Here is a 275,018-nt window from a genome sequence, read left to right as displayed (position 1 = left end):
TGAGCGAGGATAGGATTTTAATAATGGCCTGTGGCATCCCAGTGAGGCCAACAGGACGGTGGGAACCGTGAGTGACAGGAGGAGAGACCTCGTGGCCAGGAGGTCCCGGCAGGGCCAAACGGTTCACAGAGAAGAAGGTCATTTGTACTCAAGTGGATTCATAGGTGCTTCAGGCTCACTCCGTCCCAAACTGCATGATGATCCTCCTCCAGACCAACTCCTTTTCTGATCTGTGGCATTTCAGTAAGACCCAACATCTCCCCCATTGCTCAAGCTAGAAACTTCCTTTTCCACACATGCCCAGGAGGTTGGTTCCTTCTGCCTCCAAAGTATCCATTAGATGTCCGTTTTCCCCATCTCCACTAACTTAATCCACCCTCTTTCTCACCTAGGAGGGCCTTCCTGGCCACTCACCCAGTCCACTCTCCACCTACTCCATTTGTTCTCTGCCCCACAGCCAGGGTGGTGGTTTTCTTGCTAGCTGCCCCCTTTTTAAGATGTAACTTTTCCAGCCTGACTCTGATTCCCTCACTTCTCTCCCTGCTCTGGACACAGCCTGTGGACCCCTGTGGGCTTCTCTCGCCTCCACAGGCACCTCTGGCCCTGCTTTCCATGAGGTCCAGTCCTGCTGGTCTTCTCTGTGTCCTCATTCAGAGGGTCTTCTAAATATAGAATCTGTCTTTGGCCAACACGGAGGCCATGTCCTCACCCTGCTATTGCTACTGATCCTTTAGGCTCAACTGCAGCGTGACTTCCTCTGGAGGCCTTTCCAAACTGGGTGAGCTCTCCAAGTTGTGCATGCTCCTAGATGACTAACACAGATGCCTGTGATCTCCAGGAAAGACATGCATCTCTGGTCTGGAGACCAGAAATGGGAGGGCCTCCTCCCCTCAGGAAGGTGAGGACAGGGACATCGCCTGCCCTGGCTTACCAGCAATACCAAGCTCATTGTGTTCCCAGCACCAAGACAATGCCCCCACGGAGGTGGCACTTGGGCAGTGCAACTCCCTTCCCACTCAACTTAGAGAGACTCCCTCTATGGATTTCTTCCAGAAGTCCCCTCTACACAAGACCAGGAATTTGCTCAGGGCTGGCTTGGCAACAACTGAAGACTTTTCTCTTAGTATCCTGGAACTCAAGTTGAAGTCCATAAATACTGGTTGAATAACTTAGCAAATGACTGACCACAGTTTTGCAGTTGGCATCCACTCCTCCATCCTTTTTGAAAAGTGGAGAACTGTACTCAGATCTGCTCCCAAGGCCAGCTCAGAACTACAAATGTGGATGGAATGAGAAACATTAGTTCATCCCAGCTTCGTCTCCTTGGCCCCTGCCACAGCTGTGCTGCCTTCTTCCTTTCACCCCTTGTCTCTGTGCTTTCTTTCATGGTGCCTGTAGTGAAAGGTTCAAAACCAGCTACCACACAAGCCTTGCCGGAGGCCTGTCACCCACAACAGCCCTTTAAAAAGGGTATTTGTTTTGACAATAAATATGATAAATAAACACAGAGTAGAAGTCAAATAGACCAAAGTGGTAGATGTAGAAAATGTTTCTCACTCCTTGCCTGGAGCACTGTTTCGTAAGGTCATGAGGTAGGGCATTGGGCATTGGACTTTGTTCACATTATGACATATGTTACAAGCATTCCAAATCAGCAAATATTGCTATACCAATATTTTTTAAAAATGATTTCTAGTATTCCAAAGTGCAGTAGAGTTGACACTGGTGAGTTTACTTAGCCAGGTCCACATTGGTGGACACTTAGGTATTACTACATTAAATGCTACAATAACATATGAATACACATCCAGTTAAACTCCACATCATGCACAAGAATTGGATCCTAATAAGTTATACTCCATGTATGTATAATATGGTTAAAATACACTCAACTGTCAAGCATGCCTAAAAAGAACAAATAAAAAAGTGGAAAAAAATGCTACAATAAATATTCTTGTGTCAGCATATTTTTTCACATGTCCAATACATATAATCCCCTAAAAGTAAATTTCCTAGGTCAAAGGTGTCAACACTTGCAGTTTTGAAAGACCTGCCAGCCAAAGAGGTGTACACCCATTGACACGTGGATTAGGAGTGCCTGGGAACGTGGGCTTCCCAACATTCACACAAGTAGGATTTGGGATTTGCTTTATCTTCACTTCTGGCTATTAATCAGCAGTGACTTGAGGGAACTTCAGCTTTTAGTTCCTCTTTCTCTTAATGTAAGGGACACTTGAGAAAACGAATTCTAAAAGGACCCTGTGACCCTTTCCTTCTGCTAGGGCTCTTGGTTTGAAATATATGTATTTTTCTTCCTGCACATAAGCTGCTCAGTTACAAGTGTCCAACATTCTGATACAAGCTTGTACAATTCTGAAATTGCACAAAAATTACACCCCCATTCTTACCACACCAGACAGCTGTGGTATGATTGGCGGCAAGTTAGCCACATTTTTAAATTTCCATCGGCTCATCTGTAACAGCGGTACAACACAATGCCTACTCATCCAGTCGAGTGGGAACCTCTGCAGTACTCTACACACCTAGAATAGGCTGACGCTCACGCAGGGTGCTACTGTTATTATGGACTCATTTGTACAGAGTTATAATGTGCTGAGGCTCAAAAAGTGGCAGAGTCTACTCTTCATCCACTCAAAAACTAGGAAGGAGCCCACACCTGTCAGTACTATGTTAGGTACCCAGGACACAATAACCAATTGGCCTTGAGGAATTGCTGTGTCTCTTGGTGGGCAAGAGCACTGGTTTTGTGTCCATAGAGCTGATTGGACTCTGCCTTTTAGGCAAATAATAAAAGAACAAGTTCCTCTTCCATAGAATAAGCTTAAGAATATTTGTGGTCATCACCAAGTTCCTTAGCTGGGGGGCCCCCAAAGAACACTCAGCCAATCAGCACCAATCTTGGAGAGGCCCCATGGCATGCAGGGGAGATGCAGGGAATCAGCAGTTTTAAAGAAGATTTTGAAAAGACGGTGCTCTTCTTCCAGCTGTGGAAGGGCAGGCAAGGTAGTCAAAACAGGGGGATGGCATCTAATGAGGACCATAGGGAGAATAGCAGGGTGGATTTGGGGATGTCTGGAGACCAGAAGAGTGACTGTCTCCAGGTCACACAAGACTTGGTGGAAATGCTGTTCCTGAGATAAGGGTTTCAGGCTCTCTTTGTCTCTTTGGCCAACTTCATGTGTCATTTTAAAAAATCATTCCAGTAATGCGGTGAAATTTTAAAATTTGAAAATAGAGAAAAGAAGGAACATCCCTCCATTCCAAAAACCTTAGCCCACCTACCATTAATATTTGGGTATCTAGCCCCCACCAATCTTTGATGCCTTTAATTGTATGTGTAGGGACTGCTCCTTCCACTTTGCTGTGTGTACATTGTTCCTGCCAGGCCACATCCTCTCTCCCAGAATGCAAGAGCCCAGGCTCAAATGCCAACTCCTCACCTCTGTGAGCCTGAGCATTTTATATAACCTGCCCGTGTCTTTGGCTTGCTCTAGGACATGCTTGTATAAAGCAGCAACAGCCTCTAGGTGAAGTGTTCAGAAATGGGGGGCCTCCTCCCCTCAGGAAGGTGAAGACAGAGCCTTCGCCTCCCCCGGGGTTACCAGCAACAACAAGCTCATTGTGTTCCCAGCACCAGGACAATGCCCACCACGTGGCTGGCACTTGGGCAATGCAACTCCCTCTCCCATCCAACTCAGCAACACCTGGTTGGGCATCTACTCATAACTCTCTCCAAGGTCTTCATCAGATTCTTCAAGCAAAATCTGTCTATCAACAAGCATCTCCTCTTGCTCATCTGCTGAGAATAATGTGCAAAGGGGACAGATGTTACAATTAATTGCACAATTCTTCTTTTCCCCCTTCAACTATAATTGCTAACATCTTTGAGGGTCCAGTACTTTGCAAACCATACCCCACTAAACTGCTGGCCTGTAAACATTTCATGAGTCCCATATTATAGATGAGGAATCAGAAGTCCATAGAATTGACAGGCTCAATGGGTTTGAAGAAGACTTATGGTCCAGTCTGGGGGTTTCTGAAGCACATTCTTAGTGTGGGCCCCAGCCAGCCCTGGGGAGACTTCACGTGTCCTTAGGAGGCTCCTGGGGAGGTATGATTTCTCGATGTGCTCTGTACATCCTCAAATGAGAAGAATGAGCAGATGTTGAGTATGAAAATAGTAGAAAAGCTCACTCTCTGATGTCATCGGATCACAGCCTGTGACCTGTTTTGTTTGGTTTTGTTTTTTTCCTAGCAGATTCATGAAAAGAAGAACGATGTGGTTTCTCCTCCCACATCCTGACACAAAACAGGCCCAGTCTTGCACCCACTATTTTTTCTTCATTTTCAATGAAACAAGAGCAGGACTTGGCAGAATGCCTCCGAATATTTTTATTTCACTCGGGCCGCCAGATCTTTCTCATAGGCCCGTTGACTTATCTGGGTGGAGATCTGAGTGCAGGAGAGGTCAACTTCTCATCCGCTTCCTCGGGCTCACCACAGCCTACTAGCCTGGGTGACTTCTCAGCTTCCCCATCTCTCTACCTCCTTTACCTCGTTCCTTACTCTTCCTGAACCTTCAGAGACAGCTGGGACACCCTGCCTCTGGGACACCTCTTACAATCCTTTAACTCTGGATTGCAATTTTCCTATCATGAGTTCCCATATGCATTCTGTATTTCCTGATTTTTAGGGACACTTTTTCCACCTCCACCTCTGTCCTCAACTAGGTACCCAAACAGTCTTTGCCTTAGGCATGCCCCAGTGACTAGCAAGTCCCTGGCACCTAGAGACACTGCAAAACTGTTGATGACTATCACACGCCAATACAGACCTTTTTCTCCTTTATTTATTTATTCATCCAATCATGCATTAATTTACTGAGCACCTACTCTGTTCCATGAACTGTTTTAGGTGCTGGGTGTACAGCACTTAAAAATGTTCAGCCTCATGGAGGTTATATTTAGTAGGGGCAGACATGTAATAGATAAAGTATGTACAGTAACTGGAGGTGGTGGGGGCTAGGGGACAAAGTAGTGGGGGATGGGATGATGATGTGGAGAGGTGCATCTGAGTGAGGATGGAGGACCCAAGAAGGTCCCACCCAGAAAATGGCATATGGGTAAGGGTCTGAAGAAGGCAGAGTAGCCATAGCCATAAGAAGGTAAGGGTTAGGATTCCGGGACAGAGGGCAAATCAAGCAAGTGGAAAGGCCCCAGGCAGAAGCAAGCCTGGGATGCTCAAAGAACCTCAAAGGTTAACTAAGAGGTGCCTAGTGCAGGAAGAGCAAGGAGGAGAGAACTGGAGGCGAAGGGGAGAGGTGAACCTGCCTGTGTGTTGGGACAGCTGATGGGGGACCCTTGTGCAGAAGAGGGCCATCGTGTGACTTGGGTTTATTGGGATCACTCTGGCTCTTCCTGGTGCAAAGGCAGGAGTATCGAGGCCACTTAGGAGGCTGTGGTCGTGATCCAGACGGGAGATGATAGTGCTTGAGCAGAGAGTTCTAGATGTGACTCAAAGGCAGGACGGACAGGCTGTGCTAGTGAAATGGTGTCAAACCACTCCAAGGATCTGGGCGTGAGCAGCTTGGAAGACGGATGCAGTGGTCATTCTTGGAGTTGAGAAAGACTATAAAAGGAAAATTCATTGAAAACACAAATTTTTTATTTGTTTTAATTAGTTATGCATGACAGTAGAATGCATTTTATGCACTTGGATATACCATACATAGATGGGATATAATTTCTCATTTTTCTGAGTGTACATGTTGCAGAATCATATTGATCATGCAGTCACATATATACATATAGTAATAATGTCTGTTTCAATCTACTATCTTTCCTATCCCCACATACCCTCCCTTTCCCTCCCTTCATGTCCCTCTATGTAATCTAAGATAACGCTATTCTTCCCTAGTGCCCCCTGACTTATTATGAATTAGCATCTGCATATTAGGGAAAATATTCAGCCTTTGGTCTTGTGGGATTGGCTTATATTGCTTAGTGTGATATTCTCCAACTCCATCCATTTGTTGGCAAATGCATTATTTTCACCCTTCTTTAAAGCTGACAATTATTCCATTGAGTTTATATGCCACATTTTCTTTATCCATTCATCTATTGAAGGACACCTAGGTCAGTCCCATAGTTTAGCTATTGTGAATTGAGCTGCTATAAACATTGATGTGTCTGCATTACTGTAGTAAGCTGATTTTAAGTCCTTTGGGTATAAACCAAGGAGTGGGAGAGCTGGGTCAAATGGTGGTTCCATTCCTAAATTTCTGAGGAATCTCCTTATTGCTTTCCATAGTGGTTGCTAGTTAGTGTGTTTTCCCACCTAGAAGTATGGATCTAAGGCAGGATAAATTCTGCCCTGTAGACCTATAGCGTCCCTGAGGTTTCCAGTGCTTCGCCTTTAATGGTGAGACCAACATCAACAGCACGCAGTGTAAACAATATGTAGCCCTAAACCTAATAGCTCCCATTAAGGCGTCTACCACTTTCTCACATTAAGCCAAAATAATTAGTTCAATAACAATCTATAGTACAAACAGAAAACTTGTTAAAATGTTTTACAATTTCAAATGGTGGATGAGAGAACAGAGGTACTGTAGCATGCATTATTCACTAGGGAGGAAGAGAGAAGCTAGAAGTAAAAATTCACAGGAAGAGTGGAAGAGGAGCCGACAGAGATTGGCTGTTGGTTGGAGAAAAGTTGGAAAGAAAATGAACAAGAGAGAGGAAGAATGTAAGCAAAGATAAAAAATTAAAGACATAAGAATACAACAAAACACCATTCAAATCATTGTCCTCCACACACTCATGCATTAAAAACATCCTGTTCCATATATGGTAGATATTAGAGAATTGAAAAATAAAATAATTAATAAATAAATAAAAATAACTAAATAGAATATAAATAAATAAATAAAGTAATAAAATAAATCTTGCTGGAAAGTTGAACTGTCTCTGTCAGTGTTCAACAGTTTCTCAGCCCTGACTCTGATATCTCTCAGGATCACCAAACCCAGATCAGCCTTCACAAACCCAGTCTCTATCCCACTGACCTGGGCTTCAGATACCCCAGGCTCAGCCACACTGCAGGCCCAAGACCTCATGCTGCTCCTATTGCAGAGAGACCAGGGATCCACTCATGTAAAGGAGCAACCCCGAGATGCAGCAGCAAGACAAGGGCCACCAGCGCTCTCAGCAGGAAGACCCCAGGCTCCTCCAAACCCACAGGCACCCCACACTGGATCTGCAGGTCCCGGCTGGAGTCCCCAGGCAGAGGCTTTTGTGGGGGTAAACCTACTGGCACCTGGGCCCCAGGCCCTGGCTGGTGTTCCAAAATGGGGGTAGCCATGTGCAACTCAACCTGGAATCCCCCCTGCAGCAGACCTCTAGGCCATGGTGGCAGGGTCGTGGGGGTGGTTGCTGGCAGCAGACAGTGGATAGCAGCAGTGGCGACTGCAGCAGCAGCTGTGGGGGCAGCATCACCAGGCAATCTCCAGGGGGTCAGCAGTAGTATTGGCATCAACTGCATCCAGAGCAGAGGTGTTCTCTGTGGCAGCAGCGCCCAGAAAGAAGACCTCCAGGCGACCTCAGGCTGGCAGCAGCAGACTCAGAGGAAGCAGCAAAGGGGATAGCAGCAGTTGATTGACAGGAGACTTCCCATTCAGGCAGCGACCAGGAAGGTAGCCACCCCACCCCCCACCCCTGCTGCCCAGGGGTGAGACCTCCAGGCACAGCTGTGGCATCTGGGGCAGCGCGAAAACAAATTTGAGATGCCCATTACATATGAAAGTGAAAATGTTGAGCAGGCAAACACTGTGCTAGGCCTCACAAATGTTAACCCATTCAATCCCACTCAACAGGTAGGTATCTTTCTTGGTCCTGTCCAGGGAAGAGACTGAAACCCAGAGAGAGTGATTTGTCCATGATCATGCTCTAGTTGATGGAATATTCAAAACAACAGAAAATCACTCAAGATGTCTGGTTTAGCCCATTCATGCCACACTGGCAAAGTTTATACATTAGTCACTCTGTGTATGCATTTCAAACCCACTCAGAGCATGAATTCATGCCAAAATCTTCTCAACAGATTTTCTTATAAGATGTTTACTTCATTCCCTGGGACATTTATGCTTTCCATTCTTATATTCTAGCACAAAGAGGCTGAAGGTCAAATATCTCAGCTGGGGAAGAAACACATTCTTGAATACTTAAGAGGCAACTGGACAATGAATGATCTCTCAGCCCCGCATCATTCTGAGCAACTTAAAGATGCAGCAAAATAAAGCAAATTCAAAGGAAGTCTTCAAATAGAATTTATTTAAGTTCTGATACTGAATTTCATTCCCTGAATTTTTAAAAATTTGCTTCATTCTTTTTAGTAAGCTGTTATTTACAACACTTGTAGGTTCACAGAAAGATCAAGCAGAAAATAATAGAATTCCCATAGGCTCTTTTGCCCTGACACTCATACCCCTCCAGAGTGGTCCATCCATATATTGACATGTCATTCACCCAAAGTCCATGGTTTACACTGGGTTTGCTCCTGGTGCCGTACTTTCTGTGCGTTTGGATAAAAGTATAAAAAGGTACAGGTGCATGTATCCATTACTGTAGTAGCATTCAGAATAGTTTTACTGCCCTAAAAATCTCCTGTGCTTCACTATTTGTCTTGCCTCTGAGCTCAGGCTACCATCTTTCTTTTTACTCTCCCCATGGTTTTGTCTTTTGGAATCATGATACCTGTCCTTTTCAGATTGGCTTCTTTTACATAGTCATTTGCCCTTGTGTTTCCTTGACATCTTTTACAGGGCTGAATAATATTCTATTGGATGTACTACAGTTTAATTTTTCATTCACATACTGAAGGACCTCTTGGTTATTTCTTTTTGTCTTCTAAAACTACATCTTAATCATTTAGGTTTGGCTTTTCTTTAGAATTTAAAATGCCAGGCAAAGGGAGTGGAAGTCAAAGGACAACTCACAAAAGGGCAGCCACTGTGACACCAGCAAAAAACTAGAAGACAAGAATAAAGAACCAATCTTCCTCCCCCCCCCTCTTTCCCTCCCTCCTTTTTGCCACAGTCTGGCTGGGCACAATTCAGGAGCCATTTATCAAAAGAAACGAACTTTATTTTTAGAACACACACACCAAACCACACAGCTCCTCAGAAAAAACCTTCAGAGCCCAACTGCCACCACCGGCTTCCCACAAGCCTCTCCACCTCCCCCACTCCTCCTGCTCTTGAGGCCGATTGGCTGGGTCGCTTGGGCGGAGCCAAAAAAAAGTCCCCCAATGAGCAGCTGCGTGGTCTGAAAGGACAGGGAAACAGCCCAATGAGCATCACCACAGAGGAGCCAATCAGTTGGCAGCTAGAAGTTTGCTGGGCCGCTGTGAGCCAATCATCAGCTGGCAGCTGGAAGTTTGCTGGAGCCCCTTTGGACTGTGGCTCTCAACACCTTTTCTTCCTTGATTCCTTTTGGTCACTTCAATGCATGCCTGTATTAATCACCTGTATTGTTCTGCACATATATTGTCATATGTAATTTAATTTCATTTAAATTTCATGCTCAGCTATTTGTTTCCTGTTAGAGTGAGAGGGTGGATCACCCACAACACAAAAACACTTCCTTGTGCAAGCCAAAGTAGAATCTCAAAATCTTACTTTTAATAAGCACAAAATACCAGCTTTTTAAAAAACTATATGCCACATGTAATTGTCAAATAAAAATTTATGTAAGGAAAAATTATACCTTCACCAGCCAACCACTTATTCATTCATGCATTCATTCATTCATTTTGTTTAATACTTTCAGGTTTGCTGTGTGTTAACACTGTATCAGCAGTGAAAAAAACCAAATGAAAATCCCTTCCTTGGCCTGGAACAAGAGTCACTGTGACCCAGAAATTCCATTTCTAGGGTATACCTAAGAGAAATGAAGACATATATCCACACAAAAAATGCATCAGAATGTTCACAGCAGCATTATCATCATAGTAACCAAAAAGTAGAAACAATCCAAATGTTCATCAGTTGATGAATGAATAAACAGTATACTCATGTAATGGAATATTATTCAGTCAGAAGAAGGAATGGAGTGCTAGCACATGTTGTAACACTGATGAACCTTGAAAACATTATATTAAGTGTAAGAAGCCCGCTACACAAATACCGTGATGTGTTGGGAAGCATTTTGTAATGAGCAGTGGAAAGCAAACCCATAGTGTGGCAGGCTCACAGGTTTTCTTAAATCGCTTTTAAGGCTGATGCATAATCGAGAAACTTACAGAAAAATAACAGGTGTGCTAACCCTGAGACTAAACACATGGAAGCGAGGGAAGCCAATGGAGAAATATGTCAAGAAAGAAAGGTTGACGGACGGGCCTAACTCTCAACAGGGTCCACTGAGGTTTGTGAAGTTGGGATTGGTGGCCATAGGTCTCTAGTGTATTTCAGAGGAGAAATTTCATTAATAGCACAGGTGCTCTAAGAGAGTTCTGCCCACCATTGACCCCAGGACCCACATTAACACAGGACTGACTTGTAGATGGAGCCCCTCTGAATGGCATGGTCACCAGGACCACTCCAGGAAGGACCAATGATCGGTGGAGAAGCAGAAGGTGGCCCCCACCTCAAGCTAACGTAAAGCAGCTCTGTTTCCTCCCTCGTTCTCTGCTCAGAGGTGACCCTCTCGGCAGGGAGGGTGTTCTTTGCTTGATCCTTACTTGACTTTCACTTACGATAAAACTCTCTTGCATAGCTTTTCATGTCTGATTCGAATTTTCTTTCACGGGGACATAAGAACTGGGGTTGAGAGCTTCAGCTCCTCACTCTCCTGTGACCTATTGTATAATTCATTTGCATGAAAAAAATCCAGAATAAGCAACTCATAGAGACAGAAAGTAGACTAGGGCTTGCTGAGGGCGGATGGTGGGGCATGGAGAGTGGCCGCCACTCAGTGAGGGGTTTCCCTTGAGCTGATGGAAACTTCAGGATGTTGCAAAACTTAATCTACCAGAAACCACCACCGAACCACACAGCGTCGCGGGGAATGGTGTCTGTGAATCACCCTTCATAGAGCACGGTAAACAAAACCCTTCCCCCATGGGGTTTCTACTCTCTAGTGCAAACTCTCCTTCCTGTTTCCTGGGTCTGGAATGAAGACAGCTCAGGTCAGCTCCGATGCCACTGGCGAATACGAGGGAGAAAAGTGGACCAGGGGCTGGGGTTGTGGCTCAGGGGTGGCGTGTTCACCTAGCACACGTGAGGCACCGGGTTCCATCCTCAGCACCACATAAAAATGAAATAAAAATAAATATTAAAAAAAAAAAAGAAAAGAAAAGTGAAACAGGAAGGAAGAGGTGTGTTAATGTTGAGCATTTGTTACTTCATGGTACCATCCAACCAGAGGGCAGCTCCTCGGCTCGGCTCTTTGTCCCCTCCTGCCCCCAGAAACAGGGAAAATGGCTTCAGTGGAACTGTTCACTGATGTCTCTTAACAACTCTCAGGAGGAGGAGAAAAAAATGGAGAGCAGGAAGGGGCAAAGTGAAGGAGGAAGAAAAGCAGGAGTAGAGAGAAGAAAAAGAAGAGGAGGAAGAAAGGGAAATGGAGATGTGAAGACAGAAGAAAACAAAAGAAAATGACGAGGACGCACTGAGCACTCAGCAGCTGCCGAGTTCTCCCCTGGGCCCTTCGCAGACATGGCCGCAACATGGCCCCGGAGCAGTCAGTGCTCCACCCGCCCTGCAGATTTGGAAACCTGGCATCTGCTGGGGAGTGCTGCCGGGGTTCTACCAGTGGGACCTCGGGCAGCATGACCACGTGCAGGTGTCAGTTCCTTTGCCCAGAAGTCTGGGCGCTGGACTCTCCACTGGACCATGGTGTAATCTGGATATTATTATTCTTGGCGCTTTCCTAATCCCTCCACCTGCCCAGAGATCCTGGAGCCTCCTAATATCCTGTAATACATGGAGATAGTTGTACTTAACTAACAACTTTGCATGTGGCAGAGAGGCCAAGCAACTTAACTGAAGACACACAGGTGATCTATGGCAGAAATGGGATTTGATCCCTGTCCACCTGATTGCAGACTTTCACTCTTAGCCACAGTACCCTGAAAAAGGCACCGAGCTACATGGGCCACAGCCTTCCCCTCAGCAAGAGTACATGGCCCAGGGGAAGACATTCCATTCTGCCTCATTTTATAGGACTACGTACGCATCCATATCAAATATTCAGGTCATCTCGAAACTTCATCGATTGGCATGAAATGTTAGTCAAAATGCTGATGTTGTTAGGTTTTTCAAAATCAAACATTTAATATCTAAGAAGTTCCCTCTGAATCCTCTATAAGCATTTCTCGGTAATGAATGGAAAGGGGTTGTGGGAAGAGGCAGAGTGAGAAGAAGAAGCTGCTTTCTTTGCAGGAGGCCACAAGTTAGAGCGGCTCTGGAGGAGGGCTCTGATCCTCTCCCAGACAGGAAGGTCATCCTGCCCAGCCAAGTGTCACAGAGGCCGCTTCTTTGCAACTTGCCCTCTGCAAGGTTAGGTCCCCTCCCTGTGCCCAGCAGTCTGAATTCTGGAGTGAAACTGCACCTAAATGATTCAGATGGTAACTGCTACAGACTCCTCATTTAGAATTACAGAACCCGGGACATTTGGTGACTTTAGACTACATCAGAACGTGCAACACCCTCCTTGTTCTTAAGTTTTGTGCATCGACCAACACAACAGCATGTAAATTGCTGTGCCGTTTATCTTGCAGAAAAGTACTCTGTCTGCTCCAGGAAGTAGCCCAGGAAGTGGAAGTTAGTAGTGGTCTTGAGGTGAGTGAAGAGAAAAGGGGAAACACACCCTGGATGTCTAAGACCCTGACCAGCAGGTAGTCTTCCTGGCCCTGCACATCCTGTAGGGGTGTGCCTGAGCTCCCCAAAATGGAGCTTTGGTGATAGGAGCCCTCTATCTTCTTGAGATGCTGATCCTTGAATGAACTTATTTCCTCCTCACTAATTCTTATCTTCCTAGTATTGGTTTTCCAAGCAGCTAGTGGCTGGACCTGGGCTGGTAACACAAGATAATGCTAAGAGAAAACTCCTGAGCTGCCTATATTTAATTATAAGAGCAGGAGGATAGAGGGGAGGAGAGACGGGGGAAGCCAGTCAGTTAATAAGCAAAGGGCTGAGAACAGAAGATGGGTGCATGATCTTGAGTGTCAAAACTATAACTCAGATCCTATCTGGAGCCCCCAGGTGCCACCACATCCTGCATAGCTCCAAACAATCCAGAAGCAAAAAATGATTACTTCGGATGGGTTCTCCTCTCAAGCCCTTCCCACCCACACCTCATGGAATCCCACAATCTTATCTACAGCCACTGCAGATGCAGGGTAAACAGCTTGTGCCTACCTTCCCCAAATCCTCATTACAAAAACTGCTCTGAGCCCATGTCCAGTGGACATTTTCTAATTGCTACCTAGCCTTGCACTAGAAGCTACAGGAACTTCCCCCAAGACTTGGGGGGTTTTTTTGTTTGTTTGTTTTTTGGTTTAGTTGGTTGGTTGTTAGCATCTATAATTAATAAACCCTTTTTCCCTCAATCTCAAGAGTCTTAGTTTAACAGTCAAAAGACTAAGGCAGTGGAAATAGTGTCTGACCTTGGACTAGAAAGATACAGAATAGGTAAAAATGGCTTCCCTCACCCTCCTCTTTAGAGCTGGGCTACAAGTTAAATTGATCCAACACAGATTTGTAAGAGAGAAAGCACACTTAAGAGCATCATATGTGCAGGAGTCCCAGGATAATATGAGACTGGAAGAAGGGCCAGATGATTGCAGTTTATCCAGTATCCTGAGCTACAGAAAGGAAGAGTGGCTGGGAGATCTAGGGGAAGCTTAGGAATATAAGTTATGGAAGGGAGAGGACAGGAAATGTCTGCTAAATAAAAGTTGCCTTATTATGCAGAGTCTCCCAGCAGTAAAAATTGTCTAGGAGCAACTTATAAGAGACTTTACTAATGTAGATTTCCTTTATAGATGTAAATGTCTTCACAAAAAGACAGCTTTTCATAGCTACTCTTGTGTATGCAGTTTCTCAGAATAAGCAGCCCAAAATGTGCCAAATAAGTTTATTTGGGGGTGGCATATTCTGGTCTCCTGCAGTCATTTCGGGTTGGTGTGTCCTGAGCCCCAGCAACAGAGAGCATCATGGAAAGAGGCCTGGCTGGTTGCCACACAGCCACACAGCACACTGGGAACTGTGACTCACTCTGATCCTCAACCTCCAAAGACACTCACAGGATTGACAGCTCCTCACCTGCAGGATGCTACAATTACCCAGGTTCATGGTGATGGCCTGAGTTCATTTGAGGAGATTCCCTTTCCCTTCAGAATGCCCTCTTCACAAGTCTGGGTACATGTAGTACATTCAAAATGTTCCTCCACCTCCATTAACCTATGCAAGTGCTCTCTCAAACCATCTCCCCTCTGCTCAAGAAAATATGGCTGGGGCTGGGGTGCAGTTGAGTGTAGCTCTGTGGTAGAGTACTTGCCTAGCAAGGCACAAGGACCTAAGTTTGATCCCCAGTATGCAAAAAAAGAAAATATGGGTGTCACTTCCTGGGTGTGGTTTGTACTGCAAAAAAGCAAATTCAATATATCTTTTACAAATGCATCCCACTCTCATTCCTCCCATGGTGTCACAAAGTTTGAGCCACAAATATGGGAAATTGAACAGAAAAACTTGGCTGAGTGTTTCCTAGCCCAGAACCCATTTTTCTCTGAGGATCTTCAAAAACTAAGCTCTGAGTTTTACTGCACAGTCTATTTTTGTGTCTCTTCAGATGACCAAGTCTCACATTGTTTTCCTCTTAAGAGAAAAGTGTCCCCTGCTTTGGTGAGAGACACAGAGCCTGCTCTCTTGCCATCTGTGAACAAAGGTGCCAAGGCTGATAACTCAACAAACAGGTGGGCTCCCAGGAGTAAGGAATGGGGTCACCCAATCGTTAGTGTCTAAGCATCCAGCCTACCCTCTCCCTTCTGTGTTCTGAGATTCTGGAAGCATGGCCTGAACAGCAACCCCACAAGTATTTGGTCAGCCCTTGCTTGCATATCTCTTAGGACAGGGCACTCACCACTTTGGATAGAAGTCCCTCTCACCCCAGAATGGTTATAAAGATCTTCCTTCCAGCGTTCATATACGTGGTTGGCAGAGGCATGAATTGGAACCAACTCTTTGGACAGCACACTGCCAATATCTGCCCACACTTGACACTAAAGAAATCTCTCATCTGCACAATTTTACTTCTAGAAATATATCCTTCTGATAGATTTGCAAATGCACTCAAGGCCCACGTGTGAGGTTCTTTGGAGCACAGGATTTATTTCTAGAAATAGAAAATCGGAAGGAACCTGACACCGTGGGGTGTTGAGGAAAGGCATTCTGGCGTACTTCTACAGTGGAAAACACTGTGGCTCCTCATGCAGTCTCGTGGGAAGAATGGGGTGAACCCATGAGAAGAAAGCTGCAGAATACTAGAGAACACGCTGTAATTTCTATAAACAGCAGCAGAGACAACATTGTGTGCCCATATATGTAACAAATGCACGTGATGAATGCAACTGATGTTTCTGGAAAGATCTGAGAATCTGGAGCGTTTCACTGGAGACTAAAGAGGCAAGGGGCTCCCATCTTCATACCCCCTTAGTATATTTTGTTTCATGCATGGGTGAATTTTTTTTTATTGGTTGTTCAAAAGGGTGAATATTTATTTTACTTCTCAAAAGTCTGTTTCTGCAAAAATTTTAGAGCATACAAAAAGAATGAAAGGCCTTCACCCACTTGCTGTAAAAAATTTGGCGCACTTGTCTCGGGTATCTCTAGAGTCATCAAATAAATAGAAAGGGAAGCTGAAATGGTGGTTTCCAGGGGCTGGAGGGACGAGGAACGAGGAGCTTGTGGTGGTATATTGAGTGTGGAGTTTCAGTTTTGTAAGATGAAAGCAGCTCCAGAGGTGGGTGGAGGTAGTGACTGCACAACGTGAATGAACCAAACACTCCACAGGTGTGCACTTAGTGTGGGTAAGATGGTTGATTTTATGTTATGTGTATTTTGTCACCATTTAATAAACGAAAAAATAAAAATAAACTTTGAAAAACATTTTAAAAACAACTTCCCGAACTTATCCTGCTTCATCTTAGTAAAAACCCCAGACAAAACTTTTTCCATTGTGTTTCTTTGTTGTTTTTTGTTTGTTTGTTTATGTGTGTGTGTAAGAGTGCGTGTGCACCCAGGGCCTTGTGCATACAAGGCAAGCACTCTACCAACTGAGCTGTATCCCCAGCCTTTATTGTTGTGTTTGCTAGTAATGTTCTTTTTTTTTTAATAAAGACAATTTTACCCTATGATTTTGAAGTTCATGATAATTTTGCAAAAACCAGAAGGATGTTTTAAATGTTGCCTGGACTCTTAGAGTTATCCGTCAGTTTGCATGGTACTTGTCCTGGGGAGTCTTTGGAATGATTAAGAAATGATTTCTTTGGAAGTGGAATAGGTTGTTTATCTGTAATAATAATCAGATGGTTAGATTTTTTTTTTTCAAATTGGGTTTCCAGAGTACACATGAGAATAAGCACATTCACACTTGTATAAACATTCAGAGACATCCGTTGCTTGGAAAATAATAAGCAGATTTTCAATGTATTGGTAGCCTGCAGAGATCCAGCAAGGAATCACACATCAACGTTACAAATGCATCCACACTTTGACTTCTGACCACATTTCTCAGGATTTATCCCACAAATATCTCTGCCCACATAAGAAAAGGTGGATATATCAAATGAGTCAGCTCTGCATTGTTTATAAGAGAAAATGATTGCAAAAAACACATGATGTTCCCAACAGGGAATGGGATAAGCAGATGATAGGATATCTCTCCCATGGACTATTATGCAACTGTGAAAAAGAGCAAAGGATCTCTAAGTGTTGATAATGAGTAATCTCTAAGATGAATTAACAAGTAAAAAAAATCAAGGTTTAAGGTATTATGTATTTAAACTGCTTTTGTGTCATAAAAGTTAGGAAGAAATAATATATAGTCATAAGTATTTATATATATACACACACACACTCAACAGACCTATGTGAATCTTTAAACAATTGTTTTTTAGAGTGATGTGTGGGGGTCAGAACAGGTGACAGGTGATGTCATGGTTTGAATATTTCCTCTAAAATTCTTTCTGAATCTCAATTGCCATTGTAATAGTACAAAGTCCCACATTTAAAAGGTGATGAGATCATAAGGGATCTGTGGTCAGAAATGAGTTAGAACTGTGAGCCAAAGAAACTTCTGTGTTGATAAATTCCTCAGTCTTAAGTTGTGAGTTAAGACAGGTGGAAGAAAGTCTTTTGTAGTGATTTTATTTTTTAACTATATGTATATGTTACCTTTAAAAAAAATACTATAAAAAGCACCAATTGTCACCTAAAATGAATCTACTTGTCTATAATGCATTCCAAGGCTGGACTGCTGGGGATAGCTGGCTTTTCCTACCACCAGGCTTTCCTAACAAGGCGCCCACCAGTTGAGAGATCCACAAAGCAAGAACATCTGCATCCCCTGTTGTTTCTTCGTATTCTACAAAACCACCCAGACCCGAGGGCAGTTTTGCTCTAAGCATTCCTGCTTCTGCTGCCCCCCCAGAGGGTGGGGCCTGAGGTCACAGCTGACAGAAGGTACAGTCACCTCCATAAGGGAGGGGACAATAGTAAACTTGTATGCCTCAGAGAACATCTGGGAATCCTGAGAATGCTTCCAAGCCACACATCTCAGAGTCCCTCAGTCCCTTTGGACCAAAGTTCACAGTGGGGTCACACTGACCTCACATCCTCTTCTAGGACTTTTGAGTCTTCAATTTGTTGTGCAAAGAGCCATCCCTTTGGTAAGGGCCTCCCCTCACTTACGTCCAGGGGTCCCACAGGAGCAGCTAGGCTCACAAAGGTGGCCACAGCTTGGGCTTCCACCCACCCTTTCTTTTCCTGCTCAGTCCCCACTGGTGACGCCTACCCAGGAGGCTGTGGCCACACACACCCAGATTCTCCGCCCTTCTGCCTTTGGCTCTCTGCTGGGATCCAGCCCAGGAGGCTCCCCCACAGGGAGGAAGGAGAGTCATCCTCCAGCTGGCTTCCTCCCTACAGGGTGACCTCAGGACATTGGGTCCTTGACAAAGGTTACTGAGCATCCCTGGTGGCCTCTCTTCCCTTGGCTCCCATAGCCACTGTTCCCTCTACCTTCGGGCTTTGTGTACCCCCAACTGTCAATATCTTTGTCAATAGCCGCCTACTAAACCTCCTCAAATTCTCCTGATCTGAGGGTGCCACCCGAGTCTTGCTAGGGTCTGCCTGGTATCGACTGTCCCCGATTACAAGTGGGAGTTTGAATTAGTTCAGTCATTGTCTTGGGAACCAGCATCTCTGGGAAGCTTCTGTACTGTGTACTGTGGCTGGGTCATGCAGAGAGATAGCTTCCTGGCCCCTCCACAGGACTCTTTGTGGCTCTCTGTCTCATATTGTTCTTAAGGACCTCACCACCTCCACCTCTAACAGAGGAATGCTATTAATTACATGGAGACGGAGGATCTCAATAGGCATTGTCATGGGCCAACACACACACACACACACACACACACACACACACACACAGAGTCTCACTTCAGAAACAATGACAAACTTTCAAAGTTCCTTCTCTCCTTTCCAGAACTTCTTTTTCTGACCATCCCTCCCACAGATGGACTTCCAGAGCCTCCTGTCATCAGCCCTGATCTGCTCCTGAGACTGGTACAGCTCAGACAACAGCTAGAACACACAGAACCTGAAGGTTTAGAAGAAGAGTGCAGTGTGGTGTGTTTTAAGCATAACATTTCCATCAGCGACATGGAGATGGGAGGCAATAATGTTGCTAACCAGAACACGACAGCGTAGCCACTTTACCTGCTTAGTGGCTCATATTTGGTTTATCCTCAACCAGGGTTTGGGGGCATCAATATGTGTGGCCAGAAGGTTCTTTCCAATGAGTCTCCAGTGACTCTCCATCTCATTCAAAGAAAAGTCTGTGAAATGGCCACTCAGATCTACCGAGCAGCATAGCCAGTCTCCCCACAATCTACCCACCCAGCTGGAGGGCTCAGCCCCCTTCTCCATAGATTGACAGGCACACATCATGTTCCCAAGATGGCATCTACACCCACAAGCTGCTCTGAGGGTCAGCTGATCAGACCATCCCCTGATGGCCTACACCAGAAAGGGCACAGTGACCCACATACAAAGGCTCATGCCCTTCAGCTCCACACAGCGCAGGTGCATGACCTTCCCCAAATGGACAACAGCTGCATGAGCACAGAACCAGTGGCATGGCCATCTGTCAATCCAAGGTTTCCTGCCTCGGCACACTCCCACCCCTGTCCTAACCTGAGCCCAAACTCCAGTCATCTCAGCCCAGTTTGGTCCTAACCAATCTGCCCACTGCTCCCTCTGGGGTGTGTGGCACTTCTTCTTGCCTTCCCCCACCACCTGCCAATAACCCTGCTCTAGTTACCATCCTGCCTTGCTAACTGCTGTTTCTGTGCCAGGGACCAAGGACCCCTCCAAAGGCCCACTCCCAGCCTTCCATAACCTACCAGCCCCCCACACTAGCTCTGCCATCCGAGTTAGTTAGTCTGGAGGCTGCTGCTCTGAGGCAGGGGTGAGGCTGGGCGATGAAGAGTGTGATCCGCTATCTCTAAACAGCCCAGCGGGCTTCTTGCTCAAACAAGGCCGAACAGGCCGAGGACAGGCCCCAAATCAGGGCGTAGGAGGGGAAAGATGTATCTTCCTCTGTCATTGTGAGGTTCATAACTGAGGCTCCTGTAGCAACAAAGGAGAGATTAACAAGAAAAAAGCACACAGATTTATTTATTATGAGTTTTAAGTGACATGAAAGGGTTCAGAAATAAAGGCCTAAAGAAAGGTGAAAACGTAGGGATTTTTATGCTGTTTGTTGAAGAAGCAGATAAGTGTGGAGAAATACAATTGGTCAGTAGGCGTACGATCTGACCTGTTCGCTCCAGTTCTCTGTGTTGCTGAGTCCTCGCAGACAAGAGTATTCCTGTTCTTCTGGCTATAGGACAGGCACCTCTCATACAAGAAACTTATGGCCTGAAGAAAGGGCAGAGAATTCCTTTACAGCCTACTTCACAGGAAAAGGGCAGACAGAGGTTAAGAGAACTTTGCTTCTCCTTTTTTTCTCAAATGACCGGGTGCCAGAGTTTGGGACAGCGTCTCCTGAACACTGTCAGAGGCCCGGACTAGAGTTAGGTCAAGGAGAGGATCCGTGTCACTGGTCAGGTGCTTCTCCCAACGTCTCTGGACAGGGTCAGCATGAAAAAATAAGCCTGTGGTTTCACAGCTGAGTTGTTTGTTTAGGTTCTATCCACACCTTTGCTGGTAAGGAAGTTCCTGCAGGCAGGGACCCGGGACTAAGGACACAGGCCTCCTTGGTCTCCCTGAGCTCCAGATACGGTGCAGGCAATCACCTCATTCCTGAAATCAGCATATCTTGCATGTGTTCTTAAAGAAATACTTCAGCTCACTACAATTTTGAAGAGCTTATCTGAGTAGCAATTCATGAATTAGGCAGCTTCACACCTGAAGAGGTTTGGAGCTCAGCCAACAAAGCACCAGGGGAAGAGAAATTATAGGTGAACTGGAAACAGAATAAAGAAATTGTTTGATTGTTTAAAATCAGGGAGGTTCCTTTATTTGGATTGCCTTATTAGACAGTTCCTGGAAGCGTAGCAAATACTCCGTTGGCTAATCATGACTGGTTGAGCTTCAGTTTGATTTGTTTGTATAGTGATGGGGTTCAGGACACTCTACCCCCAAATAGGGCACTTTGACATTTGAGAAAACCACTTTCTGACCCCCCTCCTCTCCTTTAGCCTTAAAGCAGGGTTGTGAGACCCTCATGCAAAAGTTGCCCTTCCTTAACCTGGGAGAAAGAAACGTCCTTATCTCTGAAGGTGCTGGAACTTGGGATGAATCTGAGCAAACAGGTCTTGTTATGACCCCCATTTCAATGTCATTAGATTACACCTGTTTTTCCTAATATCATATTTCTCCACAGCTTTCCACTTTCCATCAGACTCAAGTGAAAACAAAATATAGTTTACCTGCATCTTTGGGTTATTTCCAGAGGGTCCCTGTCCCTCCAAACTTACATTCCATACATTCTATGCTTTTCTTCATTCCTCTTGCCTTTTGTTATGGGGGCAGGACTCCCCCAGGAACCAAAGGATGCAGAGGGAGACATCTTCCCTCCCTGCAGTGGGAACCCAAGGCATCAGAGGCTTTTCACCCAAATGGTCTCCCATTAGGTTAATTTAAAAGGAGCCTATACATATGAAGCACCTAGCACTCTGCCTGGCCCCTAGGAAGCCTCAAACATAAGCTATGTGTGCAGAGAAAAAAACCTGGGAAACTGTACACCAAATTAGGATCAGTTCTTTCTCGAAAACGGGATTTGGGGAAGATACTTTCCATTTAATACATTTCTTAATTTTTGTAATTAGAAATGATATTTTAGTAAAGTCTGGCATTTTGAGGAGGAGGATGATGATGATGATGACGACGACGATGACAACGAAGACAATGATGGCCACCATAATCCAGGCCAACAGTGACTGCATGGATGGCCAGGGTGGTGGCTAAGGTGCACATTCCAGAGTCCAGGCTAGTCCTGGCTCCGCAGCTTCCTCCGCGTGGACCTTGGTGCGTTACTCCACTGCTCTAAATGGGATGAGATCTGTCTGCATTGTCAATCTCATTGTGAGGCTCAAGTGAGTAGCTGCACTGGGAACCGCTCCTGGCACATGGTCCAAGCACCCTATTAGCTGTAGAGTTGAGCCATCGCTGATGTTTTAGCACATCCAGAGACCTTGAGGGGGACACAGGGCTGGGTCTTTATGACAATATGACTAATACTGAAGGACTGCAATTAAGATGCAGCTGAGGGATTTTTTTGTTTCTTTGTTTATTTCATCGTGTTTTGGTATTTGTTTTTTCTTTACTCTTCATTAGTTTTCAATTTTTCAAATGCAAAAAAAAAAAAAAAAAATGAAACCATTTCCCCTTCTCTCCTGGCTTTCCTCTGGCTTAAACAGTAATCACTGGGTTGGCAATTTTTAGTACTGGGCTTTGGTCCTTATAAATTAAGAGATAGACTTAGGAAAATTACATGATGTTCTCTAATTGGAATGAAAATTAACTTAGTGTGATGAATAGATTGGGGAGGCCAGTGCACCATAATTTTTAAGTTAATCGTTCTTTCTCCAGTAATTCAGAAACAGCTTGACTGCCCTGAGAGTAGGCATTGGTGGAACTTTGACTCATATTTTAGTTTATGGTGGACCACATGATCATTCTTTCTAGATCAGCACTGTTCAATAGAAATATGTGAACCATGTATAAAATTCTAGAAATCATATTATTTTTAAAAATCCCAAAGAAAAAGAGGTATAGTGAATTTTTAATAATATATTTTATTCAACTGAACGCATCTAAAATGTAGAGACATTACCATTTCTGTGTGTAATCAATAAGACAGTTTATTAATGGGATTTAGCATTATGTGCTGTGGTTTAGATAGGAGATGTCCTACAAAAGCTCCTGTGCCTGTGCAGGAATAGTCAGAGGTGAAACGATTGGATCGTGAGAGCTGCAACCTAATCACTCCGACCTAGTTTGAATGGACTGATTGGGTGGTAACTGTACATAGTGGGGTGTGGCTAGAGGACATGGGTATTGGGGGCATGCCCTGGAAGGGTTCGTCCTCCCTGTGGCTCCTTCCCTTCTCTCTCCTCTGCTTCCCAGTCACAGGAACGAAGCAGCTGTTCTCCACTAGGTCTTTTCATCATGATGGGCTGCCTCACCGTTGGCCTGGGACAATGGAGTTGGCCAGCCAAGCACTCAGGCTCCAGAACCCTGAACCCCAAAATGAACTTTTCCTCCTCTACGTTGTTTGAGCACACTATTCATCCTCTGAAATCTGGGGTTGGTTTCATCCTTGCAGCACCTCTCCATTAGGACTAGCCACGTACAAATGCTCAGCAGCTAGATCTGGCTAGAGGCTGCCACTCTGGGCAGCGGCTTTTGGCGGTAGCTCCTTGAAGGCAAGATCTGTCCTATTTGCCCTGATCTCTTTTACAAATAATGAATGAGTGCACCTCTAGTTCAAGCAGAGACACACATGAAGTCTTCCAGCTGGAGAAAGCCACCTATGCTACATTTCAGGTTTTCTCTAGTATGAAACAGGGAACTCTTGAGTCTTAACTGAAATCTCAGAGGTATCCTTTGCTCCAACAAAAAAGTGACTAGGAGAGTGACAGAATAGGAAGTCTCCCATGAATTTAGGCAGAACTATAGCAAGAAGTGAATTTTGAAGTAAAAGCCAGGTTTTAAGAACCTAGAAAAGAGCCCCTGAATAAAGTTAAAGAACCAAAATAAAACCAGATTCTCAACTGGGAAGCATTTGGATCAAGTGTCAGAAAACTTCCCTGGAGCAGAAAACTTAGGAGATGTGCCTAAGGCTCATCCACCTTGGCAATGATCGTGTCTGGACATACTGTCCAGCTTCTCATGAGAAACACCTGTCAGTTCTGGCCCTTGAGTCTTCTCCAACTCCTAATACCTGTCTGCCCTCACACAGGGCAGCCTGAAAGTGCCCAGAAACACCACCTCTACTGGCAGCAGCTCCAGACCGTGACCGCCAGGTCACTTGAGCTTCACATAAGTTAACTCTGAGAAACGCTCCGCACTGTCAGCGACGGCTCCCCATTAGATGTAGTTCCAGTTGACCTTAGTGAACACCGACTTGGTAATGCCTGTTTAGTGGGCTTCTCCCCACCTCACCTCAATGCCCACTCCCTGTGTGTGATGTTAGTTACCGAGACTCTCACAGGAGGTGGGTGAGGGGAAAAGAGATGCTCTGATTACACACTCATCTAGCAACTGAGAGATGTGATAAAATGGGAAGGGTAAGGAATGTGGAGTTAGCTGTGGCTTTCCCTATGATCCAAGGGCTGAGGAGGAAAAACACACATCAGCCAACTGTCAACTCGAGCGTGGTGTGAATTTAGGTGATGGCACACCACACGTAGGAGAGCCCTACTCCTGCAACCAGACGACCAACTGTGCCCCAAATCCTGCAAACACATCAGGTTCATTGGGAGCAGAGCATATTGACCAGGAAGTCTGAACTTGCATTCCCTGCAGGTGTCCCTCACGATAAATCAGGGCCCTGATAAGGAAGAAGAGGGACCCTGAGACTTGAGATGAAGACATCTCTGTCTATGTGACTGCAAACCTTGAACCCCCAAATTCCATGTCCTACCTTCGTACCTGAGGTGGCAGGAGGGGCCTACGTGCGCGTGCACGCACACACACACACACACACACACACACACCGAAGGATAACAGCTCTCTGCCTGGGACTGTTTTTTTTTTTTAATTAATTTTTAATTTAAAAATTTTAAAGCACCCAGGGATTGAACCCAGGGGTGCTTAAGACCTCCCTATATTGCTGAAGCTGGCCTCCAATTTGTAATCCTCCTGATTCAACCTCACAAGTCGCTGGGATTAGAGATGGGTGCCACCGCACTTGGCTACGTGGAGACTATAAACAATCCCGTATTGTAAGGTGATGTTCGCCCCCATCAGGACCTGCCTCCATTCTCTGCATCTTGATTAATAGGTTCAAGTAACAACACCGTGCACCTGGGAAATCATTCCCTTTGTTCTGGGAAAAAAAAAAAGGAATTTAAACAAACGAATTATGGGGCCTGTCTAACTATATTCAAGAACTAGAAAATAATGCCAGGCTGGGGACAGTGGTGTGCAACACGTAAGACTGCATAAGAGAGAATTAATTGGACAGAGATTCTCTTCCTATGACTCAAAATTTCAGCACCTCACAAGGCACCTAGAGCCAGTCCTAGCAGGACTGTTGGAATGGTTCATTGAAACCTAAAAAGAAGCTAGACTGAAGTCAATGAGGTCATATTTATTTACTACTCTCCCTTGACTCAGAGAGATTTGCATAGTCCAAAGAATGACACAGAGCAATGTAACCAGTTGACAGTGTTCCCTGAGAGAGCCCAGAAGATGCTCTTCATTTTAAAGCATTGAAGAAAGTCCTGCTGATAGGGAGACTGGCTTCGTGGAGAAGCTCAGAAGTGGCCGTGTTCTGAAGGCCAGCACTGATGGTAGGGATGTGGGACCGCGGTTCGTGGCCACACTTCACTACCATAGGCCAGGCAGACACGACGGCCATAATAACAACAGTGTCAGCATGGCGGACAGGGCCTCCCAGGCAGGAGTCTGAAACTGTGGCCGACAGACCCCATACTTCCTAGGAGCAAAATAGATGGATGTCATTGAGGGTTTTGCCTGATCAAGAGCAAGTGATCCAAAAGTTGATGCCAACTACCATAATGGAAGATCCCAAGCTGTCACCCGGCCACCAGAACTGTATCTGTCATCTCAGACCCAAATGCAATCATTTAATGGAGAGGAGGAGCCCTGTAATGCAAAGCAAGCATATAAAACAGTGACACCCTCATCCTTCCCCAAAGGGACCCAGGGTCCTCTATGTGAGTGACAGGTTGGAGGAGTGGGAGTGCTCAGATATCCTGATGGATGTTGATTATAGAGTCACAGCTTTCACTATTACGGCCCCAAACCATCATGGCGTCCATCAGTTAGAGAAGGGCTTATTGAAGCCAGATAACGTATGGACTCCTGGCCTAAATTGACCACAGCAGATCCCAGGGTCCAGAGATCCATCCTGTGCTCATTTCCCTGGCCCCCCTCCCACATTGGCTCCTTGAGCCATGGATACCAGATGGACTATTTCAGGTGACAGTAGATTATTATCAATTCAACCAAGAGGTAGCCCCAATTTTCAGTTGCAGTACCAGAGGGTTGGATGTTTGTGACAGCAAATCACCAGAGCCTCTGGCATTGGTGTGCTGCAAATACCTCCTTTCCAGTCTTCAGAAGGAAGGATCAGCAGCAGTTCACATTCCCCTGGGATGTGCAGATGCCCATCTTGACCAAGGGCTAGGCTAGCCCTACCTGTCTCTGTCCCTGCGCAGTCTAAAAGGACCCGAATCTTGGTCTAAACATGTACAATAGCACCTGTTGGCCCCTAGTATTATTGATGACATCAGGTTAATTAAAACTAGTAGCCATGAAGTGGCAAACCTCCTAGATGCCCTGGTAAAGACACCTGCAGTCCAGGGGGTGGGAGACAACCCCTACAGACTGGGTACTGAAATTACAGTGAGCCAGTGGTCTGGGAGCGTGCCAAGACAGCCCCTCCAAAGTAAAGGATGTGTCACTTCATCTTCTGTCTACTGTCACAGCGAAAGAAGCATAGTCCTTGGAAGGCTTCTGGATTCTGAAGACAGCACAAACCACATTTGGGAACATGGTTCTGATCCATTAATCACGTAACTCAGAAGGCTCTTGATTTTGAATGGCTCCAAGAACAAAAGAATACTCTGTGGAGAATCCGGGGCCTGGATCTCATTGGTATTTCAAACATATGACCCAGAAGAAACCGTGATTCTAGAGACCGGGTTGGCTCCATATTTTGACAAAGTGCAAAGTGAAAACACAGGATGTTTTGTTCAAGAATCAGAAAGAAAAAAAAAAGTAGCAGCTGAACTAAAGGTACTGAAATATAATACACTTCCCTTGAAAATGTTTTTTTTTTTTTACTTGTCAAATGTAATCAGGATAATAGTGATCATGAATAACAACATTAAACTCAAATTGCAAGAAAATATTTTAACATTATGATTTTACTTTCCATAAAATTCAATATATTATGTAATTTTTTAAAAAAACAATAAATAATGCCACTTTCTTAATGATGCCTTGATTTGTCAGGAGATTTTTCTGGTTCACTTTTCTATAAATTTGTTTATTAGGTCATTGGGACTAGGAATGGTAGAGTACTTGCCTAGCATTCAGGAGGCCCTGGGTTCAATTTCCAGTAACATACACACACACCAAAAAAGTATTAGGTCATCAAAATTTGTATGTTTAGAAACTTTATTATCAGTCAGTGTAACCAAGTAATATCAGACACTTGAAAAATGTAAGATTTCAAATGCATTTAATAATTTTACATTTTGAGAAGGATTTTCTGCTAATATACCTGTTACTTGAGCTGTTAGGCATAACTTATAGCATTGAAATAAATCCAATAAATTACTTTATAATACAAACTTGAGTACATCTAGAACTGATGACTTGTGTCACAATTTTTCTAAAAAGATCTAACTTCACACAAATTACTTGTCACATCTGAATTTGATTTTAAGCTTACAACTACAATGGCATTTTGATGTTTTCTCCGGCACTGTGATTTGCAGAGATTTGTGCAACAGCAAAAAATAGCTTCGTGACCTGTATGTCAATTAAAAGTCCTGTTTGTGCATTATTTTCCTCCACCTTAAATTACATGGAAAAATTCATTTAAAAACTATTCTTAATAATTGGCTCATCTGAACCTTCTTATCAAAACATTGCTCCTTTCTTGCCCATCTCATCTCTGCTCTGGTGCCAGTTACCACCACAGGACAGGCCACATGTCCCCTGGGGAGCACTTCCCAGACCAATGGGTGATAAGCTTGTCACCTCCTCCTGCCTCCCATGCAGTGACTCTGAGGTGTGTCCCTGCAGGAGTGACTCACAGCTTCATGAGGCTGCTGGGGCTCCTGCCCTGCTCCCTCACTCCCCACTCCCACATAGACTCCCTGGACTTACTCTCTGCCACAGGGTGCTTCCAAGGAACTCCAACCACAACTTCATCTGGCTGAAGTGATAAAGGGGATAATTCCTAAAAAATGGTTCAGCATATACATGGGAGAAAGGACCCCCTGCTCCCCATCCCAAGTCCTGAAGAACTGCCTCTGGGCTTGTCCCACCTGTGACAGCCAGCCGAGCCGAGGGTGTGCAGGGCAAGAGGGACGAGGTCTGCATGCTGTGTGGGTGAAAGAGAGCCTGGAGGCCTCATGCGTCCACCCGATGGCCCATTGTCCTCCCAGTGTCCTCTTCAGACCTCTAAGCCATAGGCCAGCAAGTGTTCTTTATGAAGGGTGGGAGAACAGTGTCAGCTTCGCCCTCCACAGAACCCCCGAGGCAGCTGCTCCACTCTGCCGTCACCTGGAAAGCTGCCGTGGGTACTGCACAGACTGCCAACCGGCTGCCTGACGAGAAAACTGTATTTGTGGGCGCTGAAATTGGAGCTTCCGGTAATCGTCATGTACCTTCAAATAGTGTTCTTCATAAAAGGTTGATTTTCCCCAAGTATTTAAAAATTTAAAACCCACTCGCGGCTTTGGGATTGTACAAAAGCAGGTGACAGATGCAGCCCCTTCTGTGGGCCATGACACAGGGTCTGCATAATGCTGGTGAGCGTGGCTTCTCCACGCCCATGGAACTGCCAGCCTTTTGAAGTTGGGGAGATCCCAGTACCTACCACTGTGATTCTTCCTGAGGGTTGTCAGATGGTTCAGTACCTTCCCTCCCTTGATCTGCCTCAGCTCTCCTCTTTCCTCTCTCCCTCCCCTATTTAAAGAGTTTCTAATAGGATTTCTAGGAACAAAGAAGTCTTGGCAACATTTTGCCCACAGGCAAGGTTATCATATAGCACATACATATCTCATCCCTGGCCTATGTGCCTCAGGTATGAACATAGATCCCTGTGGAAACCTGAAAATCCAGCTGTTAAATAATTGTGCTTGTCAATTTTCTGTCACTGTACCAAAATACCTGAGGTAATTAACTTAGGAAGAGAAAAGGGTTATTTTATCAGACAATTCTGGAGGTTTCTTTCATTGTTGATTGGCCCCACTGCATTGGGCCTGTGGTGAGACAGTACACCAGGGCAGAGGTGCACGGCAGAGCAGAACTCTCACCTCAGGTCCACACAGCAAGAGAGAGGGGGGAAGGAGGCTGAGATTGCGTAATTCCCAATGACCTAGAGCCGCCCCCCCCCCCCCCGCCCCGCTCCACCTTCTTAAGTTTCTACAACCTCCCAATAATGCCACCCTGCAGACCAAGTCACTAACACATAGGCCATGGGGGGACATTCAAGATCAAGCTACAGCAACGATAGTTGATTTCCCACCCAGGATTCTACTTGCTTGCATCGGCAATGGGAGGCAACTGCACTGGAGAGGGAGTGAGTACCAGGGCCAAATTCAGACCCGTGTCCTCAGATATAAAACTACCAGAAAATACCACTGCTCCTCCTGAGACTTCTAATCAAGATAATCAGTAAATATTGGCTGGGAAAAATAATTCATTAAGTAAATAAGGTGCAAACACTCGAGACAAACTCAGTAGCTGAGAACATAAACCTTTGTTCTTCGTTTTCAGGCCTGTAAATACTTCACCCACCCTCCACTCCCACCCCGCCCCTGGCCAAATGACCGTCATCCTCTTTCCAGTCTCAACTTATGGTCACTTCTTCTGAATAGCCTTTCTGCCCCGATGCTAGAGTAGGTTAGGTTCCCCACTCTGCAATCCCCAGGCTCCTGACCCTTCCCTTCCTTCCTCCCTCTCCCTCCCCCTCCCTCTGCTCCTTCTCTCTCCTCCCTGCTCACCCTCCCTAGATTTTCTTAGAGCAACAGAGAAGAATAGCTTTACTCTGATTATAATTCTGCACAGGTCACTGTATCACCCAATATTCAAGCAAGCTTAATGTGTTCTTTGGAAGATCTCTAGGTGTGTGGTAGCGTTATGATGGTGGTTCTCTGGAGCAAACCCATGCAGGTACAGCTGGTATAAACCAAGACAGAACCCCTCACTTCTGCATGGGAGAAACAGGAACTCCAACTGAGTTCTCAACATTCATTTACTCCAAATAAATAAATCATTTCTTTTTTTTTTCCAGTTGTACATGGACACAATACCTTTGTTTTATTTTTTATATGGTACTGAGGATCAAACCCAGGGCCTCACATGTGCTAGGCAAGCGCTCTACCACTGAACCACAACCCCAGCCCCACTCCAAATAAAAAAGTTATTTCTGTTAAGAGTTTGGGTGATTTTGACAACTTTAACAGCTACACGGCAGAATTTCCAAAGAACTAAATCATATAACAATAAATATGACCTAGAGATGCTGCCGCCTCTTTATCTTTGGAGTAAGAAACAAACCTGTATTTCTAAAATGCTGAATAAAGTGACTTAATTCACACATTGCTTACTATTAGGATATATATTTTAGTAGCTCTAACAAGAAAACACAAAAACATGGTAAGGCATTAAAGTAATGAGTGATTGTGCTGAAATCAGCCCAGTTCAGACTCCACAACCTGCTCCATTGGTTCTGAATGTGGATATTGGAGTCCTCCCAGGTTTTCAGAGGCAGCTTCCCAGTCCCAACAACCACTGTGCCTCGGTCGCCAGCAGTCTTTCAGTGTGTCCCTTTCCCTGGTGCCAAAAGTCTCCTGAGAAGGGTAAGCCTGAGTTCTGGATTTCAAAAGCCTTTTCGTTAAGTTCCAGCAACTGCAAAGTCTTCGATGGAGATTCACTTTCATGAGTTGTACTTTTCTGCCCGGAGGAATTTCAAAAACACTAAATAAATGGAGGAACAAGCGTTAGGAGCCAGTTCGACTTGCTTTGGACTGCCCCACTTGGAGTGGGACATGACTACCAAGTGGCCCTCTTGATCCACTCCCATCCACTCAGCACCCTTTGCAAACCTCGGTTTTCGTTATTCATAGAAAGGCGGACAGGGAAAGCTGGTGTCCACTCGGGCAGCTGTCTGTCTCTGCACCTCACTTTGGAAGCATTCCTTGTTGTGTGAGCTGCTCAGGCTGCTGTTATTGTTTGGACTCACCCTACACACACAGCCCATGATCAACATCCCCTACCAGAGCAGGACGTTTCCTGTGACTGATGGACCTGCCCAGCCCTAGACCCAGTGACCATATGTAACATTAGAGTTCACTTGTGGTGTTGTGCTTCTTATGGTTTGGATACAACATGCCCCCCAAAGGCTCATGCCCCCCAAAGGCTTGGTTGCGCATGCATCACTGTGCGGAGGTGGGGTCTCTGAAAGGTGATTGCATCATGAGGGTGTTAACCTCATCAGCAGATTAATCTATAGATGAACTCACAGCCTGATGGTCTTTCAGGAGGTGGAGGAAACTCTGGGAGGTGAGATGTAGTTGGAGGCGGTGGATCACGGGGCCTGTGCCCTTGAAGGATATATTTTATCTCCAGACCCTTCTCTCTCTCATTTTCCTTCCTGACGTCCATGAGGTGAGCAGCTTTGCCCCATCACGTGTTCCCTGCCTCACTACAGTCCTCAAAGCAGGAACCAGATGACCATGGACTGAAGCCACTGAAACTGTGGGCCAAATAAACCTTTCTTCCTTTTAAGTTGCTTTTCTTGGTATTCTGTCACAGGGTGATAAAACGCAAACACATGGTCACCCTGTAGGTTTGGATGAATATGGAATTCAATTTATCTGCTGTCTTGTTATCACACAGAATATGTTATAGCCCTAAAAATTTGGGGCAATATTGTCCCATTGTTTCCAATGTTTTTTGAGGCATGAATATGGACTGTACCAGGGCAGGCAGGCTTGCAATTGAGTCACCTCCTACCAGAGCCCCTGGGGATTTGGGCCTCCTTTTTGCGGGAGTTGAGGACAGTTTCACCTTTTTCAGTATCTTCACCGTCAGGCTCTGAAAGTCCCTCATTCTCAATTCTGATGTGCTAGAGAGAAAACAGCCAAGTTTAGGTGGCCACCGTGGGAACCTGAAGCCCAGAGCAGGAAAAGGAAGCCAAGAACTCAGTTCTCTCCTGCTCTGCCAGCATTTCCCCTAGTGCTCTGGGGTCTTCCCAGGGCATTTCCTTCTTGGAGGAATGCATTCCTTCACTTATGCATTCCTTCACTTATGCACTCATTCACTTATGCATTCCTTCACTAATGCATTCCTTCACTTATGCATTCCTTCACTTATGCACTCATTCACTTATGCATTCCTTCACTAATGCATTCCTTCACTTATGCATTCCTTCACTTATGCACTCATTCACTTATGCATTCCTTCACTAATGCATTCCTTCACTTATGCATTCCTTCACTTATGCATTCCTTCACTTATGCATTCCTTCACTAATGCATTCCTTCACTTATGCATTCCTTCACTTATGCATTCCTTCACTAATGCATTCCTTCACTTATGCATTCCTTCACTTATGCACTCATTCACTTATGCATTCCTTCACTAATGCATTCCTTCACTTATGCATTCCTTCACTTATGCATTCCTTCACTTATGCATTCCTTCACTTATGCATTCCTTCACTCAGCAGACCTGCACTAAGCACTCTTGGTGCCAGGCAGGGTGCTGGTACTGAGATCTGACTGCTGGTAATGAAGCACAAGGCTGGCCTTCTTAGCCTGGCCCCTGCCCTGATCAGAGAGGAACCGAAGTCATGGGAGGTGACCTTGGTCAGGTGAGGAGTAACCTTCCTGAGTCCCTGCTTTCTCCTCTGTAAAATAGGATGATAACAGACCAATTTCGTGGGCTGGGAGAAGATAAGGAGGGACGGTGAATGAGAACGCTTTGCAGTGGCTGCCGCATGGTGGCTCCTGGCTTGAGGACAGTGCTGCCTTGGCAGGTGGGGTCTAGACAGCCTCAGACAACCCAGCGGTGGGGACACGCACACAGTGCTGACGGGGGCGCTGGTCCCAGCTCTGCATGCACAGTAAGTCTTCTCACTGTGAACAATTATAGCCCTCCTTACAGAGCAGGCGAAGCAGCTGAGACATGTCAGTGATTTGCCCCGGGCCACACAGCCTGCGGGTGCTAGGGGGAGGCGTGGGCCAGACTGTTAGGCCCCAGAATCCATGCCCTTAGCTGCAATGTTAGGCTGCCCCCCAGGGCCTTTTCCTTGGTTCCCCAAGCCCGATGGACTTGCTTAATATTTTTTTATTGGTTGTTTGTTGTTATACGTAACAATAGGATTCGTTTTGACATACTATAAAAACATGGAATAGAGTTTGCTCTATTCAGTCCCAGTACTTTCTCTTTCCCTCCCCTCCTCCCTCCCCCAGTTCCTTTCCCTCTACTCCACTAATCTTTCTCCTATTTTGATGGAATCTCCCCTTTTGTTTTCTCTTCTTTCTTTCTTCTCCCTTATTTTGGATTAGTTTCTATGTATCAGAGAAAACATTTGACCTTGACTTTCTGGGTCTGGCTTATTTCACTTAGCATGACAGTCTCCAATTCTGTCCATTTACCACCAAATGCCATAATGTCATTCTTTGTGACTGAGTAATACTCCTTTGTGTATGAATATCACATTCCCTTTTTCCATTCATTTTTTGAAGGGCACCTAAGTCATTTAATTTTAAATGAAAGTCAGTAATGACTTCTTCATTCATCAAATGCTCATGGGGGTTGTGGCTGGTCAGGGAAAAGCACTGTGACAGATCCAAAAACAAATGGTCAGGTCACTGTCCTCAAGAGAAACATCTAGAAAACTAGAACAAAGCAAGGCTTCAAGGAGGAGGTGAGCAAAGAGGAGGTGGACATGAGGCTCATGTTGAAAACAGGAAACTGAAAGAGGACACCTAGAGAGCATGGAGGGGTCCCCTGGGCATAGGACTGGGAAGGTGGCTTGGGGGCAAAGGGAAAGGTCTTGAACACTAGATTTAAACACATGACTTTGAGTGAGGGCTGTGGCTCAGGGGTAGAGAGCTTGCCAACCATGCACGAAGCCCTGGGTTTGATCCCCAGCACTGCCAAATAAATAATACATAAATAGGTTTCACTTGGTGACATGAGGAGCCATTCATCATCTGGAGCAAGAGCATGGACAGGACCCTAACTTGGGACCACTGCAGCCTTGAGGGAGTCCAGCTGGAAGGGGCAACAGCAGAGGAGGAGCAGTGGTATGTCTGAAATCGCAAACTCATAAAAGGGCTAGAATAACTAAATAACAAGTCATCCAGGAAACACAGTCTGCATGATTCAAATTTTTAAAAGGAATGGAAATGCTTTTTGTATTCATTGTATTGGTTGCATATGTGTCAAAATCCACCAAATTGCATGCTTCAAATATGTGCATTTTATTGTACTTCAATTTTATCTCAATAAAGCTATAGAAAAAAAAATAAAAATAAAATAAAAAAGAAAAGGGCTGGGGCTGGGGCTCAGTGGCAGAGGGCTTGCCTAGCACCTGTGAGGCACTGGGTTTAATCCTCAGCACCACATTAAATAAATAAATTAAATAAAGGATTGAGTTCAACAATTTAAAAAGAGAGAGAGAGAGAAAGAAAGAAAGAGCATTTTCTTTTCCATGTAACTCCAAATTGCAGCGCCTAATTAAGTCGCAGGTCAGTGTGCTGCGGGTGACTGTAAGTCGCCATGTAACCCAGGCAACGGGAAGGCAGAGGACACTGCGTCCCCAAGGCTGCCTGAGACAGCCCTTGGCTGGGCCTCCATGGGATCAGCCTGGGGAGCGTTGTGAGCTCCTCGGCACCACCGTCCCTCTGCTTCCCTGGCACACACAGTGACACCACTTTCTTCAAGAGTTTTATTGAAATTCGGCGTAAACACAGACAAAGGCATCGTTATTTTAATCTTTTCATGGACCATTCCTGACCTGCTCCGTTTTCTTCCCAAAGCTCGATTCACTCACAGCCCAGTCTCGTGTTCCAACTGTGTGCAGGGTCCACTCCATCCAGGCCTGGCTAAGCCAGGGCTCCGAAGACGGACCAGTGCCCAAATAAGCCACAGGTGAGTGCAGGCCAGGACCCAAACAACGAGAGACCATGGAGATGGACCATGGGGGACAAGTCCTGGGGACAGACCAGGACAAGGGGAGCAGAAAGCCAAGGCCCCCCCAGGGGGAGTGACAGAAGGCTGCACTAAGGAGGTGATGCCTAAGGTCGGGCTTTACATCTGCTAAGTGGGTGGCAGAGCAGTCATGGAGGAGAGAGGAGGGTACACCCGGGTTATGGCTGTGCAGCTTGGCTGGATGGTGCCCAGGTGGCATGGATCCTCTAAGAAGTGACACCAAATTCAGAGAACACACTGGGGGCTGCACCAGACAAACAGTCTACATGGGCCAGGTCTTGATTCCTCTCTATTCTCACTTCCCCAGGGTTTCCTTCACCTCCTGAGCTTGACCTGGTTCCCATCTCCTGCCCTGTCCATGTCCAGGCTGTGTCCTACCATACTGGCTCCAGAGTGTCCTGGTGTAGAAGGAAAAAATCTCTGTTCCACTCAGTGCCTGGGAGCATGCTGGGCATGAAAGGTGGAAGGCATGTCACATAACCAGATAATGGCAGCTGCAGTCATTATGATATTGATGAGGGTAGAGGCAACTGGTGGTACAGTAGTCTGTTTTTGTATTACTGTAACAAAAACAACTGAGGCAGGCTATTTAATAAAAAAAAAAAGAGAGAGAGAGAGAGAGAGATCTATTTTGGCTCACAGTCTTTGAAGCTCAGGCTCCAAACAACAGGGGGCAGACTCCAGCGAGGACCCAGCTGGTGTACATCCTGTCATAATGGGACTGTGTAGGTATCATTCTTGTGTCTGTGTTGTCTCTTCCTCTCCTTAAACAGCCACCAGGATTCAATTATGGGGGCTCCACCCAGCTGATCTAATCTACTTTAATCATTTCCCAAAGGTCCCACCTCTAAATACAATATCAGATGGAGTTTCCACCCTCTTGACATATTAATCTAAGACTTTGAGGATTAAATGCCTGCATGAGTCCAGGAAGACAAACCATATTCAGACCACTGTTGGCAATGGCCTAGCACCACGGCCTTTCCTGCTAAAGAAGGCTATCCCCTGCCTTGGGCACAGGGGATGGGCGGGTTCTGTGCGTTGGCCCCTGAAGGGAGCAGTGTTGGCAAGAGATGAGGCGTAATCAGGAGGGGGATGGATGGTCAAGGACACTAGTTAGAAAGCTGTTGTATCGTTTGCAGAGAGAGAGACCAGGCCTGCCCAGGACAATCACCGAGCTCCATGTAGTCACAAGGCTGAATTGTAAATATGTGCTCTGTACAATGAGCATCGAACCATACAGCATCCCAGTTTTATGATGAATGTTTGCTCAAGCATCTACAAAAGTGAAGGAGTGGCCCTGCTGGAGAGTCTAACTGGAATGGAGGAGGGTGGGGTTGGGAGGGCAGGTCCACACTGTGACCCCCTGCAGGGTGGGGTTGGGAGAGGCACTACCATGGCCAGCTGCCTGGGCAGCTCTCCCATTCTCCACAGGGGCCCAGAGGGCCCTCCAGGAGGGCAACAAATGCCCCTGTCCCCTGCTGCCCCCAGCGCATCAGAATCAGGGAGAGGACATGTGTGACACCCATCTGTTTCAAACAGGGAGCAGACACCTGTGGCAAGCATCGGGCTGGTTGTCTCCTCTGAAAATGCGTTGGGTCAAATTTCTACACATACTTGGGGTATGTGTGTGTGTTTCTCTTTCTGTCTATACAGGTAATGAATTTTTATTGGAAAAAAATTGGAAAATGCAAAAAGCCAAAAGTAAAAATAGAGTCACTTATAAGACCACTATCAGAGAGACGTCTTCTCTCTCCTCGGCCTTTTGATTTCTTTCCTTTCCTTCCATTCATTCACAGTATGTGTAGCTCATATAGACATACTCATGACATAATCTGTTAAAGTTGTATTATATTTTAGGTAAGTGGGTCATATGATAAAGTCTCACATCCTACTCTTGCCCTCACTGTTCACATTTCCCTATGTGATTAAATGTCCTTTGGAGACATTCTTAATTTATATACAGTGAAGGCTGGGGATGTGGCTCAAGCGGTAGCGCGCTCGCGGGGCATGAGTGTGGCCCAGGTTCGATCCTCAGCACCACATAGAAACAAAGATGTTGTGTCCGCCGAAAACTAAAAAATAAATATTAAAAAGTTCTCTCTCGAAAAAAAAAAAAATTACATACAGTGAGATGGACTCTTTTTTGATGTGCAGCTCCAAAAGTTTCGAGAAATACAAAGATTCATGTAACAAACCACTGCAGTCGAGACACAACAGCTGGGTGTTCACTTCGCGCTTCGCGCTGCCCCCTTTAGTCAGTCCCTCCCCAGCCCTGAGCCACTGCCCCTACCCCTGGCAACACCTATCCACTCTCCCTTCCTAGAGCTTTGCCCATTCTGGAATATATACAAATAGACTCATTCAGCATGTAGCCTGTGGGTCTGGCTTCTTTCCCTTAGCATGATCCTTTGAGTTTCGTCCACATCATTGCACACATCAGCAGCTTGTTTCTCTTTGTTGCTGAGCAGTATCCCACAGCGGAGATGTACAGCAGTTAATCTATGTGTTCACTGGGGCAAGGGCAGTTGGGTTGGTGAACACACTTTTACTTGTTCGATGATATTCCCTCCCATAGCACATGATGCTTTCTATAAGCAGACCTAAGCAGCTGAATAAAAATGTGAACATTACTGGATCTTTGGGATTGTTATTTTAACATAAGTAATCATTAAATAAACATCTTCATACATGAATCTTTGCAAATCAGACGTTGATGTGTACGTTTACATAGTATACATACGTCTCAAGCTGTCAACACACATGCACTGCTGGAAGTATAGGAACACATAAAATATAAAATATAATTCTATTGGAATTTTCTAAATATGTTTAATTCTATATGATTATACAACAGCTCAGGTCTCAATGTTTTGTACCATTATAAAAATAACAAAATTATAACTTGCTCTAATTCCAATGTAGCAGATTTAGCCTGCTAAATAGGACTTGATTAATTATTGCTTTTGGAATACTGAGCATAAGTGTCCTTGAAATGCCATCTCAGGCTGGTAGACTTTCCTAGAAGGAAGTGTCCAGATGATGGTATTGCTCAGCATAGGCAGAACAGGGACAGAAACTACAAAAGGGCAGGTGCGGGGCCTGGGGCTCTTAGGACAGCACAGTCGGGTCTCCAGTTACATTTGAGAACCTGAGGCTAAAGCCACCAAGAGAGGAATGATAAAGCTGGCACTTTGCTCTGTATCAAGAGATGAGACTTCTCTTTGAGTAGATGCTGCTGCCCTGAAAATTGAAAAAGAAATAGTCAGTCTTTGTGTTTTGACATCTGCTTTCAAAAATACTCACGAATTCTGTAGAAAATTTTAGACAGTACAGAAAGTTATGAAATGGAAAGTAAAAGTTTCTTTAGTCGTTTTATTCCCACTTTACAGAGAAAATTGCCCTTGATAATTTGGGTTGTCCTTCCAGGAATATGAAACACACACACACACACACACACCCTAATGCCATAGGGTGGACACCCTTCCATACTGTGCACATGAACTCAATTCATTTTCCTTTGTGTGTGAATTCACGTGGTGTGGATGTACCCCACTATTTGCAAAGTTCTTTACTAATAGACATTACATCACCAGAGTTTAACCGATGAAGAAAAACCCATCCTGACATATAGGCATTGAGAGGGACCGGTCAAAATATAGACCCTGTTCATAACAAATAAGAGTCTGACCTCTAGGTTATTTTAAAACAAATTCCTGAATTATTTGAAACCAGTCAAAAGGTAATTGCTTAAATTATGAAACACATAATGTTCATTCTTAAATGTGTTTTATGACTCTGGACTAGTGGCTGGATCCTCTAAAATTCCTAACTCAGAGAGACCCAGTCTTGTAGGGGGGCGGAAATTCCTGACCCTCTTTTTACTGAGGAAATATCACCCACAACGTTGTAAAGGGCTCCTCCTGCTGGACAGTTTCTGTAATTGCACTTCTGAACTTCCGATTCAGGTCATGTCCGTACTTGGTAATCTTTGCTTTCAAATAATTAATAATCAGTAGGAGGATACATTTATTTTTATTTTTTAGAAAATAAATTACTAATACAGTACTTACTAGAACAGTATTACTAAACACAGTAATAATGAGACGCTCCTGTCAATTTTTTCCAATTCCCACTCTCTTCCCAAAGGTGACCAGAGTTAGAAAGTTAACTACTAATAGCAGCATGGATTCGCCTTTTCAGACCTCTTCTATGATTATTATCCACAGAAAAAATAGTTTTGTTTTCCTTTGCTTTATATGTCTGTGTTCATGTTCTGTGCATGAGTTTGCCAAATTTTAGTTTAACAAGCTATTCTTGTTGATGTGAGGCTGTACTTGGGGGGAGAGCTATTTGCAGTTACTTTGGTTTTGAAACTTAATTCTTGCTATGAAATTTATAAATCTCAAAGGCTGGTTTTCTCATATACTCTTCTATATAATTTTCGAATAGTGTCATTCTATTTAAAAACCTACTGAGCTCTGACAGGTTTTAAGGGCACTTCACATTTTGTTAATTACCTTGGATATTTTTAACTCAAGTTATTTTATATTAAAATATTTTAAGTTTTTAAATATCACATTTTCTTTTTAAGTATTTTAAATGTTTTGTAAAAGCAAAGTCTTCTCAAATATTTGATTCTAGTAAGCCTAATAAATGTATAAAAGTTAATCTTACTTCTTCTAAATATTCCAATAATGGTTAAAAAAAATAGTAAAACTGTCTCATAACTTTTAACTACAAATTTCAAGTCTAAAATCAATGACTTAGTAGTCACACATATATCAAGATCACATGGCTAATCCAACAGCTATTCTTCTGTGTCAAATTCTCTAAAGTTTTGCAAATAAGTAGCAAAGACAAATTGTTCCTAAACTTACCACATTTTTACTTGCATCTTGATTCATCCACTCCTTTCTTTAGAAGAGGGTACCTAAAACAACCCAAAAGTCTGACATAGGTCAGAGATCATGAGGATTTCCGGAATTCTGGTCGCATATTGTCAAATTGTTTTCCCAGAGCACTCCAGTAATTTGTGGTGCTCTCAGGCATTAAATAACATGTTTTTAAAAAGTTTTTTGCCATTTTTTCTTAAGATATGTCAAAGAAGTTGAGGTAGAAATTATACCTTGTTATTTTTTATTACACTATTATTAGAGTGATTAAATAATCTTGTCCATTTGCTACTTGTGATTCCTGTTTCATAAACTATCTACAATTGCTAAAATGTTCAAAAAAAGAAATTTGCAAGATTCCTGCTAAGGCAACCAAAGTGGAGAAAACTTGGCAAAGAGCGAAAGACGGTTTCATTCTTCACATTTGAAGAAAATGGGCAGAACTGTTAGAAAGAGATCTGCCAACAAACACTGAAAGAAATGCCCAAACAGAGGCGAAAGAACAGGTCAAGAACTCCTGTCCCCTCCCCTGCCTGCCGTGTGTGCACCCAGAGGCTTGCAGCAGTGTGGTGTGGTAGAGAGAAGGGGACTTCGAGCACAGCGACCCTGGTGTCACTTGGGTCTAGCTGGTCCTGAGTGACTGTGATCCCTTCATCTCCCTGAACCTTAGCATCACGGATGGGGCTCACGCTGCCCACCTTCCAGGAGTCTCGTTGGCATGAAAGGGGAACTCCGGGGAAGCCTGCCTATTCCCAAGTGCTTAGGAATTCCCCAGGAAAGGCCAGAAGAGCTTCCTCCTTCACTGAGCTCCCTGCAGCAGGGGCCCCACAGGTGGTGTCCTTTGCCTGTTCCAGGAACAATGATAGAGGTGCAACAGGTATTTCAAGGATTTTCACATGACCTGTATCTGTACAGGTACACGGGGTTACAGAGACTGGAGCAAAACTGTACAGCCCTAAGAAACAATGCGACCCTTCCCGAGGTGCCAGGGCCTTTAGAAAGTCCATCCCCTTAAATCCTTGAAATAACCTTATTCCCCTGTTTTCCACTGAACTAGGCAGAGATGGTTTCTTTTTCTTGCACACAAAATCTGTATCTGCTGCCACAGACACTCTCTGAGGCCCTTGGACACTTGTCATCTCTTTGGACGGCTCAGCACCCTTGAATATTGTTCACCTCCAATCCGGGCCTCTACCAGACACAGACGTTCATTTATTCAGTTAGTCACTCACTCATTCCTAGTGTCTGCCAGGTTGCAAGCTCTGTTCTTCGTTCTCCAGATACATCCGTCAGTGAACAAAACAGGTTCAAGTTCCCACCCTCTCCAAGCTAATAATAGTGGGAGACAGGAAATACGGCTCCATAAATCAGTCAGTTGAAAGACGATAAAAAAAAATATGAGAAACATAGATTCTATGTGGGATCTTGAGGAACCAGAGAAGTACAGTAGAGGCTATCAACTTAAATACTGAGATCAACGTAAATACTGAGGTAAGTTCCTGGACACTTCAAAGATAAGAAAAGGGCCAAGTTCGGGTCTCTGACTCCAGCTGCAGAGCTCTTACATTGCCAGGAGGGTGATTTCTTCACGGCTTTGTGGGCAGGACAGTTCATGAGGTCGTTAGGGAAGTGGCTCAAAACTAGCTTGAAATGGAAATTCCCCGTGAGAGACAGTGAGTGATGTGTTTGAGAAAACATAGGAAGAATCTGGAAAGCCAGGTGAGAACAGGGAAGGCCCACGTGTATAAACTAGTCTTCCCTCCCACGACTTATAACTCAAAATCCCGTATGCTAAATTCCCAGGAGGAGAGAACTGAAGTCCCTCTCGGAACCCTGAGAGGTCAGCCGCTAGCACACCCGCCAGAGGGGATGGGCCTGCTGTCCCAGCTTTCAGTCCAAAGAGCACAACATCTGCCAAGGTGAATTCTCATACCCTCACAGGCTCCTTCAGACTCCGGCTGTGCCCCTTCTAGCTGGGTGGACCTGAGTGAGCCTTCCATCAACTTCTCTGAGCTAGAAGTTAATGAGCACATCGGTTCAGATACAGGCTTGGCACTTGTCAAAACACCCAACAGCACAGCTTATTTCTCTGTCGGCATCTGAGCAGGGCTGATACAGGACTCCATGGTACAGAGACACCCCGTTCTCCTGTTGTAGGTTCTGCCCTCCCCAGTTGAAGATGGCTCACACCCAGATCTCCTGGGACCACATGCCAGCCAGTGGGAGAGGGGAAGGGAATGTGAGAGAGAGACTAAGAGACTTCAAGAGACTTGGGCAGAGGTTGCACATTACTCTCAGCCACAGCTGGAAGGAGGCTGGATGTACACTCATTAGCCTTGGTGGCCATGAGACCAGCCAAGACTCAAGGATTTTGTTACTAAACAAAGGAGGGAAGAAGAAAGATGTGGGGATGGTGAATGTACACTCTCTTTCCTTCTCCCTAATGGACTGGTTACATGTATGAGCAAGATATTCCACGTGGTGCACACGGATCAATGCCTGGCCCACAGCTGTTGTCCAGCCCCGACGACAGCTCTTCCCCTTGCAGGTGGAAAATGAGTCCTCCAGGTTTTTATGGAGCACTTGCTATGTGCAGCTTTTAAGACACACAAAGAGAAAATGGATGGTTTGGGTTTTGTCAAATGACCCCAATTGGAGTCACTTGAAGAAGACAGATGTTTGCTTCTTTCTCGGTAACTGCAGGATTGATAGTTTCTCCAGCCTCTTTCTGCTCTATGTTCGGTGCTGTTGCGGGCAGAGTGACACAGCTGGGAAGAGGGAAGCACTATAATCGCACTGTGTGCAGAGCCCTGGGGAGAATCAGGAAAGCCTTGCAGGGGAGGGAGCATTTGGAGTTGGGTCCTCAAGGACAGGAGTGATGTTACCAGACAGGAAGGGAGGGGAAGAGACTTTGGGTACCAGAACCAAGCAACAACAATAAAGCCCCATATTTTACCCACCACACTGCCTAGAATTACACATAGCTATAGGTACAGATTTGGATGCAGACAGAGACAACAGCCAGGGCTGGTGATAGAGTGGGACAGAACGCCACACCACATACTATCAGTCAAAGTGTGCAGCCTCTCTGGAACAGCAAAACTTGGCCCCAAAGGTCAAAATGTAAAATGCTGCACACACATCCATTGAGCCACCAGCTCCAACACTGGTATAATCTGTCTGTTTTTGTCAGCGTTCTTGTCACTGTGACCTAAGCACATGGCAAGAACAACTTAAAGGAGGAAAAGCTTATTTGGCATTCACCGTTTCAGAGGTCTCAGTCCACAGACGGCCAGCTCCTCTGCTCTGGGCCCAGGGTGAGGCAGCACTTCAAGGAGGAAAGGCCCAAAGCAGCTTGGGCCAGCTCATAGTGGGGTCAGGAAGCAGAGAACAGGAGGGAGGAAGGGGCTACAGGGCAGATGTCTGCTTCCAGGGCAGGCCCCAGTGACCCAACTCCTCCAGCCACCCACAACCACCTGCCTGCAGTCAGCTACCCCCCAGTCAGTCCATTCAAACTAGGATGGACTGATTAGGGTAGAGTTCTCACAATCTAATCACGTCACCTCTGAACACTCTAGCATTGTTTCATGTCACACATAAGCTTTTGGGGGACACCTCCTATCCAAACCATATCATTGCCCTCCACAAATACTTCCACACCAGCCTATGAACAAGGATGATTTCTCAGCACTATTTATAATAACACAACAACTGTGACAGTGACCTACAACTAAGCCAGCCTATGGCTGGGGAAGGATTAAATGACTGGAAGCAGGGCCATCCTGCAGAATATTCTGCAGCCACTGAAAGATCGGTCTGAACCCACTGAAAGGAGGAGGCCCTGGCACTGTTAAGTGACGAAATCTCCAGCAGGACAACGCGTACAGCATGACTGCTTTTTGTACAAAAAACAAAGTCAAATGAATAAAAATAAGTTCAAATCAGAAAGAAGCCAATGAGTAAGCTTACATCTGCGTCTGCTAACGTGAGCACAGGCCTGTGCCTTGAGCACTTGTGGGATGAGATGGGCCAAGAGCACTTCCTCTTATTCACAGTTGACGAGGGGTAACAACTGAAAACAATCTAACTGTCCACCCATGGGCAACGAGGTTAAAAAAATCACACTTGTACATGGTAACATTAATGAGGAACTGTGAAAAGATTGAGGCAGCTTCATCAAAAATGTGGAAATCTCCTCTGGGTATTTGAGGGTTTTTTGTTTTGCTTTGTTTTGAGGTACCTGGGATTGAACCCAGGGCTCGTGTGTGCTGAGTTCAACTCAGCTCCATCTCCATTCCTTCTTTTCAAATTATACTGCACATATAGATGAGATCATGCAATAGTTTTCTTTCTGCATTTGGCTTATTTCACTTGGCATAATGTTCCTCTGTGCTACGGCAAATGGTGACATCTCCATGTGTGGGTGTGCACATGTGGCACTGGGGATTGAACCCAGGACCTCATCATGAGAGAGAATCCTTTGCCACCTGAACTACATCCTCAACCCCACAATCTCCTTTTTTCAAGGCTGGATAATGTTCCATTGAATTTATAAAATGTAAATATACACACATACATTTATATACATGTACACAATGGAAAAACATATATATTATACATGAATATTTTCTTTATCTATCAGTGGACATTCAGGTTGTTTCCATATTTGGACTAGTATAAACAATGCTGGAAACCTACTGTCCCCCACAGCTTCCTCAGATAGGAGCTGCTTGAACCCAGGGCCTGGGCGTGTCATTCACAAGACTCCATCCCCTGGGTTCTCTCTTGTGTGGCCTGGTCCTTAGCCTGAGGGTGTTGGTTTCTGCTCTTCCTTCTCTCTGAAAGGTTCTTCCCTGATCCTCACTGTGGAACTAGTGCCTCCATTTCTGAGCACGTTCATATCCTGAGCAGCACTAGCACTTAGACTGACTTAATTTATTTATGTGCTGTTCATCATCTTCTCCCTAAGTGTACTTTAGTGTCTCTAGGGACAACACTGCTTTGCACCATGACACACAGGAGGCATTAAATATTTGTTACTGAATGGAACAAAAAAAGACTGCAGTGAGCCAACATGAAGAAAGAAAGAATGAAACAGCCGGTGCCACGGCAGGTGTCGGGAAAGGACATTCGTGAGTATTAAAACTGCTTCATATCAGAGATTTTTGTGAGGCAGATTTCAGTTACTCTTGTCACAAAAAAGTAACCATGTGAGATGACAGGCACATTAATCAGCTTCACTGTAGTCTCCATTTTTCTATCTATATATTTCCCATAACATCATGTGGCAAGTTTCAAATATATAAAATAAAATTTCTTTTGAAAAGCATGTGGAAACATGGCTGGCGCAGTGGCGCACGCTTATAACCTCAACAGTTTGGGAGGCAAAGAAAGGAGAATTGCAAGTTCAAAACCAGCCTCAGTAACTAGGAGGCGCTAAGCAACTCAGTGAGACCCTGTCTCTAAAACATGAAATAGGGCTGGGGATGTGGCTCAGTGGTTGAATGCCCCTGAGTTCAATCCGCAGTACCAAAAAAAAAAAAAAAAAAATGTAGAAACAGCTCCTGGATATACTGTCAAGTGAAAAAAAAGGTCCAGAATCTTATGAATATTATAATTTATTATGACTGGTATAAAAGAACTGTGTGTGTGTGTGTTGTTATGAGCACATGATACTCTAAAAGGACACACAAGACTCTAGAAGCAGGGAGGTTTATTCTTCTGCACCTTGGGATAGGGCAACCAAGAGACTTTCTCAACCCTTTCATAATTTTGAATTTTGTCTCAATTTAATAAAATGTTAAATTAAGATTAAGAAATAAATGTTAAAAGGTTCCCCTGCCTCCTCACTAATAGAATTTCTGCAGAAGCAAGTGCTGCCACAGCAGAGGATGACATAGAGCCACCTCTGCTTGAAGTTCCTGGGAGGAGTTTGGCTCAGGTTGGCAAATGTCTATCAAACCTGCACCCGCCTGGAAGCCCAGAGAGACAGAGGAGGTGAGATGTGGTGCAGAAGAATAGACCTCACCTTGCAGCCACACAGATTAGGGTGGGTTAAGACCATGCTGCAATTCACCCATGTTCTATAATACTAAGGAGAGGTTATCTGAGAAAGAAAGGCAATTTGAGTTTAGTCTTTTACTCACGAATTTAAGGCACAATCAGAGTGAGTACTGTGGTCCACGCACTTTAAGAGCTTCACTGGTCTACAGAAAGAAAATAAGATTTAAGGAATTATCTATATAACTTCCATCCTTCAAACATTTATGATATGCCTGAGAAGACCTGGAGATAACAAAGTCTTTGCCCTCAAAAAAATACAAACTATTCCTTTTTGAAACATTAGCTAGCATTTACTGAGCACTTACAATGTATCCAGAAAATTGATTGTGTGTTTTATATAGATAGTGTCACTTAATCCTGTAACAAGCAAATGGAGTTGGGACAATTTTCATCTCCAATTTACACTAGAGAAAGCTGATGACAATGATTTGCCCAAGTTCTCACAGTAGTGAATCAGAGAGCTGAACTTGAACCTTGCTGGCTGACTCCAGAGCCTGAGCTTGTAACCCTGTCTACATGCACATACTTAGAGCCCAGTACTTAGTGTTTGGAAAAAAAACTCTGCTTTGGGAAGAAGATTGACTTCAAATAATGGGTAAGAACTGGTGTTTGGCTTTCCATGGAGAAAGCTCATTTGCTGTACACAGTGGAGGGAGAAGATGTGAAGTTCCAGAGCAGGAGGAAACAGAAAGCAGCCCTGGAGACAGGAGCAGGTGCCAGTGCACAGGGCATCAGATCAGAGGGAAGCCAAGATGGGATCTCAGGGGCAGGATGACTGAAGAGGATTCAGAAGAACAGGAAAGCTATGTTGTCACTCAAGGGCATGCTAAGCTAAGCAATCCTTCCTTGGATTTACCTACTTTTCATTAAAGTCTACTCTATGCAATTATTTATTTGTTGTTGTTGTTGTTGTTGCTTTGTTTTGAGACAGGGTCTCACTGTATGGTCCAGCTGGTCTCCAACTAATGGGCTCAAGCAACCATCCTGACTCAGCCTCCCATGTGCTGGGACCACAAGAGCATGTCAACGCATTTGGATTAAAATCTAGGGCTTTGATTCAGAAAGAAGAGCATGGTAGCAGGAGGGAAAGAATCCACTTCCAGGCCATACACAGTTCTGTCCCTAAGTGTTGACATTGGGCCACTTATTTCATCTATCAAAAGAGAATATTTACAAAAGTTTAAAGATAGACAAAACTAACGGGTGGCATTACAAATGTGGGAAACAGATCTACGGAAGCAGAGGGTAGTAGCCAAAATGGAGGCGGGGGCGAACTTTGGATGGATGCTGGTTAGGTCCTACTTCTTGTTCACAGTGCTGGTTGTATGATGAACTTGTGAACATTTATCCAACTGTATACCACGTTTGTGCTTTTTCCTGTATGCAGGTTATATTTCCAGAAAAGGGTATTTGCTTTATTTTGTTTTTTAAAAGGGGGTGATAAAATGGCGCCCGACCTTGGAGTTTCCTGGAAACATTAGCAATACTAATGCTAATATAGATGAAATGATACAGGTAACAGAACAGCTTTAAGGGGAACCAGTGGCCCTCACTTCCAGGAGCTTTGCTCTGCGGGAAGCAATATGCAGCCTGTGGAGCTTTGGGGAAGGCAGAGGTGGCAGGATGATCATGGGTAGTAGACAAGAAGACTTCTGATGTCATTTTGAGGCAGGATGGAAGAAATAAGGAAAACTAGAAAGGAGACTAACAAGGAAGGGAAAAGAAACTATAACTTTAAACTCAAAGGCTTCAAACATCCTCACCTGTGCTCTGCAGGCAAATTTCTCCTGAATTTTTGAAAGGCCCATAAATACTAGAGCATTGTGAGCCCAGTTACTTAGTACTTTCGTACCTTGACAGTTTCTACAATGCACTTTTTTAGACTAATTAAATGAAGCTTAGAGATATTATTAGTAAACTTATTATTAAACTCATGATATGGGTACATTTCATGCATTATCTATGAGCTAAATAATGTTAACCTAGAGATCCTAAAAAGAACCAGACCACCATGGCCTGCCCTGTGCTCTGTGATGCAAAGAATCCAGTCCATCAAGCTAATGTCACCCCCGCATGTTTCTCACATTTGCCATTTACAAAATATCCTTTAGAAGAAGAGCCTGAGATCCCAAAAGCACAACTCACTCTCAAGTTAGCCCTCACCCTGTCCCTTTAAGTGTGCACTCCTTGATTTCCTGAGTAAATCTCTGTTTGTGCCTCTTTCTGATGCATCCTGAAATTCTTTCTGCCCTGTACATCAAGAACCTGCCAGGACCAGGTGTGGTGGCACATGACTGTAACCACAGCAACTCAGGAGGCTGATGTAGGAGGATCACAAGTTCAAAGACAGCCTCAGCAACTTAGCATGTCCCTAAGCAACTTAACAGTACCCTGGCTCAGAATAAAAAGGGCTGAGGATTGGTGCAGTGGTTAAGTGCCCTTGGGTTCAATTCCGGGTACCACAAAAAAAAAAAAAAGAACTTGCCAGGGTCAAGCTGAGGTCCTGGTCTCTCTTCTGGGGGACCCCCTCGGAGCCCTAGTCAATGACAGTTTCCACACGGAAACACTAATAAATGTTCAAGAAAGCCACCAAGTCCTAACAATGTTGGACTCCAGACCCAAAGAGCCAGCGTGTCTGCTCCCTTAGAGGCTGAGGCAGACAGCAATGGAGATGGGGATCTGAGTCCAGGAGAGCGGGGCTTACAACCACCCCAGGGCTTCAGCTGAGCTTCTCTCAATGTCCAAGAAGCGGGAAGGGACACCTGAGTATGACATAAAGAGTCTGGTCCATAATTACTCAACAAATAGAAGCTGCTATTTTTCTCCACTGGTCTCTGGTGAAGTACCTGTCTGTAAACATCTCTAACCAACTCAGGCCTTAGCACCAATTGTGGACAAGAACCCCCAGGGATCCAAACACACAATCCTTTTTCAGTTCCTCACCACACAGTAAACAAGGTGAGAAGGAAACCAGATATGGGCAAAGGATAAAGTTCTTCTCTGAATATTCTTTAACCATCATCCAAATGGACTCTGAGAAGCGGGAAGGACTCAGACAAAACCCTGGCCAGAAGGTGCTCCCCACCCCTGCATCCAGAAGCAACCCAGAAGACAATCCAGTGGCCTTTAGAGGTGATGCCTGGAACCCTTTCCACAGCCCACCCCCCCTTTGAGAGTGCACGGCTCACACACAGGACCACCTACAGGTAGTCGTCAACGCAGCTGGACCGGAAGCCCATGGCCTGCAGTCTCTCCTCCAGGATTTTCACACTGCCCTCTCCACAGGATTCCCTAAAACATAAGAACATGTATTTTAAAATAAATAAATATAGGAGGAGGAAGAAGAAGTGGTTCCTAACGTAAATAAAATTTCTTTTGACTGTGTGCTCTCAGATATTTTTCTCTCAGAGGGAATATGGGAAAGCACCCGGCAGAAGATGCTGGGAAGACCCAGCACTGGGTCTTTGAATACACCAGAGAGAAGCTGGGAAGTGCTTCCTTCAAGGGAAAAGGTGAAAGTTCTCAACGTAATAAGCAAAGAAAAAAAGTCCTACGTGGATAGTGCTCAGAACTATGTAGGAGTGACCCTCCTTTCCACCCATGAAATTGTGAAGAAGGGAAAAGAAATAGATGTTAGTTTTGCTGTCACACCTCACACTGCAAAAGTTACAGCCACACGGAGTGGCGAATGCCTTGTCATTCACTCCCTTTTATCTCATCTTGTAGACATGAGTAAAGCACAGTGAGACACATTTATATCATTTTATTATAGTATATTTTTGTCATTCTATTATTAGTTACTGTTGTTAATCTCTTATTGTGACAAATTTTAAAATCATACCTTATCATAGGTACGCTTGTACAGAAAAAAACAGTACATATAGGATTTGGTACAATATGCAGTTTCAAGCGTCCAATTGGGTCTTGGATCATAGTTATGGACTTCTAAGATACATTTATTTCCACAAGGTTTTTCAAACATAGCAAGGACACTCTGCTGTCCATGATGTTTTGTGTTCTGCTTTAGCTCATGTCTGTGTGTGTGTGTGTGTGTGTCCCTTATACAGACATGTACCGATGTGTTTCACCCTTGCATGGTCTCCCTTACAGACTGTAACTCATATACTGAGTTCCCTCTTTGGAAGACCTACGCTGATTCCTTTTATGCCTTTTATGCTATAATAAACCTTGTTGGAACTTCCTTTTCGTATACATTCTTCCTCATTTGTTTCCTCAGTGTAAATGTGTAAAATCAGGTTTTCCGGCAGCAAGGGTTTGCATCTGTTTCACAGCTCCCCACAGGCACTGGCAGGTCACACCCAGCAGAGTGCAGCAGGAGTGCTTTTCCACTCCCTCACCAGTGGGGAGTCTTCCCTCCTGATGGTCTCAATGAAGCAGGGGTGGTTTATAAAGGCCTCAGTGGCAGACACGACCCTGCCATGTGGTTTTTAGGCCTGGTGTTCGTATTGCAGGCAGAGCCCTGCCTGGGTTGTGAGGAACGGGAGGTTAAACGGCCTCCCACCATGACATCAGTAGAGAGGCAGAGTGCAGGGAGGAAATGAGCAACCTCCTGTTGCAACTTCCTGCACAAGTTGCCACAGTGTGGAATTCCAGCCACTATGGAATGAAGAGGGCAAAGGGCCTCCAGAACTTTGCCAAAGTCAGGACAATGCCCTTCTCTGGGCGAGACTTGCTATCAGGATTTTTCAGTAAGCAGTGACATGGAGACTTCAGGGTGCCTGGACTCAAAGAAGAGTCAAGGGTCACTCTACAGTTCCTTTGAATAAAGACTGCCAAAGCCATGCCAAATGCAATCAGGTATTAATCATGTCATTTGTAGGTCTGCCTATATGGGTTTTTGCTTGTTTGTTTTAAAATAAATTTTATTGTGTATATTTGAGGATTACAATGTGACATTTTGATTATATATATATATATATATATATATATATATATATATATATAGAGAGAGAGAGAGAGAGAGAGAGAGAGAGAGAGAGAGAGAGGAATTATCACCATACTGAAACAGATTAGTATATCTAACATTTCAAATAGCTACTTTTTTGTGACAAAAAATAGTTAAAATCTATTTATTTAACAAAAATCCCTAATACAATACAATTTTATTAACTATAATCTTCATGTGTTTTCCTTAAATTCTGAACAGTTCAAGACTCCCTTTCTTAGCTCGTGACCTACAACTCTACCTGGTGACTCAGATGTCCAACCATATATCCTGACCTTTCTGGAACATCTCCTGAAATAGAAATGATGAGCTGACATGACACTGAACTGCAGTTTCCTAATCTCTCTAAAGGTAAATTCAAAGGACAAGCTTCCTCTTAACGGAGACACTGAAACCACAAGCAAGCATAATTTCTAGACAAGAAGCAACTTCTTATGAAAACAAGGAAAATAATAATGTTTTTCAGGAAACAATGAGTGGAATTTGTCTTTTGGGAGGGAAATGCAGATCTTGGTAAAACTTAAGTAATATGTAGTTAGCAAATTTATTGTAATATACTTCCTAAGAGACATATGGCATAATTTATGTCATAAGTAGTCTCAAATTTTTTGCAATCTGTTGCCCAAGAGATAGGGAAAAATAACACCCAATTTATGGTGAGTCTTAGATGGGATGAAAACAGGTATTTACTGAGATTCTCTTGGAACACACATCCAGTGGCACACCTACTCCTGAGTCTGGCAACACTCTCCTCCAGGTACCATCAAAGCTCTGAAGAACCAGGCCCCAGCTTGCTTCTGAAGCTCCATCATGGCTGCTTAGCTTTAAATGGGCTGTAGCTTCACAGGCAAGTGTCTAAACCTAATGGGTTTAACTGTTTTTATATTATTTTGTGCCAGGAGTGCCCTTCATTGGTGAGAAATACGAGTTCAAGCTTGCATCTGTATATAAACTCAAGTAGATTCCCAAAACAATATGCACCATAAAACTTCCCTTCCCAGTTATTTGGGATTCAATTGTGGAGTTGTTTTCTCCCTGAGAAAAAAGCCTTCAGAGTCCCTGGTTTGGTGCTGAAAACCAGTAAGGGCTTTGGGGCTTAAATGACCAGAAGGAGAAATTGGCTTTGACCCTCACAAATGCATAAGGAATTCGGCTATCCAAAGCTGCCCAAGTCATTCAGGAAGGAACACCATAAGTCTACTGGATAAAGGAGGATTTCTCTGGGGACTCAGGACTGGCTAGTAGCATTTCGAGGAGTCAAGCCTCTGTCTTTCTGTATTGACCATGCTAGAAATAAAGAAGACTGGCATTTCTCCAAAACTGAAAAAGTAAATGGACCTGATCATGTCACATCCGAGACAAGCGTGTCTGCACAGCTGCCACCCTCAGTAGCACCATGACTTACACATTGGTTCCCCCAATCTCATGCATGACCCAGATCTCGATTCGTGTGATCTTATCCTTCTGGAAGTATGGAATTTCAAAATCTGCAAAAAAACTGAGAGACAGGGAAAACATTTCTTTCCTTCCTCCTTCTCTCCCTCCCTCCTTCTTCCTTTCTTCCTCCTTTCCTTTTGCACTGCTGGGATGAATCCCAGGGCCTTGCTTGTGCTAGGCCATGGCTCTACTATTGAGCTTCATTCCCAGCCCTGGAGGACATTTCTTAAAGTCCTAAGGCAATAACATATTTTTCTATTTCAGTTGTTAGTTGATCTATACTTTAACATTTAAGTAGCTTTATTTTTCAGCTTTTATTTTTAGGTTACTTATTCATGCATTCATCAGCTATTAATGGCTTAACTATATAGACAAGATTCTATCACCAGGCCATTCAGCTGTTTGCTTTACCTGAATTTGCAGGAGCATGCACTAGACTGGAGACTAGGACCATTTTCTTTACCTCCAAACAGCTAACATTTTGGCATTCTGTGCTGTACTTGTTGGTGCTGTAGTTCTTACCCTTTGACAGGATAGGCTCCTGTGGGCTCAGAACCATTCAGCATGACATAGATCACCCCAGAACTGTCTCTCGAATACTGCAAGAAAAAAACAGCAACAATATGATTTTGAGCAAAGTAAGACATGTCATTTTTTTTTTTTTTTGCTATGAAATAAACTTTCTTTTAAAAAAAATTGACAATCATTAACATTGGCAAATCTCATCACTGGTTTATTTGGGGAAGCAAATTGCTTTCAAATGTCAAAAAGTCATAGATTCAGTAATTCCCTAACTGGAGCTCTACTATAAGAAGATGATACAAAATACACAAAAATTATATGAAATACACAGCATCAGTACCAGCTGGAATACACTGGCTTGTGTTGCCATAACAGACAGCATTAAAGTCCCGCTGGCTAAAGCCACAAGAAAACTTATTTTATGTTCATTCCACAAGTTTATCACAGGCCCAAGGAGTTTTGCTTATTGTGTTCTCTGGGAGCTTGGCTGAGGAAGTCTCCATATCTGCAAAATCTCTGATTGGCCAGAGGGAAGAAAGGAAGGTGGCAAACCATAGACCACACTTTTTTTTTTTTTCCTGGTGTCTGTCGGGGGCATACTAGGGATTGAACCCAGAGCCTACCCTATGTTAGGAAAGTACTGAACTATATCCCATCTCTTTTTTTTTAATCTTATTTTCTTGGGGGGTGGGGTTCTTTTTTTTTTTTTTGTCTTTTTTGGAACTGAGGGTCCAACCCAGGGCTTTGCGAATGCAAGGCAGATGCTTTGCCACTGAGCTACATCCCAGCCCTATCCCAGCTCTTTTTATTTTATTTTATTTATTTGAGCCAGGTTCTTAATTGCCCTGGATGGCCTCAAACTTGTGATCCTCCTGTCTCAGCTCCCAAAACACCCCCTGTCATTGGGATCACAGGTGACCATCACCACCCATTCTAAAGGCTTCTCCCAACATCATACAGGTCACAGTCATTCACATCTCATTGGCCAATATAAATCACGGGAAAATAATCCCAAGAAGCAGGGGAGTGCAAACCACAGGTGCAGAAAACAAGCCAGAAATATTTGGCAAACAACACAAAGGACCACCAGAAGCACTAGGCACAAAGATGTGCAGTGCAGCATGGTTTGTAATCATAAAATATGAGGAGCCAATTTAAAACACCCAACCACAAAAGAATAGTATGTAAACCGTGATACTCATATCTGAAATACTAACCAGCCCTTAGTAAATGTCTACAATGTATTTGCAATAGCAGAGAAAGGGTTTACATCCAAAGAAAAATGCAAGATTAGGTAAACAGGGCATGAGCTTCACCACATTTAAAATAAATAATCAGGGCTGGGGATGTGGCTCAAGTGGTAGCACGCTCGCCTGGCATGCGTGCGACCCGGGTTCGATCCTCAGCACCACATACAAACAAAGATGTTGTGTCCGCCGAAAACTGAAAAATAAATATTAAAAAATTCTCTTTCAAAAAAAAAAAAAATAAAATAAAATAAATAATCAGAAGTCTGGTAATTCCGAAGGGAGAAACAGGCCACAGAAAACTCCTAATCTCCAGTTCAGAAAACCCTGGGAGCATGTAATTTCCCAAAAATGTTTGTGCTAGAATAAACACAAGTGAGGAAGAATTATGTGTCACTGAGATAAACAAGCCTGGGTTTATGCTCTAAGGGAAACGACCCCCATACCAGCTGTGCCATGACAACAGGACACTCCATGTCACACATGTCTTGGGTTGCTTTCAAGTGGTGCTAACAGGCAAAATTAAGTCCTCAAATGTCAAGGTCTGATGACCACTGTGTTGTGGAGGTTGCCTCTAGGTAATAGGAGCAGGAACACTTCTCATTTACATTTTCTGTAATTTGTCATTCTCTGTCATAAGCAGCTATTATATTGACAATAAAGAGTTAATTTTAAAATACATACAGATACAGTGAGGCCATATAATCTGGTGGTTGAAATTTTGGTCTTTGCTGCTGGACTGCCTGGTTTCTGATCCTGTACATCACCTCTGGCACTCTAGCAAAGTTTCTCCAACTCTATGCACCTCATTTTACCCATCTGTAAAAATATCTACCTCATGAGATTGTTGTAAAGATGAAAAATTTTAAAATAATAACTTAATGTTTGGGCTGGGGATGTAGCTCAATAATAGAGAGTTTAACTAGCATGCACAAGGCTATAGGTTTGAATCCTTAGCATTGCAAAAATAAGAGTGATAATATCAATGACTTAATATTTATTGAGTATTTATTACCTCAGGTTCAAGTCCTCTCCTCATCACTTTTTTAGACAACATCTTTTCATGTTTCAATTACCCAGCATATTCTAAGGGCTCGAAAATGGTGAGCACTGTTACTGGTTTCCCATGACAGAACTGGGGGAGTGTGAGAAGGTGGTCTGCAGCACACACTCTGAAGTCTGGCAGATCACTCAGGTAGAATACGATTCCTTTACGTGTAATGCTGACATCTTCCCTGAATCACTGTGGTGACCCCACTTTCAGGTGTAGACACATTTATAGCCTCCCAATCCTCAACTTTGGGGCTCTGGCAGGCCCTGCCAGCTGACTGGAGTTAGCACTCAAGATAGAACCCCTGGGAAGGAGGAAGAAACAGTGTTTTCTCACTGGAGCAGGCTGGAGAGCACAGGGTCCACAGTGTCCTTTGATGGAGGGAGTCTTTGCTTAGTTCCTGACTGCCGCTGTGGTGGAGGACTTGGCCAAAAGCCCTTCACCCTGAATAGCAATGGACCCAGTGGACATCTGGAGATCCAGAATAGAAGATGGGACCCAAAGAGATATGATACCCCTGAAAGGGAGGCGGGGGTGGGTGGGTGGAAGTAGCCTGATTTCTGCCTGCCTCCTGATCAATATAACTTACATTTGATAGTTGGCAGCTCTTTGCCAGGCACTGAGCTAAGGACTTAACCCTCTTTATTTCTAACCTTTATTCTAAGCCTGGTGACAAAGAATATGAACTATAATCATTGGCATTTTATAGCTACTGAAAGCTATCATCAACCCTGGTGACGATATTCTCTGACCAACACAGCTAGCTTAGCTGGGGGCCTATTTCTTCATCTCCAATTTATCTGCAGACTCTTATCATCTCCTCTCCCATTAATATTAGTTGTTGAACATTTCTAACCACTCCATCTAGTCCTTGTACCAAGATCTTCCATAAAAGAGGGGTTATCCTCCCCATCTGACATGACAATAAAAGAGAAATTGATTTGAAACACTAATAGCAACCGTGATATAATAGAAATAATAATGGCTATGTAATATCCTCACTTACAGTTAACATTTACTTAATGCTTTCTCTGATCAGACACTGCATTAAATATTTATCTCCTAAAACCCTCTCAACTTTATGGAGCAGAATGAATCAGGATGCTGTCAAGTAGCAATTGAGGCTTATAAAAGTTAGTAATGACCTGCGGTCCCCGTCTCTGAGCCCCTCTGTTCTGTGTTCACAGGTCCCATACTTGCTGAAGTCCTGAGTCATCCATCCCAGATTTACCTGAATGGATGCCCTTTTCCAAAAGGAATCCACAGGGTTGTTCTCACAATCTTCTGATGTAGGACAGGACTGGTAATCCAGCCCTAAGAGAAAAGCAAAAAACACATTTCATTTCAAAGATCATATCAGGGAAGAATCTGTTTAAAATATTTGCCAGCCCCACATTTAGCCCACATTCTGCACCAGGTGCACAAGTCATTTACCAGCCCAAGCTTCAGTTTTGTGTTCTAGCAATGAAGATAAGAAGGCAGCATGGAGCTGGGTTGGGCGCACAAGCTGTCAGTCAGACTGAGTGACAGCAGCTTGTTAGCCTGCCGCCCCGAAGCATATTTCTCAATCATGCTGTGCTTCAGTACTCTCATGTCAAAACAGGGATCTCATGGGACTACTGCAGAGATTAAATTAATTGATATGTGTAAAGTGCTTAGACTCATACCTAGTAAAAAAAAAAGAGTGTTTTCTATTATTATTACTATTAATTATTATTGTCACCACCTGCCTCAGAGGATTGGTGAGATAAATGGGATGAAGGCATACGAAAGCATTTGATGTGGATGGCAAATGCACAGTAAGCAGGAGCTCCTGCTTCTCTTGTCATGTGCACAGCAGTCTTACCAGACCCATTTTTCTGTCGACACCAACTCAAGAAATCTGCAACCCGGCCATATAGAACATCACTCAGGGACGTAAAGCGACGGGTGTTCTCTGAGTAGCTAGTAACAAGGAGGTGGTTATTTTCCCAGAACAGGGACTGAAGAAAAACAAACACCAAAAATAATCAAAACAGATGACTCAGGCACAATGTCATCGAGACAAGCAGGAAACACATTTCTCATTCAAATCTAACTTGCTGCAGATGACTACATTTTTCCTTGAGTCTCTTTTTATGCATTTGAAGAGTGCTATCCTTCCCACTCCCTTTATTCCAAGGTTATCCTGCAAAAGATAATGAAATATTTTCCCATGTACAAAATGTACGTACATGTAGTAAAAAGCATTAAAAAAGACCAAGAGACGGGATGGGATGCTGCTTCTGTCATGCACTAAATGTGTGATCTTGACCAAGGTCTTGACTAGATGTGTCATCATGTGTAAACTCCCTGTCTCAGTTTCTGCATCTGGAAGATGGGGAGCATGAGTCCTTTCTCATCTTCCCCAGCTGTGATCAGGATGGTGTGCCATCACAGAACGTACTTCATAGTCTAAAAAAGTGCCTCAAAACACAGTAGTCTTATAGTACACCCTACCGTTCCTACTATCGATAGTGTTTTCATGCAACACAATATAAATGACAATATCCCCCACTCGTTGGCTCATCTGACACTCAGTAGTCCAATCACGCTATATCCAGACTGAAAGGACTCCCAGGTGAAGGTTGATTATCTCTGTTGCACCCTTAACCATTAGCATAAAGTCTGGCACACAGAAGGAGCCCAAGAAATCATTTCCAGGTTCATCAGTGAGCCCACCAAATCTGAAACAGGAAAACAAAAATCATGCTTCCCCTTTTTACTGATAAGGAGGCAGCAACATTCAAAATACAACAAAAATGTAAAATCATGTTTTCAGTCTATCAGCTCTTTGAACTTCATAGTTCCCTTTACCTGCCTTTTCAAATCATACACAATGAAAAAATCAAGTTAAGAATGATTATGTCAAGAGGCGTGGTGCCCACCTATAATCCCAGTGACTTGGGAGGCTGAGGGAGGAAGATCACAAGTTCAAAGCCAGCCTCAGCAACTTGAGGAGGTCCTAAGAAGCTTAACAATACTCTTTCAGAATTTAAAAAGAAAAAAAAAAAAGGGCTGGGGATATGCTCAGTGGTTAAGCACCCCAGGTTCAGTCCCCAGTACCAAACAAACATTTACATATATATATATGTATATATATATACATATATATATGTGTGTGTGTTTATTTCATATATATATATATATATATATATATATATGTTTATGTCAGAGAAATAAAAATGGTATACAATTTTCTTCATATTTGAGGTACTGTGCTAAGCGGCATTTTATGTGGACTTTCTCATTTATTTTCATTTTATTAGACCTTAGCCTGCAGACAAAATATAGACAGGTAGTTTTCTTAAAGAAGCTGGTACTGAATAAATACAATATTGAGACATATTAGGAGAGATGGGTCTCCTGAATTACTCAAGGTTCAGGCCCCTGGGCCAGTTAGGATGGAGGTTATTCAGAGCTGGGCAGATGAGGAGGCCTAGTGTAAAGGGTGTGGCAACTTCCTGAGGTCAGCACTGACTTGTTGACTTCGGAAAGTTCCTTCTGCTCGTGACTAGGATGAAGCTGCCTTGCCACCAGTGAGCTCAGCGCATGGGCTGAGAGTTTGCTGCTTGATTTTTCCATAATACCACAGGATGCTGGGGCCAGCTGATCCCGTACCTGACCATTGTCTATCTCCACAGAGAAAGAGTGAGGATTTATCTGAGACAGAGGTGGTTACCTTGTCTCTGGGAATGGAGTGCCTGGAGAGGTTAATGAAAAGGTCATAGTCCGAGGGGAGCACAGAACAAGGGTCCTTGTCCAGCACCACTTTAAAGGCTTCCCAGATGGCTGTGCAGTTCTTGTCCCTGTGCAAAAATACAAGTCAAAAAATATATATATATCTACACCATGATGTGCTGCAAAAGATTTGCCTTTCTCCCAAGATTTTATAGGCCATTTGCTCACATATTGACAACAGAACCAGAGCTACAAAAAATAAAGCAAACCGCCCCAGCTCAAACAATGGATTTAAAATCAGCCGCTGCGGTGGCTCTCTGAACTAAGGAATATAGCCTTGCCCCAGGCTCATAAGACAAGGGGAGAAGTCCTCACTGTCATGGCAACTCTAGGTCACCTTGGCCCATGCTGACCAGTTCTCAACCGCACATTCTTACAGATTTTAGGTCAGGAGGAACTATCCTTAGCTCCCAGAGTTTCAAGATCTAGTCACAAGTCTCCTCCTTCAGAGTGACTTGGGTTCCTCCTATCAACATTACCTCGGGCCTCCATTTCTCCTGCAGGAAAAAGGTAGTTTGCTCAGTAATGTGACATATCTTGTGCACTGAGGCCAGGCAGGACTGCAGGTAAATTGCTTCTTGGAAAAAAAGAGCATGTAGGGGTCAGCACAGGGAGCCCATTTTATAGAATTGTTCTCTTAACCTCATGTTCACCGTCCGCATCTGTCCCTAACACTCCAAACTGGCCTTTACCCAGCCGTCACCCTGGGCGGACACCCCCACAACAGTGCACCCCTCACAGTAGCCCCCACCCTTGCTCCCTCACCTCCAGACCCCCACCCTCCACACTGGCCCCGGCCCTTTATAACCCTTACCCTTCTCCCTCACATGTATCTGGGCAAGGCCCGCTAATGCCCCAGCCACGACCCCTGGGAGACGCTGTTTGCCAACTCGACGCCCTTCACCCTCTTTCCCACTCCCCCTGCCGTGCTCACCGCAGCTCAGGGCTCACCAGCGAGCAGTACTCGGCGCAGCGGCCCAGGAAGATGCTCTGCAGGCGTTGGCTGGTGCCCTTCCCGCTCCACTGCGCGCCCCCCGCGCCCGCAGCCAGCAGCAGCTGGAGCAGCGGCAGCCACGACGGTACGCACCCCCGCGCCGCCATCGAGGAGACTGGAATTCCTGCAGCTGGGTGCCTTCTGGGCTCCTCCCACTTCCTCGCCTACCGCGAAGGCGGCTCCTCCGAGTTTACACGGAGAACGACGGACACCGCGCATCCTCGCTTGCTCTGCGCTTTCCTCTTCAGGACCAAGGCTGAGCTTGGGTCTCACCTGCACAGGGCCAGATATTGAAACCCCAAAGAAGCAGCGAAAATGGAGAACAGGAGAGAGGATTTCAGTCATCAGAAGAAAGACTTGTCTGGCTCCAAACTGTGCTACAACTTTGGCGTCCTTTTTCCCAAGGGCCAGTGATGGTTTTTGCCTGTTTTCAGGAACTAATAGCCACAAAAGCTCATGTTTATTGAGATGTTACTATGTGTCAGGCACTCCACAAGTAAATGAATACATTTACTTTTCAAATCTCCTTAGCTAGGTTTATGATTATCCTTATTTTACAGATGAGTAAACTCTGGAAAAACAAAGGGCACAGATTCCTTACTGACAGGCGCAAGAAAGCCAGGATTCAGAGGGCTCCACGTGGGGGGCCAAGTCCACACCTCTTATGGTAATGATGGCTATGGACTCTGAATCTATTTTTCTGAACCAAACTCCACATTCTCCTATCTAGCCCTTCCTCAAGTCAAAGTCCACTTTCCAAGCTAAGTATTTTCAATTCCTTCTATATTTTTTCCTGGTATTTACTTCCACATGTCTAAATAGCATGCTTACATGCTGTTTCTAGGTTTCTGTTTTGAATATTATTTTTTGACTTCCTAGTATGGAAAAGGAGATGTTGGCATTAACCCCACCCTTCAAGGCATTCTCTTTTACCCTTTATCCTGCCAGTAGGGAAATGCTACCACTTTAAATCAATTATGCATCAGCACTTACATTATCATGACCTTGTGACTGTTATCCATGGCTGAGCTTATACCACTCTATGGGTACGTTCCCTTTGTTGTAAAACTTCAATTTACCCCAGAGGTGATAACTGTCTCTCCCTCCTCCTTCCTGGCTTGGTATTCCATGTACAGTTAAGATTATGGTCCAGCTCTCTGCAAGACATGCACATCTCTCAATATGCTCATGAGCCTTAGTCAAGATTTCAGGGCATGTGTGTGATATCTCTCTCTTTCTCTCTCTCTCTCTCTCGTTTTCTCTCTCTCTCCCTTTTTGGGTTTCTTGGAAATATTCTTCCTAGAGCTGTCCAGCGTTCTGTTCCAACCTGAGCTGACTGCTATGGACTTTTGTGTAATGGTCATCCTGGGCCTTCCCTTCCCTCTCTCGTGTTAGTGCCCTGTTTTCTAGACCTCATGTCTTTCTCTTCTCCTTGTTTTATGGAGCACATTTCTTAATAGGTTCTTTAGAAGATACTCAGAACTAAACTCTCTGACACTTTCACATAGGGCAAAATATCATTTTCCTACCCTCATGCTTAACTGAGAATCTGGTTACATAGAATTTTAAATGGGGAATCATTTCTCTTAAGAATTTTGGAGACAGTGCTCCATTGTTTTCTACATTCTGTGTTGCTGTTGATAAACCGGAAGCCATGCTCCCACTCAGGTTTACCCAACTTTTTTTCTCTCTATGTTTTTAGGACTTTATTCTCAGGAGCCTGAAATCTTGGAGATGAACTCGGGAGCAGGTGGTTTTCTTTCATTGTGCCAGAGAGTCAATGGACCCATTTAGTCTACAAACTCATGCCTTTAAATCCTAAGAAATTTTCTTTTTTTTTTCTTTAGTAATTCCCTCTCCTCCAATTTGTTCTCTTTAATCCCTATTTTTCATATACTAATGACTTCTTAGACTTCTCAGTTGTGAAGTTTCTCATATTTTTGTCTCCTACTTTGTCTTTTTTCTTATACTTTTTTGAATATAAATTTATCATTTTCCAACTCCTCCCTTGATTTTTTTATTATTTATACTGTTTGACAGTATTTTTGCATATTGTTTGTTTGTTTTAGTCTCCTCTGCTGCTTCATGGATCTTTCTAAGGCGATTTCTACAGGTGTAGGTGTTTTGATTTTCTTTTAAAGTTTCTTCTGCCAGTGCCTGCTACCTTTGAGTACCTTTCTATCCATTTTCATTTTGGTTGACTAGCTTTAATGTGAGATTTCTTCATAGTCTGACCTTGGCTGATTGTTTTGGTTTTTTTCTCTAACATAAAATAAACCTAAGACATGAATGACGCACTGTCAGGGGCGTCAAGGGGTGGGCTGCCCACAGCGTGAAACACCGCACTTTCTCAGTAGGAGACTCTTGTCATTTTCTTGCAGACAGCTGGCTTTCCCAGGGAGGAACGTTATGACATTCTGCCTGGAAGGGATTAGCCTGAATTTCAGCAATGGGGAGACCAGAGGGGATGGAGACTGCAGGAATCTCACTATTGATGATGTGCGTTTTCACTTCTCTCTCCTGTCCCACCACGTCTTCCTAGAGCTTCTGGCCTCAAGGACGCCCGGTACCCCAAGGCCAGACTCCCTTTGGTCAAGCCTCCCCAGGGAGTATGTCCAGTCTTTGCCTGGGTCCTGGGTGGGGAGAGGCGAGATGCTGCTGCACAGGGCTACAAAAGGTACACCTGCCACCATCCCTAAGAGTTCCGCCCACCCCACCCCCACCTCCATCAGCTCTCCCTGGGGACCTGCAGGGCAGCTGTCAGCTTCCCTCTCAGCTTGCACACCCGTCCCTGCTAGCCAGCCTCCATGTCCACCGTGCTGTTGTCTTCGTCACTTCCTTTCACCTTCCCAGAGTCTGCTGTTGCAATTGCAATCTCTTCTCTTTTCCCTCGTGGTTTATTCCACTTTCTCTGTGCTTACATTCACGTGATGATCAGTGGGAGCAGGCTGGGGAGTCTGCTTAGAGAAAAGAAGTCTTTCATAAACTTTCAAAATATGACTTTCTCCTCACACATTTTAAGCAATGGGAAATACACAGCACCACTTCTGAGGTATTCAGGCACATAAAGAAAATCTGAATCTGAGCAAGCAATCTTTAGATGTAACCACTAGTTTTCAGGAGTGTGGGGACAGAGGCACGTTAGATGACAGCACAGGAAACATCATGTTGGAACTGGCTGGCGATATTTGACAAATAAATTTTTCAAGAATCTTGTGAGCCATTATTAAACACGTTGTTAAGTGAATATATATTTACTTATGTACTTAATGAATATTTATATGCTTACAATCAAATAAATTGATTTCAAAATCAAAGATAACAAACACCCTAATGCACCACTTCTTGATTGTTAAAGAAGGCTGGCTCCAGAATCCTGTGGTGTCACAGAAAAATTAAGCAGCAAACTCGCAGCCCAGGTGCTGAGCTCACGGGTGGCAAGGCAGCTTCATCTCCAACAGAGATCCTGGGTCTGCTGCCCAGTTGTGGGCAGAAGGAACTTCCCCAAGTCAGCAAGTCAGTGTAGGCATCACCATGAAGACCCCGAGGACACTGCCATACCCTTCACACTGGGCCTCCTCATCTGCCCAGCTCTGAATAACCTCCATCCTAACTGGCCCAATGACCTGAACCTTGAGTAATTCACAATGTCAGCATCCTTCCAGGAGACCAAGCTCTCCTTTTAATGTGTTTCAATATGTATTTCTTCAGTACCAGCTTCTTTAAGAAAACTGTTTATATTCTGTCCACAGGCTAAGGTCTAATAAAATGAAAATAATTAAGAAAGTCCACATCAAATGCTGGCTTAACACAGTACCTCAAATGTAAAGAAAATTGTATACCATTTTTTATTTCTGACATAACCATATTTGTTTGGTACCGAGAATTGAAACTTAAACACAGAGCCACATTACTAGCCATTTATTTAATAATTTATAATTTTGAGACAGGGTCTCACTAAGTTGCTTAGGGCCTTTGTAAGTTGCTGAGGCTGGCTTTGAACTTGTGATCCTCCTGCCTCAGTCTCCTGAGTTGCTAGGATTACAGGCATGTGCCACCACCATTTGATATATTATTATTTTTTATTTGTTCTAGTTATACATGACAGTAGAATGCATTTTGACACATTGTACACAAATGGAGCATGACTTTTTATTCCTTTGGCTGTACATGGTGCTGAGTCACATCAGTTATGTAATCATAGATGTATATAAGGTAATAATGTCTGTCTCACTCTACTGTCCTTCCCATTCCCACTGCCCCACCCCTCCCCTCACTCCCCTGTGCACAATCCAAAGTTCCTCCATTCTTCCCTACCCCCACCCCACTATGGATCAGTATCCACTTATCAGAGAAAACATTTGGCCTTTGGTTTTTGGGGATTGACTTATTTCACTTAGCATGATGTTCTCTGGTTCCATCCATTTACCTGCAAATACCATAACTGTATTCTTCTTTAAGGCTGAATAATATTCCTGTGTGTGTGTGTATCTTACATTCTTTTTAATTTTAATTTGTTATATGACAACAGAATGTATTTTAAAATTTTTATTTTAATTTCAAATTTTCTTTATCCATTCATCTGTTGAAGGGCATCTAGGTTGGTTGCATAGTTTAGTTATTGTGAAATAAGCTGCTATAAACATTGATGTGGCTATATCACTGTAGTAGGATGATTTTAAGTCCTTTAGGTATAAACTGAGGAGTGGGACATAATCATTCTTTACTTGATTTTTTTCATTGTGTATGATTTGTAAAGGCAGGCAAAGGGAACTATCAAGTTCAAAGAGCTAATAGACTAAAAACATGATTTTACAGTTCATGCTGTATTTTCAATGTTGCTGCCTCCTTATTAGTAAAAAGAGGAAGCATGATTTTTGTTTTCTTGTTTCAGATTTGGTGGGCTCACTGATGAACCTGGAAATGATTTCTTGGGCTCCTTCTGTGTGCCAGACTTTATGCTAATGGTTAAGGGTGCAACAGTGATAATTGACCTTCACCTGAGAGACCTTTCAGTCTGGATGTAGCATGAATGGACTACTGAGCATCAGATAAGCGACCTTTCCCTCTTCTTAATAGACTTCACTCTGTTACTCATTACTCATGCAGTGGAAGCAAGTGTCTCTAGGGAGGGAAAAAAACATTTTCCTTTATTTTCTGGGATGTTTCTACAAATTTTAGCTTCACTCTGTTAGACTCTTTCCTTACAGACATTCTTAACTTGAATTAAAATGCCTTCATTCAGAGGACAAGATCTATGCAAAAATGTGAGCTGTTCATGGAGAACTGTTTTCCAGCACTATTTCAAACAGCCTATAAAAGATGTAAAATCCATTACCTTCATTAGAACAGAAAATCTGATAAATATTACAAGGCTAGGTGTCATAGCAGATAGAAAGGAATTGTTAAACTATGATTAAAAATAAAATGCCAGGGGCTGGGGTTGTGGCTCAGCGGTAGTGTGCTTGCCTAGCATGCGTGAAGCACTGGGTTCGATTCTCAGCACCGCATACAAATAAATAAAAATAAAAGTCCATCAACAAATAAAAGGATTTAAAAAATGCCAAAAGAACTCAACCATGGGGTCAGGGAATACACAAGGGGCAGAAGTTGAAATGTGAGGAAGACATTTTATGTAAGTTGCTTAAGCACCAACAAGAATGAGGAAGCAACATGAATCCATGCCATTTGGGGATGTGTATGGAGGTTTTCTGACAAAATCAGATTTTTTAAAAAAGCAAAGGAATATGCCATGCCTTCATCTGTTTCTGGTAACATGACTGCAAACTTCAGGTGTAATCACTGATTCATCTGTTCTGCATCAAATGTATAATGAATACACACTATATATTGTGCAAATGGACATCTTTGCTTTTATGGCACATTTATTTCAGGGTAGCAGGATTAGCTAGTAACTAAGTAAATCAAATTATTACAAATTACATACTATAATAGGAAAGAATAGCAGAGGACTTGCTCTAAGGTGGTTAGGAAAGACCTCTTTAAGGAGGTAACATTTAATTTTACTTTATTCATTTTTATTTAAGGTAGGAGCCAGAATAAGTCTTTAAAAACCTCATATCTCACCTATCTTCTGCTTAAATCTTTCAGTTGCTGTTTCAAAATCCTTCATGATTTGGTCCTCAAAACTTCTCCCTTCACACTCATGCTAGAGAACTTCCCCTCTAGATACAATAAAGCTTATTTATTAGGTTTATGTCTCTCTCCTGCCAGGACATAAGCTCCACCAGGGAATATTTTTATTTTGTTCACTTTTGTATCGCAAATGTCTCTAGAACTGCTAGCTTCTCATAGCACTTTGCTAATTTTTTGTTCAATAAACATAAAATCATTGACTTTTATTAATATTAAAGCTAACATGAAGCATTATAAAGTTATCACTTACAAAGTCACACTAACATTTAAACACAATGGAAAACATTACAAAATAACATTAAAAATAATACAAAGGCAAATCTAGGTAAGATCTGGTTGAATGTGAGGAGAGTGCTTGTCTGCTCAGCAGCTCATTCCAGCTTGTAGCACCGGAAGATAATCTGCAGCCTGTTTCTTCCCTTTGATCTTAACTGGGTTACAATGGAAAAGCCCAGCTAACACAAACTAGCTGTTGTGAATGGTGCATTAATAATAGCAGGATACTCTATTTAGCAAAGGAAAGTCTTCCTTAATCTTAATCTAAAACACTGATAAACTTAGGGTCTCATAAGCATCAATGTATATGATAACTAAGCAGCAATAATTCTCTTCTTCAGGTACTAAGTTTAACTCAATTATTGACTCAGGGTTTTGAAAAGCAAATAGATCTTTTACCCAACTGTTTTCCCTTAATATCTCAAATTTCTCTTCTGGAAAGAAATGGTTAAAAGTTTGAGAAAGGGAAGTAAGATGCAACAATACCTCTAATTTCATTTCCTTTAAATTGTTTTAATTAATACTATTCTCTTCAATATGTCATAAAAACCGTGGGAACATGTAGTAGCTAGGATGATTACTTTTTAAGTCTTGCTTGCCATAACAACAATCTCTTTTGGAATGCTTGGATACGTTCAACATGTAGGAAAATCTTTTCCCTTGTAGTTTTAAACTCAGTTAAAAATGCCAAAAATATCAGTTAAATATGCCAATTTCATTACTCAAATATCATCTTCAAAAATATTTGCTAAATGAGTTTTTTTTTCCATAAGAAAACTGTTAATCTCATTCCTGAGTTCATAGATCCTGGTTAATATTTTTTCTTGAGACAACTTTGGTATGATACAGTAAGTGGGTGTGATTAGTTCCAATCTCTAAACAAAATGTTTCAAGAAGTCAGCTATTCAATGAGCTTTCTTTAATAAGATTGACAATATTTATTGCATTTTCAAATTCCATTTCCATGAGATTCTGTGGAATTTCTCTGGATACTAAAGCTTCACAATGTATAAACAATGATTCCACACAGCACCATTATTAGTAACATCCAGCAACTTTTTAATTACTCTGCTGTGTTTTCCAGTTATGCTTGCTGCTCCATCACTTGCAATTCCTTTACAGTTCTTCCAGTTTAATTTATAGTGACCAACCATGCACTTTTCCAATACTGTAAAAATATCTAATTCATTTAAATGAGAAATTTAAAAAAGCACAAAAAAATCCTCCTTGATATCATCCTGCCATGCATACCTGACATAAATATTCAAGAGGCTTAGCAATAAGTTACCAAGCTGAGTTTCTAAATGTCTCTTTAATTTTGAAGGTTTTAAGCTTTCATTTGCAAGAATATTATTGCAAATAACACTGGGGTCTATCACCATTTTTCACATTTGATAAAACCATATTTTAAGTATTTATTATAATGCCTTGCACTTATTTTTTTTTCTTTTTTGAAATGTGGCGCTAATGAAGTTGAATTGGAAGATTACAGTTAATATTTTGCTCGATGTCATCAATATTCACACTTTCAGACCCAGAACATGTTTCTTTTAGTTCTGGGTGGCTCAATGATAAGAGTTCTGTGGCTCAATGATAAGAGTGCTTGCCTGGGTTCAATCCTCAGCACCACATAAAAAAATAAATAAATAAAATAAATGTATTGTGTCCAACTACAACTAAAATATTTTTAAAAATTTAGATGTTGAGTGATCTTTATTTTATTCATTTATTTATATGTGGTGCTGAAAATTGAACCCAGTGCCTCACACATGCTAGACAAGCACTCTACCACTGAGCCACAACCCCAGCCCAGAACATGTTTCTTTATGTTTCATTCCAGTATTCCTCTTTCTCTTAATAAAGAAATGAACAGCTGGGTGCAGTGGCTTATGCCTGTAATCCCTCCTGAGACAGGAAGATCGAGGGTTCAAAGCCAGCCTCAGCAATAGTGAGGCACTAAGCAACTCAGTGAGACCCTGTCTCTAATAAAATGCAAAATTGGGCTGGGGCTGTGGCTCAGTGATTGAGTGCCGTGAGTTCAATCCCTGGTATTGCCCCCTCCACCAAAAAAAGAAAAAAAAAATGATACATTTTAACAATAATTTATTCTGGTTTAATTAAAATGTTATAATTGCTAGTAAATTTTAAAAAAGAAAAAATACATAGCCTAGATTTTAAAAATGGTCTCAGTTTGCAAATGAGTCTCAGATTTCACATCTAGTTGTAAGTCATGGTAATATAAAGGCGGACTGCACATTAACCTTGCCATCATGACACCAAGTGACACCTATAAGCAAATTATTGAAAGCTTTTGTCAATATACTCTCTATTCATCATATCCCTTCTATCAAATGACTTTCTCATATATTGAAATGGACGTCAATATTCCTATACTGGTGAGCAGCGGAGTTACTGCTCCTCCAAGGGATAATTCCTATGCAAACAAATCAACTTAAACTACCCACCTATCTTTTGGGCTTCTACACTCCTGGCCAATATTCCCAGCCTAATCACTCATGGCCTGGTACCAGGCAATTAGGGATAGCCCCTTTCTGTCCCAAACAGTTAAAGCCAGCCTCAGTAATAGTGAGGCACTAAGCAACTCAGTCAGACCCTGTCTCTAATAAAATGCAAAATTGGGCTAATTATTCAAACTAGCTAATCTTAAACCTGTTCAAACCTGCTTATCATGCTTTGCCTATTCCTTCCCAAGAAAACCAAAGAAATGCTTCCTTGGTTCCCATTGTACTTCCTCCATTCACTCACTGATCCTAGTACTTTCCAGTATTGTGCCCCTGCGTGCTATAGACTGTTGTGCATCCTATTTCTGAGGACTTCTTCCTTCTTGAAGTCACTATCACATCTGTGTATCTTACCATACAGATTAAAACAAATCCTGAGAACAGTTTAAAACACTGTTATTGTGTTACTGTTCTGATTACCCAGTTGTATTGTTTGGCTCTGACCCTCTTTACCCCATACAGTTTATTTTTTAGCAGGAATTTTGCAGGTCATGAGTTCTTCCAGGAAGTCAACAATGCTAAATGTATTAACTACATTTTTGGAGCTAAACGATCTATTGAATTTGGTATCCGGTCATACTTTGAAAGGTGCAGATATGAGAGAGAATTCAAGACCTGGTAGACACCTTTGACTTAATTTCTTGGTTACATGTTTAAAAGATGACAATGCTCCTAATATTTAACCTTGGCTTGAAACAGAAAAGACTTCTCTGAAGGTTTTAAGTCATCTATCTGCCAAGGATATCAGAAGGACTACAGAGTTTATGGCAGATATCTCTTAGATGTCAGAGCACAGTGTGCATCATCAATATATTAGACCAGAACTATACTGCTGGAAAAGTAACCATAAGAGTTTTCTAATGAGTAAGAAAAGTTTCAGGGCAATTCATAGTAACCTTGAGGCACTGTTGCCCTTAACAGGTGAAGAAAAATAATTATTGACTCTCCTCCTACCATAGATAAAAGTTCCAATATGGAACATTTGTTTTTCTACCATCTCTCCCTAGATATTTTACAGATATTTTTACATAGTTAAAGAAATGTGGTGTTAAATAGTGCTTCAGTCTTTTGTTTGCCCTTTCTTATGTCTTTGAAAGGAGCTTTATGAAAAGCCAATGGAGTTTGGAGAAACAGGATCAAACCTGACATTCTTGCCTAAACATAAGTTCTGGAGCTTTAATTTAAATAGATATGTTCAGTTAGAACCCAACATAAATCAGAGTGCATGTGTACACCTACACACCTACACACCCCCCAGAATATGAGCAAGTAAGATTCCGTAACCCAGACAGGTTCTGTTGGGATAAGTTCCTTCCGCCAAAACTTCACAGACCTACAAATGTGTTCACTGATGCTTAACATGTGCATACTGAAGATGGCGGTGTGGCTATTTTTACGTCAGAGTGATAATGCTCTTTGTTCAGCTGTGAATCTAGTCAGTCATCTTTCCAGAGAATTTCCACTAAGGTGATCAAATACTTGAAGCTTTCTCACACATGAAAGGTGCATTCATGTGATCATGTGCTATAGTTTCAGGTGAGTGATTATCTACATGTCCCTCAAATAGTTTCTGTCACATGGTTGGTACTCAATAAATATATTTGAGAAAATAAATGAGAAAAATTAATGTAACCTATATATGCTATAGGTTACATTAATTTTTCTCATTTATTCTATTTTTATCATGAACACTGCAAAATAAGTTATCAAACTATATTTGGGCAATTTAGTAATAGGTAAGACAAAAGTTAGTAAAACATATTCTTTAAAATAGGGTCATCACAGGTGGCATTTTTCAAAATAAACTTCTTGCTATGTTAAGTGCCAGAAACAATGGTCCTATAAAAACATATTAAACTATATCTAAATTTGTCTTATAAAACTTAATAGCTAATTCTACCTGAAGAAAAGAAACTCACACACAAAAACCAGTATCTTATTTACATTATTGTATGTATGTATAGCTTTTTATTAACTTAGAAGTAATTCTTTTATGCCCCTTGGGGGTTTATAATTGGTAATCCTCCAGTTAATGTTGTATTTAAAAAAAAAAAATTCTTAATTTCCTCTAACTCAGACACTTCACCTACAGGAATAGCAGAGGCAGTGTCTTAAGAGTACAAACCAAGTAAATGTGTAAGGAAAGCATAGGGAAGTACTTTCTTAATTGAAATAGGACACAAGGTACAAGCTAAGTAGGAGGTAGAAGCAGAAAATGTTGGAGTTTGACGGAAGAATGTATGAAACCATTGTCCAGGAAACTAATAACATGAATGGACTAGGAAAAGTTAGGATTTTAAGTGAGCCTGCATGGTCATCTTACATGCCAAATGCACTAATCATACTGCTCAAACACCTGATAGGTCACTAACTTTTTATCTCCTAAGGTATGTTCTCCAGGTCTATGAATAACATCTAAAAAATACAGGTCTGATCAGTTTCCTCATAATTCAAAAGCCTCTAGTGGCTCTACACTATTGTAAATGCCTCCAGATAACATCCTTTAAATTGAAGCCTCATCTTTTTAGGTCTCTTCTTTATCATGTTATCTCCAGACAGTCTACCTTTTTTTTTTAAGCTCTAAAACCTGCAATGTCTTGAAATAGTTCATGCCTTTTTTTTTTTTTTTTCCCTTTTGGTAGTACTGGGGCTTGAATCCAGGGGTATTTTGTCCCTGAATTATAACCCCATCCCTTTTTAAAATTTTGATTCAGAGCTAAGGAGGTTGGCCTTGAACTTGTGACCCTTCTGCCTCAGCCTCCCTTAGTAGTTAGGCAGGAATAGGCCAGTGTACCTGGCCCCCAACTCTGTTTTTGTTCTAGTTAGTATCCCCTTTGCCTGGAATATTTTTCTTGCCTTCTTAGACAATTGAAATCCTCTTTATTTGTTATGATTTAGCTCAAAAGTTATAGCATTTACCTAATGCAATTAATAGTTAAGTACATCTAAAGTTCTGGGCATTGGGGATACAAAAAAAAATGAATGTTGATATATTAATATAACTAAATATGTTCAGCTGTTATGAATGAACTAGAGCTACATAATGTTGACAAATCTTAAAAATAACACTAAGTAAATACGCTGGCTGTAAAGGACAAATAAATTGCTGATTGCTAAAATTGGGCAAAACAGTTCTATATATGTAATTAAAAATCAAAACTTAAAGGTGTCTGGAAGAGTGGTCATTATAAGCCAAGGGCCCCTGGGGAACAGGAGCTGACAAAGGACTCCACTTACTTACATAATGATTTATTTCCCCAGCTGGATGGTGAGTACATACGTACAGTAGTTTTTGTTTCTGCCTTTTCTCTAAAATAGTATATTTTCAAAAGAGCATTTAGAAGGTGTGGTGCCTTCCCGAAGGTATTGCAAATCTGTCATATAACCCCGCAGGGCCACACAGGTGGCGACTCCAGGCGCCAGCATCAGGAGGTAGAAAGCAATCCTCTTCCCAGACTGCCCACTGGCTTCTTCCGGCGCCCCAGGGACGCCACCAGGACTTCAAAGGACTTCGGCCCGCGCCGCTCAGCGACCCCGGAACCCTCCGTTCAGATCCAACGGCTGTGGCCATCCTCCCTGCAGGCCTCAACTCGCCCGGGTAACCCCGGAATGTATCTCCCCGCAACCAACCCCGGAGTGTCTCGCTTTAGTGGGCTAGGGCCACTCCCATCAGAAACTGCCATTTTCCTTCTCGCCTCCAGCCACCACGACCCGGCCTAGCCTAGCGCCTCAATGTTTTGCCAGTACAGCTGCAGCTTAGTGGACCTCCCGCTGGCTTCGCTACGCCACTTCCGGCTTATCCCCGCGCCCCCAACCTCCAGCAGGAAGAGGACTAGATCCGCGCAAGCGCGAAGCCGGTGTCAGGGCAACGGATCGGACTTCTTTAGCCTTCACCAGTCTCGCGGCATTCTCGCGGTGTTTCCTCCTCCCGCGGGAGTTGTTTGAAAGATCTGGCGGTAACCTCGCTCTGGACGCTCCGAGGGTTGCTTGCGGGAATCTGCGGAGACTCCACCGCTGGGCTTCCGGGCAAAGCTGGTGGTGGCGCAGAGAGTATACATTCCAAGGGAATTTTGAATCTGTGCAAGAACTGTGGAGCTTCGACATCATTTTACTTATTTAGAGTACTATATTGCATTTAATAACCATGGGAGTCTGTGTGTCTCTTCAGGTTAGCAGTCATTGATTTTTAAAATAAATCTACATTTCATCAAATAAGTTTGAAACATCTACACTTATATCTTCCTTGTAATTATTTTAATGAAACATACTTCTTGATCATTAACAAGTAAGACTGTGCAAATAAGTGCATCTTTGTTATAATTTTCCAACTGGTGTATTTTATGGTCTTTTATTACAAATTAAGAAATAGAGAAAAAGGTGGTACAGAAGCTTGAGTCTTAACTCAGACTTTGTAGGACTTTGTTAGCTGTTAGCATTTCTACTTTTCAAGTTGTTTAAGTCATTACTTGAAATAGATTACACAAAGTTTTTAAAAATTTTGCTTCTCTCCAGGGATGCAGTTAGTTAGGAGGAATAATTTTGATGTAGCACAGCAGAGTAATGATGGTTTACAATTGTATATTTCAAAATAGCCAGTAGGGAGAATTTCAAATGTTTCCAACATAAAGAATAATAAATGTTTAAGGCAATAGACATTCCAGTTACCCTAAACTAGTCATTCCACATTATATACAATATTGAAATATTACATTGTATCCCATAAATATGTATCATTATATGTGTCAATTAAAAATTAAAATAAAACAAATTTAGAAGAATATTTTTCTAATCCCAGTTGGATTTGTTAACTCAATTTTGATTAGCAAATACTTATTTTACATGTTTCAAACTACATAAAGGCTCACTTCCTCCTTGATACTAACCCAGTATTATTCCTGATAGTCTTCTGCAGGTAACCATTTTTAATTAGTGTCTTGTTAATCCTTCCATACTTCATGTAGATACAAACAAATGAAAATCTACATTCTTATTTCACTATAGCCCTCCTTTGTTTTTTCTGCATCATTCTGCACTTTGTTAATTTAACAGTATATTCTGGATATTTCTGTATAATGATGAAGATAAAGTGATTTTAATTATTTTACTTTTTTCTTGAAGGTATTCTGGAAGTTTTGTCAACTTTTTATAGTATTTGTAGTTGGTATGTATATCCTTTAAAATTTTTCTGAATTGAAAACCATAAGGGCTTGTATAACTTAAGGAAATACATCCAAGGGTTCTGTATACTGTTAATTTAACAGTATATTCTGGATATTATCAGTACTTCATTAAATTTCTTTGTTTTTCCTATCACATATTCTATTTTGTACATATATTCCAACTTATATGGTCAATCCCTTATAAAAGGACACATGTGGTTTCTACTCTTTGGATATTAGAAACAGTGTTTCAGGAAATACTTGTCACTTTTTACATTTGCAGGAGTGACTAGAGTCTCAAAAGAGAACTGCATGATCAGATGAAATATATTTGTAAATGTGATAAATATACTGAGTGTGGTCCATCAGCAGGGAATGAGTGGTATTGCTTGTTTTGATTTTTTTTTTTTTTTTGAGAGAGTTAGGAAAGAACAAGAATATAACTGGGGTGATGGTTTTTTGATAGATGAAAATTTCGTCAGTAAAATCTTGAAAATCATGGGAATATGAGTTAGAATAATTAAACAGCATATAAAAAAGAAATGACTGTGTGATAAAAAGGCTTAATTTTGAATGACAGTGTTGAACTGCAACTCTTTTTTTTTTTTTTCCCATTAAACTGTGACTTTGCTATATCTGTTTAAAAGGATTCAAAGATATATGGAAGTCAAATCTTTTGTGATCAAAACCCATATGCCTTCCTCTATGACAAGTGATTCAACAACAGGGAAGATGTGGGTAAATATTACACCAAGTTTCTTTTCCTTAGTTTCTTGAACCTGTAGTGCTACCACTGAGCTACATTCCTATTTTTTATTTTTGAGACAGGGTCTATTCAAGTTGCTTAGGCTGCCCTTGAATTTGCAATCCTCCTCCCTGAGTCTCCCTAGTAACTGGGATTATAGGTGTGTGCTACAGCCTCCCAGCACATGTTCATTAACTGAAATTAACTGGAGCTGTCAATTACTTCATTTCACAAAACAGGAAGAAGATTATAAAAAAGATGAAGACAGTGACATTTCAAGTGATTTTAATTATTTTACTTTTTTCTTGAAGGTATTCTGGAAGTTTTGTCAACTTTTTATAGTATTTACAGTTGGTATGTATATCCTTTAAAATTTTTCTGAATTGAAAACCATAAGGGCTTGTATAACTTAGGGGAAATACATCCAAGGGTTCAATTAACAGATAAACATTTATATTAAAGTGACCTTGGAAGTATTTTTCTGTAGGATAAAATAATAGGATTATAATTAAAAACTGATTTATTAGGTAATGCTAGCTTTAATTTTTAAAAAAGGTAGCAGTTTCAGGTAAATATATTAAAATGAGTGGTCTATTTAAAAAGAAAGGCGAAAGACTATATTTTTTTGTCCAAAAATTATTGTTATTATTGTATATATATATATATGTTTTTTTGGTACCAGATCTCAAATCAGGGGCACTTAACCACTAAGCCATGTCCCCAGACCATTTTATTTTTTGAGACAGGGTCTTGCTAAGTTGCTTAGGTCCTCACTAAGTTGTTGAGGCTGGCCTCAAACTTTTAATCCCCCAGCCTCAGCCTTGATGCTGGGATTATAGGTATGTGCCACCATACCTGATTTATCCCAAAATTATTGTTCCTTGTTTTGGGGAAAATATTTCAGACAAGAGTTATTTTAAGACTGTAATAAGGGGCTGGGGTAGTGGCTCAGTGGTAGAGCATTCACCTAGCACACTTGAGGCCCTGGGTTTGATCCTCAGCACCACATAAAACAATAAATAAAATAAAGGTATTGTGAACTGAAAAATAAATTTAAGAAAAAGAGTATAATAAGTTATATATGGAGTATATCTATGTGGGAAATAAAAATTATGGCTTTTCATTTTTTTCATGAATTATAGCCTCATGAATTATTATTAAAGTCTTGCATTCTGAATTTGGAGAAAATAAAATGACTGTTATTATAATACCATCTGGGGATAAGCTTTGATTTGTTTTCATTTCTGTACTCATGGCAATGAAGTTAAATTTTTAGTGTGCCAAATTCTAGATAAGTTCTTGAGGAATATGCCATAAAATGCCCCAATTGATAATGTTTTGTGTATGAAATTAAGTCATTCTCATTAGATTGAAAGATAAAATTCCAAATGTGAGAATTCAGGCAGTCCTGACTCTTTCAAGACATAAGTCATGGGATGATGACTTGCCCATGATCAAAGATATGTAAAGCTTCATAGTTTTTCATTTTAAATTTATAGTAGTTGAACTTTTCCTTACTAAATATACAGAGAAAGAAATATGCACACACATATTTAAATACACATTCTGTCCACTGGAAATTCTCCATCATAGATGTCCTATAATTCAGTTTTGATACTAATTAGCCAGAGTTAGCACAGATCCCACAGGATAAGGGTTTTGTGGCTCACTCCCACAAGACTGCTCCAGCTTCAGACTGTAGCCACAAGCCTCTGGCTGAATCTAAATTTGGGGGTTCCCAATATTCCCACCCATCCAATTTTGGTAATCTGATCAAATGATTCACAGAACTCAGGAAAGTGTTATACTTCATTATAGTTTCAGTTTGAAGGGTACAAATTGGAAATAACTAGATGGAAAAGGTACATAGGTCATGTGTGGGAGATAGGGTGCAAAGCTTTCACACCCTCTCTATTTGGGCCATGCTCCAACACATCTTCCTGGAACCAGACAGGAAGCTCCTTGAGCTTGTTTAAACGTTTTTATATGGCCTTTCATCTCGCAAACATGATTGATTAATCATTGGCCACTAGTTGGCACTCTCTCCAGGTCCTCTCACATTCTCAGAGATGGGGGATGGGCTGAAAGTTCCAACTCTAAACCTAGTTGATTTTTCTAGTGACCAGCCCCTATCCTGAAGCTATCTAGGGTCTTTATCTTCCATCTGCCATGAGCCCCCACATTAGGATAAATTTAGGTACTGAAAGCTACACATAGTGAATTATAGAAAACATTCCCCACTCAGGAAGTTCCAAGGGTTTCAAGAGCTGTGACATTAGGCACCCAGGACAAAGAACAAATATGTTTTTAATTATATCCAAAAGGATAATAAAGTGAACACATACATGAGTTCAAAGCCAGCCTCAGGAAAAAAAAAAAAAAAAAAAAAGTGAGGCACTAAGCAACTCAGTGAGACCGTGTCTCTAAATAAAAATACTAAATAGGGCTGGGGATATGGCTCAGTGGTCAAGTGCCCCTGAATTCAATCCCGGGTTCAAAAGAACACATGTACCCAACATTCAAACTAAGAAGGAGGATGTTTAGATAGCTTCTTAAGCCTCTTGTGTCCTTTTCTCAATAAATGTATTTTTTCTTCGCAGAGGAAATATACTCTCTTGAATTTTGTATTATTCATTACCTTGTTTTCTTTGGAGTTGACTATAGTTATAGGGCTGTCTAGCTGTATCACAATTATATGTACTGTATCTTTGCCTCTCTTTGACCTTAGCATAAATGGAGTTATATTGCATGTATACTTATGTAGCTAATTTTTTCCATTTAACATTTTTTCTAAGAGTAATACAAATTTAATTATGTACTATAGTATTTTTCTTTTTACCGCTGAGTAGTATTCTGTTTTAGAAATATTGCACACTTGAATTATTCATTATATGTTTTGCTATTTTGAACTAAACTGTTATCAGTATTCTCAAACATGATCTAAAGGTCCTCTAGCTAATGGCTTAGAAGTAGTGTTATGAACTGAACTGTGTTCTTCCAAATTCATGTTCTCTATCTAGAGTTGTAATTCACTTGTTAATTTGGGAGATAGTAATTTCTTCTGGTGCCATCCCCAAGTCTGAATTACTTTGTTCCTGTGGTAGGTATGCGCTCCAGGACAGATAACACTGCCTAGGTTGGTAAAGAAAGAAAGGTAGTCTGTTTTCCCTGAGATTAGGAAGGGGGAAAGACTGGGAAGAAGGAGAGAGAGAAGAAGAGAAATAAACCTATTCATTTTAAATATAAGTCAGTGGCAGGGTAGCAAGGACTATATTCAAAGCATAAAGTGGACAACTGTTACATTCTTTCTGGTTTCTGTTATTTTCTTTTACCTCTAGACTACATAACATTGTCTTAGTTGATAAGCTTTCACAATCTAGTACTAATTGAAAATTTTTTGATTAAATGATACTTGACATTTGAGGCAAGCCTGGGCAACATAGCAAGACCTCCATCTCAAGGAAAAGGGGAAAAAATGTCAAACCAGTGAACTTTTAAAAATTTGATTTCTGATATAAAACCAGGGCTTTGAGGGTATCTTTCATGAAAGCTTTAAATGAACAAAGATTGACTATGAGTTGAATATTGTTTAAGCTGATGGACTATATTAATTTTCTAGGTTTCAATGTTTTTTTTCCCTTTGATGTAGAATGTATTATTTGCTGGGTAATTTTATTGGACCACTAGTGACTACCTTTTTTGGTCTTATGTTGGTTTTATTAAAATACTGTTCTTAGCTCAGATAACTCATTTATTCAACAAGGACTAGTGATATACCAGGTAGCAGGTACATAAAACTAATAGAATTGAATTAATATGTATCATGAAAGTGCTCATATATACACCAACGTAAAGAAATGTGTAATGAACCAAAAAACCCAACTTCCAGCCTCACCATGACCAACATTTGGCCAGTGTTATTTCTCTTCCCTCCCCTGACCCATACGTGTGCACTCTCTCCCCCTGCTCTCAGCCAGAATTACACTGAAGCAAATCCCTGATACTGCATTTCACTATTATCCAGTTTGGATTATTCTAACTTTTTTGAATTGTTTTCACACGTGTTTCTTTAAATTAGAAACTACACTTCATACATGTATTTCATTTGATTGAGATTTCTCATGTCTCTTTTAATATATACCAGACTTTTCTCTTTTTTTCTTGACATTATATGTTGTAGAAATTATGTCATTTGTCTGGTTGAATTTCCCATATTCTGGATTTGACTATTTTCATTCTACCATATGTATTTAACCTCTTCTATCATGTATATTTCCTATAAATGGACAATAAAATCTAGATGCTTGACCAGATTCAGGTTTGGCTACTTGGTGGGGAGAGTAGGGGCAAACATACTTTTTATGCAGTAGTATATATAAAAGTATCCTATTATATCATATTAGGAGTTAAAAGACTTCAATAACATTTTTGAAACAGTGTCCTAATGTGTGTGTGTGTATGTGTATGAATTAAACACACACACACACACACACACACATGAATTAAAGATTATAATGAACAATATACTTTTCCCAAGTTGTGTTCCTCTGTAGTCTTATCTCCTTTAATTTTCCTTAGTTTATATGAGGGAAAACTAAGGCCCAGATACTTAAATATTTGCTAAGGACAAACACATACTTTAGTAATATAAGTTGGGCTTTCTCTTCCCATCCTTTTAAAATTTGGTTCAGTTATATATGTCTTTATCTGATGGTATATGGGCCTTCAGAGAAAAGCCAGAGGTGGTCGGGATAACATTTCTGCCTGTCCAACTAGAGATTTGAAGACTGAGAAGTCAAGACAGTAAAATTTCAGTTTCTTTGACTGGTTCTATTTTTGTACTGCCACATAGTAGCTAAGGCTTGAGTTTGGGCTTAGATGGGATCTAAGGTTGAAGCCTAGTAAATCTAAGAGAGAGGAATTCAAGAAAATTTTTATAGGCTACAGTAATAGATCGTTACGTCCTCAATAATTTTTGTGATACCTCATTTTTATACTAACAGTCTTAGTTTCACTTGTCTTATAAATATTAACTGTAAGCCAATATTAATTTGAGGAAAATGAAAAATAGAAGAATATATAAAAAGTGCGAAGTAGAGGATGTTGCATTTTTCTACAGCTTACTTTACTAAACCTGAAATCAGTGAAATGGAAAAATCTTCTCTAAGCCTGGTTCCACTTCACTGAAATATCTTACAGTTGTTTTGTCTGTTTGGTGTGTAAAGGGGTCTCCAGTGGCAGGCTTTCTGCATTTTTTTTATTTTGTTTTTTTCAGTGAATTCTAATGAAGTGATGAGAATTTGCAAAAGTAATAATTACAGATATGTGAGAAATTAATTTATCATCAAAAGCCATTATTGATCATTTCCTAATGTGATAGAAATTAGATAACTGACAGGGATAAATGTTTTTTGATGGCAGTATCTTTACTTTGTAAGAAAAAATGTTGTGATCACATATAATTTCACTAATATTTAAATGCAACATCAAGAGATAGTCCCACATCCATTCCACTTACCAATGGAGAGACATATGTTGTCAAGATATTGAACAGACATGAAGGACAGTGAACCCTGAACAATAGGAAACTAGGTTAGTTATATGATTGCTTCATTGAGAACATTTCTGGGCCCCAAACCAGGGAAGGTGAACATGTATCCTGGTGGAATCCCTGACTTGAGAAAGAACCTCGTGAAACCAAGGTGCTAAAGTTGTAGTAGAGAGTACTAGAAAGCAGAAAGCTATAGAGAAAGAATTCTAGACCTCTGGAACGAATCACCCTGAGTTTTTGGGTCTGATCAGTACAAGCATGTGAGAAAATAACATGTGGCCAAAGAAAGGATCAACCCAAAAGTATTAGAGGTGATTGTGTTCTCTTCCAAGAAGCTTGGGAAGAGTAGCTGTTCCTACAAGACAGATGGGAAACCTCAGTGATCACAAAACATTGTAGAGTGTGTACAGAAGGCTTTTGCCTCAATTGTGGGGAATAACTAGTTTCAATCTGAGCTCTGTTCCTGTCTTGCTAACAAGTGATTAAAGCATCAAACTGTTTCCAAGAACCTGTTCCAGAACAAAGTTCAAGAACATTTATAGGGATACAAAAGTATCCAATACCCAGAAAGGCAATTTTTGCAATGTTTAGCACAGGATGTAAATAAGCAGGAAAACAGGACTCATAATGGGAATAAAAATGACACAGATGTTAGAATTCACAGATGTTATATTGTAACTCTTCCATATTATTCAAAAAGTTAAATAGAAATATGGATAGATGTCAATTAAACTTGTAAAGATGAAAACAACAAGATGTGACATATACACTTGGTGGGATAAATGGGAAACTAGAGACTGTAGAAGATTCATGAGTTTAAGGACATACTGAGTAGAAACTAACAAGTCAAACTGAAATAGATGGTCAGCAAATTGTGCACAGCCTTACAGAGCCTAACGTATCGTGTTTCTAATGGGACAAAAAAAGGCGGGGCAGAAGGCATAAAATATTTGAGGAAATGTTCACTAAAAACTTTTCAAATTCTATGGAAACCACAGATCTAACTAACATCAATGAACCCCAAGCACAGGGGGCATGAAAAAAAGCTACACCAAGGTACACCATAATCAAATTGTTCAAAAGCAATGATAAAAATAAAATCTGAAGAGGGGAAAGGGCATGGTTTCCAAGTAACTCAGAAATGAAGTGATAAGGTTGAGAATGATATCAGATTGCTTGTAGGAAACAATCCAATAGAGAAGTCAGTGAAGCAGCACCTATCAAGTCCTGGGAAAACTCTGTCAGTCTAAGATTCTATACTTCCCAAAATATCCTTGAAAAACAAAGACAAAATGCTTTTTCAGACAAAAGCTAAAAGAATTCCTCACCAGCAGATGTGTTGTATGCGAAATTAAAAGGAAGTAGAGTCTTTCAGGCAGAAAGAAATACCTTAGGGGCCAGCTAACTATGGTCTTTGAGTTGTTATTTCCCTGCCTGAAGCTAAGAATAGTTTTTATTTTTTTCAAAAGAAAAAAAAAAGTCTCCAAACATTGACACATGTTTTTTGGCACAAAAACTGCCTCTAATTGAGAACCACTTGGTACATGTACACTCAGGTTAAAGGCTAGATATTTTGGGATTGGATGAAAAAACAAATTCCAAAATATAAAGACTCAAATTGGTTGAAAGGATGGGAAAAATTATGAAAGTAACACCAACCAAATTAGGAGTATCTGGGCTATTATTAAAATAGATTTTGAAGCCAGGGATATTACCAAGGAGAAATAATGTAAAATGGAACAACCACTTTGGAAAATACTTGATAAATTTCTTGTAAAGTTCAGCATGTATCATGTACATGCTGTAGTCATACTCCTAGATATTTGCCCAAGAGAAAAGGAAATACTTGTCCACTCAAAGATTTTTATCCTAGTATTCATAGTAGCTTAATTTTTTTAATTGATTTTTTTAAAGAGAGAGAGAAAAAATTTTAATATTTATTTATTTTTTAATTTTTTTCGGTGGACACAACATCTTTATTTTATTTGTATGTGGTGCTGAGGATCAAATCCAGCGCCCCGCGCATGCCAGGTGAGCGCGTTACCGCTTGAGCCACATCCCCAGCCCCAATAGCTTAATTTGTAATAACCAAATATTAGAAGCAATGGAGTGTATATCAAGAAATGAATAGATGAATTAATACACAATGGAACATATAAAGGACTACTACTTAGCAATAAAAAGGAATGAACTACTATTACATACATGTAGTTCCTTGAAAATTACATTTTCATAAAACTTCTTTTAAAAGTTTGAGTCAAAAAAGTAATATGTAACAATATCTCTAATGTTGTTTCTTTCTAAATTATCTCCTCTATAATATGTTGCAAGTTTGAGGAATATGGAGTAGCTAGGGTGATTACTGCCCTAACAGAAATGGGTATGTTTGAATGTTGAAATAAATACCTTTAATTGTGCTTGAATATACATATGTGATGTTATAACTTAGATAATGTCTTTGGAAATATTTGTTCCAGTCAGCTTTGTGTCGCTGGGACCATAAGAGCTGACAAGACAACATACAGGAGGAAAAGTTTATTTGGGTTTATGGTCTCAGATGTTCAGTCCATAGTCCGTTGACTCCATACCTCTGGGCCTGAGATGAGGCAGAACACCAAGGTCAAAGGGTGTGGCAGAGGAGAGCTGCTTAGTTCTTGACAGCCAGGAGGTAGAGAGAGCTCTCTCACCAAAGACAAAATATAAAACCCCAATGGCACATCCCCCAGTGACCTACTTCCTCCAGTCACACCCTATCTGCCTACAGTTGCCACTCTGTAATCCATTTAAATTATTAACCCAACAAATGGATTAATCCACCTATTAGGTTCCAGCTCTCATAATCTAATCATCACCTCTGAACATCCCCACATTATCTTGCACATGAGCTGTTGGGAAATACCTCATATCCACACCATGACACTAAGTAATAAAAAGTTGTTGACCAAGTAGTTTTTTGTTGTTTTGTTTTGTCCTGGGGATTAAACCCAGGAGCATTCTAACCCTAACCCTAACATTCTCAGTCTCTTTTTTAAATTTTATTTTGATTCAGGGTCTCACTAATTTTTCCAGTTTATCTTCAACCTTTTGATCCTCCTGCCACAGCCTCCTGAGTTGCTGGGATTACAGGCGTGCACCACCACACGGGGCTTTCTATGAAGTATTATTGAGGATCTAATGAAGATGACTTTTCCCAGTGTGGAAACAGCAGAATGTCTTTGGGTGCCAGTTTTGTTATCTTGTGTCTTAGTGGATACTTGCTGAGGCCCCGTATTGGATACATGAGGGGTGTTCACCACCACTCTCTTCCCTTTTGTGCTTGTTTTGAAAATTTTCCTCATAAAACATTTGTTAAAATTTAAATCATCTAACTCTGTTTTACTCCTATAAATATATGGAATGAAGTTTTGTATGAGGTTATATTTAAACAAGATATGATTTACTAATTGATCTTGCTACATATATCTAACAAACAGAAAATGTTATGCAGTTTATTCTTAACAAGCTGGATTATGATATCTGTACAGACTTGTAATAAGTATTGCTTCTAAATGTTCTGCAGTGGTAAAACATTAAATGGGCGTGGCTGGGGATATGGCTCAGGTAGAGCACTTGCCTAGATGTGTCATCACTCTGCATAGTTTTTAATTAACTAGTTGAGATTTAAAGTTGTACATACCATATACGAACAGGTTGGAAGAAAATATGTGAGGTGTTGTTTTATCCTGTCCCACAATATTCTTTAATGATGATAATAAGACTTTATCACTAACAACAGTGAAATAAATGAGGAATGAGGCTGGAAATTTGAATATATTATTTTTCCCTTTCTTTACCAATAAGTTCAGCTATTATTTTCAAATAGCTTTGTAATTTTGAAAATTTTAAATTTTTATTTCAAGAATATTATTGGCATATTTGATAAACCCACATATTGTTATTTTCATTATGATTTTTGAAACTTTTTCTTTTTAAAATATGTTTGAATAAAGTCTGAATTTGCTGTTTAAACTCAACATTTTTCTTCATATTATCACTTATTTTACATCCCAGTTCCAGCTGTTGGACATGAGTGCTGTTTTTTCTTTATCATTCTTTCTTGTTATTATTTCTGAAAATGTTTTAGGTGCAATTTTATGTAGGTTTGATTAAAATTCTACAAGTGCCAGATGTGGTAGGCACACACCTGTAATCCCAGTGACTTGGAAGGCTGAGATAGGAGGATAGAAAGTTTGGGCCTAACTTCTGCAACTTGGTAATATACTATCTCAAAACGGATTGGGTTGTAGCTCAGTGGTAGGATACCCCTGAGTTCCATCCCTAGTACCATATATACATACTACAAGTTATAAATTCAAATATATCAAAATAGATCATGTTTTCAACATATGAACCGAACACTTAATACTGATACTTTTTTTGCCTTTATGCTTTTGTTAGTAGCAGATAAAATTCCTTCACACATTAAATCACAACTAATTTAATTTCATTAACCAGAAGCTTAATTATATAATTTTTAGCTTTTCCATTAAGGTAATAGTTAAACTGAAGCCAAATGAGAAGACAGCAATCAAAATATACTAGCCAATTCACATTTTATTTATCACATCCTCCACATTAATTATTTCTCATACTAATGGCTACAGTTGATCATGTATTTGTGGGAGTCAATGCAGTCCTTGCTCAGCTGTTGAGTAAACTGCACTGGTGTTGTATATTAAAAAGAAAACTGGTTTTAACCCATGAAAGTTCCCTTACTGACTGAGGTTCATTTGGAGGATGCTAGAATATAGGTGCAGGTAGACTACTATACTCACTAGATTACAAATCAGCCATGTTTCTTGTAGGTTTTTTTGGGGGGGTGGGTGGGGCTCTCCTTACATTTCAGAATTTCTGTGAAGTTTTCAGGCAAGGCCGATCCTTAATATGTGTTCCCTTCCTCAGATAAACTAGCTCTGATATGTTGGCATTTTGTTTCATTTTTCTTTATTTTGCGGTGGTGGGGATTGAGCCCAGAGTCATTGCATGCTGGCAAGCCCTGTAAACACTGTGTTTCAGCCCCTAACATTTAATTTTTTTTATTACAAGTTTTAAAGCATTTGTTGAGGTTTAGCATGCACAGAAGTCTGCGATAGGCAATGGAGTTAGGTGGGAAGGCATGAGACAAGTATAAGCATGAATTATATAACTTTGAGTATTATTAGCTGTGGGTATTTTGAGATTCAAATTATTTCAGGCACATCTGGAAAATTTGTCAGTAGCTCCATAAGTTTCACCAAGTTAACTGTCCTATTAGATATTGAAGTGATGGATACCAAAACCTTTGAAGATAAACCCCAAATCTCTATAAGTGCTATCTTGTAGTACCTTAAAACATATAGGTTCTGCAGCTAGACTGTGTAGGTTTAAATCTTGGCTCTGCTCTTTTCTAATGGGATAGACTTGGGTAAGATACATAACCTCCCCATTTCAGTTTTTGTGTCTGTAACATCTGGATGATAATGGTATCTCTACTGCATATAGTCATTCTGTGAATAGAAATAATTTCATGTCCAAAAGTCCTTAGAATAGTGCCTTACACTCAAGTTCATTTGCTATCATTTTCCTAGTGGGGTAACAGTATGAACAGTGATAAATGTCAATAACAGGCTAGGAATGGCAGCAAACCTGTAGCCCTAGCTTCAGGGAAGGCTGAGGTGCTAGGATCACTTGAACCTGGGGATTCAAGATTGGCCTTGGCAATATAGAAAGACACTGGTTTTAAAAAACTAAAAAGTAAAATAAGTAAATAGTCAATGAAGGCTTGGCAAAATCAGAGAACAGAGAAAATGGGAGTTCACCCTTTGGAACATAATAAATCTGTGGGTTTTGGCACATGGTAGTCACATAGTATTTGTTGAATAATGACACACATAAGCAAATCTTCTTCCTTTCTTTTCTTTCTTTCTTTTTTTGGAGTACACACACACACACACACACACACACACACACAAAATCACATGCCAGAAACCGTTGCAAACTCTTTACCTATATAATCTTTGATATATTGGTAGCAGTGAACAGGTTTATGACTTAACAATGTTAGCAAGGGCCTCATTCCCAAGAGGCAAAAGAGGTACTGATTTACCCTGCTGAAATTAAGTGAGAAAGTGGATCAGCTGGGATTGGAACCCAGGCCATCTTATTCCAATGGTAATGTGCTGAACCACTATAGTGGCTGAAACCATCTGAAACTTCCAGCATCTAATATTTCAATTTTAGAGTCTATTAAAATATGCCATCTTATTTTGCACAGTGTTAGATGATTAATAATAAAGGTAACTAGTATTTATTGAAAGACTACTGTGTGCCAGGCATTGTACATACGTATATTGTGTTTGGTCTTCACATTACCCAGGTATTACAATCAATGTTACACTGCAGTATGTAGAAAGTAAAGTTCAGAGATATTCAGAAACATGCTCATAGTTGCATAACTAATCAGCAGCAGAGATTTGAGTTCGGAGCTGTTTGTTCCTGAAGTCTATTCTACTTCTATATTAAATTTAAGTGTATTATGCATTTGACTCTTCATGTCTGCAGGTTCCTCATCTGTGAATTCAACCAACCATGAATGAAAGTATTTGTGGGGTGAGTGGGTTGGGGTAGAATTGTGTCTGTACTAAATAGACAGATTATGTCATTATTTGATAATGCAGTATAACAACTATTTACATAGCATTTACATTTCACTAGGTATTATTAATATATAAAGATGATTTAAGATATATAGGAGGATGTGTGCTGGTTATATGCAAATACTATGCCATTCTATATGAGGGACTTGAAAAATTTGTATATCAGGATTTTTGGTATTTGAGGACTGGTGAGCATCTTGGAACCAATATCCCAAGGATACCAAGGAATGACTATATTATTATGTCATATAATTGAGTTTTGCAAATGATACCATGACTTCCATGATTCTGCAACCCTTCGTTAAGTTTGAAAATTTTTAAATATAGAAGCATAGCCAGTAACCATAATCATAATTCTCAAGCTTCAGTTGCATAGGAATCATATATGGAATCCTAGACCTTGCCCAAATGCATTGAATCAGATTTCAGAGGGTGACTGTCAGATACCACAGCTTGAAAAGCACCTGATGTGACTGCAATGCAGGTTCTCTCAGGACCATGCTTGGAATAGCTGTGCAGGGGACTGGGCTAGTTCAGGTAACCCTGGGATGCAAAGTCTGTGGTTGACACTGCACCAAGAACCCTGAAATAGTATGCATTCTGCCTGTTGCTTTGCTGTCCATTAGCTTCATTAGCTCCCACTCTGCACCCCTTTTCACTTAGGAGGTGCATGGCATGGCTATATGGGCAGACTTTTTGTGTGTGAGTGTGTGTGTGTGTGTGTGTGTGTGTGTGTGTGTGTGTTACTGGTAATTGACACAGGGGCTCTCTACCACTGAGCTACGTTCCCAACATTTTTAAAAATTTGTAAAATTTTGAGTCAAGGTTTCGCTAAGTTGCCCAGACTGGCCTCGAATTTGCAATCCTCCTGTCTCAGCCTCTGGAGTAGCTAAGATTACAGGTACATGCCACTAAGCCCTGCCAGACTTGTTTTTAACAGTAAGCAAAGGTGTGTGAGTTGTGTAGGGAGAGAGCAATAGCTTTAAATCCTACTTCTGTCTTTCTGAACTTAGTTCCCTCATCTGTAAAAGCGAGCTTCCACAACCTACTTTACAATGTGAGATGCTGGGGTGCCTAGTATATAGTAGTCTTTCAATAACTGATGACTTTCATCTGTGAATCCACTCTTTCCTTTGGAGAAGGTCATTGAAGTATTGTGCTATATGTAAATAAAGGGATTCATTTCTGAGGAATGTTCAGTAGGAGACTGGCAAGATTAAACACATGTAAACCCATAGTGCTTCATGAATAATTGCAGTTTTATTTCAGGCCATCCTAAAGCTGTCTCAAATTTATACTTGGCAAATATTCCATAGTCATGTCATTGTTTACCCTGCATACTAGGTCAATATAACCTACTATTTTCTTTTGTTGATCAGCTATCAAGACATTATTTTACTAAAATATCTGGTAGTAATAATTGCACCTATTTATACTTTTTGTTTTTTCCGGGCACTATAGTGTTAAATAACAAACTTGGTTACTATTCTACTGTATATTATTTTATTTTTTGGTACAGAATATTGAATCCAGGAGAACTTAATCACTGAGCCACATCCCCAGCCCTTTTTATTTTTATTTTAGGAAAGGATCTCCCTAAGATGCTTAGGGCCTCGCTAAGTTGCTGAGGCTGGCTTTGAATTTGGAATCCTCCTGCCTCAGTCTCTTGAATTGTTAGGATTACAGGTGTGTGCCACTGCACCTGGCTCTGCTGTGTCTTGTTTGCAAAAAGCATGTTCACAAAAATAAGTATGTAATTTAACTACTTATAACACAGAGATGATGGACTAATATAATTTTAATTCCTTCCAGAATAGAGGAAAAGGATTTCAATATTTTTTAGGTTGGAAAGTATGAAGTGAAAGTCACTCAACATTGAGCTTTTTTTAAAACACAATTTCTAAGTGTAATTTTTTTCAAAGGAGCAAAGTCTCTCTGAAGAGCTCTTGTGATGGTCTTTTTTTTTAATGTACATAAAATAAATATTAAATAGAGTATTGAGTGCTCAGTGTGCCAGGCACTGAAAGCTTGTTACAATTATTAACTCAGTTTAATTCTCACCAAGTGTTATGAGGTATTTATTACTATTTCTCCTGCTTTATAAGTGAAGACTCAGAAACTCAGAGAGTAGGTAATTTTCCCTGGTTTACACAGGAAAGATGGATGAAGCTGGGATGGGTACCTAATCTGATTCTGAGCTCAGACGTCAACTATTCTTTCCCTAACCCTTAAAAGTTAATTCATTTTTTAAATAAATATTTGCCATATTATGGTTTCTTTGAAAATGGGATGCCACCAAATCAAACACAACACGACAGATCATAATAGGTCTAAATAGTGGGAATCACTGTTATATGTGTATCTAATTCATCAGATTAGCTTTGCATTTCAAGTTAATTATTTCAGTTTATTTTTTGGAATTGTTTTAACATTTTAATTAAGATGGCAATAGAATATACACTAGCACTTGTAAAGAGTAGGAGCAATACAACATTGTATTTAATGTTTGCTAGTCATATGACTTAGGCCAGTTCCTTGGTTTATTGCATATGCAATAAGGGGTAATAATAGAACTTCATATGGCAAAGATATAAAAATATCTTCATTATGAAATAATGAATCTTAATTTAGAACATGGCCTGTTGTATGTTAACTATTTCAAAGTGTAGTTTCAATTTTTTATTTCATAATAATCTGGAGATAAGTACTATGATTATGTTCATTTTCAGTTGAGGAACCTCACTAAATATTTCACTGGCACATTTCATTTCCCAGAAGGAAAGAGCTAGATTCTGTAGGTCATTAAAAGAAGGTTAAGGGCTGGGGGTGGGGCTGAGTGATAGCATGTGTGAGGCCCTGGTTCAACCCCCAGTACACACACACACACACACACACACACACACAGAACAAATACTTTTTAAAAAATATTTTTATTAGTTATTGATGGACCTTTATTTATTGGCACTGGGTTCGATTTGGAGAACAAATACTTTTTTAAAAAAAGTGAGAAGGTTGAGGGTTTGTCAAAATGCAATAGAGACTAAGAAAGGAGAGCAATGTTATATTATTTGTTCAAATGTGTCCTTTGGCAGAAATCTCTGTTTGCTCTCATCTGTTATTCTCTTTTCCTATAGTAGTAGAACCCTGGTATTTGGCTTGATAGATAGCCAAAAAGAATATGTAGTTACTCTTCTCACCTTCTTTGCAACAAGGTAATCTATGTGGTGTAAGTTTTAGCCCATGGGAAATAAATGGGAATGTCTTTAAGAGACTCTCTGGAGAAAACTAATATGTAGGAACTCTTAGACTCTGTTTCTTTGTCCCATTTTTCTACCTGCAGTGCAAATGCCACTGTCTGCACTTAAAAACAAAGACTACACCCTAGACTTGGCAAATCAATGAGCTGGAAGGAGCTTGTTCCCCTAAAATGACAAAATGAAGTAGAGCTGCCGAACCAGGCCTGGACTACTTACGCTGGTCTTCACGTAAGTGTGGTAGCCAGCCTCCAAGAGGGCCCCAAATAATCCTGATGTCTGAGATACATATCCTTTTGTAGACTCCCACACTGTACTGGTGTTGGGCTGTATGACCCATAGTGTCTGGCGGAAGTGGTGTCTTTTGAGATTACATCATAAAATCCTGGCTAATCTTGGGTGTTCATGCTCACTTGTTCTCTTTCTTGGCACTCAAACTTGGGGAAAGCAAGCTGACATACTCTGAGTAGCCCTATCGAGAGTTCCATGTGGTGATGTCCTGAGGTCCTTCATCTAACAGTCTATGGGGGTCCAAGGCTTCTCCACAGCCACTCGAGCTGAAGGCAGAGCCTTTCATCCCAGTCAGGTCTTCAGATGGCTGCAGTCCTGGCTGCCAACTTGACAGCAACTTTTTTGGTACCAGCGATTTAATCCAGGGGTGCTCTACCACTGAACCACATCCCCAGGCTTTTTTATTTTGAGACAGGGTCTCACTAGATTTCTTACAGCCTCAATAAAGTGCTGAGGCTGGCTTGGAAACTGCAACCCTCCTGCCTCAGCCTCTTGAACATCTGGGATTACAGGCATGCTCCACAACACCTGGCTCATGAGAGAATCTGAGCTAGCACACCCAGCCAACTGAAGCAGCTCTAAATTTCCTGATCCTTAGATAATAAGTGTTGCTGTCTTAAACCACTAAGTTTTGGGGCAATTTGTCGTGTAACAGTAGAAAACTAATACATGAGAAAAAGGAAAGAAAACCCTATCTTGTTTATTTGTATTTTGTATTCTGTCACTTACAATGAAATCTAATTCTAAGGTGAGGATGTGGGGAAAAAGGTACACTCATACACTGCTGGTGGGACTGCAAATTGGTGCAGACAAGGTAGAAAACAGTATCAAGGTTTCTTAGAAAATTGGGAATGGAACCACCATTTGACCCAGCTATGCCTCTCCTCGATCTATACCCAAAGGAGTTAAAAACAGCATACTAGAGGGACACAGCCACATCAATGTTTATAGCAGCACAATTCACAATAGCTAAACAGTGAAACCAGCCTAGATGCCCTCCAATAGATGGATAAAAAAAATGTGGCATATATACACAGTGGAATATTACTCAGCAATAAAAGAGAATAAAATCATGGCATTTGCAGATAAATAGATGGAGTTAGAGAAGATAATGCTAAGTGAAGTTAGCCAATCCCCCCCAAAAACAAATGCCGAATGTTTTCTTTGATATAGGAGGCTGATTAATAGTGGGATAGGGAGAGGGAGCATGGGAGGAATAGATGAACTCTAGATAGGGCAGAGGGGTGGGAGGGGAAGGGAAGGGGCATGGGGTAATTAATGATGGTTGAATGTAATGATCATTATTATCCAAAGTACCTGTATGAAGACATGAATTGGTGTGAATATACGATGTATACAACCAGAGATATGAAAAGTTGTGCTCTATATATGTGATAAAAATTGTAATGCATTCTTCTGTTATAAAAAAAATGAAGAAGAAATTTAGAATGTTTAACCTAGAGATATTTGGACTACTGGGCATGAGTATTGTTGTCCTCAATATTTGAATAAAATAGTTATTAGACTTAAAAAAAGAAATCTAACTCTAATACCCTTCTGCAGTTAAAATTAATTAATTATAGAATTAAGAAACAGCTTTCAAGATGCTATTCCTAGGGTTTCTAGAATTGAGAACTGCAGAGTCTAAAGAGAATGTCTTGTCCAATTGCCTTATATTACAGGTAAAAGTAATAGCTAATATTTAGCTATTTGCTATGTCAAGCTCTGGGCCTATTCCATTTCATTCTCAGGATAACCTTAGAGGTAGGGACTTACTAGACTTATTATTCCCTTCACACATGAGGAACTTGCGTCCATACTCTTATTCATTTTTGCTTTACTGCCTTGCTACTGGTAAACAATCTAAGAGCTGGGGTGTGGTTCAAAAATAGAGAGCATGCTTAGCGTGTTTGAGGCATTGTGTTCTATCCTCAGCATGAAAAGAAAAAAATATTCAACCGGGCTAAAAGTGAACACCTGTAATCTCAGCTACTCAGGAGGCTGAGGCAGGAGGATCACAAGTTTCAGGTAACTTAGCAAGACCCTGTCTCAAAATAAAATAATAAAATAAAATGGGCTAGGGAAATAGCTCAGTGGTAAAGCACTCCTGGGTTCAATCCCAAGTACTGAAAAAAAAAAAAAAAAAAAGATCCAATTACAAATGTCAAAGACTTGCACACTAGGGAGAAGACCTATAGTAGTCCAAAAAAATCACCTTGGTAGAGACATTTTAGGAAGAGTGAATGGAACTGATCATAGTTAAGCTGGTCATACAAAGGAAATGATGATTAGTTGAAAGTCACCTCACTCTTGATTCACTTACCTGGGTAATTTGTGATTGATTTCCTAGAACAGATAAGCATTTGTCCTGCAGAGTCCTCTTTCCATGTGTTGTAGATTAATTATTATTTTATTAATTATTTAGCATTCATTATCACACAGTAGCATCCCAGGTCAAGTCTGAAGTTGAGGAAACAGAATGGGCATTGATTTTTTGAGGGTCCTTTGAGTAGACAGATAGTTGCAGAAGTGGGATTAGGACTCAGATTGATTTATGTATTAACCAAGCTGTTCCAAAAGAAGTTAGAAGTCAGTGAATAGAAATTTCTGCCTTTTTTCCTATTAGCTCTCAGCTTTTTAAAATTTTCAGAAGTCTGCTTTATGCAACTAGGAACATTGTCGTCATTTTTTTGATGGGTTTTTTTTTTTTTTTTGGTAATCATTTTAGGTTTTTGTCTTCTTTGTTGTTGTTTTCAACAAAACAAGGCTAGGGAGGAAGGAAACAGAACTGACATTTCCCTAAACACTTTCCCCCCTCTCTTTGGAGAGGGATTAAGCAATATCCTGCCAGATTTCATCATTATGATGACTGTAAACCTGATGATTTACAGGAAGCTTATCGTCCTTTTTCATCCCAGAAACCTGTTATACTTTCCTTTACTTGTACATTACAAATGCTGTGTTGAGCTGTTCCTGAGGCAGCCACCTTTCCCTCCGGCTATACACTCTGTGAGCCAGCCATAATGGAGCCTTTGATTGGAAGTCAAGCAGTTGGTGTTGACTTGGCAATATTTATTGAGAACAAGATAAGTGGAGGCTGGGGTGTAACTGAGTAGGAGAGTGCTTGCCTACCACATGCAAGGCCCTGGGTTCAGTCCTCAGCACTGGGGTGGGGGGTGGGGGAAGAGGAAGAAGAACAAGATAGGTGACATTATAAGCATGTTTAGGAAAACAAAGTCTTTCGTCTGAAGTGTTTGCAAAGAAACTTTATGGACCACTGTATATATTATATCTCCATATTTGTAATGAAGCAAAGTATGTTTTTCTAATTATTTAAAATACTTCTAAGATAATTTAAAAATATTTTTAGTATGGATACAATATTTATTTTATTTAATTAATTAATTTTATGTGGTGTCAAGGATCGAACCCAGTGCCCACATATGCCAGGTACGCTACCACTGAGCCCCAGCCCCAGCCCCAGCCCACTAAGATCATTTTAAATTATCTAAGGTTATTCTACCATAGTTTATGGTGTGGTTTACATTCTTCTGGGAGAAGGAATTGAAAATCTGGGTCAAGAGGTGGCCCCTGCTAAGCCTCACCTAGTACCCAGGATAGGAATGAATTCCCACCCTAGGGGTCAAGGTGAGAAACCCTTAAAGGGAGGAAATATTGTTGAAGGAAGAGGACTTTAAGTGTAGCTTGTTTGGTTTCATTTTTCTTAGAAAGATTTATGTATATTACTGAAAAAAGTGAAGGCTTGTCTACAAAGGCCTTTCAAATTCTCAATTAGTTTTTTCTTCATTTATTCTTGCAGCAAGAAATATTTTATTCCAATTATGTATGCCTACTACTTGTTCTGGGGACATAGATAAAGGTAGATAAGAACATAACCATGTAGTGTCAAGTATGTAAAATTGCCAAGAAATAAGACATTTAGGTTATTCTGTTATTCATGTCATTGTTCTGATTTTTGTTGTTGTTAAAATATGATATAGTTTAGGCTGGGGTTGTAGCTCAGTGGTAGAGCGCTTGCCTAGCATGTGTGAGGCACTGGGTTTGATCCTCAGCACCACGTATAAATTAATAAAATAAAGGTATTATGTTCATCTATAACTAAAAATACTTTTAAAAATATGATGTACTTAATGTCATTACAGGAGGGAATGAAATTAATGAAGAATATTTGACAGATAACTTCAGCTAATTCAGAATGGGATGGGTAATAAAATGTTGAATTTCCTTAAAAGTTGTGAGACTTTCAAGACTAGTAATTTAGATTTATTCAGTGTTTTATTCTGCTTTCCAATTAATGCTAAGTGAATAAAAATAAGTCCCTATGGTCTCAGGTGGATGAATCTGTCAATGCTGAGTTCAAGGGTCACTTCAACCAGAAAGTCCTCTCTAGCTATGTAGAAAGCAGAGTGAGAGACCATTCTGTGTGGGTCCTTGGGACCTCTACTTGGTCTGATTATAATTGTATTATTCTCTGTTTACTTGTTTGTTACTCCACTAAGACAGAACAGGATCCCACAATAGTCACCCTTGGCTCTAGCTCAGAAGTTAATAGTACTTATTAGACATGTAATTTGTTGTATGAACTAATTAACAGAATCGTCTTTTCAGTGTAAGATCGGGTACACATTGCAAGATTTAAAAAGCATTTATTTAAATCTTGGATTTTTCACTCACTACCTCTCTGACCTTAAATAAAACAAAGGCTCTCTTTAAACAATGGCTCTATTTTTTGGTTAAGTGGGAAAAATAGTAGAATATTCCACATATTATGAGGATTACACATGAATTCATGGAAAACATTTACAGTGCCTGGTAGCTGGTAACTTCAATGCATTTTAATTATTGTTTTATTTTCACATTCTTTCCTTTGCCCTTTCTATCATTCTGCTTCCCTCATCTTTTTATTTCTGCCCAACTGCCGCAGTCTGGCTGGGCACAAAATCACGAGCCACCACACACCTTGTAGATTCAAACAGCAACTCTTTATTCTTGAACTGTCACCGGCACTTTACACACACGTTCTGGGCAAATCCACGTTCTGGGCAAAACCACACACTCCACCGGGCTCTGAATCCCAAATACTCTCTGAATCCTGCGAGAACTCAACGGGAACTCAAGGAGCAGGCGCGCCTGAGGCAGCAGGATACGCCCTATTCCCAGCAGGGTACACCTTAAACCTGGAACCGCCCTAAACCCAGGGAGTGGGATACTCCCTAATCCCAGCAGGATACACCCTAAACCTGGATCCGCCCTGGTCCTTGAGCAAGGTCACCTTACATGCAATGTCACTGCAAATGACCTGGGTCATGCCATGCATCATACCTACTTGGCAATGGCTCTCAGCATCGTAAAGTGCCGGTGACAGTTCAAGAATAAAGAGTTGCTGTTTGAATCTACAAGGTGTGTGGTGGCTCCTGATTTTGTGCCCAGCCAGACTGTGGCATTTGGTGGCCCGTACGGGGAACGTCTGAAACTTGGAGGTAAGTGAAATTGCTCGCTTCTGAGGGAAGGCGAGAGAATGGGTGACCATTTCAAAAAACAATGTGTTCTTGTTTTGATTTATTTTGTTTTTGTTTCAAGCTGCCTATCCCTAGAAATTTCTCAGGCAAACTGGGAAAAATGGTTGGCTAAAGGTTTGAAGTTTGTTGGCCCTGAGGAAGAGAAAATTGATACAACGATTTTTTATTCCGTTTTTGTTTCATTCAGTTTCGGTTTTGTTTTGTGTTATCTTTATAGTAGATTAGAAATTAGTAAAAAACAAACCGAAAAAGTGTTAAGTAAATTGTTAGAGGTTCAGACCATGGAGAAAGACATTTTAGATCAAGCAAAGAGAAGGTCTCTCGAGCTAGTCAGACAGAGGAAGAAAATTTAAAGGAAAAGGGGTTATTAGGAAAAAGGCTACAACAGGAGGCTGTTACTAACTCCGTTTTATCACCAGAGGGCGTAATTCAACCAACAGCCCCACCTATGGAGATAGCTGAGTGGCCCTCAAACCCCGTAGTTGATAAATGGGATCCTGAGACAGGACCTCAAAGATTAGCATGCCCTGTACTTGAACAGGTAGGAGGGCAGCGAATTCACCATGCTTTAGATTTTAAAACAGTGAAGCAGTTAAAGGAGGCTGTAACAACCTATGGTCCCCATGCAGCCTTCACGGTAAGCATGGTCGAGTCCATTACTAACTTGGACATGACGCCAGCAGATTGGGCTAGCATGTGTAAGTCTGTGCTAAATGGAGGACAATATTTGTTATGGAAGGTTGCCAATGAGGAATTTTGCACGGAGAAAGCTAGGCGAAATGCAGCAGCCGGTTACCCTCAAAGAAATCTAGATATGTTGTTAGGAAAAGGACCTTATGAGGGTCAACGGCAACAAATTGAATATGATCCTGCTATATATGCACAAATTGCTACAGACGCAGTTAGGGCATGGAAGACTTTACAAGGACATGGAGATTTACAAGGTCAGCTATCTAAGGTAATACAGAGAACTAATGAACCTTACGCTGAATTTGTAGATAGGCTTCTTCAAACAGCTTCCAGAATTTTTGGGGATACAGAACAGGCAATGCCATTAATAAAACAATTGGCTTATGACCAAGCAAATCGTTGCTGCAGAGAGGTCATTAGACCATGGAGACATGAAGATTTAAACACATATATTAAATTATGTAGAGATATTAATGAACAAGGGCAAGTCTTGGCAGCTGCAGTACAACAGGCTTTAGATGCCAGGCCAAAAACATGCTACAATTGTGAACAAACAGGACTTTTTAAAAGGAGTTGCCCCATAGGAGGAGGGTTTAACAAAACTAGGTATCAAAGGAATAGAATACCGGGTATTTGCCCACGATGTCGTAGAGGGAGACATTGGGCTAATGAATGCCGTTCTCAAACCACCATAGAGGGTACTCCCTTATCAAAAAATGGACAAGGACCAGGTATTTACCCACGATATCGTGGAGAAAGGCATCAGGCTCCACTGTCAAAAAACGGACTGGGGGGCCCAATGCTCCGGGGCCCAAAACCACAAATATACGGGGCAGTGGAGGAACCCAACAACACCATCAGGGTAGTGCCCAGGACACATTGTCCATTAAATCCCTCATCAGACAAACCCGAGGGAGCGCAGGGTTGGACATCTGCGCTTCTGCCAGAGCAGTACTAACTCCAGAGATGGGAGTTCAAATCATTCCCACAGGAGTAAAAGGACCTCTTCCCCAAGGAACAGTAGGCTTATTATTGGGACGTAGTTCATCTACACTAAAAGGACTTATGATAAGTCCTGGGGTAATTGATCCCGATTATGTAGGTGAAATAAAAATTATAGCTAGTTCTCCAAGAGGTATATCAGTAATTTCACCAGGAGATAGAATAGCACAGTTGTTAATAATACCCAGCCTACATAATAAATTTTCTAGTCGTAGTCGTAGTAGAAAGAGGTTCCAGGGGATTAGGCTCCACAGGTGTAGATTGGGCTATGCTGTCTTTAAATTTAGATTCTCGCCCAATGCTAAAACTAAATATTCAAGGACATGACTTTAATGGGCTATTGGACACAGGTGCTGACCTTAGCATCATATCTCGTCAAGAATGGCCAAAACATTGGCCATTACAACAAGCCACTCAAACGCTTCGAGGCCTAGGAGTGGCGACTAATCCCCATAGAAGTGCAATGACATTAGATTGGAAGGATCCTGAAGGATGTGAAGGAACTATACAGCCATATGTATTGGATCATCTTCCTATAAATTTATGGAGACGAGATGTCCTAGATCAATTAGGTTTGATGTTAACAAATAACATCAATCCTAATGCGCCCATTACTAGGGCTAGACAAGGTTTTAGGAAAGAAAAAAGATTAGGAGAACAAGAACAAGGTATAGCAGCACCAATACAAATAGATCAAGGAAGAGACAGACATGGGCTGGATTTTCAGAAAGGGCCACTGAGACAATCAAAATTACTTGGAAATCAGAAAGACCAGTGTGGGTTCCTCAATGGCCCCTGACTAAAGAAAAGATACAAGTAGCCCATGATCTGGTCAAACAACAATTAGCGGAGGGACATATACAACCTTCCGTATCTCCCCATAATACTCCCATTTTTGTCATCAAAAAGAAATCTGGTAAATGGAGATTATTGCAAGATTTAAGAGCCATTAATAATGAGATGGTTATTATGGGACCTGCTCAATCAGGGATTCCTCAATTGTCTGCTTTGCCAAAAACCTGGTATGTTTTAGCTATAGATATTAAAGATTGTTTTTTTTCGATTCCAATTCATCCCGAGGATAGTCCACGTTTTGCATTTACTATCCCTGCATTAAATCATGAAGGTCCTGATCAGAGATATGAATGGAAAGTACTCCCTCAAGGGATGGCTAACAGTCCAACTATGTGTCAAATCTATGTTAACAAAGCAATACAGCCACTTAGAAATCAAAATCCTGAACTACAAATATTTCACTATATGGATGATGTATTATTAGCACATAAAGATAAAAACACATTGCTGGAATGTTATGCCACACTTACAAACTTATTAAAAAATTATAATCTAGAGATAGCAATAGATAAAGTACAATTAAATTTTCCAATTAATTATTTAGGAGTTCTATTATCCTCAACCATGGTCTGTCCACCAAAAATTCAAATATGAGTAGATCAACTCAAATCACTTAATGACTTTCAAAAGTTATTGGGAGACATAAATTGGATAAGGCCTTATCTAGGCATACCAACAGGAGAGTTGGGACCTTTATTTGATATTCTAAAAGGTCCATCAGATCCAAATTCTCCCCGCATGTTAACTCCTAAAGCAAGAAACGCATTAAAAATTATTGAAACATATATGGAAAATATGCATTTGGATAGAATTGATATAAGTTTGCCTTTATTATTTATTGTACTACCAACAAAAAATATTCCTACAGTAGTATTTTGGCAAGAAGGTCCATTATTGTGGATATATTTATCTTATTCTCCTAACACTATTCTTACTAGGTATCCTGAGGCTGTAGGACAATTAATACTCAAAGGAATAAAAGCAGCGAAGGGAGTGTTTGGAATTTCTCCCAATAAAATTATTACTCCATATACTATGGATCAAATTGATGAGTTAGCTAATGAGTTATATACTTGGGCAATAATCATGTGTAAATCTAATGTTACATTTGATAATCACTTACCATCTAATCCTTTGTTGTCTTTTTGGTCTAAGCATCCTGTAGTTTTTCCAAAAATGACAAGAAAAACCCCCATCATGAATGCTCCAAATATATTCACTGATGGGTCAAATAATGGTACAGCAGCAGTAGTTACCCCTGATCAAACTTTTACATTTTTAGTACCCAAACAATCAGCTCAAAAGGTAGAGCTTAATGCAGTTTTACAAGCTTTTGTGATGTTTACAGATTCTGTATTTAATTTATTTTCTGATAGTCAGTATATAGTTAATGCTATAGCATCCCTTGAAGATGCTGGTAGGATTTATCCTTCCTCTACTGTTTTCTTTTTGTTTTCCACTATACAAAGTCTAATCTGGGACAGAAAAGATCCATTCTTTATAGGACATATCAGGGCACATACACGATTGCCTGGAGCCCTTAGTTTGGGCAATGATTTAGCAGATAAAACTACACATGACATACATATTTTCTCTACACTAGAAGCTACAAATTTTCATAAAAGATTCCATGTTAATGCTAATACTTTACAAAAGCGTTTTAAAATAACTAAGGAACAAGCCAGACATATAATAAAACAATGTCAAAATTGTGTGACCTTTTTACCACAAGTTAATCTTGGAGTCAATCCTAGAGGACTGATACCTAACCATATTTGGCAGATGGACGACACACTTTTGCCAGAATTTGGAAAATTAAAATATTTACATGTTACAGTTGATACTTCTTCCGGATTTTTGATGGGCTCCCTTCATGCTGGAGAAAAAAACTAAAGACGTTATAGCTCATTGCTTACAAAATTTTGCCACTGTGGGCGTTCCTAAACAGTTAAAAACAGATAATGGTCCTGGCTATACCTCTACCTCTTTTAAACAATTTTGCTCATCATTTGGTATTACTCATATAACAGGAATCCCATACAATCCACAGGGACAAGGCATAGTTGAAAGAGCTCATCAAACTATTAAAACGTACTTATTAAAGCAAAAAGAGGGAATTGGAAAGGGGTATATATCCCCCCAAAATAAACTTAAAATAACCCTTTTTACTCTAAACTTTTTAAATTTGGATTCATCAGGACTTAGTGCTGCGGAAAGACATATGTATCCAAAAAATGTACATAAGCCTAAGGTACTTCGGAAAGATATTCTAACAGGACAATGGAAAGGTCCTGACCCAGTGATTGTCTGGAGTCTGCGTTCTGTTTGTGTGTTTCCACAGGGAGAACAGCAGCCGATTTGGATTCCAGAGAGACTAACCAAGACAATTTCTACAGACCAAAAAGAAGATGATTTGACTCAAATCCATAACAGCTAATATCCAGAGCTCCAGCTTGGCTATTCCTACATCTGTGACAGTGATTAACCAGGATACTTTTTTTCAATATCTATTTTATTACTGCCTTTTCCCACATCATAAAGTTCTATTTTATTTTTTGACCTCATACAAACCTAGGTTAATGTTTTTCTGATCAGTTTTATTTTTTGACTGTGGAGTTTTTAAACATTGCAATGGAGATTTCACCTAGGTAAAGCTACAAGGCCTTTACTATTGTCTTATGTGCTGTACGTTTGTGTGCACTCTTGTGTTTTGTGTTGTATGTCTGTGTGTGCGTATGTCCATATTTCATATATGAGGAGCGCTCATGAAAAAATGGATCCGAATTTTTTTTTTATTCCCGTGATTTAAATGGTTTAATTTAAATTAGATAAACAGCTGTTAAGGATTGTTTTTAAAGGAGGTTAACAGATCTGTTTGTTTATTTTCACCTTTCCTTTTCATTATATTTAATAATTCTTTTCAGGATAATGTCTCTTTAGCATCATTGCCAGAATTCCTATCTTCATCCCAGTGCCAGTGAAGACAAAGATAAAACCAAACTACAGCTTCTATGATAGCTATCACAGTAAACTGTATAAACTGATGCATCAATGAGTATAACTCAACAAGTAATGCTCAATCAAGGAGTCGACTTACTTTGGGAGGAAATGGACATATTGATAGATTCCTCCGCTTTGAACTGCTTGCAGAACTTGCCTGGACTATGTAACTATCGTTTGGTGCAGCGAATTATGGTAGTGCTGGCATATCTTTGCTGATGGTGTCACCAGTGATGCAATTTTTCCTAAGGAGCCGTCAATTGGCTTGGTGTCCTGGCATTTCTGTATCCTCCTCCCTTCTGCTAGTGATGGTCTAAAATTTGGGGGCCAACAGAGGTGAGGCAAAGAACCTCACCCCCCCACTGGCACCAAGGCCAAATTTGGGGGCCAACAGAGGTGAGGCAAGAACCTCACCCCCCACTGGTGCATAGGCCTATCCACAAGTATGGCTGTATGCTGGACCGGTAGTCAGTGATGGGTATGATCCAATTGCAGTGGTATCAACCTAAGACAGGAGGCTGACGCCTAGAGGTCAGTTTTTCCCATGATGGGTAAGAACCATGTGTTGAATTAGACAACCTACCAGGCATGGTCCTTAAGCCACATTGCTTGTCGTTTAATTAATCAGAAGGGGGGAGATGCTGAGAACCATTGCCAAGTAGGTATGACGCATGGCATGACCCAGGTCATTTGCAGTGACATTGCATGTAAGGTGACCTTGCTCAAGGACCAGGGCGGATCCAGGATTAGGGTGTATCCTGCTGGGATTAGGGAGTATCCCGCTCCTTGGGTTTAGGGTGGTTCCAGGTTTAAGGTGTACCCTGCTGGGAATAGGGCGTATCCTGCTGCCTCAGGCATGCCTGCTCCTTGAGTTCCTGTTGAGTTCTCTCGGGATTCAGAGAGTATTTGGGATTCACAGCCCGGTGGAGTGTGTGGATTTTGCCCAGAACGTGTTTGTAAAGTGCCGGTGACAGTTCAAGAATAAAGAGTTGCTGTTTGAATCTACAAGGTGTGTGGTGGCTCGTGATTTTGTGCCCAGCCAGACTGCGGCACCCAACTGTCCCCTTTTCCTTTACACCCCCTTCCTCTTCTCAACTCTTTCATTAACTTATGCCTTTGTGTATGTCCAACTATTTCTTTTTCTTTTGTACAATATGTCAGTGAGCCACCAGTAGGGAAGAAAGCTCCACACCTTGAAGAAAGGGCACAGGCCAGGTGCAGTGGTACACACCTGTAGTCCCAGCTGCTCAGGAGGCTGACGCAGAAGGATTGCGAGTTCAAAGCCAGCCTTAGCAATTTAGTGAGTCTCAAAGCAACTCATGCAGACCCTGTCGCTAAACAGAATATAAAAAAGGGTTGGGGATGTGGCTCAGTGGTAAAACACCTCTGGGTTCAATCCCTGGGTGCCCCCCCCCCCAAAAAAAAAAGGCACAGTAATGCAATGTCTGCATTCCAATGTGTTATCCTATACTTTAGGTCAAGAATAGGAACCATGTGCTCTATAGACATTTTGCTTTAGTCAGTTTTCCATTACTGTAACAAAACCTTTATAATCAAATTATAAAGGGAAAAGATTTCTTCTGGTTCACACTTTTGGAGATATCACTCCCTCAAGGCCCTGAATCTTCTGGTCCTGTGATTAGGCTGCAAATCCATGGCAACAAGTGGCAAAACTGCTCACTTTATGGCTGGGATGGGTCTGGGGTCCTGCTATTCCCTTCAAGGGCACACTCCCTTTGACCTGAAGAGCTCCCACCTGGCCCCGCCTCTTAAAGGTTCCTTTACTTCCCAATAGCTCCATAGCCTGGGGACCAACCCTTCAATACATGGGCCTTTGAGGGACACTTTTCTAAAGTTCTGAAAATGGATACAAGGACTCACAGGGTGCAAAGAGCAGGTGAACAGGAAAATGCCCAAAGTTGGGCATGGCCCCAACTTTTAACAACTATGTCAATGATAAAAACTGCTGCTGACAACTCTGGCTTGCTTGAGAGACCTAGGAAAATGGTGTCCTGTGCCTGTCATGGTAGAAGTATTACAGGGGCTTGATGGTGGTTTAGGGAATAGAACTCAGGTAGAACTCATTGGAATGGCTTCATGGTGACAAGCTGGGAGACTACTATATCAGAAGTATCAGAAGGATTGCCATATGTGGCAGGAGATTGGGACAAACATCTCCATGTACAAATATAAGGAAGCATCTGGACATGTTTGAGGGAGAATGGGACTTCCAGAGACTGGCGGTCTGGCATTACAGATTAATAGTGATTGATGTTAAATGAAAACTTAAACACACACACACACACACACACACACACACACACACCCCTCTTCAGACATAGTTCTATCAATTAAAGGCAGGCATTGTTACATTTTGATAATGTGTTAAAATATCAAAACCATATATATTTTTAAAAGTCGTTTAACTGAAAGGAAGGAAGATGGCGGCGAGGGGAGTGCATTGTCCCCGTGTGCTGCTTCACTGTGTGGGAGTATGACAAGTCAGGACGGCTAAAGGATATTTTGTTAGGAATTTCCAGCAATAGTGGGGTGCTCCGGAACCTGGAGGAAGGATTTCCATCGCACGAAGATCGGCTACGGGGACTCAAACGCGAGAGGTTTGTCGCACGGAGGGTAACACTGCTTATTCAGCAAATCGCCCCGCGGCTAAAGTCTGGGATAGAGACGCAGGGTTACAGCGCTGCAGTTTCTGCCAGCCGCGCAAGCACCGTACTCAGGGCTGAATTCTGGGTTCGAGACGGGGGAAGGAAGCGGTCCATCTCGGTTCTCCACACCGGTCAGACCACAGAGGAGGCCAGCAGCCACCATGTTGGTAAACTGACGTCACCACCGCTGTTTTCGACTGACCGCAGCTCATTCAGCCATAGAACAGGTAATTTCAGGCTGCAATTCGCCTGCGGCTTGCAGACAGATTGCTAGGGCTCAGCGCCTGGGTGCTTCTTAGAACCTGATCTTATCAGAGTGAATACGGGGCTGCCGAGTTCCGGCTCCCGGAACTGAGCCCGCGGGGACTGCTTCTTGGAGCTTACATTTATAGGAGCTTACACCGAGCACGGAGTGGCCGAGTTCCGGCTCCCAGAACTTCCCTGGCCCGGGGCTAGGAGCCCGCGGAAACTGCTTCTCGGTCCGGGTCCTGCTGAGGGCCGGTCAGGACTCACCCGGTGCTTTGGTTGCCCGGCAAGGGGAACGAAATGCTGCCATTCGCATAGGATACCAACATGGCAGAGATCTGACGTCTGCAGAAAGCGGCGGAGGAGGGAACTTCATCAATACCAGTGGTGACATAAGCAGTTGGTCTCCTGGTAGGGGGGGTGAGGCACAGTCACCCGAGTCTCCTCAATTTGTCGTGGAGCCAGAGGGAAGGAGCCGGGCCGCCGCCAGCGCCCGGAGCAGGCCCAGCGGCTCGCCAGCGTGGTGACCGCGTGACCCCAATTGGAGAGGGGGCGGAGCGGAGCCGCCAGCCGCAACCGCAAGGTGGGCAGACCCGCGACCCAGTGGTACATGGGCGTGGTAGGAGGGGCAGGGCAGAGCCGCAGTTCGCACTTGCAAGGTAAACAGACCGGTGTCAGCCTGGCGGGTCAGGCCCAGTGGCCTGCCAGTGTGGTACACACGTCACCCCAACTGGAGTAGGGGCAGAGCAGATCCTTCTCCCACGCCCGGATCAGGCCCTGCCGGTGTGGTGGTCACGTGACCCCAATTGGAGTGGGGGCGGAGCGGAACTGCCACCCGTGCCCGCAGGGTGAGCAGACCAGTGATCAACCTGCAGATCAGGCCCAGGGGTCCGCAGGCGTGGTAGGAGGGGCAGGGCAGATCCGCCGCCCGCGCCTCCAAGGTAGGCAGACCTACAACAGACCGGCGGATCAGGCCCAGGAGCCTGCCGGCGTGGTACAAACACCACCCTAATTGGAGTAGTGGCAGAGCAGAGTCGCTGCCCGTGCCAGGAACAGGCCCAGCGTCCTGCAGGCGGGGTAGCCATGACACCCTAATTGGAGTAGGGGCAGAGCAGAGCCTCCACCCGTGCCCGAAAGGTGGGCAGATCTGCGACCGACCAGCGGGACAGGCCCAGTGGCCTGCCGGTACGACAGACACGTCACCCCATTTGCAGTAGGGGCAGAGTAGAGCCGCTGCCCGCGCCTGCAGGGTAGGCAAACCTGCTACCGACCGGCGGATCAGGCCCGGTGGCCTGCCGGCGTGGTACACTCGTCACCCCAATTGGAGTAGGGGCAGAACAGAGCCGCCGCCAGCTCCCAGAACAGGCCCAGTGACCTGCCGGCGTGGTAGCCACGACACCCCAATTGGAATAAGGAGAGAGCACAGCCACCGCCCGCACCTGCAGGAAAGATACGCAAGCAGTATGAAAAGACAAGGAAAGAAAGGACCACAAGCAATGCAGGTCAACGCAACTTTAGAAGAGGTAACAGCTGCAGCAGATGGAATGTCAGATAAAGAATTCAGGATATACATGCTTCAGATGATCTGGAGTATCAAGGAAGACATTAAACAGCAAAATCAGACAATGAAAGATCACTTCGACAACGAATTACGCAAACAAATCCAGGAAGCAAAGGATCAACTATACAGGGAGATAGAGGTTATAAAAAACAAACAAACAGAAATCCTAGAAATGCAGGAAGCAATAAACCAACTTAAAAACTCAATGGAGAATACTACCAGCAGAGTAGAACACTTAGAAGATAGAACATCAGACAATGAAGACAAAGTATTTCAACTGGAAAAGAACATAGACAGCTCAGCAAGACTGTTAAGAAACCATGAGCAGAACATCCAAGAAATATGGGATAACATTAAGAGACCAAACTTAAGAGTCATTGGGATACAGGAAGGTACAGAGCTCCAAACCAAAGGAATGAGAAGTCTATTCAATGAAATAATACAAGAAAACTTCCCAGACTTGAAGAATGAGACAGAACCCCAAATCCTAGAAGCCTACAGGACGCCGAATGTGCAAAATCATAAGAGATCCACACCTAGACACATCATAATGAAGATGCCCAACATACAGAATAAGGAGAGAATTTTAAAAGCTACAAGAGAAAGGAAGCAGATTACATTTAGAGGTAAGCCAATCAGGATAACAGCTGATCTGTCAACACAGACTCTGAAAGCTAGAAGATCCTGGAATAACATATTTCAAACACTGAAAGAAAATGGGTTCCAACCAAGAATTGTGTATCCAGCGAAATTAAGCTTCAGGATGGAGGATGAAATTAAAACCTTCCACGATAAACAAAAGTTTAAAGAATTCGCAGCTAGAAAACCATCTCTTCAAAACATCCTCGCCAAAGCATTACAGGAAGAGGAAATGGAAAATAATAATGAAAACCAACAGTGGGAGGTAGGACAGTAAAGGGGGGGGGGAATAATCAAGGAGGAAAACAAACCATGTTTAGTAACAGAAATAAACAAATATGGCTGGAAGAACAACCCATATCTCAATAATAACCCTAAATGTTAATGGCTTAAACTCACCAATTAAGAGACACAGGCTAGTAGAATGGATCACAAAACAAGACCCAACAATATGCTGCCTACAGGAGACGCATTTGATAGGAAAAGACATATATAGGCTGAAGGTGAAAGGTTGGGAAAAATCATATCACTCATATGGACTTCGGAAACAAGCAGGAGTGTCCATACTCATATCAAATAAAATAGATTTCAAGCCAAAGTTAATCAAAAGAGATAAAGAGGGACACTACATACTGCTTAAGGGAACCATACAACAACAAGACATAACAATCATAAATATTTATGCCCCAAACAATGGTGCAGCTATGTTCGTCAAACAAACTCTTCTCAAGTTCAAGAGTCTAATAGATCACCATACCATAATCATGGGAGACTTCAACACACCTCTCTCGCCACTGGACAGATCTTCCAAACAAAAGTTGAATAAGGAAACTATAGAACTCAATAACACTATTAATAACCTAGACCTAATTGACATATATAGAATATACCACCCAACATCAAGCAGTTACACTTTTTTCTCAGCAGCACATGGATCCTTCTCAAAAATAGATCATATATTATGTCACAGGGCAACTCTTAGACAATATAAAGGAGTAGAGATAATACCATGCATCTTATCTGATCATAATGGAATGAAACTGAAAATCAACGATAAAAGAAGGAAGGAAAAAGCATACATCACTTGGAGAATGAACAATAGGTTACTGAATGATCAATGGGTTATAGAAGACATCAAGAAGGAAATTAAAAAATTCTTAGAGATAAATGAAAACACAGACACAACATATCGGAATCTATGGGACACATTGAAAGCAGTTCTAAGAGGAAAATTCATTGCTTGGAGTTCATTCCTTAAAAAAAGAAAAAACCAACAAATAAATGATCTCATACTTCATCTCAAAATCCTAGAAAAAGAAGAGCAAAACAACAGCAAAAGAAGTAGAAGGCAAGAAATAATTAAAATCAGAGCTGAAATTAATGAAATCGAAACAAAAGAAACAATTGAAAAAATTGACAAAACTAAAAGTTGGTTCTTTGAAAAAATAAACAAAATCGACAGACCCTTAGCGATGCTAGCGAAGAGAAGAAGAGAGAGAACTCAAATTACTAGCATACGGGATGAAAAAGGCAATATCACAACAGACACTTCAGAAATACAGAAGATAATCAAAAACTATTTTGAATCCTTATACTCCAACAAATTAGAAGATAGTGAAGGCATAGATAAATTTCTTAAGTCATATGATCTGCCCAGATTGAGTCAGGAGGATATAGAAAACCTAAACAGACCAATATCAATTGAGGAAATAGAAGAAACCATAAAAAGACTTCCAACTAAGAAAAGCCCAGGTCCAGATGGGTATACAGCAGAATTTTACAAAACCTTTAAAGAAGAACTAATACCAATACTTTTCAAGCTACTTCAGGAAATAGAAAAGGAGGGAGAACTTCCAAATTCATTCTATGAGGCCAACATCACCCTGATACCTAAACCAGACAAAGACACTTCAAAGAAAGAAAACTACAGACCAATATCTCTAATGAACCTAGATGCAAAAATCCTCAATAAAATTCTGGCGAATCGGATACAAAAACATATCAAAAAAATTGTACACCATGATCAAGTAGGATTCATCCCAGGGATGCAAGGCTGGTTCAATATACGGAAATCAATAAATGTTATTCACCACATCAATAGACTTAAAAATAAGAACCATATGATCATCTCGATAGATGCGGAAAAAGCATTTGACAAAGTACAGCATCCCTTTATGTTCAAAACTCTAGAAAAACTAGGGATAACAGGAACATACCTCAATATTGTAAAAGCAATCTATGCTAAGCCTCAGGCTAGCATCATTCTGAATGGAGAAAAACTGAAGGCATTCCCTCTAAAATCTGGAACTAGACAGGGATGCCCTCTCTCTCCACTTCTGTTCAACATAGTTCTCGAAACACTGGCCAGAGCAATTAGACAGACGAAAGAAATTAAAGGCATAAAAATAGGAAAAGAAGAACTTAAATTATCACTATTCGCAGATGATATGATTCTATACCTAGCAGACCCAAAAGGCTCTACAAAGAAACTATTAGAGCTAATAAATGAATTCAGCAAAGTGGCAGGATATAAAATCAACACGCATAAATCAAAGGCATTCCTGTATATCAGCGACAAATCCTCTGAAATGGAAATGAGGACAACCACTCCATTCAAAATATCTTCAAAAAAAATAAAATACTTGGGAATCAACCTAACAAAAGAGGTGAAAGACTTATACAATGAAAACTACAGAACCCTAAAGAGAGAAATAGAAGAAGATCTTAGAAGATGGAAAAATATACCCTGTTCATGGATAGGCAGAACTAACATCATCAAAATGGCGATATTACCAAAAGTTCTCTATAGGTTTAATGCAATGCCAATCAAAATCCCAATGGCATTTCTTGTAGAAATAGAGAAAGCAATCATGAAATTCATATGGAATAATAAAAGACCCAGAATAGCAAAAACAATGCTAAGCAGGAAGTGTGAATCAGGCGGTATAGCGATACCAGACTTCAAACTATACTACAGAGCAATAGTAACAAAAACAGCATGGTACTGGTACCAAAACAGGCGGGTGGACCAATGGTACAGAATAGAGGACACAGAAACCAATCCACAAAACTACAACTATCTTATATTTGATAAAGGGGCTAAAAGCATGCAATGGAGGAAGGATAGCATCTTCAACAAATGGTGCTGGGAAAACTGGAAATCCATATGCAACAAAATGAAACTGAATCCCTTTCTCTCGCCATGCACAAAAGTGAATTCAAAATGGATCAAGGAGCTTGATATCAAATCAGAGACACGGCGTCTGATAGAAGAAAAAGTTGGCTACGATATACATACTGTGGGGTCGGGCTCCAAATTCCTCAATAGGACACCCATAGCACAAAAGTTAATAACTAGAATCAACAAATGGGACTTACTCAAACTAAAAAGTTTTTTCTCAGCAAAAGAAACAATAAGAGAGGTAAATAGGGAGCCTACACCCTGGGAACAAATCTTTACTCCTCACACTTCAGATAGAGCCCTAATATCCAGAGTATACAAAGAACTCAAAAAATTAGACAATAAGAAAACAAACAACCCAATCAACAAATGGGCCAAGGACCTGAACAGACACTTCTCAGAGGAGGACATACAGTCAATCAACAAGTACATGAAAAAATGCTCAACATCTCTAGCTGTCAGAGAAATGCAAATCAAAACCACCCTAAGATACCATCTCACTCCAGTAAGATTGGCAGCCATTAGGAAGTCAAACAACAACAAGTGCTGGCGAGGATGTGGGGAAAAGGGTACACTTGTACATTGCTGGTGGGACTGCAGATTGGTGCAGCCAATTTGGAAAGCAGTATGGAGATTTCTTGGAAAGCTGGGAATGGAGCCACCATTTGACCCAGCTATTCCCCTTCTTGGTCTATTCCCTAAAGACCTAAAAAGAGCATGCTACAGGGACACTGCTACATCGATGTTCATAGCAGCACAGTTCACAATAGCAAGACTGTGGAACCAACCTAGATGCCCTTCAATAGACGAATGGATAAAAAAAATGTGGCATTTATACACAATGGAGTATTACTCTGCATTAAAAAATGACAAAATCATAGAATTTACAGGGAAATGGATGGCATTAGAGCAGATTATTCTAAGTGAAGCTAGCCAATCCCTAAAAAACAAATGCCAAATGTCTTCTTTGATATAAGGAGAGTAACTAAGAACAGTGTAGGGACGAAGAACAGGAGAAGAAGATTAACATTTAACAGGGATGAGAGGTGGGAGTGAAAGGGAGAGAGAAGGGAAATTGCATGGTAATGGAAGGAGACCCTCAGGGTTATACAGTGGAGGAGGTAGAGAGAGAGGAGGGGAGGGGAGGGGAGAGGTGGGGAGGGGGGAGGGTGGAGGATGGGAAAGGCAGTGGAGCACAACAGACACTAGTATGGCAATTTGTAAATCAATGGATGTGTAACTGATGTGATTCTGCAATCTGTGTATGGGGTGAAGGTGGGAGTTCATAACCCACTTGAATCAAAGTGTGGAATATGATATGTCAAGAAATTTGTAATGTTTTGAACAACCCACAATAAAAATTAAAAAAAAAAAAAAAAAAAAAAAAAAAAAAAAAAAAGTCGTTTAACTGCTTTCTATCCCACAACTTCAGCTTATAAATCTGTTATGTTATTCTAACAACATATTTTTTTCCCTAAATGAGAGCATATTTCCTGGTTTCATTCCATCAGCAAATTGAGTTTTTTTGTTTTTTCCAATATTGGAGATTGATTGAACCAAGGTCTCATATGTACTAGGCAAATGTTCTACCACTGAGCTATATCCCCAGCCCTTTTAATCATCTTGAGATAGGATTTTGCTAAATTGCCCCAGGGGACCTTGATCCAGCAATCCTCCTGCCTCATACTCTTGAATTACTGCAATGGCAGGTGTGCAATAGTGTGCCCAGCTAGAGATCTATCTTATGCTTTTTAATAGTGGCCTATTTTTCAATCAATTGGATGTGCAATAATTTCTATGGTATCAGTATTCTATTAATGGACATTTATTTACTTCCAAATTCTTTGTTGTTATTGTGAAAAAGATTTTATATATATCTTTGGAACAAATTTTTTCTTTTATAGTGTTTTGGGCTTATTTGTGTTTTCTCCAAATTCTTAAATTTAATTAAGACCCAACCCACAGTACCTCAGAATGTGACTACATCTTGGAGATAGAACTTTGGTGAGTAAGCGCTGGGTGTGGTGGAGCACACCTATAATCCCAGCCAGGGGAAGGTGATACAGTTTGAGCCAGTCTGGGCAACCTAATGAGATACTGTCTTTAAAAAAAAAAAAAAAAAAAGTAAATAAGTTAAAATGAGGTGGTTGGAGAGGGCAAGTAAATCTGACTGGTAGGTCATAGAAGGTTAGATAAACCAGACATGCACACATGTAGAGAAAAGCCTCAGTGAAGACACTTTGAGAAGGTAGTCATCTGTGTGACAGAGAGAGGCCTCAGAAGAAGCTAAGCTTGCTGATACTTTGATCTTGTACTTCTGGCCTCCAAAACTGTGTGAAAATGAATTTTCACTTAAGCCAGCCAGTATGTGGTATTTTGTTATGACAGCCCTAGTAAAGTAATATATATGATTATATTATATACTATATACTATATTATTACATACTATAAGGATATAGTAAAAATCAATGGGGTAATGGGTGTTCAGTATTTAATTTAAACAAAGTAAGGATTTGGGGAAACTGCAAACATATACACACATATATTCAATTAACTTTCATTTGCACATAAAGTATACTAAAGGACAGTGAAAACAAATGTAGCATTTGGTATTGCATTTCAACTCGCTATCTTTTCTTTTATTTTGCCATCATTCACATTGAAAGCTTTACCCCTAAATCAACTTGGTTGATAGAGCAGTTGTTGATTGGCTATTTTGACCAACAGGGATGATCAAATTTGGTTAGGATTATAATTCCAACTGTTTTGTAATTACATTCTTTCATTGCTTATTTTCACAACTAACCGTTTTGGAGAAAGTGTTATGTCATAACAAAATGAAAGGAGTTAAATGCCTTAGAATAGACCTTCCATGACAAGTAATCTTTTCCAGAGCCCTTAAAACTAGAGGTGGAAAATTCTACAGAAGAGGCCTGGGTCATTGTATTTTTAGGTTGCCAGGGAATACCGATTTTCTTCCCCCTGTAGCATGCAGTTTTTCAGAAAGAATGAGGGTGGGGAAGACAGAGACCCATCAATCCTACCAGGCACTCTACCATGTGGGTTTTCATTGCTCTGTTCACATGCCTTATCCTATGCAGTCTCTTTGAGTGGCCAAAGGCTGATTTATCTGTTAGAATTTGTCTGCTTTCATATCTAAAGAAATCATATAGAAAGGTGATTCAATTGACAACTGGGCCATAAAAACATTTCCTATTTGTTGTAGTTGTGAGAATCTATAGTTATGACACTACATTGATCAATGTCTTCTCTCTCCAGCTATAGCTCATTATAAATTAATCATTTATTCTGTATATCAGGTGATTAATTGCTACACTACTCAGCATATGGAGTTCATGTTAACAGCTTCTCTTAAAGGGAAAAATGACCAACAGGCTCCCACCCCCTTTTTAATCACTTTATCTCTTTCCTTTTGTCATCTTAATTTTTTTGAAATGGGCAGAGTCCAAAGTAGCTGTTATTACACTTCAGCCAACTTGCACAGTTAGAAATCTGAGTTACAGTCAAACTGTGTGTGGATGGTTATTTTTGTTGTTAAATACCTTTGTAATGTGCTTGCTTTTAGGGACATGCTAGTAAACAATGCAGATACAAACAGGTGAAAATAAAAACTACAAAGTATATGCAAAATTAGTAAAAATGAAGAGATTATAAGAATTCCATGAATTTCCCTCATTCCTTCTTTCTTTATTCAGCAAATATTTATTGAGTACCAGTGATATGATAGACATTGTTTTGAGTGCTGAGGAGACAATGAACACCTCTCATGGAGCTCATTTCTCTACAGAATTGGTTCACCTGAGGTTTGATTCAACATTCCAAGACAGTTAGTGTGAAAGATCAGAATGAAGTAGAGAAACAGGGGGTAAATAAGAAAATGTCTTTTGAGGGATACTAAAAAGTATAGAGGCAAAGCCCTAACAAAAGAGCAGAAAATAAAAGAGAGAGGTTAAAAACAAGGAGAGAGGGTAACAGGGAGGGAAGGAAAGAGAGAGAGAGTTCTGTTAAGGACTTTGTCTATCAGTCTGTTCCATTAAGCATTTTTCCTATTTCCTTAGCACAGACGGTATAAGCCATCTGTGTCCCAACTAAGACAGTGCCTGGGAGGGTATTGTCAGACCAGATTCATAAGCCAGATTCTTCACTTACCCTAGGCAATTACCAGAATGTCTTTGACAGTTTTGTACAGCACTAAAACAGAGTTACTTTAGGTATGTACTTAGGTACTTATTGATTGAACCCAGGAACCTTCTACTGCTGAGCCATGTCCCCAGCACTTTTTATTTTATTTTTGAGAGAGGGTTTCATTAAATTGCCTGGGTTGGCTTTGAACTTATGATCCTTCATACTCAGTCTCCCGAGTAGCTGGGAGGCAAGCCCAGCTTGTTTTACCTAACATTAATAGTTTCCGGATAGTACTTATTATGTGCTAAGTACTACTATGAACACTTCAAATATATGAACTTGCTTAATCCTTCTAAAAAACTTATGAACTAGGTATTATTACCTCATTTCACATAAGACGAAACTGAGGCACAGAGAAGTCCTGTAGCTTGTCCAAGGTCGTACAACAAGTATTTGGCAAAACCAGGAACTTATCTCCAGAATCTGTGTTTTGAGCCACTGCTGGCTCACCTTGCCTGTCAACAAATGGCACACGGTAAGATTAGAACTAAACAGGGGCACTCCAGGGCAAGGTTCTTTCTAACCTCCTTCTACTCTATCTTTTTCTCAACGTTGGACCTCCATGTTGTCAAGAAACTATGATAATGGAGATGCCAGGGTGAACACACCTTTCTGGCTCTCCTGGCATTAAGTCAGGAATCAATAAACACATCCTCCCCATATTCTCTGCCTATCCAACTCCTCCCGATTCTTTGAGCCCTGGAGGGTTGATCAGGCTGAGGCGAGAATGGGTCTCCCCTGGGGCGAGGACAGGCGAAGAGACCCAGGGACCTTCTTCAGGCCAGTGACGCGGGTTTAGTCCTTTCTCCTGCTAAGCCTGGTCTTAAGATGGAGGGATGGCACCAGGGTTCTCTCCCGCACCCTCCCTGCTGGCCTCAGCCTGGGCTCCCCGCAGCGTCGGGTCCTGCCGCTCCCCGCGTGGGCCACACGTTCCTGGAGACCCCAGCCAGGTTAGCTCGACCCTGGGCGGGAACCAAACCCAGACCGGCGCCTGGCAGGTGGTGAGGGCCGCGCAAGGGAACCTAGGCCGGTCAAGGAGGGCACAGTCGCGCGCAGGCCGAAGGGCGTCGCGCTCCGGCGCCCAGTGTGCTCCGGGCTCCACTGCAGTCGTGGTGCGGGGCTGCCTGGGCCTCAAGGCCGGCGGGCACCCCTGAACTTCACCTCCTCGCTTCATACAGTGTTTTTAGGACGCGACACAACGGGGAGAAGGCTTAGTTTCTTCCTGCGACACACGAAGAGGACAAGAAACGGGTGGGGAAGCGGGAGGTGGAAGCCACAAGCCTCCGCGCGCCGTCACGTGGGCCGCAGGGACCGCATGGCGGCGGCCCGCGCGTTCCCGCATCCCCGCCGGCCGGGCAGCCCGGGCGCGCGCGCCGACGGGGCGGGCGCATGCGCAGGGGGGCGCGCCGCCTCTGCCCCGCGGCTAGGGTGTCTATGGAGAGGCGGCGGCCGCGGCTGCTGAGGAGGAGGCTCAAGCAGCGGCGATGGCGCCCTTCCCTGAAGAAGTGGACGTCTTCACCGCCCCGCACTGGCGGATGAAGCAGCTGGTGGGGCTCTACTGCGACAAGGTAACGGAGCGCGGGGCCTGCTGCTCGGGGCGGCGCGGCAGGCGGCGAGCAGCAGGCGGATAGCAGTAGGCGGAGAGCAGCAGGCGGGTCCCCGAGGCGGCCTGGCCTGCGCGGCGCCCGCAGCCCCCAGGGCTGCCGCCTCCTGCGCAGCTGTCAGCGCTGCGCGGCCCCCGCGCCCCTGTCCTCTCTGGAGTTGCCCCCAGCCCGGCCGCGGCCTCCGACGTGCCCTCGGGGCGCGCGGCGCCGCCCTACCAGGCGGCGTCCTCCTGCCCGCGAGCCTGGCGCGCGGAAGGGAGGGCGCCGCCCGCCGCCAGCCCCTCGGGGAGCGGGGCCGCGAACTCCCGGGACCCCGGCCGGCCGGCCGGCGCGGTGGGCTGCCGGTCCGCGTGGGCAGGCCGTTACTGCAGTTTTATCGCCCCCGATCCCCGCCCCCGGCCTGTTCGGGCTCCCCGCGTCTTTGCAGACACCCGTGCATCCTTGTGCAACTCGGGCTTGCTTCCTGGCTCGGCGGGCAGCGGCTCCCAGCTCCCCCTTCATTTTCCCTCCTGGCTGTTCGCGGATTGGATTTGGGAGAAAAAAAAACTGTTTAGGAGCTAGTGGACCTTCATTCTTCATTTGTGGTTCTTGTTTTCCCCGCAACTTTTATTGCCCCGGATATTTACTCCATGTAGAATTTGTTACAAGACAGCTCTTCTCTGTTGGAATTCTTTGCGTTGGCTCAAAAAAAAAAAGGGGGGGGGGGGGCTGGGGAAAAGTTGGTTTGACTGTGGGAACCTTTTCGGACTCTTAATTGGTGCAGCCAGCGTAAGCTGGAGAAGCACTTTTGTGGAGGTAACTCAGGTCCTTTTGCTAATGACTAAGTTAAAATTCTCACACTTGTCAATTTATGTTGGGGAAAGTCATATAGATAGCCTTAAAACTTGGGGCAGTCTTATTTCTTGTAGAAATGAACCAAATAAATAGAACTTAAACGTATTGCTTAAGGATAGAAATCAACTTTTATGGATTTTCAGAAATTACGTAGAATTAAGCAAACAGAGGTTGTTAGCCCAGAAAGGCGGCTGGAGGATGCCCAGAGTGTTCATTGCTAGGCCACACTCAAGACCAGCAGTTGAAAGAGGTAAGGTTGAGTTTCAGATCTCAGCACAAACATCTCTTGCCCCACAAACATCCTCTCCTCCTCCCCCTTCATTTTGAAAATTAAAAAAATACCCAATTCAAGTGTTCAAACACTAGGACTGGCTAGGATAGTGATCAACAACTTGGTTGTCTATTAAAATCACCCAGAAAGCTGTGAAAATCCTGATATTCAAACCACTGAAATTAAGATCTCTGAGAGTGGAACCATAAGTGTAATTTAAATCTCTCCATGTTGAGTACAGTGTGCAGACCAGGGTCAGAACCACTTATCTAGAAAACTCTTGAGGAATGGAGAAGTCTTTCAGCAGATGTGAATTTTTCAGTTGTCTGTTTCTATCTTTCCTGTCTTTTCAGTTTTGTTCTAACAGTGTCCTTTAATTGCAGGAAAGAAAAATGGGGAGGTTTTCCACTTTCTCAGAAATCATAAAGGGAAAAGTTATGATTTTCTCTGCACAGTTTTCTCTCCAGTTTATATTAAAGGAGATAGTTAAGGGGTCACCTGCTATTGTGTGGAAAATTTTGTGCATGTATACATTTTTCTAGGAGACGTTTACTTTTTTTTTTTTCAAATTTCCAAATAATTGTGACCTTCCAATAATCACTATTCATTTATTTGCTGACAAGACTAACCAGCCTTAATTTTGTTTGTTTTGCGGTGCTGAGGCTCTGAGAGCCTCCTGAATGCTAGGCAAGCACTGTATCACTGAACTACATCCTTAGTCCTAGCCTTATTTTAACAGTTTAAAGATGTTAGTTATCATTCTTATGTGTCTTTTCCTGGTGATTGAGAACATTTGAGCAAATTTTGAAAATGAAGTTGCCTTTTCTAAAAAAACAATATTTGAGTCAAATAATTCTTACTTGTTCCCTCTTGCATAACATGTTTAATAAAGCATTTTCAATTTTATATAGCATTAAGTCAAAATTTTCATGAATTTATCCCCGTTACTGTGAAAAAATTATCACTAATTCTGAATTGATTACATACAGTTAATAAGATTATTATATGTGTTTGTTAAGATTTAAAAGTCCAGTTTTCTGCACGGTGACCAAGGTAATTTAGAAAAGAAAAAAAAAATGCATAGGAATTCGACATCATCATTTCTTTTTGATTCTGTTAACTAGTGGAAATCTCTCCTAGGATGTCCTTTCTGAGTAAGAGTGGGAAAATATGTATTTTTTGATGGTTAAATGGTCTTACAGAATTAAGAGTGTGTTGCTTTTTATTTGTCATTGCAAGTTTTACCATTACCATTATCCTTGTGTAGATCAAGGATATCAAGTCCGTATAGCCTGCAATAAAACTATCCCAAATGAGAACAACATTTTTTTTATGGTCAAACTAAAAAGCTATAAATTATATTTCACTATATTCTAAATTTTGACTCTGAATGTCCATGTGGTATCCATAAAGAAGTCAGTTTTTTTTTTTTTTTTTAGCATTGAACTTTTTAAAAATATGGTATATTTTAGAAGCAGTCATTTGTTTACAAACATCAAATCAGTTATTTCTGTGCTTAGACTAATTTACTTAGAAAATTTCTTCTCAATTTATGGGTCATGTTAAATATTGCTTTATAGTACCTAATTTAATATTTTGCTCATGAATTTTCTCTTTTATAGAGACTTTATGGAAAGGTTTTTCACCTTTGTCATCTTGACAGTGCTTTGGAGTAGATAAAGGCAGGGAGTACTTTGTTTTATATCTGGGGATTTGTAGGCCTAGATTAAATAGGCTGAGTTATGAAAGCAGTTAGTTATAGATCCAGATGGAAACCCAGGTCAGGATTAGGACTGTAGCTTGATTTTCTTCATGTGAAACCATAATAGTTACTGATGTTTTTGGTAAGTAGTCTGCTGAGAGATGCTAATTCACTGATCCAGATTGGAAGGATTTTAGTAAAAATTTGCATTGACTGATATCCTTTCCCCATTTCACTCCCATTCCTGTCTTTTCTTGAATCCTCTAAACTTCATTAATTCTGTCAGTGAGTATGGAATTTCTACTTGTCAGTCTTGCTTGTAGTAGCTTGTTGGTTATTGAGATGTGGTCACTATTCTTAAGGACTTCACAGTTTAATATGTATTAACAACTGTGCTAGGATGAAATCCAAGCTGGGAATCATGGGAACAAAGGAAGGCTGTATAGTCAGTTCTGTGGTAAAGTATCAGAAATGGTCTATTTGAATTGATTTCTGAGAACAAAATGGGTAGAATTTGTAAGGATGTGGTTAGTGCCAAGATTCCCAGACTTATATGTAAATCAGTTGTAAAAATGGAAGTGGGGGGCTGGGGATGTGGCTCAAGCGGTATCCAGCTCGCCTGGCATGCGTGCGGCCTGGGTTCGATCCTCAGCACCACGTACAAACAAAGATGTTGTGTCCACCGATAACTAAAAAATAAATATTAAAAAAAAGAGAGAAAAAAAAATAAAAATGGAAGTGGTGGAGGCTTTAGGGAATGCCTGAGTTTTTCAGGTAAGTATATTAAAAATGCTCTGTACTTTAGTAGTGTATATAAAAGAATATTTTATGATAAAAGGTCTAAGGAAACTCAGAATAATGAATATATTATTTTTTTAATAGTATGAATATCTTTTTGACCAGTTTTTCTTAATTTTCTGCATATCCATAAAACAATTCACTTTTGGGAAGGTTGGTTTAGTGGAGAGGATATTGAATTGAGAGCTGGGAGAGGAAGGAAGAGAGAATTTAATGAGTTCTTACTACATGCTGATGTCATTTCTCCTAATCCTCATAAGAACCCTGTAAGACAAGTATTATCCCTCAATTAAAAATGAGGAAACAGTCTTAGTGGTTAAAATAACTTATCCAACCTGTTCAGGTAGTAATTAGTAGAGCCTGAATTTTAATCTTAGAGTTTTTTCCCCCTCTTCTGAAACCTGTGTTTTCTGCATTATGTTACTGGTTCTGCTGCTTATTACTCTTATGATTTTATGCAGAACAGTTAACCTGTGGATTATTATTTTTTCCATCAGTGAATAAATTTGACGAGATAAAACTAAAGTTATTTTTCTTTCTCTCTCTCTCTCTTTTTTTTTTTGGTGGTGCTGGGGATTGAACCCAGGGCTTTGTGTATGTGAGGCAAGTACTTTACTGACTGATCTATATCCCCAGCCCCAGTTAATACTAAAGTTTTTATTGATCATAAAATATAAATTAAAACATTGTTTGGCCATGTAGACAGGAAGTAAAAACGTACTTGGGTAGTAATGTTTTGGTTTTCATTATATATTTTCATACCTATTTTCGAACTTACCGGCTTTAAGTGACACAACACTTGAATTGGTTTCAAGCAAGGTTGTTATATTTTAGTTGTAGAGTGCCTGAGACAGTTATAAATTTAAAAATATGGAAGAGACCACATAACTGCTACTGCTGTTAATTGTATGTGTTCTGTCTCATATATATAAGGGTTGTATCACTGTAAGTCATTGTTTTTCATAATATGTCCTGTGACCTACTAGTACATTGTAAGTTGATTTGAGGGTCAGAAACAGCATTAAACAAGGGGAAAAGTAAATATGCGTCCCATCACAAGTAGTGAAATATCATGTCCCCAAATCTGTTTGAACTGTTTGTGATATCTGTGTATCTGGATTGTACTGTATTATATGCTGAAGGTCACTGAAAACAGTGTTTGAAAAAACATTTGTCTTGAGCAGTATTTCTCAAGTGAAGCACTGTTGACATTCTGGACCAGACTGTGGGCGTGGGGGTTGTCCTCTGCATTGTAGGATGTTTTGGCTGCATTTCTGGCATTTATCCACTAGATGTCAGCATCATTTCTCCAGTGGTGACAGACAAAACTATCTCTAGACCTTGCTCTTTATCATAATCCTGTGGGGCAAAATTACCCCTGTGGTGAGAACTTTTGCTTTAGAGTAAATATTCTTCTATTTGCTTCTTTGGATCTGAAAAGATAGCTTTACGATTGGGACAAGCATCATCTCTTGTGGAAAGAACATAGGTATTAGAGTCCTAGAGACCTGATCTCTGTTTTGTTTACTGTATAGTTGTATAATTTGGGATAAATTATTTCTGTGAGTCTCAGTTCTTTATTCTATAAAATGGGGATTACAATACTTCCTTTCTAGTATTGTTTTAAGAAGTAATACTTAAAAACGTGTTATAGTGCCTATTAGAGGCCTCAGCATGTTCTAGAAATTGTTAGTATTTAGGGTCCCCTTCCAACCCCCAATCAAGTCTATATGTATGAATACCTTCGTGGAGACAGAAATTTGAAAAAAAATTTATATGAATAGATTTTTAAAGAGTTATATTATGTCTTCTGGTTATTATTTTAACTGCTATATCTACTAATTTTCAGTAACAGGTTAAAAACATTTGCACTTTTCATGTGCAGAAAAACTGACGTGGGTAGTATTTTTAAAGACTCTTTTCATTTTCTTTTATTGTTATTTTTCCTTCTTGTCCTACTTATTCACAAATCAACAAACGTGTCGAGGATTTAACACAAATGAAACTCTTATATCTTCCATCTATTGTGTAAACCTTTTTCCCTTCAAGAATGTGACTTTTTATCTGGTGATCATTTTTCCAGCTTTATTGAAGCATAATTAATTAATTAAAATTGTAGACAAAGTATACAACTTGATGATTCGTTGTGAATATACATTGTATAATTACCAAAATTAAATTATCAACACATCTGTAACCACAAATAGTTTGTGTGTGTGTGTGTAGGGGGGATGATGATACTTAAGATTTACTCTTTCAGCAGATTTCAAGTAAATAATATAGTAGATACAGTATTATTCCTTTTTTTTTTTTTTTTAATGGTGCTGGGGATTGAACCCCTGGCCTTGTGCATGTGAAGCAAGCACTCTACCAACTGAGCTATATACCCAGCCCTAGTATTATTCCTTAAAATTGAAAATTTGTGCTCTTTGACCAACATCTCTATCATTTCCTCCATCCCATGGTCCTTGGCAGCCACCATTCTATTTCTGTGAGTTCCATTTTTTAAAGTTCCACATATAAATGAAATCCTATAGTATTTGTTTTTCTGTTTCTGGATTATTTCCCTTAGCATAATGTCTTCCAGGTTCATCCATGCTTTTGTAAATGCCAGGGTTTCCTTTTTTAAACCTGCATTCTTTTTTTGATACTGGGGATTGAACCCAGGGCCTTGTGCATGCTAGGCAAACACTCTACCACCCAGCATCCAGGCTGCAGGGTATGGCTAAATTGCTGTATGTGTGTGCATGTGCGCGTATGTGTGTATATGTCTATGTGTAACCACATTTTCTTTATTTGTTCATTTTTTGGCAAGCACTAATGTTGTGTATCTTTTTTTTTTAACAGTTGTTGATAGACCTTTATTTTATTTATTCATAAGCGGCACTAAGAATCGAACCCAGTGCCTCACACATGCCATGCAAGTGCACTTCCGCTGAGCCACAGCCCTAGCCCCTGTTTGTGTATCTTGACAATTGTGAAAAACACTAATGAACATGGGAGTGCAGATATCTTTTATATACTGATTTCATTTTCTTTGGGCATATACCCAGAAGTGCTGGATCATATGGTAGTTCTATTTTTAGGTGTTTTTTTTTTTGGCGAAATTCCATCCTATTTTCCATAATTGTGGTACCAATTTTTTAAAGGACTTCTAATGATACTTTTATTTTCAACCAAATACAGAAATAATAGCAGAAAAGCCCTATAGGGCTAGTTGATGTTATCCTCTGTGTCTCTTTGAATCTACTAGTATATTAATAACTGATAATTATAGTATATCTGTAAATTCATAATAATATATTATTAAAATATGATTAACATCAACACTATAGTAATATATTATGAAGTCATCCACAGGAACCTTATCAGTTAGTTAATATAATTAACCCAATTTTTCAGATGAAGAAACTGAGGTGTAAGGATATTTAGTGACTTGCTGGCAGAATCAGTTCACCATCTGGCTCCAGAGTTAATTCTTTTAACCATTATGCTGAATTGAACCTTTAATATGAGTCATTTTACATGCCCATTTGCTTCTCAGTTTGTAGCATTAAAAACTGGTTTTTACCTTATTCTATTTCAAGTCCCAAGAGAATTTCCAATAGTCTAATGAGAAGTTTTGCAAAATATTTAAGATTAAGTTAAGATTTTATCTTAACTCATGTGAGTGCATTTTTTTTTGCCATTTAAAGATCAATTAATGCTTTGATTTATGTCATATTTCTACTATTAAAATTTGTGAAGGTATTTTCATTTATGTAAAATGACACAATAGTGATTACACCAGTTATCTACTAATGCATTTTGTTGTAATCTTGTGTGGCATTTCTTAGTATTCTTAAAATCTGCATAGTGGATTTAACCAAATTTGCCCTGCATGTTGTTTTTTTATGGCTCAACAGCTAAAAGTTGCCTTTGAATTGTTACTTAGTTGAAAAACCAAAGAAAATTATATGGAATTTCTAATTTTATTGTCCATTAATACAAAGTTTTATGGAAATATAGCCCATAATCATTTGCTTACATATTATCTGAGTATATTTGTGCTATAGCAGCCTAGTTAAATTGTTGGTACCAGAACATCTGCCCTAAAAAGGTAAAATATTTACTCTTTGCCCCTTGACAGAAAAAGTTGACAACCCCTGTTTATTATGTATTATGGTTAATTATTCATTGTATTATTTCCCTTCACTAGACTATAAATTCCATAAATTAAGCAATCTTCATTTTGTTCACTCATGTATCCCAAGTACCAGGAACAGTTGTTGTTGGCTCATATAGCTGCTTAATAAATATTTAAATAGAGTAAGAAGTGCATGATTTTATAAAATGAATGTCTAATTTTCAAAATGATGATAACTCATACTTAAGTATCACACAGCCATTTGAAGTACAGGTATTTTTTCCCATCTAACACCAAGAAGAAACTGACATTACAAGAAAAAGTAATTTACAAGGGTTATATAGCTAAATAAATGGTAGAACTGGAATCGGATCCTAGGTTCTCTAAAAATGACTTTTAATTTTGAGGCAGGATCTTACTAAGTTGCTAAGTTACTGAGACTGGCAGAACTTTTGATTCTCCTTCCTCAGCCTCCCAAGCTATTGGGATTAGAGGTGACCTTTTTGGTGGGGTGGGGTACTGGGGATTAAATTTATGGGCACTTGACCACTGAGCCACTTCCCCAGCCCTGTTTAATATTTTATTTAGAGACAGGGTCTCACTGAGTTGCATAGTCCCTCAGTCTCTGGAGCTGCTGGGATTACAGGCATGTGCCACCCGCACCTGGCTACACGTGACTCTTAATGCCTAGCCCATACTGCCTTTTATATAATATACTTAGTTAATTCTGTTATGTATAATGGAACAATTTTGCTTTGGGAGTTTGTGAGTTGTCTTTTTTGATGCTCTGTCTTAAGACCACAATTCTTGCCAAGAACAGGTAATAAAACAGCTTAGATTGGTGCTCCATTTTAGGAGTATTAGGTCAGATTTTAGAAAGCAAGTTTAGCAATTATTGGTCAGTAGCATTTCTCCTTTCATTTATCTATCTGTTGTATTGAACCTGATCAGGCTTCCCCTATGGCACTGTACCACGAAGCTACATCCCAGCCCGTTTTTCTTTTTTGTATTTTGAAACAGGGTCTTGCTAAATTGGGCTGGCCTCCAATTTGTGATCCTCCTGTTTACACCTTCCAGTTCACTGGGATTAAAGGAGTGTGCCACAACATCTGGCAGATTTCCACATTGAAAATAAATTTTGAAATAGAATTGATAACAGTGGAAGGTAGATTATTTAATATAGGTAATGGAGGGTTTGAGTGTTACTTTGAATTTTAACTTGAAGCAAGTTTCTTCATAATTCGCTTATTTTATTTATTTTTGCATTACAATTCTTAATACACCTTTATACCACAATTTATCATAACTCTGATTGTATTTAAGGTATGTTGACACCAAATTCACATCTTCATACCTGTATTTTGTATAACATAATTTGTATATTTTAAATATTAGAATTTAATTTGCTACTAAGTGTAAAAAGTTAGAATTATCTTAAATACACATTTTTTGTTAAATATTAGAATTAAAGAAACTTACGATGTGTGCATTTCTTCATATTTTTATTGATTTGTATTTTTCCTTCAAGTGGGTTTACTTTACTCATATTCTGGTGAGCTAGGTTTCCACATTACACTATTATCATACCATAAATTTTGAAAGTAATATTTATTAAATGAGTAGATGATTTCTTAATTAGTTGTTAAGTATTTGAAACAGTTTTTTTTCTCTCTCTCTCTTTTTTTTTTAAATCCCCAAAATTATCTACAGGTGTTTTGTTCCCATTTAACACCAAGAAGAAACTGACATTAAAAGAAAAATTATCTAGTAATGTTCTAATAGTTCAGTATTTTATTTTTTGCTTATATCAGTCTCATCTTGATATTAAAATTTAAAAAAACATTTTGTTATAAATGTTTTTTGATTTTTAAATTGCAAAAGTTTAATAGCATAAAGAACATTGAAAAATTTACCACATTCTCCTAGTGTAATTCTCTTAATATTTACCACATCTCTATAATGTATCTGCCTGTGTTTATTATAAAATAATGGAATTTTAAGTTTGGAAGGGATTGAGTCAGATCCTTTTTAAAGAAACTAAGTGATTTGTGTGTGCATTATTATTATTATTTTTTTTATATCAAATCCTTAAGATTGCAAACCATTTGGGAGTTGGAGAGGAAAAAGGAAAAGAAAGGTGGTGTGTGGGGGGTATCTCATGATAATCAGACCAGTAGAGGAGAGGAGAGGGAGGAAAAGGGGAAACACTGGGGAATGATATTGGCTAAATTATATTGTTATTTTGTGTGCATGTATGAATTTGTAATGATGAATCCCACTGTTGTATACAACTGTAATGCACCCATAAAAAAATGGAAAAAAAAAGAATGCAAACCAACATTTTCCTGGCCTAGTATACTTTTTAATCTTACCATTATAACTTATTTATTTATGAATTTCCTTTATTTGTACTTTAATATAACCAAATGCAAGATAAATATCTTTATGTGAAAAGTAAATGGGAACACATTTGAATATTCTTTATTGGTACATTGTTACATATTTGTATGTATTTATTATGTCTTCTTTTTAACTTTTTATTTAGCTTTCTAAAACCAACTTTTCCAACAACAACGATTTCCGTGCTCTTCTGCAGTCTTTGTATGCTACTTTCAAGGAGTTCAAAATGCATGAACAGATTGAAAATGAATACATTATCGGTTTGCTTCAACAACGCAGCCAGACCATTTATAATGTACATTCTGACAATAAACTCTCTGAGATGCTTAGCCTCTTTGAAAAGGGACTGAAGAATGTTAAGGTGAGTTGCAAAAATAGGTATATAACTATTAAAATTTATGCCATCTTTTGTTATGTCATTGGCAAAACCTGTTAGCAATTTGTAGTAAATGCTATGATGTTAAAGGAAAACTATAGTCTGCCTTTTTAATCATTTGTTAAAGATGGCTATGAAGGCTTTTTCAGTAGGGATAACTGCACTGGGGGCTTGCAGTAAGGAAGAGATCTGACTCAACTGCAAATACAAGAGTAAGTTGGAGTTTATAGCCAGGAAGCAAGGTGGGGGTCAGTGGAGGAAAAATGATCAGGGGGATTCTTGCTATGTCAGTTCTACAGGATTTTTACTGAAGGCAGGCCAGGGTGGTAGGAGACTGAGGGTAGAGGGATGAGGAATTTGATCAGATACTGAGGTGGTCAGATACCAAGGGTAGAAGAGTTTTGATAAACTAAGCAGGATTTTTACTGAAGGTGTACTACGAGGGCCAAGGACAGAGTCCAAGGTCAGGTCTAATTGAGAAGAAGGCTCAGAAGAGCTTGGTTAAGTTTCATTAGAGTCTGTCAATTATGTCTTTATTACTATTTAATAAAAAATTTAAATGATGTCCCTTACTTAGTTTTAAAATTGTTTTCTTGAGTGAAATATTATAAAATTGTTATATTCTGTTAACATTTGCTAAATTCTTAAAGGAAAGTTATCAACCCAGGCACTGGTGACTCAGGGAAAATTGTTACTTAGAATGAATAAACACTTCAGCTTTATAAATTTCATTTATTTTAAAATTGAGTGCTGGAGATGTAGTTTAGGATAGTGCTTGGCTAGCATTTGGGAGGTTTTGAGTTTGCTCCCTAATTCCACAAATAACAACAACAAAAACATCAAGACAACAAAAATTGCCGGCTATAACATTTATTATATTTGATTTTCCTAATTGTAGGAAACAGGGTGGTTAAATATGATAATGTTGGTTGTATAATATAAAATTAAAGGCACTGAGGATTGAACCCACTAGTGCTTTACCTTTGAGGTATATCCTCAGCTCTTTTTTTTTTTAATTTTTATTTTTAAATTTTGAAACAGGGTCTCACTAAGTTGCCTAGGCCCTTGTGAAATTGCTGAGGCTCACCTCAAACTTACGATCCCCAGCCTCAGCCTCTCCAGGTGCTGTAATTATAGGCATGTGACACTATGCCCAGGAAATTAAAGGCATTTTTTAGTATAGTTTAGGATAGTACTATAGAGAAATTTTCATCTTAATTATATTTATGTATTGAAGGATATTTAAAATTTGATCTTAGTTTATTTCCCTTCTGATTCAATGAAGCATAGGTTTAAACTACCGTGTGTCCGTCACTTAGATTTTGTTCTAGAAAGACTGTTTTACAGCAGGGTAGAGGATGGATTGAAGGGAAAGAAGCCTCAAGTAGAAAGAATACTATAAAAAAAAATTTATTCTGATAGTCTCTGAAACGATACTTAGTAGCTACTTATTGGGGAGATGGGAGATTGGGTAGGGTACTGAATAGTAATGAGAGATTTATTTTTCTATTAAATAGTCCTTTGTACTTTCTGAATATTATATCATACTCATGTATTATCTAAAGTAGTGTCTAGTGGAAATAGAGAAGAGGGAACAGATTTATGTAGGGAATGGGACTGATAGAATGTAGTGATAAGGAGCTAGAAAAGATAAAGATAAATGATTATTGAGCCTGTCTTTCTAGGGTAGTAGAAGAGGGTTCTATTTGAATTGTTTATATAATCTAAGTGGGCATTTATAGGAAGAAGGTGAGGCCTGGGCAGAATTAATGGGTAAAAGAGTGATCTGGTGTAGAAAAACAAATTTAGTAGTTAGAGCAAGTAAGTAGAAATGGAAGCCATGTGGACAAGCTTAAGGAACATGTGTAAAATTCCAAGAAAATATGACATTGAATTAAATATTGGGGAGCAGTTGAATGAATTAGCTCAAGAAAAAGGATGAAATATTCTCGTATTTTTCAAATTTCATTATTTTGTAATTTGAGAGGCCTGATGCAGAATAGGTGGATAAGTTACAGGGAGATAGGATCTCAGTTCATGAGAGGAAGAACTTTTTGGTGTTGTCCAAAATTAAAACGATCCACTTCAAGATGTACTGAGTCTCTTGCCTTTAGAAGTTTTGGTACTAATGTATATGAGCTTCTGTCAGCATGACATAATAGGTATTTTGAATTTTTTTAGTGGAGAATATGTCAGATTACTTTAAAGGGATTCTATAATGATGAAGTCCACCATGTCCTTGTGGACTACTTGTAGATACATTGAAAACCAAACATGAAAATTATGTAACTTCAGAATCAAATTAGTGGAAGTTTTAAGCAAATACTTGTTATTTTTAGACTTTTAAATGATATTTTTAAAGAGAAATAGGAGATCAATTACATTACTACAAATTTCAAATCTTTTTATTTGGTGGTGCTGGGGTTTGAACCCAGGACATCGTACATACTAGATAGGTGCTCTTCCATTGAGTTATACTCCTAGGCTTAAGGTCCTGTGATGATCATAAAAGTACAGAGGCCACTGTGCTGTTTATCTGTGGTTTTTTTTTTTTTTTTTGCTTGTTTCTTTGTTTTTTTGAGGTTTTATGTTGAATTAACTTCTTGGGATCAGGTGCAATGTAAATAATGAAGCAGAATTTTTGTTGAAATACAATATTTTTGTTTCCAGAATGAATATGAGCAGTTAAATTATGCAAAACAGCTGAAAGAGCGATTGGAGGCCTTTACAAGAGATTTCCTTCCTCACATGAAAGAGGAGGAAGAGGTAAGTGTAATTTTTTTTCCATTGAGATTAGATTTACAAAATTTTAAAAATATTTTACCATATTTTCTTCAAAATATTACATAGGAAGATATGTCCAGTTGATGGAGAGAAGCCTCCAGCTGATGAGAGGTTTCTAGTTCCTTTGGGAACTAGAACCCAAGGGAAAAAAATGCGTTTGTTTTAAAATCCTCATGAAGGCTATTGCTTTTACAGAATGTGTTTTCATATGTGCAAATGGCACTGTATTAAGCGTTGATGATTTTTTGTGTCACCTTAATATTTTTGCAGAACATTTAGAGAATTCTGGAATTTTTTGAGTATTTTCTATGTGCTAAGTATAAAGAGTTTTTAGAGTTTTTTGTTTTGGTAGTAGACTTTAGTAATTAAATGATAGTCTTAAATTTATCTTCTGCCTAATACACATGTATTACAATATCATTGATTGAACCAGCAGAAAATATTTTATTCTTTCTCTAATATGGGATGAATGTCAATATAATATACAAAGAAAGAAATTATTTTTTTCAACTACAAACAGTTACTGTAGTGATTATCAGTATGGTTTCACCTTATAATCAATTAGCAATAATAATAAAATAATAATAAAAACCCACTTACATCTTAAGCCCATTCCAGACCAATTAAATCAGGTGGGAGGCATGGCATGGATCCTTTTTCAAGGTTCCCCAAGTCATTATAACATGAAGTCAGTGTTGAAATCACTGAGTTACTAGTGCAGTGCTTTTTAACCTGTGATACCTATTATTTTAATAAGTGGAACTAAAAGAAAACCTTGATTCTGTGTCTGAATATTATAATTCTATAAATATATCTATAAATCTCCATGCATAATTGGCAAGAAAACCAACGTACCGAAAAAAAAACAACAACAAAAAAAGAAAACTAAAATAATGATTAGAGGAAACATCTTTAAAGTCCTGAAACATTATTGACTATCTCAAGGTCTCAGTAGTGTTCTAACTTTTATGATTCTAGTATTCAGGGTATTATTCTCATTTGAGGAAGAGACCCTGTTTGAAAACCTTCTTGTCCTAATGTTTTAAAATTATTTAGGGTCTGACTTACTAGCTGACAAAACCATAGAAGGATATTTTAGGGGATATTCTTTTCAGTTTTGGGATAAACTGACAGTGATAATAACTAAAATTTTTATCTGATTAAAATATAAAACTATAATACTACACTTGAGTCAATAATAATTTAAAAGGTGTAGAGTAAAATAAAACCAAATATTTTTTCTAATGAATGAATGTTTTAGGTTTTTCAGCCCATGTTAATGGAATATTTCACCTATGAGGAACTTAAGGACATTAAAAAGAAAGTGATTGCACAGCATTGCTCTCAGAAGGATACCGCCGAACTCCTTAGAGGGCTTAGCCTATGGAATCAAGCTGAAGAGCGACAGAAGTTTTTCAAATATTCTGTGGATGAAAAGTCAGACATAGGTGAGATTCATTTGTTTGTTTATTAATTAGTACTGGGAAGCGAACCTAGAGGGGCTTTACCACTGAGCCACATCCCCAGCCCTTTTTATTTATTTAATTTTTCTCAGCCCTTTTAATTTTTTGAGACAGGGTCTCACTAAGTTGCTTAGGGACTTGCTTAGTTGCCGAGGTTGGTCTTGAACTTCTGATCTTTCTGCTTCAGCCTCCTGAGTCGCTGGGATTATGGGCATGAGCCATCATGTCCAACTTGAAATTTGTATATTTAAATAAAGAACCGTTTACTAGTTCAGGGCCACAGGCGTCTTGTGATGAATTGTAGATTTTGTTTGAGGAATGATTTAAGTCAGACTTGCATTGTGGTCAGTTGAAATCATTTATTTCCATTTACAAATGTAATTCTATTTTAGAACTTAGTGTTGGTGATTTTATACACACACACACACACACACACACACACACACTTATAGCTATTTGCAATATAGGGTTTCTTGAATGAATTTAGATATACTTTGACCAGTCAGAATTGTTGAGAACTACCCTATACAGACCACCTAACTTTTGAGCTCCATTGACTAAAGTGGGTGCTTTTGTCTTTCCTTGTGTTTTTTCATTAATTTTCAAAGTCGGTATGTTTATGCACATGGCCCCTGACTTACCATGGTTTAACTTATGATTTTTCAACTCTACAGTGGTACAAAAGCAATTCACATACCATACTTCAAATTTTGAATTTTCATCTTTTCCCAGGCCAGCTATATGCAGTATGATATTCTTTTGAAATGGTGAGCAGCCTCATTGAGCTCTCAGTCTCATATTTTATTTAAAGAAGTAGGTAAGACTCATGTTGAAACAAAAATGATTTTATAAGTTAAGCTATGATTAAACCCATAAAACTTGTAAGCTTTATTCTGAAATGCAGCTTGTGCCTTAGATACCAAGCTAAGACTTGTTGTGTCTAGTTTAATTGTAATTATAACACAGGATTTAAAAGCATCACACTTAGTACATTTAATTTTCCCACTCTTTCAAAGCAAATTATAGCTGCATTAGTTTTAAAATATTTTGCATTTTAAGGTCGCAGTTTAAAGTAATTTGATCATAACATTTCTGTATTTAAATTCCTTTATGAAGGCAAATCAGATAAAGTATTAAAATTCTTCATAGTACTTTAGTGATAAATCTTTCATATCTTAATTCTTTATTGTAACACCCATTTTCACTTTTCTTTCAGAAAATTGGTACTGAAATAATAGATTATAGGAAATTGTATAACCATTGACTTACTTTCTGCAGTTGTTGCTAACAAAGATTCCTTATCAATGTGTACCAGGATCAGAAATAGTTATATTATGTAGTCGGGGCTAGCACATAATTTAAGTAGGTAAAGGCACCTATAGGTTAAATAAGTCAGATTTCACAGACCTTTTATATGAAATACAAAAATCAAAGAGGAAATACAAGGAAGGACTAATAGGAGCCATATGCATGAAAAAAAATGTCATGAGATTTGTATGTGTCATTAAAAATGCCTTGGAGATCTCATAATCTGGCTGACTCTACTTGTTGATTTAAAGCGGTATAACTTGTTTGGTTCCTTTTTCAAATGATGCTACTTATGCTACAAAGTGAGTATTGTTTTTTCTGTGACGCCTTTGTAAAAAAAGGAAGTCAATTCTGTGTTCATTTTGTAGCTCCCACTGATGAAGTATGATCTGGGCCATGATAGTTTAACCCTACCGGTTCTTAACAAGTTTAACATCTTCATGTTACCTCTAATACGTGTTGTTTCCATTTCACATCATGCAAGCAGGAAGGATTTAACTTCAGGCACTGGATTTTACTTACAGAAATGTGATCGTAATTTCTCACTGCATTTACTCTTGTGTCCTTTACTGCTAAAGTTTATCTTTTTTATTTCAGAAGCAGAAGTGTCACAGCACTCCACGGGTATAACCCATCTTCCTCCTGAGGTAATGCTGTCAATTTTCAGTTATCTTAATCCTCAAGAATTATGTCGATGCAGTCAAGTCAGCACTAAATGGTCTCAACTGGCAAAAACGGGATCACTTTGGAAACATCTTTACCCTGTTCATTGGGCCAGAGGTAGGTAAATGGGACTTTTAGTTTGTTTAAAAAATATTTCCATTTGTTTTTCTAGATGAATCCTCATGGCTATTAATAATCAAGGCCAGGCAGGAAAACTCAAAGCTTGACCAAAAAGTAGATTTTGTAGTTAAATGATGTGTTCTCACCATGCATTTTAGAAAAATTAGTTGCTGAAGTATTCATGGGTAAATTATATATCTTACCATTTCCTTTGAAATAATTAGGAAAAAATAATTGGGAGAGGGAATGCAAAAAACAGGAGCAAAATGTCAATAATTGTTGAAGATAAGTGATGGGTATATGGGGATTCATTTTTCTACGTTTGACTATGTTTGGAGGTTTTTAGAATAAAAACTTAAAATTAAATGTATTTGATTTTCAGAACTTCTTTAAGTAACCAGATTGAGTATTTTTAAAAAACAGACTAAATTTATTCTGTGTAATTTAAAGATAAGGCACCATTATCCACTATGGCTGTCTTGGTAGTGGCTGAATCTGTTTTTGTCTTTAACATATCTTTCTTTTTTTTTTTCTTTTTGTAATTGTTAATGCTTTGTTCTCTAAACAATAGATTAATAACTAATTTCATTGTAAGTCAGTTTTACATATGAACAACTAGAAGAAAAATTTCTTTTCATAAGCATATAATGCATTCATGGAACAGATATAACTAAATATATATACAAATTTCTGTCACTAAATTAGAGTAATTTGTTTTAGGTGAGAACTAACCTCTAAATTCACATTAATTTTTTATAGTTTTCTCTGTGTGACTTAGTATGGAAGTATGTATTTTTCATAAAAGTTTGTTTGATTTGAATTGTGAGTTTTATTTTAAAAGTTTATTTGTTACAATAACATGTAGCACTTTTTTTTTTGAGAGGAGGATCTCTCTGTGTTGCCCAGACTGGCCTCGAACTCCCAATCCTCCCGCCTCAGCCTGCTGAGTAGCTGGAATTACAGGCGTGGGCTACCATAACCAACTGGTAGAACTTTAAAAATAATGTGTTGTTAGATACTTAATATTTTTTGTGTGAAGCTATTTGGAGAATTAGGTAGACTTACATGATTCAAATGATTATTATTATTATTATTATTATTGTTTTATTTAATTAGTTACACATGACAGTATAATGATCTTAACATATCATACATTTGAATCATAAGGATTATTTTTATGTGGAATGTGTTTTTAATTAGTTATTGTAGGATAATGACATTGAGCAAAAAGTTAATAAAGGCAAATATGGATATATCAAATACTTTTTTGTTCAGCTTTTTTTTATTGAGAATATTTAAGAAAAATATATAATTAGGTATGATTTGATAACAGTGTTATCAAATGTGATAATGCTTTGCTAATTTCCATGAAGTTACCCAAATTCTTTTTTTTTTTTTTTTTTGTTTTGAGAGTGAGAGAATTTTTTTTTTTTAATATTTATTTTTTAGTTTTCGGTGGACACAACATCTTTATTTTATTTTTTATTTTTTTTATGTGGTGCTGAGGATCGAACCCAGCGCCCCGCGCATGCCAGGCGAATGCATTACTGCTTGAGCCACATCCCCAGCTCCCAAATCTTTAAATATGCTTCTTTCTGGTTTTAATATATTTATACAAAAGTTCCGATAAAAAATGGCTTTTGTTACTTATGGTATTTTATGTCCCCCCCCCCCCCCCCCAAGAGGATATTTTGAATGTCTGGGGACAGTTTTGCTTGTCCCATCTTTGGATATTTTATTGGCATCTAGTTAGTAGAGGCCAAAGTGCTGCTAAGTACCCTGCAGTACATATATCAACCCCCCACAACAAAAAATTGCCCAGCTTAAAATGTCAGTGGTGTTTAGATTTAAAAACCCTAAATTCAGATATAAGAGTTTAGTAAATTAACTCTGCATTGTCTCTCACTTTACAGTTTTATGATTTGGTTACATTATATTCTCCAGGATCTATAAATTTATAGTTTTGCTTTACCTTAGTCTTTCCTTTTCATTTGTGTTCCCACCTACTTCTGAATTGCTCACTGATTGCTTACTACAGGGTAGAAAGTTGCGTTTCCTTTCGTTTATTAGCTGTCATCGTAATGGAGCCAGTGTGAAGCCATGGTAGGAGACAAAGGTTAGGTTATTTTCAGTGATTTTTAAAATTGCATGTAAGGCTATTGATAATGTTTTTCATAGCAAAATAATTACCATTAAACTTATTTTTCTAAAGGTAAAATTAAAAAGCTTTTATATAGAGAGTAGATACATAGCAGATGTATAGCAGACTATGTAAATTTTTGTAGTTCTGTTATTGTTTTAGAAAGATTTATTTGGAAAAATATAAGCTATTAATTAATTAATTAGTTGGACCCATATAGACATAGTTATTTTAAGTATGTTTGAAATTGAAGCTTATGCTTATTTAAGTCTATTTTTCTTACTCACCCATTAAATATTTCTAAAATAATAGATGATTCATTGCCTGAGGCTCGAAACATTTTTTAATGTAGAGATTTTTATTAAAAATAGGTTAATTTTTTTGTGGTGATAGATGATCTGATCTTTCTATGTTCCTCTTATTTATTCATTGAGTAGGTGACTGGTATAGTGGTCCTGCTACTGAACTTGATACTGAGCCTGATGAGGAATGGGTGAAAAGTAGGAAAGATGAAAGTCGTGCTTTTCAGGAGTGGGATGAAGATGCTGATATAGATGAATCTGGTAAGCCATATTTGGAATTAAAATTATTACGTAGTGTTTACTAACAGTATATTTGATAATTATTAAGTGTTAAGAGTCATGTGTTTTGTGTTTTCTAAAGAAACTTGTCTTTTAGTCTATTATTTAAAATTTAAAGTTACAGTAATAATAATAATGTTACTCTATTTGGAGTTCTTTTAAAAAATGTGTAGTGTTGTTTCCCATTTTTTAAAATATTCAAATAAAAAAGCCAGAAAAGGATGTCTGTTTTCCATATGGAAATAAAGTACAGTCATTATAGTGCTTTATAGTTTATAATGTATTTCTTAGGGCCATTTCGTTAAGTCTGTTCATCAGCATTTATTGAGTCATCTTTGGCCCAGAGGGGGGAACCATGAAACTGTTGAGTCTGTTTATTCATTTCTAAAGTCATAACACTTGCCTCATAAAGTAATTGTAGAATTAAGAAGTAAGGTCTATGGAAATTCTGGGCTGGGGTTGTAGCTCAATGGTAGAGCGCATGCCAGGCATGCATGAGTCACTGCATTCAGTCTCCAGCACTGAAAAAAAAGAAAAGATCCACATATGATATTTCTTTGTAGGTTGTAAAATGTTATAAAAACTAGTGCAGTCATCCAGTAAGCCATATGAGAAGTTCAAGGGTAAACAAGGGTGTTTCCCTACCCTTAAAGAACTCACATGTAGAGAGTTGAGAATGTATAATTCTTAATTTGTGATACATAATGAAAGATGCTGCAATAGATGTACAGAGAGATGCTGCTTGGGAGTATAGAAGTAGAAGACCTAAATTCTGTCATAAGTATTATTTTAGATAATTAACTAAAATATTGATGAAATAGTAGAATAACAGACGGGAAGTCGTCTTTTCTTTGGTAAACGTGAAACTGTAGGAAATTTCTATTTATGAAAACTTCCCACTTTAAAAAATAAGTTGACCTGGTAAAAGACTAAATATGTGGAAAATAAGGACAGTAAGTATAGAACTTGTTGTTTCAGCAACTAAAATAGTTTACTTTTTTGAAATAAAGATGTTACCTTTGGTATAGTTTTGCATGTTGGAAGGTACTTCATAAGGAAGAAATCTATTAATATCAGTTAGATTGGAGGATACACTCGCCTGTGAGGGATGAATGGGATATCATAGTGAACAAAATGGAGAAAACCCTTGGTTTTGTTGAGCTTAGAATTGGAAAGGGGAAATGGACAAAGTAAAGTAAAGATAGTTATACACCATATGAGAAGGGGACAGATTTTATGGAGAAAAATAAAGAAGGGAAAGTGTGCCTGAAAGAGGGGAAAGAAGTGGCAGTTTTAAAGAGTGATTAATTTAAGTCCCTTGAGAAATTTGAGCAAAGATCTGAAGGAGATGTGGTTTTTCTCACAAGTCACTTCAAGGAAGACTTAATTTATCTTTCCAAGAAAATTAGCTCATAATATCCATGATAAGAATTTTAAAGGCCTTACCAAACTAGTGTATTTGTTTCAGTCTTAAACATAGTAAAAAGATGATCATCTGTTTTTTCCTTCATATCCAAGGGGAAGTTTCAAGGGTGGAGTACTTGCTTTTGCATATGCAAGATTCTGGGTTCCATCCCAACACCAAAAAAAAAAAAAAAAAAAAGTAAAACACCAAGAAATATAAATAAAATTATTAAAAAAAAAAAAAAGGATTAAGCCTTCCTGAGGTAATATACCTATTCGTTCATTAGTGGATTTACCACTAAACTGTGGCTGCATGCAGAGGTGCACACCTGTAGTTCTAGCACTCAAAAGGCTGAGAGGGAATGGTCTCTTGAGTTCAGAAGTTCAAGAGCAATCTGTGCAACATAATGAGAACCTATTTCAAAAACAAAACGATCTAAACTGAGGATCTACCCATCTACTTCAGTGCTTTTTCAATTTAAGTGTTATACTAGTCATGCAGAGAAGCTACTGTTCCTTATGGGATGTTTACTACTTTTTAAGCTTTTCCAGTAAACAGTACACAAAAAAGAATGGCTTGAGAGTAAAGTTGTAGTAGAATAAATAGGGTTCGCTAAAGTAATCTTTATTTCTACATTTTACATATATGTCTGCTAAAGGAGAGATTTAAGATAACTGTACATAAAATCATTAGTAGTAAGTTCAGTATTTTCTGAATTATGTTCCTTTTGTTTACTGTACTTCATTTATTTTAAGTAAGTTTTGTTATTTTTAAAAACTTATTTATTTTTATTCTAATTAATTATACATGATAGCAGAATGCATTTCATTTCATTGTACACGAATGGAGCACAACTTTTCATTTCTCTAGTTGTACACGATATAGAATCGCACCTATGTGCAATCATACATGTACCTAGGGTAATGATGTCCTTCTCATTCCTCCATCTTTTCTACCCCCATACTCCCTCCCCTTCCCTCCCCTTCCCTCCTCTTCCCTCCCTCCCCTTTGCCCAATCCAAAGTTCCTCCATTCTTCTCATGCCCCCTCCCCACATTATGGATCAGCATCCACTTATCAGAACATTCAGCCTTTGATTTTTTGAGATTGGCTTACTTTGCTTAGCATGATATTTTCCAACTCCATCCATTTATCTGCAAATGCCATAATTTTATTCTCTTTTAATGCTGAGTATAAATCTTGTTCTTTTAAACTGTTTCATGTTTTGGAAACAGTCCAGTTAGGTTTTCAGGCATAATAATAATAGGATCCTGAGAGGCTTTAAAATTCTTAGCTTATTCTTTTTATTGTAATAAATATGTTTTTCTTTATGTCAAAGAATTGGAATTGGTGGTTTTTGTTGTGATTGGTGTTATAGTCATGTAACCTGTTGTAAACACCCAAGATTTTCAGAAGTTATTAAGAAAAATGCAAAAGCCATGTTCATATTCAACTATTTAATGATTCTCAGGTACCTTCCTTTGCTTGATTCATAGATGTTCAGGCTAATTGTGTTCAGTTTCAAATTTCTTTTAGCTCTCTTCTTTTTACTAAGGTAGATAACTGATGGTGCTGTTTACTGTAGGCCATTTTTTTCTTTTGATATCATATATTCTAATCTTTTGGAGAGTTTTTATTGTTTCAGTATTCAGAATTCTTTTCAAAACTTTTGTCATTGCTTAGAAATGGAATTGTTTATAGAAGAGAGTTTAAGGACAGCACAAAATATTTTATACTTAATGATTTGGTAAGTCCTTAAACAGCCTTATTATAAAATTGGTATATTGAGTTCTGATTTTTGAATCCATTTTGCAGAAGAATCTGCAGAAGAATCGATTGCTATCAGCATTGCACAGATGGAAAAACGTTTACTCCATGGCTTAATTCATAATGTTCTTCCATATGTTGGTACTTCCGTAAAAACTTTAGTATTAGCGTACAGTTCTGCAGTTTCCAGCAAAATGGTATGTATAAATTAGCACTAGTTTAGATATTAAGAAAAGTAGTGACAGAACTTGGTTTGCTTATTCCCGAGTTTAAGGGGAGAAAAATATTGTCTTCCCAGGCTTTAATATTATTTCAGTTCTTACAACAATCTTTGTAGTGTGGATATCTTTACCTACATGTTATATATAAGGTAACTGAGACTAGAAAAGGATTAAATATTTTATTTTGTTTCATAGCTGTTAAGCAGTGAAACCTAATTTTATGATTCTCTGTAATATGTAAGGTATGGTGAAAAGGGCCAAATGAAAGTCATTGTCGTTATAAAAGTGTGTCTGTGACTTTCCTACATCAGAATCTTCTTGGGTATTTCTTAAAAATGTAAATTTTATGGGTTAGTCTTATAGCTTCTAAAATAGATTCTCAGAGATTTGAACCCAGAATGTTATTTGTAATGCATTGTTCAAGTAATGTTTTTTTACATGCACATAAATTTGAAAACCACTGGATTATATTTATTAACAATAATCTGTTGCTTATCTAACTAAAGATGTACAAATTTTCAAAGTGATGTTTTTCCTTTTAGGTTAGGCAGATTTTAGAACTTTGTCCTAACTTGGAGCATCTGGATCTTACCCAAACTGACATTTCAGATTCTGCATTTGACAGGTGAGTTTAAAAAAAATATTTAAATATAATTACTTCTGACTAACTATGAATTGGTAGAATTGTTGTGTAATTTTTCATTTATTTAGTTGTAGTTTAATCATACTACTATTTTTTACTATTGTATATGACTCCTTGATAGCACCCTCCAGTTCTTTACTTCTTGTCCATAGTTCCTACCTGATCCAAACTTCTGTATCATCTTGCCATCTTTATAATTGAGTATTGTGTATAGGCCTTTGAACTACTATGTAGTGTGGCTTTATGTTTTTAAGATTTCTGTTGGGCTATTAAGTGCCATTTGGCAAAGCTCCATTTTAATTCTTAGCAGGTTTTCTGGTGCTGTACTACTTTTTTCTGGCTTCACTCTTTACAGATATACTTCCTTGGATAGCATGGATAAATTTCCCCTTTATTCTAGATTGCCCTTTCTCTCCCATCCTAGCATTTTCTATTTCAAAGGAACAGATAAACTCTTCTCTTTCCAAGGCTAATGATTATCAATTTCTAGAGCTTATTTCTTCTGTATCTTCTTTCATTAATCATTGGTTATTCTTTCTTTCGTGTGTATATTTTACTTTTAGAATATTAAACGTAAGTTCTTCCCATCTTTGTCCTTCTTCCATTCTACCCTTCCGTTAGGCTAGCAATACTATTAGTTCCTAATTATTCTTATTCTTTTTTGTATCCCTAACACCAAAAATAATGCCTGATAATTGTTATTGTGTTTGAATAATTACAGTAGATTTAAAATTTTTCTTTTAATAATCCTTCTAGAAACATGTATTCACATGCTTTTGAAGAAATTAGCAATATCCATTAATTGTCTTGTAACCTCTTAATTACAGTTGGTCTTGGCTTGGTTGTTGCCAGAGTCTTAGGCATCTTGATCTGTCTGGATGTGAGAAAATCACAGATGTGGCTCTAGAGAAGATTTCCAGAGCTCTTGGAATTCTGACATCTCATCAAAGTGGCTTTTTAAAAACTTCTGCAAGCAAAATTACTTCGACTACATGGAAAAATAAAGACATAACCATGCAGTCCACCAAGCGGTATGCCTGTTTGCAAAGTTTAACTGACAAAGGCATTGGAGAAGAAATAGATAACGAACACACCTGGACTAAGTCTGTTTCTTCTGAAAGTTTCTCTTCTCCTTATGTGTGGATGTTAGATGCTGAAGATTTGGCCGATATTGAAGATGCTGTAGAATGGAGACATAGAAATGTTGAAAGTCTCTGTGTAATGGAAACAGCATCCAACTTTGGTTGTTCTTCAACTGCTTGTTATAGTAAGGATATTGTTGGACTAAGGACTAGTGTCTGTTGGCAGCAGCATTGTGCTTCTCCAGCTTTTGCGTATTGTGGTCATTCATTCTGTTGCACAGGAACAGCCCTAAGAACTATGTCAGCACTCCCAGAGTCTTCTGCAATATGTAGAAAATCATCAAGGACTACATTGCCTAGGGGAAAGGACATAATTTACTTTGGGAGTGAAAAACCTGATCAAGAGACTGGCCGTGTACTTTTGTTTCTCAGTCTTTCTGGATGTTATCAGATCACAGACCATGGTCTCAGGTGAGTAATAAATTCCAGAGTAATGGACATGTTCTTAGTCTCAAATGACTTTATTTAAAGCAAGAGGTTTAACCAATGTCTGACTTACTTCAGAAAGGTAGAACAATATGACTTGATACCATCATGAACTTTTTCAGCCAGTTCAAACCCTTTGTGATATAGAAAAATATAAATTTAAGTTTAATAAATACTTTGTAAATGGGTACTTACATTTTTAAAGGTATTTTAGTGGATCAATAAGATGGTTTTTATAGATAGTATAACAGAAAATATGTATACCATATTTTGTTGGAGTGTATTATTTGTGTATATTATGATTTCACATAGAAGATGTGAAAAATAAAGAATGTCTGTGGAAGTAATTTAGTTATACAGCGGCTGAAGTGTGTGCAAAAACCAAAGCATTTCCGAGCTAGGCTGTAGGTTAGTTGTGTAATAATAGTTTAGAATTTTTTATTTTTAATTATGGTCTGCTTATTGCTTTCTTAAGACATAAAAGTAGCATGTAAGAGAAGTTCTACATTTTCTTTTTTCTGTAACCATCATCTTTTAGCAGATTAAACCGAACCACTTTTTTTTCCCCCTAGAGGAAAAAAGAGGTAGATGTGAAACATTCATTAACCCTTCTTCTGAATGTTTTATGGGACCCACTTGGAACTCTGTTGGTCATAAGTACTCTTATCCATAGTGTTGAAGACAGTTCATGGTTCACTGGCTTTGGAATCAGACAGACTTGGTGTTGATTGATTGTGTTTTTCTGTATAGCTAGCATAGCTGTGAGGCTTACATAGGTGAATAATTGTAACATAGAGATGCAGAGATGCAGGATACATTTTCAGTAAACAGTACCTGCTATGTAATAATTGTTTGATCTTTGACATGAGCCTTTGGAAAACTGATTATGTATTTCTCTTTAGGAGAGAGACGTTCACATATTTCGGATATGAAAAATTTACTTAGCACAAACCTAATACTCCCTAGCATCAAAAAATATACTTAAGGTCAAGCATGGTGGCACATGCCTGTAACCCCAGGGGCTCCAGAGGCAGGAGGATCGAGAGTTCAAAGCCAGCTTCAGCAGTTTAGCAAGGCCCTAAGAAACTCAGTGAGACCTATCTCTAAATAAAATACAGTAAAGGGCTGGGGATGTAGCTCAGTGGTTGAATGCCTAGTACCAAAAAAAAAAGTCAAATTGTTTTTCTTCCTGAGGATTTTCATGAGTTTGATGAGGATTTTTGCTTTTAAGATAGTCTGCACTCTTGAGTTCAGATTCTCTTTTTAATTACCTTAAAGCACTCCTTTGAAATTATTTAGGCATTTACTGAGTGCCTGCTCTTGCCCTGTTCTAATTGCTAGGGATCCAGAATAAAGGAGACAAATTTCCTGCCTCAATGAAGTTTACAGTCTAATGGTAGAAATAGATAGTAAACATAAAATAGATAAAATATTCTAAAGAAAAATAATATAGGATTACAGGATAGAGAATACAGAATGCTACTCCATTGTTTTATGAAGCAGAGAAACTTTTGGGAAAAAAAGCATCTTTTGAGTAAAGATCTAGATAAAGTTAGTGTGTTTTGTATACATTTCCTGGGAAGAGTCTAAGGAAATAAAATACAGATTTAGAGTTTACCTCTTTTTGTATTCACTATATTAGATTAAAAAATGTTTCAATTAACCACTTATAGTAATATAGTACTAAGTACAACTGGTTTCTCTAGTTTGAGAAAAAATACAACTAATGGAAGCATACATCTAAACTTTTGGGAACAGAAACATTGAGGTATACTAATTAGGAACAGTCACTGTATCTCTTTGCATTCGTCACTGAGTTTTATTCAGGGATAAGTAGAATGAGTTGTGGCAAGTTTATTATTTGGTGCTTGCTAAAAGCATAACTGTAAAAGTGTAGGTTGACAATCAAGGTTTTAAATTAGAATGAAGTCAGAATTGCATGTGGTCTTAATATTCTATTTTGTGATTTTCATTAGGAATGGAATAAATCTTGAATTTTGATAAGAAAGTAGTCTCTTTTCCAAATTCTTAACCTTCTTTTTGAACCCTCTTAGAGTGGAATCATATACTTGTTCATTTTTAGTCTGGCGTATTTCACTTAGCATGTTTCAAGGTTCCATTCATATTATACCATGTGTCAGGACTTTTATTCTTTTTTTTTATAATTAAATAATATTCCTGTATTTTTTATTGTGTTTTGTTTATCCATTCATCTGTTTGTGGATACTAGTTTCTCCTCCTACCTTTTGGCTATTATGAGTAGTGTTGCTGTAAACACTAGCATGCAAATGTTTGAGTCATTGTTTTAATTTTATTCAGCAGTCTTTTGTAGTTTTCAGTGTACAAATCCATGGTGATTTTTATTCCTAATTATTTTATATTTTTTGATACTGTTGTAAATGGAATTGTTTTCTTAATTTCCTTTCCATATTGTTCATTGCTAGTATATAGAAATAAAACTGATTTTTGTGTGTTGAATTTATATCCTCTTATTTTGCTGAATTTATTCATTACCTCTAACATTTTTTTAATGAATTCTTTGGGGTTTTCAGATGTAAGATCATGTCATTTACCAACAAAGTTCATTTTACTTCTCACTTTGCAATTTGGATGCCTTTGATTTCTTTTTCTTGTCTAATTGTTCTGGCTAAAATTTCCAGTATTATGCTAAATAGAAATGCCATCACTTTTGATTATCATAGCTTTGTAGTCAATTTTGAAATTGAGAAGTGTGTGTGAATCTTCTTCTTTTTCAAGACTGTTTGGCTATCTGATGTCCTTGGAGGTTCCTTATGAATTTTAGGGTCGTTTTTTCTATTTTTGTAAAGAATGTCCTTTGGATTTTGATAGGGATTGCTAATCTGTAGATCCTTTTGGTTATTCACTAATAATAATGACAGCAATATTAAGTGTTCCAGTGTATGAACATGACTGTCTTTGTATCTATTTTGACCATTTTAAATTTCTTTCAGCATTGTTATCATTTTCATCGCACAAATCTTTCACACTTGGTTAGTTCCTAAGTATTTTTTTTGATGCTATTATAAATTGACTTATTTTCTTGGTTTTTCCAGATGTGTGTTTAGTCTGTATCCTGCTATCATGATGAATTAACTTTATTAGTTCTAGCAGGCTTTCTGTGGAATCTTTTAGGATTTTCCATATATAAAATGGTATTATCTGTAAAGAGATGATTTTGCTTCTTCCTTTCCCATTTGGATGTCTTTTATTTCTTGTCTAATCACTCTGGCTGGAACATCCAGTATTAAGTTAAATAGAAGTGGCAGTAATGAGTATTCTTAATCTTGTTTTTAATCTTAGGGAAAAAGCCTTAATCTTTCACAATTGACCATTATGTTTGTTTTCATATCTGACCTTTATCATATGCTTTTTCTGAATCAATTGAGATGATCATGTATTTTCCCCCTCTAGTAATATAGTGTATATTATGTTGACAGATTTTCGTATGTTGAAAGTTGTTAAAACCCCTTGGTCATGGTATATAATCCTTTTAATAAGTTTCAGTTTTCTAGTATTTTGTTGGGGAATTTTGCATCTGTATACATGGCCTTGTAGTTTTCTTTTTGTGTCTTTGAGCAATGCTGACCTCACAGAGTAGGAAGTCGTCTTCTTCGGTATTTTGGTAGAATTTAATAAGGGTTGGTATCAATTCTTAAATATTTAGTAGAGTTCATCAGTGAAGCTATCTGGTTTGGCCTCTTCAATAACTGATTTGTTGTTCTTGCTTGTTATAAATCTGTTCAGATTTTCCATTTCTGCTTTAAGTCAGTTTTTAGTGCTTTTCCTAGTCAGTTTTCTTGAAATTTGACTATTTTGTGTAGGTAATCCTATATATATATAGTTGTTAGTAGTACTATCTGGCAATTTTTTTAAAAGTCTGTAAAATTGGTAATAATGTGCTCACATTTCTAAGTTGTTTAATTTGTGTCTTTTAATCTAGCTGAAGCTTCATCTTTTTTTTTTTTTAATGTCAAAGACTCAGCTCTTGGTTCTATTAATTTTTTTAGTCCACTGATTTTTGTATTTTCTGTTTTGTCTTTGCTCTAATCTTTATTATTACCTTTTCTCTGCTGGCTCTGGGCTTGTACTTCTTTCTCTAATTCTTGAAGAATTAGTTAAGTTCCCAACTTTCTTTTGTTTCTTTTCTTTTTCCTTTTCCCATTCCCTCCCTCCCTCCCTCCCTCCCTCCCTCCCTCCCTTCCTTCCTTCCTTCCTTCCTTCCTTCCTTCCTTCCTTCCTTCCTTCCATTGAACCCAGGGCTTTGTGCATGCAGGGCAAGCACTCTACCAACTGAGCTGTATTATATCTCCAGCCCCCTAACTTCCTTATTTAATGTTGGCATTGACCCCTATACATTTCCTTCTACGACTTGCTTTTCCTGCATCTCAGAAGCTTTTGTATGTTTTTCTGTTTTCCTTTGTATCAATTTCCTTTATGATTTCTTCTTTAATCCATTGGTTGTATAAGTGTATTCTTTAACTTTCACATATTAATTAATTTCATTTTCCTTCTGATAATTGCTTTGTAATTTTATACCATTGTGATTAGAAAAAATGCTTTGTGTGATTTTAATCTTATTAAGTCTTTTTTAGCCCAACATATGGTTCATTCTAGAGAATGTTCCATGTACACTTTAGAAGAATGTGTATTCTGCTGTTGTGGGTGTGGTGTACGTATGTATGTAGGTAGTTATTTTTCTTTTTTGAGAGGGGACACTTTATTTCTTGTGTAATTGCTTGTGATTGTACTTCTGGTATTTTGTAAGATACAATGGTGAGAGTGAATGTCCTGCTTTGTACAGATCTTAGAGGAAAAGCTTTCACTTCCTCTCCATTGATTACAATGTTAGCTGAGATTTTTTTCTCCCCATAAATGGCCTTTGTTTTATTGAGGAACTTTCCTTTTGTACCTAAACAGTTAAAAGTTTTATTCAAGAAAGCATGTAGAACTTCATTGAATGCTTTTCAGTGTCAGTTGGTATCATCGTGTAGTTTATGTCTTTCATTCTGTTAATGTGATGCATCACATTATTGATTTACTTACTTTAAACTAGCCTTGCATGCCAGGGATAAATCTCACTTGATCACTGTTTAAATTTGATGTGCTGTTTCTATCTATGTTCATTTAGAGACATTCACTTGTAGTTTACTTTTCTTGTGATATCTTTGATTTACGTACGTATCAGGCAGTGCTGGCTTTGTAAAATAGGTTAGCAGGTACCTGCTTCAGCTCTCCTTTGATGTGTTTTTTTTTTTTTTTTTTTTTTTGAAGAATTTAGAAAGTATTGGTGTTTGAAAGTTTAATAGAATGCAACTAACTAACATAGCCAATGCAACTGTAAAGCTATCTATCTGTTCCTGGGATTTGCTTTGTTGAGGGTGTTTTTTTTTTTTTTAAACACTTATCTTTTAGTTAGGGGTGGACACAATATCTTTATTTTACTTTTATGTGGTGCTGAGGATTGAACCCAGTGCCTCACTCATGCTAGGTGAGCACTCTACCACTGAGCCCCAGCCCCAGCCCATGGGGGTGTTTTAATTACTACATCTATCTTTTTATTACTATCTATCCAGGCCTTCTAATTCTTATCAGTTCATCTTTGGCAGGTTTCATTTTTCTAGGTCTTTATCAACTTGCTCTAGGTTATTGAATTTGTTGGTACATAATTATTCAAAATAGTCTGTTAGAATCCTTTTCATTTCTGAGGAAATGAAACACTCATTTTCTATTTTATATATTCAAGTCTCTTTCTTTGAAATAGCGAAGGGTTTGCTGATTTTATTTTTTCAAAAATCCAACTCTTGGTTCTGTGCATTTTGTTTTCTGTGAACTTTGTTTCTCTGTTTGATTTATGTGTGTCCTAGTTTTTATTATTTCCTTCTTTCTTTTAACTTTGGACTTAGTTTGTTCTTTTTTTTAGTGCCTTAAGATGTAATGTTAGACTATTTCTTTAGCCTATTTCTATTTTTAATGTAGCATTTCTTGCACTAAATTTTCCTTTTACAACTGCTTTTGCTGTATCCCATAAGTTTTTGGTATGTTGTGTTTTTGTTGTCTTTTGTCTTTTGTTAAAGACTTGTTTTGTAGCCTACCATATGGTCTGGTCTATCCACAAAAGTATTCCATGTGTGTTAGAGAAGAATGTGTATACTGAAGCTTTCAAATGGAGAGGTCTTTAAATATCAGGCAAATTTTGTCTAAAGTAAAGTTCGATTCTAGTCTTTCCTTATTAATTTTTTGTCTGGCTTATTCATCTGTTGTTAAAAATAGGTATTGGAAGTCTTTTACTATTATTATATTACTGTTTCATCCTTCATGTCTATTTGCTTTGTATAATTGAGTGCTCCAATATTGGGTACATATATATGTTACAGTTGTTTTGTCCTCTTAATTGAGTTCTTTTTATCATTAAATAATGACCTTTTTTATCTCCTTAGCTAGAACTCTATTGTAGCTAATTAAATATAGCCACCCTTGCTTTCTTTTGGTTATCATTTGTATGGAATTTCTTCTTTCATACTTTCATTTTCAGCCCATGTTCTCCTTAAGCCTAGTGGTAATCTCTTAGGCAGCCTATAGTTGGGTCGTTTTCAATCCATTTATCTACTCTGTCTTTAATTGGAGAACTTGATCCATTTATATCCATTGTTATTATGGATAGATAAGAAGTCATTATTGCCATTTTGTTAATTTTTAAAAATTTCTTGGGCTGGGGATGTGGCTCAAGCGGTAGCGCGTTCGCCTGGCAAGCGTGCGGCTCGGGTTCGATCCTCAGCACCACATAAAAACAAAGATGTTGTGTCCACTGAGAACTAAAAAATAAATGTTAAAAAATTCTCTCTTTACTCTCTGTCTCTCACTCTCTCTTAAAAAAAATTCTTATTATTTATCTTTGTAATTTTGGAGACTTTCTGTAGTGCTGTTTTGATTCCTTTCTCTTGACTGTTTATGTATGTTATAGTTGTTTGCTCTGTGTTTACCATAAGGCTTGCCTAAAACATCTTACAGTTCTGATAAATCATTTTAACAACTTCAGTTGTATACATGAACTCTAGACTTTTACCTTCTGCCTCACAATTTATATTTTTGATGTCACATTTTACTTTAAAAAAATATTTTTAGTTGTATATGGACACAGTACATTTATTTTTATGTGATGCTGAGGATTGAACCCAGTGCCTCACATGAGTTAGGCAAAGTGCTCTACCACTGAGCTACAACCCCAGCCCACAATTTACTTCCTACATATGTATGTCTGCCTGCCTGCCTGCCTGCCTGCCTTCCTTCCTTCCTTCCTTCCTTCCTTCCTTCCTCCCTCCCCTCCCCTCCCCTTATCTCATCTCATCTCATCTCAGCTCATCTCATCTCATCTCATCTCATCATCTCCTGGCCTACCAAGTTTCTACAGAGAAATCTGCTGATTGCATAATGAGGATTTCCTTACATGTAGCTTGACTTTTCTTCTTACTGCTTTTAAAATTCTTTGTCTTTTACTTTTGACAGTTTAATTAAACTGTGCCATGTACAGCACTTATTTCAATTAAATATCTAGACATTTTTGAGCTTCATGCAGCTGGATATCCATATCTTTTCTAAGATTTGGACATTTTAAGTAATTATTTCATTAAATAAACTTTCTGTACCTTTGTCTCTTTTGTCTCTCTTCTTTTTGTAACTGTCATAATGTGATTATTTGCTCACTTAATGACTTTATGGTGTACCATAAGTCTCATAGGTTGTCATCACTGTTTTTCATTGCCACCCCTCCTTACTAGGTAATTTCAAAATACCTTTCTTTAAATTCAGATTGTTTCTTTTGCTTGATCTATTTTGCAGTTGAAGCTCTCTTTTGTTTTTATTTCATTCATTGAGTTCTTTAATTACAAGATTTGTTTGTTGGTTCTTCTTCTTCTTTTTTTTTTTTTTAATAATACCTGTCTCTGTTGAATTTCTTACTAGATAATAAATTGCTTTTCCTGATTTCATTGAATTGTCCCTGTTTTCTCTTGTATCTCACTGAGTTTCTTAAAGTTAATGACTTCATTAAGTTCATAAAGTTTATGTTTAGCTGTATTTGCTCTGTAACATCTCATTATTGATTTCTGTTCATTTATTACATTTCTATCACAGTTTATGTCACTTTTGGGAAACCTTTTCTGATCTCCCAAGGCCCTTCTCCATATTCCCAGGCGAGCATTCATCATATGATATTATAATTGCTGTTTACTTTTTTACTGGTTTGATTTCTTACTAAGGTCAGTAAAGCCAGTGGCTGCACAAATCCCTTACTCAAGTATATTTGTAATATGAAATTTTATACCCCATGCAGTTTGTCTTGCATTGAGAAACCCCTTGAGAGCTTTTATGCCATTTTTTGAACTGAATATTTTAATTTTATGAACTGTTCCACATTGGGTAGTGGTGGTGAGGAACAAACCCTGGTGCAGTGGCAATGCCTGTAATCCCAGTGACTCAGGAGGCAGGAGGATCACAAGTTCAAGGCCAGCCTCAGCAACTTGGTGAGACACTGTATCAGAATTAAAAAAATAAATAAATAAATAGAAAGTACTAAGGATGGAACCCCCAGCGTTGAATTCTCAGAACCAAAAAAAGAAAGAAAGAAAAATTATTAAACTTTAAACCCTGTATTGTCTTATTATTTCTAATACTGTGGTCCTGTCAAACCATGGAGTTTCTGAACTGCTGCTGCTCTTAACTTAGTCTATAGAGATGGTAGCAATCTATGATGTGAAAACAAAAAAGTTCTTTAAAGCCAAAATGTAAGATAAAAAACATATTGTTTTCCTCTTTTAAATGTGCATTCACAGAACTCTCAGTACTCTCAGATACTTCCTAAGGCAAAATTCTCATATGTTCAGTATGCACTTGATTCTAAAATGTACTCTTCTCAATCTCAAGTGTTTACATACTTCCTAATTTCTCTACATCTGCATAATGTTGTTGTTATTTTTTACTAAATTCATTGTATTGTTAGTTTCTTAATTTTCTCTTTCCTTTTTCCACATTTCTCAATTTTTCCTGTTGTAATATTGTTCAATAATTATTATTATTATTTTTTTTTTTAAAAGAGAGAGAGAGAGAGAGAATTCTTAATATTTATTTTTTAGTTTTCGGCGGACACAACATCTTTGTTTGTATGTGGTGCTGAGGATTGAACCCGGGCCGCACGCATGCCAGGCGAGTGCACTACCGCTTGAGCCACATCCCTAGCCCTTGTTCAATAATTATTATACGGAATACTGATGTTCTTAGTTTTGTTCATATATATATATATATATATATATATATATATATATATATATATATATATATGCCTTTATTTTAATGTGGTGCTGAGGATTGAACCCAGTGTTTTGCAGGTGCTAGGCAAGCGCTCTACCACTGAGCCACAACCCCAGCTCCTTAGTTTTGTTCTTAATATATGTTTTGGCTTTACCACTCTTGTTTTAGTACTCTTTCATTTTATTCTATTTATATGAATGTTTATATTCCTGTACGTTATGCTAGTAGATTTTTTAATTGATATGTAATTCATATGCCTTAAAATTAACCCCTTTTTAAAAGTATAAAATTTAGTGGGTTTTAGTTTTTTTTTTTTTTTTTTATAACTGACTTTCTTTTTTTTTTTTTAATTTTTATTGTTGGTTGTTCAAAACATTACATAGTTCTTGACATATCATATTTCACACTTTGATTCAAGTGGGTTATGAACTCCCATTTTTACCCCGTATACAGATTGCAGAATCACATCGGTTACACATCCACTGATTTACACATTGCCATACTAGTGTCTGTTGTATTCTGCTGCCTTTCCTATCCTCTACTATCCCCCCTCCCCTCCCCTCCCCTTCCCTCTTCTCTCTCTACCCCATCTACTGTAATTCATTTCTCCCCCTTGGTTTTTTTTTTTTTTTCCACTTTCCCCTCACTTCCTCTTGTATGTAATTTTGTATAACCCTGAGGGTCTCCTTCCATTTCCATGCAATTTCCCTTCTCTCTCCCTTCGGTTTTAGTTTTTTATGAAGTACTGAATATTTATAAGTACTGAATTCTTTCCCAGAAAGAAACCTAGTACTTATTAGCAGTCACTCCCATTCTCCCTTGCTCTCAGCCCGTGGCAAAAGAAGCCCTGCCTTCTTTTTCTGTGGATTTATTTTGGCATGATAATATTAATGGAATCATAATGTGTATCATTTTGGGTTTGCTTTTTTCACTTAGCATCATGTTTTCAAGGTCCATGCATCTCATAACATGTGTCAGTACTTTGGGCTACATAACATTTAATGTAGATATGCCACATTTTGTATATCTATGTATTAATTAATGGTCTTTTGAGTCATTTTAAATTTTTGGCTATATGGATAATGCTGCTGTGAATAGTCATGTATAAGTTTTTATATTGGGTAAGTACCTAGAAGAGAAACACCAGGTTATAGGCTAAATGTAATTTTTTGAGGAACTGTAATACGGTCATTAGGTTTTAAAACTTTAGTGATCTTCAGAAAAAAAATTGTTTTTTGATACTTTTTACTTACTTAGGCAATCTGGTAAAAGGAACATTACAGTCCCAGGGTTCAGTACTTCCTTCCTATAAGAGCTGATGCAATGTTCTTATAAAGAAAAGTTTCATAGATTCTTTAATTGAATTTTTTTAGGAAAAACCTATAGTTTTTCTGAGCTAAATGTATTCCTACCTGATGATTAGGTTAGTTATCAAGTGTGTTACAGAAATTCTTAAATTTTCTTGTTCCCAAGTTGAAAGGTTTGCGGAACTAGTGGTTCAGTGGACCAGGAGCATAAGCATTTTAACGGATCTAATTGTCGAACCATTTCCTTTATAGGGTTTTGACTCTGGGAGGAGGGCTGCCTTACTTGGAGCACCTTAATCTCTCTGGCTGTCTTACTGTAACTGGTGCAGGCCTTCAGGATTTGGTCTCAGCATGTCCTTCTCTAAATGATGAATACTTTTACTACTGTGACAACATTAACGGTAATGCATTTTAACAATGAGATAATTTTGAAGGAATTGATTTTTTAAATTCTAGCCATTCTAATACTTTTTATGGTTTCTATTTTATGGTTTCTATTTGTAGATTCCTAATTACTCAAATTGTTTTACTTTCAGATTTAGTCCTTTACATTTGATAACATTTTAAACAATCACAGATTTTCATTAATTAACTTCTAGAAAGGTAAGTTTTTCTTGTGAGATAGATGTTTCAAGTATCTGTTCTGCTAGGCTTTTGATGCGTATAATAGATTAATTATTTACAAATGGTAAGTTATTGTAGAAATACTAAAATTCTTATAAAAATTTGAAAATTCCTCTGGTATTGTAGCTTTCACTAACAATTTAGAGGTATTGATGTTTCAGATACACTGATTTCTTAGTGTATCTGAAACTTACACTGTTAGATTCACTGATGATACACTCATTTTTCTTGTAAGACAGATTTATTTAATCTAGTATATTAAAGAGATGCCTTGGCAATATCAACTCTTTAGGAATTCAGGGTCTGGTTCCAGGTAAATTTCAGTGAAGATTGACAGGGTCATAGTATATGGGGTTGAGAAAACGCTGAGATGCTTTAGATATGACTGAAGTTTTCATAGTATTTTGGAAATTGATTCCTGAACCTACTTTTAAATGTCATCAGATAAATATTTCATAATTTGTTTGTTTGAAGCCTATCCTACCCTATAGTGGGCCTGTTTAATATATACCCAGTGCCATTTTGGCACTGATACATCATTGGTAGAGGCTGAATTTCCCAGAAGCATAAAAAGCTGCCCTTCAATTATTAATAAACAAGTGAACCTCCTATGTTTATAACTGGAAGAAAATTTAGATCACTCAGATTCTGCTATTAACCTATCTTTTTATACCACATACTGTTGCCTTTGAGAACCCAGTTCATTGTAATAGATCAGGAAGATCAACTGAGTTTTTCTCACACAGAACAATTGACAGGAGCCAGGAAAACTAGAAAGAGTAGTGACAAAGTAGAGGAGTTAACAAGTTGCTATTTCTCAGAAATTACTTTTTTCTTATATATAAGAGATGGGAATTTTAGTTCTTCTATTCCTGGAATCACATTGGTTTGCAAGATATGGAGTTCTTGATATTTAGCATTAAGTTGGAGCATATCTTTGCTCTCTTTTGCTTTAGTATACAATCAAGAAGCAGTGAAAATGATGTTATTTTTGTTGCAGGTTGCTAAGCCTATAAAAGCAGAGTATGTTGATGTGACGAAGCAGTTACCTTTGTGGACAAAAAGGGGTTGAGAAGGGATTTTTTTTTTTTTTTTTAATATAAACAAAGTTATGTCATTGAAGCTTCAATGTACTTTCTACTTATAGGGCATATTATCAAAACAATCAGTAAGCAGTTATTTCTTGTAGGAAAAACACTTTATTCAGGAGTTAGGAATAAATCTCACAACCTTATTTGTTACATTTATTTTTGGCTATATAAATGTTTGGAGTTGTGAAGTATTAGGTTTCAGTTAATTTTTATTATCTGCCTTTTTGTGTTTATGCCTTTTTAAACTTCTTGAAATAATTTAAATGATAGGATGTATTTAATGCTTAAAGTCTTCTGTATTGTGTCAATATTCTTTTTATCTTAATTTGTTTTGAATATATAACTACTATAGTGTTCCAAAGTAGCTGCTATATTCTTTCTGTTCAGTGAAAAAAATTTTATAAATGGTTGGTAATTTTTTCAACAAATGATTGACTTTGGAAGATAAGAAAGGAAATGATAGTGCTTGAATTGTTCAGATTTAAATTTTCTTTTATGACTTGTTAAAGCGTGACTTGTGAGAAATGGAAATCTAGCTCACAGGGTGACTAGAAAGTATTGGAATTGTATTCATTTTGCAAGATGTCTTGACACAGTGTCTTTTAAAACAGCTCAGCTTATACAGTAATTATTTTAGTAAATGCAGGAGGGGAGCTTTTTATTTACTATTTCTGAAAGCAGCCAGTATGTTTTAAGATATAGTGTTATAGAATAACACGAAAACATTTAGGTGACAGATCGTATTTTAAATATTTGAAAGTAACTTTTAACCAAAATTGTATTTTGTTAAAATCTGTAAGTAGCTAAAAGAATATTGATAAACATTATTCATATCAGTAAGTGATAATTAAAGCAGAATGGTCTGTTTCCTAAGCACTAGCACTAGCAAATTTTGAAGATCATTATTAGATATTCAAGCAATAACTACTCTACCAAAATTAAAAGTACTGCTATAAGATGAAAATTTCAGTTCTTCCAGTGATTCTTCATGGCTTTTAAATCTGTTAATTGGTTTGAATTTAAATGATTCTTAGCCATAACACCTACAAAATTCTTTGTCTTTTAAGAAGTGTTAATTGGAATGGCATAATTTAGAGCTCTGAAGAACATTTGAAAAATGATAGCAAATAGACTTATACTGATTCACATTTCAATGTATGTATAGTTTATGAATTAAGATAGAGTAGCTCATAGTTCTGGAGGTGATACAGTTTCAGATGATTTGCTTTCTTACATTTCTAATTTAAGTTAAAGAGGAATTAAAGGTAAGTGAAGGTAAGTGCAGATGTATAGCATAAGTTATAGTACTTAAAACCTAGGAAAGATAAATCCATTCTGTAGTAAAAATTTTGGGAAATAATAGCTACCTTCATCTAATATTTAAAATGTTTTCTTCCAAAAGTTATTCTTTGCCACACATTTTAAATTTTACTTGATACATAATCATTAAATAATGTTATTCTTTATGTAGTTTAGCCCTATATATTATAACCATTTGGATTTTCTCCTACAAAGAGGTTGGAAATTTGCCCTGGATGAGTCAGATATTTAAAGGGAACTCTCATTAGAATTGTTAATATCTCTCAAGTATAGTTAGCTGTCTACCTGAGGTACTTGGCAATTCAGTGTATCCTAGTTATATTTCTTTTTGATGCTGCCTTACTTTTTCTGTTGTCCATGTGTTTTCTTTTCTCATCAGTCCTTCTGTGATGCTTGTTATATTAACCTTGCTCACAGTTGCCTTGCTTTGGGAATTGCTATTCTTCCCTGTTTTCTACAGTTTGAGACTAGATTTTAAACAGAGGTGTCTTCACTTTTACTTTGATCTTCACAATAAAATGCTTTGGAAAATACTATTACTTTCATGGATCATTAGGATCAGATATCAATAACTGCTCTGTTAATGACCTTATGATGCTTTTGTAATTATGAGGCATTTAACATGTTAGTGATTATGTACCTATAGGATTCCCGAGATAGAGCCTACTTTTACATTTGAAAACACCAGTATATTAATTTCCTCTCTTTATCATTTAGAATTTCACTGAAATATATTCTAGTACATATAGTAAGGAATTGATGCATTTTATATCATTATCAGCAAGAATTTTGTGATGAGCTGACATCACAATTGTGTTGGCATTTCACTTAATCCAGGGCACAGATTTTTATGTTTACATTATTCTTCCTTTTCCCCCCACCATGCCTTAGACTTTGAGGGTGGAGTGACCCAGATAGACAGGGTGGAAACTGAGGATGCTAGGCCCTTGTATCTTTGGGATAGGGTGGTACAGCTCTCTAGTGTCTGGATAGGCATGAATCTCTAGGAGAATAGTTTTCTTGGTCCATTGCCCCCATGGAGGCTCCTGTTTACATTTTTTCCTTGAAACTTTGCTTCCAGCCATTGTTTCTGATTTTTCCACTGTTGGATTCAGTATGAAATTTCCTTCTTTAACTTTCTGCCATTAAAAAAAGGGGGGGACATAGATAAGTGCAGCCGACAATACCTATAGTCCTACCTGTTTGGGACGCTGAAGTTGGAGGCTTTCTTGAGCTGAGGAGTTTGGGGCCAATCTGATCAACATAGAAAGAGCCAGTCTCTTTTAAAAATGTAGACATTTTGAAGAATTTTTGGGTGTTTTAGCTTGGAAAATTGAGTCTTATTGTTTCATATTTCTCCCTTAAAAGCTGAGGATAGAATTATATACTGATAAAATCATAGTCAGATATAATTTCGCAAAACCCAGCAATTAAAAATTTGTGTACAGACTAAGTGTCAAGGCAGGGAGATGGTAAGTGAGGCATTGCTTAGATCTTGGAGAAAGGTACTAGATGGTTGGTAGGCAAAGCTATAACCATAGAAAGGTTGAGCAAAGACAAAGAAATATGGGGGTCTGGGTGATGCATGGTAGGTAAAGCTGAAACATATTCAAAGGGAAAACTGGCCAAAGACTGACAGTGAGTGAAGAGTTTCAAACTATAACATTCCTTGATGGGGCATTTCTAGTAAATACTAATGTGTACTAAAAAAAATTATCTTGACTTTGTGGTTAAGATGGCTTCACAATGTACCTTATTTTCAGAGAGAATAATATTAACAAAAAATGCTTTGTAAATTTTAAATATTTGACACATTTAACTTTCAAAAGTGAAGATTTTTATTTTGAAGAAATAAAAATGACTTGTAGTGATCTAATTTTATACTTAAAGTAACTGTGGAATAATTTAAAATATATAAACAGTACTATAATGATTCTAAATGTACCGTTAGCTTCAGCAGTTATAAAACCATGGCCAGCCTTTTTTCATCTGTACCATTACTTATTCCCATATGTGCTTCCCCTGTTAATTTGAAACTAATCCTAGACATCATGTCAATATTAAAATTAAGTATAAATATTTAAAAATAAGTGAAGTCATAAGCTGTTGCTATCCTACACAGATGTGTACAAGTTCACTATTTCTTAAAGATACATTTTGAAACTTATTCCATAGTGAAATGTGTGAACATTACACTTTAGTGACTATATATCCCTTTTCTTTTGTGTATGCCTCTTTGGAATGGAAGGAGAAGTTATATATGTTCAGTTGCAAGGAATTACTTTATTATAGTAGTATTAGCATAGTATTCTTGTTGAAATCTACTTAAGAAAACAAAACAGTACAAATTTAAAATACATTTCTAGGGGCTGAGATTGTAGCTCAGTTGTAGAGTGCTTGCCTCGAGTATGTGAGGCACTGGACTTGATTCTCAGCACTGCATATAAATGAAAAATAAAGGTCCATCAACAACTAAAATAAATAAAATTTAAAGAATACATTTCTAAGTTAAGCTAGGTATCACTCCAGCATTTTATAATTTTTCACTTACAATCCATTTGCTATGTTCCAATGTAAAGTTATATTTCATATACTTTTTTCATTTTTTGATCTTTATAGTATAATTATAAATATTTTGGTTGTCATAATGGCTACATAAAGAACTAATTAATTGTTTTTTGTTCATGGTGCAGACATCCTGAAAGACTTCAATATAGTTGAAATAACTCTTCCACATTTGCCTGCCTTTATGAAACCTGTCATTTATACAGAGTGCTTTACATTTGAATATGTGCTGTGAAACTTTTTTGTTATTTTCTAATTCTCAGCTAGGTTCCTTAATGGATCTTTTATCTAATGTCTGGGTATCATAGTGTGACTGGGATAATTATCCACAAATATTTTATTACTCTTCTTTGTAAGTGAATCACAGTTTTTTATTATGTTTAGGTGTTTGTTTACTCATTATATACTCAAATTTTGGAAAATAATTTAATCCTAACATGATTTTTTTCTTGCTACAAATGTTAAATAAAAATATGAAAAACATATTAAGTCTATGTCTCTCTAGTATATTTTGTTTTAAACTTGGAATATGATACTCATTGCTCAATACTGGATTCTTTAGCTGACTTTTTACATAAAGATGAGGTTGTTTTTGCCTTAATTACATTTCTAGGAAAGATGTTCAGAATATAAGAATATGTCTTTAAATGAGCCTGGCAGTTTTATTTCTAGAGATTGTCTCCTTTTCTTCTTGGGTTTTTATTTTGTAAGATTGTTGCCAAAGAATTATTTCTTTACCTTCCCCAATTTGCCTTTTAGACCATGAAAGAAAAGTCAAGTTGCTATTGGCAATTTTTTTCTGAATAAGATTTTTCTGTATAAGATTTACTTCTGTGATATCAGTGTACTGCTAGGAGAACAAACTTCTTAGCTACTTCATAAGAAAAACTATTATATGATCTCTAAGAAATTCCTCCTTTCACATTTCTCTGTTTTCATACAGGTCCTCATGCTGACACCGCCAGTGGATGCCAGAACTTGCAGTGTGGTTTTCGAGCCTGCTGCCGCTCTGGCGAATGACCCTTGACTTCTGACCTTTGTCTACTTCATTTAGCTGAGCAGGCTTCCTTTCATGCACTTTACTTATAGCACATTTCTTGTGTTAACCATCCCTTTTGATTGTGTCTTGTTTTGGCCCCGTTTATCACAACTTCAGAAATCTTAATTTACCAGTGAATTGTACAGTGTTTCTCTTGCAAAATACATTTTTGTTTTAGAAAGGGGTTAGGTTTTTTCATAAGGGCGAGAGCAGTCTTATTTAATTTCTTTTAAATGGAATGCTTTGAAAAGAATGTTACTAATGCTATGCCATTTAAAGTATTTTTTAGGTTATTTTGAGTTTTAAAGTCACTGGGGTTATCGCTTCATAGAAACACTGTACTAAGCTCTGCAGATCTTTTCAGATACACATTTCTGAAATTTTATTTTCAAAGACCACACTTTTTGGAAATGAATCTCTCTTCTGTAACATTTTTGTTTATTTGAACAATTATCCGAGGGCCAATTCAAATATACCCACATAGGAGATTCTTTAAGGTTATAGAATAAATTGGCTTTTTGGTGTTAGCTCAGTGAGCTAGAAGAGCACCAGCCTATTTGTATTTGCTTTCTTCCAAGACCCCTGGTTCCCACTGCTGCCCATATATTGTCAAATTTGGGAGGGATTTTTAAAAATTCCACAATCGTTTAAAGAAATGTATAAATAAAATCTACTTTGAGGATTTTACCAAGTAATATCTTTTGTGTTGTGATTTTATTTTAGATCTCAATCCAGATTAATGTTAGTATAAAATAGTATTAAATATAGTATTAAATATTTTGTCTTTTGTGTTTCATGATCCTGACAATTTTATAGACACTGAGTATTATTGACTTGAATTTTCTTTTTGAAATGAGTCATTCAGTAGTCAAAATTTGAATCTATGTTTTTATCTTAATTGCTTTTTGTGAAAAGATTGTGAAAGTGAGACCTACCATTCAGAAAGGCATATATTAGGTCCATTTTATGTCATCCTTGTTTAATTTTATGTCATGAAGAAGAAAAGAGTGCCATGCCACTTTTTTTTTTTTTAAGTAAAACTGGGAAGAAGAAAAGAAGTAATCATAGTCAGGATCTTTGTGGCCTTTGGCATTTTTAGTTGGGAGTAGGACAAATACACACTACAGAAAGGCAGATTTCACTTTACACTCAGAAAAAAAACAAAAACAAAACTCTTTGTGCTGTCTAAAGATGAAGAAAAAAGTCTTCTGTTGAGTATAATAAGAATTTACAGGTGCTTTTTAATTCAACTAACACTTGAAGGAAACACAAAGGAAAGTTTTATTTTGTAAGGTTGATGGTTTCGTAGTTACTGTATTTTTATTTCCCTGGGTATTAATAACGTTTATTTGAAAAGTTGGCATCAGGGACTATTTTGAGAAGACAAACTGAGAAATCTTCTGGAGTGAGTCTCATCTTGCCCAATACTTCATCTTCTATATTTACACAGGTTGAATGATAAAATTGAATATCTGCAAGGATTCTCCTGAGTCATCAAGGAAGGGCTCGGGTTTATCTCTTGTGTAATCAGACAACAATATTTTTGAGGGAAATTTTTTGATAATCTTTATGGGGAAAAAGTCATGGTTAAATGATGTTTCAGAACTTGGCTTAAATGTTATCTTTGATAAATTAATTAACTTTGAGCTGCTAGTTTCCCAGGGATTCTAAGTAATTCACATGCTTCATTTTTGCTTTGTTTTATGCTGCGTGATTTTGGTTATCTTGAGCCAAACTGGTTTCAATATGTCAACATACTCTCTGATCAAATCTAACTCTTTCTACCACTTCTTCCCCACACGGTTGCATGGGGCCATAGTTGAATCTGCATTTAATTTTTATACATTATCCTGTTTTTTCATTATTAACTGAAGTGGATATTTCATGTTTGGTGAAACACTGTATACTTGGTTCAAACTTGTCTTAGATTTTGTGATCTCAGAAGAAAATGCAACAGTTATGTGAAGGACCTTGTGGCACCTGACAGTTAGTAGGTGCTTAATGCCCGGCAGCGTGCTAAGTGCTCTTTGTGCACTAACCTGTGCAGTCTTTACACATGCTGTGGAGTGGATAATGTGATTATTCCCATCTTACATATGGAGAAAGTAAACTAACCTGCCCAAGGAACCCAGCTAACAAATGGCAGAACTAGGGTTTATCCATACTTTCTGCTCTTTACTGGTATGCCATTCTGTCTCTGTATTGTTTTATTGTTAGCTGTTATAGTCAGTCATGGAACTGTCCCCTGAAGAATTCATATTAGAGATAGCAAAGCTATGTCAACATACAATTACAGTACAGCTTGATAGAGGATCACTGATAAAGCCAAGTTGAAAGTTGTTCCTTAACTTTGTCCCCCTCTGTCTTTATGGATTTATTTATTTATTTTTTTAAAAGTGAGAGCTATATAAATAGTTCTCAACTGGAGGCCATTTGTCTCAGAGGATGTAGAGGCCATTTCAGGATTTTTTTTTTTATTATTACTTGGCTGAGGGAAGGGCTCCAACTGGCATCTGGTAGGTGGAGGCCAGTGATACTGATAATGTCTTACAGTCACAGCTTCTATAACAAATGGTTACGTGGCCCTGAAAGTCAGTGCTGTTGTCAAGAATCCTGCTTTACGTATTTCTATTTTGTTTCCAGCAACATTAAGTTCTTTTAATGGATTAATTTTATATGAATGTGTTTGCCTTCATGTTGGCTGGTATAACAGAAAACTATGGACTGGGTGGCTCACACAACATACATTTATTTCTTAGTTCTGGAGGCTGGGATCCTCCAAGATCTGTGAGGCCAAGCAGATACTATGTTGTTGTGGACAATTTTTTTTATTGTAGAAAGTCATCTTTTTGTATCTTCACATGGCAGAGAGAAAGAAGAAAAAGAGGATAGAGAGCAAGCCCTTTCCCATCTCTTCTTTAAAAAAGAGCGCTAAAGCCATCATAAAGGCTCTGCCCTCATGCCCAATTATCTCCTAGAGACTTCACTCCAAATACCCTTCCCTTATGGATTAGGGTTCCTAACATGAATTGCAGCAGGGTGCACACAAGTCCACAGCAATATCTGAGGGTTTTGTTCTTTGTTTTGAGATGCTGGGCATCCAACCCTGAACCTTGCTCATGCTAAAGCAAGTGCTCTACCATTAAACCCCAGTGTACGTTTTATTTTAAATAACTACCTTTTTAATGAATATTTATATTACTCCTACCCCCAGTACTGTCTTGTTTCAGTGAGTGTAAATGTGTACATGTGTGTTCCTGCTCAGTACTTCTAAAGGGTAACATGGAGTATTTAACATTAAAAAATACTGATAGTACTGATAGTGTATAGTTGTTACTTCTTCCCCCAGAAAAGTGGTGAAGTATTGTTTTTCTGGGTCTTAAAAATATGGTTGACATTCTGTTGGACAGACAAAGGAGAAGCATTTTCCAAACAGAAGATAAGCAAGTACAAAAAGCACAGGATGAGACCATAGTGTACCCTCCTGTGGGTAATCTCATTTGAATTTAAGGTCACAGTGGTAGAGATAAAATAGACTACTAGTGAAAACGCTTATTTTTACACAGATAATAAGTTTATTTCATTATTTGAAAATAATATTTTATTCCTCTGGTATGATCAATGTAATGAAAAATGTTCTCATATGCTAATTATAAGTTTTACATGATGCAGAATTCTCAATGAAAAAATTACCTGTTGCGTATAAGGGAGGCAACGTAGATCCAAACAGACAAAACATTTTTGGGATATGGGTGGATATATACAGCTAAAGCAAACTCAACATTAGGAACATCTATATTATGTACTCCAGTGCTATACACAGCTTCAATTAAAGGCTTCACTTCAGAATAGGGCATATGAAGGGGAAATCCAGAGAACTGAGATAGAAAAGACAAACAAGAACATTTGTAGTTAGTGATGTTTGAAGATTTCAGTGTTTTCCCCCCATGTATTTCTTAATACAGTAAGTTTTGTGGGTCATGATGTCATTTGGACAGTTTTTCTGTTCAGCTGTATGTTAACAATACAGAAAACAGGGAGGGAGTGCTTAATACCTGTTGTTGTTTATAGTATATTAGTGTATAAGATACCTGTTAGTCACCCATTCTTGCCCATTCCTTTCCCTCTTGGTAATTGTTCCTAGTTTGCATAGTAATCCATGCAATTCCTAGACCTAGGTTAGTCAGTGCACTTCAGTCTCATCCCAAAGATTAATCTAGGGGAATGGGCATGAGATCAAAGTGAGCCTTGGGAAACATGCTAGAAATAGTGGTACAGAGATGCTCTCACCCTGAACAGCATGTACAGGTATTTTCAGGTGTGTGACCTCAGAGCTGTTAACTTAATTAAGCCAGTAAATTTTCTGTTTGACCCTGTTTAGATTTTGTTAAGTTCGAATAACACATTCTGCCTGAGAACCTGTCCTTAGTCCTGAGTTTTACTCAGTGACTAATCCACTTTGACCTTCACACTGTTTACCCAACAAAGTTATCTTAGTTTTGTAACTGCCTTACAGGTTTTGTTATCCAGCTATAGATAGGCAATAAATTGGCAGTAAAGGAATAATAATACTATACTATACTATAGACAACAACAGGTATTAAGCACTCCCTCCCTGTTTTCTATATTGTTAACATATAGCTGAACAGAAAAACTGTCCAAATGACATAATGACCCACATATTATCTGTTAATAAGAACTTAGCAGGGAAAAGTAATCAGTGTAAAATCATGTCCTTTATAAAACTGATCTAGACTATTTTCACCTTTATGCACATTTGAATATAATATTTAGCCAGATGTTTTTATTTAATATTCATGATGTATTTCATAAGTATTTTTCATACATCCCTGTTATAAAAAAATATGGTCTTGTAATGTTACAGAGGCATTTTGTTACTTATTTAATTACTGAGGTTTAAAACTTTTAAATTACATATTTTAGTCTATGCTACTTTATATATGTACTTGGAGAAGCAATATAGCTATTTTGATTTTATAAACCCATTATTGGGTTAATTTCTGATATGAAATTGGGAATCCACGGGGTAAGTTGACAAGCCATTTGTGCTTACCCTGTAGTCTCCTAACTGTTTCAGTAGTTCTGCTCTGTGGTCATCTTCTACATCTTCTCCTTGACTTCTTTCTAACAAAGGCAAGAAGTGGCGCAGTGTGGAGGTACAGTACCTATTCCACCTCGTAAGATGGCGTGGCCTCCAGTCCATGATTTTTTCTTTTAGTATTTTTTCAATCCTGTTTATAAAAAATAAATTTTATTTTTTGGTGACTTGTTTTTTTTTTAACGTAATGTGTGTGATTATGTAACTTTTTGTGTGTGGTGGTGTTCACTAGATGTAGTTTGTAACTTGTGGGCTAATCCCTGGGATTTAAAGTTTAACACAGGAGATCCTTGTCCATACAGATTATGTATTGTTGGGCTGGGAAATGGACCTATAAATAGAAAGCATATTATATCCTAAGGGCCACAACAGATGCTTGAAAATAGCTGAATGGAAGCTATCTAAATACAATACATGGTTTTACACTGATTATTTTTCTCTGCTAAGTTCTTATAGATAATATGTCTTCCTCTTTACTGCCTATTGATAATGCCATGTGTTCATTATCTATAGCTGGATAAAAAACTTGTAAGGCAGTTACATAACTAAGACAGATAACTTTGTTGGATAAACAGTGTGAAGGCCAAAGTGGATTAGTCACTGAGTAAAACTCAGGACTAAGAACACGTTCTCAGGCAGAATGTGTTGAGTTCAAATGACTAATTAATTGTATTGGTTTATATAGCAGATAAATTAGACTCAGACATAAGGGAGCTTATGTTTAAAACTTCAAATATTTGTAAGGCTGTTAATGTTAATGCCTCATATTGATTATCATATTGATTTTATCCGCAGTAACTGTTATTCATGATAGATTTTTTTTGAAATTGCCTTAAAACTGCCTCAAAGTACAAGCATTATTGCAACTAAATTTTTATTATGTTTGCAACTTTATTTTATTGGAGGTGCTGGGGACCAAACTCAGGACCTTGCACATGCTAGACAAAGTGTTCTACCACTGAGCTATACCTTCACCCCATTTGATATATCTATGAGAGTATATGCGTGCGTGTGTATATATATAAAACAATATGTTATGTATAATACATATTATAACAATATAACAACCTAATATCTAATAACTATATATTATATATAATATATAAACCATAATAACATGATAGTAAGCCATACACACATACACACACATAAAGTGCAGACATTTTTAATGTGTATATTGAATCCATAAGATGCTTAAACAGAATGAAGGAAAATGGCTACCACTTATTGAGCCATTATTTACCAGGTATGGTGGTAAGTGCTTTTTATACATTTTTATGGAATCCCAGCAATAACCCTGTGAAGTAGGGGATAGTGTCATCTATTCATGGGGGGGATGTTTTTGAAGTAAGATGAGAGCTTAGGTTCAAATTGAAACAAGGCTGATTTTTAAGGCCTCCCGTACATCTTCTAACCAATGCAGACTTGGAGTTTTAGCTACTTCCCATTGCTCAGGAGTCATAGAATAACTTTTTTTTTTTGGCACTGAACAAATTTTGTTTTGGGTTCAGTTTGGTCTGAGTTCAGGTATGGATGAATTACTAAGCACTTTGATTTTTTTTGTGTAACTATTTTTACAGTTGTCAATGGATCTTTATTTATTTTAATTAATTAATTAATTAATTAATTAATATATGGTGCTGAGAATTGAACCCAGCACCTCACACATGCTAGGATAGTGCTCTACTACTGAGCTACAACCCCAGCCCCCAGCACTTTGATATTGGGACTAATCAGCAGTAATAATGAAGCTATTAGAAGAAGCAGGTAGGAGATTAGTGGTTCTAGATGGGGATCCCAAATAAGGTTTTATAGAGAAACTGGGAGTAAATTATTGTTTTCTAGTAATAATGTTTTAAAAGGAGTCTCATTTAATCTTGTGTAACTTAACATGCTCTTCACATCACTTGTATCTAATGGAAATGGCACACAGAAACCTCTGACCCCTTTAACACTTAATGAATACGTGGGCTACTCTGAACTTTGGTTTCTGCATTTATAAAACTGGGAGAATACATTCTATTTTACAAGGTGAATGGAATTATAGAGACTCTTATAAGCTCTTACTGACCTTCTCCATGGATCAGGGTCATAAACTAGCTGAAGTTCCACAAGCCACTAACTGGACCAAGAGGCATATATAAGCTGAGGATTATGATATGTCTCAACAAGACCCATAATAACATGATATTATTATGTTAATACCTGAGGTAAGGTCTTTGGAGAACTATGTGTTACTGGTATTCACTTTTGTTTCACACAATGCTGATGCTAAAACCTGATTTTGAGCCAGGGATTTAAAGATCACGTGTATACTTGGTATCTGTAAACATGAATTAAAGTTTAATTGCCCTAATTATTTCATATTGATCCAGGCTGAGAGTTGTTAAAGTTTGGTATTACACTTCTAGTGGCAGATTACATGTGAATTTAGGAACATTATGTTACCTGTCTTGGAGCTCAGCTGCTGCTGCTTTGTCGGTTCGTTGATAAATCAGCTCTTCAGGCTATAAGAGAGTTCAGAAATGGGAGAAATCACCTACACTAAGTTTAATAAGTGTACTTTCCTTTTCTAAATTTACAACTTTATTTTTTTTTTTAATAATGAAATTTCAGATATGAATGTCTTACTGGATAAAGAGAATAGTATAAGGGATCCCAATGGGCCTATGATCCACCTTAGTAATTAAAGTGCTCTGAAGTTCCTTCTTAATTTCATTCTATTCTTTCTCATAACAGAAGTAACTGACCTGCATTTGTCTTTTAACATTCCTGCATTCAACAGATACTGAGTACCTACTGTTGCCAGGCACTTTCCCAGGTCATGGGAAAACAGGGATATAGCCATGAATAAAAATCTGTCTTAATGGTACTTACATTGTAATAAATGAAATGGGCAAATTAATAGTATGTGTTTGTGATTTAACTGTAGACACAAGTACTCCTAATCAACATATTATGTTGTTTTGCATGTTTTCTGAACTTTAATAATTTATGAATATTGCTTTTTCTTTCAGTGTATTAGGGATAATGGCAAACATATTTAGAGTGCTTAATAAGATTCATTAATGTTGACTGATTTAATTACTACAAAATATTCTATAATGTACTATAATTTTTCTTTTATCATTCTAGTTCTTAAACTATTTTAAACCCTGTTGCTATGAAAAATCTCATATTTCACTTTCTGACTTATGGGAGGATTTCTCTAGGGCAAAGTTTTTAAATTTTTTCCAAAGATTTGTGCCACAGTAAAAATACTTATGTTTTACCTCACAAACCTAGTAATGCATAACATATCTAGCTATCAAATGAAACAAAGTTTTAGTGAACAATGCTCATGCTAACCACTTACAGGCCAGCACTCTCTTGAGTAAATGAGCCTTTTAGTAGACTGGACCTGCAATTTGACTTCACATTTCATTGGCATAGTTGTGAAATCAATCTAGTAAATTGAGACCAGTACTTTAAAAAATTAAGTCGAATATATTTTGTCGTGCTTTGTGTCGTGGGGCTTTTTATATCATAACTTTTTCTTACACATGTCTAAAATGTATTTACTAGTTGTCTCATATATGTAAACGTGTGTTACTTAGTGTGAATTTGGCTCAAATAGTCTGTAAAGCAAAATCTGTTCTAAATACCTAGGAATAAAATTGAGGGCCAAGAAGAACCTAGTTATCTTGGTATAATGATTTCATATCCCTTAATCTCCTGTCCATAAGTCTGTTTTTTTTGGTAGTTGTAGATGGACAGAATGCGGTTATTTGTTTTTCTGTGGTGCTAAGGATTGAACCCAGTGCCTCCCACAAGTTAGGCAAGCACTCTGCCACTGAGCTACAGCCCTAGCCTCATAAGTCTTAATAAAAGAATAATACCTGAACACTGGAAAGGCCAGGATATGGAAGGCTTCTTGAAAAAAAAGATTTCCACAGCTTGGGCTTGGTGACATCAAAATTTATCCTTAGTGGAGAATCATATTGTTGAATATTAAACCAAATCTAAAAAAGACAATTACATGAGCATATAGGTCAGCAGATACATATGTTCACGCCCATGCATGTATGTGTGTATGATTACAGAGGGGCAGCAGAGACACCAGGTGTTCCACAGGCTGCCCCTTTTGTCATTTTGTGATTTAAAAATTGTACCCATTTTACAATCAGGGCTTCACAGTTATCATTGGCCATTTTTCACTTTTTTTTTTTTTTTAATATCTGAAATTGTTGATTATAGGTCTGGTAAAATAAGGTAGTTCCTGATGGTAAGAAACGTGAACACTTTTAGAACACAGACTAGACTTTCCTGACAGTGCCCTTTCTGGAAAGCCTCCTAAATGAGTTGTTTGGCCACTTCTTTGTTTCCATGCCACTCATAGTTTCTGAGATGACACTTGTCATGTTGAGGCAGTGTAGCATACTGGTTGGGGAGCAAGATCACTTGTGTTGGAATTTTGCTTGCAACATTTACAACTGTGTGACCTTGGATGGTTTATGTAACTTCTGTGTGTCACAGGTTACTCCTCCATAAAAGTGGGATAAAAATAGTAATAATCTCAGAAGGTTGAGCGGTTTCAATAAGTTAATTCATCTGCACCTCTTACAACAATGCCTGGTATGCAGTAAGTGCTCAATAGTTGTTAGCTCTTTTTATTATTTATCATTGTTTCTGATTGCCTATCTATTCATCCATGTCCTCACCACACTTATTGCCTGAGGACATTATTCACTATAATACCTTTAGCATCTAGCAGAGCTCCTAGCATGTAGTCATAGTATTAAGTGATTGCATGAGTGGTCAGTTTGTTCATGCAATGTATTTAAGTATTTAATTCAATGTTCACTCAACATATTTAACCAGTACCTGCTTAGTCATGGGGGTTAGAGTAGTGAATGATCTCTACCCTCATGGGTCTAAGGGGATGTTACAGCAAACAAGTAAAAAAGTAATACCTGGGGTACCACATGACAGTGAGGTGGAAGAGTGATCCCTAGTCCCATTGTCATATCCTTTTTCATGTTACTGTTAAGATCCTTCCACTGTAAGGGACAAAACAGCCTTCCCTGCCCCTTGACTTTTGACCAGTAGACTGGAATGGAAGTGTCAGTCTACATTTAAAAGGCTTTGTGTGTAAACAGGCAGGTTTCAGAAAAAGAAATTCAAATAAATGTTTATCAGTATGTAAAAATAAAAAAGGCTTTGTGTGTTCCTGCTTGCCCATTTGTGCCTCTTCCCAAGTTCCAGATTAAGCACATGAAGCAGAGCTGTTCCCTGCTACTCAGAGGTCTGCAGTGAGAAGCCGAGCTGCCTAGCCTTCCCTCCATTAACACAGCCCTTGCAGCTGACTCACAGACCCATGAGAATAAATGTTTGAAGCTATTTAGGTTGGGAATGTGTTTTTGTTGTTATCAATGTGGCAATAACTATGAAGGCTTTGGAGAAACAAACAGGCAGGAACATGAACTTTTAATGTGGACAGGGAAGTTCTCCCTACAAAAGTGACCTTCAATCAGAAATACAAAAATAAAAAAAAGAGGGAAAAATTTACAAAGATATCTAATAAGGGGAGGGTGGTCATTTATATGGGGAAAACAGCAGGCAATGTGTGCTCGATGTGTTTGATGGAGAACAAAGTGACTGTCAAGGAGTGAGCAAGGTGGAGAAAGCAGATGAGGATAAGAGCAGTGGGAATTAAAAGGCTATGCCTGGGAGGAGAGTGGGCTTGAGGCTGGAACCTAAGAGGGACATTTACTTTTTACATGGGACCCAGAATACTTGTATTTAGATTTCTCTCAGGATCACACCTATTGTTTTACATATAGCATCATAGTTAATAATAATAGGTGTACTCCTGGGAAAAATCTAAATATGGAATCTTTATGGTCTTTTATTTATTTTAGGAGTGAGAAAAAAAGCCAATGCGGGGGGGGGGGGGAGGAAGCTTTTGCAAAAAAAAATGAAAAACATTAGTCCTTTATCAACAAAACCAAGGAGGGGAACATGATTTTTTTTTTGAAGAAGGGATTAGCTGTGTTACATATTTGGAAAAGGAGAGAAGAGTGAGGAATGAGGATAAGCCATTGGATTTATTTATTAGCAAGACAATGGTACTTGTTGAGTTTAATTTTTGTAGTAATGTCAGGAAAGAGGAGCTAGATTATGGTGGGTTAAGGTCTGAATACTGACAAAGGGAAGAGGAGTTATAACTAGTATTTGAAGAATTCTAGAAGGAAAGGAAAGGCAGGCAGTAGCAGTTCAGAGTGCATTCAGGTTGGAAAAAGCATAATTTAGAATTGTTGGACTCTGAAGCAAATAGATAGGTAGACAGGCAAAAACATCTAGAGGGAAGTTGAGTCAATTGGGAGAGCCAGGTCCTGGAGTAGGAATGGTGGAAAGGGGAGAAGCTTAATTCTTAGAAAAGGAGTGAAGGAGAGAAAGGACTGATCATCCAAAGAGGTTGTGTGGTGGGGTAGAGAGCAGGTGAGGTTTGAGAGTGCCAGGCCATTGCAGCCACAACATGTCCTCCACTGGGAACAGTCAGACTTAGAGCAGGGTTAGGACAGCTGCCACTGGGGTGCACATCATGAGCCCCTGTCACTGCCTTTAGGAGAATTAGGCAACCATACAGTAATTGTCTTGAGAGCTAACAATAGTTTTGAAAGAAAAAAAAAAGTTCTTCAAAGGATTTTTCAATGCCTATTGACCCTGTTTGATTATTAATAACCTTGATACCCCAAACCTAGGAGTTTAGCAGATCACTTATGATTATGACAAAGACTTTGATTAAAAGTAATAATTAACATAGTGCTCCACAGTACTATTTTCACATTTGTAATAATGTGAAATATAATTAATAGGAGTAGCCATTTGCTGGACACCATAAAAGGCAGGTACTTTGATGGGCGCTTGGCATATATTACCTCTAATTTAGCTGTAGCCTTAAAAGTAAACAAGTTTTCTTCAAAGTAGGGTACACACTCCAGAGAATGGGAAGAAAATATTAGATCTTCTATTTTTTTATGTTTATTTTTAAAGTGCTTTTTGTGTAATATAAAATATTGATACACATGTAAATATATATAATTTATAAATAAAAACACATGTATTGGAGTTATCTGCACACTTTTTACTGACAGATACACAAAGTTCAGAGAGCAGTGAGTACATGATGAGTATAAACACAATCAACCAACAATAGGTGCATTGTTAGTATGCGACAGGTGTTCCACATCAGTTATCTCATATACTTCCCACAACCACTCTATTGTCACTTTCTACTTAGAAGCAATGACCCCACTATCACCTCTGTTTTATCAATGAAGACACAGTTTGTGAGAGATTAAGAAATTTCCCAAGCTCACACAACTAGTAAATGATAAGAGTTTCAACTCGGGCAGTCTGACCCCTTAACTCATATTTGTAAATACTGCTTTACACAGTACCCTTCATAATAAAATCACCCACCCCACCCCACCCCGCCCATGACAGAATCATTTCTACAGTAGTACCTGGGCATCTCCCTTTAAAAAAGAAAAAGGGAGTTGGGGTATAGCTCAGTGGTGGAGCACTTGCCTAGCCTGTGTGAGGCCCTAGGTTAAATCCCCTGTTCTGCAAAGAAAGAAGAAAGGGAGGGAGAGAAAGTAACCCATTCTTCTTAGGAGATAAGTTATCTTTATTTAGTTTTTAAATGGGTTAGGCATTGTACGTGCTATTTTAGAACAGAAAACTGAAGATAGAACCAGGGCAGAAACTCAGGTTCTCTGAATCTAAATCCCATATTTTAAAATTTCATTCTGCTTCTCTGCAGGTGAGGTGAAAAGTTTTATTTAGGACCGTTTAGATGACTACTTCTGCCACTGTTCTTGCCACCACATTTTTTCAGTTGTGTGTGTGTGTGTGTGTATTTATATAATGTTTTTGGATATATAGGATATTTAAATCAATTGATCAATTTTAAGAAAAGAAATCAACAATCAACCAACCATGTTTAAAAGGAAATGGCATTACTCACATTATCAGGACCAATTAAACAGCCCACACTTTTCAGAGGACAGAACGTATCAAATTGTCCATAAAAATGTCCACTGCAAGGATTCCATATTAAATAATGATTTTGTTCCCAAGTTAGCACATAGGCAGTTGGACCCTGAAGGGAAATATCCATTAAAAACAGTTTCCAATTAATGATGTAAGTAAAGTCAATAGTAATTTGCATAGATGTTTCATTATTTTAGTTGAACCTCTGATTTTTAAAATCCCATGGTGAATGGAAAACATTAATTTGAAGTTCTGAGTTGTACTGACTTTAAAAATGAAATAAACTTTTTGGGGATTTTTTTTGTGTCTGATATTAGTATAGTGACCAAATAAAGACAATAGTCACCCAACCAGAATATTTTACAATTGGTTGACGAATGACCTATCATTAGTGGAAATAAGCAGTCATTGGCATTTCTTGTTAGAGTCAGTAAAATTGCCATTTTTCTTGATGCCAGGCATCAAGAAAGCTGATTATGTTTGAATACTATTTTGAATAAAATAAGGTATTTGATTCATATTTGTAATTAGGTACATGCACAGAAGATTTGAAAGGTCTTATAGTTTAAATCTTTCCTGTCCTCCAAAAGCTCACATACTTAAGGTTTGGTCCCCAGTGCAGCAGTGTTCAGAGGTGGGGCCTTGGAAGATGATGGGATCCTGAGGGCTTTGATCTTATGAATGGATCCTTCATCTGTGGCTTTGGAGGGAGGGGGTTTATCACCAAAGCGCTCTCTCTTTGCTTCTGGCCACCATGAGGTGAGTAGCTCTGCTCCACCACTCACTCCCTATCATAATGTCCTGCCTCATCACAGGCCCAACATAGAGCGAAACCTCTAAAATCATGAGCCAGAATACATTTTTCCCCCTTGTAAGCTGATTATCTCAGCTATTTTGTCACCGTGATGGAAGGCTTACTGGCGTAAAATGATATCTACAAAACTGTTAAAGTGACTATACTTGGAGGAGAGTGGGCTTAGGGTTGGAGCCTGAAGAGGGACTTTTACTTTTTGCCCACAATACTTGTGTATTGGTAGATTCTTTTATTACAATGATTTATTTATTTATTGCTTATGCATGATTTCACTTTACAATATGCTTATTTATAATAGCCTTCAAGTTGTGAAGTGACTTGCTTAGGGTCACTTGGCTAATGAGGTGTAGACATGGAACCTTGAACACAGGTCTTATGCTTCTGAGCTTAGTCTTCTTTCCCTTGAGCTAGCCAGCAACTCTTGCTATCTAATTCTCAGGGATTCCTAGAGCGTCCTTGTACCTGACCTCTATGGCCTCTTTTTGAAATATTCTTTGGGTAATCTGCTTCAACCCATGTGAAATTTCTATCCTTGGATCCACAAGTACCCATCATTGCCCAAATTTGGGGGATATTTCCTGTGGCCAAAATTCAGATAGTCACTATGTCTGCAATTTCATAAAAATAGCAATGCTAACATCAAGATATAGCTGTCAACATTCTTTTCTTTGCTCCTGGGTTATCTGGCTTGTCCCCATTGCCTGCCAAGTTAGCATACATCTCATAGAAGCAGTGGGCATGAAAGGAGAGATTTCTCGCCTCACCACACTGCTTTGAATCCTTTTCCCTCCTTAGGGTGCAGAACATGCGATTCCTAAAGGAATCAGAATGCTCAGGAATGTGGACAGGGAAAGCTTATACTAAAAGGACTGTTAAATGAGGACTTTGGATGGTAAAAGTTCTGGGCTTGCTTAAAAAAAAAAAAAAAAAATTAGAAGTACTTTGTAGGGTCGCTAGTACCTTGTTAAACCATTTCATATGTTACCAATGGTAGTTAAGGTATCTCTGGGCTACTTTCTGAGAAACTGAGAGAATTATTATGAAAACAAGTTCTAGCCATGATCTGAATATTTAAGTGGGTTAGACAAACACACTCTTCTGCTGAAGCCAGCCTAAGTGTCTTACCTCAGGAATAGCATTGCCCATCACCAGCCAGGCCTTCTTACCCAGGAACAGAAAGTAATTACATAGCAACACTGCATGCTCTTCCTCATCTCCTGCCAGGAGATCAAGAAATTGCTGACAAAAAAGAAAAAAAAAAAAATGTTGTATTGACTGACTGCTTCATTCTGGATTGGCCATGCAGATTTTAGTAAGTCATAGTTGAAATTAGTTTCTTAAAGCATGAGACTTGTTTTTAAAATCTTTCCCAAAATGTTGACCCTGTGTTGATAATCTTTAAAACAGCAAAAACACTTCTGGTGAACATGACGTTTTCTTTAACACTGATGCTTTCAATGTGGATTTCAAGAATTAACACCCAGTGTGATTGGGGTGGGGTAGGGAAAACACTAATTTCAAAGTTTTAGTTTTCATATATAAATGAAAGTTCACTATGTGCTAAGTGATTTTTAAAGTATATTTTATGCATGAATTTATTTCATCCTAGATTAACTTTTTAAGGAAAGTATTCTTGTTTCCAAGTTTTTGCAGAGGAGGAAGTAGAGGCACAGATCAATAAAGCAATCCCCAGGCAGTGGTATGGCCAGTCTGCCTCTAGGGTACATGAACTATTCTAGTCTTCACATAGCTTCTTATAGATCCCTCAAGGTTATAGAATTTTATTTCTAAAATTATCAAAGCTTATGTTGCCAAAATATACTGGGAAACAAAAACTATAAAGTGTACTTGATTTCTTCAATGTAGTACTATCCTTCAAAGGAAGCTGTATAATACTCTGTAATGCAAAAAGTGCAACATGAGACTCAGAAACAGAATGAGTATCTGTGATGTTTGTTTTGTACTACCTAAGATTCCTTTGAAAATTTATGCACCACACATCAATTGTAAATTCCATGAAAGTGGAGATTTTGCTCACATTTAGGCCTTAGTATAGTGCCTGGTATGTGGCAGGTGACTGTCCTAAATAAATAATGATATGACATGCCTTAAGAAGTCCATGAATTAATGAATATACCATTTCCAATTATAATATAGAGTGCAATTTTGATTTTTTTAAGACTCGGCTAAGTCTTCATATACTTCAGTATATGAAGGTAATAATACTAGATGGACAATTCAGCATTAAGACATCTGAAGTGTCATTTTTTTATTCTTTCTTTTTTTAACTTAGGAACTTTGGGATAATTGAACTAGGAAGAGAAATACTTCAGAATTTTAGTTAATATGGTCAAATAGATTTTATTTTTGATGGCAAATGAATGTTCCAGTTGAAGATGACTTGCAAGCCATTTGGAGAGATTCAGCTAAGTTAGCTCAAGTTAGTAAACCTCTCCCTGAGAGGGAGAGCAACTTACATCAGAGGTGCTCCAGAGGTCACAGATACTGGCAAATGAAACAGTGTCGGGCAAGAAAGGAATCAAGGACACGTATCGAGCTACCAGTTCCTGTAGACACAAGATCAGCTTTAAAAAACTGTTTCCAAAAAAATAGAAAGCATCAAACCCTACCACATTTCTTTTTTCTTTTTTTAAGTTGTAGTTGGGACACAATATCTTTATTTGTTTATTCATTTTTTTATGTGGTGCTGAGGATTGAACCCAGGGCTTCACATGTGCTAGGCAAGTGCTTTACCACAACCCCAGCCCCCTCCCTATCGCATTTCTTAAAGTAAGTTTCGTATTTCACAAACAGTGATGCTCATTATGAAACTGCTATTGTATTACTTTAATCCTCACCAGACATCCTATGCAGAAGGTTATGGCTATTATTTATCTTTCACAGATGAAGAAACTGGCTTCTGTGTTCCTTTGAAGTGTCCTGGTCTTTTTTTTTTTTTTCCTCCCTCTCCACTTCTTCACTTTCAGGTATAACAGGACTTTCCCGGTCATGGTGTACTTTCCTGGTCATGGTGTACTTTCCTTAGCCCAGTCTTAAAGGCAGCATTTCTCCAAGGAGTCTGGTTCACTTCTGAGGGGATGGTGTTTAAGAACCAAGATATGGACATCCTTGTATTTATAATTCATATTTTAAAAATTTTTAACGAGGTTATCATGCCATGTTTATTGGCCTATCCATGTTTCTACTTGTTTGAATTTTTGCACATTTTTATACTGATATGTAAGAGGATTTTTTTTGGCTTTTATTCTGTGTCTGTCCCTTTCTGTATTATATTTGTTGTAAATATCATCTCCTGATTTGTGGCTTGATTTTTCGTTTTATTTATGGTGTCTTTGGATAAACTCAAGTTCTCAATCCAACCCCACCACTGAGAATTGAACCCAGGGCTTTCCACATGCTAGGCAAGTACTCTGTCACTAAGCTGCATCCTCAGCCCCTCAAGTTCTCAATTTTAATGTGGTTACATTTTTCTTTTTGACTTGTACTTATTCTGTCATACATTATTCCTATCATCTTATTCTGTATTTTTACTTTCCATACTTTTTCTGATTCTTTTTCCCCTCCAACTCTCTTCACCCCGTTTCATTCTCTTTCTTGCTAGTTTAGAAGTTAAATACACCCTTATCATTTATTCAGGGGCTAATCTAGAAATTTCAATATGTATATTTAAATGAAATTCTAAAGTTAGCATCTTTGCCTTTATTTTGAAGAATATCAAGGGCATTAAAATACTCTCATCAGCCCTGTCCTGACACGTTCACACTTTTTTCATGATTTTTGTTGTACCTATTTTTCACCCACATTGCTATTATTATGGCTTGTAAGACAGTGTGTGTGGGCTGTGGGTGCAGCTCATGGGTAGAGAGCCCTTGCCTGGCATGCACAAGGACCTGGGGGTCACACACACACACACACACACACACACACCACATGACAATGTTGTAGATTCACTCACAAGTTTCCCATTTCTTCACCAAGAATTGTGTGTCCTATTTAGGATTTTCCTTTCACATTCAGTCCATATGTTTTGTGATTCCTTTAGTAAGAATCTTTTAGTTGTGATTCTCACAACACTTGTGTGAAGGTCAGTTTCCCTGACTATCAACTACTAGTTTGACAAAAGGCTATTTTGTAAGCCTTGTCAAGAGTCTTCTTTTCTGGCTCATTGTGCAACTAACAAGTCTGTTATTCCAATCATTTTTCTTCTGTAGATAATCTATGTTTTCTGACTGCTTTTAAGATTATCTTAATCTTTATGTTCTGCCTAGATTTTGATTTCTTTTTATTTATCCTGCTTAGGATTTACTGGACTTCCTGAATCAGAGGATTGTCTTGGAAACTCCTGGCTTAGACTATTTGAGTATCATCTTACTCCATTTTACACAGTTTGGACCTCCTTTTGCATGTCCCCTGCCTCTAAGCATTCTTTTCTATCTTCCTATGCCTGTGTGTATTCCAAGTAACTTGTTTGTATGTGCATTCTAGTTCACTAACTCTGTATTTAATGTTCCACTGAATCTGTTTAATTTCTAATTATAACTATTGTATTTTTCATTACTGCTTGTGAGAACCTTAAATTAATGAGTGGATTAATCCCTGATGGGATTAATTGAGTGGCAACTGGAGGCAGGTGCGGTGTGGCTGGAGGAGGTGGGCATTGGGGGCGTGGCTTTGGGGTATATATTTGCACTTGGGGAGAGGAGTTTCTCTCTGCTTCCTGGTCAGCACATGAGCTGCTTCCCTCCACTACACTCTTCTGCCATGATGTTCTGCCTCACCTTTATTCCTCCTAGGAATGGAGCCGGATGTATGTGGATTGAGACCTCTGAAATTGTGAGTTCCCAAACAAACTTATCCTCCTCTAAAGTTGTTCTGGTTAGGTCTTTTAGACACAGCAGTGAAAAAGCTAACTAAAAACAATATTTATTTTACATCCTGTACTGATAAATCTGTCTATAGTCTTTGTGGCCAGATTTGTCGTCTTATTGTTTATGCTAAGTCTTTTTAAAAATATTTATTTATTTATTTAGTTATAGTTGGATACAATACCTTTATTTTATTTATTTTTATGTGATGCTGAGGATCGAACCCAGGATCTCACATGTGCTAGGCAAGTGCTCTACCACTGAGCCATAACCCCAGCCCTGTTTATGCTAATTCTTAACCTTCTTTATGGTGACTTATTTCTTCATTGAGATGAAATGACTTTCTTCTAGAAGGATTTGTATTTGCTTTTGATGGGGATCTGGGATTGTTACCAAAAGTGAATACTTTCAACTAAATTTTTGGTTGAAGTTTTTTTGGGTCCTACAGACAATATAAACTCTAATCCCACATGTGAGTAAATACAGGTTAACGATTAGGAGTTCTCCGGAAAGACTCTTTTTGGCGGGGAGGGATGCTGGGAATGAACCCAGGGGGAAAAAAAAAACTACTCTTTATTTCTCTTTCATCCAGAGGCAAAGCTAGGCAGCTGGATTCCTTCTCAGGGCAGGGACTTCCCACTTTATCCATTAAGGCCCTTACCCTCACTCATCTCCACCTGAGTCTCTAAGCTTCCATCCTGCTCTAAGTCTCCCATCTCCCACAGCCTGCGGCTCACTGAAACTCAGCTCTAGTTGTCAGGAAGGACAGCAGACACTATTTCAAGCCCTCGCCCTTGTAGAATATTGCATTCTTGTTTCTTGTCTCTGTATTTCTTACCGCTCCCCCGCCCCCTTCACTTTACTTCTGTTTCAGCCATGATTTTTAAAATATTTGAAACATTTAATGTATTATCACTTGTAAATGTTCTCTACTGGGAGAAATATTCTGTACATTACTCTGCTAGACAGAATAGAAGTCCTTATTATGGTTTCCAATAAAAATTACTTGAAGAAATGACATGTAGAACACAAGTTGTTTTTTTTTTTTTAAATATATCTACATCTGCAAAAAAAAATCTTATTTCTAAATCTTTATGTGAATGACTGTTGCAGCAGTCACTCCCTACGCTGCCCATTCTCCAAAAACATTATGGGTTACTCATGTAAATGTCCTGTTTAACATATGACTTCTGGTTCATGAGTTTGTGATGGGCGTGGTGCTTTGAAGTCAGCAAATGGAACGGGTATATTTAACGATCCAGTGTGTGGGTCCTTTGGAGTGATGACCTAAGTGCTGAAAATGCTTAAATTGTTGAAATATTTTTTTTTGCTTAATTTTAATCAACAATTCTTCTAGCTGTAAGCATAGTACCAAATAGTTATTTTAGTATAATAGAAAGTACGTGAGTTCTAAAGCTAGAGGCCTTCTGGGTCATAACCTAAGTTACATGTTTACATAAGACATTTTGAAAAATGCAAAATTACCTTCTCATATGTTAAATATGCACCACCTAATATAATGCCAGGGACTTAGTAAACACTCAAATTATTAATTGAAAGAATGAATTAAGGATTATTTATTGTCATCCCTGGGACCTGCAGACTCTTCTAAAGAAAATAAGCCCCGTGGCAATAAAAAAGTCTCAATCATTACTTTCATCACCAATGATCTTGATATAGGAAATCTTTTTTTATAATACAATATTATTTTTTAAACTTTATTTTATTTATCTATCTTAATTTATTTATTTATTTATTTATATGTGGTGCTCAGGATGGAACTCGGCCTCATAAGTGCTAGGCAAGCGCTTTACTGCTGAGCCACAACCCCAGCCCCAGGAAATATCTTTTAAACACTATGAAATATGGTACAGTGGCAATATATTAAAATTTTAAAACATTGTTAGTAACATCATAATTGGCAATGAGTACTTACTGCTGTTGCCTGTGGATTACTGGGGTAGGCATTAAGGAGCTCCTTAGGAGGATTTAAAGGTTTGAGATACCGGGTAACAAACACAGTTTTTCCACTTATATCAATTACTGTTGTCAGGCACTGACGATTTGGAAACTTTAAGGCACATTCAGCTTGAAACTTCTCTGTTGCTTGAAGCAATTTCTCATCTTCCTGAGACTCAAACTTCAAAAAGAAAGACTCCATGGGTTTAACATATGATCATGGGAGACAAAGTGGTATATGTGTGGACGCGACAGCATGAACTATTTAGTGTGGTTTGGGAAGCTTGACAATGAATCTTTATAAAACCATCACATCTTGGTTTCCCTGCAGCTTTATTTAATTATATTTATAATTAATTAGACTGATTTATTAAACACTTAAAATATACATTCTATAGGATTAAAAGAAAGTAGTAAACAGGCAAAGCAGCCATGTGGAAACCATTGGGAATATTAAAATACTCTATAAAAAACAAACTACGGCATACTAATTCTGATCGATGAGCCCAAGCAATGGAGTTTTATGTGTATTTTAATGTTAGTTTTAAGAGGGGGAGGCTCAGAAACCTAACATCTCAAATGTAAAATGTCTGTCACAGATTCCTAGGATAGAACTGTGAAGCCAGAAATAATCGTACTTTCAAAAAGATGGAAAACTATGAAACAAAAATGGTGCAAAAAAAGATACCCACCTGAATTTATCCCTGTTCCTTTAAACCCGTTTATTTACTTATTCATCCAATTACTTGAAAAATGTTTACTGAGCTTTTAAGAGTCCCCGTATTCTGGATAAGTGAGTATGAAATAATCCCCTTAAGGAACTTCTAGCCTGGAGGGGAACATTGACAAGCCACCAGGTGCTCAACTCCTTGCCCAGAGCTTCTATGGGGACAAGCACAGGGTGCTATGGGAGCAGCTAGGAGAAGCAGCTATTGCACTGTCCAGGAAGAACACACAGATCTTGACTCCTTACTGATTACTGGCTTTTCAGGTGGATAAAAGTGCATCAGGAACGTTTTCTACCACTTTCCCTTGATGTTCGGTATCTTAACTCTATAGCAGTGAATTGTGGGCAGGGCCTGTGTTTGAATGCATTTCTCCATACAACAGCATGCACATGTTAACCACCTAATATTGTATTAATGGCATTAATAGTTATTTAGGCCACCAGGATGCCATTTTATGTCATGAAGCAGGAATTTAAGTAGTATACTATGTTGGTGATTTAAGTGTCAAGGAAAAGAGCTAAATGCTAAAATAATCTGGGTTGTATTGTTTCTTTTTCTTTTTTTGTACCAGGGATTGAACCCAGGGGCACTTAACCAGAGCACATCCCCAGGTCTTTTTTTTGTATTTTATTTGGAGGAAGGGTCTCCCTGAGTTACTTAGGGCCTCAGTAAATTGCTGAGGCTGGCTTAGGACCCACAATCCTCCTGCCCCAGCTTCCTAAGCCACTGGGATTACAGTTATGCACCACTGTGCCTGGCTTGGGTTGTTTGTTATGAAATGAATTTAGGCAGAACTGTTAAATTCAAAGTTCATAGGACATGACATTTGGGGGAGTCTTAGCTGGCTCCATTCTTTGATCTCTAAATTAATGAAATGGGTTTATCCTGCCTCTTAACAGTCACACGTGGAAGTCCCTACAGACCAGAAACAATTGTGAGAGGTACACTGTCTCTAAGAAGCAGCTCATGGACTTGATGGAACTGGACACATGCTCCCAGTGTGCAGGCGACATTCATATTGGTGACCTTTTAATTCAATGCCAACTAAGACTCACTTGGATGAAATAAAAATGTCCAGGACATTTTTAGGAGTGCTGGATCGAACCCAGAGTTTTGCATACACTAAGCACATGCTCTACTGCTTAGTTACCCCAGCCCCAAACTGGACATTCTTCATGGACCTGCAGACATCTATATTCACTGCCAAAGGATCACATAGGCATCAGAATCCAGCACCTATCCCCCAGGATGGTGGAGATAGCAGTTAATTAAACCTAGTAACTATCAACTGATGAACTGTAGAAAAAAAACACTTGGTACCTTCTTAAGCATGCTCAGCTATCATAAGGAAGAAAGAAGAAAAAAGAAATGAGAGGAAAACTTTATTAATAGAAATATTTTTAAAAAACTAATTTTTAACCAAGACAATATAAAGTAAGGAATCTTAAAATAAGTGTTTCAGGAGCTGATTCTTTAAACTTTTACATTCGTAAATGCCTTTAAAAAATCATATGGAATGACTCCATATGGGAGTCTGACACTTGCCCATGTGGATAGTGGGACTCTAATCTGCTAATCCTGGAAGTTGCTGTTAGTGGCGGAACAACTCAAGGTTGTGTTCCCAATTGTTTCAGGTGAGAACTTCTCTCTCCTGAAGAGTCTGCAGGTGAACTATGGGGTGGTGTTTTCTGTCACTGGGTATTAAGGATACCAGGGCCCTGTCAATCAATATGCCTGCCTTATTAAACTGCAACCAAGGATAAGCCCTCTTTTTAGAAATCTAAGAGAAATGCTTCATATAGCCACAATGGGGCAGTGAAATGCCACTAAAGGCAGCATTAGGGAAGAAAGGCTGCAGAACTTGAGGACCTGTTCTGAGCCCTGGAAACCTTGGCAGGGTCCTGTAGCAGGAGGCAAGGGCTGGAGAAGGAACCTTAGCACAGAGCAGTCCCAGGTTTTCATCATTTCTGCCAGTCTCAGACTACTGTAGCTTTATGGAAGCTCATCTCCAGTCTGGCTCCCAACAGTCCGACTGCCTTTCCTTTTGTTAAGAATTCATAGAAATACCAAACTCATCTTTTGTCTGGGAGCATTCTTCCATGCAAATATACTCGTCATCCTTCTCTTGAGTTTATACATGAAGACAAACATTCAGAATATATATTTCCCTTTCTGAAAATATTTTTGAAATGCATGTATTTTAATGTTTTCTTGAGAACCTGAGCATTAGTGATAAAGCTTAGAATGTAAAATTAATCTGAATTTCAGTACATTTGTATTTCCAATAATCCTCATGTCCTAGAAGTAAATGGAAATATAAAAAGTATTTTTCTCTGTGAACCAAATTGTAATACAGGAAAAGAAACAGAAGTGTGCTCACTTTTTTTTTTCCATCTCCATCTGAATCTTAATTACAATGGGAAACTGGAGTCAGCAAAATATGCAGTTCCCCAGCACTCAGAGGTTGGAGGTGGACAACATGTGGCATGCTGGATGTAATGTGGGCGGAGTCTCCACCTGCTTGTCTGACTGCTCTATCACATGCCTAGAGCTCTGGGGATGCTCAGTACTGTGGGTTGAATGAATACAAGGTGGAGCTAGACAGACATTTAAGTCTCACCTCTGCCATGTGCTACCTGTGTGCCCCTGCAGAAAAACAGTCTGCCTTTTCTCACCTCTAAGTTGGAGACCCATGCCCAAGATATCTGTAAGTGTGAAAGAAGAGAACACGTCTCCAGCCTCTGACAGTGCTGAGGATAGAGTAAGGGACTTCAAACATTGGTGGTGGTTATTACTACTGGATTAGTTTGCATATGCATAAGAGGTCACAATCAATATCTTCTCCCAAATCCAACGAGGGTAGTGTGTGTAAATGCTGTGTAAGCATTTACATTAGGAAAGCTATTTCCTCATGATGAAGTTTGGGAATAGTTGTTAACAAATGGATGTTCTAGAAATTCTTTTTTCTAGAGCTATCTAAAACTGTACTTGTGCAGATGTTTGTTTATTTCATGAAATGAATTGTAATGACCCTTGAAGGTCATCTGGCCTTATGAGCCTATGAATCTACTCGATAGCACAGCCAGGGATGTGAGGTCAGACATGGAAATCTATTTCAGCATGCTTGCCAGCAAATGTCAAATGAAAGAGCAATCTGATGTTCTCATTTGTCACATTTCATTTTCTTCACATTGAGAAAAATTCTTCTAAAAGCAGAACATGTTTACATTTGTCTTGCTCTGCCTAAAAGTTTAGACTGCTGACTGACCTAATTATTGGCTCAGTGGAAGTGCAAACCCACACATCTGTTCTTTTACTGTCATTCTGTTCAAACTGAAAGAATAATAAACAGAGATTGCAGTAGGAGAATCTGTTTGTATGGTGAAGAGTTTATAAAGCTCCACCTGGTAATCTCCTCTCCTGCTTCACTGGCAGGGGATGTCGGTTCTAGACCCTCAGCAGAGTTACCTTTTCTCGAACTGACTCTCCAGGAACCAGCTGAGGCTCGATGGTGATGAACAGGGTGATGTAGGAACCTTCACTTAAGCTTCGGACAGAATCAAAGCCTCTCTCAAGAATCATGTTTCTCTCCTTACTGTAGCCCAGGAGAACTGGGGGAATATCTATTTTAAATGTTCCATCGATCTGTGAAGAAAATATGACTTGGTAAGCATTCTGGCAATTTTCCAACAGAACTTCAAAGGCAAATCTCAACTCATTATTAAATAAAAATCACTTAGACTGGCATTGGAAGCCCATCACATCTTTCTAGCCTTGTTTAGATGAAGTGCTGTCTCTTTCATGAATACTTTGTTATCTCTACCACCTTTATGTATAGTTTATTTCATGTTATATTATGGTTTTCTGCTGGATTTTATAGTTGTGTGCACATCTGTCATATTCTTCTAGATAATTACTCCCTGCAATATTTCCCCTCTTTTTTTAATCATCTTTCTCTGACATGTGGAAGTGTTCTGTATACACATTAGGTGCCCAATAAATGTGGGCTGAATGATTGATCAGCCACTTATCAAGAACTAACTTATGTAGTGTTTCAAAAGCCAGGACTTTCTCACTCTCGTAAAGTCAAAGCAGCAACGAATTTATTGAAGACTAATGCTACAGAATTATTAAGTTTGCAGAGAATCCAATTTTTCTTTCAGTCTTTAGTGACATTTATATCTTAGGAGAAATGAAGAACTTAAAATTTGAACAACCTGAATAGAACTTTTTGGGTTGAATTGAATAGGCTCTTATTTATTATTCTCCTTATACTAACAGAGCTCACCAAAGTCTATATCTGATCAGATGATAGAGTAGGGGGTGGACAGGTAAGCAATCACATAAAAAGTACAGATGAAATAATAGCACATTTTTTCTGTACAACAGGTAGATGATGCAGGAAGGAATGAGTACTATCTTAAAATATTCAAAGTGGGGACTGGGGTTATGGCTCAGAGGTAGAGCACTCACCTAGTATGTGTGAGGCACTGGGTTAGATCCTCAGCACCACATAAAAATAAAATAAAGATATTGTGTCCACCTATAAACTAAAAAAATAAATTTAAAAAAAGAAAATTTCAAAGATAAGGATTTAAGACAGGGTTTTTCAACCTGGGTGCTGTTGACACTGGGGGCCAGGTCACTGTTCTGGAGGGCTGTCCGGTGCATTCAGGTGTTTGGCAGCATCTTGGGCCTCTGTACACTAGATGCCATAGCAACCTCTGCCACACTTAAGCATGGAATTTGGAGTCAGACAAAAGATTTTAAAAGACAAATGTAATGAAATAAATCTCCAAAGATATAATGAAGCATATAAACCAAAACATTGACTAGTTCTTTCTCCTCTACCATTCCTAGCACTTTGGAAGTCATTAAAAGGTGGATACCAACTGTGCTGTAGGCTTTGTGATTTGAGTAAGTTACTGAACTGCTTCATTTCTTCATCTTCGAAATGGGACTAGTGATGCCAGAGGTGTGGTAAGGCTTAATCAAGATTACATATAAACAATGGTATGCATTGTGCACCCAGGATAGTTACCGAATCAGGATTCGACTTGTAGCTCCAGAGAAAAGAACCAGGACCTAAAGACGGGAAGGCCAGGGAAGGATATGGATTATGGCACAGTGCAAGGGAAATCTCCATGGCAGAGCATGGGAAAGAGAACAGACTGCTTCAGGGTATTGAAGGTCTTGTCAGTGAGCTCCAGGGGCACAGCAGAACCTCAACATCACCAAGGAAGGCCAAGGAGAGTTTTGAGTAACTACTTCTGCATATCTTCCAAATATGAAATTCAGCAAAGCCAAATGTTATGGATAGTTTGATTTGTAAAAATGATGTGCTCTTTCTTTTTTTTCTTTTTTAATTTAAAATCTATTCCAAGAGGAAAATGTAAATTCTTTTTTTTTTTAGGTAAAAGATCATTTTATTAATAATTTCCTTAAAAATAGTTATAATTTATTCTTTTTAAAAATTCATTCATTCATTTGTTCTAATTTGTTATACATGACAGCAGATTGCATATCAATTCATAGTATACATGTGGAGCACAATTTTTCATTTCTCTGGTTGTACACAAATTAGAGTCATTTAATTTGTGTCTTCATACATATACTTAGAGTAATGATGTCCATCTCATTTCACCATCTTTTCTACCCTCATGCCTCCTCCCCTTCTCTCCTTCCCCTTTGCCCTAAATTCTTTGGGCCAGCATACCACTGCAACATGAGCTATAGACTGCTCCTTTTTCCCAGAGACAACTGCAATCCAGTTGATGCTTGAGACTGCAACCAATCCAAGCCTCTCAGACTAGAGTTTGGGTCTTGGTCTTGCTCGAGTCTGTGGCCTAGGCAGCATTTGTTCTGTGTGGTCATTGCAGTGGCTCATGGGCTCCTGTTGCTGTGGATTTAATACTGGGATGTCAAAGAAATTTCAGAATCTTTAACTGTCCCAAATTACAGCTACTAAGTCATTCAGGAGTTGCCAACCTAATGGATGCCCTAAGCAAAATGACTAACTCTGAAGAAGGGAGCCTTTGTGGAGCATACCTGTGCTCATGGATTTTCATGTTTTAAATAATGTGCACTCGCAAAACTATTAATGTACGCACTTCATTGAATGGGTCCTCAACTGTCCTGATTGTTTCCTTCAAATTACTTTTAGGCACCATCCATTTCATTTTTATCATTTTGACAAATCTCCACTTTGTCCCACCTTCACTTCTGTTGAAATGTTTAAAAAATTCTCATATTTGAATAGTCCTACAGTAACTGCAAATTCTGAGGAACACAGAAGTTTAATAAGCCATGCAAGTCTGAAGGCAAATCAATGACTTCATACAGTGATTTTCTTCTTTCCAGGGGGTTTGCAGATATATTCTCTCAGTGTTGAGATTTTCACAGGAAAAAATGGTTCGAGCTATGCCTTTTTCTCATGGAACCCCGACTTTAGGTACTTACCCTTGCTTGGAAATATATAGTGCTAAATGGAATCTTCACGCATCCCAACCAGTGTCTCTCAATACGGGTATGGATTCCACTTCCCCTTTCACGGTCGTCCTAAAGGACACATGGGAAGTAATAATTGTTTAAGAACTCCAGACACTCATTTAATTAATATGACAGCAGGAGAGCAGCAGGATTTTAGCTGAAAGTTTGTGGACCTGGGTTATACAGACTTAATCAAGTTCTGGCTCAGACACTTTATTAAGTGACCCTAGGAAAGCCATTTAGTTTCTGGGAACTTTAGTTTTCTCATCAATGAACTGGAGATTTCATGATCTACTTCATAGGGTTATTTCAGAATTGAATAAGACAGTGCATGCAGAGCACTAATAAAATTTCTGGCAAAGCAAATACTCAGCTGATAATTTAAAAAGCTAGTTCTCTTCCCCATCTCTTTTTCCCCAATTGTATGTGTCAAGTTTCAAACATTTCAAACTCAAGGAAGATGGAAATTGTGCTTAGGACTTATGTAGAGGGTAGAAGGTTTGCCAAGAGCAGAGTTAAGATGGTTTCCTTAAAACTGAGAACTTACCTCTGAGACATCGTATAGTACTTCATCGAAAATATTAATAAACACATCATCTTTCACTGACTGTAAACTCGCTGTGCTATAATCCCCATTAGGGGCCCTGCAAAATAACATGTCAACAGGGACTATGAAAGTAGGCAGCATAGAAATTATAAGCACTCAAATGTCAACATTTGAACAACACACAAGTGGGAGCACAGGTGTGGGGATTAGAAGCCGTGCTGTCATTTCAAGGATTTAGTTCGGTCAGGGATGGTGCCATGTCATACCTACACTCCAATGCAGAGAGCCCTCGACTGGAGGCTCTGTGCCCATCCAAACCCTCTGCTGGCTCTTCCTAGTGAGGCTATAAGCTTTGCAAGGAGTTATTCTGTTTGTTTTTTTTTTTAAATTTATTTCTTTGTTATTTTTAGATATACATGACAGTATATGTGTATTTTGACATACTGTAGGGCTATAACTTATTCTGATTAGGATCCTATTATTGTGGTCATACATGATGTGGAGTTACACTGGTCGTGTATTCATGTATGAATGTTGGAAAGTTATGTCCCATTCATTCTATTATCTTTTCTGTTCCCATTCCCCCTCCCTCAAGGAGTCATCTTGGCAGGACTGTGGTGGCTCAGTGTCCAGCTACAAGGCCTCCAGAGGTTCTGGAGTCGGTTGTGGGCTTCCTAAGCATCTTGGGAGGGTGCATCTCCAGGGAGACCACTGGAGTGTAAGCCTCCTGTTGTCTGTGGCTGTTGAATGGTCCCGCTGCCCACTCCCTGGAACATGGCGTGGCTGGAGCAAAACAGGTGTTTTGCTAAGCAATTGCCTTTAATCCTTCTTGTTCCTTTTGCTTACTCCCTGTGTCATAGTGGTATCTTCCCCCTGTCCTGGCTTAACTAGTTGTAATCCCTGCTCTGCCTCTAATCTACCATGTGGTTTTAAGTAAGTCACCTCCGCTCTGTGGCTTTTAGTTTCTTCTCCATAAAAGCAAAGGGTTGGATTAGATGATCATTTCAAGTGCTAAAATAATAATCTTTTAAATATCTAAAATTCTTTGACCAAAGTTCTGGAATGCTTGTGTGGTTTTGGTGAGGGAGAAAGTGTCATTTATGGGAACTAGCGAGTTTCAGATTCACTTAGGAGAGGACATGAGGAAGAAAGGAAAAGCAGGTTAGGGCTGGTGGTGTGAGGGGATGAGAAAATTTGAGCTGTAAGAAGCCAGAACCTGGACAGAAGTAGAGTGTCTCAACATTGACCCAGGTTTCCCAACTCGGACATCTTTCCACTTTTATTCTTGAACGCAGTCAGCCGTGGGCCCCAGAGGAAAACCGTGGCACTTGGCATCTGGAGCTTACCAGCTACAAACTTTTTGCCTTAGTCTTTTCTTGCTGGGTCTCTGTTTCCTTTGCATTTTTTCAAAATATCCAACAGTTCTTTAAAGAGGAACATATGCTTACCTAAAGGGAAGTTGGAGTTCTTCATTCCAGCTGGGATTCGGCCCTTCAGCCGTTGTGGTGTGGCAAATTGTTCGTTGAAAAGAGACTTCTACAAAAGGACGCACTAAAACCTTTAATAAAAGCAAGAACAAATCCTGAGTCCATCGTGAGTAGATGAATTATTTAGTCCTTAGTAGTGGTTGGCTATGCTTAATCAATAGTATGTTTTGAAAGAACATGAAGCAGAGGCAGGACTGTCCATCAAGTCTATAGGTGGCTCTTAAAACCTGACGGGCAGGACTGGAAGCTGAACCTGGCATAGGGGCCTCTCACCTGGCCGAGGGCATAGTCGGGGCTGTGGGCCGGGCTGTGTGTGCTCGGGGAGGCAACGTGCTTTTCACTGAAAGCCCTGGAGGACCTCGAGGGCTGCTGGAATTTGCTAGGAGGGAAAAGGTAAGAAAGAAAGAAATGATACGAGGAGTTATCATTTAATTCTACTGAGAATATGGTCTCCTTCAGAGATGTGAGCCCTGGCGGCTGTGGTGACAGCCGTTGTCCCTGAGCTTGATCAAACTTCAGAAGGCTAGGTATGCTCTGATCCTCCCTGGCCACCTGGTGGCTATGAGGGCCTTCCCCAGATTCCATTCCCAGGCCTGCATGTCTGACTGAGAACAGAGGAAAAATGTTCCTTCTCTCTCCTCCCCTCCCAGGGCCTGCCTGAGTGGGGACCTGACTTTTCCCCCAGAAATGAGAGTCTGTCCCTCTGGGTAAAAGAATCTGACCAGAAAGTCCCTCCTCCATCCAGTTCCAGTTCTTTCCACTGTATTTTCTCTGAACCTATAATCTCCAATGGCCTGAGCTACCTGCCCCAGGCAAGGCCTGTCAAGCCTCACTGGGAAAGGGAGGCTGGGGGACTCCTAATTTCAGTGAGGATCAAAGGGTCTTGTCCCTTTCTCCCTATGGCTTCATTCTTAAAAGACACAAAGATTATCTCTAGAAAGCCTCTTTCAGATACCTCCCCCCCCACCATCCTAACATCCCACTTGCATATCTATACTGAATTTTAGGGTTTGCCAATTATTGTGCATTCATTATTGAACAAAGTACAAACTGTCTCTATCAGACCCTCACCTTTTCAGAGTTAAGTTTTCAGACAATCTATGAGACAGTGTAAGTGGAACATTTAACAGCACAGCTCTTCTTCCTCTTTGAAAACCATCAGTTACGTTATTAAAAAAGAAAGAAAGAAAGAACCCATTTGTTTAGCACATACTCTATTATAGGCCTTATGTCTGCCTCAGGACGAAAAATCCAATAGGAGAGGTCAGTTCAGACTACATTGGTAGGCAGGCAGGTAAACAAGCAATCTCAATAAAGTGACTGCAGCCATGGGCATGGGCTATAGGAGCATACAGAAGGAAGTGGAAAATCCTGCTTGGTTGGATGCCAGGGTAGGGGGTAAAGATTTGGGCAGGTTTCATGGAAGAGTTGATGTCTGCACTGTCTGGATGTATCCTCATTGAAATGCAGAGCATGAGGGAACAATGGTGTGTCCTAGAATTATCTGAATGAACAATTTAATATTTCAAAATATTATGTAGAGACCAAAAATAACAAAAAAAATGCCTCTATGTTCTTAAAAAACAAACAGAGCAAACACCTGTAAGCTCTTTATGTGTGGGTTTTCACCCCACAGTCAGTCAGTCAGTGTAGTATGTTTTGAAAGGACATGACAGTGAGGCAGTCAGGGTGGCTCGGGAAAGTGAGGCCCTGGCAGGTTCAGGACTCAGGTGGACACTTACAAGGAGCAGAGCAATGAGCCTGGATATCAACAGATGTTTGGCAATAGGTTGGAGAATAATTATGAGAAGAAGACAGGGCGCAGCAGCGAGTGAGCACATGGAGTGCTGGAGAAACGAAGAATTGCAGGAGGAAAAAGTGAGGCCAGCAGCTGGCCTGGCGCTCTCCTGTGGAATCAGATGGTGCTGAGTGACCGCGGCCAAGCCTCTGGCATCCCCTTCCATTTTCCCTCTAATGAATGGAGCTGGAAGAGCAGTTTAAGCGTTAGCTGAAACAACACGCAGGTATGCTTAGTGTGGTACTGCTCCTGTGGAATGGACAATGTATTCCTTCTTCCGTGACAGTGGAAAGGGCAGCAGCAAAAAGAAGGTATAACTCTTGGACCTTTATCTCTGCTCTGCAAAGGCATCAGAAGCTCAGGCTCGTCTTACCTGACCTGTGGTTGGGGGCTCCCCTGCTGCCCCCAGGATAGTGGCCATGGTAGTCCTAACTCAGTCCTCTGAACAGGTAGGAAGGAAAAACCGTGAGCTGACGCTTCTGGTGCATCTGCCCAGCTGGCACTCTCTTCTGTGACCCTGCCTCTGGCTGTAGGTGACTATACCATGGGATGGACACCTGATCCCAGTTAGCACCTTCAGACTCTGTCCTGGGGGTGTGAGGCTTAGCTTGGGGTACCCTGGCTGTAGGGACACTGCCTTCACGTGAGAGTGAAGCAGAGGGAAGCAGCGAGGGGGACGGTGGGGCCTCGGGAAAACCATCTTAACTCCTGGGGGGGCTACCGTGCTGTTCAGCTGTCCCTCTTGTCCTTTCTATGAGATGTTCTTCCCAGTCCCACTGAGGCCCTCCTTAACCTGAATTGACTCTTACATCCCAGGACAGGCCATGGCTTCAACCAGAGCTCCCAGGCCCGCCGAGTAGAACCCATGTTAAGAACAAGAGTGAGCATCCTCCACAAGCTCGCCTTAGCCGGGCTCCCACGCCTTCCGTCCCAGGGGGACAGGAGACTCTCACCTTGCCGGGGGCTTCCTCACTGGAATGTCATACGCCCGCACAATGTTCACCAGCAGCTTGATGTCTCCATCCGACAGGTTCTGGGCGGTCACCTTCTTCCGCCCTTTTCTCCTTGGCCTCAGTGGCCGCTTTTGTTCTGCCAGCTTGAAAAGGCTCAGGCCCAAAATGCTAATGGTTACAGAGCAGGATTAGGACTCAAAGGAAAAGAAAGGCCTGGAAAACGAGGGGATGACTCTCCCAACTCTGCCCCAAGGTTTCTCACAGGCCTCTGGAAACTGTCCTATTCAGGGTGGTTGGAAGAGTCTAGAAATTCTGCCCATCCACTGCGTGGGTTGCTGAACATTTTTTTTTTTTTTCAGCTGCTACTCCGCAGAGGAAGAAAAGCCATGTCCTGGCCCCCGCCTGCCTCTCTACCTTGCTCACGTGCCAGACCCTCAAACGCACCCTTGTACTCCCCCACCCTCACCTTTGCTCCTGCCTTCCCTCCTCAGGGCCAATATCACTCAGCTGGAGGGACTCCCTGTGCACCCTCTGTCAGCATTATTAAGTGTTCCACCCACAGGAGACAGTGCACACAGCCTTCGGCAGTTCTGGGGACCTCTCACGGTCTGAGTTTAGACAGAACTGGGCGTGAATCCTGGCTCTACTCCGCACCCTAGGGCAAATTATTTCACCTCTTTAAGTCTTTGTTTTATCCTCTGTAAATGAGCATAATCATCCCTACCTCTTGGAGTGGCTGAGAGGATGAAGCAGGAGGGGTGTGAAGCACCTGGCACTGATCTAGCACTCAGTAGGTCCCTAAAATGCCACTGCTGGGATGAGAACAGGGACTGATGCTAAGTGACTTCAGGAGGAGGAGGTGGAGTGGGGGAGAGAATCCTTCTCTTATCAATCTCTCCTGATCACTGAGATGATCATCAATAAGCACTTCCAGGAAGATAAAAGCAGCATGGTCCCAGAACCATGGGAGAAAAGTGCACGGAGCAACGTAAGTTCTTGCTCAGAGACTGAACAGAAACAAGATGTGACTGTGTCTGGAAGTGGACATTAATGACTATGCCAGAGGCCACAGAACAAAGCCCCCTGTGCAGAGCCAGCAGGGGCTCATGGATCTCAGCTTCACTGCTCAGAATTGAGCAGGCCCCTTTTTGGATGAGGGCCCTGCAATTCTTGCCTGGCATTATTGGTGGCTCCCATAGGCAATCCCAAAGGGTTTCCAGGAGCTGGTCCATTTGTTCTCCAGGGTCCTGCACAGCACAGGGACCCTCTATGAACCTATTAAGCCCTTCTATGTGTCAAGGACAGTGCTAGGACCTTGCCTATGATGTACTTATTCTTGAAATAAAAAATTTACTCCATTTTTCAGATGAAACTGGAGGCTCTGGGAGATGTTATGATTTGCTGAAGGCCTTTCGGGAGGGGGCTAGGGTTCCATCTCAGGGCATTGATGATAGAGCCCACCTTCCGGGGGACGCCTGTCTAACCCAGACTCAGGGTCTCAGAGACACAGCCTTGCCAGGCATCCTGACATGGTATGTCCCTTCCCTTATCAATGCTTCCTCCCTCCGAGTGACTCCTCCACTGAGGCTTTGATCCTCCACGACTGTCGGTCTGGGAGCATGACTGGGACCACTAAATACTGAGACATTCTAGTTTAAAGCCAAAAACAAACTGAAATTAAAAAAAGGAAAAAAAAAAAAAGAAAGAATGAACATACCCCGAGCCTTCAGAACTTAATGCAGAAAGTAAAGCAGAAAAAAAGAAAGAAAAGAAAAACAGCATGAAAAATCACCATCTGTTCTAAGTGACATTTTTATGACTACAACATTCAATGACAGGACTCTGTAGAGAGAGGGGTTTCCATGTGAATTTTGGCAGACACTATCTCTCTTCTGTCCATGGATGACAGTGGAGGGGGTTGCCTTTCTACCAGTCAGATAGGGGAGAGGAAGGACATGCACAGGGAATGACCTTTTTAGGAGAATAAATTGAACCACAGAAAAAGTCATGTTAATGTCCCCATAAGACCACCTTTCACCTTTTATGTGCCCACCCTAGCTGAGACCTTTCAAGATTATTCTAAAAATAGGGAGTTGACCAAGCAAATAGTCAGTTCCCAACTTCCATTTTTCCCTGATGTCCTTTGTCCTCCCAGTGGGGTGCCTGAGCCAGATCCAGACTCAGGAGCCTCTGAGGGTGAGGTAGTAGCCACTTCCGTGGCCTTGTGATGGAGAGATTCTAGCCCAGGAGATTAGGAAAGCAGAGGAGAACCTGCAGGAGGGTCTTGGAGGCAGTGGAGGTGAGATGGGCTGTACTGGACACCATGGGAGAGCCTAGGGTGACTTGTCCTAGCGGGGATCCCTCGGACATAACCAGGTTTCCAGCACAGTGCTGGGCCATGCCTACCACATAATGATCAAAAGATGTGGTATGACACCTTTTATCTAATAGAATAAAAACACAGATTTTATAGAGAGTAATAATAATGGCTTTGATTATTTTTACCTGATATTGGGAACTTCTTCTTCGACTACCAAATCAGTAAGAAGAAAATGGTGTTTACCAACTAGGAAACGATTTATCACCGAGTCTCTAACCTAGGGAAAGAATTCAGCTTTATTTAAAACTAATTTAAATGTCATTGTTCACTCCAGCACTCCTCCCAGTCTTTGCCTTAGGTCACCCCATCCCTCCCCCACCCCAGCTGTGACTCTCTCTGCTGTACAGCTGGCAGTTCCCCCTAGACTGTCTCCTTAAAGGCAGAGGTTTTCTGTTTTGTTCACTGTTGTTACATTTTCGGGGGCTGGAAAAGCTCTGGATACAAAAGATAGGTAACACATTCTTCCAGCAAAATTCTATCACAAAAAATAAAAATGGGAACAGTCTGCAGCACACACAGTTCAGAGCTGATTCTGAAGTCCTTTCCTTACTCAAAATGATATATGTTCTAATTTAAATAGAGACCTCAGGAGCCAGGAGGGCAGCTCAGTGGTGGAGGGCTTGCGCTGACCCAGCATGTAAGAGGCCCTGGGTTTGATCCCTAGCACTGTAAAAAAGTCAAAATAAATACATACAAACTTAAAAGTTATGATATTTAGAGGTCCTTTATCTTATCTTTCTTTTTTTGTGCATGAGCTATAGAGTAGATAATGGGAGAAATGTATTCATTGAAGGAAGGAGAAAAAAGAAAGGAAAAAGATTAAATGATATTTCAACTTTAATTTTTGTTTTCTAGTGAACAAGGCACTTAGCATGTGATTTTTTTAAAAATATTTTTTTTAGTTGTAGATGGAGACACATCTTTATTTTATTTATTTATTTTTATATAGTGGGAGAATCAAATCCAGTGCCACATACTTGCTAGGCGAGCACTCTACCACTGAGCCACAACCCCAGCCCTTAGCATGTGATTTTTAAACTTGTTTATTTTTTTTTTCTGATCATAATGATAATCATTGTAATGCAATATAACATAAATGTAAACATTCAAATATTTGAAAACACATGACTGAGAAATTCAGTCTCTTGTTATCATCTCCATTTAAGACAATCACTGATAATAAACCATGACATATCATACTGGTTTCATATATACAAAAGGTGAAGATAATTGTCGGGCACATACTTTTATTTATGTGGCTTGCACAAGATGGCATAGTCATTTATAAGAACAGAGAACCTCCCATTCCAGAATACTGGCTCTCTCCCACTGTGAAACCTGTTTTAAGTGATTTTTCTTACCTGCTGGAGGTACTTGGCTACAATGGCCCTATGGGTGTCTATATGGTCCTTGGTTTCAATTACATTTCTGTCTCGTAACCGCTTCTCATATTCCTAAAATTAAAAGGACATGATGATTTTAAAGTACTCTCTGATGCTCTCCTTGGAATTAGGAAATTATTTATCTCATGCAGTTCAAGTCATAAATCATGAATCCAAATGTTTCTTTCATCTTCCTCCTAAGTTTTGGTTCAGAACTGATCTTTGGTGCAGAATCCAGGATTCCAGGTCAGTTGGTTAAGCTACCTTACCAAAAGAGGAGACTTCAAGGCAGTGTTTAAAAGTTCAAGTGCTCACGCAGGGAGGCTTAGAGGCCACAGAACAGAGAAAGTAGTCAGAATTCAAGACGCTAAACTCATCAAGCAAGTTAACCGAACTCATGCTTAAGTTTTCCTTTATCCATTTTAAGTAAAGCAATTCCAAAAACAATGAGAAACCCCAGTGAAAATATTGTCCCATCCTGTGACATCTGGCTGCCCTGATGGGTCAACCATTCTGAGGAGGGCAGGGGTTTGCTTTGGTGACATCAGGTAAGGCTTTTCCCCTTTTCTGTCAATTATGTATGTGTCCTGGGAACTGCCACGTTCTCCTCATGCCCATTGTTGGTGACAGTTGAAGGCCCATTGATGGCTTCCAATCCAGATCCCAACACAGAGCTATTCCCCAACACTTCTGAACTTGGGACAGGAGGACATGTCTCCCTTTCTGCGGGCTGAAGCCATCAGATGTGATCATGTGGCTAAGCACAGGAAAGCTATCTGCTTATTGGGGGCAGGAAGCCATGGCACCAGAAGCCCAGACAGACTGCAGAAGCATCCTGGCAGCAGGCAGGCCTCACATCTGGGGCTCTGGGGCACAGATGGATTCCTGTGGCTCCTGTGTCTTCGGATGGCTAACCCTGCTTTGGGGTTTCATTGTTCAGCAGACTCCCTGGTTGATGCCTGAGGTGGTTCAAAATTGGGTTTCTATCCCTTAGGATCACAAATCCAAACTAAGGAACCAAATAACTAAGAACCAAGTAACCAGATGCATCCTCTAGGAATAATTTCTGCAGAAAAAAATCACAATGGTATTAATTTTTAATTTTTTTCCACCCATCTCATCAAATACAAACTCATCTTTTTACCACTAGCCTGCTCCTTCTATACAGCCTGTGTCCTAAAATTTCTCTAAAGCTCCTCCATCCCAGCCCCTGCCTTTGCCATCTGCATCCGCTAAGCCTCTGTTCCTACTCTTGCCCTTGACCAGGGTTCAGATTTGGTGCATCTCCTCTGTTCCTTCCTGCCCCACCCAACCCAGTCTGCCCAAATCCTACCCATTCAGGCTTCCCTGGGGCATTTTACCACTGTGCCTGGGACAGAGTGCTTGGCAGATACCTCTTGCATTAAAACAGAACTGAATTCCTGGCCAAGCCAGGGATAACCACATTAACCCCTAGTTCATCTTCCAGCTTTACAGTTCTAAACCTAGACAGTTCAACCACATGATTCAGATTCCTGGTTACTGGCTATTTTACATATCACTACAATGAGGCAAATAAATTATTTAAATATCAAATTCAAGAAAATTAATAGACAGGTTACATATAAAAGTGTTATATAAGAAAAAACCATATTGCTCTTGAGAATTTAATAAGGAGAAGAAAGTTCATTTATAACATTACACTAAGAGGCATACCAGATATTTTATTATTTTACTAACCCTTCTTAGGAAACTTTTTACCTGGAATATTTTTTCCATAATTTCTCGGTCATATACTGGAATTTGCTTATAATTTCGGAATTCTGGCACCTCTTGGCTTCTAAGACAAAGAAGCCTGAAACGTTTGGATCGATTTAATTCCTCATCTGAGACAAAGTTAAATTCCTGTTGTAGCTGTTCCAGTCGAAAGAAATCAGGGACATAGGATTCACCACTGGTAGCCACCTATGGAAACCAGAAAATGCACAACTAGGCCATGTGACAGGTGGATTTCGCCTGAAGAAACCTAGCACTGAATTTTGGGAGACATTTAACAGTTTCAGATGGGCAGATTCGAAAGACAAAATCCATTAAAACAGAGAAAATAAATCTTTCTTTAGGGTCTGGGCAGAGCTACAGGAAGGAGTAACAAGAAGCAGCTGGTATCATTGCAGGTGGCTGTGTGGCTGGCCAAGAGTTTCTGAGCAGCCACGCTTTTCCTCACTACCGCATTATGAGGGTGGCCATGTTGTCTCACAGCTAGGGAAGCAGCAGGGCAGGAATTTAAACCTCACCTCAGCCAGCTCTCGGGCCCTTAGACAGTGCTGAGTAGGGGAGCATGGCGTAGAAGAATATGGGCACAAAGGGCTCTGCGATTTCATCTTTTATTGCCACTCTGAGCTTAGAAATGGCCTGTGTGCCTCTGGCCACATTACCGAGATCAGTTGCATTAAAGGGGCATTGTTGGGGTCATTCGGGTCAAGCTTGGACTCTGCTGCCCACTTGGCCAACTTCTTCATGTCTGTCATTCCTGATGTGCCAATAGATGAGATGGCATCTGCTCTCTTCAAAGCACTGGAAAAATAAACAAACAAATAAACAAGGAAAACCAGTTGATTCTGTGGGTTTGACTTTATCACTGAGCAGGTTGCATCAGGACCACTGGATCCCAGAGAACTGCTTATCCACCATGAGAGAAAAATCTTCACATAAGGCTGTGTGCCAGGCGTCTGGATGATTGCTACTAAATGTCATAGGGCAATAAGGAAATATGAATGGAGGGGATGCAAATGTGACTCAGTCCTACAACTCTGCCCTGTGCATAGTTGGGTCCTGGCCAGGGAAGAGGAGCCTCTGCATGTGGTCCAGAAGCCCTGAATGCCTCACATCCCAGGCCATGAGGGCACTCGGATGCAAACAAACAAAAGAAAAAGGCACCAGCTTTGCACACAGGGATTCAAAGGAAGCACAGTGGCCTTGGGGCTTTGTCAACAGTTCTGTGCTTCCCATTACTTAGTTACTTGTGTCCTGTTTTACCCCCCAAGAGGTTTCCCTAGCATTAAGCTCAAGTAAAATGAATGCAAAATGCCTATGCTCCAGGGCACTGGCCCGCTGGGCAGGAAGCAGCACCTGACTTGGAGCAAGCCCATCTCCCTGTGGTTTTCATTACATGGAGACAGTGCAATGCGGAGTGTGGAATGGGGACGTGGAGGGTGCCAAGGGGACCAAACAAGCCCTGTTCTGGTTTTCCACACATTGAAAACAGCTAGTCTCAGACTTGGAAAGTGTGTTCTTGATGATGAGAAGAAACCCTTTCATTTTAGAGATGAGGCAACTGAGGGGCTGATCAAGACACATCTATTGGGAAGGACAGAGGGAGCCTCTGATGGAGAAGATGGGGCTCCTGTGACCTAGGCACGTGGACCAGCATCATCACTCAAGGGCTGCTGTTATGGTTTAGATGTGGTGTCCCACAAAAACTCACATGTGAGACAATGCAAGAAGGTTTGGAGGAGAAATGATTGGGTTATAGTCTTAACCCAATCAATGAATTGGTCACCTGATAGGGATTAATTGAGTGGTAACTGGAGGCAGGTAGGGTGTGGCTGGAGGAGGTAGTTCACTGGAGGCAAGACTGTGGGGTGTATTTTTGTATCTGGAGAGTGGAGTCTCTCTCTGCTTCTGATCACCACGTGAGCTGCTTCCCTCTGCCATTCTCTTCTGTCAGGATGTTCTGCCTCACCTTGAACCCCGAAGAAAGAGCCTGCTGTCGATGGACTGAGACCTCTGAAACTGTGAGCCCTCAAATAAACCTTTCCTCCTCTACAGATGTGCTGGTTGGGTCTTTTTCTTTCTTTTTTTTTTTCCTTTGTGGTGCTGGGGCTCAAACCCAGGGCCTTGTGCATGTGAGGCAAGCACTCTAGCAACTGAGTTATATCCCAGCCCCTAGTTGGGTCTTTTAGTCACAGTGGCAAAACAGCTGACTAAAACAGCTGCCTAGGAGTGGACTGGCTAGCCCAGAAGCCCTTTCTCCTCTTCTGAATGAGGATGTAGCAATACAGAAAGGGGCTGGAGAATAGGGACTTTTGTACAACCAGTAGATTTGTTAGCAACAAACCTTTACTGAGGGCTAAATATACACAACCATATGCTGGGCGCCTCTCCCAATTGTAACATGGGGAAAACAGTCTCTCAGAGTTACTGTGAGGATGAAATAAAATGCTTTCCTCTGACACTGATAAATCCCTAATATTTGTTAGGCTCTTGCTATTTTAATTTTTAGGTTAAGAACAAGTTTTGAAATACTCTGTAAACACTGGCACCTGACAATAAAAGGAAAGGATATGACATTGTAAGCTTTCCCTCCCTGTAAATCTGTAACACTAACACTGATATTGGCCATCAGTTTGTTCAAGCCACATGTTACCTCCGAAATCCGATGTTCTGCTGTGACAATGGAGGAATTAGCGGGATGCCATTTTCCCCAACAGCCCATGCCACACTGTGCGACACCTTCCCCGAGGTCATTAGAGTCAGTTGATTGCTGCCATCAGCTTCAAAGGAGAAGGGCACTCCTGGGGATACATCAGATTAAATAAGATTAATTTATATTTAGAAGGAGAAATGAGCCCAGTCCTAGCAAGAATGCAGATGGTCGGCCAATGGAACTTGGAGTAGGTAAGGTGATGGGCGGGAACACATGATCCCCGCCAGGGCCATCAGACTGCTTTGGGTGACACAGAACCAGCCTCTTGGCTCTGTCTCTGACAGTAGAGTGTGGATATTACCATGGTGAAAGTGATTTTTGAATAAATGACTGAAGAAAGTGGAAGTGAGACATGTAGATACTTTTGGAAGGAATATTCCTAGCAGAAGGAACAAATGCAGGTACCCTGAAGTGAGACCCCAAGTTCAAGGAATGAGCACTGCAAAGCTGAGTCAGGGCCTGGCAAGCAGCAAGCACACAGTAGATGTTGGTCACTGTTCAACTGTTGTGGCCACAGCAAGGCCCCACTCATCTGACCTCCACCAACTGGAAATTAAGGGCAGCATGTTTAGTCAACTAAACCAAGAAAAGATGTTCAGGCACTAAATACAGTTACTTCAGAGTCCAGATTTCCAGTAACTATTATTCATGCAAAACAATAGCACTTTTATGTCATAATAGCATCTTGATGTTTTCCAAATCTGTCCTTCATATTGGAAGGATTTTCATCTTTATTTTCAAAGCATACTGATGAAACATTAAAGGAGGTGTTTTTTATTTAATGTATGAGGAAGATAATACCCAGGGAGGTTCTATGACTGCTGGGGTAACATGGTTTGTCCATGTCAGAGCTACAACTAAGTCCAGGTCTTCAGATTTTATACTGATGACTAGATTTGGGTCTTAAAGAATTCTTGCAGCTAAAGCTCCAGATATGAGTTAAAAATAAAAATTACCAGGAACATGAGGAAACAAGCCATCATGAATAAGAGGCAGCAGAATCAGAACAATATGTGGATAGGTTTTGCAATTATCAGATACAGAATCTTTTAAAAATTTTAATATGTTTCAATAAAATGAATGAATGAATAAAAAAGAACTGATTGGAGTCCAAGAAAAGAACAAAAAGCAATCAGAACTGGCCAGGCTTATCGGAAAAGAACTAGATAGAGTTTCTAAAATTGGAGAAATGGAAGGAAAAGTGGAAGGAGAAAACAATGATGAACTCCAATGATTAGACACAGCTAAAGAGTGAATTCATGACTTGGAAGAAATTACATATAATGTAGCAGAGAAAGAAAACATTAAATATTAAAGTATAAAGAAAAATTAAGAAACATGGAGGACAGTGAGAAGATCTATCATATATCTTATTAAAATTGTAGAAGACAGAATGGTAAGGAATAATCTATTTTACTTACTAAAGTTATCACCATGTTTTTAGCCTTACAAATATCACTGTGATGTATATTTTTAAGTACAAAGATTTGTCTTTATTTCAAATTATTTTCTTAAAAAAGATTCTGATAAATGGAATTAAGGCATGGAAGGGGATTTTAAAGGTTCTTAATTCATACTGCTAAACACTTTATAGTTATATAGTTACATGCATTTTCATGGTCAATAGTAGCTTATAAAAGTGACTTGGCAAAATATTATATAACATCATTATTTTAATATGAATTCTGGTAGCAATTAAATATTATCTGGTTGTCAGAGCGATGTGAAAAGGATATACTCAAATCTGACAATGAAACCATAAGCCATATTGATGACAATTCAATTTCCATACCGCTTCCAACTCCCTCGTGGTCCAGTGTCACATGCTGGTTACTGCTAAATTCCACTTCTTCTATGGGAGCCCTTCCAGTGACAACAGTAGTCTCAGGGATAGGCAGAAACACTTCTGCTAGCAAGGTGGTGCTGCTGTGTCCAATGGTTTCATAGACCTGAAACCCAGAGAAGAGAAATAGCCAATAAAAACAGCTATTACTAGAATGTGCTCACTCTCAGATACTCAGTCCACATTGTTGTGTTTGTGCTGGTCACTGTCCCAGCCCAGAAGGCACATCTCAGAGTAGAAAGCTAAGTTGTGTTACTACCGTCCCATGGAAACTGACTGACACCCACTTGAGTTCAAGTTGCCGATGCCCTGATTTCCTACCCGGCTAATCTACTGGGAAAGGGAGGTTAATCAGAGCAATAGGCTACTGTGGTTATTTCTATTCTAAATTAACACACAGCTTACTTGGAGAAAGGCTTCTTCTTTTTCCTAATTCAGGTGACCTTTAGAGACCAATGACATCAGGTGGAATGGGTGTGACAGAAGGGGCATACTGCTAGTGTTTTATATTATCTGCACCAACCTCCAAGTCAGTAGGAGAAGCTTTGTACCCAGAAGCCTGGAGAGTGTCACATTTAAACCTGCTATTTGGTAAATACCTTAAATTCTACCCTTTCAGAGGTCATCCTGGTGGCTAGCTCTGTAGCCTAACCCAGTCTTTCTTCCAAGACAAAGCCAACCAGATCATCTGCAGCTCTGATGCTCATTATTATGATGTGTCTCTTATAGTGCCATCGCCATGAGGGGAAGGGCTCATTGCTAAGGCAATCACAGATGAAGAACATACAATTCAGCCTCAGTTGGACCCATTGCTTCATCTGCTCCAGTTTCCCCTGTATTCTTGGCTCATCTTGCTTTTGTGGCAAGATGACAAAGTATTCCACAGTTCTGCGGGCTTCTGTCCTGTGTTTTATTCTTTCCCTCCATGAGGTCCCCTGACTGGTCCCTATTTTTCTGAAAATGCTAATTTTACTAATTTTTATTTCTACTAGTTAATCTTTATATTTTCTTTCTTACATAATAAAGTCCCCTAAACTAATCAATATTTTCTACTCACCATTTGAATGTACAAGGGTGTCACTATGGATCCTCCCTGCCCACCCTCCCTCATAGGGCATGTGATCTGAAGTCTTTTCTCAGAGTGAGGTGACTTTGTGCCTGACTACCATCCTGGCCTCATCTCCTAGGATCCACGTGCTCATATTTGTAAGGTGACTGACTGAGCTTGGTGGCACTAATGGAGGAAAGTGTAAAATTTGCATAGGAACCCAACTCAAGATGTCAGATTTCATGTCACTGTGAGTTATTCCAACAGGCTGGGTCCATCAGGAGACCTGTGATGTTCATGGCTTTCCTGTGGTGGGATGGCAACGTCTACCTAACCCAGGGGCTCCACTGAGAGCCCATAAATGGCACATGAAAGCCATGCTCTCTGGATTCAGGTTTATCAGTATTAAAAATTTTATGGGAAATATCAAGCATACATAGTACAAGAATAATGATACACCAGGACCCTATTCCTTGCTTTGACTATCACTAATTTGTCTGTCTTATTTGACTTATACCCTTAATCACTTCCTTTCTTTCAATATCTTGAACCTAAACATCATTTTATCTGACAATATTTCAGGAAGCATCTTTAAAAGATAAGGATATTGCTGGGAACTGTGGCATATGCCTGCAATCCCAGCTACTTGAGAGACTGAGACAGAAGAATGACCAGTTTGAGGCCAACCTGAGCAACTTAGCAAGACCCTATCTCAAAATAAAATTTAACAAGAGCTTGGGAGGCAGCTCAGTCAGTGGCAGAGTGCTTTCCTAGCATGCATGAGGCCCTGGGTTCAATTCCCTATACTGAAAAAAAGGGGGGGGGGGAAGATATAAAATAAGGCATAATTACAATACTCTTATCACAGTGATTCATTAGTAACATCAATTATTAAGGTTCAAAATTTCTTGAAAAACCTATATATTGTGTTTGAATCAGGACCAAAAGGTATTCCATACATTGCAAATGACTGACATGTCCCTTAAGCCTCTATTAATTTATGAGTGCACTTTTTCTCCCCATTTCCATGGATTCAGAATGCTGAGGGGAAAAGGAGTGTCACTATTACCTGTCCCAAAGCCTCTCAGGAGCCTGCAGTTCTGACTTTCACACATCTTCACAAACATGTGGTCAGCTATTACTTACTGCACAGGAGACTCAGGTTTGACCTGTTAACTATGCGCTCATTGCATGAAGTTTCAGCATGAGAAAATGGTGTGTTTTCTTTCATTAAAAAAAAAATGCTTAGTTTTTTTAACTAACCAAAATTTTAACTTATTGGGACATCCTTTTATATAAAGCCCACTAGGAGCTTTAGGTGTGTTTGGTTTACAATGAAGATTAAATAAGGTAATAGACCCGACAGTTCTAGTTCAGTTACTGCTCCTGTAACAGAATCACCAAGTATTTGTTTATTATATGACTCTGGGGGGTCTGCACACGTACCCCTGCCAGACTTTAAGCATTCACTAGATATTTTATGGTAAATGCTTCTGGGCTTGTTTGGTATTTATTCCTCCTGGGTGTGGCCTGTGCTGGTCATCATGCTTAGTAATGAAACACTGGCCACATTGAGGGCATTTCTTGTGGACGTCACTGCAAGAGTCCTTGTTTCCAGTCTCGAGAGCCATATTCCCATCCAGTGTCAGAGAGGAACTGAGTGGGACTCCTGGAGCTGGGTCTATTCTCCAGGGGAATGGAAGGTGTGTCCACTGGGACTCCTACTCACAAGGTCATTATCTACTTTCCAATAAGAAAATCGGGATGCCGTCTGACAAAGCTGAAAGACATTCCAGGTTTTCGCAAACTTTTTACTCTACTCTTTGAAGGTAGCAGAAGCTCTGGTTAGTGCCTCTAACCACCAGTGATGTCTGTAACTGTCCACCAGTTAGGTTAATCAAAAACGTCTCTAGACACTGTCGAATGTCCCCTAATGGACAAAATTAACCACTTGAGAAGCACCACTCTGAGCAAATGATGGGTGTGCTTGGAGATGGAACATTAACTCAGTAACAAGATAGGAAATCTAATTTGATTCACATTTAACTGTTCAAAACTTCTGTTGTGAAAGCAAAATTGAGGCCATTTATGAAATCATTATTACTTTTCTTGCTTTGGAATATTGTTTGCTTTAATTGAAGAATCTGGTACAAATTTAACTGCTAGTAAGATTCAGAAATGTATACCTAAGAGGAACCTTGGAAATCAAGCTAAGATAGATTTAAAAATGCATTCCAGGACTGGAAATGTGCTCGCTGGTAGAGCACTTGTCTAGCATGAATGAGGCCTTGGGTTTGATTCCTAGCACTGCAAAGCAAAAGAAAATAACAAAAATTCCATCCAGAAATAAAGTTGCATTGCATGGTTTTAGTCATATTTCCCTGATTAAAAAGACAGTTTCATCTCTTGCACTTGGTCATGTTGGATCGGGTATGAATGGCTGCTCTGTGATCTGTCCTGGATGTTGTTCACTGAGGTTAGTCATCTCCTGGCGAATGGCCCTGTTTCAGCTCAGCGTCAAACCAACTTTCCTTTGTGCTCTCAGACCTTTCCTCCACTGAGGGTTGAGGACATCTGACATGCTCTCCTTCACGGCCCTGTCCTCCATTCTGTGTCAATGCTCCTTCTTCAAGGGACCTTCCTAAGTCCCACCCCTCCCAGCACTCCGTGGGCCCTGGTTCCCTGCCTCCCCTCAACTTTCCTTCTTATTTCCAAAGACATCTATCTGTTCTGTGCAGTTTGCTCTCCTCACAGCTGGTAAACAAGCTCAAATCAGCCACACCCTGAAGTCAGCCATGATTCCTCTTCCATTTCCCTCCTCGGCAGAGCCTCTGGGAGGGAGGCCCCCTCTGGGTGTCGCCAGTTTCTCTCCTCCCAGACCACAGAATCCCAGCCACCAATCTCATGTCATTTCCTCACTGCCACCTACATCTGGGATTATGTCTAGTTCATCCTCCTGTTTCCCACAGCGACCTGCAGGATGCTTTGCTCAGCAAACACTTGCTGGATTGCGTGTCCCAGCCACAGGTGTAGACTGGTCAGGTAGTTAGGGGCCAGGCCTGGCCTGTTCTCCTATCTGGCTGTGTGATCTCAGGTCAGTTATTTAACTTCTCCCTCAGTTACCTTCTCCATTCATATGAAGGGAGCAGCAATACAGCTACCATGAGATTGCCGTGATGGTTCAATGAGTTTAGGTGAAAGGGTTTAAAATGGTGCCTGGACTGTTGTCATTGTTCTGTGACTGTCACCTTATGCTAGAGATCACTAAATACTAACAGTTCAATACATGGGGTGCCTGAGATGGCCTTCTAAGACTCCTTCACAGTAATCAATTCTGAGTCCAGAAGAATTGATTGGACTTTGCTCTCCTTTACTGTTACTCCTAATTAGGTGAAATGAGGATAAAGTTTAGAGCCTAATTAGTCTGGATTTAATTCAACTCTGCCACTTGACTCAAGATCTCTGAAACTCAGAATGATAGTATCTGTGATTTTCTCCAGTGCAGCATGAAATGGCCTGTTTAAGTGACCAGGCCCTGCAGTATTGTCATAAATGTTATTTCCTTGACACTTTCCCTAGCTGCCCCTGGTCTGTGCACACTCCTGCCTTTCACATTAGATGACCACAGCTGTCTTTACTCTGCCCCAGGTAACCTGTCCTCCTAGGCAGCCACCTGCTCTTCCCACCTGCTCCTGGCCACCTGATTCCACTCTGCAGACTGTGGGCCTCCTATACCTACTTCCCTTAGCTCCTGAGGATGACTTGCAACAGTCTGATTTGCTGTCACCAACTGAAAGCATAAAGTAAGATGAGTATGAAAAACAATCTCTTTTGGACTTTTATTCACAGAGGACAAAAAAAAAAAACATCATAAAAGTGAATGAGACAAGGTAAACAAGGACTTCCTTGCCCAAATATCACTATTTTCCTGGCCTTGATGGTGCCACTCTAAAGATGAGCCAGAGAAATCAGAACAGGCCCTGGGAGGAATTTATTATCCTCAACTCCCCATCTCAGACTACACGCTGGAAAGTAAAAGCTCAACAGGATTGATTTCTGTGGGAAAACAACAATGCTTAAAAAATGTGCAACCTGCCTAGCAGTATTACATAACAGTTGCTAGTATTTTTTAAGCTGAAACTGAGAACATAAATGATAAACAAAGAAACGGAGGCAATCATCACAAAACTTTTACACTTCTAAGACAAATTTCCTTTGCAAAAGGTAAAGCATTTGTTTTGGAAGGACCTCAGAAGCCGAGAGTTTCAAAACCTTTCTGGAATGATACTGGCCTGGCTCAAACTCCCCTGCTCTGGAAGTCCAGTCTCAGCCTTCTCTGGGGGCCAGTGTAGACTGCTATTCCTTTTATTCCTTCAAGCCAAACTATCATCAAGCCCTGGGTCCCACCACTGAAGGCTGCTTTAATCGACCTCTTCCTCCCATCTCTGTGGCTGGGTCCTTCCCACCTGCTCCTGGCTTCTCTGCCAGTCTTTGAATTCATGTGCTTCATGCCTTGGCATTCTTATCTCAAGTCTGGCTAGCAAACACTGGGCTTGTGGTTAGAACGTGCATGAAATCAAACATCACAGTTAACACTGTTCCCCTCAGTGGCCCTTCACATCTGCACACCAGCCAGTGCTGTTCCTCTGTCCTTCTCTCTTATTTCCCCACTGGACTGATGTTCCTGGAGCCAGGGCCCTGTGTATCCCTTTCTCACATGGCTCTCTGTTTTCCACTAGCAATCCAGTGGTCACTCAGCTGGTGGCCACCTGGCTCGCCTTCCCAGTGCAGACTGTGGGGGTCCCCCACTCCCACCTGAAGACCAAATCACCTCATTTTATGTCCTGCCTTTGTTCAGAGTTGTAAATTTTAGGAAGTAAAATTTAGTAGAAATTTATATAGAGATAGTTTTCCTATAGATGGTATGCAGAAAGGGAATTTTTAGGGTTAAGGAAATCTCAGGTTTTCACCAAACCTCCAATGTCAATCCTACTGCTAATACCAATACCTTTACTTTGAAAAATGTACCTGTTTTTTCTCTCATGTCTATAAAATTTAAATTAGTGAGTTCTATTAATATAAGTTCTATTATTTTCAAGTTCCAGAATGCAAAGACTTAAAAAAAAATTAGCTGGCATTTAGGATTATATGAGTGACTGGCCTATGCTAGATTCTAAAATTTCAAGAACATTCTTTCAGTTGTGTAGGTATCAGTGTGGTTACCAGTAACTGCATTGATAATAATAAAATCAAGGAATCTATCTGGCTTGAGTCTTGGTGATCAGTGCTTTGTAAATGAGGATCCTCTCTGCTGCTCCTACCCCAGGTCCTAGATGCAAAGGTGTAGAACAAAACTGCCAGGCTCTGGGAGAATTCCAGGCCAAAGTGATCGATCAGCCTTGGTTGCCCAGTGCTGGTCCTTAAAGGGCCTCCCTCCCTCTTCTTGGCACCCTTCCTCTGTGCTTCCTTTCCACTGTCACAAGAACCTCCGTCTTGGCTGTCTCAAGCTTCTCCCAGTTTTGGGAGGTTGTTAACTACTGAGGTTGGTGCTCAACACACAGGGCAAAGCTCTAGACAGACAGAAGAGCTGTCTGCACAGCTTGGGAAAAGGGTCCTAGGGGCAGTAGCCTTGGTTGAGCACCCCCTTTAGTGATTAATTGTGGGAAGGTCTGGGGGTCTTGGAAGCAGGGTCCATGTGATCAAGGTGGTACTTAGGGGCAATGGGCAGCAGCTATTTTCTACATGGTACAGAGGCATATAAATTATAATCATTATACATCTCTAATGTTACTGGCCAACTTAAGATCAATCACAATCAATAGGCAGTGGTTGCCAGGAGTACTTGTTGAGGGGATTCTAAAGTTAGATCCAGGCTCAGGGTGGAAAACTCCTTAGCTGATTGTCATTTCTGGCCAGGGTAGGGGGTGGGACTGAGAAATTTCTGCCTGTGTAATGGCTGAGGACTCGTGAAATCTGCTTGGGAAGTTGATAGGAAGCAGGGTACACATGCTGCTCATCTGTAGCCCTAGTTAACATTCCTGTTAGAATCATGAAAGAAATCCATCAACATCATAAGAGAGAACTCACAAAAGAACATGCAGCTTTGGGGCACCATTTATCTTCTAAATCGACATCCGTCCAGATCCTCAGGATATGACCTAATTTAGAAATGGGGACTCTGCAGGTGTAGTTATTTAAGGACCATGATGAGACTAGGGCGGCCCTAAATCCAATGAGAGTGTCCTTATAAGAGATAAAAGGAATACACCAGACCCAAAGAAGGCCATGTGGAGATGAAGGCACCGACAGGAGCAATGCTTCATGAATCAGAGCTCCAAGAGCTGCCAGAAACCAAAGAGGCAAGAAAGGGTTCTCCTCCAGAGCCTTTGAAGGGGGTGTGGCCCTACTGGTACCTTGACTTGAGACTTTGGGCCTCCAGAACTGGAACAAATACATTTCTGTTGTGTTAGGCCATCAAGTTTGGGGTACTTAGTTATGCCAGCCCTGGGAAACTAAATCAGACAAAAACTAATATGTTGCTCATGGTGGGATTTAGGCTGGTGGGGAGATTTATTAATTTGGGGGAATCTAGCACCTGTACCCCAGTGCTAGATTATTATGCCCCTGTGATGGTGGCATAACTGGTTTCTCTGTTACATTATGCTAGGGTCCTGTAGACAGGGATTTTGAAGTATTTCTTCAGTGAATGTACTTGCCCTCCACACTCTTTCAGCCACCCACCAATTACTCTGCCAGTCTCTTCAGGAGCTGTGCAGGGTAACAGATCTCTTTTCACCGAGACTTTAAGAAACTTTAAAATTAAGAGCTGACCTGTTCCTCTTGAGAATCTTTCAAGATATCTGCATAGCCAATGGATGATTTAGAACCACCCACACCTTCAATGACCACGCCACTCTAGGACGAGTGACTATAATTGAAATGTGTACCTGAAGCGTTAAGCTCTCTGGCCAGTTGAATATCTGTAAGTTGAAAATCTGTCCAAAGTGAACTCGGAAGTCTGCACCAAGCTGTCGACTGACTGTCCTGGACACCTCCTTGTTGTTGAAGAGCACCTTCAAGTACACACAGCGCCTCCTCACATCTTCTCTCCGCAAGACCTCTACCCTGCAAATGAGACCATTTGCAGCTGGGGTCAGTATTAGTTTGCCAAGGATCACTGGAGTGTGGGATAAATGGACACTGGACCTAACTGGGGCAACTCCATCGATCACATTAGCCCCCATTGAACCAAAACAGCCACCTGTCTTACAGAACTTACTAGAATAAACTATTGTGACATGGAACTTACAGAGAGGCCATTAACAGACACTGAAAAGCACATCTTCAGAATGTTTCGCGGCTGTCACCACCACCTGTCTTCAGAACATTTTCATGGAAATATTTCAGAACGTTTCCAGTGAAAATTTTCTACTCATTAAATTTGGTGATAGTTTTAACTTTTACATCTCTACAATTTAGACCTATCCCAAATGCTCAAGTGACTTCAGCCTATAAAGGACATTTAACCCCAAATTGCAAGAAAAATTTAAGACATCTACAGACTTGGACATCAACAGAACTCTTGTTCCCAGGGACCTTCTACAACAGGCAGAGCAAAACCTCCCCCTTCCATCATGGTTCCCCTTACTTGATGGTCTAATGAAGGGGTGATTCTGGTCATTGGCTTGGAGGTACCTGGGTTGTAATCCTAAATCCCAGTGAAAACTCAGAATCTTATTAGGATGAAGTGTTTGTTCATTCTCAGTCAAAAGGGAATATTACCTAATCCAGCACCAGCCAGTTTTCCCTTAAAAAAAAAAACATGCTCTGTCATTCCATATTTTGAATGTTTATGGCAAAATAACATGATATGGTATGTGTGTTTTGAAAATAGCTGATTCAGTTTATGTATCTGATAGGTGAGGTTGAAAGCACACACGAAAATGCACAAGAAGTTACAATTAAAAAATTATTAGCAGCCGGGAGCTGTGGTGCACACCTGTGGCTGGAGAGACTGAAACACGAGAATCATGAGTTCAAAGCCAGCCTCAGGAAAAGCAAGGTGCTAAGCAACTCAGTGTGACCCTGTTTCTAAATAAGATACAAAATAGGGCTGGGGATGTGGCTCACTGGTTGAGTGGCCCTGAGTCCAATCTCCAGTAACCCCTTCTCCCCCAATTATTAGCACATTAAGAGAAGTTTGAAATCACGGAGGCCATGGGAAATCTTTAAATGGCATCCTAATCAACCCCCACATCCTAGTGAGCTTGGAGGCTGACTCGCCCAGCTCAAATCCTCACTTTTAATGTTGATATCCTGAATACCAGTCTAAGATATTGCCTACAATCATGGTAGGTCTTGCAGTTATTGGAGATTGAAGCTTGGGCTCTGGGGGTTTCTATGAGTTTAGCAGATTCCAATTAGGATATGCTGTGACATGCATCAGAATTGCCTGAAGGCCTTGTGAAAACCTGGCTCTCTGGCCCCTCCCAGAGTTTCAGGCTCCACAGGTCTCAGGTAGAATCTGAGCCTTGCTTTCTAATGAGTTCTCAAGAGATGCCAAAGTTGCTGATCCTGGGGCCACACGTGGCAATAAGGTGTAGGAAATAAAATAAACAGGGAATCTAAAAAATATTTGTAATTTTTAAAGAGAAAAGACATGTAATATGTTTATGGTTTATTACACACATATAAACCTTCAGAAAGTGATGTTTCTCTTACGTACCACATAAAAATGAATCCAGGGCACTTAACCACTCACTGAGCCAGATCCCCAGCCCTTTTGTTACATTGTATTTAGAGATAGGGCCTTGCTGAGTTGCTTAAGGACTTGCTAAATTGTTGAGGCTGGCTTTGAACTCGCCATCCTCCTGCCTCAGCCTCCTAAGCTGCTGGGATTACAGGCATGTGCTACCTCAGCTTGGAAATGTACTTTTATCAAATCCAGAGGGTCTGCTTCAGATAGCTTGACTTCAATACTAGCCATAGGGCACACCTGTAACTGTATTTGGGAGGTTCTACAAGACCTTCAAAGACAGAAGCTGTGGTGAACCTCTAGTCTCTGGTGTTGGCAAAATCAAGGGGTAAGGAGAGGCTTCAGTGTCTGCATCAGGGAAAAGGGACATGGTAGCAGTGAACTGAAAGGTGTATGGAGGTTACAGGTAGGCCAGTTCACCCCAAAGTCACCCGACAGTGGAGAGCAGGCACAGATTGGCAGTTGCGACACCTCCTACAGGCAGCTCTATGCAAGTGCTCCTGGATGGTTGCTACGGATGCAGAGGTGGCCGGATCCTGCTGAATCACCAAATGCGAGCAGGCTCAATCTAATGTGCACTCACAGAGGGTAGTGGTTCTCCTGATCATGGAGCTCAATCCGGAGTATACTTCATAAGGGGAGCAAGCATGTGTCTGCCTGCACCTGCACGCACCTGCACGCACGCACACACCTGAGTGGGAGGTGTCAACCTTACCTGTGGTCACAGCATCTGCTCACCTGGGGCACTGCTCATTGGGCATCACGCTCCCCGCCAGGCTCAGCTCCGGGAGCAGCAGGGGCTCCCCCGGGCGCCTCCTGCTATGGGCTGCTCGCTCCCTCACCTTCTGCTCTAGCTCTCCCGGGTCAGTGGGCTCTGGAGGGACCGGCTTCACGGGCTCCTCCCCCGGAGGGGCCTCCTCTGCCTCCTCCTCGGGGTGTTCTTCCGCTGCCTCCTTCTTTTTCTTCTTCTTGGCCCTCTGAAGGGTAAAAGGCAGCCTGACGTCAATCAGGAGTTTGGGGATTTCCTTTAGGAGCAGTCTCAGCGCCCCACAGAGCTGGAGGCAAACCCAGCCCATCTCTCCCAGCCACGCTCACTCGGGCAGGTTACTCGCCACCTGCCCTCTCTGGGCCTCAGTCCTCTCACCCAAGTGGGGACAGCATGGGAAGCTCCTCCCAGGATGCTGATGTGAGTTGGCGCCTGCTGGGTGCGTGCTGCCTGGGGCCTGCAACGTGCTCATGAACACTGGTTCTCCAGGCCAGCAATTCGGATCAAAAATTAAATTAAGGAGAGCAGCAGGTTTTATTGCGGGTCACCCTGATCCCTTCCTTGTTGCCCCTGGATTTAGTTTTGCCGGGTTCTGTGCATAGTTACAGAGTTATCTGAGGGAAATAGAGGTGCTGTGCATCCAATGGGATAATCCATGCAGGACCCCTAGCCTCGTGCTCCACACGGTAGCGATTACTGTGTTATTACTTACTTGTTTGTTCACGCAAATACTGGCTCTGGTGTCAGCTAGCCGGGTGGGTTTTTAAAACAGAAGCATTAACCAGTCAATTACGGTGGAGCCAGCAGGAGACTCCAGTCTGCCAGTCCAGTCTCCCTCCTGCTGTCTTGGGGGCCACCCTCCTGCATCGTCCCCACCAGCCCCGCTCCAGGACCAGACCCATTTACACACTTGGGCTTTCTTCCAGGCTTTCCACTGCTGGTATGAAGCTCTATACTCTTCCATCTTCTGTTCGTACTCTTCCGTATGCTCTTCCAACAATTCATTTATTTCAGCTTGAATTTCTGCTTCATATGCTTTTTCATCAGCTTTTTGGTCAACTTTTTCCCTTTAAATGAATTTATAGTACCTTAGTTATTTCTTAGAATTAAGCAAGAGAGTAATAATCATAGAAAATGCTTATTCTGGGTTTGCTATGAGCAAAAGTGCTGTATATATATATTACTATGACCCTGTGAGAAAGACTGTCATCCCCTAAATAGGTGACTGCAGCACAGAGAAGTTATGTGATTTGCCCAAGAACCCACAGTTGGTGAGTGGTAGAGCTGGAGTCTGAGCCAGCTGGAGTCTGACCTCTCAGCAGAAATGCTCCTCTGGATTAAATGACCCACATGGGCTGCTGACACAGTGCCTGTAAGTCCTCAACCCACAACACAGAAGTTTCATTGCAGTGATTTTATTAACTCTCCACATCTCTGAGGAACCATTTGATTTTTTTCGCTACAGAGTCCCTCAGACCACTGTTTTGACATTGGCTTGATCATGTGAATTTTTATCTGATGATTTTGCTGATATTTCCGAAGGAGATAAACCCAAGCTAAGGTTTCCCATGGTCTGTTCTGTAGATCATTAGTTCTGGGAGATGTCCTACCAACAAAAGGTGCAGTGGCCACATGAGCTCTAGATCAATTAATGCGAAGGTTTCCTTATTGCTGTCTATCTGGAGGCCTCCCTGTGTTAACCAACAGCGTGCCCCTGCGAGGTGGTGTGTGGCAAACACGCAGTGCTCATATCCCGCCTAGCACTTTGCAGGTGGTGCACTTAGTGATTGCTCTTTCTGATGCAGTTGGGTTTCCAAGTTCTACACTCTTAAATCTCCCCCATACATTTTAGATAAATTTAGTCAAGTGTCTAGAGCTGTTGAATGTCTAGGCTCCCATTACCTAGTAGTTTAGCAGGGAGCAGTACCCCAAGGCACAAGCTCTTACAAGTCTCTAGGTTAACTACCAAAGAAATCCCTTGAGATACACAGGGGTACCTGACATTTATAGACTTTGGGAAAATCTGGCCCTTAAATTATGATCTATCTCTGATATACAGGGAACCATTCCCTTTGCTCACCGTTAATCAGGCACGAATAAACTAGTTGAGATTTCAATTATTGTTTGGCAGGCAAAATCATGCTTTATCATAAGGTGGATAGACAAATAGATAATATGAAAAAATGGGTAATCCAAAGGAATTTGGCTATAGTTACATATGGGTAAATTTCCTAAAGACATACTTATGAAGAAAGGGAAGGAGAGAAGGAGAAAAATGAAGGAATGAAGAAACCAAGGAACCAGGCAGAAGGAGAGAATAAACTGGCAAAGACTAATGTATTGCTTTTGTGTGGGAGGGGTAGCCGAGGAGATGGAGTTGGGAAGCAAAAACACTGGAACTTCCAGGAGACATCTTTGGCTTTTATGGGACAGAATATCTGAATTTTTCATTAGTCAATTAACTGAGCAGACAAATGGTTAACTGAGCAGAAATGGTAGGTGCTCTTTTGGGGATCACGTATCTAAAAAAAAAAAAAAAAAAAACCTGTGATTTCTGCTCAGACTCACCATTTCTACTTTCAGGTATATTTCTGGAAATCTTAGGCACATTTATCCTGAGGAACAATCCAAAAGTGTCTACAGAAGTGATGTTTATAAAGAGTTGAAATGCAGAACCAGCTCTAATGCCAATCATCATTAAACTGTACAAATTTTGCTGTGTTCATGTAACAAAATATTAAAAGGCAAAGAGAAGGAACTACAGCTATGCATTCTCAAGTAGATGAACATCAGATAACATTGATGAAAAGAAGCATGTGTTTACTAAAGACTATACACAATACACTTTGACTTTTGTAGGTCAAACACAGCAATGTTAAAGTACACATTTCTGATTGTAAAACTATATAAAAGTGAGGAGACAGGATCACAGAAGTCTGGAGTGTTGTTACTTCCTGGTAGAGGGTGCTGGTGCAGAGGGGAACCCGGGCTGCCCTGGTGCCTACAATCTTTCCTTTCTTGACCTGGAGAGTAGTTATAAGGCTATTCATTTGTCGTTTTTTAAACCGTATCTATCGTACACATTTTTATTGATGTATGACATAGCCCAATAAAATAATAATAATACAAAAAAAGACAGCCTACTTTCTCAAAACAAGCTTCAAGGGCGTATTTGTAAACCTTTGGAACTCTCGGAGAGATTTCATCTCTTTCCAGACTTTTATGAGGGTCTTCAGCAGGTTTCTGTCTTTCTCTTGTTCGGCGTCACGCAGTTTCCTTGTTTGCCTACAAGACAAAATAACATGTGAATGTATATTAGAGTTATTTAGGTGTGTTTGCAAACAAAAGTGAAATTAATAATGCTACAGTGATGGTATATTCAACTAGATAGCTACAAAATTTTTAGACAGTGCTAGAAAACAAAACACTAATGTGAATTTGAAGGCTATAGGTTGCTGATCTGTTTTTGAGAGGTTTATTTGATTTTGTTCTCTTTAGGTGAATCTGACTTCAATTAAAGTAAATTACCTTAATTTTTTTTTTTTTAATCACAACTATGCACCCTTAAACTAACAACCTCCTCTGTGGTTATAAAAATAAGGGACCCAACAGTAAAGGCAGTTCCCAGGGACTGAATTTTTGTAAACACTGCAAAGAATGTGGCTATTGCAGTTAACAGAAAAACACTGAAGGCTTTCTGTCATAAGAGATCACAGGTTCCCTGCTGAGCAGATGAAGTAATATTATTGCATGCCTTGGAGAATTTTCTGTGCTAATGAAATGGCCCGTATTTTTGGCTTGACCTAAAGAGGCATCATTTGAAAATGCTTTTATCTTTACTTCCATTTTAAACCGTATGTGAAGTATTTAGTGCCTTATTTTAATTCCCCTTTATGATAGCCAGATCCAGATTCAACATGTACCATATTATGCCATTAATGAGTTAGCTAATTGATGAGAAGAGTATTGAATTATTTGAACAAATGCCGTGCATTATTCTAGGGTACCCAGAATGTCTTGGAGAGAGATGTCACTGTTCCCAGGGAGTTTATATTTCAGCTCAGGAGGCACACATACACATAAATGGTGACAGGACGTGAGTTTGTCTGAGGGATTGTCACGAGGACCAGAGGGAGCATGGCAGACCCAAGGGAGGCCTAAGCCTGGGAGCTCAAGTCTGTGATGACTCAGCCTCAGAGGAGCAAGGAGGCCTGGGTTTCCCATGGTTCAACTGGAGGCAGCAGAAAAGGAAGATGGCAAAAGATGATAGTCAGCTAGTGGTGGGATAGCCAAGATCAGCACTCTCTGAAGAGCCAAGAAAAGCAGAACAGCGACAAAGTAGAAGATACATTCTCTTTGAGGACCGTCAGGCACAGTGGTGAGGGGTGCAGCTGTTGAAGCAGACCACCCAGGCCTGAGTGCTGGCTTTGTCCATTACTAGCCGACCTTGGGCAAGCTGTTTCGCTTCTCCATGCTGGTCTATAGAACAGGCGCCCTAACGGAGCCCACCTCCCGGGGCTTTGGAGGAGTAGAAGAGCTCTTGCACCCTGTGCTAGAACCCAGCTTCAGCCCTAGGTACGTGGTGCACAAATGCTATTCCTCTCTTTGGCCTTCAGCTGCTACTTTCTCTGCCTTATTTTTCAAAACTGTAACATAAAATGACTTTACCAAGTTACAGAACCCCCTTAGGCTTTCTGATAATTAAAAAAAAAAATTAAAAATATTTTTCTACCTCCTTTATTAGTTCCTAAAAAATAATTTCTGAGAAACATTAAAAAGAACTCAGAAAAAAATTGACACGTGAGCTAAGGGAGCAAAGAATCCCCAGAAAATATTAAATTAAAAATTGTGGCCAGTGCTGTGGAGGAAGAGGGGAAGAAATCTGGGTAGGGAGGCAGGGGTTGATTTTTTGCAACCTGATACAGAAGGTCTGGAGTTTGGAAGGATGCCCAGCTCAGAGACAAGGGTTTGGGACCCATTGATATCTATGTGATTTTTGAAAACCATGAAATGAAATAAAATGAAATGTCCCATATTTTTGCTTGACTTAAAGTGCATTCATCTAGGAGAGAATGCAGATTTTTAAAAGGTTAAAAGGAAAACAGACACACCTGGGAACTCTGAACACCTATGCTCTGGTAGAGAAGGAAGATCAGGCAAAGGATGGAGAGAAGGCAGCTGGCTGAGAGGAACAAGGCCTTCAGGAGAGGGAAGAGAGCGCCTTAATGGGCAAAGTGTGGGGACGGTGTCCAGGCCCAAGAACTGAGAGGGCTGCAGATGACCTAGGGGCCATGGGGCACAGGAGTCGGGGAGCCTTGGTCAGAGGGGAGAGGGGCTGACATTGCAGATAATAAATGCTTTCCAGAAGTTTGGCTGTGCAGGAAAGTGCTGATACAAAGTGGTAGCTGGATGGGAACCTGGGATTATAGAATTTTAATTTGTTCAAGAGTGTGCACATCTCAGATGAAGTCTCAGTGAAGAGACTTAAAGTGTTTTCCCTGTAGTATGTGAGCATCTTTCCTTGAATATCCTGGTTCCAGTTTAGAGGACAAGAACCACGGTCATGATGCTGCTATGAAAAATAAAATAGAAAACTAAAGAGGTGCTGCCCAGGTTAACAGGACCAACAGAGGGCTCAGCCGGTGCTTGGGTGGGGAGCTCCGGGGGCTCTGATCAGCAGATTGCAGGGTCTTAAGGAAATGGGCCCACTAACAGAAACATCCAGGGACAGATCAGAATTTGTTTTACCATAGAATGAAAAGTCAGCAAAGGACTGAAATCCCTCTCTCTCTGGGTCATAAATGCTAACCCTCAGAGGTTTTCATCTCCAGGGGCCACAGAACTATAGCAAAGGGTTTGCGATCAGTGAGTCCACCAGGCTTTGCCTAACACAGGTCTGTTCGTTTTTAAATAAAAATGAGTAAATATAACTTCATATAAATAATGATTGGTTTAAAAACAACTTGATGTCACTTTTTTCTTACCCAATTTGAGCAAACCGAAAATTATTCTCACGTAAGGGCTGTAATGTTTTCTTTTAACATAAAAAATTAATTTTCATTTTTTAGGCTGGGGATGTCACTCAGAGGTAGAGCATTTGCCTAACATGTGTGAGGCCCTGAGAAATTCCATCCCTAGCACTGTAAAAACAGATAAAAATTTTTCATTTTTAAATGTACCCTTTATGTTCTCCAATTATAGTATACAAACCGAATTAATTTCTGCTTTGCTGGAAGAATTTCTAGCTCATGGCTAGATCACAAAAAGCAAAAGATACACTGGAACTCCTTGATTATTTCCTATTTTAAGGATTTGTTCTGAGGAAATACTCACACGCAAATACTCAGAGGAATTTTCATTATAGTGCAATTTAAATAATAAAAAATAGGAATAATGCCTGTCAATTTGGGATTGCATAAACCATGTTAATCCACATCTGCCCACCTCTGAACGATAGAGTCTTAGACATATTCTAAGAGGGAAAGTTCTAAGATTCATTGCACATAAAAAGCAAGCGGTAGAATGTCACATGCAATACTGCTTTAAAACTAAAATACATATACGTAACAACATCAGTACAGAGAATTGGCAAAAAAAGTGCTAACCAGGATTTCCCCCAGGAAAAGGGACTTTAGATGATGTTAGCATTTTATATTTTATCTGCATTTTATATGTAGAATATAAAATATAAATGATCAGGGTTTTACTTTTTGTATTTTTAAACTATGAATAATTTGAAGAAACAGAAAAGTGCAGACAATAAATAATATAACATCTATTGACATGTTGTTGTCTCCTTGACTCAAAATTTTTTTTAGATGAAATGCTATAGCTACATTTGAAGACCCCATTCATTCCATTTTCATCCTTCCCTCCCTGGAAGAGGAAACCGGCATGTGTCCCTTCTGGATGTACTATACTCATGGGTGCCTACAACAAATGGGAACTGGGCCAAGTGTTCTTTAGGCTTGGCGAGTCATGGCATACTGTGAGCATCCTTGGACACCTGATTTTTTTATTCAACATTGTTTTCCATTTTATCCACATTAGTATGTGCATATCTAATTCAGTTATCTTAACTGTAGTATAGACATCTACTATAGACCAATGTGTGTTCCTACAGGATTGCTTTATTTCCATTTTCTTACTTTATAAGTGACACTCTGCACATCTTTGCAGATGTCACCATGTGCACATGCATATGTGACTCCTTAGATGCACACATCTGAATCAAATTTGGTGGGTCCCCACTGAGGGACACCTACAACAGTTTTTACTAATCTGTGGCTGTGCTATTGTAGGAATTTTTGCTTTTATCTACAGAGAATGAGAGTTACCATTTCCCCACATCTTCCTTCATATTATTGGACTTCAAATTTTGTGTTAATACAATGATGCATCTCATTATTTCATTTGGCAAAATTTCATATGTATTCAGGAAAGCTATTCAGAAAAATAGACAAGTATATATTTAACAGAAAAAAAAGCAATAGTTGCAATTATAAACTTTACTTACTGAATTTCATGCTTATATTCTTTGATGGTTTTTTGGTTTGTATCCAGAGACTGCTGAGGTGTTTCTGGACTAAGGCTGGCCTGAACAGCATTTCTTAGAGCTTGGAGCTTAAAAAGATATGGATACAAGCTTTGTATTAGAAACTCTATCCCTATTGCACACAGTGTGACTGGACCCACCCAGCTCTCCTGGACAAAGTGGTGTGAACATTGGTGAAAGGATGTACAAGTACCCAGCTGTCTCCAGACTTTCACCAAAATGAACTTTGATGGAGAATTATTCCATCTGTTCTTAAAAATCTGCAATAATAAGACATAGTGTTTGTCTATCCTGGTCTGTGGCTCCAATAATTAAGCTGCTCATGAGAAATACTACTTTTATGAGAGTGTACCAGAAACCAGTTTATTTTCAAAGCTGACAGTGGGTCTTGGACTCACAATGGGGTTCTTGTGATATGAAGAAATCATAACATTATAGACCTATAACAGGAGGTATTATAGATTACTCTTATTTGAGCAGTAAGATTTAAAATCAGGGCATGAAATTGAAAGTGCCTGTAGTCCAATTACCCATGAAAATCTCATGTGATAGTGTTACATTGGAGATAAATCCAATAGTGGATTGAGCATCCGTTGGAGCAGCTGGCTTGTTTAGGTGCAACACTATGTCAACTATATATAAATATGGGACTGTCTCTAAAGACAGATTTTTGAGTCACCATTGGTCTCAGGAACTGAGATCATTTTGGCAAGTAATAGCCAAATGTCTTCCATCTGATGTCATTTCTTGCCATACCACTTAAAGGTGTGTGTGTGTGCCACTGAGTCTGCATTTACTAAGTTACACCATCGATACCTATCCTTTGCCTCTGGGCAGAACAATGTGTCACATGCCCCAGACAGAGTAAGTTTTTTTGTTTTGTTTTAATTGTTTGAGCCCATCAGAAGAATTTTCCCCAAGAACAATAAGCATGGAGAGCAAATGTACCTTATCTGTAAGAAATTTTGCCTTGTTTCTCTGCTGTCTTGCAAGGTACTGGTCATATAACTGGGCCAGCTTGGCTGCCAAAACGTGCTCTCGGCTAAAACAGGGGTGATGAGTAAAGAGTAGCCCTGAGATGTCAATGTCCAGTTGGAAATTTCCAGGAGGGTCTCCAGATCCGACCATGTGCTTACTGCTGTGGACGTATTTCACTGCCTGCCAAAGAAAACAGGGAGTGGGTGGGACACGGCTAAAGCTCTTACTGGGTAATGATGGTCTCATCCTCCAGGGGAAGCAGTCAGGTGCCAAGCACCTCCTGCCCCCTCAAGTCAAGTGGGACATGCTTGTCACCTATTTAGGGTCCTGCTCTTCTCAGAATACTTGAAAAAGGCAAACAAGAGACTAGGACCCAGAAAAGAAACCACTTCCTTCTTTCAGACTTCTTATTCTCAGTCAACTCTAATCCCGTTTCTTGAAATCTGGGGTTTTGTAGATGGTGCCCTTGAAATTCTTTAAATGTGAGAAGAATAGATTCTAGTCCAAACTGGTCATTATTTGGATCATAAATATACTCCCTCATAACTAAAATTTTAAAACATGTGGAGAAATCTTGGTTTTGTACACAGCAGCAAGAGACTCCCATTTTCTTAGGGCAGTTCATGCTGGCACCCAGTTTTCCTGGGAAGGGATGAGTCAGCATTTAAAATAACAGAGGAAAAGGGGTAAACCAGGAATGTAAAAAAAAAAAAAAAAAAAGAAAGAAAAGAAAAAAAAGAAATGGCAATTCCCGGTGAAAATTTCTTGGATTATTTGGTGTAGAGTGTAACAGATAAATCTTTGTTTTTCTTTCATAAAATCTTCAAAATACCCTACATCAATCACCCACTGGTGGTTGAGGTGGGGAGCTTAAAGGTGGAGGAGAGACCTCTTTGATGTTGTGTGTTCATTTTCTCTCCTGCTTATAGACACTGACTATATCAGGATGGGGTGGTTTGAGACAAATCACTCAATTCTTCCCTTTTGTAGACATGAGTTTTGGAAGCTGTTTGAGTTGTCTGAAAAATGATAATAGAAGCTTAGGTGGATAAGTGCTTTATTTACAAGTTATATGGTTAAATAGAAGTTGTAAAATCTCTAGTTGGAACTGAAACTTTAATCCTTCAGTCTATAACAGGATCTGTCATCTCTTCATTTAATTATTCTGGAGGTATCATGTCTTGATGCTGGATTTGGGCCAAAAATCTTGGATTCTAGCCCTGGATAGACTGCTCTGGGACCTCATGCAATGTGTTCCCTAGGCCTCTATATCTTCATCTACAGAAATGGGATGCTGAGAAAAAGGACTCAGGTAGCATACAGTGGGTCACTAGACCTCACATAAAGCACTTTCCATATGTCATTTCATTTATTCAAGATTAATGGGGCTTGCAAGTTGATTGGGGTTCATCTTCAAACAACAATCCATTTAGAGGGGGAAGAAAGCCCTGGGAGTTGAACAGATGTGCAGAAGAGGTATGGGAACCCAGAAGAAGAGATTCTAGCATTTGAGTCCTATGATTATAAGATATCAATATAATTGCCTATCAGTGGAACAGAAAAGGGGAGGTTCGTGTGTGTGCATATTGTAGAAAAGTATGCTCATTTATTTTATAGTGTGATCTGATTTTCAGTTACCACTAGTCATCAGAATAGTTGCCAATATTTGCATTTACAGTAAAGTAGATCTATATGAGTCTGTTTAGCAGTAAGCTCCTGGCTTTGTTGTGTTGCTGCCTGTTTTGTGCTGGTCATCACAAGGAAGAACATTTGAGTTTATTTCATTTTATCCATTTGATTTCATACTTGTTTCTAGATTAGTAGGCTATTAATATATCTTTAGGATTTATGATTTCTTACAGGATTCACATACAGTGTGTCCTACATTTATATTAGTGAAATATTGTTTTCTGCTGTAAAATAACATTCACTCTGATGTTATTGATGAGAAATTTTTATAACTTTCTAATTTAAAAAGTATCTTTGTAAAAAACCGATGTGTTCACAAACATTGTAGGCTTGAACGAGAATGGATTATCTCAGGACTAGACTGCTCAGAAGACGCCAACTCTCTTCCTGTTGGAGAGCAAGACCCAGTTCCTTGTCTTTTTGTGGCATTTGTCCTCCTTTGTTAGACATTGAGAACTATCATGAAATCATAGCGACACTTTCTCCCAAGCAAGTCCACTTGATGTACAGGAGAAGTCACCCCTCCTGGGTCATCTCCCCCTCATCTTTCATATCTTAGGCGAGCCCCTTGTGCCTTTCAGAGGTAAGCTCTGCTCGTCAGTGTCCTTACACTTGAGATGACATCAGTGAGGCCCCTTTCTTCTCTCTCTCATTCAGGTAAAAGTTCTCAGTTATAACCTGTGCTGCTGTCAGAAGTTTCTAACCCACCTGAGGCCACTGCATGTCTGATGACCATGCAGATGACCTGGAAAATTAAAGAATTACTACTTCAGAAAGACATGGATGACTACACGTCAGTTGCTTCTTTGTAGGTTGCTCTGTACCTGCTGGTTCTAGCCTAGCTTTTCCTCCTTCCCTGGAGTTCCAGAGTCATAAGATCATAGGATTTGGCTCTCAGGTTCCTTCTTGTACTCTTCTTGAGGTGAATAAGCAACATTGGTAGACGGCTTCTATTTAATTGGAATGCCACCTGTGCCACTTTGAATCTCCTTCCTCAAATCTGCAGTAGCTCATGTTCCAATCATTGCTGATGCTCTTGGCCTTAAGCTCAGCTCAATTGAATATAAAAGGCTTCCAGGACTCCCAGTAGCCATGGAGCTCAGCTGCTCAAAACACCCCAACACTATTCCTATTAGGGAGAAAGACTCCTAGTTCTTTTTGTGTTGTTGTTGTGTCTGTTTTCTCCTCTCATATATCCTGAAAACAGTAGCAACTAGCTCTCTCAAGAACAGATAGTATTTATAAAGTAGATTTCATTGTGAACTTGACTTCATTCTTCAGTCTTCAATTGGAAACTGAAAACCAAAACTATAAGAGGTAATATGTATGGATTATCTATTGATATTCTCAGAATGTTCCAAGATTCATATCATTGGATAAAACGATTTAAAGTTACATAGAAAAATAGTAATCATGGCTGGTATTAAAATGTGTTTCTACATTTATCCTAGGAAAATAGTAGGAACAAAGCCCAAGTTCAGTCTGCATCCTGTAGCGGGTTCTGAAACTATTCTGAGTTTCCCTGCGGGAGCTTTCTCATTTCTTTCTTCTAGAGAAATGCCATGTTTCTTTGAACACGAGTTTAGTTGGGTACACGATTTACTAACAACTGTCCTTGGTATTGAAAATGAAATGTGGGAAAATTCAATTCTTTGATTCTTTTCCGTTGGAGTTGTTAAGCTAGGCCATCAAGGTTTATGGAAGATGGAAGAGTAGCCTGCTTGAACTAGGAGAGAATGAGGCCCATCGGCATTCAAGGAGAACCAGAGAGAGAGAGAGAGAGAGAGAGAGAGAGAGAGAGAGAGAAATGTCCAATTTGGCTTTATTATTATTACTATTATTAGTATTAGTAGTAGTAGTTGGGCACTGCAGATTGAACCCACAGGTACTTAAACCACTGAACCACAACCCCAGCCCTTTTCATATTTTTATGTAGTGACAGGGTCTCTCTGAGTTGCTTAGGGCCTCTAAAGTTGCTGAGGATGGCTTTGAACTTGCGATCTTCCTGTCTCAGCCTCCTAAGCCACTGGGATTACAGGAGTGTGTCACCGTGCCAGGCTACATTTGGCATTTTAATTTTTGGATTAGTTGCCTCTTAGAATGTGATAATCACATCCTTTCTAATTTTAAATTTGCCTTTTTTTTTCTCTGTATGAATTTCTCTATCTTTGAGCATCTCTTCTCAATTTAGGAATAGCAGAGTATTTCACTTTTAAAAACGATGCTTTCTGTCATTAAGAAAATGTTCATAATAGCAAGAATGAATGAACACCCCCCCCCCCCACCCCCAAGGTACTGGGGATTGAACTCTTACTCTTGAGACAAGGTCTCATTTTATTGCTGAGGCTGGACTTGATTTTGAGATTCGCCCTGCCTCAGCTTCCCAAGTAGCTGGAATTACAGGTGTGTGCCACCCACGAGTGGCCATAACAACTGCCTTCTAAAAAAAACTCCTAACTTATCTTCTGGGAGGACAAACAATCCATCATTCAGATTTGGGGTCTAGTGCATCTAACCAAATAAGAAGTAGGCTTGCCTTTAATTGAGGGACGGTTTCTGTGAGTCCTATTGGGTGGAGTTGGCATCAGACCTGAGAGCTCTGAGACATAAGGCACCCGGGGACAAAGGAATCACTGACTCCTGATCTAGATCAGACTTGGTTTTCTATCATTTGGATAACAGAACTAAGCCAAGTCCTAAAAAAAAAAAACAACAAACCCCCCCACCCCCCAAAAAAAAGCTACTCTTTGCTAGAAGAGAAAACTGAGTTAAGAGGAGTTGAAAACAAGGTATTTCTTCTAAATACACTTAGTTAAATCACTTTAAAGGTATTTGGTTTTCATTTGCACTAAGCTATTTCTGCGTGCTGGGCACCCTACCAAGTTCACAAGGATTCACAAGGAGAATGGAATTCACACCTGCCCCCTGAGTCACTCTCGGGCAGAGGGGCTGGGAGAGAAAGATGGATGAGCCATCCATGAAACAAATGGCCTCTACCTGTCCATCTTTGTCTCTGTTTCTACATCATGTCAAAAACTCCTAGATGGAAGGTCTGTTTGGACCTGAGACTGAAAATACAGGACATATAGCATATTGCACAGAACAATGGAAAAATAGCTTTTGGCATCAGACAGACCTGAATGAATGGAGGAAAAGGTTAAAATAAGTAAATAAATAAACTGCAAAACTATTAATTCTGAAAGAAAAACGTTGTGCTTTGAATACCTGGAAGGTTACATAATCATATAAAAAAGACGGGGATGGACAAGTCGATGATTAACTTAATGGGTAACCTGTTATAGAAAAAACAAACAGGTAAACTGTCTCTTTCATTTAATTGAAACCCCTGGGCCTCTGTCGTGGACAGCTTAAGACCTTCAGATGGCCTCATTCCCCAGCCCACCCCTCTAAGCAATGCCCTGGGAAGACGTCAGCCTCGGACTTTTCCTTTCTCTAATTTCTTTTGCTCTGTGAGGCAGTAGGACAAGCCCCTTTCAGTGGAATGATTTTCTTTCTCTACTTCCCCATTCTTACCCAACAGGTAGGAAGATCTACCCTCTCAAAAACATTGGGAGGGGTAGATAGTTGGAGATCCTGCTTATGAGATCACTCTGTATTTGTCTTTCTGTGGCTAGCTTATTTCATTTAGCAAGATGTCTTCCAGGTTCATCCATGCTGTGGCAAATGGGAGGATTTTATTCTTTTTTTACTCCCGAATAGTATTCCACTGAACGTGCCTTCATTGTCATATGTTAAAGGCTTGATTCACCAGCCCATGGTGCCACCAGGAGGTGGTGGAACCTTTAGGAGGTGGGGCCTACGGAAGGAAAAAAGGTCTATGAAGGTGGTCTCCTTGAAGGGGATATTGGGACCCTGGACCCTCCTTTCTCTCTTTTTGTTTACTGGTGGCCAAAAGGTGAACAGTTTCCTCCACCACTTGTGCTGTGTCATCACAGGCTGTAAAGTACAGGATCAATTGGCAGTGAAATGAAACCTCCAAAACTGTGACTCAAAACTTTGTCCTATTTTTAAGTTGATTAGATTATCTCAAGTATTTTGTTACAGTAACGGCAGTAACACATCCACTGTGCATATATATCACATTTTCTTTATCTATTCATCTACCCATAGACAATGAGGTTGTTTCCTTAACTTGGGTACTATGAATAGTGATGTGATGCTTAGAGGGGGACAGAGGGACAGGAAGATGTTGGTCAGAAAATACATAATTACAGTTATATAGGAGAAATAAATTGATTTATTATACAGCATGGTAGCTATAGTTAATGATGACTATTGAAAAATGCACAAAGAAAGTATATATGTTACTATGAAAAATGATAACTATGAAGTAATGTATTCATTAATTGGTCACCACTAATAATTTCAAAACATGATGTTGTCTGTCAATTAAAAAAAAAAAAAGCACTGGAAGTAAATACTGTCCTTTTCTATTCAGTTTCCCACTCCCCACTGGCTGCTTCCCAAAGGGAAAGGAGGAATGGATCTGAAAGATAGTTGGCTGGAGCCCAAGATCCTGGTTCTAGGTTTTGGGCTGAGCAAGGTGAAGCTGCGGTCTCTGGCTGGACTGTCTTAGCTGTCTCCAGGAGATCTCCATAATTTCTTTGGCACTCCACGTAGGAGCTCAGCGTATGTCTAGGCCCAGCTATGTCTAGGTGGGGAAGGTCGTTCATGGTAGGTGGACTAGGCAGCTGCCTGGTCTTGGGTCCAGGTGGTGTTCTGCCAGCTAGACTTACCCATAGGACAACTGATAACCTGATCCCTGACTCCAGTGCATTTCCAAATTAGTTTAGAACTTCTAAAGGGGACAGATAAGATTAATTGGGCTCCCTCATGCCCTACTCTCCATGTTAATTATTCTCCTGTTTTCTAATTTTAACCCACGATTTAGAGCTTCATGATATCAGTGTTTCATGCTGAAATGGATGGACGAATGAAAAGATGGGCTGAAGGCTGATCCATGCCTAAGTTCTTACTGTCTCGATCACTAATTATATCATGTGTCTTTGTCATGTAACCAAATAGATGATGAATCCCTCATGGGCTGAGCTCAGGTTTGTGCTTGTTTTGCAAATCTGTTCCCAGGATCATATTTCTTTACAAAGTAGCCATTCATTAGTACTTGTCTCTGATAACAACGTTTTATAGAAACTTCTAATTTTTAAAAGAGGCACATCCATATATCATCTCAACCCTGACACTGACTTGAGGAGGCAGAGAAAATCATGATTATTCTTACTTTTCAATTAAAGTGACAAGTCCAGGGAGGGACAGGGACCTGCCCAGAGCTCCAGAGCAGTGAGACGGCATGCCACTGCCCAGATTCTCTGAGCTGAAACTGTCTTCTCTGCTCTTCACCGCACTTCACAGAAGGATCATTATACCCCCTCACACTGTTTTATCAGGGCTGAAATATTTCGAATTCAAATTAATGAGAGTTTCTGAAGGAAGCGGTCCCAGCAAAGCAAGAGCCATAGTTAACAAGGAGAGGGGACAAGCCCATTGATCACAGCCAACCCTTACTAAGCTCTGTTTTAAGTACTCAGATGCTGCCATGTTTGGAAATGGTTCATCTGCCCTCCCCCCACCCCGAAAGATTCAGGAGGCTTGGTCCTCTTATGGTAGAGAAAATTTTAAGGTGGTTAGATGGTATGGCACTGTCCTCAGAAGAGGTTAATACTAGGCTCCTGGAGTGAACTAGTTCTCAAGAGGATGCATTGTTACAAAGCAAGTTCAGCTGTTTTGGGCTTTCTCTCTGACTCCTGCCACCGCGATGCCTTCCACCATAAAGCCCTCAGTAGAGCCAAGCAGATACTGATGCCCTGCCCCAGAACTGTGAGCTAAATAAACTTCTTTTCTTCATAAAGTTCTAACCTGCAAGTATTTTGTTATCAGCAATATGAAACAGACCAATACATGTGTATTATCTCATTCAGTCTGCACAGTAGTCCTAGGAGGTAGACATTATTTCTGTGTCTATTTCATAGATGAAGAAATTGAGGCACAGAGAGATTGAGGACCAAACTCATCCAAGAAGTAGTACAGGGAAGACTCAAATTGGGCAGTTTGGTACAGAGCCTAGTACAATACAATAAAAAGGATTTACAGGTGTAGCAAATCTCCAGTTAGATCATAAAAAGATAACGAGTGGGAAATTATCCTGCAGTGTATGTGTGATAACTGAAGAGAAAAGAGAGGGTCAAAAGACAAAAAATAGAAATTAGGGTGGCTACTCTGAATATGCAAATAAAGATGCTGAAGGAGTATTCCTGGATAGGAAACTCATTCTTTGTATATGAAGGGACTAGAAGGGACAAGGTATTTACCTGCTGTTTGTTCTTCATGCTCCTTAGGAATTAATTAAAAAAAAAATCAAAGTGGAAGTTAAAAATTCAGCACCCCAAGCTCTCCAATAAGCAAGGCCTTCTGTTTCATCTTCATGTGGACTGGATGGGGAGAGAGGGGGAAAGAGGGGAGGTACCTTTCTATACAAGGTCTCCAGCTCTGCCTTGGTGCTTTGCTCCTGAGTTGACAGCAGCGGCCTGGAGGGAAACGGCCTGATGGGGCTTGGCAGAGCTAGGATTCTGCCGTCATCTCCGAACCACCTCCTTCCCTGCGATCGAGCAGACAGAGGGACCAAAATTGTTTCTCTTTGGATAGAAAATGGTTAACAAAATAAACAATTTTAGGGAAATTCTGTGTTGACATTCATATTTCACGTACTTCATCCTACCCCAGTAGGACTTTAAGAGTTTGTTTCCACTGGAAATTGAGACTTCACTACCACTCCCTAAAATTCCCTGACTACCCCTGTCCCCGAGAAAGTTTAAGAAAAAGCTTAAATACTTGAGAAAAAAATTTATGTTCTGTTCATTAAATATTTAATGGGGAAACAACTATAGAAGACAAACTTGAAATTGAGACCAGTCTGCCTATGGACACTAAAAATTCTGTGAACAGGGAAAGGTTGCCAGCATCTGATTAGCAGAAAGCTCAGATTCGGCTGGAGGAGGCTGGGTTTTGAGTAGCTGAGAGGTTGTGTTGTTTGAGGATCATGAAATGTTCGTAAGATAAGTTAAACACACACACACACACACACACACACACACCACAAAAATGAATGAATCACCTTCAGTACACAAACCCAAAAGAAAAGGACAGTATTGGACACAGAGGTGTCCAGTACCCCAGGATCCCAGGAGAGCAGGCCCACACTCACAGGCTCCTGCACCAGCAGTCTGTTCTCCATGATGTTCCGATTGGTGGGTGCCACCTCTGGTCTTGCCCCAATGTAAAGGCCTTCGTCTTCAAGGAATCTGGGCTGCACATTCTCAGGAAGCTTTTTATAGGTCGGCACTAGAGAGTCCACAAATAGATAAAGGTTAGTGTCAGCCTGAACATTTCAAACCCTGCTTGGTGAATCTAAACAATCACCAGAGATTTCATTCATGTTCTTGGGAACTGCAGATTCACCAGATTAATTTCCAGAAGCATAACCAAGGAAAAGATGAATGTGTGGACAGCACATAAAAAATTCAGGACCTGACTCTGCAGTGTGGCCTACGGAGAAGAATCATCATGAAATATTCACATCAGAGGGCCCAGGGACATGTTTTAGCTCTAGTACCCTTCAACCCAGTGAATCCAGGCCAGCCATTTCTTCAAGCTGTTCCTTCTGTACAACAGATAATAGTTTTTACTTCACTGTGTTCTTGGCAGAATTACATAAAGTATGAGGGCATGCTCTGTGAACGTAGAAGCTTCTCTGAGGGCTGGGGTGTAGCTCAGTTGCTGTGCTTGCCTAGCATTTGCAAGGCCCTGGGTTTGATTTCCAGCACTGGGGGTGGGGGCGGTGGGGGAGGTCTCATTGAGTAAATGTGACCGTTCCCTCATGGATTTGTTCATTCTTTCTTCATTCATAAAACAAATCCTCCCTGAGAGCCTCCTCATGCCCAGCACTCTCCAGGCTTTACACTGTAAGCCAGGCCCTGCCCTGTAACCCCACTTAGGTCCTAAGACGAGCCATGTGCAACATCAAGAAATTAAGGCGCACACAGGGTCATGCCAGAGAGTGATGTGAGATGCAGAAAATGCAGAGGTGACAGTGATTTAGGGAGGGGAGGGGTTCACTGGAGGTGACTGGAGATACAATGGCACCTGCAGGTTGAGAAGGAAGGAACTGGTGATGGGGCAGGAGAGCGAATCCATCGAGGGCAGAGTGTTTACAGCCATACTCCACGCAGGGACGGTCCCATCAATGGCACGCTGCGTGTGTGATGGCCATCCCATAGGGTCATAACAGAACTGAGGTCCCTACCATCAGGTGTCACTTGCCTACAGTTCTCAGGACAGTAACACGTGGTGGGGTGCTAGCCTGGAAGCCTCAGGCTCCAACACAGAGCCTATCTGTGCAGCGGGGCAGGCAGGTCTGCCTAAGAGCATCCTGTGATGTGCGCACAGTCACAGACTCACCCGGGCATGCGTTTCTCAGAACGTGTCCCCATTGTTCTGCAATGCATGACTGCACTTAAGACTGGGCATGCTGGGGAAGCAGAATCTTCCAGAACATTCTGGGGTAGTGAGCAGACCAGGGAGCAAGCAAGGGGAGCTTTCGGGTACAGAGAGGGTCTGGGGCTCTGTGCTGGGGAGGCACTCAAGCAGATCAATGATTCCAACCAGACCACTGGGTCTGTTGTGGCCGAGTGGACCAGAAGAGACGGAGAAGTTGAGAGAGGGTGGCCTGTATGGGTCAGGATGTCACTTCAGAATTCATGGTTACTGTGAACTTGTTATCTGTGTTGTCATTATCTCATTCTGAGCCACAGCAATACCCAACGGTGCTAGGTGGCCACTTGGCCACTGTGGTAAGCCATTGTTATAGATCGTGGCCGCCATTAGAAGATGGCGCCGGCTTCCACTGTGGCCTGTGATAAACAACTCCTTTTATGGAGAGTTGGCGTGTAATCCCTTATCACCCTATGAGAAAGATCCACGTGGCGGCTTAAGATTGGTATGCGGGAGGCTTTATTAGGCTGTGCTTGGGCGTTCGGTGGGGGGGTCACTAGAAGATGATACTTGAATCAAGGCCTGAATAAACTGCTGAAAGAAGAATCCTGTGTCGTGTTTTCCCTTGCCGGCGAGGGGTCGCGACAGGCCACTGCATTCCTGCATATCCACCAACTAACACCAGTGTGCCTAGAAAAACCCATCTCTCCTCCTCAGAAAATACGGGCAAGCTAATGCTTCACCTCCGTTCACAGGCCAGATACCAGCTCATCATGAATCTAGCTAGTGGTCTCCAAAATTTCCATCCAAACATTTTTAATTGCTCATCCAATATATGTTTGCTTATTTATTATTACACATGCACTGCGGTGCCTCCAAAATTAATCTAAGAAAGGATGAGGCCATAAATAAACATAAGCAGGGTCTTGGTGTGCTCTTCCTACACCCCCCCGGGGGGGTGGTGGTGAGTAAACTCTCCTTTGGAAGCCACTGCTCTCAACAATAGTAAAGTGGCAGAGACAGGAGTTAGATTTTTGAAGACCTACTATGTGTGAGACACAATACTAGGCACTTCACTCATGTTATTCCTTCAATGCTCACAATCAAAATAAATGCCAAAGTCATTTTTAATGTGGTGGCTCTAATATACGACTTATATGTTTGAATAAGTCCACACAAGAGATGACAGAACATCTATTATAGGACTTAGGTGTTCTGTCATCTCGTGTGTGGACTATTAGGGCTGGTAAACAGGAGGACCCGCGGGCACTCTTAGAGGAAAAGAACAAAAAGACCAGGCTACGAAGGAATCCTGGAGTAATAATGCAGGTTCACTGGATGTTGCCAACTCCAGAACCCCGCCACACCCCCGAGGGCGAGAAACCTCACCCAGCCTGAATCTCAGGGCCTCACATATTTTTGGTCCCTAGAACTGGCCACTGATCTGATGAAGAGGCCCTCACAGCTCCCTGTTGTTTCTTTTGTATTCTCTGAATGACTATTTTTTAGTGGATTTTTTCTCATGGTCTACATTTTTTTGTTTAAGATTTTTTTCTTGACTGCTAGAAATCAGATTAGACCTTTCATATTTAACAAGACCATCCTTATATATCAGCCATATTTCACCTGAAGGAAAAAGAGGATATCCATGCTGAGCAGGAAAGTGGAAAGAGGAAGTACCTGTCAGTCTACTGGGTATGAAGAGGATTTCTTTTTCCTTCTGCAGCCAAACATGGACACTTTCATAATCTGCAGGTCTGACAGCCACAAAATCATTGGCCACGTGATCTAAGCCCAAAAGGAAGTCCTCGGCATCCTTACCATTCAGTAGCCCTTCCTCATCCTGCAAGATGTTAAAAATTAACAAGAAAAAAATCAGACCAAGATTTTTAATTTACTTAGGGAAAATAATTATTGATAACTGAGCTTATCAAACTTAACAGGTCTTGCAACAAAATTACCTTTACCTTTTCTTGTGTTTCATGAAAGCACAGAATTGTTGACCTTTCATATTTAACAAGTGGGTTTTTGCTGATTCTTTTTCACTAATATATATATGTCAAAATCAGAGAGTGCTGACTCAGAAGAGTCAAAAATCCCGACAAAGCTGACCTCCCTTTTGATGTTTATGTAAAGAACTTGGCCACATAAGTCATGTGGCATTTAACCTTCCAGCCAGCATGGACCTAGGGCTGGGGTCACAGGCTATGCTTGGATGGCTTGGCTCTGAAGTCCAGCTTCACCTCCTGCTGCCTGGGGGACTGGGGAACTTATTTAACTTTCTGATCCTCAGTTTTATCAGCCTTAACGTGGGGGATGTTAACAGAATTTACATCTTAGGACTTCATGAGGACAAGAGAAAATCAGGCATGTACAATTTCTAAGCCCAGGGACTGTATTAACTGAAGTATGCAAATTTTTGTTTATTTTTCAAACTTTTTCTCCTTCTTCTCTTTCTTCACCTATATCCTTTCTATTTCTCCTCTTATTCTAAAAATGCAAACCTGGCATCCATGTTTGAACAATACCTTTTAAACCTTGGGGACTTCCACACTGTCCTTCAGAACTTGCCTCTAAGGAGTAGAGTGTGGTGGAAGTGACAGCATAGAACTTCTGAGACTGGGTCCCCCAAGGCACTATGGCTTCCTCTCAGTCTCTCTCTTGGATCACTTGTTTTGGGGGAAGCCATCTCTCAGGTCATGAGAACTCAAGCAATTTTATGGGGTGGTCCCCAAGGAGAGATGCATAAGCCACCTTGCAGACAGATCCTCCAGTCCCAGCCACCTCCAAATGTCTGCAGCCTCGACCATCTGGGCTGCAATCATGAGAGATTCCAAGCCAGAGTGACCTGAATATTGACTTGTTAAATGAATACTATAGAATAAAGTGAAATGTTCCTAAGCTTTCATAGACCTAGCTAGGAAAATACATTTCTGGGAAGCATGCTTTGAGGGAGAAGATTATAAGTGAAGCACAGAAATAAGCCAACTATGCAAATTTTGGCATGTTCGGCTGTTTTCCATTTTCAATTTTGAATGTGGCAAAATATATGTAATATAAAATTTACCATCTCAATGATTTTAAGGGTACAACTCAGCAGCATTGAGCACATTCACATTGTTGTGCTACCAACCCCACTACCCATCTCCAGAAATCTGAAACTATACTCATTAAACAATAGCACCCATTCCTTTCTTCCCCCAGACCAATGGAAACCACTATTTTAGCTTCTGTCTCTATGATTTTGATTACTTTAGTTATCTCATGGAAGTGAATCACACAATATTCATCACTCTCTGAATGTCTCCTTTCATTTAGCATAATGTCTTTAAGGTACATCTGTGTGGCAGCAGATGTCAGAATCTCTTTCCTTTTGGAGGCTGAATGGCTTTCTATTGCATTTCTGTGCCACGATTGGCTCATCCGGTTATCTGTCAGTGAGCACTCGGGCTGCTTCCTCTTTTTGGCTTTTATGAACACTGGTGTCCAAATCTCTATTCAAGTCCCCGTTTTCAAAATTTTGTGGTATATCCTCAGAGTAGAACTCATGGATCATATGGTAATTGTGTTTAAAATTTGAAGAGTCACATACTGCTTATAGTAGCTGTACTATTCTCTATGCCCCCAGCAGGCTCCAAGAGTCCAGTTTCTCCACATCCTCACTCAAACTCATTCCTGTATATTTTTAATAACAGCCACTCTGATGGGCACGAAGTGGTTTTAGTTTTAGTTTTAGTTTGCATTTTCCTAATGCTTAGTGTTGTCGAACATCTTTTCACCTATCTATTGGTCATCTGTATATCTCCTATGGAGAAAGTTTTAGTTAAGACCTTTGCCCAGTGGGATCCCATTAATATATACAATTCTTATATGTTATCAGTTAAAAACTAAATTTAAAAAAGACCTTGTCCACATATATATGTATACATATTTTAGTTGTAGATGGACACAATACCTTTATTTGTTTATTTATTTTCATGCGGTACTGAGGATTGAACCCAGAACCTCATGCATTTGAGGAAAGCACTCTCCCACTGAGCCACAACCCCAGCTTGACCTTGTCCCTTTTTAAGTGGTATGTTTTCTTTTTGTCTCACAAATACCCATCACAATGATGGAATCTGGGTTGTAGCTTGGTTCTGGTATTGGACACACAAAGCTGCTCACTGGTAAGGTTATGGGGAGAGGAAGTGCGGCTTCCTTTGCTTTTAACCAGCAGTTTGCATGTGAAATGCATGCTAATCGCTGTGCAGAGTCTAGCAAGAGAAATCTGTAAACCATGTTATCTCATTTTTTTTCCCCTACATGAGAAAGAGGGTAAGTGTTAACAAAGGCCCTCACTACTCAAATTGTGGGGTGCACCCAAGAGCTGCAAAGGCCATGGGAAGCTAACTCCACTCACTAAGCAGCAGGCCTACAGCTTGACTGGGCCACAGGTGAGTTCTCCCACCTGGCCCTGGCAGGTGCCTGGCCACTTTCCTCCTCACTAGGCCATCCCCGTCCTCGTCTGTCCCGGCAGTCTTTCCCCTCCTCGTGGCCATCATGTTCAATACCGTTTTGCTTCCTCCCTGGACAGGTGGCTCCTCTTCCTCCCCTGCCTCCTCCTCTTGACTAGTTCCATCTCTGGCTTTCATTTTTGTTTTTTCCTCTGATTCCTCTGGCTCAGGATCAAAGTTGAAAGTAAAGAAGTTATAGGCCTCTTCTGCAGAAGGGAAACCTGGGGGCGCCTAAGGAAAGCAGGGAGCAAGAGCAACTTCAGACGCTTTGTACCAAACTAGTTCCACACAATTAGCTGACAGCCAGCTTGATGCTAATGCTCTCGGGCACATTTAGGCCTCCTAACTGTTGTCTCTGTGGAAAGTGCTAGATGACTGGTAATGAATTTTAACAAGTGCAACAGGCAATTGGAAGCCTTTTTTAAGTAAGTAACTCTAATTAGTTACTTTCTAAAGAGCCAGCAATTATTTACGTCCCGGTAAGCACATAAATATAGTATTTACAGCAGTAAAAGCTTTAGAAAAGATGATTAATGAACCAAAAATTGGATTCATTGATCTACAGGCCAATGCTGAGATAATTTCGCTTAATTATGAGAAATATAGAATTTGTTAACTTAAAAAAAATGACCTTTTTTTTGGTTTTGGCTCTTTTGTTAGTACTCTCTTCTCTTCCCCATAATGAAAGGTGGTGCAACTTCAGACTGAACAAATTGTCTTATCACTGATATTTCCTGCCTTCCATGTATCCCCCTTCCCCAAATGAGGCAGTTTTGAATCTCTCCAGCTAGATTCTAGGACTTCTGAAAGTAGGAATCTCTTCTCTTTCCTTTTCTTGCATGCTCCATGGGGTAGGAATCAGGAATGCACACGACCAACTCTTATTGAATATTTTTTAAAGCACAAATAAACAAGGGTGGTTTCAACAGACAGGATTTCTTACCTGGGGTTTAGACTTGATTCTTTGCTCACGGAACTTGACCCTTGAATAACTTTGGGCATCATCTTTTTGTTGAATGCTTTGTATCTCTTTCCCAGGCTATATGAGTAGAAAAAAAAAAAATGATAGACGGATGAACCATTAAAGTCAAGAAGCTAAGGACAAACTAAATTGAGGATAAATCCTCCAAAAACTTCTCTTCTGATCACCGATGCATTTCATCATTCCAAAGAAATGAAATGCTTATGAACTTCAAATATCCTTGAAGGTCAAGACTGAAAAAATACAAAATTTTATGCTCAATAAACCCTAAAATGAAAAGGGTTATTTCATCCTATAGATCAGTAAATTATCCATGGCATAGAAGATCATTTCCAAACAGCTTATAAAGAAAAGTTTCTGTAATGTCTGATCATAAGTAAGTCCAATGCTGCCTCCTCAATCCCATTTTGGTGGACTCCAAGGGCACCCATCAGAGGACTGAATCCCCCTGTACCTCCAGTAGCTGCTAATGTGCCTGTCACCCACACTGAACTCCTCAAGGTCAGGCTGTTATAGGTCCAGGTGTGGCTCGCTGTGTTCTGAGCCTATTGGACTCATGACAGGCAGGCATCTCCCATGAAGCTGGCTGGGCAAGAGGTAGAGTGTGTTAAAGGATCACATCCTAGGTCACCTGGACAGTGGACCAAGATCACAGGTAGAGAAATTTTGGTCGTATCTAGTGGAGGCCAGGTTGTTCAGTATTATTTCCATTTGATGTTTATGTGTTCTCAGAGGTTTGCATTCAAAGAGATTAAGCAGTGGCTTGTGTTGGTGAACTTGGATTACTGACCAAGGTATTCCAACTGGTTTTCCCTTTTTCTGTCTGACTATAGCTTCTGATGATGGTGCAGACTTACATAGAGAGGGCAGATCATGTGCCAGGAGCCATCAGAAACTCTGTGAACACACATTACCTCAATGAATCCACAAAGCAATACCTGAGGTCCTGGTATCATCCCTATTTTACAGAAGTGAAAATGGATCCAGAGAGTAGAGAAGATACATGTCAAAGTAAGATGGTCCACTTCTCACCTCTGTGCCAAATTCAGTCTCCGATTCTCTCTCCTTGGGACTTCTTAAGCGCCTGGGTCGTGGGGTGGGAATTTCCTGCAGCAACGCACTTTCTGCTTTGGACTAAAAGTTAAAACAGAAAATTACTGCTACATGTCATGAGGAATGAAAACCTCAGTCACCATCTCACTAGAGAACAACCAGCAATAAGCTCGTGTAATATGCCTTCAAGAGATTAGAGCAGGGGAGACTGGTTGGAAGAATGACATCAATTGTCATGCATAATCTTCATCAGTGCCAATGGAAAATCCTACATTAACATTTAGAATTTGAAAAATAAATGGAATGGTATTGGGATCTGCATGGTTGGGAGCACCCAAAGCAGGCAGGACACACCCTGCAAAATGGCAATGGGCAGGGAGGAGAATATTCATGCAATTGCTCACCCTCGCAGCTTGCAGTTTCTCCCTCATGCGTTCCCTCATGGAGAACTCTGCAAAGCCCGTTCTGGAAGCTGATGGAATTGGAGGCAAGCCTTTGAAAATAAAGGAAAATTATTTTAAGTCTTTTTTTTTTTCCTAAAGAGAAAATTAAATTTAAAAAGGGAGAGAATGCAATTTTATTTTGCCAGTTCAGACCTTTTCATAAGCAAACATGAGAAAATGCTGACAACCCTTCTTTTGACACGGTAAGTGTACATCTTGGCTTCTTTGAGACTGACGACGAGAACCTGGGTCTGCCAGGGCCTGTCGCCTTGAGTTAACTAAGAATAAAATGAATGACATGTGACTTTCCAACACTTACCAACTCAATTACCATTTGCTGATTTGAGAACAGTCTTCTCAAATGGATGGCCAATGAGTTTGGGTTTTATGTTTTAACTTTGACCAGAGAAACTTTTCTACAGGATTAGGCCACAGCCCTGGGCTGCATCACAGAGACAATATTTTGCACATATTATTGTAAACATCTTGGACCAGTGGGCAGCTATTGTGTCAAATGTATGTTTTCCTCAATCTTCATGGCACTCTGATAATCCAGATAGAGAGGACTTAGGTGTTGCCATCACCAGGTATGGTGAAGATGAAGACTCCAAGGCCCCGTGAATAGATGCACAGCTCCACCATGGCTCACCTAGGTGGCGGAAGGCTTGGGATCAGGTCCCAGTTCTCTGTTCCCTGATACTCTACGCCATTACAAAAGCAGTGGAAATAAAATGGAGTCTTTGGTAAAAGGAATGTCAGTCTGGTGAAGCAGAGTCACTGTTGGAAGAGAAAGAAGTGATGGCAGGAATCTGGGGTTATGTAATGGGGGGCCTCTGGGGAATCTTGACTGTGTTCTCCAAGAAGGCAGAGGCCTTGAAGAAAGTGAAGGGAGGAGGAAGTCAGTGTTGCAGTGTTCTTAAAAGCTGCACCTGGGTGTAGGTACAGGATGGTTGGGTCAGAGTGGGCAAGGCATTGCGGACCCCCCACTATACCGTCTGGGTGTAAGTTAATAGGGAAAGGGGGTCCTTGGGAATCAGTGTGACCTCACAGTGATGGACAGGTGGGAGGCAATGAACAGTCCTTGGTGGTGGCAGCAGCGATGGGCATCATTTGGAACTTCTTAGCCTACTGAGTCAGAATCCAGAGCACCGTCTAGGGGATCTAAACACACTCAGGTCGGAAGGCCCTGGTCTAGAGAAAGAAGGAGAAGGTGTTGCAGGTCCACCTGAGGCTGTCAGAAGGGTGAGGCTCCTGAGGGGGAAGGCCGCTGGGCCTTAGAGCTTAGAGCCAGGATGGGTCAGGGGTGCTTGTCCAGGACACTGAGTGCTGGGACAGGGCCAGGCCCAAAGGTAAAGACTTGGGAGCATTTTGACCACAGAGAGCTGAAGGTTTGAGAAGATGCTGAGAGAGAGAGATGCTGCAAGAGAGAGGCTCTGACATCGACCACACTGTCACAGGAGGCAGGCTGGTGGCTGAAGACAGAAGAGCTTAAGGACAAGAGGCAGAGAAAAGGACGTGACGAGCGGCAGAAACAACACTCTGCCATTCCTGGCTCCTGCTTTCTGCACACACCCTTGTGGGGCTTCGAAGCCTATTTGTGCAGCAGGGCCACTCGGGTTCTGTTGTGCTGTCTTCCTTTTGTGACAGAAAGACACACAGAGTGTGCCTATCTCGTCCCCAACCACACTTACTCAATGTCTTCATGGAAGCATGAAACATTCATGGTGACAATTACGATCCTGCCTGTGTATGTTGAGGTTCAAGGTTCTCGAGAAGAATCTTCATCAGCTCACTAAATGGCCTGTGGCATTCTTTTTAAAATCGGTTTTAGAAAGACATTTTTCCACTTTAAACTCGTGTTGACCACATCAGATGACAACCTGTGACACGGGCCCCGTGTCCTGAGGCGTTTCCTTTGTTGCATCTGTCATATTTGAATTTATGTATCTCTGTGGCTATTTGATTGACACCTGTTTCCTTCCAGGTTCTAAGGTCCTGGTCACAGAGGGGAGGCGCATCCCAAGTGTCACTGAGCGTGTGGGGTGCTGGGTGGGTAACCAGGGCCCCGGTTGCCTCTGGAGGTTGCCAGTGCTCTCTGGCTGGCCACCTACCCCAACTCCCCCTCTCAGGGGGAGAGAGGTCCTTGCCAAAAATTAATAATAAATTTCTTTGAACACATAAAATCATCTTGCTTATTTACTGACCTTTAAAGGAGATGAAAATATTGAGTTTTTACAGTTCAATCAAAACAGTTATTACTTGTACCTGGTTCACAGAATACTTTTCTGATTCTTTGTGTGTGTGTGTGTGTGGTGCTGGGTACAGAGCCCCAGGCCTCGCTCATGCTAGGCAAGTGCTCTACCAGAGCCACATCTGCAGCCCTTCTGAATTTTTTTTTTTTTTAAATAGAGACAAGATATTTTATTAAACACGATCACTTCTGAATAATAGTATTATTTTTTAAAAAAAATCTTTAAAAATTTGAAAGAATAAAAAAAAGTTCTTGCCTGATATTTTTTGGTAAGGATGATATTTATTTATTTTCATATACTTTATTTTTGTAGAGCAGTTTAGGTTCACAGCAAAATGAGAGGAAGGCAAGGAGATTTTCCAGAACTCCTTCCCACAACTGACGCATCTACCTGGGCACATCGTTATCACCTCTAGACCATCATTTACCTCAGGGTTCACTCTTGGAGGTGTACGTCTGTGGGTCTGCACAGGTGCACAGTGTCACATATCCACTGTCACAGTAGCATACAGAGCAGGCTCACTGCCCTCGAATTCCTCGGTGCTTCTCCCTCCCAGTATCCCTTGATAACCACTGGTTTTAAAAACTGATCTTTTTTTTTTTTTTTTTTTTTTTTTTTACAGCAAAAGACATTTAGAGGATGTAAGGATTTCCAAATCTGGTCTGTACAACCACAGAGTGACCTGTCATCTCCCAGCTAGCTTGTGACCGGCATTTGGGCAAGGACCATGCTGGAGGATTTTGTAGCCGGTACGCTGTAGTGACAGACCAGTCGAGGAAGAACACCCAGGGCAGCAGTGAGGGTGTGGGGGGCCTTGCACTTAAAAAGGCATTTCAAACAAAACAAACATACTCCTCATTTGGCTGAAACCAGATGATGATCAGGGCAGCTTGTTTAGGACAGAACCGCTAACAAGGCACCCGCAGCATGAGCTCACTCCCTTGGACACAATAACGAATGGGGTTAAGTGTTTTATTTTTAATCTTGCTAGAATATGGCAAGTGGTTTCTTTAAACAGCTTTAAGACAGTCCTCATGAGATATTTGGTCCCTACTTTATTATCAGTGACTCCACTTCATTACCAAGCAGCCACGTGATGCTAGACTGATACGGTTCTGGCTCTGGTGCAGAGAGAGTGGCCTTGCCAGGCTGCAGGAGGGTGGGATTTCACATACACATGAGGAGGCTCATCCAGGAAATGGCCCTCTGACACAGCAAGGGGAATCTGGCATGGAAAAAGTTTCCGCACTCCCAAACGCCCAGTGAGTGGGATGAAGCATTTCTAAATAAAGCTTCGTTGGGGCTATGCAAAAACTTAGGGCTTTTCGAGAATTTCAGGACATTCCATTAAAATATATCCGCAGGGCCTATGTAGTTGGACATACAGATTTCCTGGACAAAGTGACACTTTCCTCCGGAGGCAGTGAGGGACTAAGGGTGGGCAGGTCTGCACTCACTTCCCAGCAAAACCATCAGCCAAGGCGACCTCACCCTCACATTGGCAGGTGGCTGCTGGATCTAGGTACCCCACCTGCTTTTCCCTCACGGCACCCCTTTCTTTCTCCTTACAGGCTTAAGAAAATGGTGGACGATTTCCACTTTTCTCTTAACCACTTCTGGTAGGCCTAGCTCCTCAAAAACCACATCATGCTCCTAAAAAAACCAGGAATTGCATAAAACTGAAATAATTTCCTATTTTTCTCATCTTATGTCCCCAAATAACATGGTCCAGAATTTTGATGCCCACACCACTACTTTACTCTTTAAGAACAGCTTTATTGAGAGGTAAGTCACATACCACAAAGCTCATGCTTTAAAAATAGGCATTTCAGTAGTTTTTATTTCTTTGTTCATCAGATGACAGAATTTGGGTTGTTTCCACTCTTTGACTATTATGAACGTTGTTGCTCTGAACATTTGTGTATGAGTAAGTGTGTGGACATACATATGTTTTCAATTCTTTTGGATACAGACCTAGTTGCTGAATTGTTGAGTCATATGCTAATTCTAACTCTATTTTAAACTTTCTTAGGAACTACTCAAATGTAGTTTTAGTGGCTGAAGCATTTTGCATTTCTATCAGCAATGCACAAGAGTTCCGACTTAGGCACATTCTTGCCACTACTTATTATTATCTGTCTTTTTTTTTTTTTTAATTACAGCCATCTTACTGGGGTGCATTGATAGCTAAGTGCAGTTTTGATTTCCATTTCCTATGGCTAATGTTGCTGAGCATCTTTCATAAGCATGTCCGTCAATTATGCATCCTTCTTGGAGAAGGCCTACTTAAGTCTTCAGCCTATTTTAACGTGGGGTTATTATTGGCTTTGTACGCTCTAGATATTACTTCCTTAGCAGATATTTGACTTGAAAATATTTTCTCCCATATGGGTTGTTCAGAGCTTTGATGTCATCCAGGGATAAGAGCCTCGGGACATCTCAGGCCCTACCTGGATGTGCAGGAATAATGTTGGGACTTTTCAAAGCCACCAGTGGACAGCTTCTTCCCTGGCTTTTCACTTTAAGATTTTTCACCATAATCTTGTTAGACCCCCATCTGGCAATGCCATCTCAGCAACTGCTCTGCTTATGGTTTTCACAAATGTCCAGTTCTCCTGGAGTGAGGGCTGATTTCGTCAAATAAGAATAACCCCTGAGAAAACAGCTTTTCAGGAAGCTTAAATATACAGGTCAAGTAGTGACGATGCTCGGGCAGTAGGACTTCTGAGGAGACCCAGATGCATTTTCCCTTCCAGTGACTTCCAGGTGCTGGCCTTCCCAGACACCACAGCTGTGAGACTATGAAACTATATCAAGGGGAATAGGATTAAGACAAGGGACCAGGACACTGGGCTTGCTCTTCCTACTGAGACTCAGCTGCTTTTGTTGCAGGGGACGGTGGGGGTGGAACTCCTTGGACTGTTGCAAACCTTTAGATAATTTTTTAAAATAAAATGAAGTAAGTTTGGGGCTGAGACTGTGGCTCAGCAGTAGCGCACTTGCCTGGCATATGTGAGACACTGTGTTTGATTCTCAGCACCACATATAAATACATAAATAAAATACAGGTCTATCAACAACTAAAAAATAAAGTAAGTTTATTTTGACAACTTTCCCGATGTTCTGTTTGAGGATGTGGGTTCTCTAAGGTTCCTGCTCTATCATTCTGGAATGCCCCACCTGCCCTTATTTTTGCAGAAATCTCTCTACTTCTAGCTAAGCTGTCTCTCTGTGGCTCTTGCTGCCTGCACCAGAGCTGCTGTGTACCTCGGAATACACAAGGACTTCACAAGGACTCACTGTGGAATTAGATGCAGGTTATCCGGGGTTGTTAATTGGTATTATCCGAGTCACATGGGTTGTAGAGTAGGTTAGCATGGTGAGATGACTCTTTTTTCCACCTTCTGCTCTAGATAAAGACCTCTCAAAGTTTTTATTGACTTAAATCCCTGTCATTAACAATTATTTACTGACATTAAATGAAGGAAATGAGCAGAGGCATAACAGGACCTTAATTTTTTTTTTTTTTTTTAGCTCACTCTGAGTTTTACAGTGTCTCTATGGGTTCATCAATTTTGTTTTATTAATAACTCATATGGCTCAATCAAAAATTTAGTTTGTTAGCAGGATGGACAATAGAAGATTCTCGAGCACAAACATACATAAAATCTGGCAGGGAAGTGGAATGAAGGTATTTGAGAAGAAAGGGATGGTATGAAATTCCCAATGGCTACAAAAGAGTGTATTATTTCTGATTTAGCTGAGAGTGGTTATCAAACCACTGTGATAATAGATTCCTTTGGGAAACAAAATGGATAAATAGTTTTATTTTTAAACATAAACATTTACAATAGGCCACAGATTAAATGTTTGGCAACTATTTAAAAGTATGATAAAAATCTATGGCAATTTAAAAATATGCAGCGGGAAGCTTGTATTTCTAGGGGGGGGGGCAATGGTGCCCCCCACTAGAAATACTCTTGGGGAGCAGTGGCAGTGTGGAGGGCTGGGTGACCACTGGCCTGAATGATCTCACTTCTGCCTTTCCTGTTGCTCAACCCCACCAAAAAGATCCAGGGACGGAATGTAAATATGGAGATGGGTATTTGTGGGACAGAAGGCAGCTTCACTTCAGTAGCAAAGGCCAGAGAGGAACAGAGAGGCCAGATGCCAAGGGCTCGGGAGGACAGCTAACTGGGTGGAGAGTCAGACCAGCAACCCAGCATGCTCTGCACACCACGGTCAGAACTCCGGGAACACAGGGCTCTTCGCGACCTGCAGGCAGGAAGAAGGCAGAGCAGGGGGGGCACGAAAGGTGAAGGGTGGCTGCCCCTGGGGTATAAGAACCTGGGTGATTATTTTCTTTTTTCTTTCTCCTGATTTTCATAAAATAGACTAGTGTCACTTATGTCTTTACATAAAAGGAAGTCAAAACAGGCGGAGAATAATCAGGCTCTCCCTGAGGTAGGAACACCAGCACTGCTGATAATTCACATTTGCTGAGTAGCTCTGGGGGGACTTCTCTGGTGACTTTCTTTTTTTCTAGTTCTCCCAGGTTCTTTCTCTTTTTATATATATTTTTAGTTGTCAATGGACACAATATTTTGTTTTGTTTATTTACTTTTACGTGGTGCTGAGGATGGAACCCAGGGCCTCCCACGTACTAGGCAGGCGCTCTGTCGCCGAGCCACAACCCCAGCCCCATCCCAGGTTTTTTTCTTCTAGCCTCATTAATGTTCTCATTTTAGATTAGCTGAAAATTCGGGAGCCTTCATTCTGGCATATGCCTCCTGAGTTCCTTGGGCCTTGGGATTCCTCTTTGCCATGCTTTAGCTGACTCCCAGGCTTGGGGACTATCTGCCTGGACCAGACTGGGTGCTCAGACATCATTGTGGTATGGCACAGGGCAAGGGGCTTCAAACGGGACTTTGACAGACTCTCAGAGTGGCCAAGAACATCTCTCTCTCTCTCTCTCTCTCTCTCTCTCACACACACACACACACACACACACACACAATGTAAAGGGGTACCAGGATATCACACTATCAGGTCACAGAGGAAGGGGAGCCAAACTGGGGTGGGGGCATCCTAAATGGTTAGGCTTGGGTGTTGAGCTGAGTGAGAATCACTGAAGGAAATGAGCAGAGCAGTAACAGGACCTTATTGTTATTAGCTTACTTTGGCTACTGGGGAGAGGGAGAGAGAGAGAGAGATGAGAAAGAATGAAGGAATAAGGGCAAGGAGGTCCGTCAGGAGGCTGTTGCCTTGTTCTAGATGAGAGACAGAGTGGTTTGGACCAGGGTGGCAGTTAGTGGTGGAGGTAGTGAGAGAGGGTCCTACTTTAGATTTATTCTGAAAGTGGAGCACTGCTGTCATGGCTTGGATATGAGCTGTCCCCCACAAGCTGTGTTAATGCAAGAATCGTCAGAGGTGACTGATTAGATGAGGACAGCTGTAACCCAGTCAGACCACCCCATTGGAATGGACCAAGAGCATGGCTGGAGGAAGCAGGTCCCTGGGGGTGTTCCCTTAAGGGTCCATCTTTCCTGTAGCCCCTGCTCCTTTCTTTCTCTGTCCCCTGGCTCCATGGACTGAGGAGCTTTCCTCCGCTGTGCCCTTCTGCCAAGATGTTCTGCCTCACCCTGGGCCCATGGCAATGGAATCAACCAACCATGGTCTAAATCTCTGAAATCATAGCCCCAAATAAACTTTTCCTCCACTGAGTTGTTCTTGTCAGGCATTTTGGTCACAGGAATGAAAAGCAGACAGGTGTTGGTGGTGATTTGATGTGGGCAGATAAAAGGACAGGAGTCAAGGATGATTCTTGAGCTTTTGGCCCAAGCAATAGAAAAATTAAATATTCATTTAGTAAGGTGGAGAAGTTGTAGCAGGAACAAATTTGTGTTGGGAGAAGGAAATCAGAAGCTCAGATTCAGCTGAGTCAAATTTGAGTCATCTCTAATTAGATGACAGACCTAACTATGTTAAGAGCTAAAACAATAACCTTCTAGAAGAAAACATAGGGGAAAAAAAATCATGACCTTAGGTTATGCAAAGAATTTTTAGCTACAACCCAAAAGCATGATGTATAATTAAAAATAAATTTGAGTTTATCTAAGTTAAAAACATTTGTACTTCAAAAACACTATTGAAAAAGGGAAGACAAACCATTGACTCAGAGAAAATATTTGCAAACTATTTACCTGATTAAGTACATGTATCGAGAATATATAAAGAACTCTTTACAGCTTTATAGTATAACAAACAAAAAAGTTTAGATAGAAATTTTATTAAAAAGATAAACAGTCAACAATAATATCAAGAATACTCAAAATCATTGATCATTAGGGAAATGCAAGTTAAAAGCACAAGAAATAACACTATGTAGCTACTCAAAAGCTGGACAGTGGTGCCTCCTTACCTGCAGCTATGTGTGCCAATCACAGTCCAGAATTATTAAATGGAAAATTTAAGATATAAATTTTAAGATATATAAATTGCGCACTGTTTTGAATAGTGGGATAAAAATCTAACGACATCCAGCTCCCTCCTGCCCAAGCCATGAATCATCCCTTTGCCTAGTGTATCTGGGCTATATACACTACCAGCCTGTTAAGCTTTAAACTTGGTAACCATCTGGGTTGTCCAATTAACTGCCATGGGATTGCAGTGCTTGTGCTCAAGTGACCCTTCTTGTACTTAACAGTGACCCCAAAGTACAAGAGTGGTGATGCTGGCAATTCAGACTTGCTGAAGAGAAGCTGGGAAATACTTTTGTTAAGTGCCAAAGGTGAAAGTTCTGACTTAATAAGGAAAGAAAACAATCATATGCTGAGTTTGCTGAGACCTATAGAAAAATAAGATATTTTGAGAGGGAGGGAATATTCATACCTTTTATTATAGAATAGTAACATTGTTTGTTTTATTATTAGTTATTGTGAATCTCTTGTTGTGCCTAATTTACAAATTAAACTTTTTTATGGGTAGTCATGTATAGGAAAGAACAGTGTAGAGTTCAGTACGATCTGCAGTTTCAGGCATGCATTGGGGGTCTTGGAACATGACAAGGGACCATGTAGTTAAAGTTAGATGATACCAAGTGTGGAACAGGATGCAGAGACATTGGAATATGCTGTTGGTGAGAAAGTAAAATGAAGCAGCCACTTGGGAAAATGGATTGGCCATTTCTTAAAAAAATTAAACACAAATTTATCACATGACCCAGGGTCTACCACTAGGAATCTTCCCAAGATAAAGGAAAACATAAGGCTATACAAAGACAAGCTGCACGTGTTCATAGTGACACTACTTATAATAGCACCAAAATGAACATAATCCAAATGTTCATTAATAGGTGAGTACATAAACAAAATGTGTTATTTTCTTAAGATGGAATACAGTGCAGCAATAAAAAGGAATGAAATGTGGACACATGCCACATTTATGAATCACCACCAAATTATTTTAAGTAAAAAAGCCAGATGCAAATTGCTGCATAACATATGATTGCATTTACATGTAATGTCCAGAAAGGGCATTTTTAGGGATAGAAAACAAATCAGTGTTTGTCTAAGGCTAGGGGTTGGATTGGAGATTGTAACAAGGGAACTTTTGGGGCTAACAAAATTGCATTGTAATGCTATGGCCAAAGCCTATACATTTACAAACAATCACTAAAGTGTGCACTCACACTAGTGAATTTTATGATGTATAAGGCTACCTCAATCAGGCTATTAAAAGCATGAATTATCTAATTAGATATGCAAAGTAGATGTTGCATATTTATGCTAGAAAAGGTGCAGGCTGGAAAAATTTGGGGCTGGTCAGTGTACAGAAAGAATTTTAAGTCTTGCTATGACAACGTGTTGATAAAGAGGCCACACCCTGAGCCTGCAGTGCTCCATCACTGAGTGGGGGGATGTGAGCAAGACCCACCCATAGTGAGAGGGAGGAAGAGAGAACACCAGGTGGGTGCAGCCCTTGAAGCAAAGTAAAAAGCCAGGAGCAGTAGAGAGCTGCTTCTGTTGGGGCTGGAAACTAAGGTAGATCAGGACCAAGAGCTGACTGTGGAATTCAGCGAGTGGGCAATTCACTGGTGACCTTGACAAGAACATTTTTGGTGCATGAGTGGGGATGTTTTAGATTGGAGTGCATTCAAGAAAGGGTTGGAGACAAAAATGGGAAATGATGAGTCTAGAGACATTTTGATTTGAAGAAAGTTTTTTTTTTTTTTTTGAAAGGAGGCCAGGGAATTGAAGTTATGACTAGAGTGAAATGTAAGTCATATTTTTCTTTGTAACTAAAGATACTAGGCAATGTTTATTTACACATGCGTTGGTTAACTGTGATGTTTCCTGCATCCCTCGTGGGCATCCTCTGTCTAGAATGCTCTTCCTGTTCTCTAGCTGCTGAACTCCAGGGCAACTCCCAGGACCCAGCAACTCAGGCGCTCTCCTGGACTCTCACAGTGTACTTCACTACATTTGTGTGTTGGGTCAGCCTCTCCAGGTGTTGATGACTTTTAGTAAGCAAACTAAGTCAATTATTCATTTCATTTACATCAAATTTCACTGGATTCTGAACTTTCTTTTCAACCAATACTGAGAAATTGGCTCTGAAAAGATACTTTAATCAGAGACACTAACAGGAATAAATGGAAAACAGATGTTAGTAATGAAGAAATTTATGTTCATAAGAAACTACTTAGCGTTTGATGGTTATTCCCTTAAGAGATGGTGCAAGATGGAACTGTGGGGGAATGTGTATACTCGTAAACTAGATGTTTATTTGATTTGGAACTAGGACATGTTTAGTGAGAGGCTTTTATTTGGATGCTATGACTTTATATGTGTTTGGTTAGAAAACGAGAAGCCAAAGCTTCCACAGCAGAGCTCTGTGCTGTTGTTCAGCGGGGAGATGATACCTCTGGGCATGAGTCTGGTGCCGTGTGGGAGAACACATGGTCAGTGATACTGGCCTTTCAGTTTCTGAATGCAGCCTGACCCTGACAATACTGGACCTGTAGCAATGCCATAGTGTGACAGACGGGCACAAATTCAAGGTGAGCAGCTGGGCTGGTTGTGTTGAGGGGCAGCCTGGATCCAAGATAGGTTTGGGAAGTAAAGAGTCAAAGGAGGAACCAAACCTTTGGATCCAGGTGGCGACTTGGTTGTAAGGGCACGCTGTTCAGGGTGGCAAGTTCACACGCCTGAACCAGGGCAGGGCCTGGGGCAAAGAGCAGAGGGCCCGGCTTGAGACTGAGCTCACCCAGCATGTACTGTGCAGCGCCATCTGCACATCAGTGCTGTGCCAGGCAGAGTTGAAAGGCAGTCTCTGGCCTCTAGGGCTTCAGGTCTGGTGGTGGTGGTGGGACAGGGCTGGGCACGGATCTCAAGATGACTTCAGATACTCACATAGCCCAAGGGGCATGGGAGCACAGGGCCTGCTGGGCCCCCCAGGAATAAGGCATGCTTTCCAAAGGGACAGCATGTTTTCTTTGATTTATTTAAGAGGAGTAGCTAGGATAAGACAAAAAAATAAAAAATTAAAAAAAAACAAAACATTAGAGATGGGGCAATTCTAGGGAAGCAAAGAGCAATAATCTGCCTGAGTGCCAATCTTTTGGAGAAAAATGAAGGATAGTCAGATTGACAATCTTGTGAAACTTCTTACCTGAATTATGTCTCATACTGAGTCTCCTTCGGGTCGCTGAGAACCACATTGTATCATTTGCCATTGTGTCTTTTGTGGGCACGATCAACCAGGGTTAAATCTGTCAGTCTAGAATGACCCTGCATTGCACCAAGCAAGAACGTGGGCTCTGGAGGTCAACAGATCTGGGCTTGGATTTTAATCCACCACTTCTAGCTGTTGACGGTCTCTGGACCCTCATCACCTAAACTATAAAACAATGCCTAAGAACAGGAGTGTTCTGATAATTAATAGCAAAGTACATGTGAAGACCTGAGCAGGGTGCCTGCCAGACCGCTGCCTAGCTCAGAAGGCGGTCTTAAGTTCTCAAGAGTTCAAGGCTATCAGATTGATCTGTGCATCTATCTGTCTGCCTGCCTATCTATTGGTCTGTTTATCCCCTCACGCCCTTTCTCAGTAGTATAAGTCTCAGATAAATTAGAGTTCCATACCTTTCTCAGTATTTTGAATATAAACTCTCTTGTTAGGACTGGGGGAGCACTAAATTTGGAGTTTTATCTAGAAAATGTAGGCAACAGTGTTTATGGATTGTTATGAGAAAAAGCCTCATGATTCATTTATAGACTCTTAGCTCCAGCCCAGGGAAGCAAGCCTTTCCTGGCAGGTTCACTGGCAAACATGCAACTTCCCCTGAACATAAAATAGAGGAGGAGTGCCGGAAGGTTTGACATATATGGAATCAACTGATGCAATACATATATTTTCAGAATTCACATCAAGACCACATGATGATTCCAACTGGTGCAGAAAAAAATATCACTGGACAAACCTCAGCAGTTTTTCATGATGAAAACGTTCAATAAACTAGAACTAGAAGGGAGCTACCTTAGTATAATAAAGGGACCATGAAGATCATACAGCTGAGATCACATTCAATGAAAAACTGAAAACTTTTCTTCTGAGGTCAGAAACACGGCAAAGATAACTGCCCTCACCACGTCTATTCAACATAGAATTGGAAGTCTTACCCAGAGTAATGAGGCAAGACAAAACTCAGTCACCCACGCCAGAGAGGAAGAAGTAAAATTATCTCTGCACACAGATGACATAATTTTATATATAGAAACTCTTAAAAGAATCCACAAAAAACCTTGTTACTGTTAGAACTAATGCATGAATTGAACAAAGTTGCAGGGTACAAAGTTAACACATAAAAATCAGTTGCATTTGTGTATACCAACAATAAACAACCCCAAAATGAAAATAAGAAGATAATTCCATTTACAATAAAATAAAAATAATATTTTGGAGTAAACTGCTAAGAAGGTGAAGGACTTGTTCACTGAAAACTTTAAAACTTTGCTGAAATAAATTAAAGAAGACAGACAAATGGAAAGACATTGCACATTTATGGGTCAGAGTACTTAATGTTGTTAAGATGTCAATACTACCAAAACAATCTATAGATGCAATGCAATCACTATCAAAATCACAATGGCATTTCTTTTGCAGAAATAGAAAAATCTATCCTGAAGTTTTTAAGAAATAGAAGGGATCTTAAATAGCTAAAACAATTTCAAAAAAGAACAAAGTTGTAGGTTTCGCACACCTTGATTTCAAGGCATATTACAAAACTACAGTAATCAAAACAGTGTGGCACTAGCAAAAGACAGACATAAGACCAGTGGAATGGAATGGAAAGCCCAGGCATAAACCCTTGAATGTATGGTCAGCTTATCCTCAACAATGGTGCCAAGATCACTCAATGGGGAAAGGACAGTGTTCAACAATGCCTATCCACATGCAAAATAAGTTTTTTTTACCTTATACCATATACAAAAATTAATGAAAAGTAGATAAGGGCCCAAATATAAGACATACAACTATAAAACTACTAAAAGAAGACGTAAGGGAAAAGCGTCACGTTATTGAATTTGACAATGACTTCAATATGACATCAAAAGTACAAGCAACCAAAGCAAAAATGGATAAGAGATCTGCATCAAACTAAATGCTTCCGTACTTCAAAGATGACACAATCAAAGAGTCCTGGACACAAGGAGACAGAGTCCTGCTCTCAGGGAGTTTCATTTCAGCAGAGCAGATAACCAGCACACAAGAAGCTCACTGGAGCCTCCCGGGAGGGGGTGTGCTCACCAGAGGAAAACAGAGCAGGTGAGAGGACAGAGTCTGTATGACCAGGTGGGAAAGGGCTAGTCTAGAGGCCTCTCCCCAGCCACCAGCTCCCTACGTCAGTATGTCCATGTCCACTGGATGTCCAGCAGGCATCTCAAACCTTGCATGTGCATTTCTGACTTCTATCCCCACATCTGTCCTTCCTTTTATAAGTGGTAACTCCATTTCCCACTTGCTCAAGTCAAAAACTATCAGGTCATCCTTCCTTTCACAGCTCTTTGTGTAGGGCCAACCCGATAGGCTCTACCTTCCAAATACCCAGCTTCCCCCACTTCCTTTGCCCCTTCCACAAGCAGCCCAGATGTTTTCCCCACACCTCCCACCTGGATCTTTGCTGTTGGCCACTCCCTGTCTCTGTCTTCCCTTGCTCCTTCCAAACTCTATTCTTACCACAGCAACTTTCAACCTTGGTTCCGATCAAATCAGTCCTCTGCTCAAACCCCCCCAGCAACTCTCATCTACTTGTATTAAAAGTCCAAGGACCCACAGGACTGGGTACAAGTCCCCTCCTCCTTTGCTCCTTGCTCACTCTCCTTCAACATTCCCTGCCTCCTGGATGTTCCTGAAACACACCAGGCACACTCTTGCTTTATGGCCACTCCTGGACCATCCTCCCCACAGGATCTCTCATTTAATTTTATAAGTAGCCATTCTTCTCTCATTCCCACCCGAGTCCTGGCCAGCTTATTCTGTACCTTTCTCCAGAGCATGCCTCACCAGCTGCAATGATATATTTATCTCGCTCATTTCAATTGTGATCTCTCTTTCCCTCCAATGGGACAAAAATCTCTGTAGGTGTTGAGACATGCTGCTTATATTTTACAAACAAACTGAAGTTTAGGGAGGAATCTTGGCCGAGTGAGTAAGACAGGTACCCACTTTGAGGCCAAAGCCACTGGACTTAACTGCTGCATCATGACTGCCGTTCACTCAGCTGTGTGATAAACACATGGAGAACTTCCCTTACGCTGGAACCAAAGCTCGGAAGTTAGGCTTCTTATCCATCAAGTGCTCCGCTCCTCCCTCCTAGGATATTCTCTCTGCAGCTGAGTCCACCAGTGCTTCCAAGTCAGCAAGAGCTTTCAGCCATATTCAGGGCTTTCTAGATACCAACTGGTCCTGACTCAAGTAGGTATGTCTCAAGTGAAACTCCATACCTTGCCATTCTCCAAATCAGAAAAAGGCTTTTAATTTTGACTAATGTATGGATTGATTTTCTTCTTCTAAGACACTTCATTACTCTCTATCTCATGCCCCATAATATTTAGAGCATTATATCCTTTTATTGATTTAATCTTCACAATCACTCACATGATCATAGTGAAGAGTTTGTCCCTCTCTGTCTCTCCTGCTTTTTTTGGTGCTGGGAATTGATAGAGGTGCTCTGTCACTGAATCACATCCCCAGCCCTTAGACAGAGTCTCACTAAGTTGCCCGGGCCAGCCTCAGATTTGCAATCCTCCTGCCTTGACCTCCGAAGTCGCTGGGATTATAGGCATGTACCACAGCACCCACCTCCCCGTTTTAGAAATAAGAATCTAACTTTTCATAACAGTAAAGCCTTTATTACTGGCCACCTCAATAACTACTTAATGTCCAATAGCTATGTTAAGGACTGAATTATATTTCCCTCAAATTTTTATGTTGAGGCCCTTACCCCCACAGTGATTGTATTTGGAGATATGCTTATAGGAGGTAATTAAAGTCAAATGAGCTCATAAGGGTGGGGCTCTGGTATGACCGGATTGGAGTTCTCATGAGACTAAAAGCTAACCCCTGCATTGTGATACATGTCTAAAGAAGAGGGCTTGTCAGCCCAGAGCAAGATGGTGACCATTGCTCATTGGAAACTGGCCCTGTTGGCATCAGGATCTTAGAGTTCCAACTTCCAGAACTATGAGAAAATATATTTTTATAGTTTAAACCACCTGTCTATGATATAGACTGCCATGTAGGGTCTCCCAAAAAGAGACCAAACTGAGACACTTGTAATCTTCAATAAGGAACAATTTTGAGCATTTAGAAAAAGAAACAGCTCTATGGGATAAATTCTGGTTCTGCTTTTACTAATACCTAACAGCTCTCATGGTATCATTGCTTTCAGATTAAAACCACATTTTTCTTAGGGTTGGACTTCAGATCAATTTACTCCCAAACCCTCTAATTTCCAAGTTACTTTATTCCCCAGCTCTGCCACAGTGAAATAGTGTAGCAATTATGTAACGATCAAAAAGTGTACCATACTTCTCCTCCTGTCTAATTCACTTTTCATGAAAAGCAAGAGGGAAGGGCAATCACTTTCCCTATAATGAGCAGATAATGTTCCCTGCACAAGAGGAGCAAATACTGTAATATACAGGCCAAGGTTCTTGGAAGGGGAAGGGCAAGTATGCAGGGGATGAGTGTAGGTCACTGAGGGCTCGGCTCTTCCCTCCTTTCTTCCAACATTCCATCATGTTCCACGTGCTTGACGTATATGTCTCCCTGTGTCGCCCTCCTTTGAATGTCTACATATTTTATTATCTGCACCATGGTTATTTCCATCAATGCTTCCTAACTTACCTGCTGATAGAAACATGTCTCCAAGCTGGTGTGTCCTGTCTCCTAGACAGATGCTGACCTGCAAAACGACCCACAGACTTGTGGCAAAGTGGGCTGGACAGGCAGTGACTGTGCATCTCCAGGAGGCAATTAAAAAGTCCCAGCTGAATGGATGGAGAAGGGGAAGCACTTACTGCGTGGGCCCCGCCGGGCTGGCATACTCAGAAGGCCAGTCTCGGGTTCTTCCTGCCTGGGCTCCTGCTGGGAGTCAACATGGGATTTTTCTGACACCATTTCTTGGGGGCCAGCAGTTGATAACTGTGAACAGAAGAGCAGAGGTTCAGTGATGCCCAGGACTTTTGTTGGCTTAGTTCCTCGCTTGGGATGCCATGGGTTACCAGTGAGGTGATGGGCCTTAGTGACTATTCAGACCTGACCCCCAAGGCACGGTGCACCCCCACCCCCAAAGAAGCAGCATCAGCCCTGAGTTTTTCCAGGAGGTATTTTATAATTTACCAGGGTATCCCCAAATAAGATGATTATTTTCACCTTTTCTAGGCAAAATGCATAGAACTCTGCAGAAAATCACAATCAAACAATCCACTCCCCACTTCAAACAGATTAGAAACAGCTGCTAAAGTGTCACTGGCTAACCTGTGGCAAATCTTGAGTCCCCACTTTGGGTGCCCCCAGAATAGCCTCCTTTGTCTTCCCCAAACTCCCCGGGGGAGGAGAATAAGTAAGCAGAGTTGGCAATGTTGCCTCTGTGGCCTGACAAGCCAGGGCTTGCCACCAGACAGTCTGGCTGTGGACTTTGGGCAAAAGCATGGCTTTCTCATCTGTAAAAGAAGGAAAATGTCACCGTGTGGGAGGCATTGAACAAAGCACAGCAGTTCCGACTTAAATAGATGACCCGGGGTGGACCCGAGGCTTCTTAAGGAAGCCCTCATTCAGGGCTGTGGTATGGGTTAAATTCAAGGTATCGCACCTACAAAGCCGGAAGCCTGGCATGTCAGTGCCGGGCAGGCGAGGGCTGGCAGATGCCCCTCTCCATCCCTTCCCCTTCCTCCTGCTCAGTGGGCAGCCTAAGCCCTGCTGGGCCAAGCTCCCTGTGCCTCTGACTCTACAGCAAAGACTTGAACTCTGCTCATCTGCCACCTAGGTGTAAGGGACAGAGCAGCAGGCTCAATCCACAGGAAAGGGTTAAAGCTCCAGGGTGCAGATCTGGCTGAAAGTCTCCCAGGTCCCCAAGAGTGGCCAGAGACTGGCCACGTGGGCTGGGCATCTCCTCTCCGCCGGCCCCTGTAGGGCTCATCCCAGCCTGCAGGAAAGGGCAGGCGGCTCCTCGGCCCAGCTGGACCAGAGTGGTGTGCGGGGTGTGGGGGAGCCAGGGGGGAGCCTTCTTCCCTGACTTAGCTCTCCCAGTGCCTCCCACCTCCCCTGTCCATCCCTCTTTGGGCAGCACCATCACGTGATTCCTGGCTCAAAATGGCGCTCCCCTTCCCTCCCTCCCAGGCTGGCTTCTCCATTGTTCCAGGCTAGTGTCTCATCCACAATAGCCCTTTCCCTACTGCCCTTCTCAGAGGAGGGCAGCGCCTTACCAAGGGAATTGATTTACCTGGAAAAGGCTTATCTTGCTTGGGGATGCTCCCAGCCTAAGAAGGGAACTCCTGCAGAGAGGTGGGGGAGGGACAGCCAGCAGGCGGAGAGACAGGAATCGGCCTCTGGCTCAGACTGAAGCAGAATTCGGGCTTGGAGTTGGAAAAAGAGGGAGTTCCCAGAGATCTGTAATCCTGCACTGCCATCTACCGCCTGTGCTGGTTTATGGCCTTCAGCAACAACACTAACATGATGGGCTGCTTCCCTGTTTCTAGACTTTTCTCTCAGGAGATTGGAGGAAACTTACAGGGAAAATCTCCGAGTATGGACCATGTCCTGATTATGAGGATCACCTATCTGTAAGTTTCCTGCCAGGGTCCTGTACACTGGACAATCTATTTGCATCCCTGTCTCACTGTTCTCCAGAGTGGGCCCCAAATTGGTACCCCAAAAGGGACACCTTTCCTGGGAAGATTCTGTGGCCCCCTGGCGGGGCCCAGGCAGGTTGATCAAGGGCACCAACATGCAGACAGGGCTTCTCTTCACTTCCTACCCGTTTCTTTCTTGGTCGTTGACCCTTTGGGTTCTTCTTCTGACTTCCCACATCCACATCCTCCTCATTTTCAGTGAGCTCCTTTGTTAAAATGCAAAGGGAAGAGAAGGAGAGTGTTAAGAGAGGGAAAGAGGGGTGTGCTTTTCAAATCATGGTCTTGACCTTGGGCCTCCATCCACTCACGTTCAATGTGAGGGAGGAACAGTTAACAATCTAAGTAGCCAACACTGTCCACCCTTCACCAGAGACCTGTCTTGAAAGTTTGTATCCAAACTGAGTGATTGTGAATGAGGTGGGGTAGGGTTTTCCATGGTCACAGGCCCCCATTCATGCTTATAATGTTTATTGAGCACTTATTGTGTTCCAGGTCCTGGCAGCACAGAGAAGAAAACACGCTCCCCACTTTCAAAATTCACATTCTAAGAAAGATGACAAAGGAATCTGCCAGGAAGGATGGAGAACCATAGCCCAGGACAGACGTGAGAGTCTCATGGGTTGGTTTTTCTGCTTCCCAACTTCACCAGCACGTGGGGAGAAGTAAAAATGCAGTAAATCATTATAAAAGCCCCAAGTTAGAGGATATTTTGGCAGATCTCTTTGAAAAGGGAATATGGTAAATGTCATTCTCTTTTTTTGCACATTATGCTTTCTGAGGTTTTAGACATCAGGTGTTCAACTGGAAGCTCTAAAGTGCTTTTCCTGTTCTATTCTAGAGTTTGGCAGACTGGAGCATAAGTGAACAAGAAGCTGCAAGACAGTCCTAGAACCTCTCTTCCTGGTACCCCAACTTATGAATCTTCGCTTTCTAAAGTTGGGAAATGTTTTGTTTTTGTACTGGGACAAAGTTGCAACACAAAACCTGGATTTTAATGATATGATATAAGGTCTCAAATTTCACTGGGCCAGGCCCCAGTGACTCCTCACTTCCCTTGGCTGTTGGGGTCAGGGAAGGTATGGACTTCAGTTACAGAGAACAGAGCTGAGACCCCCACAGAGAATGGGCTAGGTTGGGGCTTTCCTTAGTGCATGTGACGGATCTCTCTTCCTCAAGTTCTGTGTAGAGGCCTTACCTCTTTCTGTCCTCCTTTCCTCAGGGCTCACCAGATGGGGAGTATTCTTAGCTCCATGATTCACCCGTTTGATTGTAAGGTGGTGATAACATCAAGGTGTGTAAGTATGGTTTTAGATTCAATTCTAAATTTTTATTGGCCGAGAACGGACTTGTGAGAAATCTAGGTCATCTTTCCCTTTCTAATGTTTTAATCCTTGACCAAATGACAAACTGTCCATAGGACTTCTAGTAAGATGAAATGTGGGTCACTGCTTTATCCCCAGGGACAAAAGGCAGAGAATATATTTGTTGTACACATGAAGAAACTTATGTGGTTGGTTCGTGCTTGATATTTTGCTTAAAGTCAATCTGCAAGGTTTTCTATTGAGCTCCCTGCACAGGGGACAGCACACTGTCTGCATTTCTGTCTCTGTGGTCTCGAGATGGTGAGCCCCTCAGCCAGTGGAGAAATAAGGACACAGGAATACTGTCTTTCTGTTCAGTGGTCTACTGTGTACACAGCTTTCCTTCTCTGGTCTTGGCAGTTAGTTTTTGTACACCACGAGTCAGAAATTGCAAGACTCCTGGGATAGTTTTATTAGCATTATGATCTATCACTGTTACCTTCATTCTGAATTCTTAAGGAAATCAAGGTGCTTCAGGCAGAGCTGGGCTCCAGAAACAGGTAGTAAGTTAAGCTGTGGTGGATTGGAATTCATGAAATGATGTCAAATTAATTTCAGAGTGTTCAGGCGGAGGTAAGACCCGGAGTGCCCACAGGGACGCTGGCCTCACATCTACCCACCTCTGCACTTCATGCCTGTGTGTTCAATTAAACTAAATTCGGTCTGAGGACGCCTGCGTACTTTGAGTCCCTACTTGACAAACTACAACCCACCTTAGCATGTAAACTAATTGAAAGCCTCGGTACTTTTGTAACAACCATCATGGCAGCTAAGCTCAGGTGATCAGACCATGTTCACCTAAGGCAACTCTGAGCTGTGACGAGTCAAGCTGTTCCCAAGCTTCGCTTCCATTTTCTGTCCTTACATGCTGCCTGCCCACGTGTACAGGGGGCTCTCTGAACCTCCTCTGGTTCTGAGGTTGTTCTACTCATGAATTGTTCTTTGTTCAAACTCAGTTAAATTTAATTTATCTAAGGCTTTTCTTCTAACACATGTGATAAATGCTTGTTATTGGCCTTAACTTCCTCCTACAAAACATCCCAAGGGGCCCTGTAAGTAATGACTTACCTCTGAAATTATTTTTATTTTTTCTTCCCTGGAATTCATTTTGTCTGTGATAGATCTCTGAAGAGAAAGAACAATGAAGAAGTCAGGCATTTTGAAGTCAATGACATATTGTTCTTAACATCAATGCATATGCATTAGACCTTAGGCGGAGAAGAATTTCTCTCCACCGGATCCTTGCAGATTCCAGGACTGGTGGAAAGAAGCACCAGAGGAGAAGGGGGATGCCAGACTCCCCTGCCCCCATGACCCTGGCTCGGGGCACACAGTCTTGAAGTCAGATGACCTTGGTTGGAATCCAGCTCTGGAAGGACCACATCACACCTTCTCTCCCTTACACCTTCACCTTTCTATCCCTGCTCACCCTCTGCCCTTGATCTTGGTTCTCATTTTCCTACCAAAGAGATGAGATCAGGGAGGGACCCAAATCCGCCTGTTATTACCCACCATGAGAATCAGGTTAGCATCTGCCTATCACCACTAGAATGTGTTTGTAACCAGGCAGAAACAGTATTTTCTTCATTATTTACACCCAGAGCCTTGGACCACAGCACGCACAGACCTCAGTTTATATTTATCTGATGAATGCCTAAGTTACTACTGATTGGCTGCCTCTTCAAGGCCATGTTCTGGAACCCTTTAGAGCCTTCCTCTTGGTGCTATGAGAGAACACATGGAGGAACACCAGGCTCAGGCCTAATATCCCGGAATCTTCCCAGGACTTGGTCAGGTAAGCAGCTTGTCTGAGGTGTTCAAGGTCTCCCGGACCCTCCGGAGGAATTAGCATGGAAAAGGGAAAGGATCTGAAATTCTGTTGTCTTCCACACAGACTCCTCACAAGGTATAAAAAGCAGAAGGGAGAAAGGGGAAATACCGGGGAATGATATTGGCCAAATTATATTGTTACAAATAGGCAACGACAAACCTCACCATTATGTTCAACTATGATGCACCGATAAGAAAACCAGAAGAGAAATGAGAAACTAGATCAGGGGGGAAAAAAAAGTTGAGAGGGTAATCAATAGCAGATGAACGGGGAATGCTAAAGGAAAAGAAAGCTCTCAATAAACTGCTCTGGTCATTATTAACTGGAAAAGAAAAAAGAACTGTGAAGTATTTTAGCACGTAAAAACTGATTCTCTCTAAATAAATATATTACACATGGAAGAAAGAAATAGATGTGAAAAATGTATCAGGATTGTTTTTTTCTACCCATTCTTTCCTGATCATTACCTTTGAATGTGTTTCTAAGGAAATCAAATGACACCAGAATTTATTTTTCTCATGAACACTGTTGCTAAGAAGAGATAAATCAACACCACTCAACTTTAACATGCCACTTATCATCACTGTTTGCACTGGGCACTTATTAATATATTCTTATTGGCAACATCAAAACAGCACCTGTAATTTATTGCACACTTATTTTGTGCTTTCTTTAGATATATGTCCTCTTTATTCCCTACAATAACTCTGCTGGCTTAGTAGTACATGCCCCAATTTATACAAGAGGAAACTAAGACTGATGTGTTTTAGGATTTGCTCAAGGTCATAGTTATTGAATGTCACACTCAGAATTTGATTGGGCAAAGGAGGGGTGGAGAGCATGGAGGCAGGAAAGATGGTGGAATGAGATGGACATCATTACACTAGGAGTGACGCTACATCATGTACAACCAGAGAAATGGAAAGTTGTGCTGCAGTTGTGTACAATGAATCAAAATGCATTCTGTTGTCATATATACCTAATTAAAATAAATAAATAAATAAGAATTTGACCTCAAGAGTGTGATCCAAAATCCTCCCCATTCGCTGCCACCTCTGTCTCACCATTTAATCTTACTTTTGCCATGTTATTAGTAACTACTCTAGGCTAGTCTATTATTCTGGAAATATTTACCATTGAAAGCTGTGAAGCTTTGTACAAGCGATAAAGGGCTTAGGCTATTTTAGGTCAATGATTTATTTCACTCAGTGCAGAAAACCAAACATTTTTCAAGGGAAGTACTAACACCATCATCAGAACAAATGGATGGTCCCTATCAAATGGATGGTCCCTAAGGGTCATCAGCAGACTATAACTTCATCCTGAGGACCTCTTGGGAATCCTATAGGGGGCAGGGAAAGGAATGACAGCATTGGAAAGAGACAACATTGTATATTATCTGATATAATAATATATTTTCTGATTACAGTGAAACCCTGGGTTTACAGAAAAAGTGAGACCTTTGTAAAAAAATTCTATGTACCTGTGCTCAAATGCGAGCTCTACTGAGCAGCACGTGGTCTTAGAGCAATGCTTTTGCTTCTCTCTAGAATTGTGATCCTGCTTCCTCCCTTGAAGGGCGACTGGTTTATAGGGGCTCAGTGATAGATGTCTAGAAAAATGCCTAGCGAGGACCAGGCTCTCTATTTGGGTAGGTTTTAAGAAGAGGTGGTAGGGGGCTATGGCTCAGTGGTAGAGCTCTTGCCTAGTATACTACAAGGCTCTGGGTTCAATTCCCAGCAAATACACAAACACACACACACACAAATCAGAAAAGGTGATAGTAGAGAAGGGATGTGAAAGAAATAAGTGGGAAGGGAAAAGAGCTTAGGGGACAGAACCCTCTGTCATAAAAAAGAACTTTGGGGACAGTGAAGAGGACAGGAGATGTCACATGCACCTCTTTTGAATCTATTATCAAGTTCTGTAAGTTATTCCAGCCATGGCTTTATAAAGCATAAAGTTAGTGATAAATAGTTTTGTAGAATCATTTAATCAGATGAATTTAATCTATACTGCATTCAGAACATGCATGTACCATATGTGTGCTGGGCTGTGTGGCACGTGCTAATCCACTGAAGTGCTGGAAGCCCCTCCCTGGCAGGAGCCGGCTCTGCTCCAATGCTTTCAGCCTTCCCACAAACTGCTGAAGGCACTCAGCTCCTTGTGCTTCTTATGACCTGTTTATAGGGCTGTCTTCCCAGCAAACCCCCAGCTTCTGACCCAGTCTAATTCATTTTTGCACACTCTCAACTTAAGCCATGGCTTGGTGCATTGTTGATGCTCCATAAATACTTGAATGAGTGACCTTATAAATGAGCTCTAGGAGATATGTATAGAGCGATATTTCACTCTGCCAGTGAATTTCTTGGCAGAAAATTTTTATAAAAAATGTGATAGCAGACGTGTATTTCCCCGTAGACTTTATTAGCTTTTCCTAGCACCTCTTTGCAACAAAGGGGAACAATCAGTTGAAACCAAGGCCAGGGAATCTTCCTGAGGTCTTTTGGCAGGCACGCAATCCTCAGCCCTGTGGCCGAGTCCTTTCTCGGTCCAATGGCAAGAAAAGTGAAACTGCCCATAACTAGTACTTGAACCAATTTGAACTAAAAGGCCCAGAAATGCAAAACCCAGAAAATGTTTTGTACAGTGCTGGTCAGAGAGGATTTCCACTCAGGGATCCACGTGACTGTGATTAACTGGATTTACGTTTCCTGCAAGCCAGACACCAGACAGCAGCTCAAAATCAAAGCCGCCCATGTAATGCTCTACATTCCTATTCCAGAAAGTGCAAAAGCAAGCAGTGACGAGAGCCCCTCCATTTACAATTAATTCAATCCACTCTCCATCTCCCGGGAGCCATGGAGAGACAGAACGCAGAACTCCCAGCCGCAGCCCTGGTCCGGTTAGAAACTGGTTTACCTTAAGCAACTTTACACAAGGCACTTTGCAGATTCTGCTTTCTGGGATGGAAGGCAAGTGGAGGAGATGGCCTGGGTGTGCCGCCAAATCTTCTAGACCAGGAAGGGCCGAGTGTGGGCGAGGCTGGGCTGCTCTGGGAAGCCCGGGAAGCTGCAGCCAGGCCTCAGGAGGAAAACACCAGCTTAGCAACGCGTTCCCAAGGAAGGTCATTGGGCGGCTTTTTTTTTTCTTTTAAAGTGACAGTTTACTTCTAGTTGAGGAATCCCAGTGCAGTGGGAATGCAGAGGGGCGCAGCCTACAGTGGGACACAGAGAGATCAAATCAGTGCTGAGGTGACGGAAACCCATGTCTCTAAGAACTCTACCCTTCCTCCTGTCATTTGACTGTCATGCATCATTCCTAAAGGACAGATGATGCTCAGAGCAGGGGCACTAAAAGGCCCCAGAAGGGTGTCTAATTCAGAGCCGCAAAATGTTCCTTCCTGGAGGCACTTCAGGGCACCTAAGTGTTGCCCTGGGGGGATTTGGGGCTACCTTGGAAGACTGAATGCAGGAGGGGCTTAATCTCTGCTTATTCTCTGACTACAATTCCTGAAAAGGTGATAAAGACGCTATGGCTTAAAAAAAAAAACGTGGAAAGCAGATGGAGTAATGGAATAAGCAAATAAACAGACCAGGGAAAGCCACAGTCCAAGGACACTCCAACACACACATTGACTCTTTTCTCTCTCTCTCTCTCTCTCTTTTTTTTTTTTTTTTTGATGCTCTGGCATTTGGGGCCCTGGTCCTGGAGAGATTGATTCCCCCAAGCTAGCTAATTTCTAGAGATAGCAAATTAATTTCCTGAAATAACGCAAACTCTCCTTTGATATACAAACCAACCAATCAAAACCCACACTTCCAACCATTTCTTTTATCGAACATTCATATCAAGCCAATATTCTTCCTGTCCTGTTCACGCCAGGGCCGGGTACAAGCCAACCAGGGACCCCCTCTGCAGTCCAGAGCTCATGGAAATGGTGCCAAACTCACCCAGCCTCTCCACCCTGATCCTGCCACTCCTTCCCAGAAACCCCAGGAAGGCCCTGGGCCATCCTCTGCCCTCTCTCTCTGTCTTAACTTGGTTCTTCCCTATGGCCCTACAGGCATGTGCTGGGGTTTGAACCTGTCCCTCCATCCCAAAGCAGGTGTGGGAAACACAATTGCCCTGTGACCACGTTGGGAGGTGGCACTATTGAGAAACTCTGCCCTCACCCACCCATGGGTGCTTTATGGTGGCAGTGAGCTCCTCAGGGAAGGACGAGTTCACCCCCTCTTCTCTCCCACTCTCATCATCTGTAACACCACAGCAGGAAGAACCTCATGGGATACCAGCCCTTGATTTGGGCCCTCACAGCCTCCAGATGCGTGAGAAATACATTTTTGTCATAAATTTCCCAGTATGTGGTACTCTGTTGCAGCAGCTCAAAACAAACCAAGACACCACGATGCTCTTCTAGGGATTGGGAGAATACACTGACCATCATTTCCACATCTTACCATCTCTGACTAACAGAAATTCAGAGTATATTTTTTAGCACAGTGTGCATCTATGGGTGACAACTTGCTCATGTGCTGTGTATCTCTGTGTGTGGTGAGTATCTGTGTGTGTGTTGTGTGTCTGTGTGTGATGTGTATCTCTGTAGCTCTATATCTCTATGTGTGTCTGTGTGTGTCTCTGTATGTGTGGGATATGTGTGGGTGTGTCTCTATGTGGTGTGTGTCTGTGTATCTGTGTTGTGGTGTGTCTCTGTGTTTCTGAGAGTGGTTTGTGTCTTTGTGTGTGTTGTGTGTGTGTGTGTGTGTGTGTGTGTGTGTGGTGTGTCAGAGAGGTCCATGGAGGCATGAGCTGGAGATGAGCTCTCCCAGTCTGCAGACCTTCCTAGCTCAGCATCTGAGCTGTGGCATCATGGGCTGAAACGTGCCCTCCCTTCCCCAATGACACGTTGAAGTCCTCACGCTCAGAACCTCAGGTTCTGACCTGGAACTTTATAGATTCAATCGAGTTAAAATGAGGTCATTAGGGTGGGACCTACTGCAAGAGGATTGTGTCCTCATAAAAGGGGAACTTGGATACAGACAGACCCGCACACAGAAGGAAGATGGTGTGAGGACACAGGAGAAGAGCATCTCCACCAGCCAAGGGATCCCGAGGCCACCTGCAGCTAACAGAGGCCTGGAGCAGGTCTCCCTCACACCCCCAGAAGGAACCAGCCCTGCCAACTTCTGGGACTTCTAGTCTGTCTTTTTAAGCCACCTACTGTGTGGTACATTGTCAGAGCAGCTTTAGGAATCTAATAAAAGTAGACACCAAAGAAAGTGGGGAGAATTAGGGGCACAAAGGCAGGACTATTGGAAAGTCTGTGTGTGGAGGGGCTCCTCAGCACCCCTTGTTCCTGGCATGCCCAAACTCCCTCATGCCTCACCTGCTGCCGCGGAGACTGGGGGTTTCTTCTCCAGGGAAGCCAAGGCAGACACTTTGCAGCCTCAGCTTTCCAGGTAGAGCAGCGCTGGGTGATTCTCAGGGCTGGCAAGCAAATGTCAGAAATGGAGAGACTGGCGGGCCCCTTTCTAAGTCCTTCTCAAGACTGTAGATGTCCAAACTCGGACCTCTGGCCCCTCCATCCCACCTCTACCAGCACTGAATTGGAAAAAGTGGGAGACTTTTACTGGAGAAATGGAACGATCACAGAGATGGACCCCAGGTGCTGACACTTCTGGATTCTCCAATGAAAAAACTAGGTTTCCCTTACAGAAAAAATTGAAGAGTCTCATGCTGAGAGACATAGCCGAGTCCGAATGACTCATGGCATTTTTGCCAGAACGGAGTGGTTGAGAGGTGGCCAGCAAGCCATTGAGATGATAATGGTTATGTGAAGCTGTGTATATTAGACCCCTGCTGTCTGCCTCGGCCTGTTACTTTGGAGTTGGGGGGGGCGGATTCCCGGAGAGTTCCCATTGGTTGGGGAAGTGCTGGAGGCGGGATTTGCGGTTGATGTGGGGTGTGCCCGGAAAGGAGCCGCGCGGGTGGCGTTCGGGAGAATTCCTGGGGAGCGTGTGTGGAGTGTGCTGGTGGAGTTCAGAAATAAAGTTTGTTCCTGCTTCAGTGGCTCGTGATTTGTGCCCAGCCAGACTGCACCATTCTCAGGTTGAGAAATTCAACACTCATAATTATAGAAAAAAGTAAATAGAAAGGAATTAAATAGAATTTATCAAAAGTAAATAGAATTTATTAAAGGAATTATACAAGAAAAATCATCAGAAGTGAAAGAAAGAGTCTTGAACCTGAAGGCGATGGTGAAGTGCAGGCCCAAAGAGACAAGGAAGCTTAGACGTCTGTCTCAATTTGTCTTCTGCATGTGATGGGAAGATATTCCCTAGAGAATTCATACCCACAGGCTTGCACGTGCGGTTCAGCGGTCTTACGCTCTCTGTGTCTTCAAGGAAGCCAAATATGTTCATAGGAATTAATGTAGATGTAGCCAAATATGTTCATAGGAATTAAACACCTTCTAGTAAAGTCATAAAAGCACTAAAAGGCCTCATTTCTTGAAAACATTCTTATGTAAGCAAAGTAAGTGAATCTAACAGATTTGTTTTAAATCACAATGCAAAAATATTCTTTTAAGTGTTCCCAGATGACTAAAGAGTTTTCATCAAAGATGTGTGTTGAATCACAAGCATTTTTTTTCTGTATCTTTTGAGATAATCAAATATAATTTTTCTTCTTTCATCAGTTGATGTGGTGAATTTCATTAAAAGGCTTTTTAATGTCAAATTCTTCTTGTGTTCCTGGGATACACTTAACTTGATCAAGATATTTCAAAATTAATTGTTGGTTTAGTTTCTGTTATTCAGATGTTTTTGCACTCATGCTTTTGACTGAGATCAACCTATCATTGCGTCCTTTCATGTATGGCTGTTGTCTTATTTTAGGAAAGAGGGAATTATAACCTCTACAAAAACAGACTGATATTTCCTTCCTGCAACAGATCAAGTAAAATTAATATCATCTGTTCTATGAACGAGTGTATAAAATCTTGTGGATCTAGTGAGATGTATTTTTTTTTATTATGATTAAAAAATATAAATGTTGCCAGGTACGGTGGCTAATGCCTGTAATCTCAGAGGGTTGGGAGGCTGAGGCAGGAGGATTGTGAGTTCAAACCCAGCTGCAGCAACTTCTCAACCCTAAGCAACTCAGTGAGACCCTATCTCAAAATAAAATACAACAAAGGGCTGGGGATGTGACTCAGTGGTTAAGCACCTTGGGTTCAATCCCAGGTACCAAAAAAAAAAAAAAAAAAAAAAATTATCATGGAGTTTGCCATTTTACCCAGGTTTAAATGTGCAATTCAATGACTTTTAGTACATTGGCAAAGCTTTGCAATCATTATGTGCTTCCAAAATTTTTTCATCACACCAAACAGAAACTCTGTACCTTTTAAAAATTACACACACCTCTTCATTTCTCCTGGTAACCTCTAATATACTTTTTGCCTCTGTAAATTTGCCCATTCTAGATATTTTATATAAGTGGATTCATATAATTTTTGACCTTTTGTGTCTGATATAATTAGCTTAACATAATGTTTTAAAGATTTATCTATGCCACAGCACATTGGTAAGCCATTCCTTTTAAAGGCTGAATGATATTCCATTGTATGTATATATTATAATTTATCATTTCATCAGTTGATGGATACTTGGATTGTTTCCACCTTTTGTATATTGTGAATTATACCACAATGAACATTTACATAAAAATATTTGTATGTTATATTTGAGTCCGTTTTCAACTCTTTGGGGTATATATATACCGAGGAGTAGAATTGTAAACATGGTAAAAATGTAAACATGGCAATTCTATGTTTACATTTTTGAGGAATTATAAAACCCTTTTCCACAGTGGCTGTAATGTTTTACATTCTCATCAGTTTGTATTTTTGAACATCTACACCAATACTTGTTATTTTCAGTTTTTAAAAGATATTACAGCCACTGGGCATCGTGGCACTTGTTTGTAATCCCAGCGACTTGGGAAACTGAGGCAGGAGGATCACGAGTACAAACCCAGCTTCAGCAATTTAGCGTGGCCCTAAGCAACTCAGTGAGACCCTGGGGGTGTGGCACAGTGGTTAGTGCCCCCTGGGTTCAATCCCTAGTCCCCCCCACCCCGCAAATTATCATAGTCATCCTAGTAGGTACAAAGCATCTAACTGTAGCTTTGATTTGCATTTCTCTAATGAGTGACACTGAGCAGCATGCTTCATTGTGTTTATTGGCACAATGTTTTCTTGGATTATGGTATATGTATGTGCATGTTGGTTGGGGTGGGGTAGTGGCTATAACTAATGCTTATCAGGCTATTTAGATTCTTCTAATTTCATTTTAAGCCTTTTTTTTTTTGTACTGGGGATTGAACTCAGGGGCACTGAACCACTGGGCCACATCCCAGCCCTTTTTTGTATTATATTTAGAGTCAGGGACTCGCCGAGTTGCTAAGTGACTCGCTAAATTGCTGAGGCTAGCTTTGAACTCTTGATCTTCCTGCCTCAGCCTCTGGAGCTGCTGGGATTACAGATTGCGCTCCTGTGCCTGCCTAGTATGTATGTGTATATGTGTGTGTGTGTGTGTGTGTGTGTGTGTATTTCTGTGATGAAGTGGAACCTAGGGCCTTGCATATGCTAGGCAAGTGCTCTGCCATTCAGCTAGCTGTAGTATATTTTTAGTATATTATATAATTTAGTATATTTTATATATATATATATATTTATATATATATTTTATATATATATATATTATATATATATTTATATATATTTCCTTATTCATTTTACTATTCCTAAAATAAACATCCAGTGCCCTATCTTGGTATGACCCTGTGGTGGTTTTAAAAACAAAACCTCCACATTCTTTGCCACCTCTCTCATCAAGAAGTGAGGTGTATTTCTGTCTGCTGGTGTCCGTGTGGACTGGTATCCGTGGTGACCAGGAGTACGGCAGAAGGGTTGGCTACCTGAATTCTGAGGCTGAGCCATAAAAAACGGTGCAGCTCTATGTTATTGGCTAGAACATGTATGCCAGACCCCAGAGCCACCCGGGAGAGGTTCTACTCCCTGGAGGCCACCTCACTGCCGGAGCCTCGCTTTAGGGGGAGGCCAGGTGTGCACCCTGTTGGCAGTCCCAGTCTGAGCCACCCAGCCAAGGCTCCAGACAAGTCAATGGACGACACTGGATGATTCTAGTCCCCAGATGTTTAGTTTTCTCCTAGGATTCAAGTTTTCTTAGCTGACATGATGGAGCAGAGATCAGCCAGTCTGCTGTGTCCTATTCAAATTTCCGACTCACAGGATCTAAAAATCTGTGTATTCTAAAAGGTTTGTTTTAAGCCATCATATTTTGGGGCATTTTTATGCAACCATAACAACTATAGGAGTCCCATCTTAAAAAAATGAATATATAGATGATTGAGTGATGAGATATTACCATGACTTTTTTACATGGAACTTGAGGAACATGTTTCCTGCATGTTGTCTTGGTGGCGCTGCCATGCACTGGGTAGCGTAAACAGCAGACATTTGTTTCTCCCAGTTCTGGAGGCTGGAAGTGTGAGGTTGGGGTGCCAGCATGGTCAGGTGCTGGGGAGGGCTCTGTTCTAGGCTTGCAGATGGCCGTCTACGAGTTGTGTGCTCAGATTCGGGACAGCAAGTGAGCTCTGGCCTCTTTTTGTTAGGGCACTCATCCATGGAGATCACTCCCAACACCTTATCTAACTCTAGATTACTTTCCAAAGATCTGCATCTGTTTACCATTGCATTAGTGGATAGGGCTTAACACATAGATTTTGGGAGGGCACAAACATTTTTAGGCACAAGTGTGCCTAAAAAAAAAAAATAGATAAACACATTCAATTCTTTCAAGGTCAATGCCACTAAAGCACGATGCATTGGAAACCTTTCTGGAAAATTAGAACTTTGGAATAAATATCAAAACATTTCAGAGCCTAAGATAAGAGTCCTACCTTGTCTTCTCTTTGGGATAAAGGTGTAAGAGTGCATTACTTAGGTCAAGATGTGCTTTTCGCACCCGCACATGGGTGACACAACTTTATCTTTAGATGAATGTATCATTATTCTTACTCTGTTCTTTGAACTTTACGATTATAATTGATTCATTCTCCACAAACAAAATATGCATCACAAGAGAGAGGTCAGGCTCAAGTTGGAAGCTAAAGAATCAACTTTTTAAAATTAATAATTAATTGATTAATTTTAATTAGGTATATATATATGACAGCAGAATGCATTTTGGTTCACTGTTCACAATTGTAGCACAACTTTTCATTTCTCTGGTTGTACACAATGTAGCATTGCACCATCTGTGTGGTCATACATGTACTTAGGGTAATGATGTCCATCTCATTCCACCATCTTAAGAATCAACTTTGAATCAAAATTTTTATAAAAAACGTACTCTTCAACTTTGGATTTATATTTTCCAATTGCAGAAGTATATATCTCTCTCCTTGAAATATAGCTCACATCTCAGCAAATTGGAACATTTTGCTTCTATGGCAAATGGAGAGAAACAAGTATTGACTCAGATGCATTGCTCAGATATATTGCTGCATAGCTTACTTTCCTTTTGTAGATATTAAAGCATTTAATTTTCTTCCTTCAGTGCTGTGATTTCCAACCTATTTTGAATTATAATACCTCTTTGTCATTTGCTTCATTTAACGACATTGTCACTTCCTAAGAGAGCTGTCAGAGCTGTTGAGAACAAAAAACCATAGATTCTTTTTATTTAGAGACTCACATCGTAATTTGAAGTAACTGGAGATGCTCTTACACATTAGAGAAAATGACTGCTCTAGTATGTGTAGTGAATTTTCATGTTTTTGTTGTTGAAAAGGTTACTTTCCTACAATTTTTGCATTCTCTTCTCTCCAGCTACTTCCCTAAAGTGCAACTCACTGGTAAGTTCTGCTTCACTAGCTTAGTGTATAAATATCACAACTCTATCATTTTCTATGTAGTTGTTTAAAAACATGCCTGCCCTTTCTAGCAGGACACCCTGGGTCTCCTTCTTGAAGCTTCATCGCCACACGGAGTTGTTCATAAATCGTTAGAGGCAGACTTGATTCAAAGGGTAACCCTTTGTCCAAATACCAGTGAAGAGAGAACAGAAGTTTCTAGCCAGGTCCTGCCGGAAATGGTTCCAAGATGTTCATGCATTTTGCTCTCAGAGCATTGGTGGAGCTGGCAATCCAAATACTCATACCAGAAGCCTCCCAATGGAGATTCCAGGGTAATATTCTTTTAGGTTATATGAATACATCTCAACCAGTTTTGATCCCTTGACTTCCAGGTCATTTACGAAGCATGAGGACATTCTAGGTTATCACAAATGATGGGGGATGCTACTGGCATCCAGTGGGAGGAAGCCAGGAATGCTGCTAAACACCTACATGCATTAGACAGTCCCCCGACACCAGCCCCAATACACACACACACACACACACACACACACACTCATCTGTCCCAAATGTCAACAGTGCCTAGGTTGAGAAAGCCTGGTTTCTTCACTATCATGACACCAACATGGTTCGCACTGTTTCCAGAACCTGGAAAGGTTTAGACCTCAATCATAGGCTACAGCACCTTCCCGTGCGCCCCACATCACCTGCATTCTGGCTTGGCCTATGGTTACCAGTCCACAGTTCCCAATCTCCTCCTCATGTCGCTTTCCCCTCCATGGTGCCAAATGTCTCCCTTGGCTGGTCAGTCTCAGCTTGGACCAGCCAAGTCAATCACTGAGGTTTTAATGCTGCTGAAATTCACCAGGAAAGAGGCCAGTCTCTAAGTCCATATTTTCCTCCAGGAAATCTTGGGCCTTTGCTGATTGACCCAAACCATGTCAAAGACCAAAAGGGGCATTTGGAAATCTGGGGATCACCAACAATCACAGAAAATTCTGTGATATCCCCACTTCCCAGGGATGTAAGTACTCACTTGTTATACATTTGCAAAATCAAGATGAGTTGCTCAAAGAACCTTCATTGAAACAAGTTCTTATCCAAGGAGACTTGCTAGTCCCACTAGACAGAGGAATAGCTGACAGTCTGTCTTGATTAAAATAATATGCTCTGCTTCACTAGGCACTCAGATCCAATTATCATTTTCTTCTGAGATGCCACGAGTCATGCACTGTCTCCTTCCAATGCACCAAGTGTTAAACTACCTGAGAAACAGGCAGCTGGCCATACCTGCTTTTGGAAAAGACCCGTCTCCTGATTCCAGGTCAAGAGTTTTCATATCCTGGCTATTGGCAGATACTGTTCCCTATGAGGCAAACTCACTTTGTCCCCTGAGGCAGAATGCTTTCAGAACTAGGGATTTGGGACCTTATATTGGTAAAAGATATATTGGCACAAAGAGTACCCAGCAGCACCCGCATTTACTTCGATTTCTGTTAAACTGGAAGACTGTGTTTCTAATGTCCTTAGGTGGATGAGGATATAATTAGAATTTTCCTGGATTTGCCTCTGAGCTCACTCACTGCAGAGAAGGAGATGGCAGAGTCCAAAGAAAAGGCTAGCCACAGGTTTCTGGAGTAAAATCCATCTGTGTATTGGAAGCTACCTGCGCTCTTACCCCAACCACTCTGCGCCATCTTGCTTTCTTGGGCTCAAATCCCAAGAGGCATTGCCTTACTTGAGGGGTTTCCTCAGGGAATCAGAAAAGATAGACACAGCTGTATTCTGACCAACCAGGGTTAGGCAGCCAGGGAAGCAGCCATTTGGGGGCTCATGAGGGCAGGATCTCACCTCAGAAGGGTGGACCAGGTCTTGTGGGTTCATACCTACTTGCCAGGTCTTAGTAACTCTCTGTGTTATAATTCTTTTCTTTTATTTCTAAGAATTTGAAAAAATCTTATAACTGTTCCAGTATCATCTCCTCTCTTCTGTGGGGGAATTATAGAAGGTTTATAACCATGCTAGAGATGGGAAGGTAAAAAACATAATTTTTGGAGTAAGAATGATGGTGTCTGTTAAAGTCTTGAAAAGGCAACTGAATTCTAAGAACAATAGTTGGGAGTGGAGGCAGTGTTGGGCCTGAGATTTGCCCCTTCCTACCTGGAGATTCTTTCTCTTTACTGCTGACCTGGGTTATTTTAACAAAGGATCCTAAGCTTTACTACTACTTCCTACCCATGCTTGATACCTAGTTCAAGGTATTCAATTAGGGCTCTCCCCTAGTTCAAGCATCTTCAACCCTGGCAAAGAATCCACCATCATTATAAGGCTTCCTTCCCAGTGCTCACTGCTAATGTAATGGTTGACACATCATTTTGTTTTTTCTCCTGGGTTCTCATGATTTATGGAATTTTCTGGAATATAGTAGACACTCAATAAAAATGCTGAATGGTTGAAAGAATAAACACACACTTGACAGAAAGTTGTCACTGGGTCCTTATTTGAGGATTAAAAACTTACAATTGAAAGTCTGAGAAACAAATTACCCTTGAATCAGGTGTGTGGTGATTAAAGAGGCAGAAAAACTGCTTCTGGTAAATTGAGGAAACTCATCATTAGTGGGGGAGGTCCTCAGGCAAGGGTGGGATCCTTAAAGTGTGGTAGCATTTATCAGAAGACTGAAGAGCTGGCTTCAAATCTCAGATCTGTCCTTTGCTATTAGCAAAAGCAAGCAGCTTTTGGTTTTAGTTGATATCTAATTTCAAATTGAACTTTTCCTGTCCGTCAAGTTATTCATCCATTTGACATTTATTTAGTACCCGCCTCGTGGCAGGTGTGACGAAAAACCCTAGAGATTCAAAGAGGATTAAGATAAAATCCTACCACCTCATGGGGACCGAAACCTCTACCCACACTATCCACCTCAGTTTTGAAGTAATTCACCCTGAAGCGGCATTGTTGCCACTTTTTATTGTTTATTAATTGCAGAATTATGAAAAGGGAGCTTTTAAATGTGTGCCAGGCAATGGGAGGGGATGAACTAATGAGAGTCAGAAGAGCTTGGCTCCTCCCCATTCTAGAGACCACTGGCTCGTTCCTCACCTTCTGTGGATCTCTTTTTTCCTCTTTTGTTTTATGAAGTGAGCAGAGGAAGATGATCTCTAAGACTTCTCCCAGTCGGTGCTTGGATTTGATGAAATTTGAGAAAACCTATCCTCTAATAGAGTCATTCTTGCTTCTGGCCACTAGAGGTCAGTATCTTAAAAAGCAAACCGGCCACATTCCATTCTGTTGCCATTAGCCGCCTCCTTGAAGCAAAAAGCAAAATGGCTATTCGTTAACCTTCTTTAGGTTAGGAAGAAACATTTGACATTTTGGAGCCTTGGAATTGACGTCCTTTAACTCTTCTAGCTGAGTGTTCGTGCAGGGTTTATTTACTAACAATCTGTGTGTATGAGAGAGAACAAACAGAAGGTGCAGCCCTAGCCATTGAAGAATTTATCGTCTATACAGACCCAAATGCATTTATATCTGTGACAGGAGTGAAGAACAGTTGAAAGTGACCCTTCTGCAGAGCCAGCCCCTTCACACCCAATGGTGCCAGTGCTGAGAGTTCAAGGGGAAATGTTTTCAGAGCAGCTCTTTTCTCATGGGCATGGTAGGAAAGACGTCAGAACGTCCACTTTCTTATACCTAATGCCAGGGACTTGTCTCTGCCTTTGAATGGCTCCTTCAATGCAGAGAGGAGGAGCAATTTTGATTGGTGAGATGGCAAGACTCTGGCTTCTCTTGTCTTTGGTCACTGTGGGGAGTGAATTGTGCAAAGGGTCATTTGCAGGTGTGGCCTCTCTTGGGTGTTCTGAGGTTGATTTGGGGTGAGGCAGTCCTCTCTCCTCTCTGGGGCTGAGTGGAGACCTTTCTCTTGTGCAGGGCACATCAGGTCTAGATCTAGAGTGGCCGTTGGAAAGTTTCTTTCAGCTTCTTCTTTGATGGGGACCCTGATGGGAAAGCCAGTGTTTTGGTCTATTTGTACCTTCTGTGTAAATTTCTCAATCAGCAGAGAGCAATGTGATTAAATGAAAGTCTCTCAAATTCTACCGGAGGAGGTGGGTCCATGTTGTCCTGAACAACACTTACTACCATAGTGTTGGTGGTGTGGTTGGGGTGGGCTTTAAGCAAGAGTTGTCCTTGGAGACACAGGTTGGGAAAAGGAAGCAAATACAGCCTGCCTCCATTTATCATCATTTTGTGTAGTCGAGATCAAAGTAAATGAATGTGAAGGACAAATAGTAGACAAAAAGTCATTCAAATACAACCTGAGGAGTATGTGGGGGAAAGATATTTTTTCTGTGTCGTGGTCATGGTACCGAAACATGAAAGATCCACAGAAATTGCCCTAATCACAAAATGATTGCATTCTTTGAAACAGAGAGAGTTTTCTAGCATCAAATTCAATCACTCATTTATATATCAACATTTACTGAGCATTGGTTATGTACCAAGCACAGTTTCAGATGCTGGGCACAAAGTGGACAAGACCCCATCATTCATGGAGCTGACATTTATTTGAGAGTCCACAAGGTACTGTGGCAGGTGGGGTCAGCGCCTTTGCCATAGCCTTTGGCTTTAATTGATTGAGGGCTCTGACAGATCTCCAAAGGTCTTATCTCAATCTGTCCCCCTGAATCCTTTTTTCAAAACCGTGAGATGTGTTTCTGTCAGGTATCAGTGGCACACCCGTGGCTGGAGAAAGGATGTTACTGGGAGAAGCCCTCAACCAGTGACTGTTGGGAGCTGACTTTTAAATCCTCTGTCCTCCCTCTTTGGGTGAACCAGTTTTGGGGGCTGTGTGCCTGGCTGTCCACAGTCAGCTACTGTGGCAGTTTGCTTAG

The 275,018-nt window shown here is 40.5% G+C and overlaps 3 protein-coding genes and 1 long non-coding RNA gene across 16 annotated transcripts; 2 read left to right on the top strand and 2 right to left on the bottom strand.

The window, feature by feature from the left end:
* Window positions 1-33,858: 33,858 nt before the first annotated feature.
* LOC139706491 (uncharacterized) lies at window positions 33,859-36,283 on the top strand. The gene is made up of 3 exons (XR_011708115.1): window positions 33,859-34,050; window positions 34,786-34,897; window positions 35,265-36,283. It is a non-coding gene; the product is annotated as an uncharacterized lncRNA (long non-coding RNA).
* Window positions 36,284-37,775: 1,492 nt separating this feature from the next.
* Bst1 (bone marrow stromal cell antigen 1) lies at window positions 37,776-60,017 on the bottom strand. Of its 9 annotated transcripts, none has more exons than XM_027939279.3 (13): window positions 59,849-60,017; window positions 59,377-59,474; window positions 58,839-58,965; window positions 56,985-57,120; window positions 56,370-56,452; window positions 52,841-52,917; window positions 52,287-52,379; window positions 49,120-49,206; window positions 45,999-46,058; window positions 41,786-41,865; window positions 41,085-41,181; window positions 39,838-39,908; window positions 38,111-38,200 (listed from the first exon to the last, which is right to left on the bottom strand). In XM_027939279.3, exons 1-12 carry the CDS (start codon window positions 59,996-59,998, stop codon window positions 39,845-39,847), a joined length of 1,152 nt encoding a protein of 383 aa, XP_027795080.2. In that variant the 5' UTR covers window positions 59,999-60,017; the 3' UTR covers window positions 38,111-38,200; window positions 39,838-39,844. The 9 variants fall into 9 exon arrangements, with proteins under 9 accessions (XP_027795114.1, XP_027795147.1, XP_027795080.2 ...); XM_027939287.3 differs by having other exon boundaries at window positions 59,377-59,471; XM_027939305.3 differs by lacking the exon at window positions 41,085-41,181 and having other exon boundaries at window positions 59,849-60,016.
* A 55,474-nt stretch (window positions 60,018-115,491) lies between these two features.
* On the top strand, window positions 115,492-158,835 carry Fbxl5 (F-box and leucine rich repeat protein 5). The gene is made up of 11 exons (XM_027939366.3): window positions 115,492-115,673; window positions 125,986-126,201; window positions 128,887-128,982; window positions 130,262-130,448; window positions 132,369-132,551; window positions 135,132-135,257; window positions 138,495-138,643; window positions 139,210-139,292; window positions 140,138-140,863; window positions 151,762-151,910; window positions 158,053-158,835. Exons 1-11 carry the CDS (start codon window positions 115,590-115,592, stop codon window positions 158,127-158,129), a joined length of 2,076 nt encoding a protein of 691 aa, XP_027795167.2. The 5' UTR covers window positions 115,492-115,589; the 3' UTR covers window positions 158,130-158,835.
* A 2,925-nt stretch (window positions 158,836-161,760) lies between these two features.
* Window positions 161,761-262,240, bottom strand: Cc2d2a (coiled-coil and C2 domain containing 2A). 5 transcript variants are annotated; one of them, XM_071614154.1, is made up of 37 exons: window positions 262,108-262,240; window positions 258,423-258,479; window positions 256,119-256,199; window positions 254,161-254,284; window positions 237,288-237,376; window positions 236,863-236,964; window positions 235,792-235,887; window positions 234,906-235,079; window positions 232,033-232,195; window positions 229,067-229,203; window positions 228,329-228,460; window positions 220,108-220,317; window positions 219,121-219,227; window positions 214,749-214,889; window positions 212,515-212,671; window positions 211,577-211,815; window positions 209,031-209,208; window positions 200,985-201,141; window positions 199,133-199,280; window positions 197,142-197,280; window positions 196,468-196,671; window positions 194,707-194,799; window positions 193,471-193,562; window positions 190,966-191,133; window positions 188,488-188,593; window positions 188,176-188,285; window positions 186,728-186,824; window positions 186,151-186,249; window positions 183,160-183,336; window positions 178,941-179,144; window positions 174,596-174,685; window positions 173,244-173,357; window positions 171,279-171,413; window positions 167,146-167,268; window positions 165,716-165,774; window positions 163,223-163,400; window positions 161,761-162,026 (listed from the first exon to the last, which is right to left on the bottom strand). In XM_071614154.1, the coding sequence occupies exons 2-37, from the start codon at window positions 258,459-258,461 to the stop codon at window positions 161,838-161,840; spliced, it is 4,851 nt and encodes a 1,616-aa protein (XP_071470255.1). In that variant the 5' UTR covers window positions 258,462-258,479; window positions 262,108-262,240; the 3' UTR covers window positions 161,761-161,837. The 5 variants fall into 5 exon arrangements, with proteins under 5 accessions (XP_071470255.1, XP_071470256.1, XP_071470257.1 ...); XM_071614155.1 differs by lacking the exon at window positions 167,146-167,268; XM_071614156.1 differs by lacking the exons at window positions 256,119-256,199; window positions 258,423-258,479; window positions 262,108-262,240 and adding an exon at window positions 255,585-255,660.
* Window positions 262,241-275,018: the final 12,778 nt, after the last annotated feature.

This window comes from Marmota flaviventris, chromosome 7, assembly GCF_047511675.1.
Source record: "Marmota flaviventris isolate mMarFla1 chromosome 7, mMarFla1.hap1, whole genome shotgun sequence".
Classification (NCBI taxonomy): Eukaryota; Metazoa; Chordata; class Mammalia; order Rodentia; family Sciuridae; genus Marmota; species Marmota flaviventris.
The sequence above is the reverse complement of the archived record's forward strand: the minus strand, read 5'-3'. Positions and strand labels throughout refer to the sequence as shown.

Excerpts from the sequence above, each read along its gene's own strand:
- Bst1 (XM_027939279.3), bottom strand. The coding sequence starts at position 59,998 with ATGGCGGCGCGGGGGTGCGTACCGTCGTGGCTGCCGCTGCTCCAGCTG. Across the intron at positions 59,475-59,848 it reads GCGCCGAGTACTGCTCGCTG|AAGCAATTTACCTGCAGTCC; the intron begins GTGAGCCCTGAG and ends TTTTTTTCCAAG. Across the intron at positions 49,207-52,286 it reads GAGATTGGGGGAACCAATGT|GGAATCCTGTGGAGAGGGCA; the intron begins GTAAGTCATGGT and ends CTTATGTTTTAG.
- Fbxl5 (XM_027939366.3), top strand. The coding sequence starts at position 115,590 with ATGGCGCCCTTCCCTGAAGAAGTGGACGTCTTCACCGCCCCGCACTGG. Across the intron at positions 138,644-139,209 it reads CTGCAGTTTCCAGCAAAATG|GTTAGGCAGATTTTAGAACT; the intron begins GTATGTATAAAT and ends TTTTCCTTTTAG. Across the intron at positions 140,864-151,761 it reads ATCACAGACCATGGTCTCAG|GGTTTTGACTCTGGGAGGAG; the intron begins GTGAGTAATAAA and ends TTTCCTTTATAG.
- Cc2d2a (XM_071614154.1), bottom strand. The coding sequence starts at position 258,461 with ATGAATTCCAGGGAAGAAAAAATAAAAATAATTTCAGAG. Across the intron at positions 232,196-234,905 it reads TCCAGGGAGGAAGCAAAACG|GATGAGGAAGGGCTACTGAA; the intron begins GTATTGAACATG and ends AACATCTTGCAG. Across the intron at positions 229,204-232,032 it reads CATACCCAGTAGACTGACAG|TGCCGACCTATAAAAAGCTT; the intron begins GTACTTCCTCTT and ends TGGACTCTCTAG.